The sequence below is a fragment of the Salmo salar genome, chromosome ssa11, assembly GCF_905237065.1.
Source record: "Salmo salar chromosome ssa11, Ssal_v3.1, whole genome shotgun sequence".
NCBI classification, from domain to species: domain Eukaryota; kingdom Metazoa; phylum Chordata; class Actinopteri; order Salmoniformes; family Salmonidae; genus Salmo; species Salmo salar.
In genome coordinates this window covers 61,095,034-61,311,229 of record NC_059452.1, presented here as the reverse complement: position 1 = coordinate 61,311,229, position 216,196 = coordinate 61,095,034, and the positions used below count along the sequence as shown (strand labels likewise).

The 216,196-nt window shown below is 42.9% G+C and overlaps 2 protein-coding genes, 1 long non-coding RNA gene and 1 other non-coding gene across 10 annotated transcripts; 3 read left to right on the top strand and 1 right to left on the bottom strand.

Annotated features, from left to right (window-relative positions):
• The first annotated feature begins 11,116 nt into the window (after window positions 1–11,116).
• Window positions 11,117–142,522, top strand: LOC106562829 (ral guanine nucleotide dissociation stimulator). Of its 5 annotated transcripts, none has more exons than XM_014127855.2 (17): window positions 11,117–12,718; window positions 110,654–110,988; window positions 111,772–111,846; window positions 112,710–112,903; window positions 113,328–113,446; window positions 117,387–117,602; window positions 117,894–118,082; window positions 127,975–128,052; window positions 134,254–134,340; window positions 134,431–134,463; window positions 134,550–134,671; window positions 134,896–134,988; window positions 137,409–137,634; window positions 137,956–138,030; window positions 138,692–138,949; window positions 139,078–139,192; window positions 139,500–142,522. In XM_014127855.2, exons 1-17 carry the CDS (start codon window positions 12,698–12,700, stop codon window positions 139,673–139,675), a joined length of 2,412 nt encoding a protein of 803 aa, XP_013983330.1. In that variant the 5' UTR covers window positions 11,117–12,697; the 3' UTR covers window positions 139,676–142,522. The 5 variants fall into 5 exon arrangements, with proteins under 5 accessions (XP_013983330.1, XP_013983328.1, XP_013983326.1 ...); XM_014127851.2 differs by lacking the exon at window positions 11,117–12,718 and adding an exon at window positions 50,562–51,143; XM_014127852.2 differs by lacking the exon at window positions 11,117–12,718 and adding an exon at window positions 50,563–51,143 and having other exon boundaries at window positions 112,710–112,897.
• Window positions 52,932–52,984, bottom strand: LOC123725302 (U7 small nuclear RNA). Its single transcript, XR_006757800.1, has one exon. It is a non-coding gene; the product is annotated as a U7 small nuclear RNA (small nuclear RNA).
• Window positions 142,523–154,837: 12,315 nt separating the features above from the next.
• LOC123725253 (uncharacterized) lies at window positions 154,838–155,798 on the top strand. The gene is made up of 3 exons (XR_006757756.1): window positions 154,838–155,279; window positions 155,501–155,583; window positions 155,707–155,798. It is a non-coding gene; the product is annotated as an uncharacterized lncRNA (long non-coding RNA).
• A 2,920-nt stretch (window positions 155,799–158,718) lies between these two features.
• On the top strand, window positions 158,719–177,813 carry LOC106562830 (SWI/SNF-related matrix-associated actin-dependent regulator of chromatin subfamily B member 1). Of its 3 annotated transcripts, none has more exons than XM_014127860.2 (10): window positions 158,719–158,836; window positions 160,871–160,982; window positions 161,278–161,386; window positions 161,745–161,882; window positions 168,443–168,570; window positions 168,959–169,125; window positions 169,273–169,463; window positions 172,925–172,936; window positions 175,588–175,719; window positions 176,496–177,813. In XM_014127860.2, exons 2-10 carry the CDS (start codon window positions 160,889–160,891, stop codon window positions 176,533–176,535), a joined length of 1,011 nt encoding a protein of 336 aa, XP_013983335.2. In that variant the 5' UTR covers window positions 158,719–158,836; window positions 160,871–160,888; the 3' UTR covers window positions 176,536–177,813. The 3 variants fall into 3 exon arrangements, with proteins under 3 accessions (XP_013983335.2, XP_013983334.2, XP_013983333.2); XM_014127858.2 differs by having other exon boundaries at window positions 158,758–159,049; XM_014127859.2 differs by lacking the exon at window positions 172,925–172,936 and having other exon boundaries at window positions 158,757–159,049.
• Window positions 177,814–216,196: the final 38,383 nt, after the last annotated feature.

The following is a 216,196-nucleotide window of genomic DNA, read 5'->3' as shown; positions in this document are numbered from 1 at the left end:
AACATCAGATAACATTCATATATTAGCCATTTGTGAGACTCCCTTAGATAATTCATTTGATGATACATCAGTAGCAAAACAAGGATATAACATTTATAGAAGAGACAGAAATGCTTATGGGGGAGGAGTTGCTGTATATATTCAGAGCCATATCCCTGTAATGCTTAGAGAAGATCTTATGTGAAGTGCCTTCCCTGTAGCTCAGTTGGTAGAGCATGCTGTTTGCAACGCCAGGGTTGTGGGTTCGATTCCCACGGGGGGCCAGCACAGAAAAAAAATGTATGAAATTGTATGAAATGTATGCATTCACTACTGTAAGTTGCTCTGGATAAGAGCGTCTGCTAAATATGTAAAATGTAAATGTAAGTGTTATTGAAGTGTTGTGGTTGCAGGTTCACTTGGCACATCTAAAGCCTTTTCTTTTGGGGTGTTGCTATAGGCCACCAAGTGCAAACAGTCAGTATCTAAATAATATGTGTGAAATGCTTGATAGTGTATGTGATGTAAACCGAGAGGTCTACTTTCTTGGGGACCTGAATATTGACTGGTTTTCATCAAGCTGTCTTACTGTAACCAGTGCCTGTAATCTGGTTCAGGTTATTAATCAACCTACCAGGGTGTTTACAAACACTACAGGAACAAGATCATCCACATGTATTGATCACATTTTTACTAATGCTGTTGAAATTTGTTCTAAAGCTATATCCGTACCCATTGGATGCAGTGATCACAATATAGTGGCTATATCCAGGAAAGCCAAAGTTCCAACAGCTGGGCCTAAAATAGTGTATAAGAGATCAGACAAAATATTTTGCTGTGACTCTTATGTGGATGATATTACAAATATTTTGGTCTGATGTGATTAATGAGGAGCATCCAGACGCTGCACTTGATGAATTTATGAAATTGCTTCTTCCAATCATTGATAAGCATGCACCTGTTAAGAAACAGACTGTTAGAACTGTTAAGGCTCCATGGATTGATGAGGAATTGAAAAACTGTATGGTTGAAAGAGATGGGGCAAAAGGAGTGGCTAATAAGTCTGGATGTACATCTGACTGGCTTACTTACTGCAAATTGAGAAATTATTATGAAGCCAAGATCAATGATATAAAGAATGATGGGGGAAAAAAACTTGTAGTTCTTTAAATTAAATTCTTGGTAGAAAGACATTCAACTCCATCTTTCATCTATTCATCACAAAACCATTTGATGTTGCCAATTATTTTATTGATTATTTAATTGGCAAAGTGGGCAAACTTAGGCAGGAAATGCCCAGGACAAACAGTGAGCAATTATATTAATGTATAAAAAAAAAATAATGAGAGAAAAGTTAGAATTTTGTTAAGTTAGTGTGGGAGAGGTGGGAAAATGATTGTTAACGATCAATAATAACAAACCTCCTGGCATTGACAACTTAGATGGAAAGCTACTGAGGATGGTAGCTGACTCCATAGCCACTCCTATCTGTCATATTTTTAATTTGAGCCTAGAGGAAAGTCTTTGTCCTCAGGCCTGGAGGGAAGCCAAAGTAATTCCACTACCCAAGAGTGGTAAAGCGGCCTTTACTGGTTCTAACAGCAGACCTATAAGCTTGCTGCCAGCTCTTAGCAAACTTTTTGAAAAAATGGTGTTTGACAAAATACAATGTTATTTCTCTGTAAACAAATTAACAACAGACTTTCAGCATGCTTATAGAGAAGGGCATTCATCATGTTCTGCACTGACACAAATGATTGATGATTGGTTGAAAGAAATTGATAGTAAGAAGATTGTGGGAGCTGTACTGTTAGAATTCAGTGCAGCCTTTAATATTATTGACCATAACCTGTTGTTGAAAAAACTTAAGTGCTATGGCTTTTCAACCTCTGCCATATCGTGGATTCAGAGCTATTAATCTAATAGAACTCAAAGGGTTTTCTTTAATGGAAGCATCTCTAATGTCAAACATGTAAAGTGTGGTGTACCGCAGGGCAGCTCTCTAGGTCCTCTACTCTTTTATATTTTTACCAATGACCTGCCACTGGCATTAACCTGTTAGGGACAGACGTGCCGCTAGCGGAACGCCTCACCAATATCCAATGGTATAGCGTGGCGCGAATTACAAATACCTCAAAAATGCAAAAACTTGTTGAGAAGACTAAATTACTTGGCGTTACCTTAGATTGTAAACTGTCATGTTCAAAACATATAGATTCAATGGCTGAAAAGATGGAGAGGTCTAGCCATAATAAAGAGATGCTCTGATTTTTGACACCGCACTCCAAGAAGCAAGTTCTGCAGGCTCTAGTTTTGTCTAATCTTGATTATTGTCAAGTCGTGTGGTCCAGTGCTGCAAGGAAAGACCTAGTTAAGCTGCAGATGGCCCAGAACAGAGCGGCACGTTTTGCTCTTAATTGTAATCAGAGGGCTAATATTAATACTATGCATGCCAGTCTCTCTTGGCTAAGAGTTGAGGAGAGACTGACTGCATCACTTCTTCCTTTTATAAGAAACATTGTGTTGAAAATCCCAAATTGTTTGCATAGTCAACTTACACACAGCTCTGACACACACACTTATCCCACCAGACATGCCACCAGGGGTCTTTTCATAGTCCCCAAATCCAGAACAAATTCAAGAAAACGTACAATATTATATAGAGCCCTTATTGCATGGAACTTCCTTCCATCTCATATTGCTCAAACAAACAGCAAACCTGGTTTAGAAAAACAGATAAACGCAACACCTCGCGGCACAATGCCTCTCCCCTATTTGACCTAGATAGTTTGTGTGTATGCATTGATATGTAGGCTACGTGTGCCTTTTTAAAAATGTATGTAGTTCTGTCCTTGAGCTGTTCTTGTCTAATGATGTTCTGTATTATGTCATTCTGTATTATGTTTCATGTTGTGTGGACCCCAGGAAGAGTAGCTGCTGCTTTTGCAACAACTAATGGGGATCCTAATAAAATACCAAACCCCACCACCACTATGGGGCACTCTGTTCACGACGTTGACATCAGCAAACCGCTCGCCCACATGATGCAATGCACGTGGTCTGCTGTTTTGAGGCTGGTCGAACGTACTGTCAAATTCTCTAAAACGACGCTGGAGGTGGCTTATGGTATTGAAATTAACATTACATTCTCTGGCAACAGCTCTGGTGGACATTACTGCAGTCAGCATGCCAATTGCACTTTCACTCAAAACTTGAGACATCTGTGGCAAAACTGCACATTTTAGAGTGGCCTTTTATTGTCCCCAGCACAAGGTGCATCTGTGAAATGATCATGCTGTTTAATCAGCTTCTTGATATGCCACACCTGTCAGATGGATGGATTATATTGGCAAAGGAGAAACACTCACTAACAGGTATGTAAAACGATTTGTGCACAAAATTTGAGAGAAATCAGCTTTTTATCCGTATGGAACATTTCTGGGATTTTTTTATTTACCTCATGAAACATGGGACCAGCACTTTACATGTTGAGTTTATATTTTTGTTCAGTGTGTGTGAAGACAATGTGTCTTGAGTAGAATTTAAAATGTTGCATCGGGAAGGGGGGGGTGTAGCGAAGGTATAGTGCGTCCATTTATCAATGTCTGATTTCTTGATTGTCTTAACTCACCACATACACCACTCCGTTTTTTATTTGTCTCACACAAGTCAATAAATTGTTTTACTAAGTCTGTTTTTAACATCCACTGCGAATGATAGTTCCTCAGTATTTGAAAAATCTTTCCAACACTCCCGACCTCAATAATCACAAAGCCTCAGTGTGAAAGAGTAATATATATGATCTGATGATCCCATAGGGCCTATTGCTGAATTCAAAACAACTGGGAACTCGGGAAAAGTCTCAGGTCAAATCATGACATCAGTCATTTTCAGGTCGGGAAGTTGGACCTCTAGAAAGAGGCCTGAGTTCCCGAGTTGGAATTCGGAGTTAGATGACCTTTCAAATAGATTTTTCACAGTTGGAGCTCGGTTTTTTCTGAGTTCCCAGTTGTTTTGAACACACTCTAGTCAGAAGTATGAGATGTCCAAGATCCCAGTTGTTTTGAACGCAGCATATATCCAGTGGAAACTTCATTAAAAAAAACAGCTTTCTGTCCGGAGCTCAGTGGCGCAGGAACCTCTGAGGGCCGGGAAAAGGCTAGTTGATACAGTGTTGCAAGTTTGCTAGCGACATCTTCAAGCTGGACCAAGTCCATATGGCAGAGGCTAGTGCTCTCGCCAAAGTTGAATTTTAACTTTTAGATTTTTTATAATTTTACTTCAGATTTTATGATTAACCACGTAGAAATGATTTTGAGAAACATAAACGTTATTATTGAAATTAAACTGTTCCATGAAAATGCGCATATAAAAACAATAACTGGCACGCAGATGGTAGAAATGGTAGGATAAATTGTAAGCTTCCTTAAATTCACGAGCTGCCTATGGTCTTTAGGCTATTATTACAGCCTTTAAAAATATTGCAAACTGGGCTAGCACATGCACACAGGAGGTCCCATGAAAAAACGTGCGCCTCTATGGAAATCAACGGCCTGTCCAATTGATTCGTTCTGCCGCCGGGACTGAACCCCTCCCTCACTTGCACCATAGCAGAGAGGAAGAGATGAAGCGAGAGGATAAAAGGGCTCAAAATCTGTCTTCTCCAGCAGGTGTTTTTTTCGCTCACCGAGTGAGGAGTTTTTGTATTGAGGTCAATTAGTGTCGAACTTACATTTACATTTACATTTAAGTCATTTAGCAGACGCTCTTATCCAGAGCGACTTACAAATTGGTGCATTCACCTTATAATATCCAGTGGAACAACCACTTTACAAAAGTGCATCTAAATCTTTTAAGGGGGGGGGTTAGAAGGATTACTTTATCCTATCCCAGGTATTCCTTGAAGAGGTGGGGTTTCAGGTGTCTCCGGAAGGTGGTGATTGACTCCGCTGTCCTGGCGTCGTGAGGGAGGTTGTTCCACCATTGGGGTGCCAGAGCAGCGAACAGTTTTGACTGGGCTGAGCGGGAACTGTGCTTCCTCAGAGGTAGGGAGGCGAGCAGGCCAGAGGTGGATGAACGGAGTGCCCTTGTTTGGGTGTAGGGCCTGATCAGAGCCTGAAGGTACGGGGGTGCCGTTCCCCTCACAGCTCCGTAGGCAAGCACCATGGTCTTGTAGCGGATGCGAGCTTCGACTGGAAGCCAGTGGAGAGAGCGGAGGAGCGGGGTGACGTGAGAGAACTTGGGAAGGTTGAACACCAGACGGGCTGCGGCGTTCTGGATGAGTTGTAGGGGTTTAATGGCACAGGCAGGGAGCCCAGCCAACAGCGAGTTGCAATAATCCAGACGGGAGATGACAAGTGCCTGGATTAGGACCTGCGCCGCTTCCTGTGTGAGGCAGGGTCGTACTCTGCGAATGTTGTAGAGCATGAACCTACAGGATCGGGTCACCGCCTTGATGTTGGTGGAGAACGACAGGGTGTTGTCCAGGGTCACGCCAAGGCTCTTAGCACTCTGGGAGGAGGACACAAGGGAGTTGTCAACCGTGATGGCGAGATCATGGAACGGGCAGTCCTTCCCCGGGAGGAAGAGCAGCTCCGTCTTGCCGAGGTTCAGCTTGAGGTGGTGATCCGTCATCCACACTGATATGTCTGCCAGACATGCAGAGATGCGATTGTGTGTCATCTGCATAGCAATGATATGAGAGACCATGTGAGGATATGACAGAGCCAAGTGACTTGGTGTATAGCGAGAATAGGAGTGGGCCAAGAACAGAGCCCTGGGGGACACCAGTGGTGAGAGCACGTGGTGAGGAGACAGATTCTCGCCACGCCACCTGGTAGGAGCGACCTGTCAGGTAGGACGCAATCCAAGAGTGGGCGGCGCCGGAGATGCCCAGCTCGGAGAGGGTGGAGAGGAGGATCTGATGGTTCACGGTATCAAAGGCAGCAGATAGGTCTAGAAGGATGAGAGCAGAGGAGAGAGAGTTAGCTTTAGCAGTGCGGAGAGCCTCCGTGACACAGAGAAGAGCAGTCTCAGTTGAATGCCCAGTCTTGAAACCTGACTGATTAGGATCACGAAGGTCATTCTGAGAGAGATAGCAAGAGAGCTGGCCAAGGACGGCACGTTCAAGAGTTTTGGAGAGAAAGGAAAGAAGGGATACTGGTCTGTAGTTGTTGACATCGGAGGGATCGAGTGTAGGTTTTTTCAGAAGGGGTGCAACTCTCGCTCTCTTGAAGACGGAAGGGACGTAGCCAGCGGTCATGGATGAGTTGATGAGCGAGGTGAGGTAGGGGAGAAGGTCTCCGGAAATGGTCTGGAGAAGAGAGGAGGGGATAGGGTCAAGTGGGCAGGTTGTTGGGCGGCCGGCCGTCACAAGACGCGAGATTTCATCTGGAGAGAGAGGGGAGAAAGAGGTCAAAGCACAGGGTAGGGCAGTGTGAGCAGGACCAGCAGTGTCGTTTGACTTAGCAAACGAGGATCGGATGTTGTCAACCTTCTTTTCAAAATGGTTGACGAAGTCATCCGCAGAGAGGGAGGAGGGGGGGGAGGGGGAGGAGGATTCAGGAGGGAGGAGAAGGTAGCAAAGAGCTTCCTAGGGTTAGAGGCAGATGCTTGGAGTTTAGAGTGGTAGAAAGTGGCTTTAGCAGCAGAGACAGAAGAGGAAAATGTAGAGAGGAGGGAGTGAAAGGATGCCAGGTCTGCAGGGAGGCGAGTTTTCCTCCATTTCCGCTCGGCTGCCCGGAGCCCTGTTCTTGGTTATCATGTAATGGCTTATTTTCTACGTGTGGCGTATTTAATCAAATATAAGTTTCGCAATGATTAGGTTGTTACGAGTGTACTAATATAGGTATGATGTGACATCCCTGCAACTTTGAGAAAAATACTTCATATCGGAGTTGTGCCTGGTCTTCACTAGCTAGCCACAAAGTCATAAACCCTGCCTATTTATACAGTTGATCTTATTACAATTTGATTTAAAACCCAACATTAACCCTAACCTTAAAAAACATAACATTTTTGTTTTCGTGAATTGTTTTACTGTATAGCCAATGTTGACTTTGTGGCTGTGATAACTAGCCCTCTCATTGGCTAGAATGGTCCCACCTGATCTTGCCTCGTCTCGACTGCCAGTGACTTCCATTTTTGAAGCCACTAGTATCTGGTCAATATAATGGATAATCTGTTACTTTATGCCGTGTTTAAAACAATTGGAAAATGTCAATGATCTTCAGGTCGGAAAGTCTGAGCTCTAGAAAGAGGCCTCAATTCCCGAGTTGGAATTCCGAGTTGGATGACAGTTCAAAACGATTTTTCATAGTCGGAGCTTGTTTTTTTAATTCCGATTTCCCAGTTGTTCTTGAACGCACTGAAGTCGGAAATGTACAAATTGTGAATTCCGAGCTCCCAGTTGTTTTGAAAGCGCAATAGGACGTCTTGGTGTCATGATTATTGTTCCTCTGTAGTCGATGATAGATTATCGTCATGGTTGTCATCATCTTTAACCAGTGGTGTAAAAATACTTTAAAGTACTACTTAAGTCGTTTTTTGGTGTATCTTTACTTTACTATTTATATTTTTGACAACTTTTACTTTTACCCCACTACATTCCTAAAGAAAATAATGTACTTTTTACTTCTTACATTTTCCCTGACACCCATAAAAGTACTCGTTACATTTTGAATGCTTAGCAGGACAGGAAAAATGCTCTATTTCACGCACTTATCAAGAGAACATCCCTGGTCATCCCTATTGCCTCTGATCTGGTAGACTCACTAAACACAAATGCTTCGTTTGTAAATTATGTCTGAGTGTTGAACTGTGCCCCTGGCTATCTGTAAATTTAAAAAACAAGAAAATCGTGCTTAATATAAGACATTTTAAGTGATTTATAATTTTACTTTTGATACGTAAGTACATTTAAAACCAAATACTTTTAGACCTTCACTCAAGTAATAGATGACTAGGTGACTTTTACTTTTACTTGAGCTATTTTCTTTTAAGGTATCTTTACTTTTATTCAAATGTGAAAATTGGGTACTTTTTCCACCACAGTCCATCACATCATCCTTGTAGCGCCTAATGCTGCGTTCAAAACAACTGGGAACTCAGAAATCTCTGACATCTGACTTTAGTGCGTTCAAGACAAATGGGAGCTCAGAAGAAAATGATTTCAGACTGGGACAAATCGTTTTGAACCGTCATTCAACTCGGAATTCTAAGTTTGAAACTCTGGTATCTTTCTAGAGATTCTACTTTCCTAAAATCACTGACAACATGAGTTCCCAATTATCTTGAAAGCACCATAAGTGCTGCTCCAGGGCTGCGTTCAGTACATTTTTATGCCCTGGTACGTTCATTTGAACGGAAACGACGCTGTTCTGAATGACCAGTTGAAAAACGGGGAGGGGCTGGGTTGTGGAACAATGTCAGCATGGCCACTGCCCATTAAATATGTCACTTGTTGCTTCAAGCCACACCTTGCCATACCCACCAAAGGGGAACCAACGTACCTAAAAGTGTGTTCAAGGACGTACAAGAACGTTTTGGGGAAACGTGTTGTTCAGTAGACTACAAACTGTTCCACAATGTAGCAAACGTTCAAGTGAACTGAGCGCACCTCAGGAGTAGGCTCATGTTGACTTTGATATTTTTGTAAAATTGTCAATCTTATGTTTTGACTTGGGCAAGCAGAAGTCGTAGTGTGTTACGAGAAATCGTGTGGCCTCTGCCCAAGCATCTGCCAGAGCAGGTGTCACAGGAACTGCGCGTGCAATGGGCACATCCGTCACCTTTCCCAAAGCGCAGGGGACTCTTGATTTCCAGCCATGTGTATAGGTATAAAGCGTACCAATTATCCTGCCATTGCTGCGCCTCAAGACCTACAAACCTACATCAAGCCCAATGGCAATTTTGGCATTTGGTAGGGGAAAAACAAAACAAAGTGGGATACATGCCAACAAAGCCACTACACTAAACAATACATTAATTGCACTATACAAATTGTTAGGACCTACATTAAACTGTCCCAACAGCAGTCCCAACATCTTATCACTGCTACACCTGGCTATCAGCGGAGCCTTGTCTAGCAGCAAAATAGTTAATTCAGCCTCATTTACTGCCTTTTAAAAAAACATAGCTGATATGGCTGACTTGCTTAAACAAATGTGGTTTTTAATGACAATTGAAATGTACCAACTATGGCATAAGGGGACAACAAGTGGATAAGAGGCAATCTGTAATTTTGATTAAGACATTAATGAGCGAGCTACGACGGACGTAGTCAATATAACTTTTTGTTTAGCACTTTTGAAATGTACAGCGACAGAATTCAGAACATGGGCCGTTCTTACAGTGTTCTCCCTGTACACCAAGTCAGAACCGTAGGATAAATAAAGGGGGCATATAATCAGACAATGAAAGCTCTTACAATATTTGATGATTATATTTCTCTAAAACAGGTTATAGGCTATATGTGCACCACCAAGTCAGAACAGTAGGTGAAATTAAGAGGGGTAAATAGACCAAATTATTAGGGTGAGCCACATGGGCTACCAACATATTCCTACACAACATACACTTACTATTACTTTCTTTCCACAGTATACATATTTCCCTGGCATATTACATAATTTATTCAGCATCATACAATACATTTTTGGACTCACCTTGTTGTGCTGTGCTCACTTCAACAGGAAGGTGGCGCAGCAGTCCTTCGTGGGCAAATTCTGTCATCAAAGTCTGGCATTCTCTGTATTTATGGTGCTTTCAAAACAACTGGTAACTCGGAAAAAAACAAGGTCGAATCATGATGACGTCATTGATCTTCAGGTTGTAACTCTATAAAGAGGCCGGATTTACAATTCCTAGTTGGATGACCATTCAAAATGTATTTTCCCATTCGGAGCTCGTTTATTCCCGACTTCCCAGTTGTCTTGAACTCACTGAAGTCAAGTTTTCGCCATTCCGAGTTAACAGTTGTTTTGTGCCTGACACAAATCATGCTTCATTAACAGCATGGCCAATGTTGAATGTTTATTTTCAATTTGTAAAAGAGTCCCTTAATCCCAGATTTGGGACAACACAGCCACTGGCACTGATTCCTTCCACACCACTCATTGTTGAATTTACGATTTTCAACTTGTTGTGTAATGTTTATGTACAATGGCCGATGAGCACCAATATATTTTATCTATAATTTCTCTTCATTATTTCTCATCATATGACAAGGATTAAAAAGGATTTGACATCATTTTATCTGTGGCCAATGACCTTGAGCCTTCTTGGATGGGCACTTCTAATGTAACTCTATGGCAGCACCCATGGGGCTCGAATTTTCAAAATCTTCCCTTAGACTTGGCTGTGAGGTAGTGTCCCCATGAATGACAGAATACTGAGCCAATCACGGTGCAACGCTCTGTATTTTCTGCTGGCTTGCCCCACCACCACAGAAGCACTGAGCTAGGCTGAAACACCTGCATTTTGGAGCTGCCTTACTCAAGAAAACAAAAAAGAGGCAGCTTTATTAACTCAATTATATATATTTTTACATTGTTTGCAAACTGATATGCGACAGGTATTAGTGCCTAAATAACATGCAAAACAGGCCAGGCCAAAAATATGGGGCTCAAAACAGGTGCCCTGAATGACGGGTGCCACTGATCTAGTCTAATGATGTACATCTGAGGACGTGTATCAATGGTAGTAATGCCGTGTGAGCTGAAAGTGAAATTAGGCTAGTCTTTCGACCTTTGCTACACTGCCCAGCGTGCCCATTCCAGAGCCTACCCGTCTCATGCACGAGCTAACAGCTCTAAAGAGAGGAATACCAAAATGTCTCATTTCCATCAAATGAATTAGTTATTTTGACTATGCTTCAATGTTTGGCTCAGTGTGGTATTTTACTAAATAGGCTACATTGGATGACAATACAATTCCCAGTCTAGCCTATCAAGGCCTTATAATCACTAGGCTATGTGATCCCATTTGTTTTTTATACCGCCTTTGAGCTTTTGGTGACAGCTACAGTAGACTAAACCAGGCACCCAATATAGATTATATTCATGTCTGTAATGTAGCAATTTCTGATTGAGTTTAACTCTGCCCTGGCTGGCTGCGCACGCAGAATTCAACCAGAGCGCGTCGTGTGGTCTGGCAGTATTTGCTCTGTTCTTCATCTCCTCCGTAATCCGCTGGTGAGAGCGATTGACTATGGTTTCTGCCCCAAGGAACAACACATCTTTGAGAATGAATGGATTATATGCCGGCTTCGGGGTCAGAAATGACCATCCACTCGCGGAGGTGCGCGCTGTAGGTTCAGGTTCAGGGTACGCTGCGAAATTGATGTAGGCTAAAGCTTAAACCATTGGCATCCCAGCTTCGTCAATAACAGTTCGTGGGTACCGAACCATTCCAATTTAATTTTCTACCATAGTGCATTGAGGATATAAATTATTTTTGTCGTTTATTTTGACATTTCCCCCCTTCTCGTTGCGCATTTAAATGGGTCGGCTGAGACAGGATTCGCGTCATGCTATTTATGGAATTTGTATTTTCTTCTCCACGTAAAGACCAACAACTCAGAGGCATATGAAAGAGATGTGACACGGATTCCACACATCTAAGGAGGGGCTGCTCAGAGAAGAATATGAAAAAGCAAGACATTGGAGAGACCATCCATTTTGTGTCTGGAGAAGATTTTGAGGAAGGGGACACTGGGATAGGCATAATTATAGAAACAGGAGGAGCACCCAGCTGTGAAAAGACATGTTGGGCCTATTAATTGTATGATTACAATAACTAGGCCTATATGATAATGGCTGGATCATATCCAATAAAACATCATTACATTTGATTCCATCTTGTCGGGAAAAATACAATAGGAAAAGATGTCCCAGATATCGTGATGACCCTTTCATCCACCAGTGCCTTCAACATCATGTTATAATGTGGAGTGGCTGCGGGAGAATATAAACTGAATTGTACATAAATATCGCCGATTTGTAGGCCTATGGAATTTTTTCATAGACTAGGCCTATTTCATAATGTAACCACTTCCTTTTACATATTTATTTCAAGGCAAACGTTGAATTAGTGTCTGTTTGGGGGCGTATCCATTCCAAGTTTCAAATGAAATGAATATCGACATTGGAATTTGACATTTAAAGGGAGCAACCTCGATATAATTGAGACTAATGTTTCAATCCAAGGAAACATCCCATGGCACACAGAAAATAAGTAGGTCTATAGCTGTCATATGAACATATGGCCTCTCCATGCTCAAGTGAATGATGGTCTTTATTCTCAATGTTATTTTTTCACCCTCCACTAATTTCTGGATTGAAAATGTATTACCCCGAATGGAAACCATATGTGGCCCACTTGATTTTTTTTTCTCCTCCCCATTGCTGAACATGTTTTTCAAACGCAGACAATAGTCTTACTGTCAAGTGCGATAAGCTTTTTTGATGCTTATAGTCAGATTTTTTGTGAGTGACATTAACAGAGGTGGAATTGATGACACATACCTGGACACCGCTGTTGTACTCCGAGGATATTGCACGGTACAAGCCAGGAGCACTACCAGAGTCACTGGAAATTCGACACAATTCAAGTGCAAGTTCAAGTTTTTGGTTGTTTCGCTCAAAATGTGGCAAGTTGTATTGTAGGAGTGCCTCACGACAGAAAAAGAACAAGAAAGGGATATGAATCCGAGAAGGTGATGATGATGCTGGATACACAGGTAACAAAATAATTATAGTTTGCATGAAGTTATTGATGACAAAGGTGATTGTGTTTTCATCTGTAGATCTAGGCTACCTGGACAGACATTAAAGAGAAAATAACATTTGTCACCAAAACACATCAATGTGTGGTCCGATTTGCTATTTAATCACTATTTATTTACTATATCACGGTGAATGCAAAAACAGCATTCAGAGTACAAATGAATATAAACAACCTGGATGTAGTTGCTAGAATGTTTTGGAATAGATTATCATAATAATTCACTATTCAAATAACTGCCCCAGGCAGGGGGATGATCTTTGTATGGTCTTTACAAAAGAGATTAGGGCCTGTAACAAGGCAGATTATGGCCAGTCATGGCCAGCATGGGGGATATCACAAAACTACGATTCCTAAAAGATGTGTCCAGAGATTTGGTCAACTCCGTCAGGGTCAGCTATACCATAAGGACCACTTGTTCATGTCCTTATTGCATGTAGTGCAACAAGACCAGGGGTTGGAACCAAAAGATAATTTTCACTGGAAAGCAACTTTCACTGGAGACTGGGGCGCATGTACCCCCCCAAGTTTTATCATTGCAATATGATACAAAGAGCGGGTGAAGACTTTACAGTGAAATGCTTACTTACAAGCCCTTAACCAACAGTGGTTTAAGAAGTGTTAAGTAAAAAATTGAAAATAAAAGTAACAAATAATTCAACAGCAGCAGTAAAATAACAATAGCGAGGCTATATACAGGGGGTACCGGTACAGAGTCAGTGTGCGGTAAATGAGGTAATATGTACATGTAGGTAGAGTTAAAGTGACTATGCATAGATAATAAACAGAGAGTAGCAGAAGTAAAAAAGAAGGGTCTGGGTAGGCCTTTGATTAGCTAGCTGTTCAGGAATCTTATGGCTTGGGGGTAAAAGCTGTTAAGAAGCATTTTGGACCTTGACTTGATGCTCCGGTACCGCTTGCCGTGCGGTAGCAGAGAAAACATTCTATGACTAGGGTGGCTGGAGTCTTTGACAATTTTCAGACACCGCCTGGTATAGAGGTCCTGGATGTCAGGAAGCTTGGCCCCAGTGATATACTGGGCCGTTCGCACTACCCTCTGTAGCGCCTTCCGGTCAGTTGCCATACCAGGAAGTGTTGCAACCAGTCAGGATGCTCTCGATGGTGCCGCTGTAGAACCTTTTGAGGATCTGAGGACCCATGACAAATCTTTTCAGTCTCCTGAGGGGGAATAGGTTTTGTCGTGCCCTCTTCACGACTGTCTTGGTGTGTTTGGACCATGTTAGTTTGTTGGTGATGTGGACACCAAGGAACTTGAAGCTCTCAACCTACTCCACTACATCCCTGTCGATAAGAATGGGGGCATGCTCGGTCCTCCTTTTCCTGTAGTCCACAATCATCTCCTTTGTCTTGATCACATTGAGGGAGAGGTTGTTGTCCTGGTACCACACGGCCAGGTGTCTGACCTCCTCTCTATATGCTGTCTCATCGTTGTCGGTGATCAGGCATACCACTGTTATGTCATCAGCAAACTTGATGATGGTGTTGGAGTCGTGCCTGGCCATGCAGTCATGATTGAACAGGGAGTACAGGAGGGACCTGAGCACGCACCCCTGAGGGGCCCCCATGTTGAGGATCAGCATGGCAGATGTGTTGTTACCTACTCTTACCATCTGTGGGCAGCCCGTCAGGAAGTCCAGGATCCAGTTGCAGAGGGAGGTGTTTAGTCCCATGGTCCTTAGCTTAGTGATTAGCTTTGAGGGCACTATGGTGTTGAACGCTGAGCTGTAGTCAATGGCATTCTCACGTAGGTGTTCCTTTTGTCCAGGTGGGAAAGGGCAGTGTGGAGTGCAATAGAGATTGCAAATTGGAGTGGGTCTAGGGTTTCTTGGATAATGGTGTTGATGTGAGCCATGACCAGCCTTTCAAAGCACTTCATGGCTACAGACGTGAGTGCTACGGGTCAGTAGTCATTTACCTTAGTGTTCTTGGGCACAGGGACTATGGTGGTCTGCTTGAAACATGTTGGTATTAGTAAGTTAATATAAGTATTATAAGTTAACTGCCACTTGATTCTCCACCCATGTATGCAGCCTACTCTATTTCAATGAGACCACACATACTAGGCAAGCCTGAACTCTCATGCCCAACTAGGAGAGGTAGGCTACTGAAGTTGAAGCAGCAAAGTGTGTGAATAATGCGAAAAAATATGTGCTTTTAATTCAATAGGTAGGTTTACGCATACAAATCAGAAAGAGGACCGTTTCAAAATAATCTGTGCGACAACAAAAAGATTTTAATCCCAAAATTGTCGGTCCGCAGCATGAAAAATGCCAACCGAGCCGCAATGATCTCTGTCGGGACCCGCAGGTCTTGCAGGTGTCCTGCAGGAATGCAGCCCTCTAGTTCAGTCAGTACATAACACTGCTCTCATCATGTCTTAGCAGGATCAGATGGTGACAGGGGTTCCAGCAAGGTCAGACAGCCAGGGAAGACCAGTCTACAGAGCTCAGGTGAATTTTGCTGTATATTAACAATATCAGTGAATGATACGAAGTTCTATCTTGAATTGATGGGTAGACCTACAGTAGCTACAGGACAGCAGCTTAAAGCTACAGTCTGGGATCTGGGAATAATGGTCATTTCAATTATTCAACCACTGATTATATTTTTGGATAAAATAATGTATTCATGTACACCAAGGTAATTCTTTGTCGTGACTCATTTTAGGAGGATTAGGAAGTGTAAAACACAAAAGGAGACATATTTGCATATGTTATTGTCTTGTGAACGCTGGCTGAATTCTGGTAAAGAATATGTTCTTTTATCTCAGCATGTCTACAGATTCTCCCATCTCACTGTTTTTGTTTGCTTGGAAATGTTGATACTGGAGACTGTTATCTGAAGAAAATGTGTAACCAAGCATTTATAGCGGCTAAGAAATGCATTGCCATTAATTGGAAGGTTGGTTATCCTTCCAAGAATGTCAAGTTATGTATCACTGTGTATACTGGGCGACTTTCATAAAGTCTGGATGCCTTACATGCAATACAGTACGACTAAAGGAGTCTGTATTGAAAACATGTCTATGTCAGGGGAGATACCTATTTAGGCAATCCCTAGCTGCTGGGCTGCTCAGTCCTGGCCCTGGGGGTTGTCACTCTGGCATTGACCTAACACACCCAAAACCAATATATTAATGTTTCACTAAGATCCTAAAGCTGAGTGTTGTGTATTGGATTGGGGCTGTGCAGGGTGGTGGACTCCTAGGGACAGGACAGGGTGACCCGGCTATATTGTGTGCAAGTAAAAAGAGCTCTACAGTACTATTAGGCCTATGAGATTAATTATATGGAGGATTTGCTGTTTCTGTGTGTTAATGTATATTTGAGGTGTATGTCTTTCTTGTTGTTGTTTACAAATCTTTCCCTTGGGGAAAAATAAAAATAAAGGTGTGAACTGGGAAGGAAATTGTGTTGGGAGAGAGTTGAGTTATTGACTAGACTGGTGGGGGTCGGGCGTGCAGGCGGCTCGGGCTGACTGGTCGGTCTGGCTGAAATTTTTGATAGATGATGTCTTAATAAAGACAATCAAAAGTCTTTGTATTTTTCCAAGAGTTGTTCATTTCTTAGGCTATTGATTAAAGGTGCAACTCAAAATGTATTATTTAAATCCCTTTATCTAGTTCAGTCTTATTAATCAAATCAATTCAAATGTATTTATAAAGCCCTTCTTACATCAGCTGATATCTCAAAGTGCTGTACAGAAACCCAGCCTAAAACCCCAAACAGCAAGCAATGCAGGTGTAGAAGCACGATGTCTAGGAAAAACTCCCTAGAAAGGCCAGAACCTAGGAAGAAACCTAGAGAGGAACCAGGCTATGAGGGGTGGCCAGTCCTCTTCTGGCTGTGCCGGGTGGCGATTATAACAGTACATGGCCAAGATGTTCAAATGTTCATAGATGACCAGCAGGGTCAAATAATAATAATCACAGTGGTTGTCGAGGGTGCAACAGGTCAGCACCTCAGGAGTAAATGTCAGTTGGCTTTTCATAGCCGATCATTCAGAGTATCTCTACCGCGCCTGCTGTCTAATCACTTAAACATATTTAATAAGGATCTCTTACCTAGCTTGATGACTGTGGTCAAGTAGAGATGGCATATTGAATTGTGTAAAAATGCAATAAATTAGCTTTAGATGCCCTTTAGAGGACCCCCAGATCCCCCACCAGGTATGTCCCCCTCACTTCTAAAACCAAAATGAAGTTCTGAATAAATATAGTGCATTTGGAAAGTGTTCAGACCCTTTTACTTTTCCACATTTTATTATGTTACAGCCTTATTCTAAAAGTGATAAAAAGAAAATATATATTTCCTCATCAATCTACACACAATACCAAAGAGCGAAAAAGTGAAAACAGGTTTTTAGAATTTTTTGCAAATTATATAAAAATAAATAAATAATAATATTTACATAAGTATTCAGACCCTTTGAAATGAGACAAAAACTGAGCTCAGGTGCATCCTATTATCATTGATCATCCTTGAGATGTTTCTACAACTTGATTAGAGTCCACCTGTGGTAAATATAATTGATTGGACATGATTTGGAAAGGCACACAGTTGACACTGCATGTCAGAGCGAAAACCAAGCCATGAGGTCAAAGGAATTGTCTGAGACAGGATTGTGTCGAGGCACAGATCTGGGGAAGGGTACCAAAAAGCATTGATGATTCCCAAGAACACAGTGGCCTCCATCATTCTTAAATGGAGCCTCTGTTTGTTGCATGTGTTTGAGGACCGAAGGGGTGAGCACTGAGGGGCTGTGGGGGACAGTCGTTGTTTGTTGATTTGTTGGTTGGTTTGTTCGACTCTGGTGGTTACAGAAGGAGTGGCTGGTTGTGCTGTTCCCCTGGGCCTTGCCTCTACTGCAGAGTTCTCCAACTCCAGTCCTGACGGGCTATTGCCAGTCCTGGAGAGCTACTACCACACCAGTTTGACCAGTTTGGTGATATGCAACTGTAACAACATGTACCTACAATGTAGTTGCACTACTAACCTATGTTAGTCTTGGTCTTGGTCCATAATATAAAGTAAAATCCATATATCCATCTCTTCATAAGACATTTTGTTCCTGTGAGATTGTCAGCATATTAAACATTTTTTGTTACTGCCGGTAGAAGACTTTGGACTAATTGAACTCTCCCAGGTCTCACTCACTCGCTCCCTCTCTCTCTGTTTCGCCTAGTTACAGTGTATCCCTCCTTTGACTTATTTACTATTTTTTATTAAACATTCATCTGATTACTTTGGAGATCCTCAAATGCATTTTTCTCCGAGCTTCCTTTCACTTTTATCTGCAAGACTTGTAGTTTATAGCCACAAGACATTAGCGGGTGCTGCACTGTGACATTGTATATAGCCACATATTGAGGCCTCAGTCAGTATGGTCAAGTGCATGTGTCTCCATAGCTAGACCCTTAACTTCAGCTTGTGGTGCTAATGCTAGGCTAACCTAGTGTGGGAACTGGGAAGCAATTTCAGTTTAGGTCTCTTTCTCTGGCAGTCTGAATCAGAGTGAATGGGCTGGAGAGAGTTGGAGTTGTGAAGTTTTACTGGGCTTGAGCCAGGTCAATAAATAATAGACAAGAGAGTAGAGAGACAGATGCCGGGTTGGAATGTATCCGGGAGAGATCGATAGACAGGCACTTTATACATTTTTGAAAACTTTATGTCCTCGATTAGCTACACTTCCAATCTCTGTTTCTCACTGTTCTTTTGGTCTTTCAAGCCACACTCTGCAAGTCTCCTGTGACAACAAAAACATAAATGCAGTAATACTGTAGGTCCTTCGTTTTTTTAATTTGATACAATAAGACAGCTACACTAATCAGATTATTAAGGTATTTAGAAGTCATACTTTTCCAAATGAAGGGGTGTATTTCATTAGTTGAAATGAGTGGAAACCTTAGACTTTAGCTCTTCCTGTTTATCTCCCCTTTAATATGATTTGTCTGATTGGAGGTCAGTCTTATTGTGCGACCAAGCATGCCCATCTGCCAAAGACAGATCAGTCTCTGTGCAGCCAAAGTATTGTTGTGTGTGTGTGTGTGTGTATGTGTGTGCGTGTTCGTGTGTGTGTGTGTTACGGGAAGCACTGTAGGACCACCACTTATAATGTGCTTGTAATTTGACACAAGAAGTGGAGATGAACTTGATGTTTGGGACCCTTTGTAAACTTTTGATCATGAGAATTGTTCTCACAAATAGATACAGTATGTATGTTTGTATTTGTGAGCTTTTTTTGTGATGCTGTATATGTGGTTCTATTACTAAAAGAACGTGCAGCAAAATTTCGGAATGGCAGCCTATATACCCTTTAGTGTGACCATAAACTTTAGAGTAGCCACAATGAAACAGATCATACTCATCTGTCTGTCCTCTTTGGCCCCCTTGCGAGAGCGTTGCTATGCTAATAGGTTAGAGTCAGCCAAGCCTGTGGACCTAAGCCTCCATTGGCAAACAGCCCAGCTCGGACCACTGTGGGAAAATGGGGAGTCTTCCAATTCACTTAGCTAGAACTCTATTCCCTGCCGATGCACTGCCCATATTAGTGCTTTATAGGAGAAGACCTGAATTGAGAGCAAAAACCGTGCCCAACGGCTGTAGGGTGGCAGGTATCCTCAAAGGCTGTGCAGAGTTTCTGGATATTGGTGGGAACTGGAACACGCTGTCGTACACAATGATCCACTGGATCCAAAACATGCTCAATGGGTGACATGTCGGGTGAGTATGCAGGCCATGGATGAACTGGGATATTTTTAGCTTCCAGGATTTGTGTACAGATCCTTGTGACATGGAGCTGTGCATTATCATGCTAAAACATGAGGTGATGGCGGTGGATGAATGGCACGAGAATGGGCCTCAGGATCTCGTCACATTATCTCTGTGCATTCAAATGACATCGATAAAATACAATTGTGTTAGTTGTCCGTAGCTTATGCCTGCCCATACCATAACCCCACCGCCACCATGGGGCACTCTGTTCACAACGTTGACATCAGCAAACCGGACACCCACACGACACCATACACGTGGTATGGGGTTGTGAGGCCGGTTGAGCGTACTGCCAAATTCTCTAAAACAATGTTGGAGGCGGTTTATGGTAGAGAAATTAACATTAAATTATCTGGCAACAGCTCTGGTGGACATTCCTGCATGCTAATTGCACACTCTCTCAACTTGAGCCATCTGTAGCATTGTGTTGTATGACAAAACTGCACATTTTAGAGTGGCCTTTTATTGTCCCAGCACAAGGTGCACCTATGTAATGATCATGCTGTTTAATCAGGTTCTTGATATGCCACACCTGTCAGGTGGATGGATTATCTTGGCAAAGGATAAATTCTCACTAACAGGGTTATAAACAAATTTGTGCACAAAAGAGAAAGAAGCTTTTTGTGCTTATGGAACATTTCTGGGATCTTTTATTTCAGCTGATGAAACATGTGACCAACACTTTACATGTTGAGTTTATATTTTTGTTCAGTATAACAAATTGTTTTTTATATAGCATTCTTATGCATTCTTAGGGTTTCACAAATGTTGTTTTTAGTTTGTAGGTTATAGATAGGTTGTAAGCATAATTTCTAGAAGTTAACCATCTCCATATTTTCTATTGTGGTGGTATACATGAGGAAGAAGATGCTTCAGGTTTTGGTGTGAGTTGGAAAATGCATTCGAACCAGCTGTGATAGAGAGCTGTGTTACCCAACATGTCCAGTAGGTGTCTCTGTCACTCCTGTGAATTGTTGGCCTGCCCAGCTGTTTACAGTGCAAGCTGGTCTTTTCCAGATGTTTTTGCTCTGCTGGGCCTTGTATTCAGGGAGTTCTGTTGAACACACAGGAAAGGAAAGTTACAGATGTAGGATCTTAATTTGATCACCCTATTGCAGGAGAACTTTCGTGCAATGTAGGACATTTAAAACTTGTAGTGTATTTGAGGTTTTAAAAGGAATTCTGAAGTTTGTAATTTCCATTTAGAAATTTCAGACTTGATTATAATTTACGAAAAATGTATCAACCCCTATAAAAATATCCATTAATTATAATCCACGTAATATTTCACATTTCCTTTTGCTGCGGGATAATTTTCCTGCTGTACCTGACTCAAATTAAGGTCCCACATCTGTACATAAAGGCTGAAAAAAAGTTGAATTCCTGTTTTTGTGCAAGGCCATGCGTTCACAGGACATGAAACCTTTGTGAAATAAAAGCAGAAATACATGACTAAATGTAAGATAATCATGAGGAATATGTTTAATGAACATCCATGCTTTTCCCTGTATTATGGTGATTTAGTAAAAACAATGTTAAAGTGCTTCATTATAATTTGTACATTGTGTACATTTCTGCATTCCCTTGCAATGGTCACAGAGAACACATCACATTTTCAATTCCAACGCATAGAAAGCAGCTTATTTCATCAATGTGCACCCAATTGTGATAAGCGTCAATTAACCAAACAGTCCAAAGTGAACTGCCAATATGGCCGCCAAACCACCAGCCCACTAATCACATGACATGGATTTGAATGGGAATATCCTAGTCTTTACTCATTGTAATTCTATAGCGTCATCTCCACTAGGAATAGGGCCTGACAATCAGTTGTGCGTTATGGGAAATCACATGACACACTGCCCTCATCAATCAGATCATCAACACCCCCGACCAACCATTACAGGGGATGATGTCACAAAGAGCCAGTCAGCCACCTTCCCATAATCCCCCTCGTCTCTCTCTCATTATAATGAACAACAATATGAATATGATCTAATTACCACCAATGTAGCTGATGAGCAACCACAAACCACGAGCAACACTTGCAGTTCAATGGCCAATGGCCTCCCACAATGTTGTCATTCCGTCCGTTACAATCGGCTGTAAATGTGGTTTCTTGAAGCCACTCATGGTCAACTTGTTGAGACCTTTGCTCATGTTTTTTTTTCCACCTACATTACGCTCATCGGCAGACAAAGGAGTGTAATCACATAGAACCTGAGGGCAGGTAAATGCCACTTCCTTTGACAAGGGGACAATACGAGGGGTTGAATGGAGTCTCTCTCAGTTTGGGTCTGGCCTCTGGTCACCAGCCTAAGGTCACTCTGTTGTAATGTGAGGGCACACTAGGCTTAATTTGTACCTGGGTGTTGTGCCTGGTGTGTGAGGGGAAGAATGTGTTGTGTCATCACCATATAGGCTAGTAGTGAGAGTAGCCTAAAGCTGAAATGGGTTCTTGTTTTGTAGCCCTCCATAGAGGTAAGGCTAGTTTTGGCCTAGTCAATGTCAATGGCATAATGGGCTAATGAACAAGTGCAAACAAATACACACACTAACTGAGTGTGTTTGATTGGTTTGGTTTGGCTTGAACGTGGTGTACAGAATAGTTCTGTCACTGTTGATATCTATACACTCACAAACATACATTATTATGCACACACCGCTCACTCACACTGATTAACCTTCATATCAATCACAGATCAAGCACTCTCTCTCTCTCTCTCTTTCTCTCCCTTTCTTGCTTACTTATTTCAATCCTCTTCCCTTCTTCACATCTCTTACAATTACTTCCTGGCAATAACACAAAACTTTATCCCACTAAGTGTTTAATTTTACTTCCTTTTCTCAAGCCGCTAACCTTGGTTAACCTGGCCTTGTCGTTCTTTAGCTTACCTGACCTAACAAAGGCCTATTTAATTAGTAGTTAGTACTTCATTTGAGGTAACTATACTTGCAGTGCTAGAGCCCACTTCTGACACCAACTGTTACGTTATTAGATATATGGAAGAGGCAAAGAGACGCCAGTCAAGGTAACATGTTTACTGAGAAGATCATGTAGCAACTACCACTTAATATTACTATCCAAGATATTCACTATCACTGTGCTGGGTCTATTATATAATATTGGGATTTGGGATTCATCCAGACCTCTCCAAGACCCCCCCCCATGTGTTTGCTGTGAAAGCCGACAATGGATCTGTCAGTGGTTGGCTAAGAAAAGATTAGCAGAGGGAAGTGAAGGCTGAGGTGGAAGAGGGAGGATATCTGCTGTTCTTGTCCAAAGGCCACCCTGTTTCACTATAGTACACAATGTCCCAGAGACTAAGAACATGTACATCAAGTTCATTGAAACACGTCCAGCCATACAGATTCGTCCTGATAGATATACCATAAAAATAAGATTTGTTAAAGGCAATGGTATTGCTGTTGTGATTAGTTGTGTAGTTTTGGGTACCGGTAGTTAGGAGTACAGCAAACACCTTATTTCTTTGGTTCCTCAATATACATTTACCATATTACAATGTAGGCTATGTGTTACAGCACTACTTTTGGTGTCCCCCTCAGGAATTGCTCTTGAGAAAATTTCATGTAATTGTCCCCTCCAAAGTTGATATCAGATTTTCGCCCCTGCTTTGAGCACGAACCAGAGTCAAGTATCAATCAATCAATCAATCAATCAAATGTATTTATAAAGCCCTTTTTACATCAGCCACTGTCACAAAGTGCTGTACAGAAACCCAGCCTAAAACCCCAAACAGCAAGTAATGCAGATGTAGAAGCACGGTGGCTAGGAAAAACTCCCTAGAAAGGCCAGAACCTAGGAAGAAACCTAGAGAGGAAGCAGGCTATGAGGGTGGCCAGTCCTCTTCTGGCTGTGCCAGGTGGAGATTATAACAGTACATGGCCAAGATGTTCAAATGTTCATAGATGACCAGCAGGGTCAGATGGTTGTAGAGGGTGCAACAGGTCAGCACCTCAGGAGTAAATGTCAGTTGGCTTTTCATAGCCGATCATTCAGTTAGAGACAGCAGGTGCAGTAGAGAGAGAGTCTAAAACACCAGGTCAAGGTAGCATGTCCGGTGAACAGGTCAGGGTTCCATAGCCTCAGGCAGAACAGTTGAAACTGGAGCAGTAGCATGACCAGGTGGACTAGGGACATAAAGGAGTCATCAGGCCAGGTAGTCCTGAGGCATGGTCCTAGGGCTCAGGTTTTCAGAAAGAAAGAGAGAGCGAAAGAGAGAGAGGAAGAGAGAGAGCGAATTAGAGGGAGCAGACTCCGGATAAGACAGGAGAAATAGACTCCGGATAAGACAGGAGAAATACTCCAGATATAACAGACTGACCCTAGCCTCCCGACACACAAACTATTTCAGCATAAATACTGGAGGCTGAGACAGAAGGGGTCGGGAGACACTGTGGCCCAGACATGGCCAAACAGGCAGGATATAACCCCACCCACTTTGCCAAACCAAAGCCCCCACACCACTAGAGGGATATCTTCAACCATCAGCCTACTACCCTGAGACAAGGCCGAGTATAGCCCACCAAGATTTCCCCCACGGCACGAACCCGAGGGGGGCGCCAACCCGGACAGGAAGATCACGTCAGTGACTCAACCCACTCAAGTGACTCACCCCTCCTAGGGACGGCATGGAAGAGCACCAGTAAGCCAGTGAATCAGCCCCTGTAATAGGGTTAGAGGCAGAGAATCCCAGTGGAGAGAGGGGAACCGGCCAGGCAGAGACAGCAAGGGCGGTTCGTTGCTCCAGTGCCTTTCCGTTCACCTTCACACCCCTGGGCCAGACTACACTCAATCATAGGACCTACTGAAGAGATGAGTCTTCAATAAAGACTTAAAGGTCGAGACCGAGTCTGCGTCTCTCACATGGATAGGCAGACCAATCCATAAAAATGGAGCTCTATAGGAGAAAGCCCTGCCTCCAGCTGTTTGCTTAGAAATTCTAGGGACAGTAAGGAGGCCTGCGTCTTGTGACCGTAGCGTACATATAGGTATGTACGGCAGGACCAAATTGGAGAGATAGGTAGGAGAAAGCCCATGTAATGCTTTGTAGGTTAGCAGTAAAACCTTGAATCAGCCCTAGCCTTAACAGGAAGCAAGTGTAGTGAGGCTAACACTGGAGTAATATGATCAAATTGTTGGGTTCTTGTCAAGGTTCTAGCAGCCGTGTTTAGCACGAACTGAAGTTTATTTAGGGCATCATTTTTGGACAGAAAGTTTCAGATTTTTTTCAATGTTATGAAGATGGAAAAAAGCTGTCCTTGAAATATTCTTGATATGTTCTTCAAAAGAGAGATCGGGGTCCAGAGTAACGCCGAGGTCCTTCACAGTTTTATTTGAGATGACTGTACAACCGTCAAGATTAATTGTCAGATCCAACAGAAGATCTCTTTGTTTCTTGGGACCTAGAACTAGCATCTCTGTTTTGTCTGAGTTTAAAAGTAAAACATCTGCCGCCATCCACTTCCTTATGTCTGACACACAGGGTTCCAGGGAGGGCAATTTTGGGGCTTCACCATGTTTCATTGAAATGTACAGCTGTGTATCGTCTGCATAGCGGTGAAAGTTAACATTATGTGTCTTGTTTGGTACGCTTTGTACAAAATAATAAAACGCAGAACTACAGGATGTGTCACGTCCTGACCAGCAGATGGAGCTATTGTATTAGTTTTGGGGTCAGGACGTGGCAGTTTTGTGTGTGTGAATGTTTGTTGGTGATTGGGACTTCCAATTGAAGGCAGGTGTGTTGAGTTGCCTTTGATTGGAAGTCCTATATAGGTGTGTGTGTTTTTCTTTGGGGTTTTGGGTAGTTGTTTTTGCTCTGCGTTTGTAGAGCCTGTAAAACTGTTGCTGTTGTCATCTTTATTGTTTTGTCAGTGAATACTTTACTCCTTTTTTTAAATTAAAACCATGAGTATTCACATTCCCGTTGCGCCTTGGTCCTCTTCTCTCCAGTACGACATTTTCTGTGACGAGTACGACATTTTTTGTGACAGAACTACCCACCACCAAAGGACCAAGCAGCGGACGAACGAGGAGGAAGGATGGACCTGGGAGGACAAGTTAAGGGAGCTAAGGGAACCCGAGAGGAAGCCCCAATAATTTTTTAGGGGGGGGGCACAAGGGCTGTTTGACGGGGCAAGGATGGAGCCCCAGGCCAGCTCCCTGCACTAGCCCTGAGGTGCGTGTCTCCAGGCTGGCACATCTGGTACCAGCCCCACGCATCAGGCGTCTAGTGCGTCAGCCCAGCCTCACCAGTCAACAGTCACCAGAGCCGCCCGCCAGTCGAAAGTCGCCAGAGCCGCCCGCCAGTCAGGAGCCGCCAGAGCCGCCCGCCAGTCAGGAGCCGCCAGAGCCGCCCGCTAGTCAGGAGATGCCAGAGTGGCCCGTCTGCCCGGAGATGCCAGAGTGGCCCGACTGCCCGGAGATGCCAAAGTGGCCCGACTGCCCGGAGCTGCCAGAGTGGCCAGACTGCCCGGAGCTGCCAGAGTGGCCAGACTGCCCGGAGCTGCCAGAGTGGCCAGACTGCCCGGAGCTGCCAGAGTGGCCAGACTGCCCGGAGCTGCCAGAGTGGCCAGACTGCCCGGAGCTGCCAGAGTGGCCAGACTGCCCGGAGCTGCCAGAGTGGCCCTCCTGTCCTCCGGCCCAGCCCGAGGGGCCCTCCTGTCCTCCGGCCCAGCCCGAGGGGCCCTCCTGTCCTCCGGCCCAGCCCGAGTGGCCCTCCTGTCCTCCGGCCCAGCCCGAGTGGCCCTCCTGTCCTCCGGCCCAGCCCGAGTGGCCCTCCTGTCCTCCGGCCCAGCCCAAGGGGCCCTCCTGTCCTCCGTCCCAGCCCGAGGGGCCCTCCTGTCCTCCGGTCCAGCCCGAGTGGCCCGTCTGCCTGGCGCAGCTATCGGCGCCACCGAAGTGGGCGACGCCGAGGGTGGAGCAAGGTCCACGTCCTGCACCTGAGCCACCTCCAGGATAGGTGGGTTGGGGAGGGAGGGTGTAGCACAGTGCCGTCGGTGACGGCAGCCACCCTCCCTTCCCTCCCTTATTGTTTAGGGGTTATTGTTTGTTGGTTTTGTTGGGGTATTGGGGATTTTCTTGTGTTTTTCTTTTTTTTAGGTGCATCCCGGGGTCTGCACCTTGAGGGGGGGGGGTACTGTCACGTCCTGACCAGCAGAGGGCGTATTGCTTAGTCTTGGTCAGGATGTGGCAGGTGGTTTGTGTTTGTTAAATGTTGTGTTGGTGATTGGGACTTCCAATTGAAGGCAGGTGTGTATAGTTGCCTTTGATTGGTATGTCCTATATAGGTGTGTGTGTTTTTCTTTGGGGTTGTGGGGAATTGATTTTGCACTGCGTTTTGTATAGCCTGCAAGACTGTCCATGTCGTGAGTACTGTCTAGTGTTGTTTTTCAAGTGGATGCCTTACATGTTTTGTCAGTAATAAACATGAGTGTCCACAATCCCGCTGCGCCTTGGTCCTTCTCTCTCCCATGCGACATATTCGCCGAAGAGTACGACATTTTCCGTGACAGGATGTTTCTTAACCTGTTGGGTCTAGGGGGCAGCATTTGCACGTCTGGATAAAAAAAATGTACCCGATTTAATCTGGTTACTAATTCTACCCAGTAACTAGAATATGCATATACTTATTATATATGGATAGAAAACACTCTAAAGTTTCCAAAACTGTTTGAATGGTGTCTGTGAGTATAACAGAACTCATTTGGCAGGCAAAACCCTGAGACATTTTCTGACAGGAAGTGGATACCTGATGTGTTGTATTGACTTTAAACCTATCCCATTGAAAAACACAGGGGTTTAGGAATATTTTGGCACTTCCTATTGCTTCCACTAGATGTCACCAGCCTTTACAAAGTGTTTTGAGTCTTCTGGAGGGAGATCTGACCGAACAAGAGCCATGGAACGGTGATGTCCCATTAGACACCTGGCGCGCTACTTCATGTTGGGTACCCTCGTTCCAATACGTTATAAAAGGCTATGCATTCGTCCACCTTGAATATTATTCATGTTCTGGTTAAAAAGGCCCTAATGATTTATGCTATACAACGTTTGACATGTTTGAACGAACGGAAATATATTTTTTCCCCTCGTTCATGACGGAAGTCCGGCTGGCTTACATCATGTGCTAACGAGACGGAGATTTTTGGACATAAATGATGAGCTTTTTTGAACAAAACTACATTCGTTATGGACCTGTGATACCTGGAAGTGACATCTGATGAAGAGAATCAAAGGTAATGGATTATTTACATAGTATTTTCGATTTTAGATCTCCCCAACATGATGTCTAGTCTGTATCGCAACGCGTATTTTTCTGGGCACAGTGCTCAGATTATTGCAAAGTGTGATTTCCCAGTAAGGTTATTTTTAAATCTGGCAAGTTGATTGCGTTCAAAAGATGTAAATCTATAATTCTTTAAATGACAATATAATATTTTACCAATGTTTTCTAATTTTAATTATTTAATTTGTGACGCTGACTTGACTGCCGGTTATTGGAGGGAAACGATTTCCTCAACATCAATGCCATAGTAAAACGCTGTTTTTGGATATAAATATGAACTTGATAGAACTAAAAATGCATGCATTGTCTAACATAATGTCCTAGGAGTGTCATCTGATGGAGATTGTAAAAGGTTAGTGTATCATTTTAGCTGGTTTTATGGTTTTGGTGACCCTGTCTTTGACTTGACAAAACATTACACACAACTCTTGTAAATGTACTGTCCTAACATACTCTAAATTTATGCTTTCGCCGTAAAACCTTTTTGAAATCGTAAAACGTGGTTAGATTAAGGAGATGTTTATCTTTCAAATGGTGTAACATAGTTGTATTTTTGAAAAATTTGAATTTTGACATTTATTTGGATTCAAATTTGCCGCTCTTGAAATGCACCTGCTGTTGATGGAGTGCACCACGGGTGGCACGCTAGCGTCCCACCTAGCCCCAAGAGGTTAACATAACTCTTTATTAACTAGCTACAACTGCATGTTCGCCTATCTCCAACCACGATCAACTGGCCATGACCTAACCATCTGGGTGGTCTTAACCAATCACCGCACAGTATGATATGGCGGTAAAATGCATCCAATTATAATTCAGTATGTATTCACATATGAATATTACATTATGTTTCCGAATGACATCACCAAGAGGTAAAATATATAGTGAAAACAATTGTGGTCCTAAAACGGAACCTTGAGGAACACCGAACTTTACAGTTGATTTGTCAGAAGACAAACCATCCACAGAGATAAACTGATATCTTTCCGACAGATAGGATCTAAACCAGGCCAAAACTTGTCCATGAAGACCAATTGGGGTTTCCAATCTCTCCATAAGAATGTGGTGATCGATGGTATCAAAAGCAGCACTAAGGTCTAGGAGCACAAGGACAGATGCAGAGCCTTGGTCTGACGCCATTAAAAGGTCATTTACCACCTTCACGAGTGCAGTCTCAGTGCTATGATGGGGTCTAAAACCAGACTGAAGCGTTTCGTATACATTGTTTGTCTTCAGGAAGGCAGTGAGTTGCTGCGCAACAGCTTTTTGAGTAGGCTGCATTGATTTCATGACTAGAAGCTCAAAAGACGAAAATTTAAATTAAATTAAATGAAACTGTTAAAAAAATGTTTTATTAAAATTGGCTATCATACATGTTAGCATCAAGCTTTTGAAGATGAGTTAGAGTCAATTCTGCCGCTCGTTATTGACGTACCACTTGTTATTGTCGAAAGCCTCTCAACTGCTTAGGCGGCTGGGAGAATGGCAGAGTTGTCTTCCCTGAGACAAAACACATGAATACGTGTCGTATGGGCCCAGAAATATGCCTATTCAAAAGTGTAGAGTTCAGTGTAGCATCACGTCTAGTTTTTTTGACCAAGTGAAAGGGCACTTCCTTTTTTTGTGTTGTCATGGCATACTGTCCCTGACTGGCCAGTCAGGGAAAGTATGTAAACAAAGGAGGTGCTCCACACTTTCTGTCGCATGACATGTGAGCCCAAACACTTTGGTCTTTCTGGCGCTTGGTACTTATGTTTTACTGTAGACTTACGTTATATGCCAGAATGTTAGTTGTGCTACAGGTTATAGAGGCTAAAAAACTGTTCTCAACATTTGTTTTTGGTTCCCTTGTCTCTCCAGGAGCATTTGCTTTTGGTCCAGTGAGCATTCCCTCCTTGTCAGGCTCAAAATGTTCAAGACAAGAGGGGTGGTGGCTACCTGCCTGAAAGTTTTTGGACTTTGACCAACATGTTTTAAATCATAATTAGACATTTACCGTTTTGAACGTGTCCGTCTTGGATGAGTGCCCTGGTGTCTTGACCGGCTGACAAAACTCACACGGGCAGGAGTGGTAGTGTGCAGGAGTGCTTGGTTGTCTCCATAGCAACAGAAGCTCCACAGCATCGGCTGAGTTTGGCTTCTGCAACTTAATATGGGTTCTTCTTGTACTTTTTTTCACATTGTAGAATAATAGTGAAGATATCAAAACTATGAAATAACACATACGGAATCATGTAGTCACCAAAAAAGTATATAAAATATATTTAATATTTGAGATTCTTCAAAGTAGCCAGCCTTTGCCTTGATGACAGCTTTGCAAAGTTTTGACTGGTACTGTACATCTCCCCTTCCCTATCTCTCTTCTGTCCACCCATGACTATTTCTCTCCATAAACTCTCTATATACTGTATTCACTTAATTCTTTGACCTTTTCACCTTAACTATCAATTTAATTCATTCTCACCATCATAATTGCCGTCTGTCCCTTGACCCCATGCTCCTTGGTACTGACTTTGATGTAAAACCTTATTTTGCTTCGTACTGCCACCTTACGCTCTGGTGAAAGGTAATAAGCACAATCCTGACAACCAGCTTTTCATTGGACTTGATAGTTATCATCCAGTGAGTGAATTTGATATTTGTTGTGTGACAAGAAAGCGTGTGTGGTCTCTGTGTGAGACCGCATACATCTTAATACTGTAATTTCCCCCGGAAGCGGGATAACAGACTGATAATTATTAGAAGTGTCTGGCAGAGACACATTTTCAAAAGAGCAAAGCGTTTAGTCTGAGCTTCCTTTATTACAGTCATTTACCAGGTTCCGTGGTAAATCTGTGAGACATAGCTTGAATAGCACAATGTGGAGCTAGTTGCTAGTTCCCACCCCTGCACATGTTCTGTAATATACAGTGGGGGAAAAAATGTATTTGATCCCCTGCTGATTTTGTACGTTTGCCCACTTACAAAGAAATGATCAGTAATCACAGAGGTCAGACGTTTCTTGTAGTTGGACACCAGGTTTGCACACATCTCAGAAGGGATTTTGTCCCACTCCTCTTTGCAGATCTTCTCCAAGTCATTAAGGTTTCGAGGCTGACATTTGGCAACTCGAAACTTCCGCTCCCTCCACAGATTTTCTATGGGATTAAGGTCGAGACTGGCTAGGCCACTCCAGGACCATAATGTGCCTCTTCATGAGCCACTCCTTTGTTGCCTTGGCCGTGTGTTTTGGGTCATTGTCATGCTGGAATACCCATCCACGACCCATTTTCAATGCCCTGGCTGAGGGAAGGAGGTTCTCAGCAAAGATTGACGGTACATGGCCCCGTCCATCGTCCCTTTGATGCGGTGAAGTTGTCCTGTCCCCTTAGCAGAAAATCACCCCCAAAGCATAATGTTTCCACCTCCATGTTTGACGGTGAAGATGGTGTTCTTGGGGTCATAGGCAGCATTCCTCCTCCTCCAAACACGGCGAGTTGAGTTGATGCCAAAGAGCTCCATTTTGGTCTCATCTGACCACAACACTTTCACCAGTTGTCCTCTGAGTCATTCAGATGTTCATTGGCAAACTTCAGACGGGCATGTATATGTATTCTTTAGCAGGGGGACCTTGCGGACGCTGCAGGATTTCAGTCCTTCACGGCGTAGTGTCTTACCAATTGTTTTCTTAGTGACTATGGTCCCAGCTGCCTGAGATCATTGACAAGCTCCTTCCGTGTAGTTCTGGGCTGATTCCTCACCGTTCTCATGATCATTGCAACTCCACGAGGTGAGATCTTGCATGGAGCCCCAGGCCGAGGGATATTGACAGTTCTTTTGTGTTTCTTCCATTTGCGAATAATCGCACCAAATGTTGTCACCTTCTCACCAAGCTGCTTGGCGATGGTCTTGTAGCCCATTCCAGCCTTGTGTAGGTCTACAATCTTGTCCCTGACATCCTTGGAGAGCTCTTTGGTCTTGGCCATGGTAGAGAGTTTGGAATCTGATTGATTGATTGCTTCTGTGGGTAGGTGTCTTTTTTACAGGTAACAAGCTGCGGTTAGGAGCACTCCCTTTAAGAGTGTGCTCCTAATCTCAGCTCGTTACCTGTATAAAAGACACCTGGGAGCCAGAAATCTTTGTGATTGAGGGGGGTCAAATACTTATTTCCCTCATTAAAATGCAAATCAATTAATAACATTTTTGACATGCATTTTTCTGGATATTTTTGTTGTTATTCTGTCTCTCACTGTTCAAATAAACCTACCATTAAAATTATAGACTGATCCTTTCTTTGTCAGTGGGCAAACGTACAAAATAAGCAGGGGATCAAAATATTTTTTCCCCCACTGTATGTCCTGGATCAACATCCCGGATGAACTCCCATATTTTGTTCTATCCTAGATGAGCCCCCATATTTTACAAAATCTCTCATTGTTGTGGCTGTGTTATGCTTTTGTACCACTAAAAATCATCAAAGCATATACACATTTTTTAATAGCTGGTGAAACGTGCATCCATGTACTTATTTGGGAATTTCCTAGGAATTTTGTCTTGTATTATTTTCTATATGTTAGCACCATTTTGATTGCAAACAGTGACTTCCAAATTCAGTGGTTGTGTGGTTTTATGGTTCAGGCATGCCATCAGGCAATTACATTTTAACTTTAAATGTGAGAGAGATGCATGATATCGGAAAAACAGCTAAAGAATTGTGTTCAGCCGTGTTAGTGTTATTTTTGTGCTATGTGCATGAGCAGTGGAATGCATACATTGAGTAATCCAGTGCTCTTGAACTGGTCAGCCATGGCCCTCAGCACTGTAAATAGACACGAACACACAATTGCTGGCCTATGTACAAAGTCATGAAACACTGGTCACTTTAATAATGAAACACTGGTTATTTTAAATAATGTTTACATACTGTTTTAGCCACTTCATATGTATATACTGTATTCTAGTCAAGGTCTAACCTATTTAACTATTGCTGTACATGTACTATTCTTCAGAAATACTACATACTGTATTTTATACATATACTATCCATATTGTCTATACATCTCATCACATACAGTGCCCTTGGAAAGTATTCAGCCCCCTTGACTTTTTCCACATTTTGTTACGTTACAGCCTTATTCTAAAATAGATTTTCCCCCCCCTCATCAATCTACACACAACACCCCATAATAACAAAGCAAAAACGTTTTTTTGAACATTTTTGCAAATGTACTACAAATAAGAAACTGAAATACTATTTAAATAAGTATTCAGACCCTTTACTCAGTACTTTGTTGAAGAACCTTTGGCAGCGATTACAGCCTCGAGTCTTCTTGGGTATGATGCATCTGTATTGGGGGAGTTTCTCCCATTCTTCTCCACAGATCCCCTCAAGCTTTGGATGGGGAGCGTCGCTGCACAGCTATTTTCAGGTCTCTCCAGAGATGTTCAATCGGGTTCAAGTCCGGGCTCTGGCTGAAAGGCTCTCCCATCACCACAGAGAATGATGGAGGCCACTGTGTTCTTGGGGACCTTCAATGCTGCAGACATTTGTTGGTACCCTTCCCCAGATCACTAGCTTTAAGCACCAGCTGTTAGATCAGCTCACAGATCACTGCACCTGTACATAGCCCATCTATAATTTAGCCCAAACAACTAACTCTTCCCCTACTGTATTTATTTATTTTATTTTGCTCCTTTGCACCCCATTAACTCTATTTCTACTTTGCACTTTCTTCTACTACAAATCTACCATTCCAGTGTTTTACTTGCTATATTGTATTTACTTTGCCACCATGGACTTTTTTTTGCCTTTACCTCCCTTATCTCACCTCATTTGCTCACATTGTACATAGACTTATTTTTCTACTGTATTATTGACTGTATATTTGTTTTACTCCATGTGTAACTCTGTGTTGTTGTATGTTGTCGAACTGCTTTGCTTTATCTTGGCCAGGTCGCAATTGTAAATGAGAACTTGTTCTCAACTTGCCTACCTGGTTAAATAAAGGTGAAATAAATAAATAAAGATCTGTGCTTCGACATAATCCGGTCTCGGAGCTCTACGGACAATTCCTTCGACCTCATGGCTTGGTTTTGGCTCTGACATGCACTATCAACTGTGGGACCTTATATAGACAGGTGGGCACTTTTCCAAAACATGTCCAATCAATTGAATTTACCACACGTGGACTCCAATCAAGTTTTAAAAACATCTCAAGGATGATCAATGGAGACATGATGCACCTGAGCTCAATTTCGAGTCTCATAGCAAAGGATCTGAATACTTATGTAAAGAAGGAATTTCTGTTTTTTCTTTTTAAAACATTTTCAAAAATGTTTAAATAAACAGTTTTCACTTTATGGGGTATTGTGTGTAGATTGATGACGCAAAAAAAATAATTTTAGAATAAAGCTGTAATGTAACAAAATGTGGAAAAATAATACTTTCCGAATGCACTGTAATTCCTTCCTGCATCTACACGTTGTCCTCCTCTCACCTTTTCCCATTGCTTGTGGACTTCAGTGCACAACACAACAGCTCTCTGTGACCAGATGCAAAAAACATCTAAAAGCCAAACCTTCCTATCATAATCGTTAAACGCTACACAGCATACATTGTTAACGTTATAGTCAACAAACTCTAATTAACAAGTTAGTAAACCCACAATCCAATCCATGTGTACAATCACACAGTAAAGTTTACAGCTACCAGTTTAGCAGTTACACCAGCAGGCCCCGGTGGCAATAAATTAATGAAACCGAAAGCTTACCTTGACTTTAGTTTCAATTAAAAAAAATATATCACATGCACATGTACAGTAAAATGCCTTTCTGGTCTAAACACAACAATGCAGTAATCAATAACAATGTAATGCTAAAAATAACATAATGTAGAAGAGTTGCGATGTTGGATAGCCTTAGCCAGCTAACGGTGACTAACCCCATTCTGTACAAATTTGCGCAACCGCGACATTCAAACGAGGCTGCAATGAAAACTAATGGGACTGTAGCGATTGTGTTGACATCAAAATCTGGGGTGTGAACCATGTTTCTATTCAAGCGTTGATTGACATGGTAATGGCTCTATAGTATTGGAGAAAATGTGAAAAAACTGACCCCTCCGACGCTGTACGTTAAATTGTGACGTGTCATGGCGTAATGTACAGAACGCATAATGCAACTAATTTTGTGTCATACAGCCTCTCTCCACCTGGTGTAGCACTTCTCTCACCATTTAAAAACAAGAAAGGGACACGGGGATACCTAGTCATTTCGTGCGTCATCACTGCAAGCTATCATGAGTCTCAAAAGCCGTTGTTTACTTCTGAAGATCACTTTAGCATTGCCCTAAAAACCTGATTCAAATTCGACACAAACCTTCAAATAGGTATGTAATGACACATTATATAAACTCTTTATAGTGTTTTATTTACATTTTAGAGGTGATAAGGTGATAAGTTGGACAGATTGAGTGAAAAAAGAAGTTTCCCCACGACATCTCTCCTTCTCACTATCACGTAATAGGTTTAGCTTCCCCACCCGCCATTATTAAAAAGACCCGACGGAGCTCATTGCCTTCTTGAATCATGCAGAGATGGGCATCATGAAGGTCTCGTCATTGATTTTGTTGGAAAGGGGAGAAATTGTGCTTTACAATGGTATTGATATTACAGTTGATCTGGAAGTATTACGTTTTTGGGGCGCTAAAATAAGGTAAATTGTATGGACCAGCACGATCTACAAAAGTGAGTTAGTTCACGTTAGCTAACACAAATAATATTCCTTGCTATTTGAGTCAGGTTGTTGAGTAGGCTAAATTAGCTGCATTAGCTAGCTAAGTAAGTGAAAGGTAAACTAAGAAGAAAAATAAATAAATGAAATATAGCTAGCTCCTCTTGCTCTCTCTCTGTTGCTTCTTCTACATTTTTTAAGAAATGAATTTGTTCAAAACTGTTTAACTATTGTTTTTCTCTTTGAGTCAACTACTCACCTCTCTTTATGCACTGCAGTGCTAGCTAGCTGTAGCTTATGCTTTTAGTACTATATTAATTCTCTGATCCTTTGATTGGATGGACAACATGTCAGTTCATGCTGCAAGAGCTCTGATAGGTTGGAGGACGTTCTCCGGAAGTCTTCATAATTGCTGTGTAAGTCTATGGAAGGGGGTGAGAACCATGTAGCCCGTGGTTAGAGTGTTGAGCCAGTAACTGAAAGGTTGCTGGATCAAATCCCTGAGCTGATAAGGTAAAAATCTGTTGTTCTGAGCAAGGCAGTTAACCCACTGTTGTCACGGTTGTCGAAAGGAGGAGTGGACCAAAGTGCAGCGTGTGTGTCGTTCCACATTTTATTTTCACTGTGAACCTTTGCAATACATACATAAATAAACTGAACGAACAAAAACAACAAACCGTGACGCAGAGTAGAAACATACACTAACTCAGAAATAATCTCCCACAAACCCAGGTGGAAAAAAACCCTACTTAAGTATGATCTCCAATTAGAGACAACGAGGACCAGCTGCCTCTAATTGGAGATCATCTCAAACAAAACCCAACATAGAAATACAAAACTAGAACCTGACAACATAGGAAAACTAAACTAGAACACCCCCCTGTCACACCCTGACCTACTCTACCATAGAAAATAACAGCTTTCTATGGTCAGGACGTGACAACTGTTCCCCGGGTGCTGAAGACGTGGCTGTCGATTAAGGCAGCCCCCGGCACCTCTCTGATTCACAGGGGTTGGGTTAAATGCGGAAGACACATTTCAGTTGAAGGCATTCAGTTGTACAACTGACTAGGTACCCCCCTTTCCCTTTGTATTGAAGTCAATGTACACAGAGGAGGACGGAAAAAAGCACATAGAAGCTTGATCAGACGACAGCCATACCTCTTTGGTACTCAATCATTAATAGTGTTCTCTCTCGCTCCTGGCTCATACATACAGTACATACCGACATATGTTCATACGTACACAAACATACATGCTAACCGGCCACACTCCATAGCCTTTTAGCAGCAGCTGTTCAAAGAGGAGAGAAGAGTGAGGGAGTAGTGAGTACCTGCTTGCTGATTCGGCTCCCACACCCCAGGATTCCTTAAAGGTTTACAATGTGTGTGCATCACAAAGTAGTAGACAGACGAGCTCTAACATGTAGCAGCATGTCATAAGGATCTTATAGCAACTTCGAGACTATTTAAAAAAAAAAGGGGGAAACATAGAAGGAGAAAAAGAGAAGAAGAGAGACAGACAAAGAAGGGGAAAAATGGAGTCTGTAGGAAGAAGAGGTGACTTCTTAGTCTACATTTACATTTAAGTCATTTAGCAGACGCTCTTATCCAGAGTGACTTACAAATTGGTGCATTCACCTTATGATATCCAGTGGAACAACCACTTTACAATAGTGCATCTAAATCATTTAAGGGGGGGGGTTAGAAGGATTACTTTATCCTATCCTAGGTATTCCTTAAAGAGGTGGGCTTAGAGAGTCTACTTATGATACTTATTTTCCCCTTTGTAAATTTTGGAAAGCAACAAGTGAGGAAGAGAGGAGGAAAAGAGATAAAGGAAAGCGCAGCAGAGGACTTGTAAAGAGAGATCCCTTTGGTTCAGCTTCAGCTCTCTCCACTGAGCCCTTGTCCAGCCGATGATGATGTGTATGCTGGATGTTCCTCTCATACTGGACCAGCTGGTTGATGTCTGAGTGTGTGTGGAAAGGGGATCACATAATGCAATACTAGCACAGTGGTAGTGTGGATATCTGTTGTGACTGTATATGCTCATGTAGTATGCTCCAGTTCACCTTTGAATCTTTCTGGATTGAACACAGATTCAAACTGATATTTGTTCTTACAATAGGCACTTTACAATGTGTATGTTACCTGAACACTGGCATGAGGATTTTTCATTAATGTACTGAACTCAGCAAAAAAATTACTTTCTTTCAAAGATAATTCGCAGAAATCCAAATGACTTCATAGATCTTCATTATAAAGGGTTTAAACACTGTTTCCCATGCTTGTTCAATGAAACATAAACAATTAATGAACATGCACCTGTGGAACGGTCGTTAAGACACTAACAACTTACATATGGTATGCAATTAAGGTCACAGTTATGAAAACTTAGGACACTAAAGAGGCCTTTCTACTGAACTATCAATTCAAACCCCAGTCCTACCTACAGGTTATGGGAAATTTGCTCTTTTAATATTCCCCCAGTAGGTTTCCTCAAGGAGAAAGCCTCCACTTCAACTAAAACACTATAGTAAATACTACAGTAATGTCCGCAAAAACACTACAGTAAATACTACAGTATACTACAATCTGCAAAAACACTACATTAATTACTATAGTATATACAACAGTTTTCTTTGACTACAGTATTTATACTATAGTTTACTGTAAATACTACAGTATACTACAGTAAATACAAAATAATACTGTTGTCCGCAAAATAAATACTACAGTAAAGTCAGCAAAAACACTACAGAGAACCATTTATACCATAATATGCTATACTATTTTTTCATGTGGTTAGTGTCACTTTATATAATGAAGTACTACCACACTTAAAGTTATTGTCGCAACGTTTGAAGTACATTCAGAGGTGTCTGCAGTGTTTGGTAACTTCTGGTTGTGTGAATCTCTCACGGTCAACTTCAGTCATGTTTTGTGTGTGCTGGCATGTCATGTGTCTCTGTTTTCATAGCACAGGTCAGGGGTCATGGTATGATTTATGTAAGGGAGTTCTAGACAGGGTAGGTGCTATCGGTTGATACGTTTATGTGCTTGAAAGTGACATAACACTAAATAGGCAAATGAGAACAATTTCCCGTCTTTCCACGGACACCAGCCAACCAACTTTGATAGAATTTATTTCTCCTTTTGCCGTGTAAGTGACCTATTGCATTATAATCTCTATGGATGTACCCTGTGACCTCTTTAGCAAAATCATCTTTGGTGTATTTTAGAACATCCTTTGAATTGGTAGGGCTGCAAAACAAAATGGTCTTGGTTGTCCTCTGATCTCCTGTGTTCATATTTAACCCAGCCCCATCTGGACTGTCCCATTCATCTGGGAATGGCGTGGGGTCTGTGTGGGGGATACCTTTAGATGGTTCAGCCCATTTATTGACCCTCAGGGAACTGGAAGAAAGGAAAAACCTGCACTCACTGAAATATTCTTTAAGTTTAATGTATTTTTTTTAGCACCAGAGGTCAGAACAAACAGACGCATTTCGGCGGCAGCCTTGATCAGCTGGCCCACGTGTGTTTCTTGATCTTAAAGATGTCCGTGGCCCTAGAAGGACTTCCTACAGGAAAGAAAACCAATTAAACTATCACGTTTGAGGTAAGACCCAGATGCAGACAACGTCAAATTAACAACAGGTTATTAATCCAACAGGGGCAGGCAAAAGACAGGTCAAGGCAGGCAGGGATCAGTAAACCAGAGGTGGGGCAACGGTACAACGGTACCAGACGGCAGGTAGGTTCAGGGTCAGTGCAGGCAGAAAAAGTCAAACAGGGAAAACTAGAAAACAGGAACAATCGAGAGACAGGAACAGAGTGTAAAACGCTAGTAGACTTGACGAAACAAAGCGAACTGGCAACAGACAAACAGAGAACACAGGTAAAAATACACAGTGCATAATGGGGAAGATGGGCGACATCTGGAGGGGGGTGGAGACAATCACAAAGACAGGTGAAACAGATCAGGGTGTGACATAAACCCAGATCGTATCAAACACACTGCAGCTATTTGGTTTCAGAAAAGTTAAAAAACACCTGGCTTATGTAAATGACTGACTTATAGTTGGGAGTGTCTCGCCCAGACTCCAGCTGTTTCAAGCTCCTTGGCTTCCTCTCTATTTATTACACCAAGAGTGATTCCACGAGACAGCTGGTTCCCTGTAACATCTTGTTTCCCCCTTAGATCTGATCACCCATGGACAAGAAGTGGCTTTGGATGGAGGAGGGTGCTTTTTTTACACAGCTGCCTTTGATTTGTTAAATTGCATTTGATGAGAGTGGTTTCTAAAACCCAATTTTAGCTCCATTACGATGAAGGACAGCACTGCTGAAAATAACACAGTGCTTTCCTTCCCTCCCCCCACCATTGCATAAGAGAGGGGTAATGGGAAATGAAATTGGACTCAAATGAATTGGCGAGAGGGTTCAATTTGGGTTTGAGGACAAGGTGAGGGCTGTCAAGCATGCACACACACACAACCTAGAAATACCTAGCAGCCTCGCGTGCAAGGCCCTCTGCATTTTTTGCACTGGTATCACAACAGTCAGGTAAGAGGGGCTGCTGGTGTATAGGGAATATGTTATAGTGTGGTATGTACAGTGCATTCGGAAAGTATTCAGACCCCTTGAATTTTTCCACATTTTGTTACGTTACAGCCTTATTGTAAAATTGATTAAATAAAATAAAAATCCTCATCGATCTACATACAAAAACCGATCAAGACGAAGCAAAAACAGGTTTTTAGATATTTTTTCAAATTTATAAAACAGAAAAACAGAAATAACTTATTTACATAAGAATTCAGATCCTTTGCTATGCGACTCGAAATTTGATCTCTGATTCATCCTGTTTCCATTGGTCATCCTTGAGATGTTTCTACAACTTGATTGGAGTCGACCTGTGGTAATGGTAAATTCAAATGATTGGACATGATTTGAAAAAGCACACACCTGTCTATATAAGGTCCCACAGTTGACAGTGCATGTCAGAGCAAAAACCAAGCCATGAGGTTGAAGGAATTGTCCGTAGAGCTCCGAGACAGGATTGTGTCGAGGCACAGATCTGGGGAAGGGTACCAAAACATTTTTGCAGCATTGAATGTCCCAATTACATAGTGGCCTCTATCATTTTTAAATGGAAGACGTTTGGAACCACCAAGACTCTTCCTTGATCTGGCCGCCCGGCCAAACTGAGCAATTGGTGGAGGTGACCAAGAACCTAATGGTCACTCTGACAGAGCTCCAGAGTTCCTCTGTGGAGAAGGGAGAACCTTTCAGAAGGACAACCATCTCTGCTGAACTCCACCAATCATGCCTTTACGGTAGAGTGGCCAGTCGGAAGCCATTCCTCAGTAAAATGAACATGAGAGCCCGCTTGGAGTTTTCCTAAAGGACTCTCAGACCATGAGAAACAAAATTCTTTGGTCTGATGAAACCAAGATTGAACTCTTTGGCCTGAATGCCAAGCGTCATGTCTGGAGGAAACCTGGCACCATCCCTACGGTGAAGCATGGTGGTGGCAGCCTTATGCTGTGGGGATGTTTTTCAGCAGCAGGGACTGGGAGACTAGTCAGGATCAAGGGAAAGATGAATGGAGCAAAGTACAGAGAGACCTCAGACTGGGGCGAAGGTTCTCCTTCCAACAGGACAATGACCCTAAGCATGAAGCCAAGCCAAATCAGGAGTGACTTCGGGACAAGTCTCTGAATGTCCTTGAGTGTCCTAGCCAGAGTCCGGACTTTAACCCGATTTAACATCTCTGGAGAGACCTGAAAATAGCTGTGCAGCGATGCTCCCCATCCGACCTGACAGAGCTTGAGAGGATCTGCAGAGAAGAATGGGAGAAATTACCCAAATACAAGTGTGCCAAGCTTGTAGCGTCATACCCAAGAAGACTGGAGGCTGTAATCGCTGCCAAAGGCAGAAAAAAAAAATCTTGTTTGTCATTATGGGGTATTAAAACAATTGAATCAATTTTAGAATAATGCTATAACATAACAAAATGTGGAAAAAGTGAAAAGGTCTGAATACTTTCATATATTTATATATTTATCATTATTATATTTTTTATTTTTGTCATTTTTATTAGAAGTACGAGGTGTCCTCATGTGTAGGTATTGGTAAGGAAAACATTGCTCTTTTGTATGTGTGTGCGTGCGACCCCGTATGGCTTTCTGTAATAGAACGTATCGTATTACGGTCAGCCAACTCCTTCACACACACACTCATACACATACACTCACACACACTGCGCAGTGACCTGACCTATCATAACATGACTAAGTCATCATTGGCTATCCTAGAAGTCACATGACTTTCTAGCAACGACTTCATATGCTCTTCCGCATATCATGGGATGTGTGTGTGCATGTGTGCCCAAGTCCTACTACTATGCTGGCATATACAGCAATAACCTGTATACCCCAGTGCTGTCAACATGGGTAATAACAGTGTGCGGGCCATCTTGTTCTATAATAGTATTCTTTATTAGCCCAGCACCTATGTTTTTAAGGATGTGCGTATGACCACAAACTTCTCTAATACAGCAATGTGTCAATGATTGAGTGTCTTTTTATAGGCAGATGAAGAGATCTGTCCCTCTTTTTCCACTATCATGTTCACTCTTAACTTGGTATTTCTGATTTGACGCAACACAAATGTTATACAAATTTTGGGAAATCCCATCATATTTTGGCAAATTTTCCAGTAGTTACTTACACTTTCATTTTCTCAGAAAAACGAATTCTAGAATTCCTCTGCATTTCCTAGTCCAAAAGCCCATCCGGCTCAGCTGTAGTACCAGCCATAGCTATAGTTCATGGATGTGGTGTCCCAGTTTCTCCTTTACTGATCAGCACCTTTTTAATGAGGACTTATTTATACTTCTACTCAACCAGGAGGGGGAGAGAGGGAGGAGGGGGAGAGGGAGAAGGAGATAGGGAGTGCAGGGGGAAGTCTATCACATCTTTAAAGAAGACCTCTGCTGTAGATTCTTGCTTTGAACGCTCAGATATTTGTCTGTGTGTGTGTGTGTGTGTGTGTGTGTGTGTGTGTGTGTGTGTGTGTGTGTGTGTGTGTGTGTGTGTGTGTGTGTGTGTGTGTGTGTGTGTGTGTGTGTGTGTGTGTGTGTGTGTGTGTGTGTGAGAGAGAGAGAGAAATAGAGGGAAAAAGAGGGAAATAGAAAGAGTGGGATGTCTGTATTGGATTCACCTGTGTGACTTAGTGAGCGTATTTTACAGTGTTGAACTTGAGTTCAAAAGATCATGAGTTTTTGTGTATGTGAATGAGGATGTTATAATGAATGTGTATGTGATCATGTATGTGTGTGGGACTGTGAGAATGTGTCTTTGTCCTCACATGGAGAGATATAACATACATTATATATACTGTACTTTGGCATACAATTACGCTAAAAACAGAACTCTCAAGACACCCCAATAATTTAAGTCCAGAGTGCAGAGCCACATTTCTGTCATGACTGGCATTCGGCTAATTTCAATCCTATTACTGTAGCAACTTTTATGTTATACAACAGTGAAGAATGTTACTGTACCTCTGTCCCTATGCTTCAAAGTGTAGCCTAGATCTAATTTGATAATTATAGAGGCAATGCACCTGATTGTATCTAGAAAGGAACTGGTGAATATGAGGGTCGCCTGGTTAATTGGCTGTCCTGTATTACCATGTTTGACCGGTATTTATGAGTTATTATCATTCATCCTATTAGGAGAGAGAGAAATAGAGAGACAGAGAGACAGCGAGAGAGAGAGATTGAGAGAGAGAGAGATAAATGGCAGTTAGACATGGGTGGTTTGGGTCACCTACACACTTAGAAAAAAGGGGTTATTTGGCTGTTTCAATAGGAGAACCCTTTTTAGTTCCAGGAAGAACCCTTTTTGGATCCACCTGAATCCAAAAAGGGTTCTTCAAAGGGTTATCCTATTGGAACAGCCGAAGAACATTTGAGGTTGTAAATATCACATTTTTTTCTAAGAGTGTACAATAGTGGGTAAGGGAACAGTTTAGGCCAGGGCATGAAGCAGGATTGATGCCTTGCATTTCAAAGCTGGTGAGCTATGCCTGGATTCCGTTCTATTTGAGTAGCTGTGTAGTAATTAGAAAAGAGAGGTGACACGGGGAGAAATGCTCTTTCATTGCCATTTCCTACACTGTACAACTATGTCTGTACTCTTTGGAAAGGTTTCCCGGATGAAAATTAAGAATCTCCATTGAAAGTGGTTTTTAGTCCAGGAATTAATCTGTCTTAATCTGCGTTTGGGAATCTGGCTTTTTGTGTAAATGTGCTATTTTCAAATACATTTCTCTCATCTGTAACCAACACTGATGTCTGACGAGCAGAAAATAAGAGGAAATCTCTGCCGTGATTCGTCCATCGGTGATGGCTAAGGTTGATAGCCCCGGCCCACACTATTATATAACGTGCTTGAGAATCTTTGGTTCAAAGCTACCCTCAAGTAGCACACAAGCTATTTCTGCTCCAATAAACATTTTATATTCTGGGATCACAAAAAAGCCAGACCGACTGATAAAATGACATCCCATAATTCGTTTCTGAACCTTACCTGCAGGTTACTGTCGAAAATGCCGAAGAGTCAAAAATATAGGCAATAATAAGCCTCCACAGAGCAGTGGTGGAAAAAGTACCCAAATCTCATACTTGAGTAAAAGTAAAGATACCTTAATAGAAAACGACTCAAGTAAAAGTGAAAGTCACCCAGTAAAATACTACTTGAGTAAAAGTCTAAAAGTATTTGGTTTTAAGTATACTTAAGTATCAAAAGTAAAAGTATAAATCATTTCACATTCCTTATATTAAGCAAACCAGATAGCACCATTTTCTTGTTTTTGTTTTTTTATGTATAGCCAGGGGCACACTCCAACACTCAGACATAATTTACAAACAAAGCATGTGTTTAGTGAATCCGCCAGATCAGACTCAGTAGGGATGACAAGGGAAGTTCTCTTGATAAGTGTGTGAATTTAACCTTTTTTTTTGTCCTGCTAAGCATTCAAAATGTAACGAGTACTTTTGGGTGTCAGGGAAAATGTATGGAGTAAAAAGTACATAATTTTCTTTAGGAATGTAGTGAAGTAAAAGTTGTCAAAAAATATGAACAGTAAAGTATAGTACAGATACCCCAAAAATGTCTTGATAAGTAGTACTTTAAAGTATTTTTACTTAAGATCGGACCCTTTTTTTTACATTTTCATCTAAAATGATACCCATATCTAACTGCCTGTAGCTCAGGACCTGAAGCAAGGATATGCATATTCTTGATTACATTTGAAAGGAAACACTTTGAAGTTTGTGGAAGTGTGAAATTAATGTAGGAGAATATAACACATTAGATCTGGTAAAAGATAATACAAAAAAAAAATGCGTTTTCAATTATTTTATTTTTTAATCACCTTTGAAATGGAAGAGAAAGGCCTTAGTATAATATTGGAGTTTAGACTAAATTTAGATGCTGTTCACTAGATGGCAGCAGTGTATGTGCAAAGTTTCAGACTGATCCAGTGAAGCGTTGTAATACTGCACAAAATGTTGTATCAAGTCTGCCCAAATGTGCCGAATTGGTCAATTGATACATTTTCAACTACATGACTATAGAGAACATAAAACATGATATGGTAATAAAAAATGATATGGCAATAAAAAATGTAAATTTACACACTCCCAGGAAGGTCATACACGATGGAAAATTAGCTTCCCTATAGAAAAGACACTAACCTTCACACATCTAGATGACCGGGCGGTTGGGTGTGGGGCCAGAAACAGCAGGGGTTCAAACTTTAGAACCCAGTTCCTACATTTGAATATAAAATGGATTTTATCAAACAAAACAATACTACATTTTATCTCTGGGACCCTCAGGATGACAAATCAGAGCAAGATTACTGAATGTAAGTACATTATTTACCTTCAGAGGTGAATGTATCAAACCAAGTGCCGTGATAAAAGTTTTTTGTTGTTGTGCACTCTCCTCAAGCAATAGAATGGTATTTTTTTACTGTAATACCTACAGTAAATTGGACAGTGCAGTTAGAATAACAAGAACTTAAGCTTTCTGCACATATAAGACATGTCTATGTCCTGGAAAGTTGGATGTTACTTACAACGTCATTCTAGTCACATTAGCGCACGTTAGCAACAACCGTCCCAGTATAGGGACACCGATCCCATAGAGGTTAAGTACTTTACACCACTGCTTCCCTCCCCTCATTTCCATCTCTCTGTCTGGCCTCTCTCTTCCTCTCCTAGTTTCCGGTCCATTTGACCAAACAACAAGGAAGTCATATACTGTACACTGGGTTGTCACTTAGTGCAGTGGCTGAGTTGACATGACTTAAGTGATCGCAAGGGCAGTGTGCCACCGTACCATTTATCTCTCATGTAAGAGTGCAGGGGGCTGTGTACTACTCACCCGTGATTTCATGTTATTGAAGTCATCCCCCTGCCAATAGTAAACTGAAGCCTGCAGCAAAAATGTTCTACAGCGATTACCTATTGGAACAAGCAGGGAAAGTCAAAAGGAGTATAAACGCTTTTTCTCTGGTGTGTGCGCGCACACACACATACACACACACTCACAGACGCACAATAAATACATACAGTGCATCGGAAGTATTCAGACCCCTTGACTTTTTCCATATTTTGTTACGTTACAGCAGGGGCGCAACTTTGGTTTAGAGGTGTGGGGGGGAAATTATTATAATTTTTTCATATATTTTCTTTATTAAGTCGGATAAACACTCCAAACAGCCTACCCGACCGCTCGGATGTGTCCACGTGGTCCTAAAGCACACCCGTGCCTCGTTTTCTATCACATTCCAATGATAAAACTGGGGTGGACAAAAATGCAATTTTACAATTTAGGGGGACATGTCCCCCATGTCCCCAGTGAAAGTTGTGCCCCTGCTTTACAGCCTTATTATAAAATGGATGAAATAGTTTTTTTCTCCCCTCATCAATCTACACACAATACCCCATAATGACAAACCAAAAACAGGTTTTAGAAATTGTTGCAAAAAACGTAAATATCACATTTACGTAAGTATTCAGACCCTTTGCTTTGAGACTTGAAATTGAGTTTAAGTGTATCCTGTTTCCATTGATCATCCTTGAGATGTTTCTACAACTTGATTGGAGTCCACCTGTGGTAAATTCAATTGATTGGACATGATTTGGAAAAGCACACTCCTTTCTGTAGAAGGTCCACAGTTGACAGTACATGTCAGAGCAAAAACCAAGCCATGAGGTCAAAGGAATTGTTCGTGGAGCTCAGAGACATCATTGTGTCGAGGCATAAATCTGGGTAAGGGTACCAAAAAAAAGGGTCTGAGTACTTTCTGAAAACGCTGTACGTTTATTACATGTTTCATTACAATAAGACATTCACAATTATGCAAAGGTACAATCTCATACTCACTTAGAAACCCACCCATGACCTCAGTTTATCACTGTAGACAGCAGGACCCCAACATCCTCCGTCACCAAACCCCCTTTCCCCCTCCTCTCCCTTCTCTTTCGTCACATTCCTCAGCCTCTCTAAATTTATTTTCAGCAGTGTTGGAAGCTACTCTGAAAAGATAGTTTACCAAGCTACGAATTTCTTCACACTGAAAGTAGCTACACTAAAGCTACCCATATGAAAAATATAGTTTACTTAACCAGAGTTACTTTGAAAAAGTAGTTCACTACAAAATTGTCATAAGTCAATCTGAAATGTCATAGACAACAAATTGCAAGAACAGTTCACTTTGGTGTAAAATTAACAGAATTTGTAATTTAGTCTATTAACACCCAAAAATATATTTAAAGTGAAATTAGGCAGATCTGATTCCGAAATAGAAAATAAATTATTGCGTACTTCATCCATATTTTATTTTTGCAAAAAAAAGTAGCGTGTTCTTCCAGTAATTATCATACCGCTTACATGGCAAAAAAAGTTATTAACTACTGAAAACACTACCTAGATTTGAATATAGTTCATTTACCACCAAAGTTCTGCAAAATGTTGTTAAATTACTAGTTGAACTACATATAAACTCAGCAAAAAAAGAAACATCCCTTTTTCAGGACCCTGTCTTTCAAAGATAATTTGTAAAAAATCCAAATAACTAAACAGATCTTCATTGTAAAGGGTTTAAACACTGTTTCCCATGCTTGTTCAATGAACCATAAACAATTAATGAACATGCACCTGTGGAACGGTCGTTAAGACACTAACAGCTTACAGACGGTAGGCAATTAAGGTCAGTTATGAAAACTTAGGACACTAAAGAGGCCTTTCTACTGACTCTAGAAAACACCAAAAGAAAGATGCCCAGGGTCCCTGCTTATCTGTGTGAACGTGCCTTAGGCATGCTGCAAGGAGACATGAGGACTGTAGATGTGGCCAAAGCAATAAATTGCAATGTCCGTACTGTGAGACGCCTAAGACAGCGCTACAGGGAGACAGGACGGACAGCTGATCGTCCTCGCAGTGGCAGACGACGTGTAACAACACCTGCACAGGATCGGTACATCCGAATATCACACCTGCGGGACAGGTACAGGATGGCAACAACAACTGCCCGAGTTACACCAGGAACGCACAATCCCTCCATCAGTGCTCAGACTGTCCGCAATAGGCTGAGAGAGGCTGGACTGAGGGCTTGTAGGCCTGTTGTAAGGCAGGTCCTCACCAGACATCACCGGCAACAACGTTGCCTATGGGCACAAACCCACCGTCTCTGGACCAGACAGGACTGGCAAAAAGTGCTCCACACTGACAAGTCACGGTTTTGTCTCACCAGCGGTGATGGTCAGATTCGCGTTTATCGTCGAAGGAATGAGCGTTACACCAAGGCCTGTACTCTGGAGCGGGATCGATTTGGAGGTGGAGGGTCTGTCATGGTCTGGGGCGGTGTGTCACAGCATCATCGGACTGAGCTTGTTGTCATTGCAGGCAATCTCAACACTGTGCATTACAGGGAAGACATCCTCCTCCCTCATGTGGTACCCTTCCTGCAGGCTCATCCTGACATGACCCTCCAGCATGACAATGCCACCAGCCATACTGCTTGTTCTGTGCGTGATTTCCTGCAAGACAGGAATGTCAGTGTTCTGCCATGGCCAGTGAAGAGCCCAGATCTCAATCCCATTGAGCACGTCTGGGACCTGTTGGATCGGAAGGTGAGGGCTTGGGCCATTTCCCCCAGAAATGTTCAGGAACTTGCAGGTGCCTTGGTGGAAGAGTGGGGTAACATCTCACAGTAAGAACTGGCAAATCTGGTGCAGTCCATGAGGAGGAGATGCACTGCAGTACTTAATGCAGCTGGTGGCCACACCAGATACTGACTGCTACTTTTGATTTTGACCCCCCTTTGTTCAGGGACACATTATTCCATTTCTGTTAGTCAAATGTGTGTGGAACTTGTTCAGTTTATGTCTCAGTTGTTGAATCTTGTTATGTTCATACAAATATTTACACATGTTAAATTTGCTGAAAATGAGGACGTTTCTTTTTTTTAGTTCACTACTACCCAACCCTGGTTTTCAGCCTGTGCTTACTGGCAGTGAGTCGGCCTACTCAGTCCACGCATAACGCAAAACAGATGTAGAAAGTGGAGCAGCCAAGATGTTGCTATGGAGATGTGTGGGGGCAACTCGAGACACAAATGAGTTTGTTTCTTTCTCTGTTTTGTATTTCACTTTCACAGTGTAATTTTACACTGTGAAAGACGGTTTTTCAAACATTGCCTTTAAGCAGGCCCAGAGTAAATATGCTTCAATGCTATACAAGGGTTGGTTGTTTAGCAAAAAAACTGACGCTTGCTCAACTGTGGGGCAAAACAGCCGGGGTTGGATAGATTGTTGATAACTTGTAAACTATATTTGGTCTCCAATATTTATTGAAAACAAATAGTTGCACAATGAACACTTGTCTCTCAAATACATTGTTACAATTGTTAGCAAGTTCTCTTGCAAATATTTGCAATATTATCAGTCAAAACAACTCAAAACAAGACATGCTATCAAGAACGAGCCACTTACAATTCCACAAAGCAGTTTCTTGTCATTGTTGCTAGCTATCTGGCCATCCAGAATCATAACAACATACGGCTTTCTACCCCTTTGAAGCGTGCACATCATGTTCGTGACGTTGTCAGCTAACCCGTCTATAGTGTAATACAACATTATGTCCATTTTTTTATATCACTTTAAGGTGGTAGACAGTGAGAATGTAGGTTTGAATGTAGGCTTAAAAGATTTGTTAGAAATGTTTAACAGATGGTTTTGGGAAGAGCACCACCCTTATAAATCACAATTCATGCTCTGGCATGCATACTGCACAGTAGAGCTATAGACACTATTATAAACTGGGTGGTTCGAGCCCTGAATGCTGATTGGCTGACAGCCGTGATATATCAGTCCATATACCACTGCTCTAATGACATTGGTAACCAGTTTATAATAGCAAAAATGCACCTCAGGTGTTTGTGGTAAATGGCCAATACACTGTACCTTGGCTAAGGGCTGTATCCAGTTGCATCGTGACTAAGAACAGCCCTTAGCCGCGGTATATTGCCCATAGTGGCAAAAGAGCCTAATATTGCTCTCATGGAATGGATGTCATTTCTTGATAGAAGGATACAGATCTATCATAGAAATCAAGGGCTATTTGCAAGTGAAAACTGAAAAGGTCATGAGACATTTTGCCCAGTTGTTTACATTTCTTTTGGTGGCCACCTTATGCATAGGCCCTTATACTCCCGAGTGGCGCAGCAGTCTAAAGCACTGCATCTCAGTGCAAGAGGCATCACTACAGTCCCTGGATCGAATCCAGGCTGTATCACATCCGGCCGTGATTGGGAGTCCCATAGGGCAGAGCGCAATTGGCCCAGGTTTGGCCGGGGTAGGCCGTCATTGTAAATAAGAATTTGTTCTTAACTGACTAGTGAAATAAAGGTTACATTTAGAAATGTTAACATGAGGGTGTGAATCGTGGTAAGAGCACTAAAGTTTACTACCTATGTCCTACAGAACGACTTTCTACCCTCATCACTTTGCTGCGAAAATGACATTAGCTTCTCAAGAGAGGGCAGGCTTCCTGCGTCGGAGGAGGATCTGTGGAGGACCTTTCCAAGCTAACCCCGTCCTCGCTTCCCGCAGCAGACATACGTATTGTACACACACACAAATCGGTTTGTAGCCTACATTCTGCTTGCTTTTGTGAGAAAAAAGACCGTGCCGCCGTTTTTAACCGCATGACATGATGGAAGACTACCGCGGTGTGGGCTTCGTAACAATGTTGCTGTTGTAGCAATACAGACGGACAACACCAATGGTTTATCTAACAGTAGCTCAGTGCGAGGGGCGCATAATCAAGCTGGGTTCCCCTGATGTGATGTTCGATGCCAGCACCTGGAGGATTCGCAACATCTGGGACGCGGTGAAACTAGAGGTCGCCGGGAATGTGAGCCCCGTTGTCCTGCATAGCTTCACCCAATTGGACCCCGACCTTCCGCTGTTGGAGGTAAGGACATCACCAGTAATTTGTTCACTGCGCGCTGGGTGCACTGTACATTTGTGTGGTTCATTCATGCGTCTGGTGACGGGTCTGCTGTCGAATCTGCGACATCTGATCGAGAAGCAAGAATGGCCTATGGTTTTTAGAGGAGAAACGGTATGTTCTGATGTGTTTTGTTGTTTATTTCTGCCTTAGTGTCAATGACACAGTTACTCAAGTTCAATACATTTAAGTGCGGATGTCCTTTTGATATTCCGCAACGTTGTGAAATATACATGCTTTATTGATGAAGAATAAACATGAAACCAGTTTCATAGTATAGGCAGTTTTTATTATTTTACTTTAACTTTTGCAGGGAGTCAACATTGAGACACATGTCTCTTTTGCAAGTGAACCCTGCAAACAACATGCTGTACAAGTAATGTTTTAGTACAAGTCATGTGATGAAACTACAATAGTCCATAATGTATAGACACTCAACTAGAACTGTTATAATCTCTGCAAATAACATAACATTACTAAAATAATACTGTAATTAATAAATTGCATTAATCAGTCATATTAATCATCCATGATTGGAGGACAAGGTGACATGCATTTGAGCCATCATCAATTTGATTTGAATAAAACAATTATTTTTATATGGAACAAACACCAGTTACTAGTTATTTTCCCATCCAAATGGCATGAGGCAGCTTTTAAAACTGTGCCAGTGAGCCAGTAGAAGTAATTGATTCAACTGGATTCCAATGGGTCACCGTGTTGATTGCTGTCCAAGCAGTGTGTGTTCTACTTACCAAATAACACCCTATCTCATTGGAGATGCCATAGGTTATAGGCTATGTCATAAGGTCTCTTTGGTCCTGAGATTTTGTCTGTCACTGTTTGAGTAGGTGACAAGGGTTTATTCTGTCTGGTCTAGTGCAGCTAGTAGACACAAGCTTTGTTTTCAGGAGGCTTTTACATTTGGGTCAGTATCAACTCATCTTTATATATGTTTGTTGCTGCCATGTGTGGGCATAATAGTTTTAGTGTGTTACACATTTTGTGTGAGTTTAAGTGTGTTAGGCTTGTGTGTATTGTAGTGTGCATGTGAACGTTTGTGAATGCCATGGGTAACCACATGAAAAAATGCTATAGTAAGCTATGGGCCAAGGCCATCAGACTGTTAAACAGCCATCACTAACATTGAGTGGCAGCTGCCAACATACTGACTCATCTCTAGCCACTTTAATAATGAAAAAATTGATGTAATAAATGTATCACTAGTCACTTTATACAATGCCACTTTATATAATGTTTACATACCCTACATTACTCATCTCATATGTATATACTATACTCTATACCATCTACTACATCTTGCCTATGCTGCACGGCCATCGCTCATCCATATATTTACATGTACATATTCTTATTAATTCCTTTACACTTGTGTGTATAAGGTAGTTGTTGTGAAATTGTTAGATTACTTGTTAGATATTACTGCATGGTCAGAACTAGAAGCACAAGCATTTCGCTACACTCGCATTAACATCTGCTAACCATGTGTATGTGACCAATAACATTTGATTTGATTTGATATGGTATGAATACTGTAGTATTAATATATTTATATACTATAGTATTCACTGTAGTGTTGTTGTGGTCATGACTATAGCATACTGTAGTATTTATTATAGTGTTATAGCGAACATTATTGCAGTATACTGTAGTATTTATTGTAGTGTTTTTGCAGAAATTACTGTAGCATTTACTATAGTGTTTTTGTTTTATTATCTTTGACATATAAGTGGGGGCTTTCTCCTTGAGGAAACCTACTGGACAAATATTAAAACAGCACATTTTCCGTAAACTGTAAGTGGGTAGGACTGGGGTCTGAACGGACATCAGAGCTCCTCCCCTGTTTGATAAACTGTAGTAAGTGAAGTAGTAAGTGAAGTAACAGAGATAACCTGTAGGGTACACAATACTGTATATGTTCTATACTTGTCATTTCTGCTTTTCACTCATGGGTGCCACCTCTGGTGTCTTGGCCCTCCCACCCCTACGGGAGGGCAGCTCCCGCTCAGCCCAGTCCAAGCTCTTCTCTGTCCTGGCAACCCAATGTTGGAACCAGCTTCCCCCTGAAGCTAGGACAAAGACTATCTTAAATAATCTCACAGCACCCCACCTCACAGCCCCTGGTGTATCATGGTGGAACATTTGAAATCATGCCATGAATAAGATCATTATATAAATGGAATAAGTCAGGGTCAGGGCAGGCAGAGGTCAGTAATCGGGCAGCCGAGCGGAAATGGAGGAAAACTCGCCTCCCTGCGGACCTGGCATCCTTTCACTCACTCCTCTCTACATTCTCCTCTTCTGTCTCTGCTGCTAAAGCCACTTTCTACCACTCTAAATTCCAAGCATCTGCCTCTAACCCTAGGAAGCTCTTTGCTACCTTCTCCTCCCTCCTGAATCCTCCTCCCCCTCCCCCCCCCTCCTCCCTCTCTGCGGATGACTTCGTCAACCATTTTGAAAAGAAGGTTGACGATATCCGATCCTCGTTTGCTAAGTCAAACGACACCGCTGGTCCTGCTCACACTGCCCTACCCTGTGCTTTGACCTCTTTCTCCCCTCTCTCTCCAGATGAAATCTCGCGTCTTGTGACGGCCGGCCGCCCAACAACCTGCCCACTTGACCCTATCCCCTCCTCTCTTCTCCAGACCATTTCCGGAGACCTTCTCCCCTTCCTCACCTCGCTCATCAACTCATCCTTGACCGCTGGCTACGTCCCTTCCGTCTTCAAGAGAGCGAGAGTTGCACCCCTTCTGAAAAAACCTACACTCGATCCCTCCGATGTCAACAACTACAGACCAGTATCCCTTCTTTCTTTTCTCTCCAAAACTCTTGAACGTGCCGTCCTTGGCCAGCTCTCCTGCTATCTCTCTCAGAATGACCTTCTTGATCCTAATCAGTCAGGTTTCAAGACTGGGCATTCAACTGAGACTGCTCTTCTCTGTGTCATGGAGGCTCTCCGCACTGCTAAAGCTAACTCTCTCTCCTCTGCTCTCATCCTTCTAGACCTATCTGCTGCCTTTGATACTGTGAACCATCAGATCCTCCTCTCCACCCTCTCCGAGTTGGGCATCTCCGGCGCGGCCCACGCTTGGATTGCGTCCTACCTGACAGATCGCTCCTACCAGGTGGCGTGGCGAGAATCTGTCTCCGCACCATGTGCTCTCACCACTGGTGTCCCCCAGGGCTCTGTTCTAGGCCCTCTCCTATTCTCGCTATACACCAAGTCACTTGGCTCTGTCATATCCTCACATGGTCTCTCCTATCATTGCTATGCAGACGACACACAATTAATCTTCTCCTTTCCCCCTTCTGATAACCAGGCGGCGAATCGCATCTCTGCATGTCTGTCAGACATATCAGTGTGGATGACGGATCACCAGCTCAAGCTGAACCTCGGCAAGACGGAGCTGCTCTTCCTCCCGGGGAAGGACTGCCCGTTCCATGATCTCGCCATCACGGTTGACAACTCCCTTGTGTCCTCCTCCCAGAGTGCTAAGAACCTTGGCGTGATCCTGGACAACACCCTGTCGTTCTCCACTAACATCAAGGCGGTGACCCGATCCTGTAGGTTCATGCTCTACAACATTCGCAGAGTACGACCCTGCCTCACACAGGAAGCGGCGCAGGTCCTAATCCAGGCACTTGTCATCTCCCGTCTGGATTACTGCAACTCGCTGTTGGCTGGGCTCCCTGCCTGTGCCATTAAACCCCTACAACTCATCCAGAACGCCGCAGCCCGTCTGGTGTTCAACCTTCCCAAGTTCTCTCACGTCACCCCGCTCCTCTGCTCTCTCCACTGGCTTCCAGTTGAAGCTCGCATCCGCTACAAGACCATGGTGATTGCCTACGGAGCTGTGAAGGGAACGGCACCTCCATACCTTCAGGCTCTGATCAGGCCCTACACCCAAACAAGGGCACTGCGTTCATCCACCACTGGCCTGCTGGCCCCCCTACCTCTGAGGAAGCACAGTTCCCGCTCAGCCCAGTCAAAACTGTTCGCTGCTCTGGCACCCCAATGGTGGAACAAGCTCCCTCACGACGCCAGGACAGCAGAGTCAATCACCACCTTCCGGAGACACCTGAAACCCCACCTCTTTAAGGAATACCTAGGATAGGATAAAGTAATCCTTCTAACCCCCCCCCTTAAAAGATTTAGATGCACTATTGTAAAGTGGTTGTTCCACTGGATATCTTAAGGTGAATGCACCATTTTGTAAGTCGCTCTGGATAAGAGCGTCTGCTAAATGACTTAAATGTAATGTAATGTAATCCAGGGTGGTGTGACAAGGTACAGAACGGCAGGCAGGCTCAGGGTCAGGGCAGGAAGAATGGTCAAAACCGGGAAAACTAGAAAACAGGAACTAGAGAAAGAGAAGCACAGGAAAAACTCCGGTAGCCTTGACAAAACAAAATGAACTGGCAACAAACAAACAAAGAACACAGGTATAAATACACTGGGGAAGATGGGCTACACCTGGAAGGGGGTGGAGACAAGCACAAAGACAGGTGAAACAGATCAGGGTGTGACAGTGATAATGTTGTTGTCCCACCTAGCTATATTAAGATGAATGCACTAACTGTAAGTCGCTCTGGATAAGAGTGTCTGCTAAATGACTCAAATGTAAATGTAATGATTTATTCCATATATAAAATGATCTTGTTCATGGCATGATTTCAAACTTTCCACCACGATACATCAGATTTTTTCAATGGCTACATATTTACAGTACAACATATTAATTATGTACATGATTTAAAAAATTGTATTTCACCTTTATTTAACCAGGTAGGCTAGTTGAGAACAAGTTCTCATTTACAATTGCGACCTGGCCAAGATAAAGCAAAACAGTGCAACACAAACAACAACAAAGAGTTGCACATGGAATAAACAAACATGCAGTAAATAATACAATAGAAAAGGTCTATATACAGTGTGTGCAAATGAGGTAGGATAAGGGAGGTAAGGCAATAAATAGGCCATAGTGGCGAGAAAATTACAATACAGCAATTAAACACTTGTTTGATAGATGTGCAGAAGATGAGTTTGCAAGTAGAGATACTGGGGTGCAAATGAGCAAAATAAATAAAATAAATTACAGTATGGGGATGAGGTAGTTGGATGGGCTATTTACAGATGGGCTATGTACAGGTGCAGTGATCTGTGAGCTGCTCTGACAGCTGGTGCTTAAAGTTAGTGAGGGAGATAGGAGTCTCCAGCTTCAGTGATTTTTGCAGTTCGTTCCAGTCATTGGCAGCAGAGAACTGGAAGGAAAGGCGGCCAAAGGAGGAATTAGCTTTGGGGGTGACCAGCGAGATATACCTGCTGGAGTGGGTGCTACGGGTGGGTGCTGCTATGGTGACCAGTGAGCTGAGATATGGCGGTGCTTTACCTAGGAAATACATATAGATGACCTGGAGCCAGTGGGTTTGGCGACGAATATGAAGCGAGGGCCAGCCAACGAGAGCATACAGGTCGCAGTGGTGGGTAGTATATGGGGCTTTGGTGACAAAACAGATGGCACTGTGATAGACTGCATCCAAATTTTAGTGTTGGAGGCTATTTTGTAAATGACATCGCCGAAGTCGAGGATCGGTAGGATAGTCAGTTTTACGAGGGTATATTTGGCAGCATGAGTGAAGGATGCTTTGTTGTGAAATAGGAAGCCGATTCTAGATTTAATTTTGGATTGGAGATGCTTAATGTGAGTCTGGAAGGAGAGTTTATAGTCTAACCAGACACCTAGGTATTTGTAGTTGTCCACATATTCTAAGTCAGAACCGTCCAGAATAATGATGCTGGACGGGCGGGGCAGGTGCGGGCAGCGATCGGTTGAAGAGCATTCATTTAGTTTGACTTGCATTTAAGAGCAGTTGGAGACCACGGAAGGAGAGTTGTATGGCATTGAAGCTCGTCTGGAGGTTTGTTAACACAGTGTCCAAAGAAGGGCCAGAAGTATACAGAATGGTGTCGTCTGCGTAGAGGTGGATCAGAGAATTACCAGCAGCAAGAGCGCCATCATTGATGTATACAGAAAAAAGAGTCGGCCCAAGAATTGAACCCTGTGGCACCCCATAGAGACTGCCAGAGGTCCGGACAACAGGCCCTCCGATTTGACACACTGAACTCTGTCTGAGAAGAAGTTGGTGAACCAGGCGAGGCAGTCATTTGAGAAACCAAGGCTGTTGAGTCTGCCGATAAGAATGTGGTGATTGACAGAGTCGAAAGCCTTGGCCAGGTTGATGAATACAGCTGCACAGTATTGTCTCTTATCAATGGCGGTTATGATATCGTTTAGGACCTTGAGCGTGGCAAAGGTGCACCCATGACCAGCTCAGAAACCAGATTGCATAGCGGAGAAGGTACGGTGGGTTTGGAAATGGTCGGTGATCTGTTTGTTAACTTGGCTTTCAAAGACCTTAGAAAGGCAGGGTAGGATAGATTTAGGTCTGTAGCAGTTTGGGTCGAGAGTGTCTCCTCCTTTGAAGAGGGGGATGACCGCGGCAGCTTTCCAATCTTTGGGGATCTCAGACGATACGAAAGAGAGGTTGAACAGGCTAGTAATAGCGGTTGCAACAATTTCGCCAGATCATTTTAGAAAGAGAGGGTCCAGATTATCTAGCCCTGCTGATTTGTAGAGGTCCAGATTTTGCAGCTCTTTCAGAACATCAGCTATCTGGATTTGTGTGAAATAGAAATGGGGGAGGCTTGGGCAAGTTGCTGCGGGGGGTGCAGGGCTGTTGACCGGAGTAGGGTTAGCCAGGTGGAAAGCAAGGCCAGCCGTAGAAAAATACTTATTGAAATTCTCAATTATCATGGATTTATCGGTGGTAACAGTGTTTTCTAGCCTTTTCTAGCCTCTCTCTAGCCTGCAGTGGGCAGCTGGGAGGAGGTGCTCTTATTCTCCATGGACTTTACAGTGTCTCAGAACTTTTTGCAGTTTGTTCTACAGGATGCAAATTTCTGTTTGAAAAAGCTAGCCTTTGCTTTCCTAACTGCCTGTGTATATTGGTTCCTAACTTCCCTGAAAAGTTGCATATCGCGGGGGCTATTCGATGCTAATGCAGTACGCCACAGGATGTTTTTGTGCTGGTCAAGAGCAGTCAGGTCTGGAGTGAACCAAGGGCTATATCTGTTCCTAGTTCTACTTTTTTTGAATGGGGCATGCATATTTAAGATGATGAGGAAAGCACTTTTAAAGAATAACCAGGCATCCACTACTGTCGGAATGAGGTTAATATCCTTCCAGGATACCCGGGCCAGGTCAATTAGAAAGGCCTGCTAGCTGAAGTGATTTAGGGAGCGTTTGACAGTGATGAGGGGTGGTCGTTTGATCCCAGACCCATTACGGATGCAGGCAATGAGGCAGTGATCGCTGAGATCCTGGTTGAAGAAAGCAGAGGTGTATTTGGAGAGCAGGTTGGTTAGGATGCTATCTATGAGGGTACCCGTGTTTACAGATTTGGGGTTGTACCTGGTAGGTTCATTGATAATTTGTGTGAGATTGAGGGCATCAAGTTTAGATTGTAGGATGGCCGGGTGTTAAGCATGTCCCAGTTTAGGTCACCTAACAGCACAAGCTCTGAAGATAGATGGGGGGGACAATCAATTCACATATGGTGTCCAGGGCACAGCTGGAGGTAGAGGGTGCTCTATAGCAAGCGGCAACGGTGAGAGACTTGTTTCTGGAAAGGTGGATTTTTAAAAGTAGAAGCTCAAATTGTTTGGGAACAGACCTGGATAGTAAGACAGGCTATCTCTGCGGTAGATTGCAACTCCGCCCCCTTTGGCAGTTCTATCTTGTCGGAAAAAGTTATAGTTAGGGATGGAAATTAAAAGGTTTTTGGTGGTCTTCCTAAGCCAGGATTCAGACACGGCTATGACATCCGGGTTGGCAGAGTTTGCTAAAGCAGTGAATAAAACAAACTTAGGGAGGAGGCTTCTAATGTTAACATGCATGAAACCAAGTGTTTTACAGTTACAGAAGTCAACAAATGAGAGCGCCTGGAGAATGGGAGTGGAGCAAGGCACTGCAGGGGTTAACCTCTCTACATCACCAGAGGAACAGAGGAGGAGTAGGATAAGGGTACGGCTAAAGGCTATAAGAACTGGTCATCTAGTACGTTCGGAACAGAGAGTAAAAGGAGCAGGTTTCTGGGCACGGTAGAATAGATTCAAGGCATAATGTACAGACAAAGGTATGGTAGGATGTGAATACAGTGGAGGTAAACCTATACATTGAGTGACGATGAGAGCGATATTGTCTCTATAAACATCATTTAAACCAGGTGAGGTCACCGCATGTGTCGGAGGTGGAACTAAAGGGTTAGCTAAGGCGTATTGAGCAGGGCTAGAAGCTCTACAATGAAATAAGGCAATAATTACTAACCAAAACAGCAATGGACAAGGCATATTGACATTAGGGAGAAGCATGTGTAGCCGAGTGATCATTGGGTCCAGTGAGTAGCTGGGCGAGCACGGCGATTCAGACAGCTAGCTGGCCGGGGCTAGCAGGCTAGCAGATTGTCATTGCACGGTATAGTAATATGTATAAATAAATGACATTATTTACAAAGTTATCATAGTACATTTATTTGTTGGCCTACCATAGTACGCACCACAGTATACTATGGTAAACTATAGTATGTACTATAGTACACTATGGTACAATGTCTAATGGGACAGTCTTTTGCAATGTAGTACAAAATGATATAGTAAGTGCTTTTAAAGTTTTTCTCAATCGCGTACAACAATGTTTTGGAACAATGTTGTTGATTTACAAAATAGATTCCACAAGACAAAGAACTACAGTGAGGGAAAAAAGGATTTGATCCCCTGCTGATTTTGTACGTTTGCCAACTGACAAAGAAATGATCAGTCTATAATTTTAATGGTAGGTTTATTTGAAGTGAGAGACAGAATAACAACAAAAAAATCCAGAAAAACATGTAAAAAATGTTAGAAATTGAAGTTTGCCAATGAACATCTGAATGACTCAGAGGACAACTGGTAAAAGTGTTGTGGTCAAATGAGACCAAAATGGAGCTCTTTGGCATCAACTCAACTCGCCGTGTTTGGAGGAGGAGGAATGCTGCCTATGACCCCAAGAACACCATCCCCACCGTCAAACATGGAGGTGGAAACATTATGCTTTGGGGGTGTTTTTCTGCTAAGGGGACAGGACAACTTCACCGCATCAAAGGGACAAATCTTGGGTGAGAACCTCCTTCCCTCAGCCAGGGCATTGAAAATGGGTCGTGGATGGGTATTCCAGCATGACAATGACCCAAAACACACGGCCAAGGCAACAAAGGAGTGGCTCAAGAAGAAGCACATTAAGGTCCTGGAGTGGCCTAGCCAGTCTCCAGACCTTAATCCCATAGAAAATCTGTGGAGGGAGCTGAAGGTTCGAGTTGCCAAACGTCAGCCTCGAAACCTTAATGACTTGGAGAAGATCTGCAAAGAAGAGTGGGACAAAATCCCTCCTGAGATGTGTGCAAACCTGGTGGCCAACTACAAGAAACGTCTGACCTCTGTGATTGCCAACAAGGGTTTTGCCACCAAGTACTAAGTCATGTTTTGCAGAGGGGTCAAATACTTATTTCCCTCATTAAAATGCTAATCATTTTATAACATTTTTGACATGCGTTTTTCTGGATTTTTTTCTTGTTATTCTGTCTCTCACTGTTCAAATAAACCTACTATTAAAATTATAGACTGATCATTTCTTTGTAAGTGGGCATACGTACAAAATCAGCAGGGGATCAAATACTTTTTTCCCGCACTCAAATCAATTTTAAAATAAGACTGTAACGTAATAAAATGTGGAAAAAGTCAAGGGGTCTGAATATTTTCCGAATGCTCTGTATATACTGAACAAAAATACAAACGCAACATGCAACAATTTCAAAGATTGAGGAAATCAGTCAATTTAAATAAATAAACGAGGCCCTAATCACATAAATGAAAATACAGATATGCATCTGTTGGTCACAGACACCTTAAAAGAAATGTGCATCAATAATCCTCAGGATCTTGTCACGGTATTTCTGTGCATTCAAATTGCCATCGATAAAATGCAATTGTGTTTGTTGCCCGTAAAATAACCCCACCACCACCATGGGGCACTCTGTTCACAACATTGACATCCCAAAACGCTTGCCCACACAACGCCATACACATGGTCTTCGTTGTGAAGTTTGTTGGATGCACTGCCAATTTCTCAAAAATTACATTGGAGGCGGCTTATGGTAGATAAATGAACATTCAATTCTCTTGCAACAGCTCTAGTGGACATTCCTGCAGTCAGCATGCCAATTGTACGCTCCCTCAAAACTTGAGACATCTTTGGCATTGTGTTGTGTGACACATTTTAGAGTGGCCTTTTATTGTCCCCAGCACAGGGTGCACAAGTTTAATGATCATGCTGTTTAATCAGCTTCTTGGTATGCCACACCTGTCAGGTGAATGGATTATCTTGGCAAAGGTGAAATGCTCACTAACAGGGATGTAAACACATTTGTGCCCAAAATTTGAGAGAAATCAGCTTTTTGTGCATATGGAACATTTCTGGGATCCTTTATTTCATCTCATGAAACATGAGATCAAATCTTTACATGTGGGTTTATATTTTTGTTCAGTGTATATATTTCCTGAGCTTTCTTATATCTCCTAGATATAGAACAGACACTTCAAAACCTTACTCCTTACGATTTATTTTTTGACAGACTTTTTTGCCATTTATGGATTTGTTAATCATTGTGTTTCTATGGGCTATAATAGTGAAGTCCAAATTAAATATTTTTTGGAGATACCTAAAGGGGTCCTAAAGTTCTAAATCAAATAGATAAATTCCGTATGTCAGCTTAGAACCCCCCAACCCCCACACACTAAAGACCTTTGTGAGGGGTGTGTGACTGTGAAGCGTTTCATCCATCCGTGAATCTTTGACATCTTTGTAAGAGTCTTTTCCCTCATGTAGATCTGGAGGGAGGAGAAGCGTTGGCTTACTGGCTAACTCAAAACTGCTGCTTGTCCTTTGGGAAAATAATGGCCTCAGCTGCATTTCACATCTGCTGTTGCATTAAGCAACTCTGCTTTCTCTCACCCATACGGTACTGTACAAAAGCAGAGGAGGCTTGAGTGAGAGCAACTGGTGTCCATTTCTAGCCATGCACTTATATATAGTGTGCAGGCATAAGGAAACAGGTTGTATTGTGGTAATTGACACACTATCCATATCTTATGGCCATAAATCACTAGCAAGACTTGGTCAAAGAGGAGAATTTAAAGCAACTTGTGCTGATTGTGCTCTGCAATTAGTATACGCATTGCGAAACGAATGGGAGTAGTTTTACTGAATATTACCTTAATGATAGGGACATGCCTAGTAGGGGCTGAATTCAATTGTAACTTGCTTACAGTATTTACTCATTAGTAGTTATGCAGTTGTGAGCAGTAGATATGAACATAAAGTTGTTTTCCATGGTCAGATACACTCAGAATGGTTTTGAGTACTCTAAATTTGACATGGACTCCCCTAACAAACCTTTCAGAATTGCTCAAGAATACGACAGGTGTGTTTGTGCTGCGGCTGTTGTAAACAAAGATACTAAATACACATTGCTAATGGAGATTGGATTGGATTTGATTGTAGTTTCCACTATAAAATAATAATAGTATAATATTATTATTACAGATCACAGAGATCTTCATGGTAGAACTACATTTTCTCCCATGGATAGTGGGACGTATGCCATGGTCTGAGCCAGCTGACACATTCTTTCCATGGCCAACTTTCCCTCCAATAAACGGAAATAGACCCAATCGAGACAAAAAAAATTATTGACAAGCCAGTCACTCTACATTAGCTATATATATTTTAAACCTACTTTTCAGTAATTCACAGTCTGCAAGAGATAGAGGCCTAGACTATAGTACAGTTGAAGTCGGAAGTTTACATACACTTAGGTTGGAGTCATTAAAACTCGTTTTTCAACCATCCACAAATTTCTTGTTAACAAACTATAGTTTTGGCAAGTCGGTTAGGATATCTACTTTGTGCATGACACAAGTAATTTTTCCAACAATTGTTTACAGACAGATTATTTCACTTATAATTCACTGTATCACAATTCCAGTGGGTCAGAAGTTAACATACACTATGTTGACTGTGCCTTTAAACAGCTTGGAAAATTCCAGAAAATGACGTGATGACTTTAGAAGCTTCTGGTAGGCTAATTGACATCATTTGAGTCAATTGGAGGTGTACCTGTGGATGTGTTTCAAGGCTTACCTTCAAAACTCAGTGCCTCTTTACTTGACATCATGGGAAAATAAAAAGAAATCAGGCAAGACCTCAGAAAAATAATTGTAGACCTCCACAAGCCTGGTTCATCCTTGGGAGCAATTTCCAAACGCCCGAAGGTACCACGTTCATCTGTACAAACAATAGTACACAAGTATAAACACCATGGGACCACGCAGCCGTCGTACCGCTCAGGAAGGAGATGTGTTCTGTCTCCTAGAGATGAACGTACTTTGGTGCGAAAAGTGCAAATCAATCCCAGAACAACAGCAAAAGACCTTGTGAAGATGCTGGAGGAAACAGGTACAAAAGTATCTATATCCAGAGTAAAAAGAGTCCTATATCGACATTACCTGAAAGGCTGCTCAGCAAGGAAGAAGCCATTGCTTCAAAACCGCCATAAAAAGCCAGACTACGGTTTGCAACTGCACATGGGGACAAAGATCTTACTTTTTGGAGAAATGTCCTCTGGTCTGATGAAACAAAAATAGAACTGTTTGGTCATAATGACCATTGTTATGTTTGGAGGAAAAAGGGGGAAGCTTGCAAGCCGAAGAACACCATCCCAACCGTGAAGCACGGGGGTGGCAGAATCATGTTGTGGGGGTGCTTTGCTGCAGGAGGGACTGGTGCACTTCACAAAATAGATGGCATCATGGGGGAGAAAAATTATGTGGATATATTGAAGCAACATCTCAAGACGTCAGTCAAGAAGTTAAAGCTTGGTCGCAAATGGGTCTTCCAAATGGACAATGACCCCAAGCATACTTCCAAAGTTGTGGCAAAATGGCTTAAGGACAACAAAGTCAAGGTATTGGAGTGGCCATCACAAAGCCCTGACCTCAATCCTATAGAAAATGTATGGGCAGAACTGAAAAAGTGTGTGCGAGCATAGAGGCCTACAAACCTGACTCAGTTACACCAGCTTTGTCAGGAGGAATGGGCCAAAATTCACCCAACTTATAGTGGGAGGCTTGTGGAAGGCTACCCAAAACATTTGACCCAAGTTAAACAATTTAAAGGCAATGCTACCAAATACTAATTGAGTGTATGTAGACTTCTGACCAACTGGGAATGTGATGAAATAAATAAAAGCTGAAATAAATAATTCTCTCTACTATTATTCTGACATTTAACATTCTTAAAATAAAGTGGTGATCTTAACTGACCTACGACAGGGAATTTTTACTTGGATTATATGTCAGGAATTGAGAAAAACTGAGTTTAAATGTGTTTGGCTAAGGTGTATGTAAACTTCCGACTTCAATTGTACGTTGTTTGCCACGGCCTATCAAGTACATTTTACTAGTGCATGGAAAAGAAAGTGTTAATGCACATCCAGTGCTGGACAAACAACAACATGCATGTCTGTCAGGTGCTAGCTGTATACCATTATAGGGCTCAATTTCCATTCAACACCAGTCAGTTGAAGACAGAAATCCAATTTGTCAGTTGAAGATTGTCCATTTTGCAATGAGGATTGGCTAGTGAAATTGCAGTGAAATTGAATTGACTCCAACTCAACTACCAACAGACTCTGCCAACCTGACACCAAGGCGGTAACATCTGACCAACACACAGTTCTCCCTTTGTGAATCTCGGGACAAGCTTGGGTCAACAATAGCTATTTATAGCCCATCCAATAAAGAGGGATTTGCAGAAAACCCTATTTAGCCAGGTTCTGAAGCATGGCAATCTGCTCTGATCAGGTGGATCCATACTGTGAAGGCTGCTTCCCGTTTTTTCCCAGCAGCATCATAGAAGATTAAATGCCAATTTATTTAGGAGGCTGTGGGAAGGAGGGGGACTGAACTTCTCTTGCATTAGGCCCTTTGGCCAAAACAAGGGAGCGATTGATCTCCCCTGCGGATTATCAGATAGCTAAAGATGCATGTTGCCAGAATTTGACCAAATACCTCTTGATGGCCATGGTCCTGTTACTCATTAATCAGTGGAGGCTCCTCAGAGGAGGAAGGGGAGGACCATCCTCCTCAGTGATTATCAGAAAAATTAATTGTAAAACATTTCAAAAGTTATCCTTTTTTAGGTAAAACTATACTAAATATAATCACGTCACCAAATAATTGATTAAAACATACTATTTTGCAATGAAGGTCTACAGTAGCCTCAATAGCACTCTGTAGGGTAGCACCATGGTGTAGCCGGAGGACAGCTAACTTCCGTCCTCCTCTTGGTACATTGACTTCAATACAAAACCTAGGAGGCTCATGGTTCTCACCCCCTTCCATAGACTCATGCTGCAAGACTATCAGAGCTTGTGCAGCATGAACTGACATGTTGTGGTGAGTAGTTGACTCAAAGAGAACGCCAATAGTTTAACAATTTTTAACAAATGAATTCCTTCCAAATGAAGAAGAGGCAAGCGATAGATATATTTTTTCAGTTTACTTACTTAGCTAGCAAATGCAGCTAGCTAGTTTAGCCTTCTGAAACACCCTGCTCAAACAGAATGATTCTATGTTAGCTAGCTGAATTTACCTGTGGTAAATTCAACATTCCAACACAACACTGGAACTCTTCCAAGTCAATGTAAGGTTTTGGTATTACTAATTTATTACCACCGGGGCCTGCCGGTCTAACTGCTTACTGACTATGCACTGTAACTTTACTGCATGATTGTAGCGGATTTACTAATGCATTAGGTCTATTAGCCATGTTGACTAGGACGTTACTTTAGCTAATATAGGGACAACGATGTAGACTGTGTGTAGCGGTTTGGGTTGGAAAGGTTTTTTCGACTGGTCACATAGAGCTGATGTGGTTTGGATTGACGTCCACAAGCGAGGAAGGGAAATGCATAGATGCGTGAAGGACTACAACGTGGCTGTTATGAAAGTGAACTGTGTTAACATGTGAATGTATTCATTCTGACGATTCTGTTGAAAACGTTTCTTAAACATAACAAAACGAGGATAAACATACCTGAATATGTCCAATAAAAACTAGTTTGCAACTGTTGGACTAATGATTACACCCTAATTTTTCTCTCGACCTGTGTGCACCTACATTGTAAACTTTTATTCATAGGCTACGTTGTCGCAACCTCATGATGGATATAGGGAAAATTTGAGTATCATGTAGTAGCCTAAACCTATCGATGTTACATTGAACTGGGTGAATGGAATATGAATGACAGTCATCCAATATGGTGTAATAGAAATAAGGCCATGCTCATGAAGAAAAAATTGTCCTCCCTCATCTTAAACAGCACTGACCGCCCTGTCATTAACTGAGCACTGCTGCTGCAGGATGCTGGTTTCACTGGAGTTCTTGCATAAGACCATGTAACAGTTAATTATGTGTCATGTGGCAACTTGCCTAACTTGTTTTGAACACGCAAGTTGTAATGCTCAAATTATTTGAGGGTCACTTCATATAGGGACTGCCCATTGTCAACTGTATCACACATAGAAGAGGTCCTTGAGCCCTTGATGTCTCGATAACCATCAGTATTCAATAGACCTACGTTATTTTGAGAATATATAATATAATTTTAGCCATCGCTGGGTCCTTTGTTCCTGAAATACCCCCCTTACAGTAAACATACAGTGCCTTTGGGAAAGTATTCAGACCCCTTGACTTTTTTCACATTTTATTACGTTACAGCCTTATTCTAAAATTGATTAAATAAAACAATTCCTTAGCAATCCACACACAATACCCCATAATGACAAAGTGAAAACAGTTTTTACATTTGTTTTTGCACATTTATTACAAATAAAAAACAGAAATACCTTATTTACTTAAGCATTCAGACCTTTTGCTATGAGACTCGAAATTGAGCTCAGGTGCATCCTGTTTCCATTGATCATCCTTGGGATGTTTTACAGCTTGTTTGGAGTCCACCTGTGGTAAATTCAATTGATTGGACATGACTTGGAAAGGCACACACCTGTTTATATAAGGTCCCTCAGTTGACAGTGCATTTCAGAGCAAAAACCAAGCCATGAGGTCGAAGGAATTGTCTGTAGTGCTCCGAGACAGAATTTTGTTGAGGCACAGATCTGGGGAAGGGTACCAAAACATTTCTGCAGCATTGAAGGTCCCCAAGAACATAGTGACCTCCATCATTCTTAAATGGAAGAAGTTTGGAACCACCAAGACTCTTCCTAGAGCTGTCCACCCGGCCAAACTGAGCAATCGGGGGAGAAGGGCCTTAGACAGGGAGGTGACCAAGAACCCGATGGTCACTCTGACAGAGCTCCAGAGTTCCTTTGTGGAGATGTGAGAACCTTCCAGAAGGACAACCATCTCCGCAGCACTCAACCAATCTGGCCTTTTTGGTAGAGGGGCCAGACGGAAGCCACTCCTCAGTAAAAGGCACATGACAGCCTGCTTGGAGTTTGCCAAAAGGCACCTAAAGACTCTCAGACCATGAGAAACAAGATTCTCTGGTCTGAAGAAACCAAGATTGAACTCTTTGGCCTGAATGCCAAGCAGCACGTCTGGAGGAAACCCGGCACCATCCCTACGGTGAAGTATGGTGGTGGCAGCATCATGCTGTGGGGATGTTTTTCAGCGAAAGGGACTGGGAGACTAGTCAGGATCGATGCAAAGATGAACGGAGTAAAGTACAGAGAGATCCTTAATTAAAACCTGCTCCAGAGCGCTCAGGACCTCAGACTGGGGCAAAGGTTCACCTTCCAACAGGACAACGACCCTAATCACACAGCCAAAACAACGCAGGAGTGGCTTCGGGACAAGTCTCTGAATGTCTTTGAGTGGCCCAGCTAGAGCCCGGACTTGAACCCGATCGAACAACTCTGGAGAGACCTGAAAGTAGCTGTGAAGCAACGCTCCCCATCCAACCTGACAGAGCTTGAGAGGATTTGCAGAGAAGAATGTGAGAAACTCCCCAAATACATGTGTGCCAAGCTTGTAGCGTCATACCCAAGAAGACTCAAGGCTGTAATCGCTGCCAAAGGTGCTTCAACAAAGTACTGAGTAAAGGGTCTGAATATTTATGTAAATGTGATATTTCAGTTGTTTTATTTTAAATACATTTGGAAAAAATTATAGTTTTTTCTTTGTCAATATGGGGTATTGTGTGTAGATTGATGAGGGAGAAAAACTATTTAATCAATTTTAGAATAAGGCTGTAACGTAACAACAACAAAAAAGTCAAGAGGTCTGTATACTTTCCGAATGCACTTTACATATTCATATAAATTCACTGGATGCCACAAGGCTATCGAACAGGCATTGCTTTTGTCTCATGGTTCCAGTTGATCACAGTACGGAGTGGCACATTTTCCCCAAAAAGCTACATTTTGTGAATCTACGTGTGTATCGCCAATGCTGCTCACGAGCCTAGAGAGTGGCGGTACTGTGTCTCCATCTAATCCTCACACTTAATCCTGTTAGTTGATTAGGCTAATCGGTCTTCTCACTCCAGGGCTCTCGCCGCATACACACACCCCTGCAAACCAACTCCATCAGTAACCATTAAGAGAGCCAGGTTCTTCTGGGTGGCTTTTTGATGTTAGTATTTTATTACATTTTTTGGTCATAAGCGGATTGACTGTGAGCTTGAGGCCAGAATTGCAGGCAGTTTATCTAATTTCTGTAAAATAGAGCAGACATTTTCAAATAACGTTTTTTTCCTTAATGCATGCCTGTTTTATGTTTCGTTTGGTCCCCTAAAAAGTGTAGAATGTTACATTATGGCATTTCTGTCATATTTAATGTCTCCCTACACCCACTTTATAGACCCTACTCTGCCTTTTCACTGGACGTATCAATCCATTCTGTGACTTTTAATCTGCAGTGAAAATGAAGGACCTCCTGTTCCTTCCTACCAAATGTAGACACACACACTCTCTCTCTCTATGCCTATCCTGAGGCCATAGAAGCAGATGGTGTTTAAATTCGGACCCAGTTGTTCCCCTGGAGACGTATTGATCCTCGACTCTGTATCCAGTGTCTCCTGGAAACTCAATACCTGGCTTCTCCCATCTGATACTGTGTGGGGGGTTGTGTAATGGTTGGATATCAAGCTGGTCTGGGTTTGAAAGAGGCTTCCCAACATCCTGTAAACACACTGTCTCCATGCGCCAGTTTCGGTTCTTCCAACATTCACCTTCTATCCCTGTTGTTTCTCTTCTTCCCTCTCTTTCCCCATCTCCCTCCCTCTCTCTGCTCTTCCTTTAGCTTTCCAATATGAAATTAAATGAAATGCTTCCAGTGAAGGCTATCATATCAATTCCACTCGTTTACAGTTGATGATGTCATGCATCCAGCACTACCTCTTAATGCATCCAGCACTACCTCTTAATGCATCCAGCACTACCTCTTAATGCATCCAGCACTACCTCTTAATGCATCCAGCACTACCTGTTATTGCATCCAGAAATACCTTTTAATGCATCCAGCACTACCTCTTAATGCATCCAGCACTACCGCTTAATACATCCAGCACTACCTGTTATTGCATCCAGCACTACCTCTTAATGCATGCAGCACTACCTCTTAATACATCCAGCACCACCTCTTAATGCATCCAGCACTACCTGTTATTGCATCCAGCACTGCCTGTTATTGCATCCAGCACTACCTCTTAATGCATCCAGCACTACCTGTTATTGCATCCAGCACTACCTCTTAATGCATCCAGCACTACCTGTTATTGCATCCAGCACTACCTCTTAATGCATCCAGCACTACCTCTTAATGCATCCAGCACTACCTGTTATTGCATCCAGCACTACCTCTTAATGCATCCAGCACTACCTCTTAATGCATCCAGCACTACCTGTTATTGCATCCAGCACTACCTCTTAATGCATCCAGCACTACCTCTTAATGCATCCAGCACTACCTCTTAATGCATCCAGTACTACCTCTTAATGCATCCAGCACTACCTCTTAATGCATCCAGCACTACCTCTTAATGCATCCAGCACTACCTCTTAATGCATCCAGCACTACCTGTTATTGCATCCAGCACTACCTCGTAATGCATCCAGCACTACCTCTTAATGCATCCAGCACTACCTCTTTATGCATCCAGCACTACCTGTTATTGCATCCAGCACTACCTCTTAATGCATCCAGCACTACCTCTTAATGCATCCAACACTACCTGTTATTGCATCCAGCACTACCTCTTAATGCATCCAGCACTACCTCTTAATGCATCCAGCACTACCTGTTATTGCATCTAGCACTACCTCTTAATGCATCCAGCACTACCTGTTATTGCATCCAGCACTACCTCTTAATGCATCCAGCACTACCTCTTAATGCATCCAGCACTACCTGTTATTGCATCCAGCACTACCTCTTAATGCATCCAGCACTACCTCGTAATGCATCCAGCACTACCTCTTAATGCATCCAGCACTACCTCTTTATGCATCCAGCACTACCTGTTATTGCATCCAGCACTACCTCTTAATGCATCCAGCACTACCTCTTAATGCATCCAGCACAACCTGTTGTTGCATCCAGCACTACCTCTTAATGCATCCAGCACTACCTCTTAATGCATCCAGCACTATCTGTTATTGCATCCAGCACTACCTCTTAATGCATCCAGCACTACCTGTTATTGCATCCAGCACTACCTCTTAATGCATCCAGCACTACCTCTTAATGCATCCAGCACTACCTCTTAATGCATCCAGCACTACCTCTTAATGCATCCAGCACTACCTGTTATTGCATCCAGCACTACCTCTTAATGCATCCAGCACTACCTGTTATTGCATCCAGCACTACCTCTTAATGCATCCAGCACTACCTCTTAATGCATCCAGCACTACCTCTTAATGCATCCAGCACTACCTCTTAATCTATCCAGCACTACCTCTTAATGCATCCAGCACTACCTCTTAATGCATCCAGCACTACCTCTTAATGCATCCAGCACTACCTCTGAATGCATCCAGCACTACCTCTTAATACATCCAGCACTACCTCTTAATGCATCCAGCACTACCTGTTATTGCATCCAGCACTACCTCTTAATGCATCCAGCACTACCTCTTAATGCATCCAGCACTACCTCTTAATGCATCCAGCACTACCTGTTATTGCATCCAGCACTACCTCTTAATGCATCCAGCACTACCTCTTAATGCATCCAGCACTACCTGTTATTGCATCCAGCACTACCTCTTAATGCATCCAGCACTACCTCTTAATGCATCCAGCACTACCTGTTATTGCATCCAGCACTACCTCTTAATGCATCCAGCACTACCTGTTAATGCATCCAGCACTACCTCTTAATGCATCCAGCACTACCTCTTAATGCATCCAGCACTACCTGTTATTGCATCCAGCACTACCTCTTAATGCATCCAGCACTACCTCTTAATGCATCCAGCACTACCTCTTAATGCATCCAGCACTACCTCTTAATGCATCCAGCACTACCTCTTAATGCATCCAGCACTACCTCTTAATGCATCCAGCACTACCTCTTAATGCATCCAGCACTACCTCTTAATGCATCCAGCACTACCTCTTAATGCATCCAGCACTACCTGTTATTGCATCCAGCACTACCTTTTAATGCATCCAGCACTACCTCTTAATGCATCCAGCACTACCTCTTAATACATCCAGCACTACCTGTTATTGCATCCAGCACTACCTCTTAATGCATCCAGCACTACCTCTTAATGCATCCAGCACTACCTCTTAATGCATCCAGCACTACCTGTTATTGCATCCAGCACTACCTCTTAATGCATCCAGCACTACCTCTTAATGCATCCAGCACTACCTGTTATTGCATCCAGCACTACCTGTTATTGCAACCAGCACTACCTCTTAATGCATCCAGCACTACCTGTTATTGCATCCAGCACTACCTCTTAATGCATCCAGCACTACCTCTTAATGCATCCAGCACTACCTGTTATTGCATCCAGCACTACCTCTTAATGCATCCAGCACTACCTCTTAATGCATCCAGCACTACCTCTTAATGCATCCAGCACTACCTCTTAATGCATCCAGCACTACCTCTTAATGCATCCAGCACTACCTCTTAATGCATCCAGCACTACCTGTTATTGCATCCAGCACTACCTCTTAATGCATCCAGCACTACCTCTTAATGCATCCAGCACTACCTGTTATTGCATCCAGCACTACCTCTTAATGCATCCAGCACTACCTCTTAATGCATCCAGCACTACCTGTTATTGCATCCAGCACTACCTCTTAATGCATCCAGCACTACCTCTTAATGCATCCAGCACTACCTCTTAATGCATCCAGCACTACCTCTTAATGCATCCAGCACTACCTCTTAATGCATCCAGCACTACCTGTTATTGCATCCAGCACTACCTCTTAATGCATCCAGCACTACCTGTTATTGCATCCAGCACTACCTCGTAATGCATCCAGCACTACCTCGTAATGCATCCAGCACTACCTCTTAATGGATCCAGCACTACCTCTTAATGCATCCAGCACTACCTGTTATTGCATCCAGCACTACCTCTTAATGCATCCAGCACTACCTCTTAATGCATCCAGCACTACCTGTTATTGCATCCAGCACTACCTCTTAATGCATCCAGCACTACCTCTTAATGCATCCAGCACTACCTCTTAATGCATCCAGCACTACCTCTTAATGCATCCAGCACTACCTCTTAATGCATCCAGCACTACCTCTTAATGCATCCAGCACTACCTCTTAATGCATCCAGCACTACCTGTTATTGCATCCAGCACTACCTCTTAATGCATCCAGCACTACCTCTTAATGCATCCAGCACTACCTCTTAATGCATCCAGCACTACCTGTTATTGCATCCAGCACTACCTCTTAATGCATCCAGCACTACCTCTTAATGCATCCAGCACTACCTCTTAATGCATCCAGCACTACCTCTTAATGCATCCAGCACTACCTCTTAATGCATCCAGCACTACCTCTTAATGCATCCAGCACTACCTGTTATTGCATCCAGCACTACCTCGTAATGCATCCAGCACTACCTCTTAATGCATCCAGCACTACCTCTTTATGCATCCAGCACTACCTGTTATTGCATCCAGCACTACCTCTTAATGCATCCAGCACTACCTCTTAATGCATCCAGCACTACCTCTTAATGCATCCAGCACTACCTGTTATTGCATCCAGCACTACCTCTTAATGCATCCAGCACTACCTCTTAATGCATCCAGCACTACCTCTTAATGCATCCAGCACTACCTCTTAATGCATCCAGCACTACCTCTTAATGCATCCAGCACTACCTCTTAATGCATCCAGCACTACCTCTTAATGCATCCAGCACTACCTGTTATTGCATCCAGCACTACCTCTTAATGCATCCAGCACTACCTCTTAATGCATCCAGCACTACCTCTTAATGCATCCAGCACTACCTGTTATTGCATCCAGCACTACCTCTTAATGCATCCAGCACTACCTCTTAATGCATCCAGCACTACCTCTTAATGCATCCAGCACTACCTCTTAATGCATCCAGCACTACCTCTTAATGCATCCAGCACTACCTCTTAATGCATCCAGCACTACCTCTTAATGCATCCAGCACTACCTGTTATTGCATCCAGCACTACCTCTTAATGCATCCAGCACTACCTCTTAATGCATCCAGCACTACCTCTTAATGCATCCAGCACTACCTGTTAATGCATCCAGCACTACCTCTTAATACATCCAGCACTACCTCTTAATGCATCCAGCACTACCTCTTAATGCATCCAGCACTACCTGTTATTGCATCCAGCACTACCTCTTAATGCATCCAGCACTACCTCTTAATGCATCCAGCACTACCTCTTAATGCATCCAGTACTACCTCTTAATGCATCCAGCACTACCTCTTAATGCATCCAGCACTACCTCTTAATGCATCCAGCACTACCTCTTAATGCATCCAGCACTACCTGTTAATGCATCCAGCACTACCTCTTAATGCATCCAGCACTACCTCTTAATGCATCCAGCACTACCTCTTAATGCATCCAGCACTACCTGTTAATGCATCCAGCACTACCTCTTAATGCATCCAGCACTACCTCTTAATGCATCCAGCACTACCTGTTAATGCATCCAGCACTACCTCTTAATGCATCCAGCACTACCTCTTAATGCATCCAGCACTACCTCTTAATGCATCCAGCACTACCTCTTAATGCATCCAGCACTACCTGTTATTGCATCCAGCACTACCTCTTAATGCATCCAGCACTACCTCTTAATGCATCCAGCACTACCTCTTAATGCATCCAGCACTACCTCTTAATGCATCCAGCACTACCTCTTAATGCATCCAGCACTACCTCTTAATGCATCCAGCACTACCTCTTAATGCATCCAGCACTACCTGTTAATGCATCCAGCACTACCTCTTAATGCATCCAGCACTACCTCTTAATGCATCCAGCACTACCTCTTAATGCATCCAGCACTACCTGTTATTGCATCCAGCACTACCTCTTAATGCATCCAGCACTACCTCTTAATGCATCCAGCACTACCTCTTAATGCATCCAGCACTACCTGTTATTGCATCCAGCACTACCTCTTAATGCATCCAGCACTACCTCTTAATGCATCCAGCACTACCTCTTAATGCATCCAGCACTACCTCCGTTAATGCATCCAGCACTACCTCTTAATGCATCCAGCACTACCTGTTATTGCATCCAGCACTACCTCTTAATGCATCCAGCACTACCTCTTAATGCATCCAGCACTACCTCTTAATGCATCCAGCACTACCTCTTAATGCATCCAGCACTACCTCTTAATGCATCCAGCACTACCTCTTAATGCATCCAGCACTACCTCTTAATGCATCCAGCACTACCTGTTATTGCATCCAGCACTACCTCTTAATGCATCCAGCACTACCTCTTAATGCATCCAGCACTACCTCTTAATGCATCCAGCACTACCTCTTAATGCATCCAGCACTACCTCTTAATGCATCCAGCACTACCTCTTAATGCATCCAGCACTACCTGTTAATGCATCCAGCACTACCTCTTAATGCATCCAGCACTACCTCTTAATGCATCCAGCACTACCTCTTAATGCATCCAGCACTACCTGTTATTGCATCCAGCACTACCTCTTAATGCATCCAGCACTACCTCTTAATGCATCCAGCACTACCTCTTAATGCATCCAGCACTACCTGTTATTGCATCCAGCACTACCTCTTAATGCATCCAGCACTACCTCGTAATGCATCCAGCACTACCTCTTAATGCATCCAGCACTACCTCTTAATGCATCCAGCACTACCTGTTAATGCATCCAGCACTACCTCTTAATGCATCCAGCACTACCTCTTAATGCATCCAGCACTACCTCTTAATGCATCCAGCACTACCTCTTATGCATCCAGCACTACCTCTTAATGCATCCAGCACTACCTCTTAATGCATCCAGCACTACCTGTTATTGCATCCAGCACTACCTCTTAATGCATCCAGCACTACCTCTTAATGCATCCAGCACTACCTGTTATTGCATCCAGCACTACCTCTTAATGCATCCAGCACTACCTCTTAATGCATCCAGCACTACCTCTTAATGCATCCAGCACTACCTCGTTAATGCATCCAGCACTACCTCTTAATGCATCCAGCACTACCTCTTAATGCATCCAGCACTACCTCTTAATGCATCCAGCACTACCTGTTATTGCATCCAGCACTACCTCTTAATGCATCCAGCACTACCTGTTATTGCATCTAGCACTACCTCTTAATGCATCCAGCACTACCTGTTATTGCATCCAGCACTACCTCGTAATGCATCCAGCACTACCTCGTAATGCATCCAGCACAACCTCTTAATGCATCCAGCACTACCTCTTAATGCATCCAGCACTACCTGTTATTGCATCCAGCACTACCTCTTAATGCATCCAGCACTACCTCTTAATGCATCCAGCACTACCTCTTAATGCATCCAGCACTACCTGTTATTGCATCCAGCACTACCTCTTAATGCATCCAGCACTACCTCTTAATGCATCCAGCACTACCTGTTATTGCATCCAGCACTACCTCTTAATGCATCCAGCACTACCTGTTATTGCATCCAGCACTACCTCTTAATGCATCCAGCACTACCTCTTAATGCATCCAGCACTACCTGTTATTGCATCCAGCACTACCTCTTAATGCATCCAGCACTACCTCTTAATGCATCCAGCACTACCTGTTATTGCATCCAGCACTACCTCTTAATGCATCCAGCACTACCTGTTATTGTGTCCAGCACTACCTCTTAATGCATCCAGCACTACCTCTTAATGCATCCAGCACTACCTCTTAATGCATCCAGCACTACCTCCTAATGCATCCAGCACTACCTCTTAATCTATCCAGCACTACCTCTTAATGCATCCAGCACTACCTCTTAATGCATCCAGCACTACCTCTTAATGCATCCAGCACTACCTCTTAATGCATCCAGCACTACCTCTTAATGCATCCAGCACTACCTCTTAATGCATCCAGCACTACCTCTTAATGCATCCAGCACTACCTCTTAATGCATCCAGCACTACCTGTTATTGCATCCAGCACTACCTCTTAATGCATCCAGCACTACCTCTTAATGCATCCAGCACTACCTGTTATTGCATCTAGCACTACCTCTTAATGCATCCAGCACTACCTGTTATTGCATCCAGCACTACCTCGTAATGCATCCAGCACTACCTCGTAATGCATCCAGCACTACCTCTTAATGCATCCAGCACTACCTCTTAATGCATCCAGCACTACCTGTTATTGCATCCAGCACTACCTGTTATTGCATCCAGCACTACCTCTTAATGCATCCAGCACTACCTCTTAATGCATCCAGCACTACCTGTTATTGCATCTAGCACTACCTCTTAATGCATCCAGCACTACCTGTTATTGCATCCAGCACTACCTCGTAATGCATCCAGCACTACCTCGTAATGCATCCAGCACTACCTCGTAATGCATCCAGCACTACCTCTTAATGCATCCAGCACTACCTCTTAATGCATCCAGCACTACCTGTTATTGCATCCAGCACTACCTCTTAATGCATCCAGCACTACCTCTTAATGCATCCAGCACTACCTCTTAATGCATCCAGCACTACCTGTTATTGCATCCAGCACTACCTTTTAATGCATCCAGCACTACCTCTTAATGCATCCAGCACTACCTGTTATTGCATCCAGCACTACCTCTTAATGCATCCAGCACTACCTCTTATTGCATCCAGCACTACCTCTTAATGCATCCAGCACTACCTCTTAATGCATCCAGCACTACCTGTTATTGCATCCAGCACTACCTCTTAATGCATCCAGCACTACCTCTTAATGCATCCAGCACTACCTGTTATTGTATCCAGCACTACCTCTTAATGCATCCAGCACTACCTCTTAATGCATCCAGCACTACCTCTTAATGCATCCAGCACTACCTGTTATTGCATCGAGCACTACCTCTTAATGCATCCAGCACTACCTGTTATTGCATCCAGCACTACCTCTTAATGCATCCAGCACTACCTCTTAATGCATCCAGCACTACCTCTTAACGCATCCAGCACTACCTCTTAATCTATCCAGCACTACCTCTTAATGCATCCAGCACTACCTCTTAATGCATCCAGCACTACCTCTTAATGCATCCAGCACTACCTGTTATTGCATCCAGCACTACCTCTTAATACATCCAGCACTACCTCTTAATGCATCCAGCACTACCTCTTAATGCATCCAGCACTACCTGTTATTGCATCCAGCACTACCTCTTAATGCATCCAGCACTACCTGTTAATGCATCCAGCACTACCTCTTAATGCATCCAGCACTACCTCTTAATGCATCCAGCACTACCTCTTAATGCATCCAGCACTACCTCTTAATGCATCCAGCACTACCTCTTAATGCATCCAGCACTACCTGTTATTGCATCCAGCACTACCTCGTAATGCATCTAGCACTACCTCTTAATGCATCCAGCACTACCTCTTAATGCATCCAGCACTACCTGTTATTGCATCCAGCACTACCTCTTAATGCATCCAGCACTACCTCTTAATGCATCCAGCACTACCTCTTAATGCATCCAGCACTACCTGTTATTGCATCCAGCACTACCTCTTAATGCATCCAGCACTACCTCTTAATGCATCCAGCACTACCTGTTATTGCATCTAGCACTACCTCTTAATGCATCCAGCACTACCTGTTATTGCATCCAGCACTACCTCGTAATGCATCCAGCACTACCTCGTAATGCATCCAGCACTAGCTCTTAATGCATCCAGCACTACCTCTTAATGCATCCAGCACTACCTGTTATTGCATCCAGCACTACCTCTTAATGCATCCAGCACTACCTCTTAATGCATCCAGCACTACCTCTTAATGCATCCAGCACTACCTGTTATTGCATCCAGCACTACCTCTTAATGCATCCAGCACTACCTCTTAATGCATCCAGCACTACCTGTTATTGCATCCAGCACTACCTCTTAATGCATCCAGCACTACCTGTTATTGCATCCAGCACTACCTCTTAATGCATCCAGCACTACCTCTTAATGCATCCAGCACTACCTGTTGTTGCATCCAGCACTACCTCTTAATGCATCCAGCACTACCTCTTAATGCATCCAGCACTACCTGTTATTGCATCCAGCACTACCTATTAATGCATCCAGCACTACCTGTTATTGTATCCAGCACTACCTCTTAATGCATCCAGCACTACCTCTTAATGCATCCAGCACTACCTCTTAATGCATCCAGCACTACCTGTTATTGCATCCAGCTCTACCTCTTAATGCATCCAGCACTACCTGTTATTGCATCCAGCACTACCTCTTAATGCATCCAGCACTACCTCTTAATGCATCCAGCACTACCTCTTAATCTATCCAGCACTACCTCTTAATGCATCCAGCACTACCTCTTAATGCATCCAGCACTACCTCTTAATGCATCCAGCACTACCTCTTAATGCATCCAGCACTACCTCTTAATGCATCCAGCACTACCTCTTAATGCATCCAGCACTACCTCTTAATGCATCCAGCACTACCTGTTATTTCATCCAGCACTACCTCTTAATGCATCCAGCACTACCTCTTAATGCATCCAGCACTACCTGTTATTGCATCCAGCACTACCTCTTAATGCATCCAGCACGACCTCCAGCACGACCTCTTAATGCATCCAGCGCTACCTCTTAATGCATCCAGCACTACATCTTAATGCATCCAGCACTACCTCTTGTTATCCTCTGGCCGTAAACAGTAACGTCATATTCTTCTAGGTCAAAGCTCTAAGAGAAACGTATTTACGCTATTAGACGCCAAAGATTCCAGGTTGTTAACAGGCTCAGGGAATGCATTAGCCGAACTTAAAGGGATACTTTGTGATTTTGACAAGGGACACTCTTTACACCGCTTTGCCCGGTGGGCGAAGATTTCAGTGTGGAATCTATTTTCAACACACTGCCTAACTACAGTCATGGATGTTACTGTTTCATCAGGGAGCCACAAAGATAAAGTAATGTCTTCACTGAACTCACGTTATGTTTATTATTTAATGCAGCCACAGAATAGAAAGAAGCTAAACAAATGAATTTGTATTCGAATTTCGCATTGGTTAAGTTCAGAGATATCATTCACACAAAGTAATTCGACTTGGTGTGTAAGTAGGCCTCCAGGATAATAAGGTAAAGTTGGTCTCATGTATAGGCCCTCGAACAAATGAGTGAAGATAGTAAGGCTGATACTAAATACATTTTTTTAAAGAAAAAAGTTACCACATTGGGAGAGAGAGAGAGCTCACACACATACAGCTTATGTAGCTAGATTTTCTGTAAAACTGACACCATATAATACACATCATAGATTGCTTCAGCTGGATAAAAGTATGTCTTTGGTAGTTGAATAAGTCTTCATATTGTGAAGTATAGGGTTGGGAGAGAGATGCTCACACATACAGTTTATGCAGCTAGGTCTACTACTGTACAACTCACACACTACTGTACAACTCACACACATCTCAGCATATCAATATATTTAGGCATGATCATTGATCATATTGATCTGAAGTATTTGTTAGCATTTTTTTTCTTCACAGCACTGTCACTGAAAAGATAGAGGGAAAGGGTAGGCTGAGTTAATTTGATATTGTTCATCTATACCACACGTGTCAAACTCATTCCACCCCGAGTGCTGCGGGTTTCTGCTCCTCCCTTTTACTTGATTGCTGAATGAAGGTCACTAATTAGTAAGGAACTCCCCTCACCTGGTTGTCTAGGGCTTAATTTAAAGGAAGAAACAAAAACCCGCAGACACTCTGCCCTCCATGGAATGAGTTGGACACCCTTGATCTAAACACAGATCATTCATCTCAGTGATAGGCTGTATACAGGTATTATTGCATGTTGACTAAGCAAACTCAGTGATTGACAGTATACAGGTATTATTGCATGTTGACTAACCAATCTCAGTGAAATTTGATTCAATCTAGTCATGATCAGTTTAATATATTTCCTTCAGGTAAGTTTAGTAGATTGGCTTAATAGCGGCATTGGTGTTGTTGGTTGGCTAGCAAGCAAAAACTTGACATTACAGATCGTTCACTTTTGGGAAAACTGGTTCAGCCACTTGGTAGCTAGCTATCATTAGTTCAAATAAAGAAAAATGATGTACTTCTATGAAAATGCAATTGTAAACTATAAAGTATAAACCCACCATAGTGATGTCGATGAAGAAGTTGTGAATGAGGTCCCAGATGGAGGGTTCTCGGTTGAATGTTGATGCGCATCGGACAGCCATTGTACTCACGCCCATCGTGACGAATAGAAATAGTGTGAAAAGAGTGTGTCCAATTTTGTCAGTGAAACCCTGTATCTACTTCCCCAGAGTCAGATGAACTAATGGACATCATTTTTATGTTTTGCATCCAATATGAAGGAAGTTAGAGGTAGTTTCGCAAGCCAATGCTAGCATTAGCACAATGACTGGAAGTCTATGGTAGCAGCTAGCATTTGTGCTAACACTACTTAGCAACTTCCTTCAAACTGCACGCAGAGACATTAAAATGGTATCAACGAGTTCATCTGACTCTGGGGAATTAGATAACGGGCTTCATTGCCAAAATACCGAAGTATCCCTTTAACTGTTCAAAACAAACACAGGTTGAGATTAGTCTGCTGTTGGGTTAGAACGGTTCAAAAAGGTTTTGAATACCTCAAAGTAGTTTAGGATAAGGCTTTAGCTTCAGAAATATTCAAATCGTTTTTGAATGGCTTTCAAGGTTCTGCTTTCGATTGACATAGCATTTTTTATGGTCAGGTCTGCTTGTTGTCACTTCTGTATTGTTTTGGTCTTTTTAATTTGAAGATCCTGCGTTAGCTCTTGCAGATTTGTTAAATAACACCGTTGTTATCCTGTTAGAGTATGTTCTACAGGTCATGCTACAAAATAAGAACCCAAACAGCTTAATGTAGTTGATACCTTATACCTATACCTTATTAAATAGCCCATCATTGTAGGCTGTTATTGTAAATAAGAATTTGTTCTTAACTGACTTGCCTAGTTAAAAAAAGGTTAAATAAAAATAAAAAAATTACAAAACACAACACGTTGACAGGATTATATATTGTTCTAGGTCATATAAAGGAAGGAAAACAGAGAGGGATGTCTTTAATTTCTGCCTAACATTTCTCCAAGGCTGACTTTTTCTGTTTTTCTTCTTCCTATCTTTCTCTGTTACAAAATGGTGGGCTCATCTCTGGCTCATTAATTTGGCTTTGTGTGTATTCATTGTTGAACTCTCCGGTCAGAATCCAAGAGTTCAGCCATGATAAACCAAAACAAAGGCACAGAAGCAGATAGAGACAGAGCTCCTTTTGTTGTCCTCACATCCATTGTTGTTATTATCGATTGAGAGAACACTGAACAGCAGAGGATGGCAAAAGTGGGTGGACAATAGAAAGGACAATGATTTGGAGTTGAGGGGGGGATTGATCTAGGGCAGTGAAAAGGAGAGCTGCGGTAGAAGAGAGGAGATAAGAGAGAGGAGGCTTGAAAGAGGCATAGAATAGCCAAGGGGTGGATAGAGGCCATATTGTGGTGACATGCCTCTCTAATGGAAGACTGGGGCCTGAGCAGTCCAGTACTACAGCTACACCGCTGGACCCCATCAGGCCTAGCTCTTTATCTTCCCAATTTTAAACTTCCACCCACGCAAAGCTCTGGCAGCCAGAGCCAGGTATTGATATACGGCCACTGAGAGAAGATAATCATTTTAAAAACTAGTTTACTTTATGTTACGTTCGATCTGATTATCGGATGGGAAAAGATTACAGTTAAGTCTGGGGGGAATTTACAGAACAGGGACGAACAATTTGCTAGCAATACAGTGAGGGAAAAAAGTATTTGATCCCCTGCTGATTTTGTACGTTTGCCCACTGACAAAGAAATGATCAGTCTATAATTTTAATGGTAGGTTTATTTGAACAGTGAGATACAAAATAACAACAAAAAAATCCAGAAAAACGCATGTCAAATATAATATACATTTATTTGCATTTTAATGAGGGAAATAAGTATTTGACCCCCTCTCAATCAGAAAGATTCCTGGCTCCCAGGTGTCTTTTATACAGGTAACGAGCTGAGATTAGGAGCACACTCTTAAAGGGAGTGCTCCTAATCTCAGTTTGTTACCTGTATAAAAGATACCTGCCCACAGAAGCAATCAATCAATGAGATTCCAAACTCTCCACCATGGCCAAGACCAAAGAGCTCTCCAAGGATGTCAGGGACAAGATTGTAGACCTACACAAGGCTGGAATTGGCTACAAGATCATCGCCAAGCAGCTTGGTGAGAAGGTGACAACAGTTGGTGTGATTATTCGCAAATGGAAGAAACACAAAAGAACTGTCAATCTCCCTCGGCCTGGGGCTCCATGCAAGATCTCACCTCGTGGAGTTGCAATGATCATGAGAACGGTAAGGAATCAGCCCAGAACTACACAGGAGGATCTTGTGAATGCTCTCAAGGCAGCTGGGACCATAGTCACCAAGAAAACAATTGGTAACACACTACGCCGTGAAGGACTGAAATCCTGCAGCGCCCGCAAGGTCCCCCTGCTCAAGAATACATATACATGCCCTTCTGAAGTTTGCCAATGAACATCTGAATGATTCAGAGGACAACTGGGTGAAAGTGTTGTGGTCAGATAAGACCAAAATGGAGCTCTTTGGCATCAACTCAACTCGCCGTGTTTGGAGGAGGAGGATTGCTGCCTATGACCCCAAGAACACCATCCCCACGTCAAACATGGAGGTGAAAACATTATGCTTTGGGGGTGTTTTTCTGCTAAGGGAACAGGACAACTTCACCGCATCAAAGGGACGATGGACGGGGCCATGTACCGTCAAATCTTTGGTGAGAACCTCCTTCCCTCAACCAGGGCATTGAAAATGGGTCGTGGATGGGTATTCCAGCATGACAATGACCCAAAACACACGGCCAAGGCAACAAAGGAGTGGCTCAAGAAGAAGCACATTAAGGTCCTGGAGTGGCCTAGCCAGTCTCCAGACCTTAATCCCATAGAAAATCTGTGGAGGGAGCTGAAGGTTCGAGTTGCCAAACGTCAGCCTCAAAACCTTATTGACTTGGAGAAGATCTGCAAAGAGGAGTGGGACAAAATCCCTCCTGAGATGTGTGCAAACCTGGTGGCCAACTACAAGAAACGTCGGACCTCTGTGATTGCCAACAAGGGTTTTACCACCAAGTACTAAGTCATGTTTTGCAGAGGGGTCAAATACTTATTTCCCTCATGTAATGCTCGGGCGTCGTGGGTGAGGAATCAAACGCAAGAAGCAGCGAATACAGGGTAGTGGCTTTTAATAGGCCAAATGGCGAAAAACACAAGCCACCCCAAACAGTGATGAGAGCGCACACAAAACAAAGTGCCCCAAACACAGGGGGAAAAACATAGTCGGCGCAAAACCAACGCACTAGCGCAAAAACACAACCAGCGTGTACACAAGCATACAACAGATAAATGCAATCCCGCACAAAGAAAAGGCGGACCATCTAATATAAATAGCCCCGCTAATCAACCCTACTCAGAACAGGTGCACACAATCACAAACAGGGGAAAAACAAAAAGGGAATTAGTGGCAGCTAATAGGCCAGTGACGACGACCGCCGAGCACCACCCGAGCAGGAGGGGGCGCCACCGTCGGTGGGAATCGTGACACCTCATTAAAATGCTAATCAATTTAGAACATTTTTGACATGTGTTTTTCTGGATTTTTTTGTTGTTATTCTGTCTCTCACTGTTCAAATAAACCTACCATTAAAATGATAGACGGATCATTTCTTTGTCAGTGGGCAAACGTACAAAATCAGCAGGGGATCAAATACTTTTTTCCCTCACTGTATGAACATTAAAATAAAGATTGGTCTCTGAATTCACCCCTGTGGTCAAATCAAATCAGTTGCTTCCAGTCCTCATGTCTCTCCTCCATGTTTTCATAGGAAAGCACGAGGGTGTTATTCTTTCGGATTCCTGCACACAGGAGGCAGATTGAGAGAAACAGACCAAACAGTCTGCAGTGAATTAACAAGTAAGGGAAGCATGAAAGCAGCCCCTCCTCTCTCCCCCTTGCTGTGTGTGACCCAAAACAGCACTGACGCAGGCCAGTGTTGTCACCAGTATTATCCTATTATCTTACACGTTCCGAGTCATAGCCACAACAATGAAATATCTTGACCTTCTTCACTACAACCAAACAATGGAGGTGTAACACAAAGACCCAGCCTTGGGCTTGCTCCGGTTAGATATTCTATGGCCAATCCGTGTTGCTGCGTAGGGAGTTCACTACTGGTGATAGCATTACTCCTCTATGCTTACACGGGGTTAATAAACTGTCTTTCAGACAGACATTCCTTTGGTCAGCTACAGATTGACACTATCAATCCTTTTAATCCTAACTCCCACCTCTAAAAGACTGATAATACCTTTTGCCATGAAATAAATATTGAGAGGGTATTTTCAGACAGCCCAACTTTTCATTGCTCTGTAAGCACATGGGCACCTAACACCCTATTTCATTTAGAAAGCCAAAGTGTTGATTTGGTGTATTGGATATAAATGAAGGGAACACAAGAGTTGTCATAATAACACTCAAACTGAAGAAGCCCAGGTCAGTCCGCTTGTACTCCCCCCCCCCCCACCCCACCCCCACACACACACACTTTTGGTTTGCGTAATGTTTCATGTGCTGACTCTCACTACTCTGTTAAAACCAGCAGCATGGTGCCAGAACAGACAAGGCCAAATATCCTGCTCCAACCCAGACCAAAGCACACATTTATTTAATCGGAGGATATTAATTTCCAAAGGAGTTGAAGGGCTAGTGTGTGAGATGGAAAATGAAAAGAAAGTTCAACCTTGTGATCCTTTGTTTACCATAGTACAGGACACAGGGGCTCAGTATGTTCTCTCACAAAATAACAGTTTATAATTGTGTTAGGGGAAGTAGAAAGCGTAAAGGACTGGAGGCTTAATATGGTATTGAAGGACAAAAGGAAATGGGATTTGGTGATCTTTCGTTTCAAATGGATACACCAGGATGTGCATGTGTGTGTCTCATTTGGATGTGTGTGTGCATGCGTGTGTGTATATTTGAAAGCTAAATCAACCCATAACACTCCATGGCACAATCCATGGTGAAACTGATCCAGCTGCTTAGCTGGGGCACCAGGTGGCCTTCTTCTCTCTCCCCTCGGCCCCAGACTGTTATGCTTATCCCTGGGGACAACCCCAAGAGGGCAGTGGGGCTTCTGTCAGCCAGTAGCAGCCTGCCTTGGTGGTTGTGGCACAGTGGGACCAGAGAGTATGCACACGAAGCCTGCTGGGGATCGATGACTGACTCACTTGCTCGCGAGGGAGTACAAGAGGGGGGACGTTAAAGCTATTAGCCTAGTGTCCTCACGGCAATTCAGACCACTTTAGAGAATATCACAGTAGACGTCACCAGCATTAGCCCTTTGCCAAAGAACTTCCCCTCCCTTTGTCTTTACTCTCTCTCTGGGCTTCTCCTCCAATTTCTCTGTATGTTTATCCTCTGTAGCTTTCTCTAAAACCAATAATGTATTAGTTTTAGAGATTCTTTGATATTGTTGTATACTTTTTAGCCAGTACTTCTGAAAGTAGTACTCACGAGCCAAAAGTGGTCCCCAAAAATTGTGCGCTATGTCACATACAGTGGGGGGAAAAAGTATTTGATCCCCTGCTGATTTTGTACGTTTGACAACTTACAAAGAAATGATCAGTCTATAATTTTAATGGTAGGGTTATTTGAACAGTGAGAATAACAACAACAAAAAATCCAGAAAAACGCATGTCAAAAATGTTATAAAATGATTTGCATTTTAATGAGGGAAATAAGTATTTGACCCCTCTGCCAAACATGACTTAGTACTTGGTGGCAAAACCCTTGTTGGCAATCACAGAGGTCAGACGTTTCTTGTAGTTGGCCACCAGGTTTGCACACATCTCAGGAGGGATTTTGTCCCACTCTTCTTTGCAGATCTTCTCCAAGTCATTAAGGTTTTGATGCTGACATTTGGCAACTCGAACCTTCAGCTCCCTCCACAGGTTTTCTATGGGATTAAGGTCTGGAGACTGGCTAGGCCACTCCAGCACCTTAATTTGCTTCTTCTTGAGCCACTCCTTTGTTGCCTTGGCCGTGTGTTTTGGGTCATTGTCATGCTGGAATACCCATCCACGACCCATTTTCAATGCCCTGGCTGAGGGAAGGAGGTTCTCACCAAAGATTTGACGGTACATGGCCCCGTCCATCGTCCCTTTGATGCGGTGAAGTTGTCCTGTCCCCTTAGCAGAAAAACACCCCCAAAGCATAATGTTTCCACCTCCATGTTTGACGTGGGGATGGTGTGCTTGAGGTCATAGGCAGCATTCCTCCTCCTCCAAACACGGCGAGTTGAGTTGATGCCAAAGAGCTCCATTTTGGTCTTATCTGACCACAACACTTTCACCCAGTTGTCCTCTGAATCATTCAGATGTTCATTGGCAAACTTCAGAAGGGCATGTATATGTATTCTTGAGCAGGGGACCTTGCGGGCGCTGCAGGATTTCAGTCCTTCACGGCGTAGTGTGTTACCAATTGTTTTCTTGGTGACTATGGTCCCAGCTGCCTTGAGATCATTGACAAGATCCTCCCGTGTAGTTCTGGGCTGATTCCTCACCATTCTCATGATCATTGCAACTCCACGAGGTGAGATCTTGCATGGAGCCCCAGGCCATGGGAGATTGACAGTTCTTTTGTGTTTCTTCCATTTGCGAATAATCGCACCAACTGTTGTCACCTTCTCACCAAGCTGCTTGGCGATGATCTTGTAGCCCATTCCAGCCTTGTGTAGATCTACAAACTTGTCTCTGACATCCTTGGAGAGCTCTTTGGTCTTGGCCATGGTGGAGAGTTTGGAATCTCATTGATTGATTGCTTCTGTGGACACGTGTCTTTTATACAGGTAACAAACTGAGATTAGGAGCACTCCCTTTAAGAGTGTGCTCCTAATTTCAGCTCGTTACCTGTATAAAAGACACCTTGGAGCCAGGAATCTTTCTGATTGAGAGGGGGTCAAATACTTATTTCCCTCATTAAAATGCAAATCAATTTATAACATTTTTGACATGCGTTTTTTTTCTGGATTTTTTTCTTGTTATTCTGTCTCTCACTGTTCAAATAAACCTACCATTAAAATTATAGATTGATCATTTCTATGTCAGTCGGCAAACGTACAAAATCAGCAGGGGATCAAATACTTTTTCCCCCCACCGTATGTGCAGATATTGGCCCCATGTCATTGCTGTCTCTCTCGCTCTGCTGTGTGTGCATGAATTAACTACACATTTCCACATCCAGCCCAAAACAGGGTGTCTTTAACGATACTTTGAGCACACAATACTGTACATGCTACATCTACCTGGATGGATAGAGCAAGGAGTTTCCTTATTATAGCCACATATTATTGTAACGGCCGTTGAAAGGAGTAGACCAAGGCGCAGCGTGGTGAGTGCTCATCATTAACTTTTAATAGAACACTTTCAACAAAACAAGAAAACCAACGACAGCTAAACAGTTCTGTCAGGAACATGAACTAAACAGAAAGTAACCACCCACAAAACCCAAAGGAAAACAGGCTGCCTAAGTATGGCTCCTAATCAGAGACAACGATATACAGCTGTCCCTGATTGAGAACCATACTCGGCCAAAACAAAGAAATACAAAACATAGAAAAAAGGACATAGAATGCCCACCCTAGTCACACCCTGGCCTAACCAAAATAGAGAATAAAACCCTCTCTATGGCCAGGGCGTGACAATTATAGCAACCATCCGGCTGCCCTCCGGCCTTGTGACAAAATGCTTACTTACGAGCCCTTCCCAACAATGCAGAGAGAAATAAAATAGAGAAATAATACAAAAATAAAAGCAATAATAAATGCACAACGATAACTTGGCTATATACACGAGGTACCAGTACCGAGTCGATGTACAGGGGTACAAGGCAACAGGATAAATAATAAAGAGTACCAGCAGCACATGTGATTAATCAAAAAAGTTAGAGCAAAAAAGGTCAGTGCAGATAGCCCGGGTAGGTATTTGGTTAACTATTTAGCAGTCTTATGGCTTGGGGGTAGAATCTGTAGAGAGTCCTGTTGGTTCCAGACTTGGTGCATTGGTACCGCTTGCTGTTAGCAGACAGAACAGTCTATGACTTGGGTGGCTGGAGTCTTTGACAATTTTTAGGGCCTTTCTTTGACACCGCTTGGTATAGAGGTCCTGGATGGCAGGGAGCTTGGCACCAGTGATGTACTGGGCCATACGCACTACCCTCTGTACCGTCTTGCGGTCGGATGCCAAGAAGTTGCCATACCAAGCAGTGATGCAGCCAGTCAAGATGCTCTCAATGCTGCAGCTGTAGACCTTTTTGAAGATCTGAGGGCCCATCCAAATCTTTTCAGCCTCTTGAGGGGGAAGAGCCATTGTCATGCCCTTGTCGACTTGAAACATGTAGGTATTAGAGACTGGGTCAGGGAAAGGTTGAACATTTAATTGAAGATACTTGCCGGCTGGTTAGCGTATGCACCGAGTATTCATCCTGGTAATCCGGCTGCTCTGTGGCCTTGTGCATTTTAACCTGTTTAAAGGTCTTACTCACATCAGCTACGGAGAGCGTGATCACACAGTCGTCCGGAACAGCTGGTGCTTTCATGCATGGTTCAGTGTTGCTTGCCTCAAAGTGAGCATTTAGCTTGTCTGGTATGCTCGCGTCTCTGGGCAGCTCACGGCTGGTTTCTCTTTGTAATCCGTGATAGTTAGCAAGCGAGAGAAGGAAGGCGTGAGAAAATGCCAGAGATGTTAAGAGCGAGAGAGGTGGAGAGAAGTTCACTAGTTCATTCTTAACTTCGCCACTGTCACTTGCTTGCCCTTGTAGAGTAGTGTGTCCAGTTATTACTATACATTGTTAAATCGGGGCTCCAGTCCATATTGGACAAAACTGGTCTTATAAGACGACCTAATTTATGAATTAATTTAACAATAACTACATTTTAGATGGGTTAGTTGACAACGTCACGAGAATTATGAATGCGCTTCAAATGGGCAGTTGTTATGGTTTTGGATGGCCAGATGGCTAGCAACAATGACAAAAAACTGCCATGTGGTGAATCGAAGTGGCTGTTTTCAGCTCGTTTGATCTTGTTCTTGATGTCATGTCTTGTTTTGAGGTGTTTTGACATCAACGCTAATATAGCTCAAATTTGCTAGCTAGCTAGCTAACCAACATCTGTAACAATGTATTTGAGTGACAAGTGCTTATTGTGCACATTTATTTATGTTTTCAATAATCATTGGAGACGAAATATAGTTGACATGTTATCAACAATCTAAGCCAACCCCGTTTGTTTTGCCCTATATTTGCGCACACATCTGTTTTAATGCTAAACATCCAACCCGTCTATATGACAAAAATGAGAACAATGGTAATAATTGTTTTTTCTGAATGTATGAATTCTTGAAGAATCAATTGGAGCTCTTTACCAGAATAACAAGACAACACAATTATTTAATACAATCAACATTTAATGACACTAATCAAAATATTTACAATCATAATGAGAATGATTGTGGAAAAAGGTAGGGAATAGAGTAAAAGATAAGAAGTAAAGACCTCGAGATAAGAATATTAAAGATGTCATACTCAGTCTGTGAGCAAATTCTGTTGTGGCCTCTGTTGTTCAGTCCATCTGTTGTCTCTTTTCTTGAGTTTCAGAGCCTATGCTCTGAAGTGTCTTCTTCTTAGCTTAAGTGTACTGTTCAGGCTACACTAGCTCTTTAAGTCTTTAATCTTCACGGAGACTGCTTAGAATACGGGCTATCCAATCCCATTTCCTTTGCTAAGAAGCTACTCTTTCCCTAAAACGTACTTCCCCCCTGGGTACTCTTCCCTATAAGGTAATTTCCCTAACTTATCACTTACCAGTTCTTGCCATTAAAGGCAAAGGCCCCTTCGTAGGCCTGCTAAAATAGAGGTTATTTCCCCTCTTTGAGGAGCAGCTGAAGCTGCTGAGCCCAGAGCAGAAGGCCTAGAAGGAAGAGAGGTACACCTCTACAAGGCAGCAATCCCAACTTTTGCCAGGACCCTGAAGGACGTCACCCTCAACCACAGCCCCAGCACCTCACACGAAGGACTTGCACCGAGAGAACCCACACCAAGAGGACCTACACCTAGACCACAGCATCACCAGCCACATCCCCACCCCCACCACAACCAGCTGAGACACTCTATATAGGCCTCCCCAGATCATACGTATGCCCCTTCTCCCCCCCACGCTCCCCGCCCCTGCTGCAAAGATCTCAATATAACCGCACATATGCCCAGGTTGTGAGCAGAGCAGCAGGCCTAACCCCCACTTATACACCCATCCAAGGCCCATCCTAGACTTAATCAAATAAATTGGAAATACAGACATTGTCATCATACAAGAGATGGTATAGAGGAGACAGACCCACTGGTTGCCCGCTAGGTCACAAAGAGCAGGTGAGTCCCATCCACCAAACTACCAGGTGTGAAACAGGGAAGATGCTAATTTGGTATAGAGCAGACCTAGCCCACTCTTTAAATTAGTCAAAACAGGAACATTTTACATCGGGCTAGAAATGAATAAGGAAATTAGCAGATAAATTAACAGATAAAAATGTCCTCATGTGTGCTACCTACAGTGACAAGAAAAAGTATGTGAACCCTTTGGAATTATCTGGATTTCTGCATAAATTGGTCATACAATTAGATCTGATCTTCGTCTAAGTCACAACAACAGACAAACACAGTCTGCTTAACCTCTTACATCTAGACGTTCCGCTAGCGGAACACCTGCTCCAATATCCAATGATGGGCGTGGCGCGAAATACAAACTCCTCTAAAATCCGAAAACTTCCATTTTTCAAACATATGACTATTTTACAGCATTTTAAAGACAAGACTCTCGTTAATCTAACCACACTGTCCGATTTCAAAAAGGCTTTACAGCGAAAGCAAAACATTAGATTATGTCAGCAGAGTACCCAGCCAGAAATAATCAGACACCCATTTTTCAAGCTAGCATATAATGTCACAAAAAACAAAACCACAGCTAAATGCAGCACTAACCTTTGATGATCTTCATCAGATGACAACCCTAGGACATTATGTTATACAATGCATGCATGTTTTGTTCAATCAAGTTCATATTTATATCAAAAACCAGCTTTTTTACATTAGCATGTGACGTTGAGAACTAGCATACCCCCCGCAAACATCCGGTGAATTTACAAAGAAAAAGCCATATCTCTGTCCAGTGTCTGTGTTCTTTTGCCCATCTTAATCTTTTCTTTTAATTGGCCAGTTCGAGATATGGCTTTTTCTTTGCAACTCTGCCTAGAAGGCCAGCATCCTTGAGTCGCCTCTTCACTGTTGACGTTGAGACTGGTGTTTTTTGCAGGTACTATTTAATGAAGCTGCCAGCTGAGGACTTGTGAGGTGTCTGTTTCTCAAACTAGACACTCTAATGTACTTGTCCTATTGCTCAGTTGTGCACCGAGGCCTCCCACGCTTTCTATTCTGGTAAGACCCAGTTTGCGCTGTTCTGTGAAGGGAGTAGTACACAGCATGGTACGAGATCTTCAGTTTCTTGGCAATGTCTCGCATGGAATAGCCTTAATTTCTCAGAACAAGAATAGACTGACGAGTTTTAGAAGAAAGTGCATTGTTCTGGCCATCTGCATACAGTGACACTTTGTGTTCTTCACCATTTCGGTGGATTCTAGTGAATGATGGTGATCATTTTAAGGCCAAGGAAAGCGGTTCTATCCCAAGTGCAAAAAGGAGCGGGGTCATAGGGCACCCTTGACGGGATCCCTCTGGAAATGGGGAAGTATTTTGAATGTTGAGAGTTGGTGTGTACAGTCGTGGCCAAAAGCTTTGAGAATGACACATATTCATTTTCACGAAGTCTGCTGCCAATTTGCATATTCTCCAGAATGTTATGAAGAGGGATCGGATGAATTGCAATTAATTGCAAAGTCCCTCTTTGCCATGCAAATGAACTGAATCCCCCAAAAACATTTCCACTGCATTTCAGCCCTGCCACAAAAGGACCAGCTGACATCATGTCGGTAATTCTCTCGTTAACACAGGTGTGAGTGTTGACGAGGACAAGGCTGGAGATCACTCTGTCATGCTGATTGAGTTCGAATAACAGACTGGAAGCTTCAAAAGGAGGGTGTTAATCATTGTTATCCCCTTATGGTTACCTGCAAGGAAACACGTGCCGTCATCATTGCTTTGCACAAAAAGGGCTTCACAGGCAAGGATATTGCTGCCAGTAAGATTGCACCTAAATCAACCATTTATCGGATCATCAAGAACTTCAAGGAGAGCGGTTCAATTGTTGTGAAGAAGGCTTCAGGGCGCCCAAGAAAGTCCAGCAAGCGCCAGGACCGTCTCCTAAAGTTGATTCAACTGCGGGATCGGGACACCACCGGTACAGAGCTAGCTCAGGAATGGCACCAGGCAGGTGTGAGTGCATCTGCACGCACAGTGAGGTGAAGACTTTTGGAGGATGGCGTGGTGTCAAGAAGGGCAGCAAAGAAGCCACTTCTCTCCAGGAGAAACATCAGGGACAGACTGATATTCTGCAAAAGGTACAGGTATTGGACTGCTGAGGACTGGGGTAAAGTCATTTTCTCTGAAGAATCCCCTTTCTGATTGTTTGGGGCATCCCGAAAAAAAGCTTGTCCGAAGAAGACAAGGCGGGCGCTACCATCAGTCCTGTGTCATGCCAACAGTAGAGCATCCTGAGGCCATTCATGTTTGGGGTTGCTTCTCAGCCAAGGGAGTGGACTCACTCACAATTTTGCCTAAGAACACAGCCATAAATAAAGAATGGTACCAACACATCCTCCGAGAGCAACTTCTCCCAACCATCCAGGAACAGTTTGGTGACGAACAATGCCTTTTCCAGCATAATGGAGCACCTTGCCATAAGGCAAAAGTGATAGCTAAGTGGCTCAGGGAACAAAACATCGATATTTTGGGTCCATGGCCAGGAAACTCCCCAGACCTTAATCCCATTGAGAACTTGTGGTCAAGCCTGAAGAGGTGGGTGGACAAACAAAAACCCACAAATTCTGACAAACTCCAAGCATTGATTATACAAGAATGGGCTGCCATCAATCAAGATGTGGCCCAGAAGTTAATTGACAGCATGCCAGGGCGGATTGCAGAGGTCTTGAAAAAGAAGGGTCAACACTGCAAATATTGACTCTTTGCATCAACTTCAAGTAATTGTCAATAAAAGCCTTTGACACTTATGAAATGCTTGTAATTATACTTCAGTATTCCATAGTAACATCTGACAAAAATATCTAAAGACACTGAAGCAGCAAACTTTGTGGAAATTAATATTTGTGTCATTCTCAAAACTTTTGGCCACGTCTGTATGCTAGCCGTCGGAGCAGAATAGAGCAGACGTATCCATGAGATGAAATTGGACCCAAAACCAAAATCTTAAATAAATAATCCCACTCCACCCGGGCGAAAGGCTTCTCTGTATCAAGAGAAACAACAATTTTGGGGTCTGGAAAGACAATAGGAGAGAGTATAATGTTCAAAAGAAGGCGTATATTGGAAAACAGTTGTCGCCGTTTGATGAAACCTGTTTGATCATCATATATGTCATCCTGAAGGCAAGGTTCCAACCGGCATGCTAGAATCTTAGCTAATAGTTTAACATCAGCGTTCAAAAGTAAAATGGGCCGATATCAAATCAAATCAAATTTATTTTTATATAGCCCTTCGTACATCAGCTGATATTCTCAAAGTGCTGTACAGAAACCCAGCCTAAAACCCCAAACAGCAAGCAAAGCATGTGAAAGAAGCACGGTGGCTAGGAAAAACTCCCTAGGAAAAACTCCCTAGAAAGGCCAAAAACCTAGGAAGAAACCTAGAGAGGAACCAGGCTATGAGGGGTGGCCAGTCCTCTTCTGGCTGTGCAGGGTGGATATTATAACAGAACATGGTCAAGATGTTAAAATGTTAAAATGTTCATAAATGACCAGCATGGTCAAATAATAATAATCATAGTAGTTGTCGAGGGTGCAACAAGCACGTCCGGTGAACAGGTCAGGGTTCCATAGCCGCAGGCAGAACAGTTGAAACTGGAGCAGCAGCACGGCCAGGTGGACTGGGGACAGCAAGGAGTCATCATACCAGGTAGTCCTGAGGCATGGTCCTAGGGCTCAGGTCCTCCGAGAGAAAGACAGAAAGAGGGAAAGAGAGAATTAGAGAGAGCATGTTCAAATACACACAGGACACCGGATAAGACAAGAGAAATACTCCAGATGTAACAGACTGACCCTAGCCCCCCGACACATAAACTACTGCAGCATAAATACTGGAGGCTGAGACAGGAGGGATCAGAAGACACTGTGGCCCCATCCGATGAGGGGCCAAACAGGCAGGATATAACCCCACCCACTTTGCCAAAGCACAGCCCCCACACCACTAGAGGGATGTCTCCAACCACCAACTTACCGTCCTAAGACAAGGCCGAGTATAGCCCACAACGATCTCCGCCATGGCACAACCCAAGGGGGGGGCGCCAACCCAGACAGGAAGACCACGTCAGTGACTCAACCCACTCAAGTGATGCACCCCTCCCATGGACGGCATGGAAGAACACCAGTAGGCCAGTGACTCAGCCCCTGTAAAAGGGTTAGAGGCAGAGAATCCCAGTGGAAAGAGGGGAACCGGCAAGGCAGAGACAGCAAGGGCGGTTCGTTGCTCCAGCCTTTCCGTTCACCTTCACACTCCTGGGCCAGACTATACTTAATCATAGGACCTACTGAAGAGATAAGTCTTCAGTAAAGACTTAAAGGTTGAGACTGAGTCTGCGTCTCTCACATTGGTAGGCAGACCATTCCATAAAAATGGAGCTCTATAGGAGAAAGCCCTACCTCCAGCCGTTTGCTTAGAAATTCTAGGGACAATTAGGAGGCCTGCGTCTTGTGACCGTAGCGTACGTGTAGGTATGTACGGCAGGACCAAATCGGAAAGATAGGTAGGAGCAAGCCCATGTAATGCTTTGTAGGTTAGCAGTAAAACCTTGAAATCAGCCCTTGCCTTAACAGGAAGCCAGTGTAGGGAGGCTAGCACTGGAGTAATATGATCAAATTTTTTGGTTCTAGTCAGGATTCTAGCAGCCGTATTTAGCACTAACTGAAGTTTATTTAGTGCTTTATCCGGGTAGCCGGAAAGTAGAGCATTGCAGTAGTCCAGCCTAGAAGTAACAAAAGCATGGATTAATTTTTCTGCGTCATTTTTGGACAGAAAATTTCTGATTTTTGCAATGTTACGTAGATGGAAAAAAGCTGTCCTTGAAACAGTCTTGATATGTTCTTCAAAAGAGAGATCAGGGTCCAGAGTAACGCCGAGGTCCTTCACAGTTTTATTTGAGACAACTGTACAACCATCCAGATTAATTGTCAGATTCAACAGAAGATCTCTTTGTTTCTTGGGACCTAGAACAAGCATCTCTGTTTTGTCCGAGTTTAAAAGTAGAAAGTTTGCAGCCATCCACTTCTTTATGTCTGAAACACAGGCTTCTAGCGAGGGCAATTTTGGGGATTCACCATGTTTCATTGAAATGTACAGCTGTGTGTCGTCCGCATAGCAGTGAAATTTAACCTGTTAGGGCTAGGGGGCAGTATTGACACGGCTGGATAAAAAACATACCCGATTTAATCTGGTTACCACTCCTACCCAGTAACTAGAATATGCATATACTTATTACATATGGATAGAAAACACCCTAAATTTTCTAAAACTGTTTGAATGGTGTCTGTGAGTATAACAGAACTCAAATGGCAGGTCAAAACCTGAGAGATTCCTTTACAGGAAGTGGCCTGTCTGACCATTTCTTGAACTTCTTTTCCATCTCTATCATTTACTAAGGATCTCTGCTCTAACGTGACACTTCCCACGTCGTCCATAGGCGCTCAGAGCCCGGGAAAAAACAGAATGTCGTCATTCCAGCCCCAGGCTGAAACACATTATCGCCTTTCTCAAGTGGCCGATCAAGGGACACTGGGCTTATGCGCGTGACCCCGACCGCCCCGCCTTTGGGATTTTTTCCTCTGTTTGCCGAAAAGGAGATTCCCTGTCGGAATATTATCGCTTTTCTACGAGAAAAATGTCGTAAAAATTGATTTTAAACAGCGGTTGACATGCTTCGAAGTACGGTAATGGAATATTTAGAATTTTATTGTCACGAATTGCGCCATGCGCGCGACACTTCTTTACTATTTCGGATAGTGTCTGGAACGCATACGAACAAAACGCCGCTTATTCGGATATAACGATGGATTATTTTGGACCAAACCAACATTTGTTATTGAAGTAGCAGTCCTGGGTGTGCATTCTGACGAAGACAACAAAAGGTAATCAAACCTTTATAATAGTAAATATGATTATGGTGAGTGCTAAACTTGCCGGGTGTCTAAATAGCGAGCCCGTGATGCCTGGGCTATGTACTTAGAATATTGCAAAATGTGCTTTCACCAAAAAGCTATTTTAAAATCGGACATATCGAGTGCATAGAGGAGGTCTGTATCTATAATTCTTAAAATAATTGTTATGCTTTTTGTGAACGTTTATCGTGAGTAATTTAGTAAAATGTTAGCGAATTCCCGGAAGTTTGCGGGGGTATGCTAGTTCTGAACGTCACATGCTAATGTAAAAAGCTGGTTTTTGATATAAATATGAACTTGATTGAACAAAACATGCATGTATTGTATAACATAATGTCCTAGGGTTGTCATCTGATGAAGATCATCAAAGGTGAGTGCTGCATTTAGCTGTCTTCTGGGTTTTGGTGACATTATATGCTGGCTTGAAAAATGGGTGTCTGATTATTTCTGGCTTGGTACTCTGCTGACATAATCTAATGTTTTGCTTTCGTTGTAAAGCCTTTTTGAAATCGGACAGTGTGGTTAGATTAACGAGAGTCTTGTCTTTAAATGGCTGTAAAATAGTCAAATGTTTGAGAAATTGAAGTAATAGGATTTTTAAGGTTTTGAAAATCGCGCCACAGGCTGGCAGTGGTTGTTACGTAGGTGGGACGAATTCGTCCCGCCTAGCCTAGAGAGGTTAACATTATGTTTTTGAATAACATCCCCAAGAGGTAAAATATATAGTGAAAACAATAGTGGTCCTAAAACGGAACCTTGAGGAACACCGAAATTTACAATTGATTTGTCAGAGGACAAACCATTCACAGAGACAAACTGATATCTTTCCGACAGATAAGATCTAAACCAGGCCAGAACTTGTCCATGTAGACCAATTTGGGTTTCCAATCTCTCCAAAAGAATGTGGTGATCGATGGTATCAAAAGCGGCACTAAGATCTAGGAGCACGAGGACAGATGCAGAGCCTCGTTCTGACGTCATTAAAAGGTCATTTACCACCTTCACAAGTGCAGTCTCAGTGCTATGATGGGGTCTAAAACCAGACTGAAGCGTTTCGTATACATTGTTTGTCTTCAGGAAGGCAGTGAGTTGCTGTGCAACAGCTTTTTCTAAAATTTTTGAGAGGAATGGAAGATTCGATATAGGCCGATAGTTTTTTATAATTTCTGGATCAAGATTTTTAAGAGAGGCTTTATTACTGCCACTTTTAGTGAGCTTGGTACACATCCGGTGGATAGAGAACCGTTTATTATGTTCAACATAGGAGGGCCAAGCACAGGAAGCAGCTCTTTCAGTAGTTTAGTTGGAATAGGGTCCAGTATGCAGCTTGAGGGTTTGGAGGCCATGATTATTTTCATCATTGCGTCAAGAGATATAGTACTAAAACACTTTAGTATCTCCCTTGATCCTAGGTCCTGGCAGAGTTGTGTAGACTCAGGACAATGGAGCTTTGGAGGAATACCCAGATTTAAAGAGGAGTCTGTAATTTGCTTTCTAATGATCATGATCTTTTCCTCAAAGAAGTTCATAAATTTATTACTGCTGAAGTGAAAGCCATCCTCCATTTGCGAAGGCTGCTTTTTAGTTAGCTTTGCGACAGTATCAAAAATAAATTTCGGATTGTTCTTATTTTCCTCAATTAAGTTGGAAAAATAGGATGATCGAGCAGCAGTGAGGGCTCTTCGATACTGCACGGTACTGTCTTTCCAAGCTAGTCGGAAGACTTCCAGTTTTGTGTGGCGCCATTTCCGTTCCAATTTTCTGGAAGCTTGCTTCAGAGCTCGTGTATTTTCTGTATACCAGGGAGCTAGTTTCTTATGACAGATGTTTTTAGTTTTTAGGGGTGCAACTGCATCTAGGGTATTGCGCAAGGTTAAATTGAGTTCCTCGGTTAGGTGGTTAACTGATTTTTGTCCTCTGACGTCCTTGGGTAGGCAGAGGCAGTCTGGAAGGGCATCAAGGAATCTTTGGGTTGTCTGAGAATTTATAGCACGACTTTTAATGCTCCTTGGTTGGGCTCTGAGCAGATTATTTGTTGCAATTGCAAACGTAATAAAATGGTGGTCCGATAGTCCAGGATTATGAGGAAAAACATTTAGATCCACAACATTTATTCCATGGGACAAAACTAGGTCCAGAGTATGACTGTGGCAGTGAGTAGGTCCAGAGACATGTTGGACAAAACCCACTGAGTCGATGATGGCTCCGAAAGCCTTTTGGAGTGGGTCTGTGGACTTTTCCATGTGAATGTTAAAGTCACCAAAAATTAGAATATTATCTGCTATGACTACAAGATCCGATAGGAATTCAGGGAACTCAGTGAGGAACACTGCATATGGCCCAGGAGGCCTGTAAACAGTAGCTATAAAAAGTGAGTGAGTAGGCTGCATAGATTTCATGACTAGAAGCTCAAAAGACGAAAACGTCATTGGTTTTTTTTTTGTAAATTGAAATTTGCTATCGGAAATGTTAGCAACACCTCCGCCTTTGCCGGATGCACGGGGGGTATGGTCACTAGTGTAACCAGGGGGTGAGGCCTCATTTAACACAGTAAATTCATCAGGCTTAAGCCATGTTTCAGTCAGGCCAATCACATCAAGATTATTATCAGTGATTAGTTCATTGACTATAACTGCCTTGGAAGTGAGGGATCTAACATTAAGTAACCCAATTTTGAGATGTGAGGTATCACAATCTCTTTCAATAATGGCAGGAATGGAGGAGGTCTTTATACTAGTGAGATTGCTAAAGCGAACACCGCCATTTTTAATTTTGCCCAACCTAGATCGAGGCACAGACACGGTCTCAATGGGGAAAGCTGAGCTGACTACGCTGACTGTGCTAGTGGCAGACTCCACTAAGCTGGCAGGCTGGCTAACAGCCTGCTGCCTGGCCTGCACCCTATTTCATTGTGGAGCTAGAGGAGTTAGAGCCCTGTCTATGTTCGTAGATAAGATGAGAGCACCCCTCCAGCTAGGATGGAGTCCGTCACTCCTCAACAGGCCAGGCTTGGTCCTGTTTGTGGGTGAGTCCCAGAAAGAGGGCCATATCCACCACATTCTGCCGGATCTTTATCTTTCTTGAGAGATGAAGGCTTGAGTTAGCATCGGGGGGAGAGAGCCCTGTGATAACGAGTCAGTGAACATATCTAATAGTAATGGGGCGAGTTGATCTGAGAATATTTTATAGAAATTGACAGGGAAGCCATCACGGCCTGGGGCCTTGCATTAACTTTAGACCCTTTGTTATCTCATCTAGATGCAGAGTGTTGTCCAGAACATTACTCATGTCCATATCAACGGATGGGATATCCAAGTTATCTAAAAAGTTGTCCATGGCCGTATTATCTGATGGTGGTTCGGATTTGTAGAGGTTAGAATAAAATGACGCAAAAGTTGAATTAATATTATAGGGATCACTTGCAAGATTACGGGAAGAGTCATAAACCTGAGAGATAAGATGATATGCTGACTGGCGTTTAAGTTGGTGTGCCAAAAGGCAGCTGGCCTTGTTACCATATTTGTAGTACGTCCCCATTATTCATTGCAACAGAAACTGCTTTATCAGTGGAAATCAGATTAAATTGAGTTTGCAGTTTCAGCCTCTGTGTATAATTCAGGGGATGGTGAAGTTGAATATTGCACTTTCTATTGCCAGGATTGACTCCACCAGTTCTTGATGTTTCGGTTCTGTGTGTTTGACATAAGTAAGAAATGATCTTTCCCCGTAATACAGCTTTGAAAGTCTCCCAAAGAAGAGAGGGAGATGTGTCATCCTTTTAATTCATTTGAATGAATACATCTATGTTGGTTGAAATAAAGTCACAGAAATCTTTGTTAGACAATAGGACCCTGTTAAATCTCCAAATCAACCGATTTTTTTGCGTTTGGAGTAAGAGCTAAGTCCAGAATGTCGAAGGAATGGTTCGAAATTACTATAGCAGAATGTTCTGTAGTTTTAACTGAAGGGAGAAGGGCTCTATCTAAAAAAAAGTAGTCTATGCGAGTCTTTGTTCAATAATACAGTTTAGGTCCCCGCCGAAGATGAGGCAGTGGGTGTCAAGATTAGGTAGAGAGGCTAGAAGAGATAAAATCTAGTGTCATAAATCTAGTGTCATCCCAGTTAGGGGCATAAACATTTGCAAGTACAACAGGGGTCTGGAAGAGGTTGCCACTAACTATTGTCCTCCAGGATCTAAAATGATCTGTCAGGGTGAAAACTGTACTAGTTTGAATCACTATTGATGTTTTTCTTTGCCGTTAAAAGTAGAATGAAAAACCTGTCCAACCCATGCTTTACGCAATCTAGTATGGTTGTTAACACGTACAGTACCGGTCAAAAGTTTGGACACACCTACTCATTTAAGGGATTTTCTTTATTTTACTATTTTCTACATTGTAGAATAATAGTGAAGACATCAACACTATGAAATAACACATAGGGAATCATAAAGTAACCAAAAAAGTGTGAAACAAATCAAAATATATTTTATATTTGAGATTCTTCAAAGTAGCCACCCTTTGCCTTGATGACAGCTTTGCACACTCTTGGCATTCTCTCGACCAGCTTCAGGAGGAATGCTTTTCCAACAGTCTTGAAGGAGTTCCCACGTATGCTGAGTACTTGTTGGCTGCTTTTCCTTCACTCTGCATCCAACTTATCCCAAAATCTAGTTACTACATGATTACATATGTGTTATTTCATAGTTTTGATGTCTTCACTATTATTCTACAATGTAGAAGAAAAACCCTTGAATGAGTAGGTGTGTCCAAACTTTTGACTGGTACTGTATGTATTATGTCATTTTTCATATGGTCCCCAGGAACGTTAGCTGATGCTTTTACAGTGGCTTATGGGGATCCTAATAAATACCAAATAGTATTCACATGGCCTATTAGGTCACCAGTGCAGTCACATTTGTTGCTCAATGTTTTGTGTATAGTTTGAGAAGTTTATGGGGGTTTTCTTTCCAGAGCAATGCTGTTTGACAGACTGTTTCCCAATGTAGTCTTATCAAGAGTCGGATAAACGAACAGAGTGTTGAATGCTCTCGGTGTGTGAGTGGTTTGATGTCTGAGTGTGTGCGTTTTGAGTGTGTGTGTGTGTGTGTGTGTGTGTGTGTGTGTGTGTGTGTGTGTGTGTGTGTGTGTGTGTGTGTGTGTGTGTGTGTGTGTGTGTGTATTTGTGCCACAGTGCATGTGTGTAGAAAACTGGTACTTGAGCTTATACACACTCTTGAGAAACACACAAACATTCGCACACACCACACACTCACATACACACACACATACAGACAGACACACACTTTTAGACTAATGAGGATTGCACTCAGTCTTTGTGTGTGTGTGTGTGTTGTGTGTGCATACTTGTGTGTTCTGTTAGTGTTCATGTTACGTCCACGAGCCCCATTGTGGTTATGCTTCCAAATTACAATGAGGGAAAGGAACCAGGTCAAGCTTGGAGTGAATAGAATACTTGAAAAAGAGAGAGGTAGAGAAAGAGAGAGAGAGGTAGAGAGAGACTATTTTCAAATGTGTCAAACAGAGGGAGAGAAGAAATTAGTAGGGAGGGGAAAAGAAGGGCAGGAGAAAAGAGAGAGGGAGGGAGGGAGGGAGTGGGCTTGGTGGTCAAAACATAGTCTGGCCTAGACTTACAGCAGGGGTGGGCAATTCCAGTCCTCCAGGGCCTGATTGGTGTCACAGTTTTTCCCCAGCCCCAGCTAACACAAGTCCTTATAGCATTCTTAATACAGTAATACTCCAACAGCATTTCCTTATTTACTTTCTGTGGATTGTATCTCGGTCTAAAACTCAACAAAACACACAGTCGTGGTTTGTATTGGCAGTTGAAGAAATGTTGCTTTATTTCAACATGGGCTGATTTCACCCAGTTGCATATGGCCCCCATTCTAATCCCTGTACCATGGCTTCAGGTCTGTGATCTATGTGTGTCATTCCTCTAAAACTGGATGACTAGCTAGCTAACAAACATACAGTGCAGATAAAATCTTCAAATTCAATATTTTACACAATACCTTATCACAGCACTGGCAAACCATGGTTGATCAGCTGCCTAACCAGAATGGCTGACCTTCATCCCATCATAAGAAGGTTCATGTCCATTCTAGTATTCTAATTCTATAGGTCATTATCAATAAAAGACCCCATAGTCAGAAAAACAAATGTCAAATGTCATTCTATCATTAGAGTTATACAGCAAGTAACTGCATGCTTTTGTAACATATACACTGGGAGTCAGGAAGCAGGTGCAGAAGGTGAGTTTAATAAAGAACCGATACAGCCACATACTGAATGTGAAAGAAAACAATACAACCTAATGACTGATGTCAACTGAGGGCTAAATAAAGGGGAAGTAATCAAGGAGAAAATTATGACCAGGTATGCGTAATGATGGTAACAGGTGTGCGTAATATAGTTGCCAGTGCCGGTGGTTAATATACCGTCAATGTCGAGCGCTGGAGGGACAGCTTTTCATGATCATGAAACATCAATTGATCATGTAATTCCAGATACTTGAGGGTACCCTATCCATTTGGCATGTAGCTAGCTAGCTAAGAAAACAACTTGTAATTTAGCTTGCTTCATCAGAGATTAGCCTTTTGGAAAGAGCTTGACATCGGCAAGTCGTCGTCCTGGTAAAGTTGTCAGTCAGACTACTGTCATCACCACTATAGATGGCCATATACTTGGATATAGCCATCTAGTTTATCCCCTGAAAGTTAGCTTACCATATTGACTTGATCTATTATTAGCTAGCTAGCCAATTTGACGTGGTCCATCAATCAATGTAGCCTGTCATGTCTGTCAGCAGCAAATCGTGATTTTAACACTTCAAATCAATGTTTTAAAGGGGATGTTAGCTAAATTCGCTAGGTAGGCCTGCATTGGTTGGAGAAAAAAAAGTACATTAGGTCTACATACCACTGTACAAAGTTTCTACCGTTAGCTTGCAATGTAAACATTACCAGCTACTGTACATTGACAAATGCGCCCTTATTCTGCTTGAGGCAGATCCCACAAACGATAAGAAATGAACCTTAACAATTTAATTGTCAGGTATAGCCCAGTTTTATATCACTCCAGTGATGATTTTAGGATGTAAATCTTGGTGGGGCAAAAAAATATACTCTACTGTTCAAAAGTTTGGGGTCACTTAGAAATGTCCTTGTTTTAAAAATAAATACATTGTCCATTTATTTAACAATGCCTTGAAAATGTCCTGGTTTCCATGTGTTTGATGCCATTCCATTCACTTCATTCCATCCATTATTATGAGCCGTCCTCCCCTCAGCAGCCTCTACTGGGCTGCTCTGCCATGAAAACCCATTTCATGAAACTCCCGACAAACAGTGCTGACGTTGCTTCCATAGGCAGTTTGGAACTCTGTAGTGATTGTTGCAACCGAGGATAGATGATTTCAGCACTCGGCGGTCCCGTTCTGTGAGCTTGTGTGGCCTACCACTTCACAGCTGATCCGTTGTTGCTCCTAGACGCTTTCCACTTCACAACAACAGCACTTACAGTTGACCGGGGCAGCTTTAGCAGGACAAAAATTTGATGAACTGACTTGTTGAAAAGGTGGCATCCAATGACGGTGCCACATTTAAAGTCATTGAGCTCTTCGGTACGGGCCATTCTACTGCCAATGTTTGTCTATGGAGATTGCAAGGCTGATTGTTTGATTTTATACACCTAGACAAATTCACTAATTTGAGGGGTGTCCACATACTTAGGTATATATAATGTAGCTCACAGAGTCCAAAGGTTTGCTTATGTGGCACTACTTTGCATCAACGTAACCACCTCTTTGTAAATAATAGTGCACACATAGATATGGGAAATTAGCTTGGACTGCAGGTCCATTCTCAACCCATCCATCCTCAACCCATCCATGATTCCAGAGGAAGGATGTCATACCTTTCTCTTGTCCTAGTACAGGGGACACACACAGTTGTCTAGGATGTGTCTGTCAGGATGTACTTTTCCTTTAAACTCTCTTTTTTCCCCAGGAACAACTAGTAGTTAGTTCAATGTCCCACACACACACACAAACCCACCACTTGGCAGTGCTACACCTTGTGTATGTCAGACAAAGTAGACAAATGCAGGCAAACATAAGTGCTCCTCATAACTACAGCCAGGAGTGTACGTGCAGTGTGTATGTGTGAGGTCCCTTCTTCTTGTCTTCCCATCTCACTTCCATCTCTTCCCACTCTCCACAGAGAGCAGAGAAGTGCCCAAACTTCAAGACTCCCCTTGTAACCCCCCTCTGAAGTCTATGACTAAGCATCCGTGTGCTGTGTGTGAAACTTTCCCAGAATAGGCTGCATTATTTTATTTGACCTTTATCTAACTAGGTAAGTCAGTTAAGAACAAATACTTATTTACAATGACAGCCTAAACCAGGACATACCAAGAAGCTCTCTCTCTGAGCAACAACCAATACAGGACATACCCAGAAGCTCTCTCCTCCTAACAAAGGAACACTGGCTTTTAAAGCTGCAGAAGGAGTCGGTAATTGAAAACAGCTGTCATCATCAATGGGGCCGACCAATCGGCTGCTTAGGACTTCAGGAAGCCATTTCCTGAAATACACACACAAACACCCAACACAGAAACTGGGGAATGTAACAGACTCCCTATCATGGCCGGATGTGATACAGCCTGGAATCGAACCAGGGACTGTAGTGAAACCTCTTGCACTGAGATACAGTGCCTTAGACCACTGCGCCATAATAACCCCTCTCACAGCAGCACAGCTTTGCCTTAGTACCACACAAACACACACATGAACACGCACACACAAACACACACAGTGATTATACACATGCAAAAAAGTCCCTCTCCCTCTTACTTCTCCCTCTCACTTTCTTTCTCTCTCCCTTTCTGTCATCCCTCTTTCCTTTTCATCTTCTATGTCTATCTTCACCCCCCCCTGCCCCCTCTCGATCGATGGCGGCAGGGCGAGAGTGCCGGTGAAGCGCCAGTGGAATGTCTGTAATAATTATAATATTGAGAGGAACCACACAAAAGTGACAGAGGGAGAGATGTAGAAAGGAAGAGATGAGGGGAAGTCGAGGAATTCAAGCTAGTGGTAGTCATAGCGCCTGCCAGAAGGGGGGCAGGGAGGTGTGTGTGGTGTGTGTGTGTGTGTGGTGTGTGACAGGATTTTAAGACCCTGAGTCACATCGAGGGGAAACTGAACCAGACCTGGCTGGACTGACACTTTAAGATTGTCAAAGTAATCCAAAGGCTTTCAGTGCTCTCACTTTGTTGTATATACTAAGAAAAGTCAGTAGGTCATTGTGAATGGTGCTCGGTTCTGTGTGTGCGAGTATGTGTGTGTGTCAGCCAAACCCAAGCCAACTGTGCGGTCCAAGCTATCTGGTGACTCACCAATTGGAGCCTGTTGATTGACAAACCCTTCCTAATGTGCCTTTCAGCATATCTAGTGTGTGTGTGTAATCTTCCTCCCATTGTCTTAGCAACACCATAAACAGACCATACATGTGTCTATTTTAGCGTAACTGTACCTAGCTGTAGGTATATCCTCACTACATACAGTAAATCCTACTATTACTAACCTCTCTGGACTAGGTGGGATGTTTGCGTCCCACCCTAGTCAACAGCCAGTGGAATCCCGTGGTGCGATATTCAAATACCTTAGAAATGCTATTACTTCAATTTCTCAAACATATGCCAAATTTACACCATTTTAAAGACAAGACTCTCATTAATCTAACCACACTGTCCGATTTCAAAAAGGCTTTACAACGAAAGCAAAACATTAGATTATGTCAGCAGAGTACCCAGCCAGAAATAATCAGACACCCATTTTTCAAGCTAGCATATAATGTCACAAAAACCAAAACCACAGCTAAATGCAGCACTAACCTTTGATGATCTTCATCAGATGACACTCCTAGGACATTATGTTATACAATACATGCATGTTTTGTTCAATCAAGTTCATATTTATATCAAAAACCAGCTTTTTACATTAGCATGTGACTAGCATGTGACTAGCATTCCCACCGAACACTTCCGGTGAATTTACTAAATTACTCACGATAAACGTTCACAAAAAACATAACAATTATTTTAAGAATTATAGATACAGAACTCCTTTATGCAATCGCGGTGTCCGATTTTAAAATAGCTTTTCGGTGAAAGCACATTTTGCAATATTCTCAGTAGATAGCCCGGCCATCACAGGCTAGCTATTTTGACACCCACCAAGTTCGGTACTCACCAAACTCAGATTTACTAAAAGAAAAATTGGATTACCTTTGCTGTTCTTCGTCATAATGCACTCCCAGGACTTCTACTTAAACAACAAATGTTGGTTTGGTTCCAAATAATCCATAGTTATATCCAAATAGCGGCGTTTTGTTTGTGCGTTCAAGACACTATCCGAAGGGTGACGCGCCCGGCGCGTTTCGTGACAAAAAATGTCAAAATATTCCATTACCGTACTTCGAAGCATGTCAAACGCTGTTTAAAATAAATTTTTATGCGTTTTTTCTTGTAAAATAGCGATAATATTCCGACCGGGAGTCGTTGTTTTCGTTCAAAGACTGAGAAAGTAAAATGGACTCTTCACGTGCATGCGCACGCCCGTCTCATTGTTCTCAGATCGACCACTTACCAAATGTTTTTCAGCCAGTAACTGCAGAGTCATCATTCAACGTTCTGGCGCCTTCTGAGAGCCTATGGGAGCCTTAGAAAGTGTCACGTTACAGCAGAGATCCTTTGTTTTGGATAGAGATGACAAAGAAGGCCAAGAAATGGTCAGAGAGGGCGCTTCCTGTTTGGAATCTTCTCAGGTTTTGGCCTGCCATATGAGTTCTGTTATACTCACAGACACCATTCAAACAGTTTTAGAAACTTTATTATATGCATTATATGCATATTCTAGTTACTGGGCAGGAGTAGTAACCAGATTAAATCGGGTACGTTTTTTATCCGGCCGTGCAAATACACCCCCTATCCCCAACAGGTTAAAAGCAGACATTTTGGAGAGTTCTATTGCAGTTGACATACACACTCTCCAAATACTCACACACAGGTTCAGATCTGATGTACTGTACACACTGTGCACACACGCATACAGTACACACAGACAGTACAAACAAACTGGAACTGATATTACTCTCTGTGGAGCCATGGTTATCTGGAGTGTTGGATGACATACCAGAACAGCCAGACAGGGCCAGGGCCAGACTAAAGGGCGGATAGATTGATAGGCAGGCAGGCAGGCAGGCTGGCAGGCAGGCTGGCAGGCAGGCTGGCAGGCAGGCTGGCAGGCAGGCTGGCAGGCAGGCTGGCAGGCAGGCTGGCAGGCAGGACAACAACAACAACAACAATGCAGCATCTGTGTCCACTCTCCTTGAGCGATTACATTCCCTAACCCTGATAAACCCTTCTATGTTTTCTTCTTATCCCCCTTATATGGAAGAGGCTCTCTCTCTTTTACTTCCTTGAAGTTAGCTAAAACATATACTGTTCGTATACTGTATGCGCGTTCTGGGTGTAGGTGCGTTCTGGGTGTAGGTGCAGGCTTTTGTTCCAACCAAGCACTAACACATCTGATTCTCCTAATGAAAGACTTGAATAAAGACTATGATTAATTTATTAGTAGAATCCATCACGTTACTGGTTGGCCAGAACAAAAGATTGCTGTAGCATGTACATTATATCCTGACCTATAATAGCTCAATGAACGTATCAGTCATGAAACTGAGTGTTTATGTAGTCGTAGACATCACAGCATAACTGTTCTCAGATTAGCTTTCTTGGCACAGACTGACACTGATACTGAATACGTGACACTGCACATGCTCACGTTCAGTAAATATTTATACCACATGTTTTATAATATCAAATATTTGCCTGGCGATTTTCAGTCCAGCTCAAAACTTCCTCAGCATGTCACAGAAAGGCTGTCTGCCTTCAACGTCAGACTGTTGACCCATCTGATGCATGGGTGTCCCCTATCTACGGTTTAACTAAATTGGATAGTTAAATAGAGTCTTGGCAGTGGCATTCGACATTGTGATCAAAACTTTGCATTGTGAATCATTCAATGCAATCCCAAATAGATGCAGTGCAGTGCTAAAAAGCCAAAAGCTATAGCACCTACTTTAAAAACGGGGTTTTTACATTTTTTTATTTTATACTGTCAAAATATCCTCCAATGTGTCTGCAAGCAAACCTGAGCCCATTATGTCCATCCTCTACCACCACAGCTGTTCAGTCCTCACTCTGTTTACGAACATCCACTTCTGCTATCAGCCCTTATCCACATCCTGTATGCCAACCGTTAAGAAGGCATGCCCTGTGCTGTACCCTTGTGCTGTGCCCTGTTCTGTACCCTTTTCCGTACCCTGTTCTGTGCCCTGTTCAGTGTTGTTCCCTGTGCTGTGTCGTGCTGGTGAATAGCTGGCTGGGGAACCAAAAACTACAGGGAACAGATTGTGGCAAAACATTGAGTCGAGTGCCATAGTTGGTTTTGGCCCGAGGCTAGGGGCTAGTTAAATTGTGAGATATTGAGTTGGACTCAGATAGAAAAAGAATCCATAAAAGAACAAATGGGTCACAGGATGGTGGAGTGAATATTGTTTGGCCAGAGTGATATGGGTTTTAGCCCAACAAATCAACAGAGGGAGAGAGGCCAAAAGCTTGTGATGTCTGTCACTGGATAATGGGACTATAGCCTAGACCAGAGGCAAATAAAATCACTTCCTTCTAAAATTGTCACACAATAATACAAATAATGTGTGAAGGGGAATACTCCAATACTGTATTTTACAGCAATATACATGTAGTCTATTAATCAATGGTTATATGTAATGCATGGTTCGATGTGTAACTAAAGAAAAGCCAGCCCTTACCTTTTGGAGAAATACCAGAATTAGTATGGACCAGGCTTCATTTTATTGTCACGTGTGTGGAAAAAAGAAAGAAAGAGTATTTAAACCTCTCTCTCTATCTCTCACTTTTTCCCTCTGTCTTTCAGAATGCGACCCAGGAGATTGGCGAGGAGGTGGAGGACGGGGTGGTATACACCATCACCCTGCGGAAGGTGCAGATGCTCCACCACCACCACCACCCTGGCCACCACATTGGTGGCAGCGGGGCCATTAAGGGCCAACGCTGGCTAGGTGTGGACGCATCGCTCAGCCTGTATGAGACGTGCAAGGTGCGCACCATCAAGGCAGGCACGCTGGAGAAGCTGGTGGAGTACATGGTGGCGGCATTCCGGGGCAACGACTCCACCTATGTTACCATCTTCCTCTGCACCTACCGCTCTTTCGCCTCCACCAAGCAGGTCTTGGACCTGCTGCTCAACAGGTGAGTAGAGGGGGAGAGAGGGAGGTAGGGATACATTGGTGCATAAATGGATGGATAGATGGATGAATTTACAGATGTATGCATGGGTGGATCCATCAGTTGATTGGTGGAAGAATTATAGATGGATGGAAAAGGTGGATGGATGGAGTGATGCATGAATGACATGATGAATGGAGGGTGTGGACGAGAGGGTGGAGGAATGAATGTCTTGATACAGGGATGGATATATGAATGGATGGATAGATAGGTAGATGACTAACAAACTGATTTCCACTGATCTAATGTCCATTGCTCGTGTTTCTTGGCCCAAGCAAGTCTCTTCTTCTTATTGGTGTCCTTTACTAGTGGTTTCTTTGCAGCAGTCCGACCATGAAGGCCTGATTCATGCAGTCTCCTCTGAACAGTTGATGTTGAGATGTGTCTGTTACTTGAACTCTGTGAAGCATGTATTTGGGCTGCAATCTGAGGTGCAGTTAATTGTCAATTTCTGAGGCTGGTAACTCTAATGAACTTATCCTCTGCAGCAGAGGTAACTCTGGTTCTTCCTTTCCTGTGACGGTCCTCATGAGAGCCAGTTTCATCATAGCGCTTCATGGTTTTTGCGACTGCACTTGAAAAAGCATTCAAAGTTCTTGAAATGTTCCTCATTGACTGACCTTCATGTCTTAAAGTAATGATGGACTGTCATTTATCTTTGTTTATTTGAGCTGTTCTTGCCATAATATGGACTTGGTCTTTTACCAAATAGGGCTATCTTCTGTATACCACCCCCACCTTGTTCAGGTATGCCAAGCTCCAGCACCTGCCTGGCTCAGAGGGCCACAGACTGACTCATGATGATCGCACAGATCTGAGGAAGTAAGTCTCTGTCTGACTCAGAAACACATTGTGGACAATACTTCTCTCAAATAGCCTCCTTTTCAACACATACTGTACTGTGACAGAAAACAGAGAAACTTACATAATTTTCACATTTTGTTGCCAGGAATGTGTAATATTTACACCTACAAGACATTATTCTAAGACATAAGAAAGGAAGCCACTTCATCTGTCCTACAAGCTAGTATAGTTGTAGGATCTTAATTTGATCATTCTTTTGTTGCTGAGGATTTTATTTCGCTGCAAGAAATGCAGATGAGCTTCATGATTTACATAAATTCATTGAAAACCTGCACTAACACACTGTTATAGTAACAGTATTCCACTTTTAATGTAGCTTCATTTTGACCAGCTAATATCCAACCCACTGATCAAGAAACACTATGGACTAAACACAGGTCAAATTAAAATCCTACATCTGTGTACCTCTTTTTTCTCCTTGCCACAAACACTATTCTGCTGACGTAAGCAGTTTTGCCATTATGGACATTGGATATGTTTCTATTGTGTTCATATAGGTGTTATACCGCATTACAAAGTTTGTCATCATTGTCCTATAGGTTGTGATCCATATCCTCAGGGCACTTTTTTATATATATATATCTTTCCTGTCCTTCTCTGACTTTAAGCAGCTAGGTAGCTAGTCCCTTTATTTTTCCACTCTCCTTTATTTTCACTCTCCCATCCTTTTCCTGTACTTGATACACCCCTCTCTCTATGTACTTTATCTTTCCTATCTCTCAACTCCATTTCCCTCTCTTTTTTATTATTATTAAAGGTAGAGAAATGTGTCATCCAAACTCTCTCCATCGCTCTCTCTCTCTCTCTCTCTCTCTCCCCAGCACGATATCCTCCATTTTGGGGGCATGGCTTGACCAGTACTCTGAGGACTTCTGGAATCCTCCGGAGTACAGCTGCCTGCGACGTCTCATTTCCTACCTGCACCTCAACTTCCCGGGATCGGACCTGGAACGCCGCGCCTGCAACCTCCTGGCCCACTTCGACCGCCGGCAGCTCCAAGAGCCCGAGAGTGAGTGTAAGGCACTCACCTAACCCCCAACTAAACTTATGCACTTTGAACCCTGACCCCAGCTCCTAAACATGGTCATGTAGAGTCCATATAATTCGTATTAAGTAGAAGGCCAGAGATGTTTTGGGTGGTACTCCAAATAAGAGAACACTGCTGTTTGTGAATCCCTTTTTGTGTTACAGACAAAACTGTGTGACGTGGTCGTGGGTGTCATGCAGTAAAGTAGGACCAGCACAGTCAGATGCTCTATTAGTCAAACACACACCTGTATTAGCTTACGACATTTCGATCTCCATTTTCAACGAAAGTTATATCTGAGTGTGGTGGCCCTCCACTACATTAAGGACTTTACAAACCCCAGCCGCTCATAAAAAGTGGTGAAAGTGTGTTTGACGTAATTAAGCTAATGAGTTGTGATGTCATCCCTCAGCGCTGGACCATGGCGGCTATCCTTTCACCTTATTGGAGAATGGCTACGAGGATGACCGACTGGACTTTCTGAACTTTGACCCAGCGGTGGTAGCCGAGCAGTTCACCCTCATGGACGCGGTAAGATGCCAAAACATTACAAAACTCAGATTCCCAACAGCACATGTCCTTGTACTAACAACATATGCTTATACAGTATTAACTCAGTTTTTGTTCGATTTTTCAATTACATTTAGTCTATTATTTTACATCATCATTTTCCACCATTGCACTTTATAGTGTTTAGTTACTTTCTCATTGTTTTCAAAAAGTTTGTGTATTTTTCCGCCAGATTTGATCCAAAATGAAAAATGAAACGCTGTAACTCTGTCCCCTTGTGAGCATCGGAGCCGAGATAGAGTCCTGCACGCGTCAGTTTTTTGGAGCCGCACCCACCCCACACTGGCCACATCAATTCCATGCCCCACCTGATAATAAACATCAGGACAGATTTTTCTCCACAACCCAACCAACCCGCATGGAGTTGATCAGAGAGCCGATCCGTGATCCGCCAAATAACATCAATTTATTTAATTGTTTTTATGACTCCAGAGTAGTAGGCTTTTAGGCTATTGCCATTCCCCACATTAATTAGTCTGCATGTCTATTCAATAGTTGGATACAAGGAAAACATGCCATGAATTAAGAACAATAGGCCTGTCTTCTTATTTTCACAATGCACATTGACAACTTAAAAGCCTTTGGAAAAAAGTCTTCTTCTTACGTAATGAAAGCCTAATAGCCGAGAATAACAAAACAATATGTTTACATTCAATATTGTTTAGATAATCATAGTTTAATTGAAACTTAAATGTACAGTTCCAAGAATCAACTAGATTATATGCTGAAAAAATTGCCTAGGTGTCATGGTTGTCGAAAGGAGGAGTGGACCAAAGTGCAGCGTGTGTGTCGTTCCACATTTTATTAATACTGTGAAACTATGCAATACATAAATAAACTGAATGACAAAAAAAAAAAAAACGTGACGCAGAGGTGAAACATACACAACTCAAAATTAATCTCCCACAAACCCAGGTGGGAAAAAAAACTACTTAAGTATGATCTCCGATTAGAGACAATGAGGACCAGCTGCCTCTAATTGGAGATCATCCCAAACAAAACCAACATAGAAATACAAAACTAGAACATAAACATAGAAATAGAAAACATAGGGGAAAAAATCCTGTCACGCCCTGACCTACTCTACCATAGAAAATAACATCTTTCTATGGTCAGGACGTGACAGTACCCCCCCAAGGTGCGGACTCCGACCGCACCTAAACAACAACAATCCCCCCCCCCAAAAAAAAGGGAGGGCAGGCTGGGTAACTATTGTCTATGGCAGCTCTGGTGCAGTACCCATAACCTTCTCATCCCGCGGATCCTCCCACAGAGGAGGCGGCTCCGGTTCGGGGCGTAACCCCCGCGCCGCCCGCTGATCCCTCTGCTTCTGTACCACCGGACCGTGGATCGTCGCTGAAGACTCCGGGCTGCGGGCCGTCTCAGGAGGTTCCGGACTGGGGACCGTCTCAGGAGGTTCCGGACTGGGGACCGTCTCAGGAGGTTCCGGACTGGGGACCGTCGCTACAGGCTCCATGCCATGGATCATCACTGGAGGCTTTGTGCCATGGATCATCACTGGAGGCTCCGGGCCATGGATTATCACTGGAGGCTTCGTGCCATGGATCATCTCTACAGGCTCCGGGCCATGGATCATCCCTACAGGCTTCTTGCCATGGATTATCCCTACAGGCTCCGGGCCATGGATTATCCCTACAGGCTCCGGGCCATGGATCATCACTGGAGGCTTCGTACGTGGAGCCGGAACAGGTCTCACCGGACTAGGGAACGTTGCTGGAGGCTCCGGACTGGGGAACGTGGCTGGGAGCTCTGTACTAGGGAACGTCGCTGGAGGTCGGGTGCGCAGAGCAGGCACAGGGTATACTGGGCCGTGGAGGCGCACTGGAGGTCTGGCTGGATGCTTACTTTAGTCCGGCAAGGGCGGGTCGCTGGCACAGGACGAACTGGGTTGTGCAGGCGCACTGGCGACACAGTGCATATAACTGGCGCAGGATATACTGGGCCTTGGAGGCACACTGGAGGTCTGAAGCTTATGACTGGCACAACCTGTCCTGGCTGGATACCCCCCGTAGCCTGGCAAGCACGGGGTATTGGAACAGGTCGCACTGGTTTGTGCTGGCGAACTGGGGGTACCGTGCGTAGAGCTGGCGCAGGATAACCTGGGCCGAAGAGACGCACAGGAGACCAGGAACACTGAGCCGGCACAATCCTTCCTGGCTGAATGCCAACTCTAGCACGGCCACTGTGAGTAGCTTGCACAGAGCGCACTGGGCTGTGGCTGCACACTGGAGACACCGTGCTCATTACCGCATAACCGGTGCCTGACCAGTCCTATTCTCCCCACGGTAAGCACGGGGAGTTTGCTCAGGTCTCCACCCTGACTCTGCCAATCTCCCCGGCTGCCGCTTGTGCTTGTCTCGTTGCCGGGCTAATTCCTCTTCTCGTCGCCGCTCTGCTCTCGCTGCCTCTACCTGTTCCCATGGGAGGCGATCCCATCCATCCTGGATCTCCTCCCACGTCCAGGATCCCTTGCCGTTCAAAATGTCCTCCCAGGTCCACTCCTGATCACGCTGCTTGGTCCTTTTGTGGTGGAGATTCTGTCACGGTTGTCGAAAGGAGGAGCGGACCAAAGTGCAGCGTGTGTGTTGTTCCACATTTTATTTATACTGTGAAATTATGCAATACATAAATAAACTGATAAACAAAAAAAAAACGTGACGCAGAGGTGAAACATACACAACTCAAAATTAATCTCCCACAAACCCAGGTGGAAAAAAAACCCTACTTAAGTATGATATCCAATTAGAGACAACGAGGACCAGCTGCCTCTAATTGGAGATCATCCCAAACAAAACCAACATAGAAATACAAAACTAGAACATGAACATAGAAATAGAAAACATAGAAAAAAAACTGGCACGCCCTGACCTACTCTACCATAGAAAATAACATCTTTCTATGGTCAGGACGTGACACTAGGCTACATTTATTTATTAGGATATTTGCTACTCAAACTTTTACCAGCCTCACAGGTTTAAACTTTATATGGCCTGTGTATGGTCTAAATGAACTAAAGCCTGAATTAACATAATAATTAACAAATAGTTAACTGAATTATTGTAAATAAATACCTGCGTGCACTTTTGCACTTTTTATCCATCTACCGGGTTGTTGTCCTCCTTGTGCACAATGACTCCAAAATTCTTCCACTCGCGCAACACGTTTCCATGATGGTGTAGCCTATTCCACCATCATAACCTTTCTTCTGTTACGTTAGACATTTTCGCGTGAGCTAGGAATCAGGGAAAATAAACTTAGCAACATTATGTTGCGTGGTGGAAGGGAATATATAAACTCTGCACGTGGACAAATTAGGAATGTTTCAGCACCACACAAATAATGGATAGTTCCCCGCTCCACTCTCTCGCTGCGTGGCTGTCTGCCTCACCGCTCACCTAGCCTAATGGACTTCGCAACACAATTCATCACAACAAGCTCCTGTGTTTGTAAAAAATATATTATCTTGATTTAAAAATGTTTTCCAGAATGTTTTCATTCCACCCACCAGTTGATTTTTTTGCGGGTCAACGACTGGGAACCGTGGGTATGCGACCTGATGCAGGACTATAAGCCGTGTTAGTTAACTCAGGAAGTGAGGAGAGTCAGAAGAAGTGAGGAGAGACAGAAGACACCGAGGGCTTTATGCCCACTCTGCTGTTGAGTTACCACTCATAAACAAATGTCACTCCAAAGGCTTTCCTACGGACTTTTGTTAGGAGACAGGAGTGCAGCAGACACTTTTATCATCCCTCCTTGAAGCCTTCTAAAGTATCTGCCTGCCTCTCTTTTCTCTCCCTCCTGTCCATGAGAGTGAAAACATGTTAAACTCATCTAAAATACATCACTGGTTGCGAGTTCTTACTCCCCTTTTTCCTCATAGGAGCTCTTTAAGAAGGTGGTCCCCTACCACTGTCTGGGGAGTATCTGGTCGCAGCGGGACAAGAAGGGCAAGGAGCATCTGGCACCCACCATCCGTGCCACTGTCACACAGTTCAACTGCGTCACCAACTGTGTCATCGCCACCTGCTTGAGCGAGCGTTTGCTCAAACCCACACAGCGGGCCAAACTGGTGGAGCGCTGGATCGAAGTGGCCAGGGTGAGGAGCTGTTGTTATCAGGAGTTCTTGTTGTTGTTGTTGTAGTTGTTGTTGTTGTTGTTGGCATGAGATTCTGAGGTGTCCTTGGTGTCAGTTCCTGCAGAGGCACAGTGTGTGTTGTGTAGCATGATGACTACAGTACCCATAATGCCATGTTCAAAATATATATTTGAGTAAAAAAAGTTTGGATGCTTCTCTTTCCATAATAATACAATGAATTGATATGCCACCGGTGCTTAATTGGGTTCATTGATATCTCCTTGATATTCATACAGTCTTTTTTCCCTTCAGGAGTGTCGAATCCTGAAGAACTTTTCTTCGCTGCGGGCCATCCTTTCTGCTCTGCAGTGCAACCCGGTCCACCGGCTGAAGAGGACATGGGATGAGGTGTCCAGGGAGAACTTCCGCATCTTCCACGAGTTGTCAGAAATCTTCTCAGACGAAAATAACCATTCGCTCAGCAGAGAGCTGCTCATCAAGGTAGGATGTGTGTGTGTGTGTGTACAGTACCAGTAAAAAGTTTGGACACACCTACTAATTCAAGGGTTTTTACTTTATTTTGACTATTTTCCACATTGTAGAATAATAGTGAAGACATCAAAACTATGAAATAACATATGGAATCATGTAGTAACCAAAGACGTGTTAAACAAATCAAAATATATTTGATATTTGACATTCTTAGTAGCCACCCTTTGCCTTGATGACAGCTTTGCACACTCTTGGCATTCTCTCAACCAACTTCACCTTGAATGCTTATCCAACAGTCTTGATGCAGTTCCCACATATGCTGAGCACTTGTTGGCTGCTTTTCCTTTACTCTGCGGTCCAACTCATCTCAAGCAATCTCAATTGGGTTGAGGTTGGTGATTGTGGAGGCCAGGTCATCTGATGCAGCACTCCATCACTCTCCTTCTTGGTCAAATAGCCATTAAACAGCCTGGTAGCCATTGTCCTGTTGAAAAATAATGATAGTCCCAGTAAACTCAAACCAAATGGGATGGCGTATCGCTGCAGAATGCTGTGGTAGCCATGCTGGTTAAGTGTGCCTTGAATTCTAAACAAATCACAGACAGTGTCACCAGCAAAGTACCATCACACCACCTCCTCCATGATTCACGGTGGGAACCACACATGCGGAGATCATCTGTTCACCTACTCTGCGTCTCACAAAGACGATGTGGTTGGAACCAAAAATCTCAAATTTGGACTCATCAGACCAAAGGACAGATTTCCACCGGTCTAATGACCATTGCTCGTGTTTCTTTGCCCAAACAATTTAGTAGTGGTTTCTTTGCAGAAATTCAACCATGAAGGCCTGATTCACACAGTCTCCTCTGAACAGTTGATGTTGAGATGTGCCTGTTACTTGAACTCTGTGAAGAATTTATTTATGCTGCAATTTCTGAGGCTGGTAACTGTAGTGAAAATATCTTCTGCAGCAAAGGTAACTATGGGTCTTCCTTTCCTGTGAGAGCCAGTTTCATCATAGCGCTTGATAGTTTTTGCGACTGCACTATTAGAAGTATTGTATTGACTGATCTTCATGTCTTACAGTAATGATGGACTGTTGTTTCTCTTTGCTTATTTGAGCTGTTCTTGCCATAACATGGACTTGGTTTTTTACCAAATAGGGCTAAATTCTGTTTACCACCCCTACCTTGTCACAACACAACTGATTGGTTCAAACGCATTAAGAAGGAAATAAATTCCACAAATGAACTTTTAACAAGGCACACCTGTTAATTGAAATGCATTCCAGGTGACTACCTCATGAAGCTGGTTGAGAGAATGCCAAGAGTGTGCAAAGCTGTCAACCAGGCAAAGGGTGGCTACTTTGAAGAATCTCAAATATAAAATATATTTAGATTTGTTTAACACTTTTTTTGGTTACTACATGATTCCATATGTGTTTTTTCATAGTTTTGATGTCTTCACTATTATTCTACTATGTAAAAGAAAAACCCCTGAATGAGTACAGTGGGGCAAAAAAATATTTAGTCAGCCACCAATTGTGCAAGTTCTCCCACGTAAAAAGATGAGAGAGGCCTGTAATTTTCATCATAGGTACACTTCAACTATGACAGACAAAATTAGAAAACAAAATCCAGAAAATCACATTGTAGGATTTTTAATTTATTTATTTGCAAATTATGGTGGAAAATAAGTATTTGGTCAATAACAAACAAGCAAGATTTCTGGCTCTCACAGACCTGTAACTTCTTCTTTAAGAGGCTCCTCTGTCCTCCACTCGTTACCTGTATTAATGGCACCTGTTTGAACTTGTTATCAGTATAAAAGACACCTGTCCACAACCTCAAACAGTCACACTCCAAACTCCGCTATGGCCAAGACCAAAGAGCTGTCAAAGGACACCAGAAACAAAATTGTAGACCTGCACCAGGGTGGGAAGACTGAATCTGCAATAGGTAAGCAGCTTGGTTTGAAGAAATCAACTGTGGGAGCAATTATTAGAAAATGGAAGACATACAAGACCACTGATAATCTCCCTCGATCTGGGGCTCCACGCAAGATCTCGCCCCGTGGGGTCAAAATGATCACAAGAACGGTGAGCAAAATCCCAGAACCACACGGGGGGACCTAGTGAATGACCTGCAGAGAGCTGGGACCAAAGTAACAAAGCCTACCATCAGTAACACACTACGCCGCCAGGGACTCAAATCCTGCAGTGCCAGACGTGTCCCCCTGCTTAAGCCAGTACATGTCCAGGCCCGTCTGAAGTTTGCTAGAGAGCATTTGGATGATCCAGAAGAGGATTGGGAGAATGTCATATGGTCAGATGAAACCAAAATAGAACTTTTTGGTAAAAACTCAACTCGTCGTGTTTGGAGGACAAAGAATGCTGAGTTGCATCCAAAGAACACCATACCTACTGTGAAGCATGGGGGTGGAAACATCATGCTTTGGGGCTGTTTTTCTGCAAAGGGACCAGGACGACTGATCCGTGTAAAGGAAATAATGAATGGGGCCATGTATCGAGAGATTTTGAGTGAAAACCTCCTTCCATCAGCAAGGGCATTGAAGATGAAACGTGGCTGGGTCTTTCAGCATGACAATGATCCCAAACACACCGCCCGGGCAACGAAGGAGTGGCTTCGTAAGAAGCATTTCAAGGTCCTGGAGTGGCCTAGCCAGTCTCCAGATCTCAACCCCATAGAAAATCTTTGGAGGGAGTTGAAAATCCGTGTTGCCCAGCGACAGCCCCAAAACATCACTGCTCTAGAGGAGATCTGCATGGAGGAATGGGCCAAAATACCAGCAACAGTGTGTGAAAACCTTGTGAAGACTTACAGAAAACGTTTGACCTGTGTCATTGCCAACAAAGGGTATATAACAAAGTATTGAGATAAACTTTTGTTATTGACCAAATACTTATTTTCCACCATAATTTGCAAATAAATTCATAAAAAATCCTACAATGTGATTTTCTGGATTTTTTTTCTCATTTTGTCTGTTATAGTTCACGTGTACCTATGATGAAAATTACAGGCCTCTCTCATCTTTTTAATTGGGAGAACTTGCACAATTGGTGCAAGTTGCCAATGCCATTGCAATTTAATGCTTTTTTATTGATGGAATTACTAGTCGATGTAAATACGTTTGACCATCATGCTTATCGGTCTATAGGTTAATTTGCATAATCTAGTGGAATTAAATTGGCCTGTGGGTATTTTTGTTGAATACCCACACAACTATCACGCGCGCACAGCATTTGAATTTGTATTTATTATGGATCCCCATTAGCTGCTGGCAGCTACTCTTCCTGGGGTCCAGCACAATTAAGGCAGTTATACATTTTTAAAAACATTATGATAGATTCACAACAGATTTCACAACATATTAAGTTTGTGCCCTCAGGCCCCCTCTACTACTACATATCTACAATACAAAATCAATGTGTACGTGTGTATAGTGCGTATGTTATCGTGTGTATGAATGCATATGTCTGTGCCTATGTTTGTGTCCCCTCTGTTCCATTAGGTGTATCTTTATCTGTTTTTTTATCTAATTTTACTGCTTGCGTCAGTTACTTGATGTGGAATAGAGTTCCATGTAGTCATGGCTCTATGTAGTACTGTGCACCTCCCATAGTCTGTTCTGGACTTGGGGACTGTGAAGAGACCTCTGGTGGCATGTCTTGTGGGGTATGCATGGGTGTCCAAGCTGTGTGCCAATAGTTCAGACAGACAGCTCGGTGCATTCAACATATCAATACCTCTCCCAAATACAAGTAGTGATGAAGTCAATCTCTGCTCCACTTTGAGCCAGGAGAGATTGACATGCATATTATTAATGTTAGCTCTTTACATACATCCAAGGGCCAGCCTTGCTGCCCTGTTCTGAGACAATTGCAATTTTCCTAAGTCCCTCTTTGTGGCACCTGACCACATGACTAAACAGTAGTCCAGGTGTGACAGAACTAGGGCCTGTAGGACCTGCCTTGTTGATAGTGCTGTTTAGAATGCAGACTGGCTCTTTATTATGGACAGACTTCTCCCCATCTTAGGTACTGTTGTATCAATATGTTTTGATCATAACGGTTTACAATCCAGGGGTACTCCAAGTAGTTTAGTCTTCCCTTGCTCAATTACTGTCACGTGTGCTCCCTTTCCGGCTTCTAGGTCACCAGGTTGCTCGTTATGGCGCACACCTGTCACCATCATTACACGCACCTGCACGTCATCAGACTCACCTGGACACCATCACTTCCCTGATTACCTTCCCTATATATGTCACTCCCTTTGGTTCCTTCCCAAGGCGTCATTGTTTCTGTTCCTGTGTCAGTTCTGTGCGTTGTTCGTGTTTCTTATTTTTGTATTATGCTGTGTTTTATTTATTAAAACACTCACTCCCTGAACTTGCTTCCCGTCTCTCAGCGCACATCGTTACAATTACCATGTTATTCATTGCAAGATTTAGTTTAGCTTTAGGGTTTAGTGAATGATTTGCCCAAAATACAAATGCTTTTTGTTTTTAAATATTTAGGACTAACTTATTCCTTGCCACCCATTCGGTCACTAACTGCAGCTCTTTAAGTGTTGCAGTCATTTCAGTCACTATGGTAGCTGACGTGTATAGTGTTGAGTCATCGGCATTCATAGACACACTGGCTTTACTCAAAGCTAGTGGCATGTCATTAGTAAAGATTGATAAAAGTAAGGTGTCTAGACAGCTGCCCTGGGGAATTCCTGATTCTACCTGGATTTTGTTGGAGAGGCTTCCATTAAAGAACACCCTCTGTGTTCTGTTAGACAGCTAAAGCTTTATCCACAATATACCAGGGGGTGTAAAGCCATAACACATACGTTTTTCTAGCAACAGACTATGCTCGATAATGTCAAAACCCGCACTGAAGTCTAACAAAACAGCCCCAACAATCTTTTTATCATCGATTTCTCTCAGCCAATCATCAGTAATTTGTGTCAGTGCTTGTTGAATGTCCTTTCCTATAAGCGTGCTGAAAGTCTGTTGTCAATTTGTTTACTGTAAAATAGCCTTATATGTGGTCAAACACAATTTTTTCCAAAAGTTTACAAAGCGTTTGTAACAGGCTGATTGGTCAGTTATTTGAGCCATTAAAGAGAGCTTTACTATTTTATTTATTTATTTAACCTTTATTTAACTAGGCAAGTCAGTTAAGAACAAATTCTTATTTACAATGACGGCCTACTATCCTTAGGTAGGTGTAATGGCTGTCAGGAGAGAGAGTTGACCAAGGTGCAGCGGAGTTAGTATACACTATACAAAACGAGAAAACTGACAGCCAAACAGTCCTGTCAGGTGCAAAACACTCAACAGAAACAATTACCCACAAAACCCAAAGGAAAAACATGCTCCTTATGTGTGACTCCCAATCAGCAACAACGAACTTCAGCTGTGCCTGATTGGGAGCCACACACGGCCCAAAACAAAGAAATACAAAAAACCTAGAAAACAAACATAGAACGCCCACCCAATGTAACACCCTGGCCTAACCAAAATAAAGAACAAAAAACCCCTCTCTATGGCCAGGGCGTTACAGTAGGGGAATAACTTTTGCTTCCCTCCAGGCCTGAGGGCACACACTTTCTAGTAGGCTTATATTGAATATATGGCAAATAGGTGTAGTGATATCGTCCACTATTATCCTCAGTAATTTTCCATCCAAGTTGTCAGACCCCGGTGCCTTGTCATTGTTGACAGACAACTATCATTTTTTAACCTCTTACAGTTCTTGTCTTTCATAATTTGGTCAGATATACTTCGATGTGTAGTGTCAGTGTTTGTTGCTGGCATGTCATGCCTAAATTTGCTAATCTTGCCAATTAAACAATAATTTAAATAGTTGGGAATATCAGTGGGTTTTGTGATGAATGAGCCATCTGATTCAATTAATGATGGAGTGAAGTTTGACGTTTTACCCCAAATTTCATTTAAGGTGCTCCAAAGCTTTTTACTATCATTCTTTATGTCCTTTATCTTTGTTTCATTGTGTAGTTTCTTCTTCTTTTTTTCAGTGATTTCAGTGATATGATTTTTTAATTTGCAGTACGTTTTCAAATCGGTTGTACAGCGAGACCTATTTGCCATTTTGCCTCATCACTCTCAACCAAACAATTGCTCAATTCCTCATCAATCCACAGGGATTTAGCAGTTTACAGTCATTTTCTTCATGGGTGCATGCTTATTAGTAACTGGAATAAGCAATTTCATAAATGTGTAAAGTGAAGCGTCTGGTTGCTCCTCATTACACACCATGTATCAATAAATATTATTTACATCAACAACATAGGAATCTCTACAAAACGTATTGTATGACCTCTTATACACTGTATTAGGCCCAGCCTTTGGAACTTTGGTTTTCCTAGATATGGCTACTACATTGTAATCACTACATCCGATGGATTTGGATACTGGTTTCAATCAAATTTCTGCAGCATTAGAAAACATGTGATCAATACATGTTGATGATTTCATTCTTGTGCTATTTATAACTACCCTGGTAGGTTGATTGATAACCTGAACCAGGTTGCAGGGACTAGTTACAGTTTGAAGCTTTCTCTTGAGTGGGCAACATGATGAAAGCCAGTCAATATTTAAATCACCCAGAAAATATAGCTCTATTGATATCACATACATTATCAAGCATTTCACACATGTTATCCAGATACTGACTGTTAGCACTTGGTGGTCTACAGAGACTATATTGAGCATACAGAGCCAATTTTGAGCAGGATTTCTCCTGCAGCTCCTCAGGTGTTTGATGCTGGTGTAAAACGTGCTTTTATAAGCCCATTCATTGCCCAACAATTTCAAATGCAATCGCCTGTTAAAAACTGTTTCTCTGGGTTCTCTATGGTGTATAGGTCAGAGCGTGACTAGGGGGGCTTCTAGCATTTCTATTTCTATGTTGGTATTTGTATGGTTCCCAATTAGAGGCAGCTGATTATCGTTGTCTCTAATTGGGGATCATACTTAAGTTGCCCATTGTTCCCACCTGTGTTGTGGGATATTGTTTTCAGTTAGTGCCTAAGTGCGCGCTGTACTGGACGTTTGTTCGTTCGTTCGTGTATTCTTTGTTGTTTTTGTTAAGTTTCACTTTGTAATAAAGTATGTGGAACTCTACGCACGCTGCGCCTGGTCCGCTCCTTTCGACGAACGTGACACATTCTGGAGAGCGACTCGCCTATATCGCCACACACCCCTCCCCCTCTTCTTGTCTCAACATTTTAAATTACACTCAAGACACATTATCTTCACACATATTTTAAAGATGCTTTTCACTGATAGCCGAAACTCAATAATCAGCTAGGCCTATTGTCACGCGCGCTGCCCAAATTGTGGGCTTCCCAAATAGACATAGGCATAGGCCTACGAGCTTGTGATTTGAAACAATCCACAGCAATTTTTTAAAAGAAGTGATTGATCCTCTATTCCTCTGTGGCTAAGTGATGCTTTCTGGTGAAGTATTTTGAATGATTTTATTTGTAGACGCAATTCTATGTATAGACAGGAGTAATATCATTTTGGCTCATTTATTTCCATTTACTTCCTTATTGCACCCACCGCTATGACATTTCTCTCCTGTTCTATTCGTTTTCATATTTCTTTTGTTGTCCAGAAGCCAAAGGAACAATCCCAGTCATATTACCTCTTTCTAAGTTTCTAACAGAGATTTTTATCTCTTTCACTTATGGAACCGCTATCAAGTGCGCTGTTTAGAATGGTGTTTTCCCAGGTGTTCTGTTTAGAATGGTGTTTTCCCAGGTGTGCTGTTTAGAATGGTGTTTTCCCAGGTGTTCTGTTTAGAATGGTGTTTTCCCAGGTGTGCTGTTTAGAATGGTGTTTTCCCAGGTGATCTGTTTAGAATGGTGTTTTCCCAGGTGTTCTGTTTAGAATGGTGTTTTCCCAGGTGTGCTGTTTAGAATGGTGTTTTCCCAGGTGATCTGTTTAGAATGGTGTTTTCCCAGGTGTTCTGTTTAGAATGGTGTTTTCCCAGGTGTGCTGTTTAGAATGGTGTTTTCCCAGGTGATCTGTTTAGAATGGTGTTTTCCCAGGTGCGCTGTTTAGAATGGTAGTTTCCCAGGTGTTCTGTTTAGAATGGTAGTTTTCCAGGTGCGCTGTTTAGAATGGTATTTTCCAAGGTGCGCTGTTTAGAATGGTATTTTCCCAGGTGCGCTGTTTAGAATGGTATTTTCCCAGGAGCGCTGTTTAGAATGGTGTTTTCCCAGGTGCGCTGTTTAGAATGGTAGTTTCCCAGGTGTTCTGTTTAGAATGGTATTTTCCCAGGTGCGCTGTTTAGAATGGTATTTTCCCAGGTGCGCTGTTTAGAATGGTGTTTTCCCAGGTGCGCTGTTTAGAATGGTGTTTTCCCAGGTGCGCTGTTTAGAATGGTATTTTCCCAGGTGCTCTGTTTAGAATGGTGTTTTCCCAGGTGCCTTGTTTAGAATGGTGTTTTCCCAGGTGCCTTGTTTAGAATGGTGTTTTCCCAGGTGCGTTGTTTAGAATGGTGTTTTCCCAGGTGCGTTGTTTAGAATGGTGTTTTCCCGCGAATCGCCTTATGGCAAAGGTTTGAAAATGACCTTTTATTGACTGCTTCATTACATGAGTTGTTGAGATGCATTACCTTAACATCCTGTTAAGATGCATTACCATAATCTAAATGTGATCTCTGTCATTCTGAGCACCGTGGGTTATGCACCCAATGCATATGGGTCATGTACATTTTGCAAATGGCCGGTAAATTAAAATCTTCCCGGTCACGTAGTCCGGCGTCACATTTTCCTAACAGAAACTCTGGCGCACCTGTATGTGTGTGCGTGCATGTGCATGCATTATGTATTTGGGGGGCAGAATCAATAAAGCATTAATAAATATGTTATACACACACACACTGCTCTGATCACAGTAGGCTATGATGGAGTCACCTTTTAGGCAGTTGAGTGATATGATTTCCTTTGTGTGGGGTCACACCCCTCTAGGACTACTCCTACACACACACTGATGGTGTCATCACTCAGGATCAGATGACAGGGTGTGGCTGACACACTACCCTGCAGTAACTAACAGGCCGTGTGACGTGCTTGGTGCCCAAAAAGGTCATTCTGAAATGAATTTGTGACACATAAAAACAAGACTTTATTCAGGTAGTTGAATGGACAGCAATACAATTTCTCCACCATCAAATTAAAAAAACAAAGTGTGGAATTCTGTCGTCAGGAGTTTCCTATCTTAATGCAATATCTTGGTGAAATGTCTGGTCATCTTCCCTATGAGAAGAGTTCTTACCTAACAATGTATGCACTTTGTGCACTTGGGAACATGATTCATTTAGCTAATCCATTATCAACTGTTATGTAACAGAACAGAATAGAACAGAACGATATAAAGGGCAGGTCATGGGTGGTTGGTCTTTACTTGGACGTGGGGGTGTGTTTGTTTGGAGGGATAGTAACTAAGCCCGCTTACGCACACATAGACCTCAAACCCTAACATTCCCCAAATTCCAAAGCAAACACACACAGATGTCAGGGCATCTAGAGGTAGCCGTTATGTGTGTATTAAGGATGGGTAGGTGTGTTATTGGGGGGTGGGGAATCCCCCAGTGACATCATAGCATGGTGGTAGGCTGTGCCAGTTGGGGATATCCCTATTCTGCCTGTTCCTCTGAAGTAGAATGTGGGAGTGTGTATGTTTACCATTTCATTGCTTGATAAAGGACAGGACGCTTTCCAGGAAAAAGGCGTGTATTCTTCCATTTAATTAACCATGTTAATCAAACAAAAACAGAAACCGGTGTTATTTGATCGCTGAAATAGGGGCTTAGGCATTTGATCTCACTGTGTTTTTGTTGTCTGTTCTCTCTGTCTAGGAGGGCACGTCCAAATTTGCCACCCTGGAAATAAACCCCAAACGAGCCCAGAAGAGACAGCAGCAACCCCGAGACCTGGTAAGGACATTAAGATAGAGGGAATGCAACAAAGGAGGGGGAGATGGACTGGACAGAGAGAGAGAGAGAGAGATAAAGGACTAAAAAGATTGATGAGGAAGATAGAAAAAGTGGCTTTAGGGAAATGGAGGATGACATGAAAAGCAGGGAGGGAGCGAAGAGAGAAATTAAATGACCTGGTAGACAGATTTAGAGAGAGAAGAGGGCAGGAGAAGAGAGTAAAGGGGAGCTCAAAAAATGAAAGTGAAAGCGTGACAGTCAGAGAGATAAAGAGAGAGAGGGATATAGAGGGAAAAGAGAGAAGACAGAGAGATGGAAAGAGAGACAGACAGGGAAAGAGAGAAGGGAGAGAGAGAGATCGAGATATACAGTTGAAGTTGGAAGTTTACAGTCATTAAAACTCGTTTTTCAACCACTCTTCTTGTTACCAAATTTCTTGTTAATTCAGCGTCTCGTCCCGTCAGCGGGATCAAAATCCAGGGAAAACTCCTAGCGACATTAGCATAACGAAATGTAATATATATTTTTTTCAAATATAGGACTGTCTCATATCGTTTTATAGATACACCTCTCCTGAATCGACCCACGTCGTCCGATTTCAAAAAGGTTTTACAGGAAAAGCAAATCATTAGATTATGTTAGAGGAGTCCATCGTAAAAGCAGCAACATAGCCATTTTCCGACCAACCACATGCATCACAAATAACCAAAAAACAGCTAAATGCAGCACTAACCTTTTACAAACTTCATCAGATGACACACCTAGGACATCATGTTACACAATGCATGCATTCTTTTGTTCATTAAAGTTCATATTTATATATGAAAACAGCATTTTACATCGGCGTCTGACGTTGACTAACTATTTTCCCGTCAAATGCAATCCGGGGAAAGAGCTACAATTTACTGAATTACTATTCGAAAACATGTTTAAAATGTAATATTGTCATTCTAAGATTTATAGATGAATATCTCTTGAAAGCACCTGTCATACCAGATTTAAAAATAACTTTACTGGGTAATCACACTTAGCGATAAAAGGGGATGCGATACTCAGAAAATTAGCTAGTAAATACAGCTCGGCGCCATCTTGGACATTAGCTTGCTGTTGTTAGCGCGTCTGAATGGTGTATCCAAATACTCTGCCGGGCGCGCCACAGCCGTTTCGAAATAAATAAAAAATTCTCCCATTTAGGTTCGTTCAAACATGTCAAACGTTGTATAACATAAATCTTCAGGGCCTGTTTCAACAAGAGAGCCAATAAGATTCGAGGGGGATGATTTCATTGTGTTTCAAAACGTTTCCAAAGGTGGGGGTAGACAGGGCCGCCGGCGTCATAATGGTGATGGCCCTCCCCCTGTGACCAATTTCCAACGTGTTTCATTCACTGAGTTTCGACAGTAGAAGGCTTAAAACACTTTGTAAAGACTGGCGACATCTTGTGGAAGCAATAGGAAGTGCTCAAATAACGATAGCTCACGGTGTGAATAATAGGCAACGACGTGAAGTTGAGTCCACAATTCAGAATTCCACTTCCTGTTTCAATCGGTCTCGGGGTTTTGACTGCCATATGAGTTCTGTTATACTCACAGACACCATTCAAACTGTTTTAGAAACTTTAGGGTGTTTTCTATCCACAGGTATTAATTATATGCATATCCTAGCTTCTGAGTTTGATTAGTAGGCCATTGAAAATGGGCACGAATTTTTTCCAAAATGCGCTGTGGCGCCCCCTATCCTAGGGTAACGTCAAGAGGTTAACAAACTATAGTTTTGGCAAGTCGGTTAGGACATCTGCTTTGCATGACACAAGTAATTTTTCCAACAATTGTTTACAGACAGATTATTTCACTTATAATTATTATAATATTTCACTGTATCACAATTCCAGTGGGTCAGAAGTTTACATACACTAAGTTGACTGTGCCTTTAAACAGCTTGGAAAATTCCAGAAAATGATGTCACGGCTTTAGAAGCTTCTGATAGGCTAATTGACATCATTTGAGTCAATTGGAGGTGTACCTATGGATGTATTTCAAGGCCTACCTTCAAACTCAGTGCCTCATTGCTTGACATCATGGGAAAATCAGTCTGGTTCATCCTTGGGAGCAATTTCCAAACGCCTGAAGGTACCACGTTCATCAGTAACAAACAATTGTACGCAAGTATAAACACCATGGGACCACACAGCCATCATACCGCTCAGGAAGGTGACGTGTTCAGTTTCCTGGAGATGAACATACTTTGGTGCAAATCAATCCCAGAACAACAGTAAAGGACCTCGTGAAGATACTGGAGGAAACAGGTACAAAAGTGTCTACAAAACTAGTCCTATATCGACATAACCTGAAAGGCCACTCAGCAAGGAAGAAGCCACTGCTCCAAAACCGCCATAAAAAAGCCAGACTACGGTTTGCAACTGCACATGGGGACAAAGATCGTACTTTTTGAAGAAATGTCCTCTGGTCTGATGAAACAAAAATAGAACTGTTTGGCCATAATGACCATCATTATGTTTGGAGGAAAAAAGGGGATGCTTGCAAGGCGAAGAACACCATCCCATCTGTGAAGCACGGGGGTGGCAGAATCATGTTGTGGGGGTGCTTTGCTGCAGGAGGGTCTGGTGCACTTCACAAAATAGATGGCATCATGAGGAAAGAAAATTATGTGGATATATTGAGCAACATCTCAAGACATCAGTCAGGAAGTTAAAGCTTGGTTGCAAATGGGTCTTCCAAATGGACAATGACCCCAAGCATACATCCAAAGTTGTGGCAAAATGGCTTTAGGACAACAAAGTCAAGGTATTGGAGTGGCCATTACGAAGCCCTGACCTCAATCCTATAGAACATTTGTGGGCAGAACTGAGAAAGCGTGTGCCAGCAAGGAGGCCTACAAACCTGACTCAGTTACACCAGCTCTGTCAGGAGGAATGGGCCAAAATTCACCCAACTTATTGTGGGAAGCTTGTGGAAGGCTACCCAAAACGTTTGACCCAAGTTAAACAATTTAAAGGCAATGCTACCAAGTACTAATTGAGTGTATGTAAACTTCTGACCCACTGGGAATGTGATGAAAGAAATAAAAGCTGAAATAAATCATTCTCTCAACTATTATTCTGACATTTCACATTCTTAAAATGAAGTGGTGATCCTAACTGACCTAAGACAGGGAATTTTTACTTGGATTAAATGTCAGGAATTGTGAAAAACTGAGTTTAAATGTATTTGGCTAAGGTGTATGTCAACTTCCGACTTCAACTGTCTTGTTTCAAGAGACAGATGGAGAGAGAGAAGGAGGTGCCAGATGTAATGAAAGCACTCCCATCTTGGCCCTATAGATAAGACTGGCGGGAGTATTGGGTTTTGTCAATTAGCGCTCCACAAGCAGCCCCTCTCTCTGTCCTCACTGAACTCTGCTGACGCATTCACTTTAACACACACACACACACAACACAAACACACAGCGTACTATCACACAAGCACACAGGTGTGCATAGTCATTCATGCACACACACATACACACAAACAAAACGCTCTCCTCTTGCCCTTTCACTCTCACTCGTCTTCTCCACTTTAAAATCACTGTCTTTGAAATTGGCCCACTTTGTAGCAAATGACTGTCATGGATGCATCTAATGTAGATAGCTTAGAGGAGCAGTATTTTTCTTTTCAAAATGAAGGGGTTCATAGTTATTTGCTCTCTCTCTGTGGTGGATAGAAGGGAGACACACCTCTAGTGGTTATTTATGGAATCACTCTTACTCGTAAAATGCTCACAGCTCAATTTACAGTCGTGGCCAAAAGTTTTCAGAATGACACAAATATTAATTTCCACAAAGTTTTCTGCTTCAGTGTCTTTAGATATTTTTGTCAGATGTTACTATGGAATACTGAAGTATAATTACAAGCATTTCATAAGTGTCAAAGGCTTTCATTGACAATTACTTGAAGTTGATGCAAAGAGTCAATATTTGCAGTGTTGACCCTTCTTTTTCAAGACCTCTGCAATCCGCCCTGGCATGCTGTCAATTCATTTCTGGGACACATCCTGACTGATGGCAGCCCATTCTTGCATAATCAATGCTTGGAGTTTGTCAGAATTTGTGGGTTTTTGTTTATCCACCCGCCTCTTGAGGATTGACCACATGTTCTCAATGGGATTAATGTCTGGGGAGTTTCCTGGCCATGGACCCAAAATATAAATGTTTTGTTCCCCGAGCCACTTAGCTATCACTTTTGCCTTATGGCAAGGTGCTCCATCATGCTGGAAAAGGCATTGTTCGTCACCAAACTGTTCCTGGATGGTTGGGAGAAGTTGCTCTCTGAGGATGTGTTGGTACCACTCTTTATTCATGGCTGTGTTCTTAGGCAAAATTGTGAGTGAGCAAAACTCCTTTGGCTGAGAAGCAACCCCACACATGAATGGTCTCAGGATGCTTTACTGTTGGTATGACACAAGACTGATGGTAGAGCTCACCTTGTCTTCTCCGGACAAGCTTTTTTCCGAATGCCCCAAACAATTGGAAAGGGGATTCATCAGAGAAAATGACTTTACCCCAGTCCTCAGCAGTCCAATCCCTGTACCTTTTGCAGAATATCAGTTTGTCCCTGATGTTTTTCCTGGAGAGAAGTGGCTTTTTTGCTGCCCTTCTTGATACCACGCCATCCTCCAAAAGTCTTCACCTCACTGTGCATGCAGATGCACTCACACCTGCCTGCTGCCATTCCTGAGCAAGCTTTGTACTTGTGGTGCCCCGATCCCGCAGCTGAATCAACTTTAGGAGACGGTCCTGGCACTTGCTGGACTTTCTTGGGCGCCCTGAAGCCTTCTTCACAACAATTGAACCGCTCTCCTTGAAGTTCTTGATGATCCGATAAATGGTTGATTTAGGTGCAATCTTACTGGCAGCAATATCCTTGCCTGTGAAGCCCTTTTTGTGCAAAGCAATGATGACGGCACGTGTTTCCTTGCAGGTAACCATGATTGACAGAGTAAGAACAATGATTCCAAGCACCACCCTCCTTTTGAAGCTTCCAGTCTGTTATTCGAACTCAATCAGCATGACAGAGTGATCTCCAGCCTTATCCTCATCAACACTCACACCTGTGTTAACGAGAGAATCACTGACATGATGTCAGCTGGTCCTTTTGTGGCAGGGCTGAAATGCAGTTGAAATGTTTTTTGGGGGATTCAGTTCATTTGCATGGCAAAGAGGGACTTTGCAATTAATTGCAATTCATCTGATCACTCTTCATAACATTCTTGTCAGGGATTTCTTTGTCGGAGGACGATATGGCGAAATCATCATCGGAAAATGAGGACCAATATGCAGCAGAGTTGAGATGGTTCATTTTGAACTTTTAATAAATTCCAAAACGAACATACAAAATAACAAAAACGAACGCACGATACACTGACAATCCTGTTAGGTTTACACACACTAAACATGGAACAATCTCCCACAAATACACAGACAAACACACCCAACTAATATAGGACTTCCAATCAAAGGCAACACCACACAGCTGCCTTCAATTGGAAGTCCACCCCAATTAACTCAACATAGAAACAGCTCAACCAGACTACACATAGAAATACATCAACATAGACCATAACTCAAAACCCGGAAATAATAAATCAAAAGCCCTCCTAACTAACACACCACCCTGAACCACATAAAACAAATACCCTCTGCCACGTCCTGACCAAACTAAAATGACAATTAACCCTTATACTGGCCAGGACATGACAATTCTGGAGTATATGCAAAGAGCCATCATACAAACTGAGGCAGCAGACTTTGTGAAAATTAATATTTGTGTCATTCTCAAAATCTTTGGCCACGACTGTAGTAGCAACTTTACAGTTTCATTTGACTGTAATTACAGTGTAGTCATATGATCAGTTGTGCAATTATTAAACTGGGAACAATAGCCAACTGGAGACAGTTCATTAACCTAATCATTGTACACAGAGGGAGATTAATAAATATGTGTATTTATTTTCATCTACATGTGTCCTCAGCGGGGAAAAAGTCTGTAATGCTCACAAACAAACACACACACACACACACACACACACACACACACACACACACACACACACACACACACACACACACACACACACACACACACACACACACACACACACACACACTAACCCCAGTCTCTGTCTGCCTTTGTGTGTGTATTTCAGAGTGTGATGCAGGGGACCATTCCCTACCTGGGTACTTTCCTGACAGACCTAGTCATGATGGATACTGCCATGAAGGACTACCTGGACGTGAGAGTCACACACACGCGCGCATGCATGCATGAACACACACCTTCTTAAACAATTTCTGTTCTAAAGAACATATTTTCTTGCTTACAGGGAGGGCTGATACATTTTGAGAAGAGGAGGAAGGTAAGAAATGCAACATGTATTTAATGTGTGATGATGATGACGATGAACACTGCACACTTACCCTTATATTTCCTCTGGTCTTGTAGGAATTTGAGGTGATTGCCCAGATCAAGCTTCTGCAGCTGGCCTGCAACAATTATAACTTCACCCGCAACAAGCGTTTCCGACAGTGGTTCTCCGGTGTGGACAAACTCACTGAGGCCGAGAGGTAAGAGAAAGAATAGAGAGTATTCTGTTAGAAATACATGAAATAGTATTTTCATAAACACCAGAAATAGATTATGCTGGGTGTGACAAACAGTATGCATTATAATGGAAGGGTGGGAGAGGGGAGAGGATTATGAGAGGGACAGTGGAAGAGAGGGAAGGGGAGGACTAGACACTTGAAAAGACAGGAACACACACATACTCTTCGTCATGTGCTTTCCACAGCTACAGTCAGTCGTGTGAGATCGAGCCGCTGTCGGAGTCAGCCTCAAATACTCTGAAAAAGAAGAACACAGGAATCATCAAACGCTGGAGCGAGTGAGTCAAGAAATAAATCCTCCCAAAATTATTGCAGAAAGTATTTCTGTTCAATGGGTGCAATATGGGTCCGATTCAGTCTTAGGAAATGTACACCTTTTAGACTTACCTTACTCATTCGCGTAACGTGCTCTGCAGGTGCTACCTTGCGTTCTCTTAATAAATGTTATTAAACAACTGAAAACCCTCACACTTGTTGGGCAAAGGATTTTCTCATGGAGTTTTCATACAATAGGGTTTTCAGTATCTTAAGCCATCCCTTTAAATAAGTGTACCTTTTTAGTTAGAATTTTGTCAACAGAATCACTAGAATATATCGAGAGAACAGGTTCAGAATATTAGGGATCAATGAAAGAAAGCTATCTAAATATATGCATATTCATCTCTGTTTCAGCACCAATTGGTAGATTTAAAAAGACTCTGATCTTGTAGATTATTTAGGTTTAGTAAAGTATTTATGAATCATAGAAAACAGATTTGGAGAGCCTTTACGCACAAAAGAAAGATTAATTCTGAAAATTGCCACATTCATTTCTTCAACCCATTGTAATGTTGGAAGATTAGTGTACATAGAATTATAGTAGGGAGAATAGTGTTCAATAGTAGGCTATACCCTCCTCTATTGCCTGCACTAACCATGGAACTGTGTGATGACACAGCCAAGTACTGCGCCATGCGTTGGGTTCAAACTGTTACGGCTTGGTCTGCGCTCCATAACGATGTAATTAGCCTACATGTATTATCAACTAAAAATATTATCAACTGTTACTAATGATCCTCAGCAACAACCACACGGCCGTGATGGTGTTTACAGAGGAGGCAAATGAAGGTAAAGGAAACAATGTAATTAAATGATCATGTAGGCTTAACCAAATGAAGGGAAGCGATGTTCAATACTTATAGTGGCTAATATTTAACATGATAGAAATAGGGAACAGAGGATGTCGGGGTAGCCTATAATTAAGACATTCGAGAGTGCCCACTTTACTGTGGGAAAGTTGATATGTTGATATGCTTCAGTTTGTTGCCATATGACTGGTTTCACATTTGTCTCCAGCGACCATAATAAGACATTATAGATCTAAAACATGTGTAATTTATATTTACAATCCCCATATCCAAATGGATTACTCATTTACTTACCTCTGATCAATAGCTCTTGTAAATTATAAATTACAGTGCATGGAAAATTGTGTTATTTCAATTGAAAAAATTAAGTAGATACTTTTCCCACTTGGAACCAGTATGTTCTCTCGACCTTATTCATGGTTTCATCGCACGTTAAGGTGGTAGAATTATTAGGAATTAGTCAAGGTCAGAATATGGTGTATCTGTAGACACACCTCAAGTTTCCAAGTTTTAATGTCACATGCAAGTACACTGAAATGCCTTTCTTGCAAACTCAAAACCCATCAATGCAATAATCAAAAACAATGTATTACCAGAGTAAATAACTCACGGACACTAGAGAAGGTTAACCAAGTTTAATTCTTCCCAAAGGGTCGATACAGCTGCATTCAGACAAAAACATGTTCCCACCATCACAAGTATATATGCTCCACTTTAGGCCCTCCTCCTTCTCTCCAATCCTTATGGTTCCACAGGAAGACGGAAATAGGGTAATAAACCATCATTTCTACCTTCAGGGGATCTGACCTGACCTCAACCCCTCCTTCGCCTAATCCACATATGTCCATCCGCTTCCCCTATAGCAATCCTGTGACTTCCTCCCGTCCACCAAACACATTCCAAAGCCATCTGTCTCCTACAGATAACCATTAACTTCGGATATAAAAACCAGCCTCTTTCACTCCTTTATATGCTATGCTTCTGAGTATTACAATATTCCAAGTTTCACCCAGAATCTATCATAAGTAAGTAAGCTAACTAGATACAGGAAATATATTTTTTAAGTCAGTTCCAATACCATATTTACAATGTGCATGGATACTGGAGTGATGGAGGTAGATGAGTATAGCAGTAAGGGGACAAGGCAACAGGATATAAGATAAGCAGAGTAGAAGCAGTTTGTATGTGAGTGGGTGTGTACTGTAGAGTCAGTTTAAATGTGTGTGCATATTATGTGTAAGTGAGCAAATGATGGAGTGAGTGTTTGTGTGTGTGTTCATTTATTCCATCTCCACCTCAACCCAATGGCGGGTGAATAGCATGCTGTTCTCATGCTTAAGTTCAAGGTCAGAATACGTGTATCGAGAAAAGTGCATAAAAAGGGAATTACATTCCAATTACGCATGCTTAACTCGGGTCGGAATTCCCCCCTAATGATTTGCAGTCTATTTGTGTCAATGTTTTATTTATTTTACTCATTCTTCTTTCTCTTACTCTTCCTCTCATTCTGCATTTTCTTTTCCATCTCTCCCTCCTCCCTCTCCCTCCCATTCCTTCACTCCCTCTTTCAGTCGCCAGCCGGCCAGCTCGGAGCCAGGCTACTGCAGTGCGGGCAGCTCTCACTCCAAGTCCTTTGACCAGCTGCGCTACGCCCCCTGCCTGGGGGGCTCAAGTGGAGGTGGAGGGGGTGATGGAGCGGACTCCCTGAGCGTCACCTCAGCCGGCTCCAGCAGCTCCGACGTCGAAGAGATAAATATCAGCTTCATCTCGGACTCGCCTGACGCCCACGAACGAAAGGTGAGAAAGATGTTTTATTTATCAATTTAACCTTCATTTATACAGGAAGGTAAGTTAAGAATACACTCCTATTTACAATGAAGACATGTCAGAGGACAGTGTGCTATTGAATTCTGTCATTGTTGATGTCTGTAAGCAGGAAGTTGCTCCACTGTGTAAGATGATGATGACATATCATTGAGTCTACCTTTAAAGACCATGATACCAGTATGATCACTATAGCGGTACTACTGTCATAGCATATTCTAACTCTTCCAGCCCACAAGAAACAGCCCATGTGAAGCCCACAGGTGACTGTAGCTCTTAATTCCTTTTCTGTAGACCTCCACGCCTTCCGTAAAACATTCCAATTCCACGTTAGGGAAGTGCGGCCCCTTGCCTGACCTGGCACCCACGGTACTATTTACTACTTCCTGTACCATATTTCTGTTTCATCTACACTAGCTTGTGGCACAGCCATTTTACACTACCATTAGAGGAGTGTGCTGTTTGCACTGTTTCTATCTATCTGTGTGACGTCACCATTACATCATCCCTGTAGCCATTTGTTGGGCGAGAATGGCGTGTGCATGTTGAGTAGTTTTCGAATGTGTGCAGGTGTCGAATCGATTTATGCGTCTGCTCACTTTGATCATCACCGCACTTTGACCTGTTTTTTTGACTGGTTTCATTTGTTGTGTCTTTAATTGGAGATGAAGAGTTTACCTTGTATCCATACTGCTCATAACAACTCAATTGAAGTAGCATTGTGAGTTTCACCTGGTCGCACATTCATCACTCCACATTTTTCATTGTGTTTTCTACATGCATGTCATGTTAGTGGCATGTTCAAGTCATGCAAGCACTATCCCATTACTCATAATGTAAAACAACACCAGTCTCAATTCCAGTGTTCCCAAATGTTTGTCAAAATACACTGGAATTTATTCAACAGTTTCCAAACATGTTAAATGTATCTGTTTAAAATGCATTGCTTTCCTTGATTGCATTTCAATAGTCTTAAGTGGCACTGTGGTCTAACCTGTGCTGTCCCCCTTCTCTCTTGGTCTCTCTCCAGTTCTGGGAGTCCACTTCTCTGTCCTCCTTGGACGCCTCTGGTGTGGGATCTGGCTCGGGCTCCAGCAGCGCCTCCTCCTCCTCCATGTCCTCCACGCCCGTGGTAGGGGCTGGCTCCCGCTCACACAAGCGCTCCGTGTCGGGTGTGTCCAACTACTCGTCGCTGTCACTGCCCCTCTACAACCAGCAGGTGGACGATTGCTGCATCATCCGGGTCAGCCTGGACGTGGACAACGGCAACATGTACAAGAGCATCCTGGTGAGCTGCCGCGTTGGTGATGATTACAGTAGATTAGAAAGAGAAATTCCCTGCCAATGTGTTTGGTGGTTGTGGGGTCTGGTTGAGCCAATCCCAATGTCTCAATGTGGTCATAATGTGATCTCCAGGTGACCAGTCAGGACAAGACGCCGGCGGTGATCAGGAAGGCCATGGTGAAACACAACCTGGACCGGGAGAGAGCGGAGGACTACGAACTGCTGCAGAAGATCTCTGAGGAGAAAGGTCAGTCAGCTGTCTGTCATGCTCACCTCAAGACTTTGAGCGGAACCTGAAAGATACAAACCTCAGAGTTGATGCATTTTGAACTACATTACAAAGTTACAAACATTTCAGTGTTCCTAACCCATTTCCAATGTGTTCCTATCTCTGGTCCTACTGTACGTTTTAGAAATATCTGCACACTGTAAGTCTTGTCTAACAATCTCTCCGTCCATCTTCTCAACCAGATTTTAACATTCCATCTTGCCTGTTGGTTCAATGTGTCTTTTAACCATACCTGTGTTTCTTTTGCACCCCCTTCCCTCCACAGAGCTGAAGATTCCAGACAATGCCAACGTTTTCTATGCCATGAACTCCTCGGCCAACTACGACTTTGTCCTGAAGAAACATGGCTTCCCCAAGGTGTGCCGGACCAAGCACGTGGCCAGCTCGACACTGCCGCGCATGAAACAGAAAGGCCTGAAAATCGGCAAGGGCATCTTCTGAGGGGCTACACCATGTCCTCGCCCACCTCCCGCTTCCTGCTGGGCTCTCTGGGTGCCATCTTTTAGTACTACCCTTGCTGTGCCATGGTAGAGGGGCCAGCCACCAGCTCGGTCTTGTGTTCGGCGTCTGAGCGTCAATGCCTCAGAGGACTAATACAGCTGAGTGGGATGGAAAGCCCTATAGGCCAATGAACTTGCACAAATCACTTCCTGTTAGCTTCAGCTCTCTGTGGACATCCTAATCGAGAGTGAGCACTCAAGAGGGAAAACTGAGGGAAAATGGTAAGTGTATTTCCTCCAGGTGCATCTGAAAAGGCCTTCCCTCTAAAGGAGTTACACTCCCTATCATTTCTACAGAACCCTCCCTCAGCAGATGCAGCGTGTGTGTGTGTGTGTGTGTGTGTGTGTGTGTGTGTGTGTGTGTGTGTGTGTGTGTGTGTGTGTGTGTGTGTGTGTGTGTGTGTGTGTGTGTGTGTGTGTGTGTGTGTGTGTGTGTGTGTGCGTGTGTGCGTGTGCGTGCGTGCAAAGTACTCAAGCACTCAGAGAAAGAGCGAGAGAGAGATGGACAGAGATGGAAACATGAATGTTGTATTGTGAAATGAACCGTGGTCTTTAAATGTCTAGTCGTTTTGTTCCATGTAGTGTAAAGAAAAAAAGAAGAATGAAAGGACTGTTCTTCTTGTCTGCTCCCTCCTTTATTTCTCTCTTTCATTAAGGCCTTTTTTCCTTGTGTACCAGGGTAGGGGTCAACTTCATTTCAATTCAGTTCAATTCAGGAGATAAATGAAAGAGAGGAAAAGAAAGAACTGAAATTAAAACATACTGGTCCACTCCGCGTGTGCCAAAGAACAGAGAAGAGTGGACTATGATATATGATCGTAGACCGTTTTTGGGAGCATGGAGATTGCAGTGGGGGAGTGAGTTTGCTTGCTGTTGAGAGATTCCTTGCACAGATGTGTGATTATCTGTCTATGACTCTGATAGAAGATAATCTGATATGACGAGTCCTTGGTTTGTAGTACCCCATGTTTATCCATTTCTTACAGTATTGCAGCACTTAGGATCAAACCTAACGTCCCTAATTATCAGCAGCCATGTCAGTGGTATTGTGGATTACAGTGTTAAAGCCTGTGTTCATGCTCAAAGGGTTTTCTGAAATGATTGACTTTTTGACTGTGACCGTGTCACACTGTGGCCAGTGCATGACAATAAACATTCTAAAAGGGACACAGGATTGGGTCTCTATCAGATGGCAGGCTATATGTAGGCTGGCTATACTTTACTTCATACTGTGCCAACCTGAACCATAGTGTGCTGGCTGGCTCTGATATTTTATTTTAACATGGTCCTTTCCAGCACAGTTCCAGCAACTATGGTTGATGCATAACTAGGCCAGCGCAGTACAGCTTGGCTCAGCTCAGTACAGTAGTGTAAAAAGGGTATGTCAACTGCCACAACAGTTTGAAACATTGAATTTACATTTCACAACACATCCTTGATGTGCCTAATAGTAAAGCCATGGAAATGTTTTCAGGTGCTATAATGATAGTTTTTCATATGTCACTTATCATAAGGATGGGTGGTCATAGGGGAGTGGCTATATGGACACTCCTGGTGCCCAAATTGATGACGTTTGTTGTGCAGTGAGAGTCGAGTGGTGACGAACGGATTCGGTTCAGTCATTTCAGACAGTCTTCCTGATGAGCCGTTCCCAGCAAGCTAGTTTAATGCTTGTGGCAAAAAATTTCAGCGAGAACTTGAAACTTGTCGGCCGAAGTTGGGACTTGGGAGTGTTCAGAATCCTTTAGTTTTTGTCAAATTATTTATTTTACAAAATGTAACGTTAGAGGTTAATGTCGTAGTAGTACATTTTCGGTGAAAATCACTATTGGCTACACTATCTACTTCCCTATCCTTACTGCGGCAAGCGGGAGAGAAGGACATGGTGCCCTGTGTTGCGTTGGCTTGCAGTGCAAACTCTCCCCATTGAGCAGTGTAGACTGCATAACGGTGACATCCATCTAGATTACTACCAACATTACATAGTTAATGTTGGTAGTTATTTTTCATGTAGGCTGCTATCCTACTCAAAATAAAATCAAGTGGGATGGAACAAATTGGAGATGGTGACCAAATCCAGATTACCAATACTACAAGTTATTTCTCCCTCGCCCATCCCTTTCTTTTACAAGTTTTAACTAGCGCCACGCTGCTGCTGTTGCCAGCTAGCCAGCATAAACTAGCTGGGAAGGGCCTATCAGGACGATTGACTGAACCAAATCCACACTCGACTCTCAGCTGCGCGACATATGTCTATCACGTTTTAAGGTATGACCCAGGTGCAGACAGTGTTGAAGAAACAAAAGTTTATTCTTTAAACGGAGGCAGGCAAACAACAGGTCAAGGCAGGCAGAGGTCAATAATCCAGAGAGAGTGTAAGGCACCGGAACAGCAGGCGGGCTCAGGGTCAGGGTCAGGTGAGGCAGAGGTCAGTAATCCAGAGTAGAGGCAAAGGTACTGTCACGGCTGTCTAGGACCAGTGGAGATGTGGAATCAGGAGCAGGAGACAGAGGGCCGGAGCAACTGTGTTTTAATAATAATAGCAACATGCAATAGCCGTAGCCGCGTACCCCTCCCAGTCCACGAGGTACTGCAGGCCCCCTACCCGACGTCGGGAGTCCAGGATGGCTCGGACTGTGTACGCCGGGGCCCCCCCGATATCCAGGGGGGGCGGGGGGACCACCAGCACCTCATCGTCCTGCAGTGGACCAGCTACCACCGGCCTGAGGAGAGACACATGAAACGAGGGGTTAATGCGGTAATATGAAGGGAGTTGTAACCTGTAACACACCTCGTTTATCCTCCTCAGGACTTTGAAAGGCCCCACAAACCGCGGACCCAGCTTCCGGCAGGGCAGGCGGAGAGGCAGGTTCCGGGTCGAGAGCCAGACTCTGTCCCCCGGATTATACACGGGGGCGTCACTGCGGTGGCGGTCAGCGCTCTCCTTGTGTCGTTCACCAGCCCTCCTTAGGCACTCCTGGACACCATTCCAGGTCTCCTGAGAGCGCTTCACCCATGCCTCCACCGCAGGAGCCTCCGTCTGGCTCTGTTGCCATGGCACCATGACCGGCTGATACCCCAATACCACCTGGAAGGGTGACAGGTTGGTAGAGGAGTGGCGCTGAGAGTTCTGGGCCATCTCGGCCCATGGCACGAACTGCGCCCACTCCCCTGGCCGGTCCCGGCAATACGACCGCAGGAACCTGCCCACATCCTGGTTAATGCGCTCTACCTGCCCATTACTCTCGGGGTGGAACCCCGAGGTCAAGCTGACCGAGACCCCCAGCCTCTCCATAAACGATCTCCACACCCTGGACGTGAACTGGGGACCCCGATCAGATACGATGTCCTCGGGCACCCCATAGTGACGGAAGACATGGGTGAACAGGGCCTCCGCGGTCTGCAGGGCCGTAGGAAGACCGGGCAAAGGGAGCAGACGGCAGGACTTAGAGAACCTGTCCACAACGACCAGGATCGCCGTATTCCCCTGGGACGGCGGGAGATCCGTGAGGAAATCCACCGAGAGGTGGGACCAAGGCCGCTGTGGAACGGGGAGGGGCTGTAATTTCCCTCGAGGCAGGTGCCTAGGAGCCTTGCACTGAGCGCATACCGAACAGGAAGAGACATAACGCCGAACATCCTCAGCCAAGGTGGGCCACCAGTACCTTCCCTTCAGGCCCCGCACTGTCCGTTCCACCCCAGGATGACCCGAGGAGGGTAGAGTGTGGGACCATCGGATCAGGCGATCGCGAACACCAAGTGGAACGTATTTCAGGCCTACGGGACACTGCAGTGGAGTGGGTTCTGACCGACCCGCCCGCTCGATGTCTGCATCCACCTCCCATACCACCGGTGCCACCAGACAGGAGGCGGGAAGTATGGGAGTAGGATCGATGGTCCGCTCCTCGGTGTCGTAGAGACGCGACAGTGCGTCAGCCTTCCGGTTCCGGGAACCTGGAATGTACGAGAGGGTAAAGTGAAACCTCGTAAAAAACATGGCCCACCTTGCCTGACGGGGATTAAGCCTCCTCGCTGCCCGAATATACTCCAGGTTACGGTGGTCGGTCCAGATGAGAAAAGGGTGACGTGCCCCCTCAAGCCAATGTCTCCACACCGTCAAAGCCCTGACCACGGCTAACAGCTCCCGGTCCCCCACATCATAGTTGCGCTCCGCCGGGCTCAGCTTCTTAGAAAAGAAGGCACATGGGCGGAGCTTCGGAGGAACGCCCGAGCGCTGCGATAGCACAGCTCCTACCCCAGCCTCGGACGCGTCCACCTCCACTATGAATGGCAAGGAGGGGTCCGGATGCGCCAGGACGGGTGCGTTGGTAAACAGAACCTTAAGACGATGGAAGGCTCTGTCCGCCTCTGCTGACCATCGTAGCCGCACCGGCCCCCCCTTCATTAGTGAGGTAATGGGAGCCGCCACCTGGCCAAAACCCCGGATAAACCTCCGATAATAATTAGCAAAGCCCAAGAACCGCTGCACCTCCTTCACAGTGGTTGGGGTTGGCCAATTACGCACAGCCGTCACGCGGTCACACTCCACCTCCACCCCCGAGGTGGAAATGCGATATCCTAGAAATGAGACGGCTCGTTTGGAGAACTCACATTTCTCAGCCTTGACGTATAGGTTATGCTCCAGCAGCCGCCCAAGCACTTTACGCACCAGGGACACATGCTCGGCGCGTGTGGCGGAGCAAATCAGGATGTCATCGATGTACACCACCACACCCTGCCCGAGCATGTCCCGAAGGACCTCATCCACAAAGGATTGGAAGACAGCGGGAGCGTTCTTTAACCCATACGGCATGACGAGGTACTCATAATGGCCCGATGTGGTACTAAATGCGGTTTTCCACTCGTCTCCATCTCGGATACGCACCAGGTTATATGCGCTCCTGAGATCTAATTTCGTGAAGATGCGCGCCCCGTGAAATGACTCCACTGCCGTAGCAATGAGAGGTAGCGGGTAACTGAAACCCACTGTGATAGCATTTAGACCTCTATAGTCAATGCACGGGCGCAGACCTCCCTCCTTCTTCTTCACGAAAAAAAAGCTTGAGGAGACGGGGGACTTAGATGGCCGAATGTATCCCTGTCTCAAGGACTCAGTGACGTATGTATCCATAGCCACCGTCTCCTCCTGAGACAGAGGATACACGTGACTCCTAGGAAGAACCGCGTCGGCCTGGAGGTTTATCGCACAATCCCCTCGTCGATGTGGGGGTAATAGAGTCGCCTTCGTCTTACTGAAGGCGATAGCCAAATCGGCATACTCTGACCAGTGGAGATGTGGAATCAGGAGCAGGAGACAGAGGGCCGGAGCAACTGTGTTTTAATAATAATAGCAACACGCAATAGCCGTAGGGCACAGGGCGCGTGGCGAAGTCCGCCAGGTGAAAACACCTTCCCAAAATAAGCGCACTGAAAAGAAAAAGCGCACGGGTCGCAGCCCGGCAATATAATAGACAATAACAGTTTTCCAATCGCAACTGTCCTGAGTGGACAATAAACAATCCCGCACGAGAACCCCAACTGAAAATACACACTAAATAACCCCCCACTAATGACAAACACAAAACAGGTGCAAGATACAGACAAAACCAAAAGACACAGAAACAACGATCGGTGGCAGCTAATAGGCCGGCGACGACGACCGCTGAGCGCCGCCCGACCGAGGAGGGGCGCCACCTTCGTTAGATACTGTGACAGGTACAGGATGGCAGGCAGGCTCAGGGCAGGCAGACAGGCTCAGGGCAGGCAGAAAAGGTAAAAACTGTGAAACTAGAAAACAGGGACTATAGCGAAGACAGGAGCAATGGAAACCGCTGGTAGGTTTGAACGAACAAAACGAACTGGCACAGACAGACAGAAAACACAGGTATAAGTACCCAGGGGATAGTGAGGAAGATGGGCGACACCTGGAGGGGGTGGAGACAAGCACAAGGATAGGTGAAACAGATCAGGGCGTGACAATGTCATCCATTTGAGTACCAGGTGTGTCCTTATAGCCTCTCCCTAGTCACATTATGTAAGTACTGCATTATGAATACATTCAACTGTGCTGGTTGGTGACAATGATGTTTGTGAATATTGGAGTCCGGGAGTCTACTGCCCTTATGTCATTCGCTGGACTTCATATCGGTGGTGTTGATGGAAGTTGCCCCTAAGCCCTGATTCAAGGTCAGCTTTATTCCTATGTCCTATGACCAAGGTTAGGATTGAGGTTGGGAATGCTAAACCTAGATCTGTGGTTAAAGACAACTTCTGTAATGCGTCAATGAATTAGGGATGGATCCTTTGTCCACATCTCAAACTTTTGTGTAAGTTCCCAGTAAATGTGTGGGTGTAAGTGAGAGTTCATCCCGGAATGTGTGCTTATTGTTTCTCTTTTTTGCGAATGTCTTTGTGTGCCCTCCCCAGGTACCCAGAATATCTATTTATCAGAGAGAGGGGGGGGATCTGTCATAAAGATGTCAACATTTCAGGTTTCACAAATGTTAGTCTGTGTGTGTGTGTGAAAGAGACTCTCTTCTGTGTCTGTGTTGTTTTTGGTAGAAGTAAGGGCCAAAGACTGCACCGATCAAACTAAGTTAGTCCCTCTCAGAAACACTGCCTGATCTCCATCACTGTCAAAGACTCAGAACTCTCTAACGATTACCTGTTCAATGTTTTTTCTATGTTCTTTTTGTATTTTTTGTATTATAAAAGATTCAATGTCCTTTGTACTTTAGATTTTTTGTGTGTGTTTGCTTTATTTATTAACTTGTAAATACTTTTGTAGCATTCTACATTTTGTTTCTTTTCCCATGCAATTACAAATTAATATGTAAATATATATGCGATGGTTATACCACTGTATTTGCAGGTCCACTTGTCTCCATATCCCTTTGACTTTGGTTGTTTTATGTCAATCCTGTCTTTTGTATAATGGTCAGTTTTGATATTGCTTTCCCCCTTATTGCGCTGTTTGTAATGGAGAAAAACCCACCTAATAAACACTTACCATGTGTCAAATCATCTGCATTTGTCTCTACTGTACTACACTGTATATAAGAATACCCCACTGAAAAACATTTTAATGGGTATACATAGGCATTCATAACACCTTTGAGGTTTCCTCAGGTCATGACACCACTGAGAGCTGCAGTATGGTTCATAAAATCTTTATTCAACAACCATGGAGTGACGTTTTCAAAATAAGTTGCTTTCAATACAATGGAACAAAATAGTAAAACAACTGGGATATCAAAAGATGTCAAATATCATTAAATTCTACATCAAATCAAATGCAAGCTCTGTGTACAGATACAATACATCAGTTCAAATGTCCTGTTGAACAAATTAGCAGTGACTACTGTTGCTCAGAAACTCACTTACTGCTCTTTGTTACGGGCTCGATTCAATCAGTATCGCAGAAGATCCGTGGTATAGTGCAATTGAAATGTAAAGGTAAATTACGATTGAGCCAACATATGTAGCGTTTACCGTGAATGCAATCACGCGAACCCTAGAACATTGCCTTTAAATGTCAATTGTGATACAGATTGAATGTAAATTCCGTGATACAGATTGAATCAAGCCGGTGGTTAGTATTCTGTTGACGTCATACGCCAGAGGGGAGGAGCAGGAGCAGACATGACACCCTCTCCCCACACAAGGCACTTAGGCTATTCCCTCTGATTTTTCCACTCCTCAATAATTGTGTTCTGCTGTTGGTGGTCGTGTACCCACTGGAGCCGCTTCTTCTTGTTTTTAGTTAATAGGAGTGGAACTCGGTGTGGTCGTCTGTTGCAATAACCCATCCGTGACAAGGACAGACAAGTTGTGCATCCTCAGATTCCGTTCTACACATCATTGTTGTACTGCACCGTTATTTGCCTATTTGTGGCCTGTCTCTTAGCTTGCCTGATTCTTGCCATTCTCCTTTGACCTCCCTCATCAACGAGCTGTTTTCGCCCACAGGACTGCCGCTGACTGATGTTCTTTGTTTGTGGCACCATTCTCGGTAAACCTTAGACACTGTCATGCATGAAAAGACCAGGAGACTGGCCCTTTCTGAGATACAGGAACCGGCGCGCCTGGCACCAACAATCATACCACACTCAAAGTCGCTTAGATCACTCGTTTTTCCCATTTTAACGTTCAATCAAACAGCAACTGAATGTCTCAATACCTGTCTGCCTTATATAGCATGCCATAACCACATGACGCAATGTCTGTAGGAGCGAACCATTTTTGTGAACGGGGAGGTGTACCTAATAAATTGGCTATTGAGTGTATGATCTCTCCCCTGTATGAATCCTCATGTAAATTGTCAGAGAAATGTGAGCGGCGAAACACAAACTGCAATTAAGGGATTTCTCCCATGTCAATTTCTCTCCTGTGTGTCTCGTCATGTGCACTTTCATATCTGTGCCAAAGTGGAAACATTTCCCACAAAAACTACTAATATGTAGTATGAAGTTTCTCACATGTGTGAATCCTTATATGCAACATGTTTGCTTTCTGAATGAATCCTTTTCCACAAAAGTAAAAGTGATACGATTTCTCCCTTGTGTGGTTCCTGATGTAAACTTTCAGATTAGAGCTATTGCTGAAACCTTTGCCACAATGAGGACATTGATAGGTTTTCTCCCCTGAGTGGCTACTAATGTGTTTGATCATATTAAAGCTGTTGCTGAAACATTTCACAAAATGTGGCCATTTTAAAAATTTCTCCCCTTTGTGAATCCCCATATGCATTATTAGCTTAGTACTCATAGTGAAGTACTATGACTCACTTTCACTATGAGTTTGGAGATGAACTTGCATACTCTCTGTGGAATCAAAGCGTTTTCCACACACACCACAAAAAAGGTCTTCATCCATTGTATGCATTTTCATGTGACTAACTAAAGAAACCATGGAGATGAAATACTTTCCACACACCTTACACCAATGAAGAGGCGGAGAAGCAGGACTTTGACTTACACTACTAGGTGATTTCAAATGGGACAATTCCATGGATTTCCTACCCTTATTACCGCTGATGCAGGACCTTTGTCCTTTTATAGTCTGTATTCTCTTTGATCCTAGTCACCAAGATCCTCCTCTCTCCATCCGATCATCACTATTTTCAATGAGCTGCAGAACAGTGTGGATTTACTGGTTGGTTCTGATATAGTGTGGCCCTCTTTATCAGGTTCTGTTTTCATCTGTTCAGGTGAGGTGCTGGGAAGAGTGTCTCTGTCAGTTTTTCTCACATTAGGTTTGGTAAAATAGAAAGACTCAAAATACCATCATTGTGTAGTAAAACCATGAAAAGTAGTGCACCTAAGCTGAGATCTGGTGTTTGGAGGGTGTTTACATGTAAACCCAACAAAGTTGAAATGGTGCTGGAATATTGGAGGCAGCTCCTGCTTTCTTTGCGACTTGCAGTAACTCTCCATGGTTCTAAATCAATAGCTATTTAGTAGTCCAAAAAGGTTGGAAACATTAACTTGCTTGAGCATGCTGTAATTCATGTAACTGTTGGTTACATGCAATATGCTTTGTGGACTTCACCAGACAGATGTTGTTTTCCAGTTCTGTGATGAAACAAATGTGTGGTTGAATTTATTCTGCTACTGTGTCTTCTTATTTTCTCGGCCTTAGGCCTATATATGACGGTGGCATGGCATATCAATTAACAGGATTTATAGAGCAAACAATGCAATTATCATAACACATAGGTTGTAATATGGCTTTTTTCCTGGCTTAGTTTCCCTAGTTACTTTACCAACGCACGGCAACTGCAAACATCACTGTAGCTCCGCCACCTTCCACCAAGGTTGACATTGACAGATGTGGTGGATTGAGATGCAGCCCATGCAAAAAACAGATAGGAAAAAAGATGGCATAGATCAAATAAAATAAAAACACTTTCATGAGTCGAGGTCTACAACTCAGCCAGGTCACCTGTGATACAAGTCAGTATTCGACGTCCATCCATGTCTGAGGACTTCGGGAGATGACGTGAAAACCGGCCACTTGGGACAACACTGAGCACTGTTACCTTCAAGTAGGTTTTGGTTTTGCGGATGGGCATAAGCATCTGCCTCTGGTAACAAAGGGTGCATGTTCGATTCCAGAGATAGAAATTTGTTTTTGAGATTTTTGTTTAAGTCTATCCCAAACCTTAATGCCTTAACTTAACCTTAAACACTTCTACGACAGCATAAACAACCGTTACTTTATGCAGCAACAAAAAAAACTTTACCCAGCTGCTGCTTCTTAGGAGAAAAGTGATTATTCTCGGGATGGAACATTTGTAAAATACCAGGAAAATGTTCAACCCTAGTCTGTAGCTTATTCTTTAGATGTTTGGAGCTTCTGGTGAACCATGATGTGCAGGCATAATCAAAGTGAAACTCGACTAGCGCACTTGCCAGGGTCTTAGGGTGTCTATAGGTTTCCATCCAATTGGCAACAGATTTTCATGCGAATATTCTAAAATCTGCATAAAACAATATGCACATTTACAGTAGTGAATGCATACATTTCATTTCATGCGTTGTTTTTTTTTGTACTGGCCCCCCGTGGGAATCGAACCCACAACCCTGGCGTTGCACACACCATGCTCTACCAACTGAGCCACAGGGAAGACTGGGTTACAGGGTTTCCTTCAGGAAAATGTGGCGACGGACAACGTGACCGGATTTTAATTTACCGGACATTTGAGAAATGTACCCGACATCCATATGCATTCAGATCCGACCTGTTTCGCTTTGTCATTATGGGGCATTGTGTGTAGATTGATATAGATCAATTTTAAAATAAGGCTGTAACGTAACAAAATGTGGAAAAAGAGCTAGAGCTTAATAATAGCCACACCAAACCTTCCCAAAAGTTTCTAAATTGTATTTGGGTAATATCAAAAGTAAGTCAAGCCATTGTTTATAGGGAAAATACGAGCAGGCTATTATATTGTGGCAAACACAGCGTTAGTGTTGGAACTTAATTTGGCCAAAGAAAAATGGCTCAACAAATGGCTCAACAGAATGAAACAAAACACTTGCAAATTGGTTTAAACCTTCAAAAAAGTTTTGAACAGGCTACATATTACCAAAAAAGGCAAGTGCCTACCATACCCAACAAATGACAGAAATAGGCTAATGGTATTTATTTTCAACAGTTCTACTTATGACCTAATTAAATACAGCTCGCACAATTAAAACGATAGACATAATTAAACCAAACAGGTTTTGCATATTTAAAGAACTGGTATGGATTAATAAAGAGGCTTACAATAATAACAATGATATACAATAATAATAACACATTTAATTTAAGTTCCAAAATTGCATCCTATCAGAATACAGAGTTGCACAGTAGCCTGCATTCTTCTCATCTTAGTCCACTACAATATTAAAACTTATATTAAATTCCTGTTGTAGGCTTTTCACTATAGGCATATTCTTTTTCCTATAACTTTTGTTTTACTTAAATGAAAAATGCCTCCATCTTCGCAATCAATGCTAGCCTAGGCCAAGGCTCCCCTGCCACGCTCTCTCTCTCTCTCTTCTCAGCAGAAGGAGGGAGAGGTAAGAGATCATTATTAAATATGTTAAAGTGATTAATAAGACTGAACTAGATCAAAGATAATTCAATAATAAATATTGTGTTGCACCTTTAACCAATAGCCTAACAAATTAACAACTCTTGAAAAAATACAAAGACTTTAGATTGTATTTTAACAAAGACTTTGCCCTGTTAATTGATATGCCCTCGCCAGTGAGAGAGGGGAGCCTTTTTCGGATCCTTTTACCCCCCAGGGCAATTGAATTGATTGCAGAGGCTCACCCAAAACATCGCCATCGGAAAAGATGTACTCGGAGTGGACTTCTAGTCTGACTCAGGAGGCGCGCACACCACTCACTGCTTCCGAGTACATTACTCGCTAATGTTCAGTCTCTGGATAATAAAGTTGACGAACTGAGCACAAGGATTTCCTTCCAGAGAGACATCAGGGATTGTAACATGCTTTGTTTCACAGAAACATGGCTTTCTCGGGATATACTGTCTGAGTCCGTTCAGCCAGTTGGGTTCTCAGTTCATCGCGCAGACAGGAATAAATATCTCTCCGGGAAGAAGGAGGATGGGGGTGTATGTTTCATGATTAACTAATTATGGTGTGATTGTGATAACATACAGGAACTCAAGTCCGTTCGTTCACGCGACCTAGAATACCTCACAATCAAATGCCGACCGTATTATCTTCGGTTATAGTCACAGCTGTGTATATTCCCCCTCAAGCCGAAACCACGATGGCCCTCAAAGAACTTCACTGGACTTTATGCAAACTGGAAACCACATATCCTGAGGCCGAATTTATTGAAGCTAGGGATTTTAACAAAGCAAATTTGAGGAAAGTGCTACCAAAGTTCTATCAGCACATCGACTGTAGGAAGTACCCGTGCTAAGGACTACTCAACGCTGGTCTGACCAATCGGAATCCACGCTTCAAGATTGTTTTGATCACGTGGACTGGGATATGTTCCGGGTAGCCTCCGAGAATAACATTGACAAATATACTGATACAGTGACTGAGTTTATCAAGAAGTGTATAGGAGATGTTGTACCCACTGTGACTATTAAAACCTACCCTAACCAGAAACGCTGAATAGATGGCCAGCATTCCCGCAAAACTGAAAGCGCAAGCCATCGCATTTAACCATGGCAAGGTGACTGGAAATATGGCAGAAAACAAACAGTGTAGTTATTCCCTCAGTAAGGCAATCTGAACAAGACAGTTAACCCACTGTTCCTAGGTCGTCATTGAAAATAAGAATTTGTTCTTAACTGACTTGCCTAGTTAAATAAAGGTAAAATACATTTTAAAAAAAAATAAAACAGGCAAAACGTCAGTATAGAGACAAAGTGGAGTTGCAAATCAACGGCTCAGACACGAGACGTATGTTTCAGGGTCTACAGACAATCACGGACTACAAAAGGAAAACCAGCCATGTCTTGCTTCCGGACAAGCTAAACACCTTCTTCAACCGCATTGAGGATAACACAGTGCCACCGACGCGGCTCGCTACCAAGGACTGTGGGCTCTCCTTCTCCGTGGCCGACGTGAGTAAGACATTTAAGCGCGTTAACCCTCGCAAGGCTGCCGGCCCAGAAGGCATCCCTAGCTGCGTCCTCAGAGCATGTGCAGACCAGCTAGCTGGTGTGTTTACGGACATATTCAATCTCTCCCTATCCCAGTCTGCTGTCCCCCCATGCTTCAAGATGGCCACCATTGTTCCTGTACCCAAGAAAGCAAAGGTAACTGAACTAAATGACTATCACCCCGTAGCACTCACTTCTTTCATCATGAAGTGCTTTGAGAGACTAGTCAAGGATCATATCACCTCTACCTTACCTGACACCCTCGACCCACTTCAATTTGCTTACCACCCCAATAGATCCACAGACAATGCAATTGCCATTGCACTGCACACTGCCCTATTCCATCTGGACAAGATGTAAGAATGCTGTTCATTGACTATAGCTCAGCATTCAACACCATAGTATCCTCCAAGCTCATCATTAAGCTCAAGGGCCTGGACTTCCTGGCGGGCTGCCCCCAGGTGGTGAAGGTAAACAACACTTCCGCTTCGCTGATCCTCAACACTGGGGCCTCACAAGGGTGTGTGCTCAGCCCCCTCCTGTACTCCCTGTTAACCTATGACTGCGTGGGCATGCACGCCTCCAACTCAATCATAAAGTTTGCAGACAACACAACAGTAGTAGGCTTGATTACCAACAATCACGAGACAGCCTACAGGGAGGAGGTGAGGGCTCTGGGAGTGTGGTGCCAGGAAAATAACCTCTCACTCAATGTCAACAAAACAAAGGAGATGATCATGGACTAGCTCCCCCCTATCCACATCAACGGGACAGCAGTGGAGAAGGTGCAAAGTATTAACTTCCTCGGCGTGCACAAACTGAAATGGTCCACCCACACAGTGTGGTGAAGAAGGTGCAACAGCGCCTCTTTAACCTCAGGAGGCTGAGGAAATTTGGCTTGGCACCTAAAAGCCTGACAAACTTTTACAGATGCACAATTGAGAGCATCCTGTCAGGCTGTATCACCTCCTGGTATGGAAACTGCACCGCCCACAACCGCAGGGCTCTCCAGAGGGTGGTGCGGTCTGCACAACGCATCACCGGGGGCAAACTACCTGCCCTCCAGGACAGCTACAGCACCTGATGTCACAGGAAGGCCAAAAAGATCATCAAGGACAACACCCACCCGAGCCACTGCCTGTTCAACCCGCTACCATCCAGAAGGTGAGGTCAGTACAGGTGCATCAAAGTTGGGACCGAGAGACTGAAAAACAGCTTCTATCTCAAGGCCATCAGACTGTTAAACAGCCATCACTAACACAGAGAGGCTGCTGCCTACATACAGGATCATTGTCCACTTTAATAAATGGATCGCTAGTCACTTTAATAATGCCACTTTAATAATGTTTATGTATCTTGCATTACTCATCTTATATATATATATACTGTATTTTATACCATCTATTGCATCTTGCCTATGCCTCTCTGTCATTGCTCATCCATGTTTATATTTATATATTCTCATTCCATTCCTTTACTTAGATTTGTGTGTATTAGTCAGTTGTTGTGGAATTGTTAGATTACTTGTTAGATATTACTGCACTGTCGGAACTAGAAGCACAAGCATTTCGCTACACTCGCAATAACATCTGCTAACCATGTGCATGTGACCAATTAAAATTGATTTGATAACTAGTGACAACCAACTCCTATATCAAAGTGTTTTTTCTCAAAGTTGTAGGGATATCACATGTCCTACTTTATTATCAGTATACTCCTAAGCATTACGAAACTTGTATTCGATCAAATAAGCCACTTGTAGCAAATAGGCCATAACAAATGTTATTGACCACCAAATTCGATACTCTCATTGACCTCCATACAAAAACTCCTTGCTTGGTGAGCAAAAATAAATAAATAAAAAACACCACCTGCTGGGGAAGACAGTTTTTGGGCCCAGTTACGTAGGGTTTTGACCAGAGGTGGCGCCTCCTCTTGACAATGTTTCACTCCATCGCTTCGCTTCGCTTGAAATTTGCAGACATTACAAGCAGAGCTCAACTTTTTCTACCGCTCCTCTAGCAGGGTTCTCGCCGCTCACCTTCCAACAAACCTCCACACATTTTTCTGCGTGCCCTCCTTAAAAATGAATGAGGGCGAAACTTCTGCCGAATTCGTTGTTGGTGAAAACCTACTGTTAAGTACATGTACATTAGTATGCGGTAAATTGTGGCTCGCTTGTGGGTGTGCCATATAGCAGCACGTTCGATTGTGTATCCAGAATGAATTATAGCAAGTATGTATGAATGTCTGGTTATTAAATGGATAAATAGTTTAATCCATTCTCCATTTCATGAATTTATTCACAGGTATATAGTAATATGCTCTAAACCTTTTTGTGACAAACAAACTATGCTGCCCTGTTTCCAAATGTCCACATGGCTGGGAGAACCTATTCAAGTGCTGTAAGTAAATACATTTCAAAATCTATTATTAGCTAACTAGCTACAGTGCAGGCTAACTCAAATGTGCTGCTAATGTAGCTAGCTACCTATATAGCAAACTTTACATACTGCATGGCTATCTAGCTAAGTTAATTAAATATCACCAGCTACCTAACTTCATATTAGATAGCTATCTTGATGTATTTATGATTGTAAAAAACTAACTTCAAATGCATTTGTAGGTAGCTAGAGAACAGCCATGGAGGAGGGTGAAAGGATAGCAGACCCAACTCTCAAAGTGAGAGAGTAGGCTATTCTGGATTGGGTAGGTACTTTTGTGTAGTTCCAGTCCCTAGAAGTGATGACAGAGATAATAGTAACATAATATTCAGTGCTGTCTAATTTGTGTATAATTAACTATTTTTCGTGTGATGTTTTCTGTCCTTAGATACTGAGAGCTGTGAAAGCCTGTCTGCAGATGAAGAGGTACCAATGAAGAGCAGTGGTTCGCAGATCTGGTCGTGGAGACTCAAAGGCATGCACATTTTTGTTTTTGCCTTAGCACTACACAGCTCACTCAAATGATCAACTCATCATCAACCTTCAAGTGGTATTTATGTATTCATTTGTGATGCTATCCTTGATATGATCCTGCTGTTGTCACATGCACATGTGTGCACATGCATCTATATATATAATGTTAGCATGATTTGTTGTAAGATATATTATACATTAGTAATTCACAATGAGCTGGTGATGTAAAAGTCTAATAATGACATTTTCCATATTCCTGCAGATACCTTGCAACTGGAGATTCCATCAAAACGATTGCCTACAGTTACAAGGTTGGGTGACCAGGGCCATCTGGGACTGTCTCCACGAGGAATTCAGGCATGTGAAGGCTACCTGTGTCCTCCATAACTTCATGATGATGGACATGAGGACCAGGAGGGGATCTGCAGCTCGCCGCCGTGTGTCATAGGAGAGATCTGCTGCTCTGCAGGATGTTTCAAACGTACAAAATTCAAACATACAAAATTACATTTGCAGTAAATGCTTTATCTAGTTAGATTCTTTACATCCACTGTTTCACAAGACAACAGCCTGGTTTACTGGTTCTCAAGAGTCCCTAAAACAACACGGATTACAATGTCATACTCATGTCACCATTCCCATAAAGATAGCTATCTGACTAGTGGTGGCTATCGAATCGTACTACACCGGCTCCGACGCTCGTCGGATGTGGCAGGGCTTGCAAACTATTACAGACTACAAAGGGAAGCACAGCCAAGAGCTGCCCAGTGACACGAGCCTACCAGATGAGCTAAATAACTTCTATGCTCTCTTTGAGGCAAGTAACACTTAAACATGCATGAGAGCATCAGCTGTTCTGGACGACTGTGTGATCAGGCTCTCCGCAGCCGACGTGAGTAAGACCTTTAAACAGGTCAACATTCACATGCCCGGATTACCTGTACATCCGAGCATGATTACGTGTACTCCGAGCATGCGCTGACCAACTGGCAAGTGTCTTCACTGACATTTTCAACCTGTCTGAGTCTGTAATACCAACATGTTTCAAGCAGACAACCATAGTCCCTGTGCCCAAAAACAGTAAGGTAACCTGCCTAAATGACTACCGACCCGTAGCACTCACGTCTGTAGCCATGAAATGCTTTGAAAGGCTGGTCATGGCTCACATCAACACCATTATCCCAGAAACCCTAGACCCACTCCAATTTGCATACCGCACCAACAGATCCACAGATGATGCAATCTCTATTGCACTCCACACTGCCCTTTCACACCTGGACTAAAGGAACACCTTTGTGAGAATGCTATTCATTGACTACAGCTCAGCGTTCAACACCATAGTGCCCTCAAAGATCATCACGAAGCTAAGGATCCTGGGACGAAACACCTCCCTCTGCAACTGAATCCTGGACTTCCTGGGCCGCCCCCAGGTGGTAAGGGTAGGTAACAACACATCCGCCAAGCTGATCCTCAACACAGGGGCCCCTCACGGGTGCGTGCTCAGGTTCCTCCTGTACTCCCTGTTCACTCATGACTGCAGGTCCAGGCACGACTCCAACACCATCATTAAGTTTGCTGATGACACAACATTGGTAGGTCTGATCACCGACAATGATGAGACAGCCTATAGGGAGGTCAGAGACCTGACCGTGTGGTGCAAGGACAACAACCTCTCCCTCAACGTGATCAAGATAAAGGAGATGATTGTGGACTACAAGAAAAGGAGGACTGAGCACGCCCCCATTCTTGTCGACGGGGCTGTAGTGGAGCAGGTTGAGAGCTTCAAGATCCTTGGCATCCACATCACTAACAAACTAACATGGTCCAAGCACACCAAGTCAGTCGTGAAGAGGGCACGACTAAACCTATTCCCCCTCAGGAGACTGAAAAGATTTGGCATGGGTCCTCAGATCCTAAAAAGCTTTTACAGCTGCACCCTCGAGAGCATCCTGACGGGTTGCATCACTGCCTGGTATGGCAACTGCTCGGCCTCCGACGGCAAGGGACTACAGAAGGTAATGCGTACGACCCAGTACATCACCAAGCTTCCTGCCATCCAGGACCTCGATACCAGGCGGTGTCACAGGAAGGCCCTAAAAATTGTCAAAGACTCCAGCCACCCTAGTCATAGACACGGTTCCTGCTGCTACCACACGGCAAGCGGTACCGGAGCGCCAAGTCTAGGTCCAAGAGTCTTCTAAACAGCTTCTATCCCCAAGCCATGAGACTCCTGAACAGCTAATCAAACGGCAACACAGACTATTTGCATTGCACCCCCCCATCCCCCTACGTACATAATTACCTCAATTACCTTGACACCGGTGCCCCCGCACATTGACTCTGTACGGTACCCCCTGTATATAGCCCCACTATTGTTATTTACTGTGTTGTCTAATTATTTGTTATGCTTATCTCTTACTTTTTTGTAGGTATTTTCTTAAAACTGCTTTGTTGGTTAAGGGCTTGTAAGTAAGCATTTCACTGTTGTATTCGACGCATGTGACTAATACAATTTGATTTGATTTGATTTGATCTCCCATGTCCCCCTCCTGACCCTCCCCCTGTCTCCCTCAACAGACATTTACCCTGCCTCCATCCCAATGGATATGTATCACTGTTATTGTTACTACGTATATATTTTATTTTTATTCTTTAGTACATGTATTGTTTTTATTTCACGTTGACCTACATTGTTGGAGGTCAGAATTTAAGATTTACACCTTCAAACCTGTACATGTGACTATTAAACTTCTAATCCAAAATCTTAGAATTTGTTCAGGAGAATTTTACCTGACCTACCTTTTACCTTTTCGCAAGAGTACAGTAGACAGGGAAGAAATGTAAGGGGTGGGGTAGTTTGAGGGGGAAATATGAGGAATATTGATCCAAATAAATTCAATTATTATTGGAGGAATTATTGATATAAGCAAAACTGTCCCAAATTGACAATCGCCCAAAGAGTAAGCTGACACTTTAACAAATGCTCAGCTGCACATGTTTTATTAGACCACCAACAACACTCCACAGAAGTGACACATGATACAGTAAGAAAACGTTTGTCTGAAATTGTATTACACTGTTTTGCGCACAGAAGTGACACTTTTGAACTCGGCGGTTTGAGCATGCGTTGTGTAGCTTTGTTACTGTTAGCTACTTAGCTAGCTATTGTAAAAATGGCGTTAAGCAAAACCTTTGGCCAGAAGCCGATTAAATTGCAGCTAGAGCAAGATGGAGACTTCTACATGGTTGGATCAGAGGTGTGTATGAGAAATATTTATCTAGCAATACAGCGCAGACAGCATTTTGGCCATCATCAGCCTGCGCCATTGTTGTTTGTCATGAAAGCTAACTACATCTCATAGCTAGCAAAACATCGCGCTATGCAGAATGAATCATGTCTGTCTAGTTCTCCAGCACCGTCACGCTCTCATGCAATTAGAGTGTCGTCTACGCTGTCTATTGTAGTAATAAGCACAAAATCAAGTGAGCGTACTATTGGCCCATGCAATGTCAATGTGGACAAACGGCTTGCTAGCTAACGTTAGCCAAGTCAGTTATTGTTGTGTCTGTGTGGTCTGGAGTTGTGCGCTGGGTGTTTCTAACAAAAACACACGACAAATATGAAAGGGACGAACACGAGAAAGTAAGTAAGCTGTACAGAGTCAGTGCCAATACCATATTTACATTGTGCAGGGATACTGGCGTGGTAGAGGTAGGCATGTGCAGAGGTAAGGTGACTAGGCATCAGGCTATAGGAAACAGACAGCAGCGTATATTATGTTTGTGTGTGTGAGCAAATTAAGTGTGCGTAGTCAGTGCTAAAATAAAAGGTCCTGATGGCAGGGAGCTCGGCTCCAGTGATTTACTAGGCTGTCCACACCACCCCCTGTATTGCCATGTGATTGAAGGGGTGCAGTTGCCATTACCAAGCAATGATGCAGCCAGTCAATTATGCTCTCAATGGTGCAGCTGTAGAACTCTTTGAGGGCCCATGCCAAATCCTTTCAACCTCCTGAGGGGGGAAGAGGTGCGGTCTCGCCTTCTTCATGACTGTGTGTGGACCATTTTAATAAGTACCTAAGTGATTTGGGCACCGAGGAACTTGAAGCTCTCAACCCGATGTGGATGGAGGCGTGCTCGCCCCCTGTTTCCTGTTGTCCGCGATAAGCTCCTTGGCCTTTCTGAGGTTGAAGGAGAGGTTGTTGACCAGGTCACTGACTTCCTCCCTGTAGGCCAAGGGTTCCCAAACTTTTTTGGCCTGCGACCCTGTTTTGATATCATTTTTTGGGGTGACCCCCCCCATCCACCCATGTGAAAAAATGTGGGTAATCAATGGCCAATATTTACTTTTGTAATTTGGGCTATGACAGTCTATTACAAATCAGTCTGACTGTATTTTTTTACAATATTTCAATCTGAAGACAGTATGGTTTGAAGTGACTAACATGCATCGGAAAGGTATTTAGAAGTTCAGAATAATGTTCAGGCAATAATGTTTTATGATCGTTGATGATATTTTTATCCACCAGTCTGATTTAGTGCCTGGTCTTGTCCACTCGGTTCTAATGGCTTGTGGGCAGAGTAGAGGGAAACAGTATGTACATAACGTGTTCCAGAGAGTCGTATCTTTCAGTGATGGGGTCATAATACTTTGTAGCTTAAACCTTTCAAAAGATAGAGCCACATTTGTAGGAAGAAAACAGAAACCGGTCTGTTTATTACAACCACATCTAACGGCTATTGGAGGTTTCTGACGTAACCCCGGTTCTATGAACCAAGTTCTATGAACCAAGTGCAAAAATTGTCTCCTCACCCCGTTTTCAAGTCAGGTGACCCCCTCATGGGGTTGCGACTCCTAGTTTGGGAAACCCTTCTGTAGGCTGTCTCATCGTCACCAGTGATCAGTCCTACCACCGTCGTGTCGTCAGCAAACGTGATGATGGTGTTGGAGTCGTGCACGGCCAAGCAGTGGTAGGTGAACAGGGAGCTACATGAAGTGTAGGGTCTTGGGGTTGTTTCTGGACTGTCTGGGCCCTATACTCTGTTAACGCAAAAAAAAAAATCTTCCTTGCTCTCAGGTTGGAAACTACCTCCGTATGTTCAGGGGCTCTCTGTATAAAAGGTACCCATCACTCTGGAGGAGGTTAGCCACAGTAGAGGAAAGGAAGAAGATTGTAGCATCATCACACGGTGAGTGATACACTCTTGTCAGACACATTATCTTATGAAAACTGTCTTATTGTTTTTCACACAGCCACTTGGTCCCGTGTGGCTCAGTTGGTAGAGCATGGTGTTTGCAACGCCAGGGTTGTGGGTTCGATTCCCACGAGGGACCAGTACGGAGAAAAAATTTATGAAATGTATGCATTCACTACTGTAAGTCGCTCTGGATAAGAGCGTCTGCTAAATGACTAAAATGTAAAAATGTATAAGTCCAGGCAGCAAGTAGCACTCTAGGATATTATTAACACAACACAACTTTTAGCCACAAGTGTGACTCTGCTGAAGGCGTCCGAATGTGAAGAGATCTTTGAGGGGAATGATGAGAAGTACAAAGCGGTTTCCATAAGCACAGAGCCACCGGCGTACCTCAGGTAATGCCTCCCTCTTATCTCACCATATAGTCTTCTGCATTAGGAAAGAACCGAGTGCTGCTAGTGCATGACAATATGATTCATACCAAATTTCGGGAGTATGGATGCCAAAACAGAAATTCCACTTAAAAACTATATTTTGGTATTTGTTTCATTCGTCCACTGTTGATACAGTCCCAAAATGTTTTGAATATCAGCATCATTTTTTCAAGATATAAAACTTTCAAAGTACAGAAAGTGTCACCGTATGACGTGCTGTATTTGAGTTGAGCCTTTTTAGTGTGAACTAAGCCAAATGGGTTTTGTTCATCATATGTCCACATGTCAAAAGTCCCTAGTACTTCTCTGTCCATCCCAGGGAGCAGAAGGCAAAGAGGAACAGCCAGTGGGTCCCCACGCTGCCCAACAGCTCCCACCACCTGGATGCTGTGCCCTGCTCCACCACCATCAATCGCAACCGAATGGGCCGCGACAAGAAGAGGACCTTCCCCCTGTGGTGAGGAAAGCAAACCCACATTGGCCAGTGGCTGTGTCTGTATTGATACACACACACACTGAGTGCGTGTGTGCCATTTTATATAGATAGACCTGTGCCGTTTCGTCATGGAGCAATACACATGCGTCTTTCTATAAACTAGGGTACAAGTGAGGATTTCCTATGCTGGACAACTTGTTACAGTTGTTGATAAGTCATTGATAATAATCTGCCAATTTGTTTCATGTCATTACCTTAAGATATAAGGGGGAACATAGATGTATTCCATAAAATTCACAAGTTGATTTAAAACCTATGTTTAACTTTCTCATGGTTGGTGTCTTGATGGATTTGTCCAAAATCGTGTGACTTTTCTGTCCTTGCATTTATGGTAAAGCAAGTTGTCGTTATATCATATATAAACCATTAATCAGTTAAATTAGACATTGAACAAGAATCCTGAATCTAGCTATCGTACATTTATTTTTTTGTAACTATACTGAACAAAAATATAAACTCAACATGTAAAGTGTTGGTTTCATGAGCTAAAATAAAAGATCCCAGAAATGTTCCATATGCACAATCTTATTTCTCTCAAATTTTGTGCACAGATTTGTTTACATCCCTGTTAGTGAGCATTTCTCCTTTGCCAAGTTAATCCATCCAACTGACAGGGGTGGCATATCAAAAAGCTGATTGAACAGAATGATTATTGCACATGTGCTGGGGACAATAAAAGGCCATTCTAAAACGTGCAGTTTTGTCACACAACACAATGTCACAGCTGTTTTGAGGGAGCGTGCAATTGGCATGTTGACTGCAGGAATGTCCACCAGAGCTGTGGGCCCGTGTAACCACGCCAGACCTCCACACCCGGCTTCTTCACCTGCGGGATGATCTGAGACCAGCCACCCGGAAAGCTGATGAAACTGTGGGTTTGCACAACCAAATAATTTCTGCACAAACTGTCAGAAACCTCAGAGAAGCGTGGGTTATGGTATGGGCAGGCATAAGCTACGGACAACGAACTCAATTGCATTTTATCGATGGCAATTTGAATGCACAGAGATACCGTGATCCTGAAGATCCTGAGGCCCATTGTTGTGGAATTCATCCTCCATGTTTGAGCATGATAATGCACGGCCCTGTGTTGCAAGGATCTGTACAGTCGTGGCCAAAAGTTTTGAGAATGACACAAATATTAATTTTCACAAAGTCTGCTGCATCAGTTTGTATGATGGCAATTTGCAGCAAAGAAGCCATTTCTCTCCAGGAAAAACATGGACAGACTGATATTCTGCAAAAGGTACAGGGATTGGACTGCTGAGAACTGGGGTAAAGTCAATTTCTCTGATGAATCGCCTTTCCGATTGTTTGGGGCATTCGGAAAAAAGCTTGTCCGGAGAAGACAAGGTGAGCTCTACCATCAGTCTTGTGTCATACCAACAGTAAAGCATCCTGAGACCATGTTTGGGGTTGCTTCTCAGCCAAGGGAGTGGGCTCACTCACAATTTTGCCTAAGAACACAGCCATGAATAAAGAATGGTACCAACACATCCTCAGAGAGAAACTTCTCCCAACCATCCAGGAACAGTTTGGTGACGAACAATGCCTTTTCCAGCATGATGGAGCACCTTGCCATAAGGCAAAAGTGATAGCTAAGTGGCTCGGGGAACAAAACATTTATATTTTGGGTCCATGGCCAGGAAACTCCCCAGACCTTAATCCCATTGAGAACTTGTGGTCAATCCTCAAGAGGCGGGTGGACAAACAAAAACCCACATTCTGACAAACTCCAAGCATTGATTATGCAAGAATGGGCTGCCATCAGTCAGGATGTGGCCCAGAAGTTAATTGACAGCATGCCAGGGTGGATTGCAGAGGTCTTGAAAAAGAAGGGTCAACACTGTAAATATTGACTCTTTGCATCAACTTCATGTAATTGTCAATAAAAGCCTTTGACACTTATGAAATGCTTGTAATTATACTTCCATAGTAACATCTGACAAAAATATCTAAAGACACTGAGCCAGCAGACTTTGTGAAAATTAATATTTGTTTCATTCTCAACTTTTGGCCACGACTGTACACAATTCCTGGAAGCTGAAAATGTCCCAGTTCTTCCATGGCCTGCATATTCACCAGACACGTCACCCATTAAGCATGTTTGAGATGCTCTGGATCAACGTTTACAACAGTGTGTTCCAGTTCCTACCAAAATATCCAGCACAGGTATTGAAGAGGAGTGGTGCAACAGGCCACAATCGACAGCCTGATCAACTCTATGCAAAGGAGATGCCATGCTGCATGAGGCAAATGGTGGTCACACAAGATACTGACTGGTTTTCTAATCCATGCCCCTACCTTTTTTTGCGGGATCTGTGACCAACAGATGCATATCTGTATTCCCAGTTGTGAAATCCATAGATTAAGACCTAATGAATTAATTTCAATTGACTGATTTCCTTATACTAACTCAGTCAAATCTTAGAAATTGTTGCATGTTGCGTTTATATTTTTGTTTAGTGTAGATCTCAGAAATACAGTGTAACTACGTAACATTTCGTGTTACATGGTGAAAACGGTTTTCATGGGCACACACATCTGCCCAAAATGTTGCAATTGCAAAATAGAATGCGTCTAACCGAAAGTCACCTTACCTTGAAACTTAACCTACAGTGCCAGTCAAAAGTTTGGACACACCTACTCATTCCAGGGTTTTTCTTTATTTGAACTATTTTCTACATAGTATAATAATAGTGAACACATCAAAACTATGAAATAACACATATGGAATCATGTAGTACACCAAAAGTGTTAAACAAATCTAAATATATTTGAGATTCTTCAAAGTAGCCACCCTTTGCCTTGATGACAGCTTTACACACTCTTGGCATTCTCTCAACCAGCTTCAACTGGAATGCTTATCCAACAGTCTTGAAGGAGTTCCCACATATGCTGCGCACTTGTTGGCTGCTTTTCCTTCACTCTGCGGTCCTCAACTCATCCCAAACCATCTCAATTGGGTTGAGGTTGGGTGATTGTGGAGGCCAAGTAATTTGATGCAGCACTCCATCACTCTCCTTCTTGGTCAAATAGCCCTTACACAGCCTGGAGGTGTGTTGGGTCATTGTCCTGTTGAAAAACAAATGACAGTCCCACTAAGAGCAAACCAGATGGTATCGCTGCAGAATGCTGCGTATCACTGCAGAATGCTGTAGAAGAATTTCAAATATTAAATATATTTTGATTTGTTTGACACTTTTTTTTACTTCATGATTACATATGTGTTGTTTTTATGTCTTCACTATTATTCTACAATGTAGAAAATAGTAAATAGAAAGAAAAACCCTTGAATGAGTAGGTGTGTCCAAACGTTTGACTGGTACTGTAAATAGATACTTCGTTAACGTGGTTCTTCAATAATTTTGTAATACTTGTTTGATGCACATTTGGTGTCGAGCTGTTTAATTACACTGTGATAATTTCACACATCATCTGATCCAGGAAGGAATTTTGTGAATGACAGTCAAGTGAGTACCAGCTCTTGTGATGGCACATCACAGCTCATTTACCTTTTTTTATTTTATTTTTTTAAATCATGGAATATGTTTGTATTCATGCTGGTCTTATCAAGGGAATACGTTTGTACTTTGTATCTGGGTCCTAAAGGGAAGTGTTTGTGTTGTGGTCTTTTATTCCCAGACAAATCGCTGTAGAAACTGCCTAGATGTCATTAGATGATGGTAGGTTTGGTAGGAATTGAATGGGAGTTTATTTAGTGGTTTTTACTTTCTGTATTGGACATAATTGTTTTATGACATTTTACTAGATTTCATAAAACAAGTGCTGAAAAAAAGGTGTTGAGGATTGTCCAGAATATGTTGGTGTCTCATTTGTTACAGTACGTCGGTGAAGACAGTTCTGACTGGATCCACATGGGATCTAATATCCCTAGCGAATTGATGTTGATCTGTTTTAGTCTACTTGATTTACAGCAGTGTATTGTTAGATTTAACAGAGAAAGCATCAAGGTAATGAGTTCATGTTTTCATATGTTTTTTGGTCGCTTTCTCATTATTAAAACAGATGTTGAGGTTAATGCTACTTTTATTCATGGCTTTATTATGTGAGCCTGCATTTGCCACACAGTGTACAGAGAAATCACCATGCATGCATCCAATTTATTTAGTCAGGCAAGTCCATATTATGCTCAGATTAAAAAAAAAGAATAATAATAATTTGAAAATCAGTGCATTGGCAAAGCCTAAAAGATGCATTATTCTTAGTGGTAATTGCCTTTATTTAAAAAAAAATACACTTTGCATATTTTTGGAGGGGGAGGGGTTCTATATTAAGCCTTACATTTTAGTCATTTAGCAGATGCTCTTATCCAGAGCGACTTACAGGAGCAATTATGGTGAGGTGCCTTGCTCAAGGGCACATCAACAGATATTACACCTCGTCGGCTCGGGGATTCTGATTTCGGTTACTGGCCCAATGCTCTTAACCGCTGGGCTACCTGCCGCACAATTGTATAACATTGAGGTCCTTGAAAATTACAATTAAGTACTTGAAAAAGTCCCTCCCTGAAAGTCCTTAAATTTGACTTGCCAATGTCTGTATCAACCCTGCTTAAAGGATGTATAGTCCTAGGCTTATGATGTTGTAAGTGGACTTATGGGCCAATTTGCATATATTCCTCTAAGTACACATTTGGAACTGCATAAAAATATATTTTTTGTTTCAAACCATTTTGAAGTTTTGATCCCAATGTGACACATTGGCCCCATTTATTTATAGAAAGACCTACATTGAGAATAATCTCTGCACTTTTCAGGCTGGGTTAGAAGGGCCCTTTTGATGACTTGTGCAAAAGTGGCTTTGTACTCTTTTTCTCATTGACCGCTTCGAGGTACTTGCTACATTTCTCTTGTGAAAATGAGCCTTTGGAAAAGTCCTGAGATGTCCACGTTAGCGGATGAATCTCAGCTCTGCTCGTCATAACGTCTTTCATCAGTGACTGCATGATGGCGATCCTTAGTGTGGGAAAAATGAAGGAATGGTTCAGTCACAGTCTGTTTCACCCTCTCAAGCTATTTGAGGGTCAGGAGATACAACTTGAGATAGAGGTCGTCCAGGGTCACTGGGACTCCCTCCTCTGGTTTTTAAATTAGGTCGAGTTGCTCATTCATCAAGTGTTTTTCTGGTGGTCTTCCAGAAAGCAAGCACTGTCCCCTGACATGATCGTCTGAGAACATCCTTCCCTCTCTCCCCCTTCCCACAGCCCACTTGTCTAGATAACAAAAGCATTTAATTGTGTTGCTGGAACATATCAAAACAGATCTGCCTACTCGGGCACTTTTTGCTGACCTTGAAAGATGGAGGCTTTTAAGCGCAGTTGCCATGTTTTCAACAGTCACGGTCTCTATCTCTTGTTTTCATGGCATCTTTGTTTAGTTGCTGTGTGTGTTTGTAACTAAGCTCTCTAGATGATTTACGGTTGAGATAATAAAGTAAAGTACATACTAAATGATGTTTGGATCTTGTTTATCTACCTAATGGTGGAAAAGTTAGTTTAGGAATAAGACACCCTTGACTTGTGAAAAATGTAGGCCTAAACAACTTAATTATTTGAAGGAACAAAGAGCGACGCAAACTGTGGGTGAATGCACCGTGATGCCTTTTCACCTTGTATAGCCTATGATGCTCCAAAAGGCCCACTCAATTCTAGAAATCACATCTCTTTATTATTATAATTTTTTTAAAGCTTGAAAACACATAAGTCAGCATGTCTGGCTCAAAGCATTGCTCCTTTTGCTGTGGTTTTAGCAGAGGATCCATTGTGTGGCCTCGCTAGTGAACATCTCTCCCTTTTCTGGCGCAGATGTGATCTGTTGAACAGTGCATGTTGTGTATGCTGCTCTCTGAATGCTAGTGTTGATGGACATTTAGTCCAGAAAATATCGTATAGAGCGGCAGATGACTGAATCTTTCACTGTATACCCAATTTTGCAGGACAATAGAATTTACCGTTTGTTGAATTTGAATTCTATTAGGATGCCCATTAGCTGAGGTCATGCCGTCAGCTAATCTTCCTGGGGTCTAACACAGAACTAAAAATACTTTACTAAGAATGTGTAGGATACCAACCTGGTCCCATTCTGTATGTGCGGAGCCAACTCTTCTATCGTTGTCATGCCAAACACATGTTGACATAACAAATTAATGAACACGGAAAGCAGTTGGCTAAAGTAAAAACAGCCTGGACCACCAGGCTAATAGATTGATGAGAGAGAGAGAGACACAGAATTCCCATGTGATAAACATCAATTCATCATACATTCCGAATGGTGGCCACCGGTGTACAATGACGCTTATTGGGTTCATCTTTTGTTAGCAACGACCAGCTGAAGACGAGTAGAAGCTAAATTAGGGATAGATGTTACAGCCTGGTATTCACGATAAGTGTCTTTAAATGTCTCCAATAATGATGGGAAGACAAACAAATGATTTACTACTTTTCATAGGTTGTAGCATGATCTAATACCATGTCTTCTCCCCCTTTTCCCTCTGCGAAGCTTTGACGACCACGACCCGGCGGTGATCCACGAGAATGCGTCTCAGGCTGAGGTGTTGGTTCCCGTTCGTCTGGACATGGAGATTGACGGGCAGAAGCTCCGAGATGCCTTCACCTGGAACATGAATGGTACGACTCCACTCTCCATTCCCCTTGGCTGGAAGACTGCTTTGGAGTTAGAAACTCTAGTTTGGGATGTTATTCTGAAGATTACTTATAAGGTTATAGAATCGCTTCACAGCAACAGCCGCACTTTGAGCCACATCTCAATAGTCTAAAGTGGCTTCTTTCCTATCCTAGTCTCATCTGCTTCATCTGCACTGATCTGAAAATACACTGGTTAGATGGAAGCAAAGTGATGGATGCCTACTAAGGAAAAATCCTGCTCTCATCAGCCTTGTTCTTTCACATCAGGGTGATTATAGGAAAGAACACGAGGATCGGAAGCCACTCATTGACATTCTCCCCTGTTCATTCTCTCTTTGCCTCCTCTCACCGTCCTATCCCGTCCTTCCAGAGAAGCTGATGACCCCGGAGATGTTTGCTGAGATCCTGTGTGACGACCTGGACCTGAACCCCCTGGCCTTTGTCCCGGCCATCGCCTCAGCTATCCGCCAGCAGATAGAGTCCTACCCCACAGACAGCATCCTGGACGAGCAGACTGACCAGAGGGTCATCATCAAGGTGGGCATATACACAGTCACACACAAACAATTCACTGCTGCAATAGGAGCACAGGCCAAGGGCTGCATCTCAATAATAAAATCAAGGGTTTGTCATAACATCACTCCTATACATACTGTATTTCTTAAACGTGTGTGTGTGTCTCAGCTGAACATCCACGTTGGGAACATCTCCCTAGTTGACCAGTTTGAGTGGGACATGTCGGAGAGGGAGAACTCTCCGGAGACGTTTGCCCTGATGCTGTGCTCCGAGCTGGGCCTGGGAGGAGAGTTTGTTACTACCATTGCCTACAGCATCCGTGGCCAGCTCAGCTGGCACCAGAGGACGTACGCCTTCAGGTAACACAGATGCTCAAAACATGTATATAAATGCAATATATGCATTTGCACAAACATAGACACAAACACACAAACAAACAAAAACAACACTAAATACACATATATGGACACACAGAGCACACCTAATGACACTGATGGATCCAGACAGAACCTTCCCAGTTCACACACGTGCTCGTTTAGACATTTAACATCCTATGCATTGCCCAATGTAATGACAAAATGGAGAGTTGGAGAGTTAGAAATACCCGCACACATATTTTGCAACTCTTTGATCGGAAGGTCTTTGTCACGACACATTTTTCAACCTAAATGCAGCATTCCCCATACTGTTTTGTAGAATAGATATTTTAAATACTCAAGATGTAAGGTTGCCAGTATCATGGATATTTGCTGGAATAAGGCCAGAACACATTTAGTTCCCCCAATGTGATGGATTTTAATATGCCCCTTGACTTATTTCACATTTTGTTGTTACAGCCTGAATTCAAAATTGATTAAATTAATTTTTTGCTCACTCATCTACACACAATACCCCATAATGACAAAGTGAAAACATGTTTTTATAAATACATCCACAGGTACACCTCCAATTGACTCAAATGATGTCAATTAGCCTATCAGAAGGTTCTAAAGCCATGGCATCATTTTGGGGAATTTTCCAAGCTGTTTAAAGGCACAGTCAACTTAGTGTATGTAAACTTCTGACCCACTGGAATTGTGATACAGTGAATGATAAGTGAAATAATCTCTGTAAAGAATTGTTGGAAAAATGACTTGTGTCATGCACAAAGTAGATATCCTAACCGACTTGCCAAAACTATAGTTTGTTAACAAGAAATGTGTGGAGTGGTTGATAAACAAGTTTTAATGACACCAACCTAAGTGTATGTAAACTTCCAACTACAACTGTATGTGTTTTGTAAGATTAACTATATCTCACAGTGACATGAACATGAGGTCAGGTTGAGGCATGTGTTGTGTGGTGTCTTAAGAGTGTGTGGGAAGGGGTTTAAAAGTTGGCTGCCTGCCTAATGACTCACAAATTGGGATCTGTTAAGGATTTTAATTTCAAAGACACACACACACACACACACACACACACACACACACACCCTTTAGCCTTCATCCATTATTCACAAGCACGGGTACCATGTGTTTTTCCACCAAAACAAAAGCTTCATTCATAGGGAGTTTCCAGCCAACTAAACACTAAAACGGTCCCTTTAGCGTCCCCAGGCGATCGTTTTACATATTGAAATGTCTTAACGTTGTACAGATTTTCTCCCAGACAGTGACACAGACAGACATACAGTGGTTCCTCCTTTAAAAGTAGCGAGCTTACACAGCGGGACTTAGAGGTACCCAGCGTCACGGGTTCATTGCTCCAGACCACCACAAGGGGGAGTTAGAGCACTCATTATGGATTTGAGTCCCAAGGTTTTTATATGACCAATCATATCGAGTGGTGCCAATGACGAATTTGACGCGAGCCACCCGTCCCTGGTGACTTTCTTCAGCAAAGATGGCTGACTAAACATTACGGGGGAAGCAAATGTAAGTAGTTATAACGTCATTACGAGTTAAGCAAAACATTTACAATTGAGAGGAATATGTTAGTTAATGTAGAGACAAACGATTGTGCATACTTTTTTGTCATGAAGTTAATTTACGAAAATCACTAGCAAGTTTTTTTTTTTTTTTCAATCATCCAATACCAGGTGTATCAAGCTCCATTATTTGAATGATGCTGTGTCTGCATGTATGTAATGATTACACATTGTAACTATGCAATAGACTAGAAACATGATTTTGTAATTCATATATACAGAATAAAAAACAGTACATCCTGCCAGCACACCCACAAGCGTGCTGAATGACGCGTAGAAGAGAGCGAGGAACGAGATGAGAGTAACAATCCAGGCTATTTGCTCTGAGACCGGCATAATAATGTAATGAAACAAGCAGGGAGCAGGTTTCGAACCCTCAACATTCTAGTCTGAAGTCCAGCACGCTATCGACTGTGCCCAAATGTATTAACTGGGGTTGGGTCCGATTGTGGCTAAAAACACTTTATCAATTGAAGTTAGAAGCAAAAGCCTACAGCTATTTTAGTACCGTTTCGTGCTGCTCTGAGACAAGACCACTCCTTCCTCCCCGTCGGGGGATTGAACCCCGGTCTCCCGTCCGCACACAGGGATTCTTTAGCTAAATAGCCCAGTACTGTGTTGCCGACCGTCACTTTGTACAGCGCCATATTTTCCGTTCCATTCTAACAGAAACCCAGAGGGTTTTTCTTTTTTTATGGAATAGAAACACCATAATATTTATTAATCAAATTAATTAAGCAAGTACCAGTCAAAAGCTTGGCCAGACCTACTCATTCCAGGATTTGTCTTTATTTTTACTATTTTCTACATTGTAGAATAATAGTGAAGACATCACAACTATGAAATAACACCGGTCCCCCGCGTGCCCTGCATTCTGTAGTACAGACATGACCTGCTCTCCCTTATGTAAGGAATTAGGCACTTTCCCATGTTTGCTACAGTATGTATTGTAGACTGCACAGTAGCCTAATAAACAAACACATTTAGTTAATAAAATAATGATGAAGAAATACTCTTTCAAAATGCAGATGTTGATTTTAGTTATGGATCTGTAACGAATTACTATGGGAATAAATATCAATGATTTACAGAAATATTGGAAGAAAGTTGTCTAATGAAGGCAAAACATTTAGCATCCTCCAATCCTGAAGCCTACTCCCGACTGTCACATTGTACAGCGCCATATTTTCCATTCCATCCTAACGGAAACCCTGAGGATTTCGTTTTTCTCTGAATAGAAACACCATAATATTAATCTAATTAATTAATCAACATTTCTTAAAATAAATCCCATATACTATGTTATTACAAAAAATGAATACTATTAAATGCTTCTCTAGTATGCCCTCTGGTGGTCAAACTAGAAATAACTTGCAGTAACAGAAAAAATGGCTGACAATTTAAATGACATGCCACAGAATGCTGCGGCCGCACGCAAGGTGTGCCGCAGTATGACGCAACTTTTAAAGGAGGAACCACTGTACAGTACAGCCTGTTTGTTTGTGTGTTGTTCCTCCCCCACTCTGCCCTGCATGGTTTCTCATCGCATTAGCTTGGCTCTGTTAATTTGTGATGTTTTGTTCATATGGGCTGTTCCATTGTGTGTCACCTGCTTATCAAACAGTGGTGGTCGATTCCATTTCACCAATGGACATTTCATGAAATGAACTGAAATAACAAATGGAGAAATTAGTAATCGATTGCCAACCCTAATGCCAATGCTTTTGAATCATTTCAAGTCATTGATTGTGTGTAAATGAGGACTGGAGAGTTTTTCTAACATGCCTTTTTGTTTTGTATTGCAAATTAATGATATTTTCTACTCTCTTCCCCCACTTGTCTGTCTTCTTATAGGGCTGATTTCAGGTCAATATGCTTTTGAATTACTTGAACTACTACCCCTCTCCCCCAAGCTAAACCCTCACCAACTACGTTCTCTTGACATGATCTGCCTTGGGAAGCTGAGTACATTTACACTTTATCTCTCTCTCTCATCTGTTGACTTGACTTTGCAGGGCTTGTCCACCCAAAGGAAACCATTTTTACTTGTATTATGAATAAAAAAGCCTATGAAGTTGTATGATATTCTGTTTCTGCCAAGTCAGGGAAAACTATGTACACTGCTCAAAAAAATAAAGGGAACACTTAAACAACACAATGTAACTCCAAGTCAATCACACTTCTGTGAAATCAAACTGTCCACTTAGGAAGCAACACTGATTGACAATAAATTTCACATGCTGTTGTACAAATGGAACAGACAACAGGTGGAAATTATAGGCAATTAGCAAGATACCCCCAATAAAGGAGTGGTTCTGCAGGTGGGGACCACAGACCACTTCTCAGTTCCTATGCTTCCTGGCTGATGTTTTGGTCACTTTTGAATGCTGGCAGTGCTTTCACTCTAGTGGTAGCATGAGACGGAGTCTACAACCCACACAAGTGGCTCAGGTAGTGCAGCTCATCCAGGATGGCACATCAATGCGAGCTGTGGCAAGGTTTGCTGTGTCTGTCAGCATAGTGTCCAGAGCATGGAGGCGCTACCAGGAGACAGGCCAGTACATCAGGAGACGTGGAGGAGGCCGTAGGAGGGCAACAACCCAGCAACAGGACCGCTACCTCCGCCTTTGTGCAAGGAGGAGCAGGAGAAGCACTGCCAGAGCCCTGCAAAATGACCTCCAGCAGGCCACAAATGTGCATGTTTCTGCTCAAACGGTCAGAAACAGACTCCATGAGGGTGGTATGAGGGCCCGACGTCCACAGGTGGGGGTTGTGCTTACAGCCCAACACCGTGCAGGACGTTTGGCATTTGCCAGAGAACACCAAGATTGGCAAATTCGCCACTGGCGCCCTGTGCTCTTCACAGATGAAAGCAGGTTCACACTGAGCACGTGACAGACGTGACAGAGTCTGGAGACGCCGTGGAGAACGTTCTGCTGCCCGCAACATCCTCCAGCATGACCGGTTTGGCGGTGGGTCAGTCATGGTGTGGGGTGGCATTTCTTTGGGGGGCCGCACAGCCCTCCATGTGCTCGCCAGAGGTAGCCTGACTGCCATTAGGTACCGAGATGAGACCCTCAGACCCCTTGTGAGACCATATGCTGGTGCGGTTGGCCCTGGGTTCCCCCTAATGCAAGACAATGCTAGACCTCATGTGGCTGGAGTGTGTCAGCAGTTCTTGCAAGAGGAAGGCATTGATGCTATGGACTGGCCCGCCTGTTCCCCAGTCCTGAATCCAACTGAGCACATCTGGGACATCATGTCTCGCTCCATCCACCAACGCCACGTTGCACCACAGACTGTCCAGGAGTTGGCGGATGCTTTAGTCCAGGTCTGGGAGGAGATCCCTCAGGAGACCATCCGCCACCTCACCAGGAGCATTCCCAGGCATTGTAGGGAGGTCATACAGGCACGTGGAGGTCACACACACTACTGAGCCTCATTTTGACTTGTTTTAAGGACATTACATCAAAGTTTGATCAGCCTGTAGTGTGGTTTTCCACTTTAATTTTGAGTGTGACTCCAAATCCAGACCTCCATGGGTTGATAAATTGGATTTCCATTGATTATTTTTGTGTGATTTTGTTGTCAGCACATTCAACTATGTAAAGAAAAAAGTATTTAATAAGATTATTTCTTTCATTCAGATCTAGGATGTGTTGTTTAAGTGTTCCCTTTATTTTTTTGACCAGTATAGTTATCACTGTTGGTTGGTCTACAAACTGCACTACACACAGGTTCAAGTTGTATTAGTTGTATGTACAGGGTACACATGGAATACACCGTCCAATGAAATGCTTACTTGCAGGTTCTTTCTCGACAATGCAACAACAAGAAGAAATAATAAAAGATAAGAATACAAACATAAAGTAAATGGCTCAGTAGAACACAGAAAACTGTGTGGCTTATTGTTGTAAATATGCAGAGAGAGGATCAGAAATCCAGAAGGTATCAGACAAAACGGTTCCACTGGTGCCTTTATCTATTCTCCCAGTTCTTCATTTGTCAAACTGAAAATGCATGTGTTAGTTTAGTATCCCTTATACCGTGGGGATTATAAAAAAAGAAATGTAGGTATTTTCACTACAGGTATGTAAAATGCCGTAGTGGGCCGAGCAGGGTTTGATTGATGGATGCTGTATGACTGTTTTCATTGCTTTGGCTAAGTGTGCTAGTGGTGAATCTGTGCTTTACTTATCAAGATGGCATCTTCGTTAAAAAAAAAAAAAATACATGATCGTCACGCAATTTAAATACTAAATTTCCCAAAACCTTTTTTAAAAGTTTGAATAAGTCATGTTTTTGTCTGTTTGGATCAAGGGTATATCTATTCCTCATCAAAATGGCACTAACTCACAAGAGTGACAAGGGCGGCCATGTTGTTTTTCTCCTCCAAGATGCCTCTTATTAGCTCTCCCAATTCTTCAACACACCATGACTGCAGCATGTCCCATCCTGGGCGCTCTCTTCCTAGTTTTGCGTCTCATTTCCTGTCGCTCTGATGTCATTTTCTGCAGTGAGAACCCCCTGCCAACGGTGGAGATTGCCATCCGCAACACAGGCGACGCTGACACATGGTGCCCTCTGCTGGAGACCCTGACAGATGCAGAGATGGAGAAGAAGATCAGGGACCAGGACAGGAACACCAGGTGAGAGAGAGACAGCCTGGCATTCAAAACCTAGTTCTTCTCAATTCATCTTTCCATTTTTCCTCCATCTTCCCTCAACCTTTTCCCCCAATACGTGTGAGGAGATGGGATGCGAGGAATCACAGAAAGACCAATTGAGATAGCCTTACTTTCCGACTAGCCCCCTCGTCTCCTCCTCATTTCTATGTCCGCTGTTGTAGAAAAGGAATACTACGCTCAAACGGTTTTTAGTATTTTGTTCATTATTCCGCTGTTAATACAATCCCAAATAATTGTGCATGTCATCAGTCAAATTTTAAGATGGAACACGCGTTATCATGACAGTTTTTTTCCTCTGGACAGAAAGTACTTTGCTCTGTATTGTTCTCTAACTTGATCACTTGACTGCTGACATGCACCATTTTTTGGGGATTGTAGTATTAACAGTGGACTAATTAAATGTTCAGGAAGAGACAACAAGATTCAGGTTTTTCCTCAAAATCAGACACATTTATTTTTGTCTGCACCACTCAGACAATTGAAAACTGATCCGTGCAAAACTAGTTATAATTTGCAATAGGGTATTTGGTCAGATAAGTATGAAAACTACTGTCCTACATCATCAGATTTCCCATCTAAGAATGTTTTCTACTGTGTTGTATTTATTCCAGCCCATCTGCCACATGAGGGGTTGGGTTAAATGCGGAAGACACATTTCAGTTGAATGCATTCAGTTGTAAAACTGACAAGGTATCCCCCTTTCCCATAGTAACCTATTTAATGTGTTTTCCTTTCAGGCGCATGAGACGACTTGCCAACACTGCCCCCGCCTGGTAGAGAGAAGCACCAATAAGCTACTACAGAGCCTCTAGTCCAGTGGTTGCCAACCTTTTTGAACCGTGGCACACCTTGATGGGATATAAGATTCTGCGGCACACCAAAAATGTCCCTATTAATTTATTTGGTGGTAATGACCTCCATCTGATCTATATTGCATATCATCTATTTTCTGTGACAAATGTTTATTAAATAGGGTTTGTTTTAAGTATTTTCATAGTTCCTTACTCATGATGGTTCATTTGTGTATACCCCTTTAAGAGCGTCCCGCAAATCTGCGCCAGAAAGAATAAAATGTATGTATTGGGTAAATAGGTATTTCGTTTTGAACGGTCTGTGCTAGAGGTGCAACCACGGACACAAAGCCAAGCTCCGTTTGGTTTTATGGCAAGATGCTGTGGTATAGCTAAGCCTAGAGACATGTATTAAGAAATAAATTATTCTCGCTAAGCCTAATCAAACTTACAAGTGCTAATGGTTATCACAGACTAAGTAAAATAATAAAAATGACTGCTCGTGATGCGAGCCCCTCAAATGATACAAATGTAACAGCCTGAGCGCACTGGACTTGGAACAACGATAAGGTGTAACAATGTAACATTTAATGTATTATCTGACTGGCACAGGTGCTCCCAAGTCAAAATTCCAGAGTGTTAAATTTTTTAATCAAGATTAGGAAAGGTTTTGTGGAACACCACTGTTTCTAGTCAGCTAACAGTCAACTCCTATGGGCCCTCTGTGGAGACACACACACAAACAAACGTGACAATAGACATTCAACTGGTCCCTTCTTACAGCCCCCACAATATTAACTAACTCAATGCTTGATTGTCATACTAATCCAGTACCAATGTCACATCTGTACTCCCATTAATTAGAAAAATGACATCTGATCCCAGATCAGAGACTGTTCAAGGAGCCTTATCCATTTCTAGTGATGAATCCCAATCCAAGCCCCTCCAGTGGTTCAACCGCTATTCATTTCTGATGAGATGAGGCGACGTGGTATATTAAAGGTGCCATGGGTAGAGTGTATTTGTCCGTTTGAGCCTTTGTCCATTCTACGGACTCACCATCTAAGTGAGCTCTACCTGTAATACTGCTTTGATGCACTCATATCTCTCATGATAGACAATGCTGACTGACTTGATCTGTCTGTTAAAAGAAACACTCAGACTCAACTCTTGCGAATAATGTAAAGTTATGTATTTATGCTGATACTTTTAGTACATTTTTGAGTTTTTTTGTTTCCTTTTTAATAAAATAATATAAACCAGACATTTGAAATGAAGATATGTTGCTCTACAAATTCTTGTTGAGTCGGCAAGTTGCACAATCAACAGTGGGCTATTATTAATTTTCACTGTGAGGTACAGCGCATTCGGAAAGTATTCAGACCCCTTGACTTTTTCCACATTTTGTTACAGCCTTATTCTAAAATGGATGAAATTGTTTTTTTCCCTCAATCATCACACAATACCCCATGATGACAAAATGAAAACAGGTTTTTAGAAATGTTTGCAAATTAATACAAAATAAAAAAACGGATACCTTATTTACATAAGTATTCAGACCCTTTGCTATGAGACTTGACATTGAGCTCAAGTGCATCTTATTTCCGTTGATCATCCTTGAGATGTTTCTAGAACTTGGAGTCCACCTGTGGTAAATCAGTTGATTGGACATGATTTGGAAACGCACACACCTGTCAAATCAAATTGTATTAGTCACATGCGCCGAATACAACATGTGTAGACCTTGCAGTGAAATGTTTACTTACAACCCCCTAACCAACAATGCAGTTAAAACAAATATGAACATGAATAAGAAATGAAAGAGCAGCAGTAAAATAACAATAGCGAGACTATATATAGGTGTGTGTGTGTGTGTGTGTGTGTATATATATATATATATATATATATACACACACACACATACAGTTGAAATCGGAAGTTTACATACACTTAGGTTGGAGTCATTAACTTGTTTTTCAACCACTCCACAAATTTCTTCTTAACAAACTATAGTTTTGGCAAGTCGGTTAGGACATCAACTTCGTGGATGACACAAGTAATTTTTCCAACAATTGTTTACAGATTATTTCACTTATAACTCACTGTATTACAATTCCAGTGGGTCAGAAGTTTACATACACTAAGTTGACTGTGCCTTTTAACAGCTTGGAAAATTCCAGAAAATGATGTCATGGCTTTAGAAGCTTCTGATAGGCTAATTGACATCATTTGAGTCAATTGGAGGTGTACCTGTGGATGTATTTCAAGGCCTACCTTCAAGCTCAGTGCCTCTTTGCTTGACATCATGGGAAAATCAAAAGCAATCAGCCAAGACCTCAGAAAAATGATTGTAGACCTCCACAAGTCTGGTTCATCCTTGGGAGCAATTTCCAAACGCCTGAAGGTACCACGTTCATCTGTACAAACAATAGTACGCAAGTATAAACACCATGGGACCACGCAGCCGTCATACCGCTCAGGAAGGAGATACGTTCTGTCTCCTAGAGATGAACGTACTTTGGTGCGAAAAGTGGAAATCAATCCCAGAACAACAGCAAAAGACCTTGTGAAGATGCTGGAGGAAACAGGTACAAAAGTATCTATATCCACAGTAAAATGAGTCCTATATCGACATAACCTGAAAGGCCGCTCAGCAAGGAAGAAGCCACTGCTCCAAAACCACCATAAAAAAACCAGACTACAGTTTGCAACTGCACATGGGAACAAAGATCGTAGAGAAATGAGAAATGTCGTCCGGTCTGATGAAACAAAAATAGAACTGTTTGGCCATAAGGACCATCGTTATGTTTGGAGGAAAAGGGGGAGGCTTGCAAGCAGAAGAACACCATCCCAACCGTGACACACGGGGGTGGCAGCATCATGTTGTGGGGGTGCTTTGCTGCAGGAGGGACTGGTGCACTTCACAAAATAGATGGCATCATGCGGAAGGAAAATTATGTGGATATATTGAAGCAACATCTCATGTCATCAGACACGAAGTTAATGGTTGGTCGCAAATGGGTCTTCCAATTGGACAATGACCCCAAGCATACGTCCAAAGTTGTGGCTTAAGGACAACAATGTCAAGGTATTGGAGTGGCCATCACAAAGCCCTGACCTCAATCCTATAGAAAATTTGTGGGCAGAACTGAAAAAGCATGTGCGAGCAAAGAGGCCTACAAACCTGACTCAGTTACACCAGCTCTGTCAGGAGGAATGGGACAAAATTCACCCAACTTATAGTGGGAAGCTTGTGGAAGGCCACCCGAAATGTTTGACCCAAGTTAACTTCTCTAGGGCCAGTGGGACGATTTCGTCCCACCTACATAACAGCCAGTGGAATCCCGTGGCGCGTTATTCAAATACCTTAGAAATGCTATTACTTCAATTTATCAAACATATGACTATTTTACACCATTTTAAAGACAAGACTCTCGTTAATCTAACCACACTGTCCGATTTCAAAAAGGCTTTACAGCGAAAGCAAAACATTAGATTATGTCAGCAGAGTACCCAGCCAGAAATAATCAGACAACCATTTTTCAAGCTAGCATATAATGTCACATAAACCCAAACCACAGCTAAATGCAGCACTAACCTTTGATGATCTTCATCAGATGACAATCTTAGGACATTATGTTATACAATACATGCATGTTTTGTTCAATCAAGTTCATATTTATATAAAAAAACTGCTTTTTACATTAGCATGTGACGTTCAGAACTAGCATACCCCCGCAAACTTCCGGTGAATTTACTAAATCACTCACGATAAACGTTCACAAAAAACACAACAATTATTTTAAGAATTATAGATAGAGATCTCCTCTATGCACTCGCTATGTCCGATTTTAAAATAGCTTTTCGGTGAAAGCACATTTTGCAATATTCTAAGTAGATAGCCCGGCATCACAGGGCTAGCTATTTAGACACCCACCAAGTTTAGCCCTCACCAAAGTCAGATTTACTATAAGAAAAATGTTATTACCTTTGCTGTTCTTCGTCAGAATGCACTCCCAGGACTTCTACTTCAATAACAAATGTTGGTTTGGTTCAAAATAATCCATAGTTATATCCAAATAGCGGCGTTTTGTTCGTGCGTTCAAGACACTATCCGAAAGGGTAAAGAAGGGTGACGCGCCCGACGCGTTTCGTGACAAAAAAATTCGAAATATTCCATTACCGTACTTCGAAGCATGTCAACCGCTGTTTAAAATCAATTTTTATGCAATTTTTCTCGTAAAAAAGCGATAATATTCTGACCGGGAATCTGTGTTTTAGTACAAAGAGAGAGAAAATAAAAACATGGGGTCGCCTCGTGCACGCGCCTCAGTGTCATTGTCCTCTGATAGACCACTTACCAAAGGCGCTAATGTTTTTCAGCCAGGGGCTGCCTCGACATCATTCAGCTTTTTCCCGGGTTCTGAGAGCCTTTGGGAGCCGTAGGAAGTGTCACGTTACAGCAAAGATCCTACGTTTTCAATAAAAAGAGTCAAGAAGCCCAAGGAATGGTCAGACAGGGCACTTCCTGTACAGAATCTTCTCAGGTTTTTGCCTGCCATATGAGTTCTGTTATACTCACAGACACCATTCAAACAGTTTTAGAAACTTTAGGGTGTTTTCTATCCAAAGCCAATAATTATATGCATATTCTAGTTTCTGGGCAGTAGTAATAACCAGATTAAATCGGGTACGTTTTTTATCCGGCCGTGTAAATACTGCCCCCTAGCCCTAACAGGTTAAACAATTTAAAGGCAATGCTACCAAATACTAATTGAGTTTATGTAAACTTCTGACCCACTGGGAATGTGATGAAAGAAATAAAAGCTGAAATAAATCATTCTCTCTACTATTCTTCTGACACTTCACATTCTTAAAATAAAGTGGTGATCCTATCTGACCTATGACAGGGAAATGTTACTAGGATTAAATGTCAGGAATTGGGAAAAACTGAGTTGAAATGTATTTGGCTAAGGTGTTTGTAAACTTCCAACTTCAACTGTGTGTGTATGTATGTATGTATGTATGTATGTATGTATACTGCTCAAAAAAATAAAGGGAACACTTAAACAACACAATGTAACTCCAAGTCAATCACACTTCTGTGAAATCAAACTGTCCACTTAGGAAGCAACACTGATTGACAATAAATTTCACATGCTGTTGTGCAAATGGAATAGACAACATGTGGAAATTATAGGCAATTAGCAAGACACCCCCAATAAAGGAGTGGTTCTGCAGGTGGGGACCACAAACCACTTCTCAGTTCCTATGCTTCCTGGCTGATGTTTTGGTCACTTTTGAATGCTGGCGGTGCTTTCACTCTAGTGGTAGCATGAGACGGAGTCTACAACCCACACAAGTGGCTCAGGTAGTGCAGCTCATCCAGGATGGCACATCAAATGCGGGCTGTGGCAAGAAGGTTTGCTGTGTCTGTCAGCGTAGTGTCCAGAGCATGGAGGCGCTACCAGGAGACAAGCCAGTACATCAGGAGATGTGGAGGAGGCCGTAGGAGGGCAACAACCTAGCAGCAGGACCGCTACCTCCGCCATTGTGCAAGGAGGAGCAGGAGAAGCACTGCCAGAGCACTGCAAAATGACCTCCAGCAGGCCACAAATGTGCATGTTTCTGCTCAAACGGTCAGAAACAGACTCCATGAGGGTGGTATGAGGGCCCGACGTCCACAGGTGGGGGTTGTGCTTACAGCCCAACACCGTGCAGGACGTTTGGCATTTTCCAGAGAACACCAAGATTGGCAAATTCACCACTGGCGCCCTGTGCTCTTCACAGATGAAAGCAGGTTCACACTGAGCACGTGACAGACGTGACAGAGTCTGGAGACGCCGTGGAGAACGTTCTGCTGCCTGCAACATCCTCCAGCATGACCGGTTTGGCGGTGGGTCAGTCATGGTGTGGGGTGACATTTCTTTGGGGGGCCGCACAGCCCTCCATGTGCTCGCCAGAGGTAGCCTGACTGCCATTAGGTACCGAGATGAGACCCTCAGACCCCTTGTGAGACCATATGCTGGTGCGGTTGGCCCTGGGTTCCTCCTAATGCAAGACAATGCTAGACCTCATGTGGCTGGAGTGTGTCAGCAGTTCCTGCAAGAGGAAGGCATTGATGCTATGGACTGGCCCGCTTGTTCCCCAGACCTGAATCCAATTGAGCACATCTGGGACATCATGTCTCGCTCCATCCACCAACGCCACGTTGCACCACAGACTGTCCAGGAGTTGGCGGATGCTTTAGTCCAGGTCTGTGGGGAGGTCCCTCAGGAGACCATCCGCCACCTCATCAGGAGTATGCCCAGGCGTTGTAGGGAGGTCATACAGGCACGTGGAGGCCACACACACTACTGATTTTGACTTGTTTTAAGGACATTACATCAAAGTTGGATCAGCCTGTATTGTGGTTTTCCACTTTAATTTTGAGTGGGACTCCAATTCCAGACCTCCATGGGTTGATAAATTGGATTTCCATTGATTATTTTTGTGTGATTTTGTTGTCAGCACATTCAACTATGTAAAGAAAAAAGTATTTAATAAGATTTTTTATTTCATTCAGATCTAGGATGTGTTGTTTAAGTGTTCCCTTTATTTTTTGAGCAGTATATATATATATATAATAAGGTCCCACAGTTGACAATGCACGGCAGAGCAAAAACCAAGCCATGAGTTCGAAATAATTGTCCGTAGAGCTCCACGTCACGATTGTGTCAAGGCACAGATCTGGGGAAGGGTACCAAAAAATGTCTGCCCGCATTGAAGATTCCCATAGAACATAGTGGCCTCCATATTTCTTAAATGGAAAAGTTTGGAACTACCAAGACTCTTCCTAGAGCTGGCCGCCTGGCCATACTGAGCAATCGGGGGAGAAGGGCCTTTGTAAGGGAGGTGAACAAGAACCCGATGGTCGCTAACCTAGCGGCAGGTAGCCTAGTGGTTCAGAGCGTTGGGCCGGTCACCGAAAGGTTGCTAGATCGAATCCCTGAACTGACAAGGTAAAAATCAGTTTTTCTGCCCCTGAACAAGGTAGTTAACCCACTGTTCCTAGGCCGTCATTGTAAATAAGAATTTGTTCTTAAAACCTCTTAAGGATCTGCCCCTTTTTTAAATTTTCGCCTAAAATGCCGTACCCAAATCTAACTGCCTGTAACTCAGGCCCTGAAGAAAGGATATGCATATTCTTGTTACCATTTGAAAGGAAACACTTTGAAGTTTGTGGAAATGTGAAAGGAATGTAGGAGAATATAACACAATAGATCTGGTAAAAGATAATATAAAGAAAAAACTAACCGTTCTTTTGTATTTTTTTGTACCATCATCTTTGAAATGCAAGAGATAGGCCGCAATGTATTATTCCAGCCCAGCTGCAATTTAGATTCTGGCCAGTAGCTGGCAGCAGTGTATGTGCAAAGATTTAGACTGATCCAATGAACCATTACATTTCTGTTCAAAATTTTGTAGCAAGAGTGCCCAAATGTGCCATGTTTGTTTCTTAATAACTTTTCATGTTCAAAACTGTGTGCACTCATTAAACAATAGCATGGTATTCTTTCACTGTAATAGTTACTGTAAATTGGACAATGCAGTTAGATTAACAACAGTTTTAGATTTCTGCCAATATCAGATATTTCTATGTCCTGGGAAATGTTCTTGTTACTTACAACCTCATAATAATTGCATTAGCCTACGTTAGCTCAACTGTCCCGGAAGGGACACCGTAACTGACTTGCCTAGTTAAATAAAGGTTAAATAAAATAAAATAAAAAAACTCTGACAGAGCTCCAGATTTCCTCTGTGGAGATGGGAGAACCTTCTAGAAGGACAACCATCTCTGCAGCACTTCACTAATCAGGCCTTTATGGTAGATTGGCCATACAGAAGCCACTCCTCAGTGAAACGCACATGACAGCCCGCTTCGAGTTTGCCAATAGGCACATAAAGACTCTCAGACCATGAGAAACAAGGTTTTCTGTTCTGATGAAACCAAACTTTAACTTTTTGGCCTGAATGCCAAGTGGAAACCTGGCACCATCCCTATGGTGAAGCATGGAGGTGGCAGAATCATGGTGGTGGCAGAATCATGCTGTGGGAATGTTTTTCAGCGGCAGGGACTGGGAGACTAGTCAGAATCAAGGGAAAGATGAACAGAGCACAGTACAGAGAGATCCTTCCTGAAAACCTGCTCTAGAGCGCTCAGTACCTCAGACTGGGGCAAAGGTTTACCTTCCAACAGGACAACGACCCTAAGCACACCTGTTTTCACTTTGTCATTATGGGGTATTGTGTGCAGTGGAAATTAGCATGTAAATCTTGGTGGGGTGAACAAAACAAAAAACAATTAGATGCCTGCCAAGTTTTTCTGCATTAAAGTCTCTGGCCATTAGTAGTGCCGCCTCTGGATGAGAGTTTTCCAGCGCATTGAGTGTGGTCTTAGTACCAGCATCGGTCTGTGGTGGTATGTAGACAGCTACGAAAAATACAGATGAAAACTCTAGGTAGATAGTGTGGTCTACAGCTTATCATGAGATACTCTACCTCAGGCGAGCAGAACCTTGAGACTTCCTTAGATATCATGCACCAGCTGTTGTTTACAAATATACATAGACCGCCACCCCTTGTCTTACCAGAGGCTGCTGTTCTATCCTGCCGATAGTGTATGCTATTCATGTCGTCGTTCAGCCACGACTCGGTGAAACATAAGATTTTACAGTTTTTTATGTCCCGTTGGTAGGATATGCGTGCTTTTATTTCGTCCCATTTATTTTCCAGCGATTGTACGTTGGCTAATGGTACGGATGGCAAAGGCAGATTAGCCACTCATCGCCTGATCCTCACAAGGCACCCAGATCTCCTTCTGCGAAATCTGTCTCTTTCTCTTGTGAATATCGGGGATGAGGGCCTGTTCGGATGTCTGGAGTAAATCCCTCTCGTCTGACTCATTAAAGAAAATGTATTTCTCCAATTCAAGGTGAGTAATCGCGGTTCTGATGTCTAGCAGCAACATTATGTACAAAATAAGTTACAAACAATGCGAAAAAAACAAACAAAATAGCATGGTTGGTTAAGAACCAATTAAACGGCAGCCATCCTCTCTGGCGCCATAAAAACACGGTCCGTTCTTACAGTATTCTCCCTGTACACCAAGTCAAGTAGGATAAATAAAGGGGACAATAAGCAGACAATGAAAGCTCTTACAATATTCGATAATGACATTTCTCTAAAACAGGCTATAGACTACATATGCACCACCAAGTCAGAACAGTAGGCTAAATTATGAGGGGAAAAGAGACAAAATTATTAGGGTGAGGCACATGGGCTACTAACAGCTTACTGCACAACATACATTTAGTATTACTCTCTTAGCTACAGTAGACATATCTCCCTGCCATATTACATAATTTATGCAGCAGCATACAATACATTTTTGGACTCACCTTGTGCTGTGCTCACTTGAACAGGAAGGTGGCGCGGCAGGTCCTTTGTGGTCAAATTTTGTCATCAAACTTTTATCAAAGTCTGGCATTCTCTGGATTTATGGTGCTTTCAAGACAACTGGGAACTCTGAAAAAAACAAGGTAAAATCATGTCGTTAGTGATCTTCAGGTCAGAGCTCTAGAAAAAGGCCTGAGTTCACAACTTGGAATTCTAAGTTGGATGACCGTTCAAAACGTATTTTCCCAATCGGAGCTAATTTTTTTCGGAGTTCCCAGTTGTCTTGAACTTGCTGAAGTCAGAGTTCTCCGAGTTTCCAGTTGTTTTGAAAGCGGCAGAAGTCATGCTGGATTGACAGCATGCCCAATGTTGAATGGTTATCCTTGTGAGCTTGGAAAAGAGACCCTTAAACCCAGACTTGGACCATTTATCCAGTCCACTGAATAGCAGGCTAGTGATTGCTTTGCAATGCTTGCAGTTAGCCACTGATTCCTTCCAAACCACTCATTGCGATTTTCAACTTGTTGTGTAATGTTTATGTCCAATTGCCGATGAGCACTGATACGTTTTACCTATAATTGCTCAACATAATTTCTCTGCATATGACAACGATTGAAATGGATTTGCCAGCAGATTGTCGACTTGATTCATGATGATGACTGCTAGCTTGTTAGCTAAGATTTTGAAAGTATGATGTTGACATGATCAGTGCAATCAAAGCTACTGTAGGTATAATGTGATTTGACATCATTTTATCTGTGGCCAATGACCTTGAGCCTTCTTGAATGGGCGCTTCTTAATTACATATTTTTTTATTTTTAACTTTTACCTGTTTTTCATGGTATCCAATTGTCTCCTCGCTGCAACTCCCGTACGGACTCAAGAGAGGCGAAGGTTGAGAGCCGTGTGCCCCCCGAAACACGACCCAACCGAGCCGCACTGCTTCTTAAAACAATGCACACTTAACCCACCCGGAAGCCAGCTGCACCAATGTGTCAGAGGAAACACCGTACATCTGGCGACCTTGTCAGCGTGCCTGTGCCCGGCCCGCCACAGGAGTCGCTAGAACGCGATGGGACAAGGACATCCCTGCCGGCCAAACCCTCCCCTAACCTGGACGACGCTGGGCCAATTGTGTGCCACCCCCCGGTCGCGGCCGGCTGTGACAGAGTCTGGACTCGAACCAGGATCTCTAGTGGCCCAGCTAGCACTGCGATGCACTCGGGAGGCCCTTGGAAGGGCACTTCTAATATAACTCTATGACAGCACCCAATGGGCTTGAATTTTTGAGCTCTCTCCGTAGATTTTGCAGTGACGTAGTATCCCCATGAGTGACACAACAATGAGGCAATCATGTCTCAGCTAGAGAACATTACCAACCCCTACGCTCCGTATTTTCCGCTGGCTGCCCCACCACCACAGAAAGCACTGAGCTAGGCTGAAACACTTGCATTTTTGAGCTGCCTTACTCAAGAAATAAAAAACGAGAGCATGTTCGTATGTGGCTTCATTGACTCAAAATATATAGATTTTTTTATTTTCGAATAAGGCTGTAATATAGCAAAATATGGAAAAAAGTCAAGGGGTCTGAATACTTTCCGAATGCACTGTATGCTTCAGTCTGTGTGGCATTAAGGCCAGCAAGTCAATTGTGTTTCTCTTCAGTTCTCTCAAGCTCTTCATTGTGACGTATATCTCCTAGACGGAAGTGCTGAGTCTGCATGGTTTCTTGGTTAAACACACTTTTCGTTCTGGTCACCATTTAAGCTGATTATACCGAACAATTCTATAAACCCACACTTTTCACTTTTCAGCTATTGTGTTCTCAGGGTAAGATTTTCCATTGTGGCCCTTCGAAATACAAAATGGTGTAAGATTAACGAAAAAGATTAAGGAAAAACCACCATACTTTGACAACCAATCACATTTCTTTCATTGGTGCCAGTGTTAGCAGTGATGAATGAGCTGTAAGGCCTGTTTCAGATCTGTGGATGTTCCTGGATATCATTCGCCACTTTGTAAGTTTCATGTTACAGGACATCACACCAGTATGCTCTTGACATATCTCCAAGGGCATTTTAAGTGCATTTGATTATCTCCAGATGAATGTTACATGTAAATGTGGAGAGAAACGTCTTTACTAGTTGTGCTGTTGAAAGAATAGACCAGCTGTTAACGCTTAACTTAAGGCTGTGATTTTAATGCATTGTAAGATTTGTCATAAGCATTTATGACCCCCTTTCAATGTCTTGTAATGACTAAACAGCCATTTTGAAACAGCTTTGCCACACAGAGACATATTATAAGCATTATAATAAGGCAAATGCTTATAACATGTAATAATTTGTACCTGTCCACTGTATTATACCTGTCTGATTTCTTCATTAGCGTCATACCGGTTTGTGAAGTCAATTAAAAATGAAGCCATTTTTCCGTAACTGGCGTTAAAAGCCTCACTCCGCAGCCAAAAACAATTTCTGCTCTGTTAGTAGTTGAAATGCTGTATCATAGTGGTCTTTCCCCTATGGGCCCTCCTAAGCCAGGCCCTGGAGTTCTTCAATGAGGTACCCCCCTACTGACATACCCCACAGGCAGGATTTCTCTTACTAGAACCATCCTCATTTTGTATCTGGGGGCTCAGATTCCCACTGTACACTTGATTGGATGAAGCAGACCACAAGATAGGTTATATTTCATTAGTGGAAACCAAGACTGTTTTCAGTGCAGGTTTGTCAGTTTTGACTAGCAGAAGTGACCTTTTGTAGCAGGTTAGGAGAATTAACGCAGCAGGTTAGGAGATTTAACCTGGCAGGTTAGGAGACTTAGGTGGTTAGGAAGTGTTAGGATTAGCTAAAATGCTTAAATTGTCCCAGACACCACTCAACCATATCTAGCTACAACCAGGCCTGCCCTGAGAACAGTCTTGGTTTCCACTAACGCGATGCTACATAAAAATGACAGATCTACAGTATGACTTATGCTTGCCTTAACAGAAGAACAGAGAAAACACCATCAAACTCTTAAGAAGTAATCAGAAGTTTGTTTGGGTGGAAAAAGTGGTTACGTGGCTAGTTCCGAAACCATCTGTTTTTCACTCAAAACACTGAAAATGGATGATCAAATTGACACTCATTTTTTGGAACCAGATACATTGTGGTAATTCAAACCAAGTATAAAAAGCTCGACTACAAATGTAATCTTGAGGTGCAAATGTACATTACAGCAGCTACAAAAAAACAACAACAAAAGTTTTGTCACATACACCTGATAGGTGCAGTGAAATGTGTTGTTTTACAGTGTTAGCCACAGTAGTACGGCACCCCTGGAGCAAATTAGCAGTGGTGGACAAAGTACCCAATTGTAATACTTGAGCAATCCGCCTTGAAACTTCCTATAGAGACTGTAAACAAGGTGGCTTTCCACCGAGTACACAGACTTGGAGCTCGGAGCGACAAGACCAAGGGTCCGATCATCGCAAAATTTGAACACTACCAACAAAAGGAGCTGATCAAAAGCAGGGGAAGGGAGCTTAAAGGGACCAAATTCGGTCTCAATGACCAATTTCCAAGGGAGATAAACGAATGTCGTAAGAGACTGTATCCGGTCCGAAGGCAACAAAGGGAGAAGGGTAAGCGTGCCTTTCTCATTGTGGACAAACTCTTTATAGATGGACAGCTATTCCGAGACAGCTCCATAACACCATGGCTGTACTAAATTCTACAGGGGCTTCAGGTTACAAAAAAAAGAAAGTATGAGAACTGTAAAAATATCTGAACACTATGAAGTGGATATGAACACACACATACTCAATTACATGCTTGCTTACACATACGGATTTATACATACACACACACACCTGATCTCGCTTTCTTCTCTCTCTCTTTCTCTCTTTTCTCTTTTCTTCTCCCTCTCTCTCTATTGTCGAGAACTGTTTGATAATTTAATGTGTTTATTGTTTGTCTATCTTTTTTATGTATTTGTCTAGAAGTTTATATATGTTTACAACAAGCAAGGGGAAGATATCAGAATAGGGGCATTGGGGAATAATAACATATTGTACGGAATACATTTGTACTGTAGTGAAGCTGTCTCTAGAGTAATGCAAGGTCTCTTTCATGATCATGTGATACATCAATTGCTATGGAAATGCTGAGATGTGTTTTTCAATTATTTTAAAGGTAATTATGATGCAACTATGATGGCGATACGATATGGATTACAATTATCATCATGAATATTAAGGCTATACGCACTACATGTTACACACACAGACACTCAACCATGCAAATTGGCGGAGTTATTATTTATTTGGACATCACACATTATAGTCTTACTCTTATACAGACATCGTACACACTCACTAAATCACATCCAATATCATACACATCAACCTACTCAGATGTACTACACACATAATATCTTGTCTCAATGTTCTAACATCTGTGGCATTGGCTCACAGGCAAACAGGCAAGGGAATAAAACAAATATTGCTAGAACCTATTTCTTGAATTCTAAATATCAGACATTTGAAAGCTCTAGTTTTGACCGTCATAATACCTCTGATGTCAGTAACTTTACATGCACTAATTATGGTCAATTTAGACTGAGAATAGTATCTAGTTATGGTAAGGGGTGAAATAAGTATAGCCAGTTATAATTGTAATGGCTTAGCAGATTACAAAAAAGATCAGTCTTTATATGGCTAAAAGTAAAGGAATATAACATATACTGTTTACAGGGAACTCACTCTACATCCTTAGATGAAGTTGCGTGGAAAAAGGAATGGGGCGGTGAAATAATTTTCTGTCATGGACATAGGAACTCAAAGGGTGTGATGATATTAATTAACAAAAATTTAGATCTGAATGTGCAAATAGTCAGGAATGATTCTCAAGGAAGGTGGATCCCTTTGAATATGAAAGTGGACAAAAAAGAGATTTGTCTCATTAATCTATATGGTCCAAATCAGGATGATCCATACGTGTTCGAAAACATTTATACCAATTTATTGAACTTACAGGCTACAAATGATCAAATCGTTATTGTAGGAGACTATACCACAGTGTTAAGTACCTCAATGGACCGTAAAGGTGATCACTCTACAAACTATCATCACCATGCCCTTAAGGAAATCACAAATATTATGGACACAGTAGAAATAGTGGATATTTGGAGACTAAAAAACCCTGACCTAGTGAGATACACATGGAGGAGACTTAATCAAGCTAGTCGTCTTGACTACTTTCTTGTCTCTTTCTCTCTTGCATCAAAGGTTAAAAAAGTTTTAATAGGAGACAGAATGCGATCTGATCATCATCTAATTGGCATTCACATAACTCTTATAGATTTTCCACGGGGACGGGGATGTTGGAAATTTAATCAAAGTTTACTAGAGGACATCTTATTTTTAACTAAGACAAAATTATTTATAACAAAATTTTTCCAGTATAATATAGGTTCAGCAAATCTTCTTATTGTTTGGGATACCTTTAAATGTACGTTCAGAGGTCATTCAATTCAATATTCATCAATAATAACAAAGCAGTTTCTGGCTAAAGAGACAAGACGAACAAGGGAAATCCATGAACTAATAGTACAGGTAGATAGCAATAAAAACAATACTACAGAGATAAAACAAAATAAGTTAGAGGAAAAACAAAAAGAACTTGAGGAACTTACTTCAGAATGATCTAATGTAATCTATTACAAAAATAAAACAAACTGGATGGAATATGGAGAAAAATGCACAACATTCTTCCTGAATCTCCAATACAGGAACGCAAACAAAAGGAATTTGCAGAAACTCGTTACTGAAGATGGAATCGTCTATGATTCTCTGAATTATATTTTAAAAGAGAAAGCTAATTATTTTAGGCAGATGTTCTCTTTTCCATCTCATCCTCTCCCACTGAATGAAGATTATGTTAAGGAATTCTTTCCAAATAATAAAAAAAATTGAAAATTAACAAATGTCCAGAAAGATCAGTGCGAAGACCAAGTTACAGAGGAAGAACTTTTTGAGGCTATTAAATCCTTTCAGTCTGGAAAAACCCCAGGGCTTGATGGCATACCGGTAGAGGTATATCAAGTATTGTTTGATATACTAAAAGCTCCATTGCTAGATTGTTTTAACTACTCCTATAGAAATGGTAGTCTGTCAGGTACTCAGCAGGAAGGTCTGATTTCTCTATTAAAACAAGACCCAGATGGCAAATATAAAGACCCAGTCTATCTAAAAAACTGGAGGTCCCTTACACTTTTTTTTATTTATTTCACCTTTATTTAACCAGGTAGGCAAGTTGAGAACAAGTTCTCATTTACAATTGCGACCTGGCCAAGATAAAGCAAGCAGTTTGACACATACAACAACAAAGAGTTACACATGGAGTAAAACAAACATACAGTCAATAATATAGTAGAAAAATAAGTCTATATACAAAGTGAGCAAATGAGGTGAGATAAGGGAGGTAAAGGCAAAAAAAGGCCATGGTGGCGAAGTAAATACAATATAGCAAGTAAAACACTGGAATGGTAGATTTGCAGTGGAAGAAAGTGCAAAGTAGAAATATAAATAATGGGGTGCAAAGGAGCAAAATAAATAAATACAGTAGGGGAAGAGGTAGTTGTTTGGGCTAAATTATAGATGGGCTATGTACAGGTGCCGTAATATGTGAGCTGCTCTGACAGCTGGTGCTTAAAGCTAGTGAGGGAGATAAGCGTTTCCAGTTTTAGAGATTTTTGTAGTTCGTTCCAGTCATTGGCAGCAGAGAACTGGAAGGAGAGGCGGCCGAAGGAGGAATTGGCTTTGGGGGTGACCAGAGAGATATACCTGCTGGAGCACATGCTACAGGTGGGTGCTGCTATGGTGACCAGCGAGCTGATAAGGGGGAACTTTACCTGGAGCCTATGGGTTTGGCGATGAGTATGAAGCGAGGGCCAGCCAACGAGAGTGTACAGGTCGCAGTGGTGGGTAGTATATGGGGCTTTGGTGACAAAACGGATGGCACTGTGATAGACTGCATCCAATTTATTGAGTAGGGTATTGGAGGCTATTTTGTAAATGACATCGCCGAAGTCGAGGATCGGTAGGATGGTCAGTTTTACGAGGGTATGTTTGGAAGCATGAGTGAAAGATGCTTTGTTGCAAAATAGGAAGCCAATTCTAGATTTAACTTTGGATTGGAGATGTTTGATGTGAGTCTGGAAGGAGAGTTTACAGTCTAACCAGACACCTAGGTATTTGTAGTTGTCCACATATTCTAAGTCAGAACCGTCCAGAGTAGTGATGCTGGACGGGCGTGCAGGTGCAGGCAGCGATCGGTTGAAGAGCATGCATTTAGTTTTACTTGTATTTAAGGGCAGTTGGAGGCCACGTAAGGAGAGTTCTATGGCATTGAAGCTCGTCTGGAGGTTTGTTAACACAGTGTCCAAAGAAGGGCCAGAAGTATACAGAATGGTGTCGTCTGCATAGAGGTGGATCAGAGACTCACCAGCAGGAAGAGCGACATCATGGATGTATACTTCTGGCCCTTCAATGTTGTGATGCAAAAATACTAGGTATTGTTGTTCATCCTGATCAGACAGGTTTTTTACATGGACGATACATTGGAGATAATATACGACAACTACTAGAAATAATAGAACAGCCAGGAATGGTATTTATAGCGGATTTTGAAAAGGCATTTGATAAAGTAAGACTTGATTTTATTTATAAATTCCTGGATTTTTTCAATTTCGGAAATTCTCTTATAAAATGGCTAAAAATAATGTATAGCAACCCCAGGTGTAAAATAGTAAATAACGGCTACTTCTCAGACAGTTTTGAATTGTCAAGAGGAATTAAACAAGGGTGTCCGCTGTCACCATATCTATTCGTTATGGCCATTGAAATGCAAGCTATTAAAATCAGATCCAATGACAACATTAGAGGATTAGAAATCCAAGGCTTGAAAACAAAGGTCTCCATGTATGCCGATGACTCAAGTTTTATATTAAGTCTGCAAGCTAGATCCCTGCAATGTCTCATTGAAGATCTAGATAACTTTTCTGTATTCTCTGGACTAAAACCTAATTATGATAAGTGTACAATATTACATATTGGATCTTTAAAAAATACAACTTTTACATTACCCTGCAGTTTACCTATAAAATGGGCTGATGGTGAAGTATATATACTCGGTATTCATATCACAAAAGATATAAATAAGCTCTCCACAATGAATTTCAATAGAAAACTTGTAAAAATAGATACGATCCTGCAACCATGGAGAGGAAAATACCTGTCTATTCATGGAAAAATTGCCCTGATTTACTCCTTAGTCATATCTCAGTTCACACACTTACTTACGGCCCTGCCTACTCCTGATGATTTGTTTTTCAAATCAAATGAGCAAAAAATATTTCCCTTTATCTGGGACGCTAAACCAGACAAAATAAAACGTGCCTATCTATATAATGAATATGAATTGGGTGGGTTGAAATTATTAAATATAAAAGCACTAAACCTCTCTCTAAAAGCTTCACTCATTCAAATGTTTTATTTGAACCCTAAATGGTTCTCAAGTAGATTACTAAGAAAAGCTCATCAATTGTTTAAAATGCCATTTTTGCCTTTGTGCAGATTGCCATGTCTCATTTTCGATTAATTGAAGATTATACTTTTTCAAAGTATCTTTCTTTTTCAGACAAGCATTGCAGAGCTGGCTACAATTTCAATTTCATCCCCCTGAAAAGATAGAACAAATATTATGGCTGAACTCATATGTGCTGGTTGATAAAATACCTGTATTTATGGGAAAGATGTTTGAAAAGGGTAATTTGTTCTTAAATGATATTGTAAATTGGAATGGTAGAGTTATGTCCTTCACAGGAAGGTCTGCTCAATCCAAGTGTACAACCAATTGATTACAGCATTACCCCAAAAATGGAGGAGGCAGGTGGCAGCGGGATGAGGTAGGGAACTGGTCTGTCTGCCCAATATAAAGGATCAGAGGAATAAAGATAGCATAAATAGGAAAGTATACCAGTTTCATTTGAGGACCAGGATGTTGACAACTGTGCCATACAGATTGCAAAATAGTTGGGAAGAGATTTTTGATGTACCGATTCCACGGTACAGAGTATATGAGTTGATATACACTGCTCAAAAAAATAAAGGGAACACTTAAACAACACATCCTAGATCTGAATGAATGAAATAATCTTATTAAATACTTTTTTCTTTACATAGTTGAATGTGCTGACAACAAAATCACACAAAAATAATCAATGGAAATCCAATTTATCAACCCATGGAGGTCTGGATTTGGAGTCACACTCAAAATTCAAGTGGAAAACTACACTACAGGCTGATCAAACTTTGATGTAATGTCCTTAAAACAAGTCAAAATGAGGCTCAGTAGTGTGTGTGGCCTCCACGTGCCTGTATGACCTCCCTACAACGCCTGGGCATGCTCCTGATGAGGTGGCGGATGGTCTCCTGAGGGATCTCCTCCCAGACCTGGACTAAAGCATCCGCCAACTCCTGGACAGTCTGTGGTGCAACGTGGCGTTGGTGGATGGAGCGAGACATGATGTCCCAGATGTGCTCAATTGGATTCAGGTCTGGGGAACGGGCGAGCCAGTCCATAGCATCAATGACTTCCTCTTGCAGGAACTGCTGACACACTCCAGCCACATGAGGTCTAGCATTGTCTTGCATTAGGAGGAACCCAGGGCCAACCGCACCAGCATATGGTCTCACAAGGGGTCTGAGGATCTCATCTCGGTACCTAATGGCAGTCAGGCTACCTCTGGCGAGCACATGCAGGGTTGTGCGGCCCCCCAAAGAAATGCCACCCCACACCATGACTGACCCACTGCCAAACCGGTCATGCTGGAGGATGTTGCAGGCAGCAGAACGTTCTCTACGGCGTCTCCAAACTCTGTCACGTCTGTCACGTGCTCAGTGTGAACCTGCTTTCATCTGTGAAGAGCACAGGGCGCCAGTGGCAAATTTGCCAATCTTGGTGTCCTCTGGCAAATGAATGGTTGAGGGACAGCTATTTGGCAACTGTGGGGGGATCATGGAGGGTCCGGGTTCACATTTTTTGGCCTGGTGGTAGATTTGTCAACGTGACCTTGAGCAGGGCATTGACCCTGGATGCTTCTGTGTGTCGCTCTGAATGGGAATCTGTTGGATGACTGGTATGATGTAGTTGTTGAGCAGCTTCACTGCAAGTATATTGTATGTTTAGGATATTCAAATCAAATCAAATGTATTTATATAGCCATTCGTACATCAGCTGATATCTCAAAGTGCTGTACAGAAACCCAGCCTAAAACCCCAAACAGCAAGCAATGCATGTGAAAGAAGCACGGTGGCTAGGAAAAACTCCCTAGGAAAAACTCCCTAGAAAGGCCAAAAACCTAGGAAGAAACCTAGAGAGGAACCAGGCTATGATGGGTGGCCAGTCCTCTTCTGGCTGTGCCGGGTGGATATTATAACAGAACATGGTCAAGATGTTAAAATGTTCATAAATGACCAGCATGGTCAAATAATAATAATCATAGTAGTTGTCGAGGGTGCAACAAGCATGTCCGGTGAACAGGTCAGGGTTCCTTAGCCGCAGGCAGAACAGTTGAAACTGGAGCAGCAGCACGGCCAGGTGGACTGGGGACAACAAGGAGTCATCATGCCAGGTAGTCCCGAGGCATGGTCCTAGGGCTCAGGTCCTCCGAGAGAAAGAAAGAGAGAAAGAGAGAATTAGAGAGAGCATATTTAAATTCACACAGGACACCGGATAAGACAAGAGAAATACTCCAGATGTAACAGACTGACCCTAGCCCCCCGTCACATAAACTACTGCAGCATAAATACTGGAGGCTGAGACAGGAGGGGTCAGGAGACACTGTGGCCCCATCCGATGAAACCCCCGGACAGGGCCAAACAGGCAGGATATAACCCCACCCACTTTGCCAAAGCACAGCCCCCACACCACTAGAGGGATGTCTCCAACCACCAACTTACCGTCCTAAGACAAGGGCGAGTATAGCCCACAAAGATCTCCGCCACGGCACAACCCAAGGGGGGGGCGCCAACCCAGACAGGAAGACCACGTCAGTGACTCAGCCCACTCAAGTGACGCACCCCTCCCATGGACGGCATGGAAGAACACCAGTACGCCAGTGACTCAGCCCCTGTAATAGGGTTAGAGGCAGAGAATCCCAGTGGAGAGAGGGGAACCGGCAAGGCAGAGACAGCAAGGGCGATTCGTTGCTCCAGCCTTTCCGTTCACCTTCACACTCCTGGGCCAGACTATACTTAATCATAGGACCTACTGAAGAGATAAGTCTTCAGTAAAGACTTAAAGGTTGAGACTGAGTCTGCGTCTCTCACATGGGTAGGCAGACCATTCCATAAAAATGGAGCTCTATAGGAGAAAGCCCTACCTCCAGCCGTTTGCTTACAAATTCTAGGGACAATTAGGAGGCCTGCGTCTTGTGACCGTAGCGTACGTGTAGGTATGTACGGCAGGACCAAATCGGAAAGATAGGTAGAAGCAAGCCCATGTAATGCTTTGTAGGTTAGCAGTAGAACCTTGAAATCAGCCCTTGCCTTAACAGGAAGCCAGTGTAGGGAGGCTAGCACTGGAGCAATATGATGAAATTGTTTGGTTCTAGTCAGGATTCTAGCAGCCGTATTTAGCACTAACTGAAGTTTATTTAGTGCTTTATCCGGGTAGCCGGAAAGTAGAGCATTGCAGTAGTCCAGCCTAGAAGTAACAAAAGCATGGATTAATTTTTCTGCGTAATTATTGGACCGAAAGTTTCTGATTCTTGCAATGTTACGTAGATGGAAAAAAGCTGTCCTTGAAACAGTCTTGATATGTTCTTCAAAAGAGAGATCAGGGTCCAGAGTAACGCCGAGGTCCTTCACAGTTTTATTTGAGACGAGTGTACAACCATCCAGATTAATTGTCAGATTCAACAGAAGATCTCTTTGTTTCTTGGGACCTAGAACAAGCATCTCTGTTTTGTCCGAGTTTAAAAGTAGAAAGTTTGCAGCCATCCACTTCTTTATGTCTGAAACACAGGCTTCTAGCGAGGGCAATTTTGGGGCTTCACCATGTTTCATTGAAATGTACAGCTGTGTGTCATCCGCATAGCAGTGAAATTTAACATTTTGTTTTCGAATGACATCCCCAAGAGGTAAAATATATAGTGAAAACAATAGTGGTCCTAAAACGGAACCTTGAGGAACACTGAAATTTACAATTGATTTGTCAGAGGACAAACCATTCACAGAGACAAACTGATATCTTTCCGACAGATAAGATCTAAACCAGGCCAGAACTTCTCCATGTAGACCAATTTGGGTTTTCAATCTCTCCAAAAGAATGTGGTGATCGATGGTATCAAAAGCGGCACTAAGATCTAGGAGCACGAGGACAGATGCAGAGCCTCGGTCTGACGTCATTAAAAGGTAATTTACCACCTTCACAAGTGCAGTCTCAGTGCTATGATGGGGTCTAAAACCAGACTGAAGTGTTTCGTATACATTGTTTGTCTTCAGGAAGGCAGTGAGTTGCTGTGCAACAGCTTTTTCTAAAATTTTTGAGAGGAATGGAAGATTCGATATAGGCCGATAGTTTTTTATAATTTCTTGGTCAAGATTCGGCTTTTTCAAGAGAGGCTTTATTACTGCCACTTTTAGTGAGCTTGGTACACATCCGGTGGATAGAGAGCCGTTTATTATGTTCAACATAGGAGGGCCAAATAAAAAATACATGAATAAAAGTAAAGATACCTTAATAGAAAATGACTCAAGTAAATGTCACGTCCTGACCAGCAGAGGGCGTAATTGTGTTAGTCTTGGTCAGGATGTGGCAGGTGGTTTGTGTTTGTTAAATGTTGTGTTGGTGATTGGGACTTCCAATTGAAGGCAGGTGTGTTGAGTTGCCTTTGATTGGAAGTCCTATATAGGTGTGTATGGTTTTCTTTGGGGTTGTGGGTGGTTGTCCTTGCACTGCATTGTATGTGCCTGCAAGACTGTTGCAAGTACTGTTTATTGTTGTTTTCAAGTGGATGCTTTACGTGTTTTATTTAATAAACATGAGTGTCCACAATCCCGCTGCGCCTTGGTCCTCTTCTCTCCATGACAACTTTTGTGACAGAACCACCCACCACCAAAGGACCAAGCAGCGGAAGAGGAGGAAGCCACAGGAGGAAAGTTGGAAGCAACACGCTCGGGAGGTGATGGATACCTGGTATCTGGAAATACTGGAGGAGAGGATTGACTGGACATGGGAGCAATTGCGGGTGCACTGCGACAACCTGCCTGGGAGGCAGGTAGAGCCCGAGAGGCAGCCCCAATAATTTTTTTGGGGGGGCACAAGGTCTGTTTGGCGGGGCGAGATGGGAGACCCAGGCCAGCTCCCCGTACCCTTTTTGGAAGAAAACACACTGGACAGGTCCCGTGCTTTGGGGTAGGTGCTGTGGTGAGGCCTGGCATTTTCAGGCCGGTAAGCGCAGTACCAGCGCCCCGCATGTGCCAGGGGAGTGTGAGCATCGAGCCTGAAGGGGTGATGCCAACCCTGCGGTCAAGACCGCCAGTGCACCTCTACGGTCCAGTGTTTCCCGCTAAACGCACTAGCATTGAGGTGCGTGTCTCCAGGCTGGCACGTCCAGTACCAGCCCCAGGCATCAGGAGTCAAGTGCATCAGCCCAGCCTCGCCAGTCAAGAGTCACCAGAGCTGCCCGCCAGTCAAGAGTCACCAGAGCTGCCCGCCAGTCAAGAGTCACCAGAGCTGCCCGCCAGTCAAGAGTCACCAGAGCTGCCCGCCAGTCGTAAGTCGCCAGAGCTGCCCGCCAGTCGTAAGTCGCCAGAGCTGCCCGCCAGTCGTAAGTCGCCAGAGCTGCCCGCCAGTCGTAAGTCGCCAGAGCTGCCCGACAGTCAAGAGTCGCCAGAGCTGCCCGCCAGTCGTAAGTCGCCAGAGCTGCCCGCCAGTCGTAAGTCGCCAGAGCTGCCCGCCAGTCGTAAGTCGCCAGAGCTGCCCGCGTCGTAAGTCGCCAGAGCTGCCCGCCAGTCGTAAGTCGAGAGCTGCCCGCCAGTCAAGAGTCGCCAGAGCTGCCCGCCAGTCGTAAGTCGCCAGAGCTGCCCGCCAGTCGTAAGTCGCCAGAGCTGCCCGCCTGTAGTCGCCAGAGCTGCCCGCCAGTCGTAAGTCGCCAGAGCTGCCCGCCAGTCAAGAGTCGCCAGAGCTGCCCGCCAGTCGTAAGTCGCCAGAGCCGCCCGCCAGTCGTAAGTCGCTAGAGCCGCCCGCCAGACGTAAGTCGCCAGAGCCGCCCGCCAGTCGTAAGTCACCAGAGTCGTAAGTCGTAAGTCGCCAGTCGTAAGTCGCCAGAGCCGCCCGCCAGTCGTAAGTCGCCAGAGCCGCCCGCCAGTCGTAAGTCGCCAGAGCCGCCCGTCTGCCCGGAGATGCCGGAGCGGCCCGACTGCCCGGAACTGCCGGAGCGGCCCGACTGCCCGGAACTGCCGGAGCGGCCCGACTGCCCGGAACTGCCAGAGCGGCCCGACTGCCCGGAACTGCCAGAGCGGCCCGACTGCCCGGAGCTGCCAGAGTGCCCAGCCTGTTCGGAGCTGTCAGAGTGGCCCGTCAGTCAGGATCAGCCCGAGTGGTCCTCCTGTCCTCCGGCCCAGCCCGAGTGGCCCTCCTGTCCTCCGGCCCAGCCCGAGTGGCCCTCCTGTCCTCCGGCCCAGCCCGAGTGGCCCTCCTGTCCTCCGGCCCAGCCCGAGTGGCCCTCCTGCCCTCCGGCCCAGCCCGAGTGGCCCTCCTGCCCTCCGGCCCATCCCGAGTGGCCCTCCTGCCCTCCGGCCCAGCCCGAGTGGCCCTCCTGCCCTCCGGCCCAGCCCGAGTGGTCCGTCTGCCAGGGTCAGCCCAAGTGGCCCGTCTGCCCGGCGTAGCTAGCAGCGCCACCGAAGTGGGCGACGCCGAAGGTGGAGCAAGGTCCACGTCCTGCACCTGAGCCACCTCCAGGATAGGTGGGTTGGGGAGGGAGGGTGTAGCACAGTGCCGTCGGTGACGGCAGCCACCCTCCCTTCCCTCCCTTATTGTTTAGGGGTTATTGTTTGTTGGTTTTGTTGGGGTATTGGGGATTTTCTTGTGTTTTTCTTTTTTTAGGTGCATCCCGGGGTCTGCACCTTGAGGGGGGGTACTGTCACGTCCTGACCAGCAGAGGGCGTAATTGTGTTAGTCTTGGTCAGGATGTGGCAGGTGGTTTGTGTTTGTTAAATGTTGTGTTGGTGATTGGGACTTCCAATTGAAGGCAGGTGTGTTGAGTTGCCTTTGATTGGAAGTCCTATATAGGTGTGTGTGTTTTTCTTTGGGGTTGTGGGTGGTTGTCCTTGCACTGCATTGTATGTGCCTGCAAGACTGTTGCTGTTGTAAGTACTGTTTATTGTTGTTTTCAAGTGGATACTTTACGTGTTTTATTTAATAAACATGAGTGTCCACAATCCCGCTGCGCCTTGGTCCTCTTCTCTCCATGACAACTTTTGTGACAGTAAAGATGAAAGTCACCCAGTAAAATACTACTTGAGTAGAAGTCTAACAGCATTTGGTTTTAAATATACTTAAGTATCAAAAGTAAATGTAATTGCTAAAATATGCTTAAGTATCAAAAGTATAAGTATAAATCATTTCAAAATACTTACATTAAGCAAACCAGACAGCACCATTTTCATGTGTTTTAAATTTACGGATAGCCAGGGCCACAGTCCAACACTCAGACATAATTTACAAACAAAGCATTTGCGTTTAGTGAGTCCGCCAGATCAGAGCCAGTAGGGATGACCAGGGATGTTCTCTTGATAAGTGCGTGAATTGGACCATGTTCCTTTCCTGCTAAGCATTCAAAATGTAACAAGTACTTTTGGGTGTCAGAGAAAATGTATGGAGTAAAATGTACATTATTTTATTTTGGAATGTAGTAGAGTAAAACTAAAAGTCAAAAATATAAATAGTAAAGAAAAGTACAGATACCCCAAAAAACAACTTTAAAGTATTTTTACTTCAGTACTTTACAACAATGCAACAACAGATTTTACAACTTGTTTGCTCAGGTATTCAAACCAGCACCTTTCAGTTACTGGCCCAATGCTCTATCCACTAGGCTACCTGCCCCCCTGCAGTAAGCAGTAAGACAGTGGAAGTTGGCAATTGCGTAACAATTTCGTAAGCACCATGATAACGTGAGAAATACACCCCCCTATGTATTTATTTTGGACAGTGAAGCTAAAACTTTTAATTTAGCTCTATACTCCAGCATTTTTTATTTGAGATTAAGTATTTTATGATGTGACAGTACAGAATGTCAACTTTTGTTTGAGGGTATTTTGATACATATCTGTTTTACCGTTTACAGATGAATGCACTTTATGTATCTAGACCCATCATTTGGAGGTGTCAAGTATTTGGACAAATTCACTTATACTGTATTAAATTAAGTCAACAGTTTAGTATTTGGTCCAATATTCCTAGCATGAAATGACTACATCAAGTTTGTGACTACATACTTGTTAGATGCATTTGCAGTTTGTTTTCGTTGTGTTTTGGATTATGTTGTGCCAATTAGAAATTAATGGTAAATAATGTATTATACAGTGACGGAAAAAAGTATTTGATCCCCTGCTGATTTTGTACATTTGCCCACTGACAAAGAAATGATCAGTCTATAATTTTAATGGTAGGTGTATTTGAAAAGTGAGAGACGGAATAACAACAAAAAAATCCAGAAAACGCATGTCAAAAATGTTATAAATTGATTTGCATTTTAATGAGGGAAATAAGTATTTGACCCCCTCTCAATCAGAAAGATTTCTGGCTCCCAGGTGTCTTTTATACAGGTAACGAGCTGAGATTAGGAGCACACTCTTAACCTGTTAGGGCTAGGGGGCAGTATTGACACAGCCGGATAAAAAACGTACCCGATTTAATCTGGTTACTACTCCTGCCCAGTAACTAGAATATGCATATAATTATTGGCTTTGGATAGAAAACACCCTAAAGTTTCTAAAACTGTTTGAATGGTGTCTGTGAGTATAACAGAACTCAAATGGCAGGCCAAAACCTGAGAAGATTCCATGCAGGAAGTGGCCTGTCTGACAAGGTGTGTTTTATCTTGGCTCTTTTTATTGAAGACTGAGGATCTTTGCAATAACGTGACACTTCCTACGGCTCCCATAGGCTCTCAGAGCCCGGGAAAAAGCTGAAGGATATCGAGGCAGGCTCTGGCTGAAACACTTTATCGCTTTTGGCAAGTGGCCGCTCAGAGTACTATGGGCTTAGGCGCGTGCCCGAGTCGACCGAATGCTTTCTTTTCTTTTGTCTGTTTACCTAAACGCAGATTCCCGGTCGGAATATTATCACTTTTTTATGAGAAAAATGGCATAAAAAGTGATTTTAAACAGCGGTTGACATGCTTCGAAGTACGGTAATGGAATATTTAGAAATCTTTTGTCACGAATTGCGCCATGCTCGTAACCCTTCTTTACCCTTTCGGATAGTGTCTTGAACGCACGAACAAAACGCCGCTGTTTGGATATAACAATGGATTATTTTGCACCAAACCAACATTTGTTATTGAAGTAGAAGTCCTGGGAGTGCATTCTGACGAAGACAGCAAAGGTAATAACATTATTCTTATAGTAAATCTGACTTTGATGAGTGCTAAACTTGCTGGGTGTCTAAATAGCTAGCCCTGTGATGCCGGGCTATCTACTGAGAATATTGCAAAATGTGCTTTCACCGAAAAGCTATTTTAAAATCGGACATATCGAGTGCATAGAGGAGTTCTGTATCTATAATTCTTAAAATAATTGTTATGTTTTTTGTGAACGTTTATCGTGAGTAATTTAGTAAATTCACCGGCAGTGTTCGGTGGGAATGCTAGTCACATGCTAGTCACATGCTAATGTAAAAAGCTGGTTTTTAATATAAATATGAACTTGATTGAACAAAACATGCATGTATTGTATAACATAATGTCCTAGGGTTGTCATCTGATGAAGATCATCAAAGGTTAGTGCTACATTTAGCTGTGGTTTGGGTTTATGTGACATTATATGCTAGCTTGAAAAATGGGTGTCTGATTATTTCTGGCTGGGTACTCTGCTGACATAATCTAATGTTTTGCTTTCGTTGTAAAGCCTTTTTGAAATCGGACAGTGTGGTTAGATTAACGAGAGTCCTATCTTGGTGTAAAATAGTCATATGTTTGAAAAATTGAAGGTTTTGCATTTCTAAGGTATTTGAATAACGCGCCACGGGATTACACTGGCTGTTGAGTAGGCGTCCCACCTAGCCCATAGAGGTTAAAGGGAGTGCTCCTAATCTTAGTTTGTTACCTGTATAAAAGACACCTGTCCACAGAAGCAATCAATCAATCAGATTCCAAACTCTCCACCATGGCCAAGACCAAAGAGCTCTCCAAGGATGTCAGGGACAAGATTGTAGACCTATACAAGGCTGGAATGGGCTACAAGACCATCGCCAAGCAGCTTGGTGAGAAGGTGACAACAGTTGGTGCGATTATTCGCAAATGGAAGAAACACAAAAGAACTGTCAATCTCCCTCGGTCTGGGGCTCCATGCAAGATCTCACCTCATGGAGTTGCAATGATCATGAGAACGGTGAAGAATCAGCCCAGAACTACACGGGAGGATCTTGTCAATCATCTCAAGGCAGCTGGGACCATAGTCACCAAAAAAACTATTGGTAACACACTACGCCATGAGGGACTGAAATCCTGCAGCGCCCACCAGTTTCCCCTGCTAAAGAAAGCACATATACATGCCCGTCTGAAGTTTGCCAATGAATATCTGAATGATTCAGAGGACAACTGGGTGAAAGTGTTGTGGTCAGATGAGACCAAAATGGAGCTCTTTGGCATCAACTCAACTCGCTGTGTTTGGAGGAGGAGGAATGCTGCCTATGACCCCAAGAACACCATCCCCACCGTCAAACATGGAGGTGGAAACATTATGCTTTGGGGGTGTTTTTCTGCTAAGGGGACAGGACAACTTCTCCGCATCAAAGGGACGATGGATGGGGCCATGTACCGTCAAATCTTGGGTGAGAACCTCCTTCCCTCAGCCAGGGCATTAAATGGGTCGTGGATGGGTATTCCAGCATGACAATGACCCAAAACACACAGCCAAGGCAACAAAGGAGTGTCTCAAGAAGAAGCACATTAAGGTCCTGGAGTGGCCTAGCCAGTCTCCAGACATTAATCCCATAGAAAATCTGTGGAGGGAGCTGAAGTTTCGAGTTGCCAAACGTCAGCCTCGAAACCTTAAGGACTTGGAGAAGATCTGCAAAGAGGAGTGGGACAAAATCCCTCCTGAGATGTGTGCAAACCTGGTGGGCAACTACAAGAAACGTCTGACCTCTGTGATTGCCAACAAGGGTTTTGCCACCAAGTACTAAGTCATGTTTTGCAGAGGGGTCAAGTACTTATTTCCCTCATTAAAATGCAAATCAATTTATAACATTTTTGACATGCGTTTTTCTGGATTTTTTTCTTGTTATTCTGTCTCTCACTGTTTAAATAAACCTACCATTAAAATTATAGACTGATCATTTCTTTGTCAGTGGGCAAACGTACAAAATCAGCAGGGGATCAAATACTTTTTTCCCTCACTGTAGTTGAAGTCAGAAGTTTACATACATTTAGGTTGGAGTCATTAAAACTCATTTTTCAACCTCTCCACAAATGTCTTGTTAACAAACTATAGTTTTGGCAAGTATGTTAGGACATCTATTTTGTGCATCACAGAAGTTATTTTTCCAACAATTGTTTGCAGACAGATTATTTCACTCATAATTCACTGTATCACAATTCCAGTGTGTCAGAAGTTTACATACACAGAATTGACTGTGCCTTTAAACAGCTTTGAAAGTTCCTGAAGATTATGGCTTTAGAAACTTCTGATAGGCTAATTGACATCATTTAAGTCAACTGGAGGTGTACCTATGGATGTATTTCAAGGCCTACCTTCAAACTCAGTGCCTCTTTGCTTGACATCATGGGAAAATGAAAAGAAATCAGCCAAGATCTCAGAAAAAAGATTGTAGACCTCCACAAGTCTGGTTCATCCTTGGGAGCAATTTCCAAATGCCTGAAGGTACCATGTTCATCTGTACAAACAATAGTACGCAAGTATAAACACCATGGGACCACGCAGGCATCATACCGCTTAGGAAGGAAACGTGTTCTGTCTCCTAGAGATGAACGTACTTTGGTGTGAAAAGTGCAAATCAATCCCAGAATAACAGCAAAAGACCTTGTGAAGATGCTGGAGGATACAGGTACAAAAGTATCTATATCCACAGTAAAACGAGTCCTATATCGACATAACCTGAAAGGCTGCTCAGCAATGAAGAAGCCACTGCTCCAAAACCGCCATAAAAAATCCAGACTACGGTTTGCAACTGCACATGAGGACAAAGATCATACTTTTTGGAGAAATGTCCTCTTCTCTGATGAAACAAAAATAGAACTGTTTGGCCATAAGGACCATCGTTATGTTTGGAGGAAAAAGGGGGAGGCTTGCAAGCCGAAGAACACCATCCGAACCGTGAAGATCGGGGGTGGCAGCATCATGTTGTGGGGGTGCTTTGCTGCAGGAGGGACTGGTGCACTTCACAAAATAGATGGCATCATGAGGGAGTAAAATTATGTGGATATATTGAAGCAACTTCTCAAAACATCAGTCAGGAAGTTTAAGCTTGGTCGTAAATGGGTCTTCCAAGTGAACAATAACCCCAAGCATACTTCCAAAGTTGTGGCAAAATGGCTTAAGGACAACAAAGTCAAGGTATTGAAGTGGCCATCACAAAGCTTTGACATCAATCCTATAGAAAATTTATGGGCAGAACTGAAAAACATGTGCGTGCATAGAGGCCTACAAACCTGACTCACTTACACCAGCTTTGTCAGGAGGAATGGGCCAAAATTCACCCAACTTATAGTGGGAGGCTTGTGGGAGGCTACCTGAAACATTTGACCCAAGTTAAACAATTTAAAGACAATGCTACCAAATACTAATTGAGTGTATGTAAACTTCTGACCCACTGGGAATGTGCTGAAATAAATAAAAGCTAAAATAAATCATTCTCTCTACTATTATTCTGACATTTCAGTCTTAAAATAAAGTGGTGATCTTAACTGACCTAATACATGGACTTTTTAGTAGGATTAAATGTCAGGATTTGTGAAAAACAGCTTTTTTTGTATTTGGCTAAGGTGTATGTAAACTTCAGACTTCAGTTGTATGTCATTTTGGAGTCCCTTTTATTGTAAATAAGTATATAATACAGTGCCTTCAGAAAGTATTCATACTCCTTGACTTTTTCCACGTTTTTCTGTTGCAGCCTAAATTCAAAATGGATAAAATAAAACTCACCCATCTACACACAATACCCCATAATGACAAAGTGAAAACATGTTTTTAGAAATGTTTGCACATTTATTGAAAATGAAATGCAGAAATATCTAATTTACATAGGTATTCACACACTAAGTCAATACTTTGTAGAAGCACCTTTGGCAGCGATTACAGCTGTGAGTCTTTTGGGGTAAGTCTCTAAGAGCTTTGCACACCTGGATTGTACAATATTTGCCCATTTACTATTTTTAAAATTCTTCAAGTTCTCAAGTTGATTGTTGATCATTGCTAGACAGCCAATTTCAAGTCTTGCCATAGATCGTCAAGCCTATTTAACGATTATAAGTATACCAATTGAATGTTGCAGCCACCACCATGCTTGAAAATTTCAAGAGTGGTACTCAGCAGTGTTGTGTTGGATTTGCCCCAGACAACGCTTAGTATTCGGGACAAAAAATATTTTCTTTGTCACATATTTTGCAGTATTACTTAAGTGCCTAGTTGCAAACCAAATGTGGATGTTTTTGAATATGTTTATTCTTTACAGGCTTCCTTCTTTTCACTCTGGCATTTACAGTTTAAGTCAGAAGTTTACATACACCTTAGCCAAATACATTTAAACTCTGTTTTGCACAATTCCTGATATTTAATCCTAGTAAAAATCCTAGTAAATTGATCAACAAAACAATTCCACTTTGAAATTGTGGGGTAATGTGTGTAGATCAGTGACAAAAAAATCTAAATTTATTAAATTTTAAATTCAGGCTGTAACACAACAAAATTTGGAAAAAGTAAAGGGGTGTGAATTCTTTCTTAAGGCACAGTACAGTCATGGCCAAAAGCTTTGAGAATGACACACATATTCATTTTCACAAAGTCTGCTGCCTTGATGGCAATTTGCATATACTCCAGAATGTTATGAAGAGGGATCAGATGAATTGCAATTAATTGCAAAGTCCCTCTTTGCCATGCAAATGAACTGAATCCCCCAAAAACATTTCCACTGTATTTCAGCCCTGCCACCAAAGGACCAGCTGACATCATGTCAGTGATTATCTCATTAACACAGGAGTGAGTGTTGACGAGGACAAGGCTGGAGATCACTCTGTCATGCTGATTGAGTTCGAATAACAGACTGGAAGCTTCAAAAGGAGGGTGGTGCTTTGAATCATTGTTCTTCCTCATTCAACCATGGTTACCTGCAAGGAAACACGTTCTGTCATCATTGCTTTGCACAAAAAGGGCTTCACAGGCAAGGATATTGCTGCCAGTAAGATTGCACCTAAATCAACCATTTATTGGATCATCAAGAACTTCTAGGAGAGCGGTTCAATTGTTGTGAAGAAGGCTTCAGGGCGCCCAAGAAAGTCCAGCAAGTGCCAGGACCGTCTCCTAAAGTTGATTCAGCTGCGGGATCGGGGCACCACCAGTACAGAGCTTGCTCAGAAATGGCAGCAGGCAGGTGTGAGTGCATCTGCACGCACAGTGAGGTGAAGACTTTTGGAGGATGGCATGGTGTCAAGAAGGGCAGCAAAGAAGCCACTTCTTTCCAGGAAAAACATCATGGACAGATTGATATTCTGCAAAAGGTACAGGGATTGGTCTGCTGAGGACTGGGGTAAAGTCATTTTCTCTGATGAATCCCCTTTCCGATTGTTTGGGGCATCCGGAAAAAAGCTTGTCCGGAGAAGACAAGGTGAGCGCTGTCATCAGTCCTGTGTCATGCCAACAGTAAAGCATCCTGAGACCATTCATGTGTGGGGTTGCTTCTCAGCCAAGGGAGTGGGCTCACTCACAATTTTGCCTAAGAACACAGCCATGAATAATGAATGGTACCAACACATCCTCCGAGAGCAACTTCTCCCAACCATCCAGGAACAGTTTGGTGAAAAATGCCTTTTCCAGCATGATGGAGCACCTTGCCATAAGGCAAAAGTGATAACTAAGTGGCTCGGCGAACAAAACATCGATATTTTGGATCCATGGCCAGGAAACTCCCCAGACCTTAATGCCATTGAGAACTTGTAGTCAATCTTCAAGAGGCGGGTGGACAAAAAAAACCACAAATCTGACAAACTCCAAGCATTGATTATGCAAGAGTCAGGATCAGACAGGATGTGGCCCAGAAGTTAATTGACAGCATGCCAGGGCGGATTGCAGTGGTCTTGAAAAAGAAGGGTCAATTCTGCAAATACTGACTCTTTGCATCAATTTCATGTAATTGTCAATAAATCTTTAACCTCTTGACGTTACCCTAGGATAGGGGGCGCCACAGCGCATTTTGGAAAAAATTCGTGCCCATTTTCAACGGCCTACTAATCAGACTCAGAAGCTAGGATATGCATATAATTAATACCTGTGGATAGAAAACACCCGAAAGTTTCTAAAACTGTTTGAATGGTGTCTGTGAGTATAACAGAACTCATATGGCAGTCAAAACCCCGAGACCGATTGAAACAGGAAGTGGAATTCTGAATTGTGGACTCAACTTCACGTCGTTGCCTATTATTCACACCGTGAACTATCGTTATTTGAGCACTTCCTATTGCTTCCACAAGATGTCGCCAGTCTTTACAGTGTTTTGAGCCTTCTACTGTCGAAACTCAGTCAATGAGACGCGTTGGAAATTGGTCACAGCGGGAGGGCCATCACCATTATGACGCCGGCGGCCCTGTCTACCCCCACCTTTGGAAACGTTTTGAAACACATTGAAATCGTCCCCCTCGAATCTTATTGGCTCTCTTGTTGAAACAGGCCCTGAAGATTTATATTATACAACGTTTGACATGTTTGAACGAACCTAAATGGGAAAAAATTGTTTTTTTCTGACACGGCTGTCCCGCGGCCGGCAGAGCTTTTGGATACTGCCTTGAGACGCGCTAACAACAGCATGCTAATGCATTTTTTACATTTTTACATTTTAGTCATTTAGCAGACGCTCTTATCCAGAGCGACTTACAGTAGTGAATGCATACATTTCATACATTTTTTTCTGTGCTGGCCCCCCGTGGGAATCGAACCCACAACCCTGGCGTTGCAAACACCATGCTCTACCAACTGAGCTACAGGGAAGGCTGTATGGAACATAAAGGATGGACTTTTTCGACCGAAAATACATCTGTTGTGGACCTGGGATTCCTGGAAGTGCTTTCTGATGAAGACAACTAAAGGTAAGGGATTATTGACAATATTATACAACATTAGATGTGATCTGCGATTGTTCCAAGATGGCGCCGAGCTGTATTTACTAGGTCATTTTCTGAGTATCGCATCCCCTTTTATCGCTAAGTGTGATTACCCAGTAAAGTTATTTTTAAATCTGGTATGACAGGTGCTTTCAAGAGATATTCATCTATAAATCTTAGAATGACAATATTACATTTTAAACATGTTTTCGAATAGTGATTCAGTAAAATGTAGCACTGTTTCATCGGATGCTTTTGACGGGAAAACAGTTAGTCAACGTCAGACGCCGATGTAAAATGCTGTTTTCATATATAAATATGAACTTTATTGAACAAAAGAATGCATGCATTGTGTAACATGATGTCCTAGGTGTGTCATCTGATGAAGTTTGTAAAAGGTTAGTGCTGCATTTATCTGTTTTTTGGTTATTTGTGATGCAAGTGGTTGGTCGGAAAATGGCTATGTTGCTGTTTTTTACGATGGACTCCTCTAACATAATCTAATGATTTGCTTTTCCTGTAAAACCTTTTTGAAATCGGACGACGTGAGTCGATTCAGGAGAGGTGTATCTATAAAACGAAAAAAAATATATATATTTTTTTTTTCTTCAAATTATTAAATTTTGTTATGCTAATGGCGATATGATTTTTCGCTGGATTTTGATCCCGCTGACGGGATGAGACGCTGAAGAGGTTTTAAGTCATACCACAGATTCTCAATTGGATTGAGGTCTGGGCTTTGACTAGGCCATTCCAAGACATTTAAATGTTTCCCCTTAAACCACTCGAGTGTTGCTTTAGCAGTATGCTTAGGGTCATTGTCCTGCTGGAAGGTGAACCTCCGTCCCAGTCTCAAATCTCTGGAAGACTGAAACAGGATTCCCTCAAGAATTGCTCTGTATTTAGCGCCACAACTCCAACTCAATCATCAAGTTTGCAGTCGACACAACAGTAGTAGACCTGATTACCAACAATGACGAGACAGCCTACAGGGAGGAGGTGAGGGCACTGGAAGTGTGGTGCCAGGAAAATAACCTCTCACCCAACGTCAACAAAACAAAGGAGTTGATCATGGACTTCAGGAAACAACAGAGGAAGCACCCCCCTATCCACATCGACGGGACCGCAGTGGAGAAGTTGGAAAGCTTCAAGTTCCTCAGCGTACATATAACTGACACACTGAAATGGTCCACCCACACAGACACTGTGGTGAAGAAGGCGCAACAGCGCCTATTCAACCTTAGGAGAATGAAGAAATTTGGCTTGGCACCTAAAACCCTCACAAACTTTTTTGGAGGGCTGTATTACCTGCCCTCCAGGACACCTACAGCACCCAATGTCACAGGAAGGCCAAAAAGATCATCAAGGACAACAACCACACGAGCCACTGCCTGTTCACCCCATTATCATCCAGAAGGCGAGGTCAGTACAGGTGCATCAAAGCTGGGGCCGAGAGACCGAAAACAGCTTCTATTTCAAGGCCATCAGACTGTTAAATTCTGTTAAATAGCCATCACTAGCACATTAGATGCTACTGCTCTATATACATAGACTTGTTGTAAACGGTGCGTAACTGGCTGCAGGGAAGTCAGGCGCAGGAGAGCAGAAATGGGTAACAACCGGAGCACTTTAAAGATGCAAAACAAACTGCACCCAGAACAACAAAATACGGGTTGAAATAACCCGTCGCAAACCAGTCTGAAGTGCACATACACTTTACAACAAACAATTCCACACAGAGACATGGGGGGGAACAGAGGGTTATATGCACGTCAAGTAATGAGGGAATGTAAACCAGGTGTGCGGGAAAACAAGACAAAACAAATGGAAAATGAAAGGTGGATCGGCGATGACTAGAAGACCGGTGACGTCGACCGCCAAACGTCGCCCGAACAAGGAGAGGAACAGACTTCGGCGGAAGTCGTGACACTTGGAATTACTGGCCACATTAATAATGGAACACTAGTCACGTTAATAATGTTTACATATTTTGCATTACTCATCTCTCATGTATATACTGTATTCTACTGTATCTAACTCTGACATTGCTCGCCCAATATTTATATATTCTTAATTCAATTCCTTTACTTTAGATTTGTGTGTATTGTTGTGAAATTGTTAGATATTACTGTTAGATATTACTGCAGTGTTAGAGATAGAAACACAAGCATTCTGCTACACCCGCAATAACATCTGCTGTGTGACAAATACAATTGTATTCCATTTTTTATTTGATTTGACCACACCGCTCACGTCGCGTGCGCAAGCGTTGTAAAATAAATGTACGCATACATGTTATTCAATAATTGCACCCACACTGCTCGCACACGTCTGCATAGCCAGGCGCTAAAATAGAACTCCCCTCTCCCATCTCCTCATTGGCTATTAGGAGCATATACCCACGTAGGTGACTGAAAGATGAACTGAGGTCCACACTCCAACTGGTAGTGGTAATACACCTTAAAGTTAGTTGCCAACCGCCATATTAAGTCCAAAGAAGAAGAAGAAGAAGCCTGAAGGAGGAAAGATTACTATAAACTAACTCGGTTTACCCTTTTATCTGTGGATTCATTGTCGAGTAGAGGAGCTTTGCATTTCAGGTAAAATAACAACCCAATGTTTATATCCCAGGACAAATTAGCTAGCAACAGCAAGCTAGCTAGCCAAATTGCCATAAATGGTTAATGCTTTTCGACCTGTCCACAAATTAATATAGTTGGTTCAGAGTTTGCTGTGATATTTCAACCTGCGTGTCCTGATCGCATCTGGTTTGGGTGGACAAAATCAACACGTGTGCGGTCTGGTCAGCATGTAAGAAATAGGAGAAGTGACGTGTTATCTCCAATTGGCTACAACATAAATCATGTCATACTGCTGGAGGCCTCCCCTCATGTTGGGCTCATGCTGAGACACTCTTAACTCTTGCCCCATGAGTAGCAGTGTTCTATTCAGGTTTGACTTCTTCCCCCACATACCACTTTTTTCTACAGAAAGCAGTTCTCTGTCATCATTTGATGAAATGCACCTTCTCTATATCTTGCGCTAAGTAGCACAATCTTGTCACATACACTGAGTGTACAAAACATTAGGAACACCTTCCTAATATTGAGTTGCACCCCCTTTTGCCCTCAGAACGGCCTCAATTTGTCAGAACATGGACTCTACAAGGTGTCAGAAACATTCCATAAGGATGCTGGCCCATGATGACTCCAATGCTTCCCACAGTTGTGTGAAGTTGACTGGAAGTCCTTTGGGTGGTGGACCATTCTTGATACACGGGAAACTGTTGAGCTTGAAAATCCCAGCAGTGTTTTAATTCTTGACACACTCAAACCAGTGTGCCTGGTACCTACTGCCATACCCTGTTCAAAGGCACTTAAATATTTTGTCTTGCCCATTCACCCTCTGAATGGCACACATACATAATCCATGTCTCCATTGTCTCAAGGCTTAAAAATCCTTCTTTAACCTGTCACCTCCCCTTCATCTACACAGATTGAAGTGGATTTAACAAGTGACATCAATAAGGGATCATAGCTTTCACCTGGATTCACCTGGTTAGTCTATGTCATGGAAAGAGCAGGAAAGAGTGTTCCTAATATTTTGTAAACTCAGTGTACAAAGTCACTTTCTACAATAGCCAAACATTAAATTAAATGAAATAAGAAAAGCATTTATCTTCAGAGTTAAGACCTAAGTAATTTAATTCTAAGTATTTTTCCACCTGATTGGCCTGAAGCATTCCAACCCACTCCCACACTCCTTCTGTATGAACAACTCAGAGTCCTTATGTTATCTCTCTCTCAGCGAAGGGCCACTTCATGCTGCCATTAACTGTACACAAAGCCCAGCTCCAATGTGAAATCTGAGAGGCAAGTATTGTGTCTAGGGCTTCTCCTTTGTCATGTCTGTCCACCAATTGAAAATATTGAGGGCTATCAAGGTGTAAAGGCTTGACCCAGATTGTTACCATGTCATTAGTGTGTCACTAATGGTCTGTTACAAATCACTGGGAAAATAGGTTGAATCCTTAATTATTTATACATTGGCATACAATCTCTGTCAACATTCCACCAAGGTTACCCTCAGCTTCCCCCCCCTCTCCCACACACACATATCTAAATATCATATCTAAATATCTAAATCAAGCAGTGTAAGAAACCCATGTTTTAAGAGCACATGCATGGGCTTTGCATACTAGCGTATTTCAGTACCAGTTGATTGACATGTAGCCTATAGCTGCAAATCATTTGAAAAAAAATATTTGCCATGAATACCTGTAAATTGCACAAAAAAGTTACTGATTTACTAAAGACCTTCTCAAGAAAATGGTGCGTACATTGTGCACATTTACACATGTGCTCTCCCTCTCCTTTTCTCTCTCTCCCTCTCTAAACGCACACAGAGAGTGATTCTGGACCCACATACAGACTCCATGATATCGACTCATAAAACGCGGCTGCTCTGCAAAATGTAAAGAATTCCACATCATCTGCATTTATATCGTAATTCACTCACCGCCACTGCTTTATACCTGTTGCTGGCTCTCCCCTCCAGTACTGGCATAGAATGAATGCAGAGCAAGAGGTGAGATGCCAAGACGCTACAGTAAACCCAAGGAAGCAGCATCATCTTTTGATTCGGAGCAGACTCGCAGTTTGACTGGGCTGGAGCACACTTTGGGGGATAGCAAGGGCAGAAGAAATGAATGACGGAGAAGTGTCTCGCAGGGGGATTTTATACTCCCTCATTTCTTTCTCTTTCTTCAAATTGCACGTTTTTATGGGCCTGTGATAAATTCACAGGCACCCACGTGATTTAACCCCTTGCCAGCTGCATCCATGTCCTCAAGTGCCTTGTGAACCTTCTCTTTTAAAATACCTTAAGCATAAGCTCAGTGTGCTAATGTAGTCTCTAGGCTAACAGACCACTGGAGTTCAACCTGGTCTCAGAGCATTTCCTATTATTCTGTATGTAAATCCGAGACACTCCATTTAGTATGATATGTTAGGTTTCGTATGGTATGTATTCATTTGAGACTACCAATTGTATAATATGTTACGAATTTGCAAAATGTACAATATGTTACAAATTCCAATTTGTTGTTGCTAACGTTAGCTAGCTGCTGGATGGATGTCATGAGTGGGAGAGTGGCCAACTTTCCCCCCATATTGTTTTTTTGGTGGCTACATCTAGAGATGCAGGCGTCATTTGGTTAGCTAGTTGTCAATCAAATGTATTTGGCATCTATCAAATGGGTGGGCAGGCAAGTTCTTATTCAGTTGTCAAAACATTGGTTGGGACGAGCATGCATTGGCTGGCAATCTGCAGAAGGATGAGCAGGCTACTATTCCCCATCGTTTATTAGTGTAATTTTGACAGCCAACTACAAGGACTTATCTACTGTTGCCTTGTTAGATTTTAGCTCAGCTCGCGCTGGCTAACATTAAATGTTCATATACAACTGAGGGAGAGAGTAGAACTGATTAATAGGACTGTAAAGTTCCCAAATATAAGAGAACTCCCGTGGTATTTACATATTTGCAGAAATCCATTCAGGTGTATTTTGTGGCTTTGAAAGAATGCTTTGATCTAATGCC

Bases quoted from the DNA above. Each gene is read 5' to 3' on its own strand.
- LOC106562829 (XM_014127851.2), top strand. From the start codon at position 50,952: ATGGTTTATCTAACAGTAGCTCAGTGCGAGGGGCGCATAATCAAGCTG. The intron at 113,447-117,386 runs GTAAGATGCCAA...TTTTCCTCATAG, and splicing joins AGTTCACCCTCATGGACGCG to GAGCTCTTTAAGAAGGTGGT. The intron at 134,989-137,408 runs GTGAGTCAAGAA...TCCCTCTTTCAG, and splicing joins ATCATCAAACGCTGGAGCGA to TCGCCAGCCGGCCAGCTCGG.
- LOC106562830 (XM_014127858.2), top strand. From the start codon at position 158,966: ATGGCGTTAAGCAAAACCTTTGGCCAGAAGCCGATTAAATTGCAGCTA. The intron at 161,883-168,442 runs GTGAGGAAAGCA...CCCTCTGCGAAG, and splicing joins AAGAGGACCTTCCCCCTGTG to CTTTGACGACCACGACCCGG. The intron at 168,571-168,958 runs GTACGACTCCAC...CCGTCCTTCCAG, and splicing joins CTTCACCTGGAACATGAATG to AGAAGCTGATGACCCCGGAG.